The sequence below is a fragment of the Jaculus jaculus genome, chromosome 7, assembly GCF_020740685.1.
Source record: "Jaculus jaculus isolate mJacJac1 chromosome 7, mJacJac1.mat.Y.cur, whole genome shotgun sequence".
In the NCBI taxonomy this organism is placed as follows: domain Eukaryota; kingdom Metazoa; phylum Chordata; class Mammalia; order Rodentia; family Dipodidae; genus Jaculus; species Jaculus jaculus.
Window position 1 is genome coordinate 143,825,325 of NC_059108.1, and position 259,019 is coordinate 144,084,343.

General features: G+C 42.4%; 4 protein-coding genes and 1 non-coding gene across 7 annotated transcripts; 1 reads left to right on the plus strand and 4 right to left on the minus strand.

Annotated features, from left to right (window-relative positions):
• Nucleotides 1-7,643: 7,643 nt before the first annotated feature.
• Nucleotides 7,644-144,257, minus strand: Lin52 (lin-52 DREAM MuvB core complex component). The gene is made up of 6 exons (XM_045155619.1): nucleotides 144,113-144,257; nucleotides 140,714-140,788; nucleotides 135,701-135,738; nucleotides 128,911-128,977; nucleotides 114,666-114,749; nucleotides 7,644-9,811 (listed from the first exon to the last, which is right to left on the minus strand). The coding sequence occupies exons 1-6, from the start codon at nucleotides 144,141-144,143 to the stop codon at nucleotides 9,756-9,758; spliced, it is 351 nt and encodes a 116-aa protein (XP_045011554.1). The 5' UTR covers nucleotides 144,144-144,257; the 3' UTR covers nucleotides 7,644-9,755.
• LOC123462497 lies at nucleotides 79,959-80,062 on the minus strand. Its single transcript, XR_006638314.1, has one exon. It is a non-coding gene; the product is annotated as a U6 spliceosomal RNA (small nuclear RNA).
• Nucleotides 144,258-144,609: 352 nt separating the features above from the next.
• Nucleotides 144,610-173,971, plus strand: Aldh6a1 (aldehyde dehydrogenase 6 family member A1). Its single transcript, XM_045155089.1, has 12 exons — nucleotides 144,610-144,737; nucleotides 159,029-159,085; nucleotides 160,950-161,024; nucleotides 161,179-161,340; nucleotides 162,882-162,960; nucleotides 163,491-163,793; nucleotides 165,815-165,936; nucleotides 166,674-166,863; nucleotides 167,303-167,484; nucleotides 168,693-168,872; nucleotides 169,157-169,255; nucleotides 173,079-173,971. Exons 1-12 carry the CDS (start codon nucleotides 144,684-144,686, stop codon nucleotides 173,181-173,183), a joined length of 1,608 nt encoding a protein of 535 aa, XP_045011024.1. The 5' UTR covers nucleotides 144,610-144,683; the 3' UTR covers nucleotides 173,184-173,971.
• Nucleotides 168,943-228,004, minus strand: Bbof1 (basal body orientation factor 1). 3 transcript variants are annotated; one of them, XM_045155090.1, is made up of 12 exons: nucleotides 227,832-228,004; nucleotides 221,195-221,423; nucleotides 218,182-218,247; nucleotides 216,117-216,260; nucleotides 198,280-198,360; nucleotides 193,502-193,572; nucleotides 191,450-191,594; nucleotides 185,949-186,442; nucleotides 181,391-181,492; nucleotides 178,029-178,103; nucleotides 177,626-177,738; nucleotides 168,943-169,379 (listed from the first exon to the last, which is right to left on the minus strand). In XM_045155090.1, exons 1-11 carry the CDS (start codon nucleotides 227,885-227,887, stop codon nucleotides 177,639-177,641), a joined length of 1,563 nt encoding a protein of 520 aa, XP_045011025.1. In that variant the 5' UTR covers nucleotides 227,888-228,004; the 3' UTR covers nucleotides 168,943-169,379; nucleotides 177,626-177,638. The 3 variants fall into 3 exon arrangements, with proteins under 3 accessions (XP_045011025.1, XP_045011027.1, XP_045011026.1); XM_045155092.1 differs by lacking the exon at nucleotides 227,832-228,004 and adding an exon at nucleotides 227,469-227,818; XM_045155091.1 differs by lacking the exon at nucleotides 198,280-198,360.
• On the minus strand, nucleotides 205,112-206,479 carry LOC101612406 (E3 ubiquitin-protein ligase RNF113A). Its single transcript, XM_004649415.2, has one exon. It carries the CDS (start codon nucleotides 206,373-206,375, stop codon nucleotides 205,371-205,373), a length of 1,005 nt encoding a protein of 334 aa, XP_004649472.1. The 5' UTR covers nucleotides 206,376-206,479; the 3' UTR covers nucleotides 205,112-205,370.
• Nucleotides 228,005-259,019: the final 31,015 nt, after the last annotated feature.

The following is a 259,019-nucleotide window of genomic DNA, read 5'->3' on the forward strand; positions in this document are numbered from 1 at the left end:
ATTAGTAGGCACTCAGGAGATACTTGGTGGTTTTTAGGTTGGAGATATTTGCCTGTCCAGGAACAAACATCACTGCCCTATGCAAGGCCATTCCCAGCCCTGCACATGCAACCTAGGTCCAGAGGCTCTCTTTTCCCTGTATTAGAAAAGCAATATACGATTCTGCAGGGAATGGGGAAAAATGAAAATCACCCTTAAACTTCCAACAAGGCAGCAGGCACCGTTAAACCTTCCCCTACTGCCTTCGAATGGCCCCTTCCCCAGCCAGCGCCCACCACCACACATTGGAGATCTTGCTGTATTTATGATTTTACATCTTGCCACTTTCAGTTGCATTTTTGTCTTGTTTTGTTTATTGGAGGTAGGGGTCTCACTCTAGCTCTGGCTGACCTGGATCTTACTCTGTACTTCCAGGCTGGCCTCAAACTCAAAGTGCTCCTACCTCTGCCTCCTGGGTGCTGGGATTAAAGGCATGCACCACTATGCCCAGCTCACTTGAATTTTTAGAAACATATTTAATTAATTTACTTGAGACATACAGAGGCAGTAAAAGAGAGAGAGGCAGAGACAGAGACATAGACAGAGAGAGACAGAGATAATGGGTGCACCAAGGCCTCTAGCCACTGCAAATAAACTCCAGATGCATATGCCACCTTGTGCCTCTGACTTTGTGGGTACTGGGGAATCAAACCTGGGTCCTTTGGCTTTGCAGACAATCGCCTTAACTGCTAAGCTCTCTCTCCAGCCCTCACTTGAATTTTTATATTTATATTTATTGTTTTGAGGTAGGGTCTTGCCCTCTAGCCCAGCTGACCTGAAATTTATTATGTAGTCTCAGGGTGCCCTTGAATTCAACAATGATCCTCCTACTTCTGTCTGTGCTGGGATTAAAGGCATGCACCCCACACCTGGCCAGTTCTGGTTTTAAAGACAAGGTCCCACTCCATAGCTCACACTGGCCTCGGAGATCTTCCTTCCTGTCTCAGCTTTCCAAGTGTTGGGATTGTAAGTATGTGCCAGCACATCCAGCCCACTTAAAACAAGGTCATTTCTGGCTGGAGAGATGGCTTAGTGGTTAAGTGCTTGCCTGTGAAGCCTAAGGACCCCGGTTCGTGGCTCAATTCTCCAGGACCCACATTAGCCAGATACACAAAGGGCGCACGCATCTGGAGTTTGTTTGCAGTGGCCAAAGGCCCTGGCACGCCCTTTCTCTATCTGCCTCTTTCTCTCTCTGTGTCTGTCACTTTCAAATAAATAAAAATAAACAAAAAAATTAAAAAAAAAACAAGTTCATTTCTTCCATGACACTGCACTTTATAAACACACTAAAAGGCTATATAATAGTTCACTGGACAAATGCACTGAGGACATTTCTCCCTCCCCCATAGCTGCAGGGCTGCAGGGCCTCTAGGCCATTTGGTTTTTGACAGTGTGGCTGTGAGGGAAGAGGGTGAAGTTCAGCCTTGAGCAGGTAGAGACCCAGCAGCAGCAACAGATGGTGGGAGCAGTTGGCTCGGAGACAGCTCTTGGGAGCTGGCTTTTCTCCCCATTTTGCTGACCATTTCTGGTTCTGTGCTCCACACTCCCTTATGGCCCTGCCCAAGGCTCCACTGCTGCTGAGGCCAGCCCTTCTCATTTCTACTCAGCCTCAAGTCACTGACTTTTCCAAACTGACTCTTCTCAGCTGCTCTTTTGTGCGAAGCTGCTAGTTCTGGCCAGCGTGGCTCCGAGGGATTGGCTGCACGTTGGGAAGGCCTGAGGATGTGACCTTCATTCCGCCTCTCTTGATGCTCAAGTTTCAGGTTAGTCGGGCCAGGCTGCTCTGCACAGGTTCGATGCTGGGAGAGCCAGAGCCTGCGAGGCCCCTGCTCAGCTCTGGAGAGAAGGAGAGCTTCAGCCCCACCCCTTTCGCTCCTGGAAAAATACCTGGAGGACGAGGAGGAGCCCGGACCGAAAGAAGCAGGGAACTGTGTTCCTGGTAAGTGATGGTCACAAAATATTGGGACCACAAAGGCACAGTTTGAGACTCATGGTAGCCCCAACATCAGCTCAGAAACCTGCCACGGTCACAGAGAATATTTTCTCCCTCTGTTGCTTATCAGCCAGTCTTTTGTGCTGCAGTCTGCTCAGTCAATCATGGAATCTCCTGAGTTCAAATGCTGGCAAGAGGTTGTCCATAGGGTGGATGGATGGGGACAGTAGTAGTGACAGAACGGTCAGCTCCTCCCAAGGGGTAGAGAAATACCACTCTTATTCTAAAGAACCAGAGGTTACCACATTTTCCCTGAAGGGGTCACTCATTCTATTTTTTTGTTTGTTTGTTTGTTTTTCGAGGTAGAGTTTCACTCTAGTCCAGGCTGACCTGGAATTCACTATGTAGTCTGAGGGTGGCCTCAAACTCTCAGCGATCCTCCTACCTCTGCCTCCCGAGTGCTGGGATTAAAGGTGTGCATCACCACGCCCGGCTTCATTCTAACCATTTTGAGCATAAAAGAGTTTAAAAAGTACATTGAGTCCACCTTTATGCAGACCTACCAAGCAGTTACACTGTGGGAAAAAACATGCTCTACACTATTTTCACACTTTGCAAGAACATATATGTTGTCTACAACTATTTTAAGACATAGGGCTACTATTGGACCCAGCTCACAGACGGTCAATTTATCCAAAACCACACACTTAGCAGATGGCAGAGACAGGAGTTGGACCCTGGCACCATGACTTGACAGTGTGTCTGCTTACCATGCCACTGGGCTGCCTCTTTAAAGTGGTGAAGGACCCGAGCAAACAGGCTGAGAGACCCCTTGAGATTTTTTTAAAAAGTTATTTATTTATTGAGAGAAAGAGGCAGACAGAAAGAGAGAGGATGGGAGTGCCAGGGTCTCTAGCCACTGCAAATGAACTCCAGGTGCATGTGCCACCTTGTACATCTGGCTTTACAGGGGCACTGGGAAACTAAACCTGGATCCTTTTATTTTTGGCTTTGCCAGCAAGTGCCTTAACTCCTAAGTCATCTCTCCAGCCCATCCTTAGATTTTATATAACTGTTTTCTGATTACTGGAGGTCACTTCACAAATATCAGGTATAGATCAAGATAAAGACTGGAGAAATGGCTCAGTGGTTAAGGTGCACTTGCTGGTAAAGCCTAACAAGCTGGGCTCAATTCCCCAGTATCCACATAAAGCCAAATGCACAAAGTGGCCAACATGCATCTGGGGTTCGTTTACAATGGCTGAAGGCCACTGGCGTGCCTCTTTTCTCTCTTTGCTTGCAAATAAATAAATTTAAAAAATGACAATAAAGGGTTGGAGAGATGGCTTAGTACTTACGGTGCTTGCCTGCGAATCCTAAGGACCCAAGTTCAACTCTCCAGATCCCACATAAGTCAGACATGTAAAGTGACACAAGTGTGCAAGTTTGCACATGTGCACAAGATGACGCATGTGTCTGGAGCTCAACTTCAGTGGCTTGAGGCCCTGGTGTACCAATTCTCTCATCAAAAAAAAAAAAAAAAGAGGGGCTGGAGAGATGGCTTAGTGGTTAAGCGCTCGCCTGTGAAGCCTACGGACCCCGGTTTGAGGCTCAGTTCCCCAGGTCCCATGTTAGCCAGATGCACAAGGGGGTGCACGCGTCTGGAGTTTGTTTGCAGAGGCTGGAAGCCTTGGCATGCCCATTCTCTCTCTCTCTCCCTCTATCTGTCTTTCTCTCTGTGTCTGTCACTCTCAAATAAATAAATAAAAATTAAAAAAAAAAAGATAACAAGATAGTATGTGTGAGCTAATTCTGCTCAGATATCATGCTTGAGATTTTCAACATCACTCTCAGCATTCCCTTGTTCCTGGCTATGACTAAGTGTTTTGTTTTTTTTTTTAAATTTTTTTTTTATTTATTTGAGAGCGACAGACACAGAGAGAAAGACAGATAGAGGGAGAGAGAGAGAATGGGCGCGCCAGGGCTTCCAGCCTCTGCAAACGAACTCCAGACGCGTGCGCCCCCTTGTGCATCTGGCTAACGTGGGACCTGGGGAACCGAGCCTTGAACCGGGGTCCTTAGGCTTCACAGGCGAGCGCTTAACCGCTAAGCCATCTCTCCAGCCCTGACTAAGTGTTTTGCTGTAGAACCCCCCCAAGTATCTCTGTAATGGGCTGTAACGTTGGGGGCAGGGTTTCTCTTTATTAATTGTTCAACCTTTGTTTTATTTCTTTAATTAGTTCTTTCTTTCTTTATTTATTTGGTTTTTCGAGGTAGGGTCTCACTCTGGCTCAGGCTGACCTGGAATTCACTATGTAGTCTCAGGGTGGCCTCGAACTCTTGGCGATCCTCCTACCTCTGCCTCCCGAGTGCTGGGATTAAAGGCGTGCGCCACCACGCCCGGCTCTTCTTTATTTATTTTTGGTTTTTCGAGATAGGGTTTCACTCTAGCCCAGGCTGACCTGGAACTCACTATTTAGTCTCAAGGTGGCCTTGAACTCCCCTACCTCTCTGCCTCCCAAGTGCTGGGAATAAAGATGTGCGCCACCATGCCCGGCTAAATTGTTCAACCTTTACACCAAGTGGAGTGCAACCAGATGTGTCTTCTTGTCCTAGAAAGGAGAGAGACTGGGGCCAGTGGGCAGGGAAAGAGCCAGAGACACGCAGGATGGGGCTGGAAATGAAGTTCAGGGTGGGAGGCAAGTGGTGCTCTTTGTGCTATGAGCTCTTTGAGGTCAGAACCCACATGCACCTTGACATGGTTATAAGAACGTCAGTGCAGTTCCAGAAATGATGCCACAGCTTTGGCCGCCTATGATGCCGCCAGAGTAGACAAGTGGGCGAGGGAGCGAAAGAAAACAATGTAGATGTTGAGTTGAACGAGCATGGGCCGCCCAGAAGGTCAGGAGTCGAGGTGCTTCTGAGTCAAGGGCTGGAGTCCGTGCCTGATGCAGTTCTCCTTTGCCCATAACCCCTCCTGTGCCTCTTGGCAGTCAGGGAAATCTCCCAGTGGTTGCTTGTTTAGAAACCCTGCCCTCCATTTCTCACTACACTGCTACCCCCCCCCCCCCACCTGTCCTCTGGTTAGAGTTGTGTGAAGCGGAAGACAATTTGGGGCTTATTAGTGCCCCATGGAGACATGTAACTTGTGTTGCTAGGACCCAAACAGCAAGAGTCTTAGCAGCAAACTCCAGCAGAGAAAAGACTGAGGAGTTGTCTCACCTAATTACAGGGAATGGCCCTCTTTGTGTTTGTGATTCAGTACGGTTGTCCGATCACTTTTGATCGCTTCTCTCCATTTGCTGGCTCAGGCTATGCTGGAATTGTGCTAATTAGGAGAGAAATGGACAGAGTGATCCTGTCAACCCTGGTTATTGGTGGGGACAAAGCGGAATATTATTCTGAGGCAGTGTTTTGTAAGGGCCCTTCTCCCAACTCTCATTAGGAGGAAGGGGCCCCCAGGAGGGAAAAGTTCCGAATGCTTGGCCTGGCTAATGGAGCATCGGGGTGTTCCTGTGCTAATTAACAGGCTCTGCTAGCACTTGTGCCAACCAGGGGCCTCTGGTTGCACCTGGTGCCACTTGAAGCCCCCAGTGCCCCTGGTTTGAAAGAAAAAGTGCCAAAGGGTCTAAGTATATAGAAAAAGCCAGTTACAGGCCAGTCAGAACTTATAAATGGAACCTGGAGAGAACTCTGCTTGCTCCCTCTCTGGAGGCTGGGGTGTAAGACTGACAAAATGAAGCCCACGCTGGGGTCTGGTGGTCTGGCATCTCTCAAAGGATGGAGAAAGCAGAAAACAGAGAACAGACATAACCTAGTGCTTGAAGAAGTTGGACTACGAAAGCTGGTAAGAAAACCACATTATTTGACCCCTGGGAACATCTATCTTTGCCCATGCCCATTTCCTTACCTGCTGTTGTGTTTACCTTCCTGTTATACCTTACTCCCGAGGAATACAGAAAGAAGTGAAGCATCCTATTGGAAATGGAATTTCTTGGCCTCATTACAAAGCACCTATGGGAGTATAAATACCCTTCTGAAGTTGTAAGATCCACTTTCACTGGCTTGAACTGGGGCACTCCAGAAGAGTCATAATAAAAAGAAGCCGAAGGACTGATTTGCTAATCAAGAAGCAGTTAGCAAATACCAATTTAAAAACTATAAGGGCTGGAGAGATGGCTTAGCAGTTTAGGTGTTTGCCTGCAAAGCCTAATGACCTGAGTTTGATTCCCCAGTACTCACTTAAAGCCAGATGCACAAAGTGGTGCATGCACCTAGTTTGTTTGCAGCAGCTGGAGGCCCTGGTGTGCCCACTGTCCCGGGCCCCCTGCCACTTTGCTGGGCGTGGTAGTACACACCTTTAATTCTAGCGTTTGGGAGGTCAAGGTAGGAGGAAGGCTGAGTTTGAGGACAGCCTGAGACCACACAGTGAATTCCAGGTCAGCCTGGGCTAGAATGAGACCCTTCCTCAAAAAAACAAAACAAAGGGTTGGAGAGATGGCTCAGCGGTTAAGGTGCTTGCCTGCAAAACCTAACAACCTGGGTTTGACTCCCCAGGACCCACATACGCCAGATACACAAAGTGGTATATATATCTGGAGTTCATTTGCAGTGGCTAGAGGCCCTGGTGTGCCTCTTCTCCTTCTCTGTCTCTCCTTGCAAACAAATAAATATTAAAAACAAAAAAAAAATGTAATAAAATTAAGATAGTGAAAAGATAAATTAGTGATGGTGTTTTGATATTAACAAAATTGGTATCCTAGTAATCTTTAGTGGGCTAACTTCAAACTGCTTTCCTTAATATAGAATGCGTGTATTTCCTTAATACAGACTGGTTCTCAGCTGGGTATGGTGGTGTATACCTTTAGTTCCAGCATTTGGGAGGCAGAGGTAGGAGGATTGTTGTGAGTTTGAGGCCATCCTGAGTTTACATAGTACATTCCAGGTCCGCCTGGGCTAGACTGAGACACTCCCTCAAACAACAACAACAAAAATAGAATTCTTTCTCTAGAATAATCTGCTTGGGTTCTGGTCATCTACCAATAGATGACAGCAGTGATACTAATGAGTACTTCCTGTGCTTTAGGTCTGGAGCAGGGTTGAAAAGGAACTCATACTAAGGGTTTTAGTAGGTGGCAGAGAAATATTCCTGTTCAATCCAGCATGCTTAACCAGAGACTACAAGTAGATAGCTTTGAACTCCTAGTTCAAAGAAGACAATAAAGAAGTCAGCATGTAGGAGACATTGATGACCTTATGATTTTGTAGGGCAGTAAGATCTGGACTCAGATCACTTAAGTGTAAGGTGGCATGTGGTAGGAGTGGTAAGGATGGCACCTTTAAATATTTTAAGAATGAGTGAGGAAGGATCATTTCCAACTGGTGTTACAGGAAGAAAAGTTTTGTTAGGTGTAAAATGAAAGCAAGACTTTCTGGAAATTCAATAGCCTAGGCAAAGGCACTCAAGTAAGGGACTTGAAGTCTTAAAATTCCAGGAGAGACTGGATTTTATCAGCAGATGTAGGGAAGTACCAAAAGTTTCTGAATGTTCCTAGAGGAACAGGGAACTGAGTAGTAATGAGCAGAATGGCTGGTAGGATAGTGGATTACTTGTCACCAATACTGTATTTTTTTTAAATAAGAAAACATTTCTGAAGCCTTTATTTACAGCTTGGTTTCTTCTACAATAGATATTTATTATGAAGACACAGAAAACATTATATACAAAGTACAATCCTCTAACATCCTAAAGTACATACACATATACACTGTACATAAATTTATATTATCAATATAAAAATATGTCATTAACATTTCTAAGAACAATAAATCTGAAGACAATAAATACTGCAAATCTAAAACATCTACTTACATTAAGTGCTGGTGAATAGGATGACAGTATAGGGAGGAGGCCAGAGCAGGTCAGAAAACCAACTACCTGACTTCCCATCACAGACTGGAGTTGGCTTGGGGGAAGAATCCCAGTACACACACTTTTCAATTTCCCCAAACACTTAAAAGTGCCTGATATAATCAACTCTCAAAATAGAGTGAAGAAATAAATTTGACATTGTGGCACTATTTTCTGACCAGTTGTACATATATACTTCAACCGCATTTAGTGAGACCAAGAAATGTCAATCATAGGGTTAAGTTAAAAGCAAAGCCTCTAAAACTGGCCCTTCTAGGAGTATTTCTCTTCTCATATTCATCTTTTGTTATGTACCCACTGTTTTATTCCTTTCAAAAAGTAAAATTGCTGGGCATGGTGGCACATGCCTTTAATCCCAGCACTTGGGAGGCCCAGGTAGGAGGACTGCTGTGAGTTTGAGTCCACCCTGACATAGTGAGTTTCAGGTCAGCCTGGGCTAGAGGGAGACCCTACCTTGAAAAATCAAAACAATAAAATAAAAAATAAATTTTAAAAAGTAAAATTATGTTGATAATTAAATGGCATAAATGAAAGAAAAGTCCAATTAACTTCAGCATGAGAAACAGGGGTAAACGACAGAAAATGATCACAGGACTGGCTCCGAAACTGAGAGTGCCATGCCCTAGCACATTCACAACCACAACCACAAACCTCACTCACCACAGCTTCTCCTGTATCCAAACTCCCCTGGACTATTGCCACAGAGATAGTCTTTCCACAAAAACTCTATGTACTTCTGGAAACACATGAGGAAATATATAATTGATTTTACCCATTTGTGGGATTTTCAGATTTTAACAGAAATAAACAACTGGTGAAGAACGCCATGAAAGTTGTATTTAAGCCAGGAAATTCTAACGTGTGTCTGTGTGTGTCGTGTGCATGCACTTCGGTCACATAGATGAAACATCTGGTATGTGCTCCGTGAGGAAGATGAGGGGGACAAGACACTGCTACCATCTGAGAGCATGTACGAGGTCCACTAGACTTCTAGCTTTTCAACCAGATGGGAATTCTAATTAAACCTTGCTCTTCTATCTTCCAGGCTACACTCTTTCATTTATATCTTTAACAGATCAACTAGAACTCTAAAGTCCTTTTTATCACCTTCACTTTGGTTTTAAGGACTAGAACCTAAGGTGACATAGCATGGTCCTTTCCTTTCACTCTGTAAGCTAATCCCCAGAGGGAGTAACTACTTAGAGATCCACGCACCTGGAGCCTGACCTTTGAGTGGCTGAGAGGTGGGGAGTGGAAGGCGGGAGAGCAGGAGTGACACGAGAGGTACGAAGTTTGCAAAGCAGGTGGACACGGAAAAGACTCTGGCTTCTCTAGCTGTGGAGTCTTGGAAGCAATTATGTATCCTATAATTCTATATCCTATTTTATATATTTACCGGTCAAGCAGGATGTATAGTCGGTCCAGAATCTAGCTGGTCTTTGATCTTCGCACATCATGAATACTTCCTAAGAGATCAAGTACAACTGAAGAGAACCCATCCAACCCATATGTCACAAATGACTGTCACCATAGATTCAGGTCAACTATAGGATCCCGAGGCTCCTGAATTGCTTCTGCAAACAAAAAAAGCAAGTAACAGGACCTCTGGTGTTACCTACATCGAAGCTTTGAAGTTGACTGAGTGAAGGCAATGATCCTTGGGTAGAGCAGATTCTTCTCTTGCTGCTAATTGTCCTCAGAGGTGTGGAGTGTCAGGAGCAGGGGAGAAGGGCCAACCCTGGAGGTTCAGCCTCTGGACTCTCTCAAGGAAGCATGAGGTGTGCATCATCAGAGATGCACTAGGAGGGGAACTTGGTGACAGTCCTCAGGACATCTGTCCATAAGCAACTGCTACTTCTTGGGCTTCTCTAGAATGTTGAGGAATTTCCCCCGTGTCATTTCTCTGGCTGAAATCACAAAAAAACAAAAAGTAAAATGATAAATGGATCACAGATTTAATTTAAAAAATGCAGACTTGGGCTGGAGAGGCTTAATGGTTAAATGCTTGCCTGTGAAGCCTAAGGACCCCGGTTCGAGGCTCGATCCCCCAAGACCCACGTTAGCCAGATGTACAGGGGGTGCACGTGTCTGGAGTTCATTCATTTGCAGTGGCTGGAGACCCTGGTGCACCCATTCTCTCTCTGTCTCTCTATCTGCCTCTTTCTCTCTGTCACTCTTAAATAAATAAATAAATAAATAAACAAAAAATGTAGACCTATCTGAATTTCATATCAAATTGTTACTACAAAAAATCTACTCTTTCTTTATCTCGAATCAATCAATAAACAAAATATTTTAGTAAAGATCCACTCTAGGGCTGGAGAGATGGCTTAGCAGTTAAGGCTAAGGATCCTGCAAAGCCAAAGGATCCTGGTTCCATTCACTAGGACCCATGTAAGCCAGATGCACAAGGGGCACATGCACTTGGAGTTCATTTGCAGTGGCTACAGGCCCTGGTGCACCCATTCTCTTCCCTCTGTCACTGTCTCTGCCTCTTTCTGTCTCTCTAATAAATAAACTAAAAAAAAAAAAAAAAAAAAAAAAGAACCATTCTAAGCCAGGCGTGGTGGTGCACACCTTTAAACCATTTTTATTTTATTTATTTGAGAGTAACAGGCAGGCAGAGAGAGAAAGAGACAGATAGACAGAGACAGAATGCGCATGCCAGGACCTCCAGCCACTGCAAACGAACTCCATACACATGCACCCCCTTGTATATCTGGCTTACATGGGTCCTGGGAACTGAGCCTCGAACTGAGGTCCTTAAGCTTCACAGGCAAGTGCTTAACCACTAAGCCAGCCCAGCACATGCCTTTAATCCCAGCACTCAGGAAGCAGAGGTAGGAGGATCGCTGTGAGTTCAAGGGCACCCTGAAACTATATAATGAATTCCAAGTCAGCCTGGGCTAGAACGAGACCTCACCTCAAAAGACTAAAAAGATCAGCTGGAGAGATAGCTTTAGTGGTTAAGCGCTTGCCTGTGAAGCCTAAGGATCCTGGTTCGAGGCTCGAATCCCCAGGGCCCACATTAGCCACATGCACAAGGGGGTGCATGCTTCTGGTGTTCATTTGCAGTGGCTGGAGGCCCTGGTGTGCCCATTCTCTCTCTCTCTGCCTCTTTCTCTCTCTGTCTGTCGCTCTCAAATAAATAAATTAATTTTTAAAAAACTAAAAAGACCCACTCTGGACAATTAGAACTGGACAAAATGATTCTGAAGCTGGCAATTTCTATAAGATACAGACCCTTGAAGACTTTATCAAGAATCCCTAGGGCATTCTCCGTAATTTCATTCTCTCAGATGACTCTAACCTAATACCCATGTTCACCATCACATGTGGCTTGTTCTTGGAAGTTAAACTCCAACCAAGATTAGTCTTCCCAGGATTGTTGGTCTCTACACATTTATAATCTCAAATCAAAATCAGCGATCATGTACTCCTCATCCCATCCCTCAGCAGTGAGAGTTCCCTGCATGCTGTAATAGAACAGGGTTTATATTCCCTCAGTGCAGTCATCTGGTGATGGTGTCATAAAGCAGGGTTTATAGAGCTTTGGTCTTCTCTCTCTCTTGGCATTGTCAGTAGTAGGCATTTAATATAGCCAGGCAAGGTTTATATGTCTTTCTCTGACTTTCAGCACCATCAATCTTTGAATGCTGTAGTTACTACTGGGTTTATGCAGCTACTTTCATCCATATATATATGTATGTATATATGTACGGCTTCAAAGTGAAAGTAAAACATTTTCCAATTACAAGGGCCAATCCAGAGGCCCTCTCATTTTAGTCCTGTCAAACACTCATAAGCATATGCATTCCACAAGGCCAACTTTTGAGACCTCTTAAATGAATTGATTAGTTTTGAAAGTTTCTGGTGTCTGGGCTAATAGGCAAGAAGCATTCTGGAACCATGCTGGGAACATAGGAAGGGTGGTACCTGTTGTAATGCCCTCCTTGTTGTCTTCCCTAGTCCAAAGCAAATGGTGCTAGATGAATGGCTCTCACTCCCCTCAACCTCCACCTCAATCTAAGTTTAACAGTTTCTTGCTCTCTGGGCTTGGTGGTGCAGGCCCATAATTCTAGCTACTTGGGAGGTTGAGGCAGGAAGACTATATGTTCAAGGTCTTCCTGGAACTTAGTAAGACTCTATCTCTAAATAAAAAGTTAGAAAATGCCTAGGAATGTAGCTCAGTTGGTAGAATGTTTTCCTAGTATGCACCAGGCCCTAGATTCAATCCCCCAGTACTGCAAAAACAACCCTGTCTCCAAAAATAAGCAAGCAAGCAAACACACAACAGCAAAAATCCCCCTTATTTGTACAATGAAGACAGACAACCTGTTACCATTAGGGAGCCCTTCCTAATTTCAGTCTATACACTTCCCAACTTTCCCCAGTCCCTGTGCCCCAGAAAATGGTGAGGAGATTCCATTAGCTAGGCACGGAAGGCTAGTGCAAGATCTTGCCTCAGTGCCCAAATCCAACCTGGCCAAATCAAACTGATCCTTCCTCGGTATAGTTTTACCTTGTGTACAAACTTTCCATGAGACTTGTATGTCGTACTTGTCCTTGTCTACTAGAAGTTCGTAATTGAGAGCAGCCAGGCGTGGTGGCGCATGCCTTTAATCCCAGCACTTGGGAGGCAGAGGTAGGAAGACTGTGTGAGTTTGAGGCCACCCTGAAACTACATAGTGAATTCCAAGTCAGCCTAGGCAAAATCTTACCTTGAAAAACCAAAAACATAACTGAAAGCATAGGCTGTTTAGTGCTAGACCTGTATCTACTGAATAAAGCTGGAAGACAATAAATAATACACAAAAGGACTAGAACCAAGTAAGGTTAATTAGTGACTCTTGGTGGTGCCCAGCACAGTGGCTGCCTTTTTCAAAGTATCTTGTTCATATGGCAAGAAAAATAATCTCACTTGATGGGAAAAATGCCGAATTATTGGAGATCAGGGGTCAAGGGCTAACTCCTCCAGAGGACATACTATCAACTACTTTCTGAAGTTCAGGAAAGTCACATGGACTACTTACAGAAAATACAAGATATAAACTCAGTTCCAGCAGAAGTGCTTAATAACTGAGTAATACCTTAGACTAGACAAAATTTCTAAGCCTAGCCTTAAAAAGCCAAAGGACCCAGGTCCCATTCTCACACTACTCATGTAAGCCAGATGCATGAGGTGGCACATGCATCTGGATGCATCTGGAGTTTGTAGGCAGTGGCTGGAGGTCCAGGTGCGCCCAGATAGATAGATAAAAAAGTAGATAGCATGTTACCTATTCTCTTGGCTATTAGCAATGATTATATAAAGGCAATCATTAATACTTTTCTGAGGTGGGTGAGAGTTTTCTTATTCTCAGTATCTTCAGAGTGAAGCCAGGTGTGGTGGTGCATGACTTTCATTAATCCCAGCACTAAGGGGGAGAGGATGCAGAGGCAGGAGGATCATTGTGAGTTCAAGGCTTGCCTGGTTTGGAGTAAGACCCAATCTTGAAAAGAAAAAAGAAAAATTTTCCAAGTGACTACATGAATAAGGGAGACTATTACTCTCAAAAGCTCCACTGCTTGGACTCTTTCCCCTCAGCATGATTCTATACAAATTCACTTATACTTTTTAGGTAGAGTGGCTGTATGAGTTAATTGTCTACTCTTGAGTGTTTATTAAGGATGTTCAACACACAGGGCATCAAATCAGCCTATAACATGGCTAGAAGAGCTTTGGAAACCAGGCATGGGTTACACAGGACTCTGCTGGGTAGAAAGAGCCTCATGCCCAAACTCTGGGCCATGAGTGTGCTCCTGATTTCATTGTTGCTTTGCCTTTTGTCTTTTAGACACCCTAGTTCTCCTCCCCATGAGAAAATGACTTAGAATATTTTAAGACTTAGAACTTAAAAAGACTTAACTATTTGAAAGGTCTCAAAGAATTTAAAAGGAAGAAACAAGTAGAGATTCTGAGGACTCTCAGAAGTAAGCTATCCTTGAATTTAACCAATCCTTTTTAACAACCCCTTTCCACTCAATCACTCCTCCCCCTTTGACCTAATCCAAGTATACAGAGCTGTAGGAAAGCACTGTAAAAGTAGAAGTAATTCAAAAGACATCATCTTCTACATGGGAGGGGAAAAGTTTCCCTTCTTGCCAGTCCCATATAGGAGATATACGAATGTGTGACATGGCTGCTCCCTAAAAGAGGGCTGTGCCCTATAAATCAGGTCCTAAGCACCAACCCCTTTCTTGTGCACAGGGAAATTGCTACGGGTCAGGGGCTGCTCCAGAGCACGTGCCCTCCTGTTCAGTTGTCATCCGGAATGTTAACATTTCTGATTAATTCATACAGCCCTTATTTTATCCCTCATTTCTTTATCCTTGCTCTTCTGTTCTGCTGCAGGGTGAAGATTCCTACCCAACCTGCTGTAGTATTCATTGCCTGCTAACTGCACCCCCAAACCTAGTGAAATTGTTTAGTGATGCCAACCGCGCTTTTAATTTGCAAGACATCAGGCACAGAGGTAATTTATACCAACATCTGTTCATTTTTGACTTCTGAAACAAACTCGCACATGCTGCTACAAAATCCCATTAGAAGTAGGGAGGCAGCCCTCTGCTACTATTCTGTATTCCTTATCTTCTCTCTCTCTCCAGGAAGAGTTTTATATACAAATATATTTTACTAAAATATTCCTACTAAATATTTCAATTGTCTTTGGGGAAAAACCTTTTGAGATGCTTGCTCTCAAGGGAAAGGAAGCTGTTTGTTTCTTCCTGCCTAGGTCTGTCTGTCCCTTCTTTTCCCCAGTAGTTATAGCTCAGTTGATTCTGGATCAAATGGATAGGATAAGATCCCATGTTTCTGAGCTTGGCACTTTCAGTTCCTTCATTTTCTCCTGGCTTGTCTAAACTACAACCATGTGTTATAATTTAAAACAATCTTAGATGCTGGAGATGTAGTTCAGTGGTAGAGTATTTGCTTAGCAAGTTTGATCCCCAGCACCAAGGAAAGGGAGGGGATGAGGAAAAGACAGACCTACGGAACATAAGATGGCCAGACAGAATTTTATCTAGAGTCTGAAATTGGGTAACTATTTTTACTTCGGAGCTTATCATTCAAGATTATCAGGTCAAACAGGAAGGTAACACTGCTACCATTGGTCATTAGCTGCTATAGTATGTGTTGTACTGATGAGAAATCATGATGTCCATGTCAAGTCATGATTTACAGGCCCTCCAATGTAGTCCACAGTAGGCAAACTAAGGAAACCTTAAGTGAGGCTGTCACCATAGGGTTAACATGTGAGCTGCTATAGAGTGCAGGAAGACAGCAAATGGCTAGACTACAATCAACTTCCAGGTTTATGTTACTTCTATTGCCCCCTGTGCAGCTTCTCTGGAGCTGTCAGGTTCACGGCAGCAGTAAATACCTGGGTATACTTAACAGAGGTCATGGCTAAGGGAGGACTCTATCCTGCTTACTCTGAAGGGGTGTAGAGTTAATGTAATCTGTTCTTTACACTCTCCAATTCCTCCATCCTCCGTTTAGTCTTGCCTCTGGCTCCCTTTCCACAATGACTAGCCCCAAACTGCCTTCTCTGCAGTAAATTTTCTGGTGGCTGGGTGAAAGATTCAGTAGTACAGATTGATTTCTCACCAGTGAGGGGATGAGGGATTACCAAAGGCCTCTGGTTAACGAGATTGGGTGCAGAATCTCTCGAGACCAGCCCTCTCTGCCAGAGCTTTGTACATTTCACTCATGACATATGGGTTTCATTACAGAAAGATTTTCCAGATTATAACTTTGAGGCAATTGCCTGATAAAATTCTGCTCGACTTTATGTAGGGAACAATGTAAAGATTAAGTAACTTTTTAATGAAATGGAAGAAATTTATATGTAACATTTGGTTTTTGATTTCAAACTACTTCAAATATTTGTGTTGCAACCTAATTAAAAACATTTGCAAGGTTGAGGAGTTATTCCCCCACCCTTTTAAAAATCACATCCAAATAAGTGACAACCACTGCTTCTAGGAGACTATGCGCGACCAGGAAACAAAGGAGGCAGCATAACAGTGTGACAGGGGACAGGGTAGGCTCTTTGCGTGGACAGGCTGGACTTGAACATGGTTTCTAGCTTGGTGCTGGGTCCCTGTAAGCAGGCCCCATATTATCTCTTGGAGCATCAGTTTCTGTACCTATTCAAGGTGACATGAATACAAAGGTCACGTACATTCATAACTATAAACTACTGTCACTGTATCTTCCTTTTGCTTCAAACTACGCCCCCCGCCCCCCAAGGTAGGGTTTTACTCTAGCTCAGGCTGACCTTGAATTCACTCTGTAGTCCCAGAGTGGCCTTGAACTCACAGCAATCTGCTAGGATTAAAGGAATGTGCTAGCGTATCCAGCCTCAAAGAAGTTTTTTTTTTTTTTTTTAAAATACGTTTTACAAGGGGGGAGGGAGGGAGGGAGAATGAGAATGGGGAGACAGAGCCTCCTGCCACTGCTAATGAACTCTAGATGCATGCTCCACTTTGTGCATCAGGCTTTATGTGTGTATTGTAGAACTGAACCCATGCTAGCAAATGCCTTTAACAGCTGGGCCATTTCTCCAGCCCTCAAACAAGTCTCCCCGCCCCAACCCACAGGTAGGGTCTCACTGTAGGTCAAGCTGACCTAAAATTCACTATGTAGTCTCAGGGTGGCCTCAAATTCAGGGCTATCCTCCAACTTCGCCCCCCGAGTGCTAGAATTAAAGACATGTACCGCCATGCCCAGCTTTAGGGTTTTTTGCTTGTTTATTTAATGAGAGAGACACACAGAGAGAACTGGCATGCCAGAGCTTCCAGCCACTGCAATTGAACTCCAGACACGTGCACCACTTTGTGCATCTGGCCTACAAGGGATCTAGTGAGTCAAACATGGGTCCCTAGGCTTTGCAGGCAAGTGCCTCAACCGCTAAGCCATCTCTCTTGCCCTTAAACAACTTAAAAAAAAATTTTTTTATTTGAGACACAGAGAGAGAGAATGGGTGCACCAGAACGTCTAGCCACTGTGAACAAACTCCAGATGTATGTGCCACCTTGTGCACCTGGCATTATGTGGGACCTGGAGAATTGAACCTGGGTCCTTAGGCTTCGTAGGCAAACATTTTATGGGTGTGCCAGGGCCTCCAGGTGCTGCAAACAAACTCCAGACACGTGCCACTTTGTACATCTGGCTTACGTGGGTCCTGGAGAATCAAACTGGGCTCTTTGGCTTTGCAGGCAAGTGCCTTAACTACTAAGCCATCCCTTAAACAAGTTTTTTTTACAGCAACAAAATGTTTAATGGGAAAACTATCTAGATTTCATTTCTTTTGCAGTATTTAATTGGATAGAGAGAATTGGCACGCCAGGGCCTCAGCCACTGAAATCGAACTCCAGATGCTCGCACCACCTAGTGGGCAGGTGTAACCTTGTGCTGCTCTCACCTTTGTGTGTCTGGCTTACGTGGGATCTGGAGAGTTGAACACGTGTCTTTAGGTTTTGCAGGAAAGCACCTTAACTGCTAAGCCATCTCTCTAGCCCAGTAATTTATTTTTAAAAACATATTTCCCTAATATGTACAGAAAGTTATAAAATTATCCTTCAATTTTATAATGACAAATGCAAAACACATTTTTTTTTCCTAATGGAACAAGATATCTAAGTATTTGTTAATGCTACTTATTTATTTGCAAAGATTTATCACACTCCAGATACATGCAGCACCACTTGTATCTGGCTTACGTGGGACTTGTTGAATTGAACCTGGATATGCTTTCAGGCATATACCTTAACCTCTAAGCCATCTCTCCAGCCATACATACATACATACATACATATATATATATGTATATACACACATACATATATATTTTATATAATGTATATTATATATTTTATATATATTAAATATACATATATTTAAATTTTACTTATTTTAGAGAGCTTATTTTAGGTTGATAGAAAGAATTGGGAGTGCCAGGGCTTCCAGCCACTGCAAACAAACTCCAGATGCATGCACCACCTTATGCATCTGGCTTATGTGGATCTTGGGGAATTGAACCAAGGTCCTTAGGCTTTGCAGGCAAGTGTCTTAACTGTTAAGCAAAAAAAAAATAAAAAAAAAAAACAAACAAAAAAACACATTATTTACTTATTTATGGGGGGGATAGAGCACCAGGGCCTTCTGCTTCTGCAAACAAGCTCCAGACACACGCACCACTTTGTGCATCTGGCTTTTTGTGAGTACTGGGAATTGAACCTAAGCATTAAATTTTGCAAGCAGGCACCTTTAACAACTGAGCCATCTCTCCAGCCCTCTAATTCCATTTCTAACTGTGCAGGAATGTCCGTCTTATCAAACTGGAATCTTCTCTCCTTCACTGATAAGCCTTGTTCACAACAGGCCTTCATTAGTTACTAAGTCATAAACTGCCCCATAGAAACATCCTCCCTGTCACCTTCAAACTCATATAGTCACTGTTCTGTCTTTCCTTCTCTGAGCTTTTGGTCAGTCCTAGTGAGCACTGGAGTTTCCTTAGCTGTCTCTTCACAGGAGGTCCAGGTCTGCACTAAGTAAGCAAACATACATAGCCTGAGAATGAAGCTTAGTTATTTCAAAAAGGTCTTCAGTTGTAAAACAAATGATGCCATGCATATCTTGCATCTGTATGGCACATATACTCTGGGAGACTGAACCTTGCTGGGAGAGTAAGTGAAGTCCTAGTACAGTGCTGCTGGTGATCTTCACAGGGAATTACAGATGACTCTACTAATCCAGCTCTACCCTAGAGTCTAGCTATGACTACCCCAATGCCAAAGATGGGCCACAGGAAATCCAAGTGATGAAGAAGGAAGGCTCTTCATTGATAGATATCATTCTTTTTTCTTCTAAAAAAAATTTTTTTTTTTTTTTTGGTTTTTCGAGGTAGGGTCTCACTCTGGTCCAGGCTGACTTGGAATTAACTCTGTCATCTCAGGGTGGCCTCAAACTCATGGCGATCCTCCTACCTCTGCCTCCCGAATACTGGGATTAAAGGCATGTGCCACCACGCCCAGCTTCTTCTAAAGTTTTATTTTTGAAAATTCCCTAACTGTATATAATGTACTTTGTTACCCCTTTACTCTCTTTTACCCCACTCCCAGTAAACTCCTACTTCTTCCTAACTAATCCTTGCCTCTCTTTTCTCTCCCTCCTCTCTTTACTCTGGCTCTCTCTGTTTATGACCCACAACTTAAATTACAGTGGCTTGCATGAACATGGGCGAGGGGTTATTTGCTGGAGCATGGGCAATTTACCAGTGGCTACATTACTGCAGAATGACCCCCTCTCCCCTAGCAACCATTAACTGCTAATAGCTCCTCTGGGAGGAGTGTGCAATCCCTTTCCCATCCATGATGTTATGTTGAGCTGCTGTGTGTTCATGAATGTAACATCTGCATCATGTCCAGAAGTCTGTATTTCACAGCATTCCTCCCCATCCTCTGGCACTTACAGTCTTTCTGTCCCCTCTTCCACAAAAACATAATAAATTCTTAGTTATCTGCCATGATGTTTCTACCTTTTTCTATTATAAACTAAGAAGCATTATAGCAACATTGAAAACAAAAACACACCCACAAGTTCTACTGGAATAATATTGAGTGTTAGAGGCAACTAACTTCCTTAACTGCACCAGGAATTACATGTAGCAAAAATGAACACATAAAATCCTGGTTAGGGGCTGGGAAGATGATACAGTGGTTAAAAGCACTTGCTTGCAAAGTCTGACAGCCCAAATTCAAATCCCCAGTACCCATATAACACCCGATGTACAATGTGGCACATCCCTCTGGAGTTCACTTGCAGTGGCAATAGGCCCTGGTACTCCTGTGCTCTCTTTCTATCTGTCTCTCTGACAAATCAATCAATAAAAATATCTATGTACATTTTTTTATAATCTAGGTTAGTTTAGTTTGTTTACATCAATGTGCTAAAAAGCTAGCTAGACTTGAAGAAGATGTTTCGTAGATATGCTCCTATTTACTGTAAAATTATAGTTTTAGTTTAGTCAGTGAAACCTTGAATGTATTCTAACAGCTATGGCAAGAGAGGTCTATTAGTCAGTCATCAGTGTGAACTATGTAGAAAAGAAACATGAATGAAGGGAGTGGCTGATTAGTCAACCCAGCCACACAGTGTGCCCACTACATACAAGGTAATAAAAATATTAAATAAGTTTAAATATATACTTTCTGACAGAAAGAGTCCAATTTTAAAAAAGGCCTTTGAGATGAAGCTAGCTGTCAACAGTTATTTTGGTGCATCAGGAGAACAAAAAGAAACAGATGAATTATAATGCTGATTTCAGTTTTGTAGGAATGTAGAAATTTTTCTTATTTATTTATTTATTTATTTGAGAGCGACAGACACAGAGAGAAAGACAGATAGAGGGAGAGAGAGAGAATGGGCGCGCCAGGGCTTCCAGCCTCTGCAAACGAACTCCAGACGCGTGCGCCCCCTTGTGCATCTGGTTAATGTGGGACCTGGGGAACCGAGCCTCGAACCGCAGTCCTTAGGCTTCACAGGCAAGCACTTAACCGCTAAGCCATCTCTCCAGCCCTAGAAATTTTTCTTGATGTAAGGGCACGCAGTAGAGTAGTTCCAAGGCAGCTCGGAAGACTGAGAGTGTTCGCTGAGCTCTAGTTCACTGTCAGATCTCTGTACAGAAAGGACCACTAAGTGACTGGTAATTCAGGCCAAGGACTAAGTACTTTTTAACAGCACCAACAAGAACAGTTGGTACTACTGTCAAGAGCAGGAGCTGTCAACTAACTGAGCATAATGTCGATACATGAGGAAGGATGCCTTGGAGCCTTACTTCTTTGGGACACTTGGAGGTCTTTTAGCAGGTACAGTAACTACAGTAAAGTTTGCTGAACATTCTCACTCAATTCTTCGTAGAAATCTGTTCTCTAAAATGTATAAAACTGGCACTTTGAGAGTCGGTGCACCAGCCTTAAGGGTGTTGTCTAACATTGCATGGGTGTAAGCACTTCTAAAAGAATGAATATTACTACCTAAGAAAGGAGTGGTCTGGAAGTCAAATCTATGACCAAACTATCACCAACTATCTAAATTCTTTTTGTGCGCATACTTTCTGAAATCTCTTTCTAGTGTTGTGGCTCTCCAATAGGACTTTTTCTTTCAACAGTGTAGGGTGGCTAAGAACGTGTTCCCTGCGATGACCAGAGAAAGTAATTTTATATCAAATATCTTTTTCCTTTACCTCAGAGTTAGGCTCAATTCCAGAGACTGTTTTAATCCAAGAAGTACTAAGACAAAGAAAAGCTAGCACTCAATGAGCAGGTAAATAAATCTGGTGTGGTGGTTTCAAGCAGCTGTCCCCATAAACTCATATGGACCCTTCCTGGAGGAGGTGTGTTTCTGAGGATGTGTATGAACGATTATTGCCAGCTTCCCGTTGCCAGAGTTTGGTCTACTGTCCTTATGCTGCTTTCTACCTGCTGTAGCTGAAGTGATGTCTGCTCTTCCATTTTTCCCTGCCACCATGGAGCTTTCCCCGGAGACTGTAAGCTAGACTTTCCTCCCACCAGCTGCTTTTGGCTGGGTGCTTTGTCCCAGAAGGAAACTACATTTGGACAGCTCCAATATGGACATAATCTTAATGACTTTTTATAACTGAAGGAACACCCCCTCCAGAAGTATCCAGCCTAAACATTTATTTTCAGATTATAAAATATCAAGCAGAAACATAAAACATGGCAGTGTCTGCCATGATGTCTGAAGACTGAAGGTAGAAGCAGAGATATCTTAATTGTAGGTATTTGAAAAAGGCTGTATTCAGGCACAACAACAAAAAAAACCCAGTGTCTCCCCATCAACTTTCCTTGTCCTGGCCTTTTTAAGGAACAAAACAATGAAATTTCAAATATGCAACCAGCCTGCCTTCCATCTTTCCTTCCCTCACCCCTCCTTCCTTCTCTTCCCTCCCCCGTCCTTGCCCTCATCCTCTTTCCTGTCTCTGCCTCCTGAGTGCTGGTGGAATTAGAGGTGTTTGCCACCACACCTGACTCACTTGGCTCCCTTTTCTTTGCCTTTTTCTTTTTAAATATTATTTGTTCAAGAGGGAGAAAGAGGCGGGGGCACAGAGGGACAGAATGGGTGCACCAGGGCCTTTAGCCACTGCAAAGGAACTCCAGGCACATGTACCACCTTGTGCATCTGGCTTATGTGGGTCCTGAGGAACTGGACCTGGGTCCTGAGGCTTCACAGGCAAGCTCCAGCCCTTGGATCTCTTTTCAAGAGTAAAACTTAATCTAAAAAAAGCCATGAGATCAAAGCAATGGATTAATAATAGACAGAGGGATAAAGGCTTTTATTAAATAACCGTAATTTATACAGAACATTCACACTTCAGGAGCTTTCACATAATAACACATTCTGATGAAACACTATGACTAAAGGCTAGGAACTTCACAGTCTTATATTGTCTTCCATAAAGTGAGAAGAGCAGTAGTAATCTATGAGATAAGGTTAAGACAGAATAACTCGTCAGTGATTTGATCAGTATGCAAAACATTTTGTCTCAAATTAGAATAACTTATTCATATAGGTTGACTCCTACTCTGCGTAAACTTACACCAGAATAACACCACTTGTATACTCGGACAATTTTCCTTCTTGGTCTAATCCACTTCCAGGTGCTGGTAACAGTTCACGACTAGGAAAAAAGGACTAGTCTTCCTAACCCCCAGGGCATGGAAAGAGTTACATCTTAACACGGAGAAGCCAATAAAAACCTCTCTTGATTATAATTTAGATAAGAACCACTGGATTGAATAATAATGTCTGCAACTCCCCTGGCTGTTTCACCTTGAGATGTCCATCACTGGGTTAAACATGATGCTAATTGCATTTGGATTGATTAATTTCTCTCACTCCTGTCTATTCGAATAACGCTTAACAAAATAATCATAGCACCCTGAGCCAAATCTTTTCCGTCAAAGGAATGAAGCCATCAGAACAGGCAGAGATGAAAGAAATGAAGATGACCCGTAATTACTGCTACGGTGATATCATTACCATATTATACAAAATGAGTATGGGGGGAGGGGGAAGGAGGAGCTGATTTTTTTTAATGGAGCCCTACAACCTAAGAATATAGATCTGATATTAAGTGAAGTACATAGAAATAAGGAACTGAAAAAAATACATATCTTGCTCACAAAATTGCAAAATCCAACACGCACTGAGGCCCAAGATACACATCAGGTATCTCGGACTGTGAGTAGGTATTATTCATATCATTATTTTCTTCTCAATAACACTTTGTGTACGACTTCCTTAGAGATTTCAGGTGCTGTCTTCCTTCACAACACAAGGATTCTCATGGCTATTAGAGAATTTTTCTTTAGGCAGAAAATAATATTTTAATATTGTTAGAGGTGACTTTGTTTATAAAATTAGAAGCTAGGTTTTAACTGCAGGTCCTTCTACTTTAAGACAACAAAGAAGGGCTGGGATGATAGCTCAGCAGTTAAAGGCACTTGCTTGCAAAGCTTGCAGGCCAGGGTTCAATTCCTCAGTACTCACGTAAGACCAGATACACAAAGTGGCTCATGTGTCTGAAATTTGTTTGCAGCAGCAAGAAAGCCCTGGTATACCCACACTGTAGCAAGTATGCTCTCTCTCTCTTCACAAATAAAAATTAAAAATATTTTTTAAGTTTATAAAAATTATTTATTTATTTGAGTGACAAAGAAAAGGGACAGAGAGAGAGAGGCAGGAGGATAATACTGAGTTCTAGACCACCCTGGGCTACATAGGAAGTAATATAACAACCTGGGTACATGGCAAGACTCTGTTTCAAAGCACTAAAAGAGGGGGAAAGAAAGTAATTTATATTGCCAAATAGTAGGGAAGTCAATAAGTGGTAGTGTTAATCATTTTTATGTGTCTTAACTCCAAGAGAGGCTTTCCCTGAGCATTCCAACTGATCATTCTCTTTAGTCACTCATTTTCCTATCAACCAATTCAGCTTCTTTCACAGCATTGACAAAATCTAAAATTAACTTTATTTTCATGCTCCATTAGCTTCTGTAGAACTTCCTGTTATACTCATCAGCAAAGAGAATTTAAGACATAGTAGCTGGTCAGTATTTATTTATATGTAAAAAAGAAGCATCCTTTTTAGCCTTCCCTTCCCCCCCCCTTTTTTTTAAGAGAATGACCTTGAAGTCCTAATCCTCTTGCTTCAACTTTCTTAGTGTAGGGATTACACGTGTGTGTCATCATGCATAGCCTATGGACTCAATGCTTTTCTTTTTAAAAATATTTTTAGGGGCTAGAGAAATGGCTTAGCAGTTAAGGTCCTTGCCTGCAAAGCCAAATGACCCAAGTTCGATTCCCCAGGACCCACATAAGCCAGATGCACAAGGTGGCGCATGAGTCTGGAGGCCCTGATGTGCCCATTCTCTCCCTTTCTGCCTCTTTATAAATAAATTACTAAATAACAAATAAATAAAATATTTTCAAAAATATTTTTATTTCTTTGAGAGAGAAGGAGGCAGGCAGACAGAGAGTTCCTATGGATCAGGGATTAGTATGGGAATGCCAGGGCCTGCTACCAGTGCAAATGAACTCCAGATGAATGGGCCACTTTGTACAACTGGCTTTATGTCAGCCCTGGGAAATCAAACCCAGACTGTCAGGCTTTGAAAACAAGTGCCTTTAACACATGAGCCATCTCTCCAGCCCGAACTTCCTTTTTCTTTTCTTCTTTTGTGTGTGTGTGTGTGTGTGTTTGAGGCAGGATCTCACTCTATCCTAGATTGATCTAGAATTCACTCTGTAGCCCAAGCTGGGCTTGAATGAACTCATGGTGATCCTCCTACCTCAGTTTCCTGAGTGCTGGGATCAAAATTATGAGCCATTATATCTGACTTTAATTTTTAAAAATTATTTTATTTACTTATATTTAAAAATTTTTGTTATTTATTTGAGAGCGTCAGAGAGAGAGAGAAAGAGGCAGAGAGAAGGAAAAAGAGAATCAATGCATCAGGGCCTCCAGACACTGCAAATGAACTCCAGACGCATGTGCCATCTTGTACAACTGGCTAACGTGAGTACTGGGGAATCGCGCCTCGAACCAGGACCCTTAGCATTTACAGGCAAGCGCTTAACTGCTAAGCCATCTCTCCAGTCCCTATTTGCTTATTTTGACAGACAGGGAGGGGGAGGGGCACACAGATAGAAAGACTGGGCAGGCCACAGCCTCCAGCTATTGCAAACAAACTCCAGACACATGTGCCACCTTATGCATCTGTGCATGTGGGTGCAAGGGAATCAAACCTAGGTCCTTAGGCTTCACAGGCAAGTGCCTTAACTGCTAAGCCATCTCTCCAGCCCTTTAATTCTTTTTATTTATTTATTTTTATTTAGGTTTTTTTTTTTTTTAGGTAGGAGATAGTGTTTTGCTCTAGCCCAGACAAACCTGAAATTCACTATGTACTCTCAAGGTGGCTTTGAACTTAAAGTGACCCTCCTATCTCTGCCTCCTTAATACTGGGATTGAAAGTGTATGCCATGCTGGGCATGGTGGCGCACACCTTTTAATCTCAGCACTTGGGAGGCAGAGGTAAGAAGATGCTGTGAGTTCGAGGCCACCCTGAGACTACATAGTGAATTCCAGGTCAACCTGGGCTGGAACGAGACCCTACCTTGAAAAACCAAAAATAAAAACAATAACAAAAAAAAACCCCAGGGTATGACACCACACCTGGCTCTGTCCTTCAATTCTTACACATGTGCATAAGAAATTGTGCTCACATAAAACCACATAGGCACTTCTGCCCTGCGACCCAGCAGTTCTACTTCAGGGCTCATTTCATTAGTACCTGTAATAACTGAATATGAGAAACAGCCCAAGTACCTCAACAGGGTATGGACTATTTACTACAATAAACCATACTGTGGAATACTATTTAGCTGTACAAAGGAATAAGGAAGCTATCCAGATATCCATATGTTATCAGGGAGAGATTTCAAGAACATATTGTTAAATGAAAAAAGGTAGCTGGGCATGGCAGTACATGCCTTTAGTCCTAGTACTTGAGAGCTAAAGTAGAAGGAACATTGTGAGTTCAAGACCAGCACGGACTAGAGTGAGACCCTACCTCAGAATTAAAAAAAAAAAAAAAAAAGGAAAACAAAGCAAGGTACAAGTGTATATACAGTATATGGGAAAATTTATGAGCCGAGTAAAATATGCAAAATATGTACATTTACTACACTTTCTTTGTTCTAAAAATTTCTTAAATTTATTTTCGAGAGTGGGGAGGAAAAGAGGAAATAGGCATGCCAGGGCCTCCCACCACTGCATATGAATTCCCCTTTATGGCTCTTTGTGCATCTGGCTTTATGTGGATACTGGGGAATCAAACCTGGGTCACCAGGCTTTGCAAACAAGCTTCTTTAACCACTGAATAATCTCTCCAGCTCCACTTACATTTTCCCAGCACTCAGGAGGCAAAGGTAGGAGGATCACTGTGAGTTCAAGGCCAGCCTGAGACTACATAGTGAATTGAGACCTAAGGTAGCAGGAACATTGTGAGTTCAAGGACAGCCCGGACTAGAGTGAGACCCTACCTCAAAAATCCAAAATAAATAAGTAAAATATTTAAAAAATAAAAATGAAATCATAAAATTTGCATGGAAATGGATGGATCTGGAAAGGATTATACTGTGGTAACCCAGGCCCAGAATGTCAAACACTACATGCTCTCTCTCATACGTGGATCCTAGCTTCAAATGTTTAGTTTTGTATATGAGTTGGAGTAAAAATCAGTACTAGAGGCCAGAAGGCTAAAAAGGGGCTATAAGGAAGGGAGGAGAGGAAGGGCTAAGGGGGAAGATATAGTAGTCATGTAATTAGAGGGCATAATACTGGGAATGGAATGGTCTAAGTAGGGTCAGGGGAGGGGATGGAGGAAAGGAGGAGTTAGAGGAGGACTAATCAAAATTTAAGATGTTATGAATAAGCCCTATGGAAACCTACTTCTTTACTGACTAATAATATGTATGTTTAAAAAGAGAGACTTTGAGCCAGGTGTGGTGGTTCTCACCTTTAATCCCAGCACTCAGGAGGCAGAGGTAGGAAGATCACATGAGTTCGAGGCCACCCTAAGACTACAGAGTGAATCCCACATCAGCTTGAGCTACAGTGAGACCCTGCCTTGAAAAACCAAAATGAGAGACTTCGGGCAGAAGGATTCTGTGGAGGTAGATAATAGTGGACTCAGAAGTCATAGATTGTTATTAGAAAAATTTCAGTGGCAGGGGCAGGATACCTTCCCATGAATTGTTGGTCAGGGAGGCCCCTGGTACCCCCATAACATTACAAAGTATTGCTAAGGCTGTTAGTTGACCACCAGAACTAGATGTTAAGAGCCTACTGCTGAAAACTCCACATGCTTAGGCTGCAGGTCACTGAGACATCAAGCTGGAGCTAAGCTGGAAGCCTCCTCCCTCTTAACCAGCTGTCAGGATGCTGGAAAGAGCTACGCAGCACAGTCTTTTGAAGAAGAGAAGTCATCAGTTGTCTTGACCAGCAGTAGACCCTGCAAGCTTTATGGCTGGCCAGTCAGATGAAATGTTCCAACTGTGCAATAGTGGCATGCCTGATTTGGGAGAAACCAATTGCTCTCTGATTGGATTTGAGGGCTGATCAAAAGGAAAAATTCCTGCCTGGTATTGAAAACCTACTCAAAAGCCCATGGCTGGGAAGGAGTTCATAAGCCCTAGAGGAGAAACTATTACTATTGTCTGGCTAAATGCACATAATATGCCCATATATATATTACACTATTTTTAATTTTAATTTATTTATATGAGAGAGAGAAAGAGAGAAAGGGGGGGGGGCATCTGGCTTACATGGGTCCTGAGGAATTAAACCTGGGTCCTTTGGTTTTGTAGACAAATGCCTTAACGGCAAAGCCATCTCTCCAGCCCTATTTTTTAAATTTATTTATTTGAAAAGACAGAGAGAGAGAACGAGGTAGGCAGGAAGGTAAGTAGGTAGGCAGACAGAGAGAGAGAGAGAGAAAGAATCAAACCTGGGTCCTGTGGGTCTGCAGGCAAATGCCTTACCTACTAAGCCATCTCTCCAGCCCCATGTCCATATATTAAGGCTACTCACCTCTGTAGAGGTGCTTCTATTTTCAGATAATAGTGACCACTGGGGTGACTCAAAAGTCACCATAGTAGACTAAAAGGCTTAATGCTCAACAGGAGTAAAGGAAGTGTCTGAAAAGAAGGGCTCTGGAGATGGTAGGATGAAGCCAAACCTGAAAAAAATTTTGATCCTGGGCTGGAAAGATGGCTTAGCGGTTAAGGCGCATGCCTGCAAAGCCTAAGGACCCAGGTTCGATTCTCCAGGTCCCATGTAAGTCAGATGCACATGGTGGCACATTCATTTGGAGTTCATTTGCAGTGGCTAGAGGCCCTGGTGCATCATTTTCACTTTCTCTCTCTCTCTCTCTCTCTCTCTCTCTCTGTGTCTCAAATAAATAATAAATAAAAATTTGATCCTGACCTGTAACCCCCAGTACCAGAAATCAGTGATACCCACATTAAGCTGTTGATTGGAGACACCTGTGAGGTACCCAAAACAAGACAGGCTTCTGTCAACGCACCTGACTTGAGGTAAAAAGGAAGACAATATATTCTGCTGACACAAAACATGTAGAGACCTGGCTGGAATCCAGAAGACAGCCAGTCCCCATATAGCCAGGCTAGTGCTGGAAAGTGCTTAAAAAAAGTTACTGGAAGAAAGCAGGCAAAAACAGTGTGAGCAAGCAGGGTTCTAAACTACTCAGAAGCAAACACCCTAACAAGAAGTACACACCAGTGCAATAGTGGCACACAGCCTTGGTGGGTAACCAATGGCTTGCTGATTGGCTAAGAGATCCACTCAGTGGAAAGGAACCATATCTGGAATTGGGAACCAGGTCTGAATCCTATGGAGACAAAGATCATGCTCTCCCATGTGAAGCTCCCACAAGTCTTTAGCTAAAAGAGGAGCTTCATCTATCTGAATCTTAATAATGCTTATCCTACTTAACCAATGCTGACTTTACTCTCTTTGGAGAATCTAATTTTCTTTGTCAGAAGGTAGTGAGACCCAAGGAGATAAACCACCCTTTGCATTTCAGCCAAGGCCCAGGTGAAACCATAGAGTACTGCTTCCATGGTGAGCCTAACAATCAGCTCCAGGGTGAAGGAGACAGGCACTGAGGATACTCAACACTTACCAAAGCAGAAATCCAGGGGCTCCTAAGAGCTCATCACTGAAGTAGACTTAAAACACACCCACCAAGTTTCAGGGAATTTTGTGAAAGAGGGGATGGAAAGATTGTAAGAGCCTCAAGTTGGGACGTCATGCCCCTCCCCAATACCTGACTGCTGCTTCCACAATGCATAACCCGCAGCCCCATGGGGAATACCAGCAACCCCAATGAGGAAGGCCCTCTGCAGAATGGGGACGGGGAGGAGGGAAAGGATGGTGTGATAGTTAAGGTGTTGTCAACGTGATCTGTTTCATAATCCACGGAGATAGCAGGGTGTTCAGCACTGAGACTTCTCTATCACACCCTCCAAGGCTTAGGGGCCATAATGGAATAGGTGGCTGAAAGAATGTTAAGTGCCAAAAGGCAGGGAGGACTGCTTACAAAGCTGTCTTCCAGAACCAACGTGGCCTTGACATTCATCATGCCCTCACAGTGGTTGACATTACCTATATAAGGCCTCCATAACAGGAGGGGAAAAAATGATGACATCAAAATAGACAAGAGAGAGCTGGGCGTGGTGGTGCACACCTTTAGTGCCAGCACTAAGGAGGCAGACATAGGAGGATCAATATGAGTTCAAGGCCACCCTGAGACTACATAGTAAATTCCTGATCAGCCTGGGCTAGACTGAGACCCTACCTCAAAAAAAAAAACAAAAAAATTAAAAAAAAATTTTTAAAGCCATTTGTGATGATACATGCCACAGGAAATTGATGAATGGGTAGAGGCAGGAGGATCAGGAGTTCGAAGCCAGCCTGGTCTACACATAAAAAAATAAAATAAAAAAGAAAATATTGAAATAAAAAATAATTCTAAAAGATCAAAACACATCAAATACAAATACCTATGATGTCAATAAAAAAAAAATCCCTCAGTCACTTTAACTCATTATTCTGGAAACTGACAAATTTTTAAAAAGGGAGGAAAAAAAGCCAAGCATTTTCATTGTTATTCCTCCTTAAGAAGGCAAATAAGTCGGGTGTGGTGGCACACACCTTTAACCCCAGCACTCGGGAGGCAGAGGTAGGAGGATTGCCGTGGGTTCAAGGCCAGCCTGAGACTCCATAGTGAATTCTAGGTCAGCCTGGGCTAGAGTGAGACCCTACCTCAGGAAAAAAAAAAAAAAGAGAGAGAGAGAGAGAAGAAAAGAAGAAGCCAAATAAATGCTGATTCAAAAAGACTAGCTGGAAGGTGAGCATAGTGGCTTACACCTTTAATCCCAGCACTGGGAGGCAGAGATAGGAGGATTGCTGTGAACTGATGACAGCCTGAAGTTGCAGAGTGAGTTCTAAGTCAGCCTGGGCTAAAGTGAGACCCTACCATGGTAGAAAAATAAAAATTAATAAAAAGGGGGGGGGGTACTGGAGAGATGGCTTAGCGGTTAAGGTGTTTAGCCACAAAGCCAAAGGATCTTGGTTAGATTCCCTAGGACCCACGTAAGCCAGATGCACAAGGGGGCACACATGTCTGGAATTCCTTAGCAGTGGCTAGATGCCCTGGTGCACCCATTCTCTCTCTCTCTTTCTCTGCTTCTCTCTCTCTAACAAATAAATAAAATATATTAAAAAAAAATTTAAAGCTGTGTTAGAGATGTAGCTCAGTTGGTAGAGTGTTTTCCTAGCATGCAGAGAACCATGTATTGAAAGGTAAAACAGTAGAATCAGGAGTTCAAGGGTCATTCTCAGCTATATGGCATGTATGAGGACAACCCAGCTTGAGTGATGAGCCATCTCCCTAGGCCCAAGTGGAAAAGCTTTCTAAAAAGTTAATTTCTCTAATGGACTTGAAAAAATGCAAAATGTACTACAGCTACTTAGTAGGCCTTTATTGAGACTTTTTCCCATTAAAAGTACATAAAAATTATGAAGAAGTATAAAGGCACAATAAATTCTATCATCACTTGCTCATGAATTTCTCTCTCTCTCTCTCTCTTTTTTTTTTTTTTTGGTTTTTCGACGTAGGGTCTCACTCTGGCTCAGGCTGACCTGGAATTCACTATGTAGTCTCAGGGTGGCCTCGAACTCTCGGAGATCCTCCTACCTCTGCCTCCCGAGTGCTGGGATTAAAGGCGTGTGCCACCACGCCCGGCTTATGAATTTCTCTTTATTTCTTTATGTTTCATTATTGACAACTTCCATAATTATAGACAACAAAGCATGATAATATACTTCTCTTATTTTCCCTTTCACAACTCCACTCTCCATCATATCCCCTCTCCCTCTCAATCTGAATTTCTTTTAAAACTGAACTGTGACCAATTAAGAACTTGATGGCATGTCTACTTATAAAGGCATATAGAAGTGGTTATTGTTCCTATTAGAAATAATAGCTATATAACCTTTTTTTCCCCAGAACATCCTGTTTTAATGTTTCTAATTAATCTTTTTATTTCTTTACTGAAATAAACCATTCTTCCATAATTGGATTTCTATTTATTTATTTACTTTTGCTTTTCAAGGCCGGGTTTCCCTCTAGCCCAGGCTGACCTGGCATTCACTATGTAGTCTCTGGGTGGCCTTGAACTCATGGTGATCCTCCTACCTCTGCCTCCCAAGTGCTAGGATTAAAGGTGTGAGCCACCACACCTGGCTAATTATTTTTTAAAGAAAAACTTTTAACTTTTATTTTTACTTATTTGAGAGAGAGAAAGAGAGAGAGAGAGAGAGAGAGAGAGAAAGAAAGAATGGGCGGGCCAGGGTCTCCAGCCACTGCAAATGAACTCCAGACACATGACCCCCGCTTGTACATCTGGTTTATGTGGGTCCTGGTGAATCAAACCGAGGTCCTTTAGCTTTGCAGGCAAACACATTAACCGATAAGCCATCTCTCCAGCCACCCCCCTCTCTTTTTGTGTGTGTTTTTTTTTTTTTTTTTGAGGTACGGTCTCACTCTAGCTCTGGCTGACATGGAATCCACTATGTAGTCTCAGGGTGGCCTTGAACTCATGACGATCCTCCTACCTCTGCCTCCTGAGTGCTAGGATTAAAGGCATGCGCCACCATGCCCGGCTCTCCCTTTTTTTTTTTTTAATTTTTGAGAGAGAGAGAGAGAGAGAGAGAGAGGGAGAGAATGGCTGCATCAGGGCCTTTGGGTTGCTGTGAATGAACTCCAGATGTTTGCGCCCCCTTGTGCGCATGTGCTACATTGCACGCTTGTGTCTGGCTAGCTGGGACTTGGAGATTCAAAAGTGTTCTTCGGCTTTGCAGGCAAGCACCTTAACCGCTCAGGCATCCCTCCAGCCCTCTTTTACTTAAAAAAATATACATATATTTGAGGGCTGGCTGGAGGGATGCCTGAGTGGTTAGGGCATCTGCCTAAAAACCAAAGGACCCATGTTAGCCAAATGCACAAGGGGCGCACACATCTGGAGGTCGTTTGCAGTGACTGGAGGCCCTGGTGTGACCATTCTCTCTCTCTTCCCCTCTTTCTCTGTCAAATGAATAAATAAAAATTAAAAAAAAATTATTTGAGAGAGAGGGAAAGAGGGGGAAAGAGAGAAAATGGCTAGGGCCTCTAGCCACTACAAATGAACTCCAGACATATGTGCCACCTTGTGCATCTGGCTTACATGGGTTCTGGGAAGTTGAACTTGGGTCCTTAGACATCACAGGCAAGTACCTAAATCGCTAAGTCATCTCTAAAACCCAATCTCTTTCTTTCTTCTTTTATTCTGGGTTTTCAAGGCAGGGTCTCACTCTAGCCTAAGGCTGACCTGGAATTTACTTGGTAGTCTAAGGGTAGCCTTGAACTCACAGAGATTCTCCTACCTCTGACTCCCAAGTGCCAGGATTAAAGGCATGTACCACCACACCCGGCAGTCCAATCTTTTCTTTTTGAAGCAGGTTCTCACTCTAGCCAAGGCTGACCCTGAACTCACTATTTAGCCCAGGCTGGCCTCGAACTCTTGGTGATCTCCCAATCTCAGCTTCTGAGCACTGGCATGAGAGGCATGTGCCACAACACTGGGCCCCAAGTATTTACAGTACTCATAATTAGAATATAGAATATCCTCACCCAGAAAACTGCATTATTTCATGTACAATAGTCTGTGTTACTGAAACCACAAAGCTGTGCCTAGTTAATCCTTCAGTGACAATACAGATCATAATGTAGGATCGTAAAAGTCATTTGTTGACAATCTGTATGGGAAAAAAAAAAAAAGAATAAACTGGGTGCAGTGGCACATGCCCTTAATCCCAGAACTCAGGAGACAGAGGTAGGATTGTGTGAGTTCAAGGCCAGCCTGGGACTACAGAGTGAGTTCCAGGTCTGCCTAAGCTAGAGTGAAACCCTACCTAGGAAGGGAGGAACTGGACGTGATGGTGCATGCCTTTAATTCCAGCACTTTGGGAAGTAGACGTAGGAGGACTGCTGGGAGTTCAAGGCCACCCTGAGATTACATAAGAGAATTCTAGGACAGCCTGGGCTAGAGTGAGACGATACCTTGAAAAGCAAAAAACAAACAAAAAAAAAAAGGAGAAGGAAGAAGGAAGAAGGAAGGGAGGAGGGAAGGGTAGGGAGAAAATAACAGGCGTGAAAAGGGTAGGGAGAAAATAACAGAACAATGGGGAAATATGGCTGAGCTTCTATATAGTAATTTATTATAATTTTTTTCAAGGTAGGGTCTCACTTTAGCCCAGGCTGACCCGGAATTCACTATGTAGTCTCAGGCTGGTCTCAAACTCAGATTAAAAGCATGTGCCACCATGCACAGCATTACTATATTTTCTAATAATTACATTTAAAACAATTTCTCATTTTAATTTTGTTTATGTTCAAAACAAGACACAAGTGAAAAGCATTTTATAGATACTCAAGCAGTGGTCTCAAAATCAAAAAATCAGAATTCTGAACTTGTCAGTGTAGTCAACAAGTTTTTACTTTGTGTTCATTATATATTTGAGATTACAGATGATGACACAATAGAAATCTACCATTCTTCCTTAGAAATTCTTTCCCACACTTTTGAGCACTTAAATTTGTTCAAGAGTTGGTGCTCTGTGTAGACATACTTATGGAGAACTCGGCAAATGTGGAAGACTTTTTCCTCAAGACTAGGAAAGGGGACAGGTGGGAAGATTAGGAACAGGTCTTATTTCAATATACTGTACATCTTTTAGATAGGTTAGAATTTATAAGCTATGTAAGTGGTTCTCAAAGTATGGTTGTTGGGCCAACTAATCAACATTACTTGGGAACTTGTCAAAGCATATAAATTCTCATGTCTTATCTGAGATCCCGAAAGAGAAACTCTGGAGGTTGAGCCAGGAATCTATATTTTAAGAAGCCCCCGTGGTAGTCTACTGTATGTCAGTACTTAAGAACCACTAATCCATACCATCCTAGATTTCAAATTTTGCTTGCAGTTCCTTGCAGGTGAAATTCATTACTAATAGGGCTGACTGTTTTATTTTATTCGAATTACAATCATAAAGCATTATTTTTCAGGTCAGGTGCATGTAGTCTATGTTGACCTGAAACTTATATGTAGCTGAAAACGACCTTGAACTTTGAATCCTCCTGCATCCACCTCACCAGTGCTGGGCTTACAGCACCATGCCCCATTTATGTGGTGCTGGAATCAAATCCAGTGCTTGTGCATGTTAAGCAAACCCTCTATCAACTGAGCAAGAACTCCTAGTCCCTAAAAAGCTTATTTCTTACCATAATGCAGAAAAAGAGGAAGGGAAACACTATTTTTCAGAAAAGAAAATGCGAGTAACAAAGAAGGAAGTTAGTCATTTAGTCAGTTAGATTTTTTTGTTCCCAGTGAAGACTGAATCCACAGCCTCATGCATGCTTAGCATAGGCTCTACTATGGAGCTATATTCCCAGCCCAGGATAAGAATTGCTTAAGAGGGCTGGAGAGATGGCTTAGCGGTTAAGCGCTTGCTTGTGAAGCCTAAGGACCCCGGTTCGAGGCTCGGTTCCCCAGGTCCCACGTTAGCCAGATGCACAAGGGGGCGCACGCGTCTGGAGTTCGTTTGCAGAGGCTGGAAGCCCTGGCGCGCCCATTCTCTCTCTCTCTCTCTATCTGTCTTTCTCTCTGTGTCTGTCACTCTCAAATAAATAAATAAAAAATGAACAAAAAAATTAAAAAAAATAAAAAATAAAAAAAAGAATTGCTTAAGATATATTTATTTATTCAAGAGAGAAAATATGGGCACAACAGGGTCTCTTACCACTAGAAATGAACTCCACTTATAGTGCATGCGCCACTTTGTGCATCTGGCTTTACATGGGTAGTGGGGAATCGAAATCAGGCCACTAGGTCTCATCAATATCAGCTATCTCCCCTGCTCAGAAATTAAAAGAAAATTTTTTTTTCTAAAACTGTGGGGGGGGGGTGGCTGGAAAGATGGCTCAGCATCTACATAAAGCCAGATGCTTGATGGCACATACGCCTGGATTTTGTTTATAGTGGGAAGAGGCCCTGGTGTGTCCATGCTCACTTTCTGTCTGCCTCTTTCTGCCGCTCTCTCCCTCTCTCAAACAAATATATTTTCTTAAAAATTGTATATGTGTATATGTAGCTTGTGGGGTCAGAGGAATATTTTGGGGTTGGTTTTCACCTCGGATTCATGGCAAGGTTTTTCTTTGAGTCTTGCTCTGCTGTTCCTTTTTGAGCTAGCGATGAGCTTTAAGGAAATTCTGCCTCGGTCTCCCGTGTTGGTATCAGTGCGCTGGGATTATAGGAGCACACCATGGACTGGCTTCTGCTTTTTACGTGGGTCTGGGGATTGAAATCTGAGGCTCCAGCTTGAACTGCAAGTACTTCATCCACTGATCCATCTCTCCAGCCCCAGAATATTTTTAACCAAATTTAAGCTTTATTTCTATTGCCATCTAATGTGCTCAGTGAAGATTATAATATAATCCTTGAGAATCTTAGCTGATGACATCCCAGAAATAAATAATTATCAAACAGCCAGGCGTGGTGGTGCATGCCTTTAATCCCAGCACTCAGGAGTTAGAAGTAGGAGGATCGCTGTAAGTTCTAGGCCACCCTGAGACTCCATAGTAAATTCCAGGTCAGCCTGGGCTAGGAGGAGACCCTACCTCAAAAAAAAAAAAAAAAAAAAATCAAACAATGTCAGAGTAGTACAGAACATAACACATGGACAAAAATGGACACTATTCTGGAGAAGGTTGAGGTTGGAAAACCAGGAAAAGTTTTAGAAAGGCAGTGATGTTTGAATAGAAACTTTAGGAAGCAAAGGAAAAACAAAGGCAAGTGAAGGATAGCTCTGCTATGCTGATGAAAAGCAAAAAGTCAAGAGTCATGTTTTTGCTTGCTCAGTTTCTAAATGACTTACAAAGAAACAGGAGAAACTATTAAACACTATTGACCTATCAGTTTAGTAACATGCATTTAAATTGTTGGATAACATGCGTTGCTATATCAGTTGAAACTTTACCTAGGTGTTTTAATGGCATGACATGAACATACTTCCCACATCAAAAGAAAGTTAAAAATATGGCAGGCATGGTGGCACACACCTTTAATCCCAGTACTCGGGAGGCAGAGATAGGAGGATCACTGTGAACTTGAGGCCAGCCTTGGACTACATAGTAGGTACCAGGTCAGACTGGGTAGAGTTAGACCCTACTTTGCAACAACAACAACAAAAAGGAACCATGGCTGGAGAGATGGCTTAGCACTTAAGGCACTTGCCTGAGAAGCCTAAGGACCCAGGTTTGATTCCCCAGTTCCCACGTTAGCCAGATGCACAAGGTGGCATATGCATCTGTAATTTGTTTGCAGTGGCTAGAAGCCCTAGTGCATCCATTCTCTCTCTCTCTCAAATAGATAAGTGAATAAATGTAAAATGAAACAAAACACCACCACCACTAACAACAACAACAACCAAAAAAACCCTAGACATTCATTCCAGGAAATCAGGATGCAATTAGATTTAATGTAAGTAGATTAGATTAATGTCGATGTATTAAATAGAAAACATTTTAAAATGGTGTATGTTTAAACATATCAAAATCCATGTATTGAAAGATTAATCTTGGTATGAAATTTAAGTAATTCTCATACACACAAACAACTGATAAAATGTAATGGCTGAATCAGCAATCCTACCCTAGATTATGAACAAAACAGCTAACTTCATTTACAGAAAAAACATTCAGTTGTGGACTCTCTATGTATGTGTTCATCAGTGTGCTACCTCTAAAGCTACTCAGAGAATAATGCTGATAAGATTCTTTTTGTTGTTGCTGTTCACCCAGTGTATGTTTCTTGTTCTGGGAACTAAACCCAGGACTAAGCAAGCACTCTACCTACCACTGAGCTACTACTACCCAAGCTCTCAAAGTATATTTATTGAATACGACTTAATACAGGATTAGATGTTCTAAATTTTGCTGTGTATTCAGATCTTTTTTCAAATATTTTTATTCATGTATTTGTAAGGAGACACATGCCACTGTGTGCATCTGGCTAACGTGGGTACTGGGGAATTGAACCCAGGTCCTTACGCTTTGTAGGCAAGTGTCTTAATTGCTAAGCTATCTCTCAAGCCCTTCATTTACAAATTTAAAGAGATGAAAATATTCAAATAATCACTAAACACATTAGCATATGGTAGAATTTCTTTGGGTCCATACAGCCCCCATAATTATCATGCTACTCACTGCCTTTTAGTTCTGTATGGCTATTGAGTAGAATCATTTTTCTGATCTAGCCACATTCTTATTTATGAGAAAAAGTTTTCAGTTCTTTCAGTAAGTACCATTTTTTTTTTCTATTTTATTTTATATTTATTTATTTGACAGAGAAAGAGGGAGAGAGACAGAATGGGCATGTCAGGGCCTCTAGCCACTGCAAACGAACTCCAGATGTGTGCGCCCCCTTGTGCATCTGGTTAACATAGGACCTGGGGAATTGAACCAGGGTCCTTTGGCTTTGCAAGCAAACACCTTAACCACTATGCCATCCATCCCTCCAGCCCAGTAAGTGCCATTCATTTTTTCTTGTTGCTGGTTTGACATGCTTCTTATGTCTTACTCAAAACAAGTTGTAACCTGTTCCAAGTGCATAAGCAGATCAATCCTAAATTATATTTACTAACTCATATCATTCCCTTGTCTCTTTCTCCAATCAATCTCAATATTATCCTTAGTTCTAGGACTGTTCATTTTTATTTATTTATTTGAGAGCTACAGATAGAGAGAATGGGCACACCAGGGCCTCCAGCCACTGCAAAGGAACTCCAGATGTGTGTGCCCCCTTGTGCATCTGGCTAACGTGGGTCCTGGGGAATCGAGCCTTGAACCAGGGTCCTTAGGCTTCATAGGCTAGTGCTTAACTGCTAAGCCATCTCTCCAACCCAGTATTTAACTTTTAAGAAGTATAAATTAGTTTTTTCTGCTGTAGCTTGTCTTGTCAAATTGATCAGATTAGGAATCAAGTAAGAGACCAGCCTCTTGGACAGGTCTGTGAGGGAGTTTTAAAGAAGGACTGATGGAATTTGGAAGACTTTTCACCAAATTATGAGGCCCTTCTGATGGCAGACTATATATGAAGAAGCTCCTTGAATTCTTGATCTTCCTGTTCCTTCTCCCTCCCAAGTTTTGGGATTACAGGTTCATGTCCCCATGCATATCCAAGTCTTTGCATTACTATGTAAACTTTAGCATCATTCAACTTTTAAGTTCTCAAGAAAGTCTACTATGATTTGATTGGAATTGCACTGAAGGTACAGACTAATTCCGGTAGGACATGTGAAACATATTTAGCCATCTAATCCATAAACATACTTTACATCTGCGGTTACTTAGATATGCAATTCTCTCAGCAGTGCTTTGTAGGTTTCAGTGTACTATATAATACTTTATTCTACAGGTTCCTAAATATAAATTTTATTCTTAAGACTAAGTCTTGCCAGGTAGTTCCTTCACTTCTGTTCAACAGTGCCTACAACAGCTGTGTGCAGCTTTAAGGCAGGCTGAATCAAGCAGCCTTATGACACTGAACAAGTATAATTCTCTTCCTCCACCACTACAAGTTTTTCTTTCTCTCTTTCCTTTCTTTTCTTTCTCTGTCTCTCTTTCTGAAAGGTAGGAGGGGTAAAGAGCCCATGTGGGAAGTAGGGGCTAAGGGGTTCTCCTTTTACCTTGACCCAGCTAGGAAATTCACCCCAAGTGATGAACTGGCTGCCAAGAAAAAAGAGTGTTTATTGTTTTGTTTTGCTTTTTAAAGAAAGTCTTGCTCTGGAGGTCAAGCCTGAGCCAAACCCCCATCCTCCCACCTTAGCTCCAGGAGTGTGGCACCATGCCCAGCTCTGACTAGTGTAAGTGTGCCCCAAAGCAGAGAATCTGTGCCTACCACTGTCTTGAGCATTAACCACACTTGCAGGAGGGAAAGAGTTGCCTCACACACCTGTGGGTCAGCTGTTGTGGCCTATGAGGTCGAGAGTGAGGATAGCTACTTACAGTTTAGACTTCTCAGTGGTTGAATTTGGTCTGAAAGTGGTGATTGTAATTGGTTACAGCTACCAAGAGAAACGATAGCTATCTGAGTCACCTTTTGGGGCTTTCTTCTTCTAAAAAACATTCTCCATTAATTATAAAACTAGTACATGTTCACAAGAGAATTATGAAAACCTTAAAAAAAAAAAAACCCAAGTTGACCATTAACTTGTGGGCACACTGTGCCTATGTGGAGTCTCTACATCCTTGCGTTTTAGAGGTACCCTTGGTTGAGAAGGGGCCAGTCGGATAACAAGTGGCAGCAGCCAAAGGCTGTTAAAAAGAAGAGAAAGCAAGCCGGGCATGGTGGCGCACACCTTTAACCCCAGCATTTGGTAGGCAGAAGTAGGAGGATCACCATGAGTTCGAGGCCACCCTGAAATTACATAATGAATTCCAAATCATCTTGGGCTAGAGAGAGACCTTACTTCAAAAAACAAACAAGAGAGAGAGAGAGAGAGAAGAGAAAGCAAGCTGGGTGTGATAGCCCACACTTTTAATCCCAGCACTTGGGAGGCAGAGACAAGTGGATCACTGTGAGTTCGAGGCCACCCTGAGACTACATAGTGAGCTCCAGGTCAGCCTGGGGTACAGAGCAAGCCCCTACCTTGAAAAAACAAAAAGAGTGAGAAAAGAAAGAAAGCCTGGGCATGGTGGAACATGCCTACAATCTCAGCTACTTGGGAGGCAGAGGCAGAAGAATTGCCAACCTAGTTCCAACCTAGCTTGGGCAACAATATCAAGACCCTATCCCCAAAATACAAAAAAGATGAGTGTGGAGAGCTGTGATGTGCCGCGCCCTAAAGATGGCGTTGGCTTCCGCCTTCCGCTTTTAGCCCGACAGCCAGCGCTCTCTGGGATAAACAAGTCCTTATTTGGCTGAGGCTGCTTAACTAATTCTGCTTCCTTAATCATGGACCTATCTGCATGGGCCACGTGGCTCACTAGGATTGGCTAGTGCAGGACTACTTAGCTTGTGGGTGGGCTCTCCCCAGGGTCAGAAGACTGTTCAAGGTTCCTGAATAAACTGCTTAAAGAGCTCTAGGGTCGCGTCATTCTTGCTGGTCGAGATGGTCGCGACAGATGAGAGGGCTGGAGAGATGGCTTAGCGGTGAAGCGCTTGCCTGTGAAGCCTAAGGACCCCGGGTCGAGGCTTGGTTCCCCAGGTCCCACGTTACCCAGATGCACAAGGGGGCGCACGCGTCTGGAGTTCGTTTGCAGTGGCTGGAAGCCCTGGCGGGCCCATTCTCTCTCTCTCCCTCTTATCTGTCTTTCTCCCTATGCCTGTCGCTCTCAAATAAATAAATAAAAAATGAAAAAAGATGAGAAAAAAAAAAAAGATGAAAAGACAAGGTCTGAGGAAGAGTGTTCCACCCCGGGGGTTGAAGGTATCAAGAGTGTGTTTCACCTTCTGAACCCACAGACTATGAAATCCCCTTCTCTGTGGATCACAGTGCTCAAAGAGCCAGAGCTAAAAAACACCGTCAGCCTTCACTTGGTTCTGATCTTCCTTTCTGACAGTAGGCTTGTCTGTCTGGAAGGTTGTTTTTTTCATCTTAGCCAGCAATTTATTTATCTCCTCCATGAGACCTCATCTACTTTCCCCACTGCTCATCTCATTGGATCTTAGATGCCATGTTAAGACTGGACACTTAATTGTATCTTCTCCCTGCTGCACCCAACCAAGGCAGCAGGGGTGTGAGAGACAGATGGCCCTTGTGGGTGCAGGTGAAACCTGGCGTCAGGTGGAGGGCCCCTACACGACAGGATTACACTGACTGTGGATTAAGGATGCCTTGGTGAGAGGATGTGCCTTGTGGCGGAAGCTCTCTTTACTGACTAGTATGTTATACTACCTTATGTTTTTCTACTTGGCTTTTTTTTTTTCCCCTTCAAAGTAGGGTCTCACTCTAGCGTAGATTAACCTGGGATTTACTCTGTAGACCCAGGCTAGCCTTAAACTCATGGCAATCCTCCTACCTCGGTCTCCTGAGTGCTGGGATTAAAGGCATGTGCCACCACACCAAGCCTTTTTTTTGGGGGGGGGGGTAGGGTCTCACTCTAGCTCAGACTGACCTGGAATTCATCAGCAGTTTCAGAGTGGCCTCGAACTCACAATGAACCTGGTGATGATCTGCCTCCCAAGTGCTGGGATTAAAGGCGTGTGACACCATGCCCGGCTTCCATTTTGTTTTTAATATAATTCTCTTTGTGCTTCATTCTAGTTTATTTATATAGTTTCTGCCACCATTCAAGTTCAAGTTGGGACCAACTGATTAATTTTTAAATAAGCTACGCTCTGTTTTTGATTTGCATATGTAGTATATGTAGTGTAACAAGTGTGCACAGATGCTCATGCCCTGTGCACATGTGTGCAGAGGCCATAAGAGGATGTCAAGTGTCTGCTACTGCTTTCCTGGGTTGTCTTCCTTGAGGTGGAGTCTCTCAGTGAACCCAGAGCTATTGTTTTTGATTAGATTGGATGACCCTGAGCCCAGAGATCCTTTTGTCTCTACTGGCCACACGACTGGGGTTATAGGTATATGTGGTCAGGCCAAGATTTCTTTTTATAAAAAAATATATTTTATTTATTTATTTGAGAGAGAGAAAGAGGAAGAGGGAGAGAGAGGGGGAGAAAGAGGGAGAGAATGGGCACACCAGGGCCTCCAGCTACTGCAAATGAACTCCAGATGCATGCGCCCCCTTGTGTATCTGGCTTACGTGGGTCCTGGAGCGTCGAACCGGGATCCTTTGGCTATGCAGGCAAATGCCTTAACCACTAAGCCATCTCTCCAGCCCCAGACCAAGATTTCTATGTGGATACTAGGGATTGAACTCATGCAATCTCAGCCCCTCCTGCTTGTGTGGCAAGAAATCTTACTTGTTGAGCTATCTCAGCCCCTCTGCTTTTGATTTTATGCCTATCATTTAGTTTAATAGCAGTTATAAGCCCAGAGTGTTAATTATCTTTGTTATGGTTTGTAGTAAGAAGAGAAGGTTTTCAGGAAAGGAAAAAGGCCAGATGGTAATCTTGATAAAAGATTATGATTTTAGGAGAGCAGGAAGGGAGGGGAGGAGATAGTATGGATTACTCATCATTCAATTCTTATGATCAAACATTAAAATGAAAAGGAAACTGTGGACTGTCATAGTGCTGGGAAGAGCTATGCAGCCAGGTGGAGGAAAAAGTCATCAACAGACATAGCAGACCCTGCAAGGTGGCATGTCTGCTATGGGAGAAACCAAATGCTCTCTGCCTGGATTTGAGGCCCGCTTCATGGTAGGGAATTCATGCCCAGTACTGAAAACCTAGTCAAAACCTATGGCTAGAGTGCCATAAAGCCTTAGGGGGAAAATTACTACTGTTTGGCTAAATGGACCTATTATAACAACCAAACTACCCTCTAAATTTTTATGTTTATGCCTACATAATAATGCTACTCTCACTTTTGGTTACAGAAGATTCTCTTTTCAGATGGTGAAGCTTACTGGGGAGACTCAAAACTCATCAAAGTGCCAAGAAGTGAGAGTGGAAAGTTCAGCACTGAGAGACATCTCTATCACATCACCTAAGGCTCAGGAACATTGGAGAAGAGGTGGCAAAAAGAATGTTAAGAGCCAATAGGTACGGGGGAGTTCTCTGTAATGTTGTCTTCCAAATACAAAGAAACTGTTGCTTTTATGACCTCACAAAACGGATGCTACCTACACAAGACCTGAAAATGTGAGGGAAGAAAATGATGACACCAAAATAAAAGAGGAACTAATTAGAAAGAAAAATTTCAGTGGAGTGGGTAGGGGAGGGATACAAAGGAGGGTGGTAGGAAGGGATTATGATCAGGATACATCATGTGTATATGTAAGGAGGCTGTCAACAAAAAGCTTTAAAAAATAAAAGGAAAAGCTGTAACTTTTAATTTATTTTATTTTATTTATTTATTACTTTGAAAGGAGAGTGGGGGAGAATGGTTGCACCAGGACCTCTAGCCCCTGCCAATGAACTCCAGATGCATGCAACTTTGTAAATCTGACTTTATGTGGGTACTGGGAAACTGAACCCACGCTGTCAGGCTTTCAAGAAAGCACCTTTTAACCACTAAGCCATCTCTCCAGCTCCCAATTTCTATTATTTTTAATCAAAGAGAAAATAGAATATTTAAACTCCACAATAACTTCTAAAAAGTTAAGCAGGATACTAGAGTTCATCCAACCAAGAAGTATTTCATTTATTTATTTTTGAGGTAGGGTCTCACTTTAACCCAGGATGACCTGGAACTCACTCTGTAGTTCTAGGCTGGCCTCAAAATCAGATTCTCCTACCTCTGCCTCCTGAGTGTTGAGATTATAGGCACATGCAACCACACCTGACTTAGGATATATTCTGATTTTGAATATAAATATTTTAAAAACAAGAAAATAATTTTTATTTTGTTTTGATTTAAGTCATTTGGAAACATAAAGTATACCCAGTTCTAGGAGTAATCAAATAAATAAGCATTTTATATTTATCACTGAAATGCATTAAAATGAAATGCCTATTACTAATAAGGCATAATAGTGTGAAAAAGGCCAGTTTTAGTGGCTTTGAATAGAAATCACTTAACTGCCATTGTTAATTAGTAGCATTACCTTACTTTTCACAAGAGGGCAGCAAGAAGCTTTCTTGTGTCATAAAAGTCCTACATGAAAGGAATGATGCAATTTTAAGCTATAGTATATAACGAGGCCATCTTTAAAATCTTTATGGATGTATAGCTGATAAAGATTTCAGAAATGGGCTGGAGAGTTGGTTCAGTGGTTAAGGCACTTGCCTGCAAAGCCAGGTTCAATTCGTTAATGCCCATGTAAAGTTGAATGCACAAAGTGGACAATACGTTTGGGGCTGGAGGCCCTGGAAAGCATATTCTCTTTCTCCTCTGATTGAGAACAAACAAAAAAATTTTTTCAAAAGAAAAGATTTCAGAAGTTCCGGCTGAGTGTGGTAGCAGTCTGTAGACCCAGTGACTTCAGAAGCAGAAGCAGAAAGATCACTGGAACCAAGGACCTTAAGGCAGACCATACAACACAGTACGATTCTCTCTCTCAAAAACCAACCAACCAAACTGTAACTTTTAAAGGTCTGTAAAACCAGCAATTTCATAGTTTTTTCTTAATTTTTTTTTTTTTTTTTTTGAGGTAGGGTCTCACTCTAGCCCAGGCTGACCTGGAATTTGCTATGTAGTCTCAGAGTAGCCTTGAACTCTCCAAGATCCTACTACCTGGGATGCCTGGCTTCCACCCTAATTTTAATACCTCTCTTTATCCAGAAATCTTTCCTATTATCAATGTCTTTCAGACTTCAAATTAAATACATTTCCTTTTATTCTGAATGGTACTTTAAAAACTCACTGACTTTTGTTATCAGAACAGCAATTCAAGCCAAGAACAAAGAGCACTGTACCACCTTTAACAAAGAGCAAGTGTTGTTGTAACAGAGGAATGAAAGATTAGAAATGAACAGAAGCATTGTGAAAATGGAGAATACAATACAGAGACTGTTCATTTTGAAGATGTTCTTTGAAAGCAGAATGCAAATTCCTTAATCCTTATAAATTAAGAGTACCTGAGGTGAGCTAATATGTGTTCCACCTGGTCCAAACAGCTAGTTATAGAGATCAGCCTTAGCATTCCCACTGATGAGAAACTGGCACGTTTGGAGCACCCATTTAGTTTCTGGACATTTAGAAACCTGTCTGTCTGTCTGTCTGTCTATATCTATTTATCTATCTATCTGGTGAGTTTATTTCTTTCAGATAAAGTTTTGTTATGTAGCCCTAACTGTTCTGTAACTGCTATGCTGTCTTAGGCTGGCATCAAACTTGCAGAGGCTAGAGAGACGGCTTAGTGGTTAATGTGATGGTTTGCAAAGCCTAAGGACCTGTTTGACTCCCCAGATGCACAAGGTGATGTGTGAGCAAGATGGCACATACATCTGGAGTTCAATTGCAGTGGCTGGAGGCCCTAGCATGCCAATTCTCAATCTTTCTCTTATTAAAAAACTTGCAATAATCCTTCTGACCTAGACTCTCAAGTGCTGGGATTCACAGGTACATGCTATCATTCCTTGCTTGAAGATTTTTTTTTAATACTGTAGCAAAAAAAAAAATCTCTGTCTCTCAAGTAAATAAAAAAATATACAATTATTTTATGCTTATTAGATAATCAATATTTTTTCAGATGAAACACCCAATAAGAGGATACAGCATATGGTTCTAGATCCAAACATGGATGATCCTTAGAAGCAAAAGTGACAACTCAGCCCTCCTCTCTCCAGGAATAATTGTCATCTATGCCATTATCCCTCAGGGATTTAAGCTAAATGGCATATTTATAGGTTGATAATTTCTTTCTCTCTTTCTCTCCCTTTCTCTCAAAAACAATAAAAGTACCAGAGGCCAATATTGGTCTCTTCCCCAGGAGAGACACTAGCCTGAGTGGTTGGGGAATGTATGCCTTGATCAGATTTGCAGTATGGCTTTGAATGCATGCACTAAGCATGGCCCCAGCAACACCTGCTCTTCTGACTGGCCACCTGGGCCTGGCAGAAAAAAAACATCCATCAATTTCACCTTCCCCAGAGATATCACCCAGCCCTAATGCTAAATGTATAATTCAATGCCATGTTAAAAAAAAAAAAAAAAAGTGAAACACCATTCACCAAAACCTCTCAGCTTTCAGGGCAGTATAAGAAAAACTCAAACAAGGAAAATTATCATAAAATTTTATTTTTCCAAATTGTGATCCAATGAAATACCAGGAAAAGCATTCTTTACATTAAGGCAGGAAAGAAACATGGATATGGGTAAAATTTCTTAATTAAATTTGTCATCAACATACTGCCAACAGCTTAAGTGTTAAGCATAATTTCTCACCACTGGATGGAAATACAGTTGCTTCTCATCCAGAAACTGTTGAGTTATTTACTTTGGATTGTAGTAACATTTGGTCACACAGATTTTATAAAACAGAAATTAAAAACCTGCATTAGCATTTTAAGGTAATTAGCCTCTTTTTTCATAAAGAGAGGTAGCATCTATTTTTTGCTTTGAGCCTATTTATATGCATTTTGCCCAATTTTTTTTTTCTTGTCAAAGCAGGATCTTGCTTTATTGTAACAGGCAGGTGTTTATATAGTGTTGAGAATGAAGGGATACGGTGTAAGGGCCAATAGCATACCATGAATTTTTATTTTTATTAGTATTTTCCATCAATATAAAAATATCCCATGTTAATATTTTGCCCAATTTGGTCTTCATATTGTTATTAAATGATATTTAGCCTGTTTCTCTAAATGTTGTAAAGTCCATTTTCAGCCTTTCCTATTACAGATTTCACCTCTTCTATCAAGACTGTTGTAAGTGGGACTGGGCGTGATGGTGCACACCTTTAATCCCAGCACTTGGGAGGCAGAGGTAGGAGGATTGCCATTGAGTGCGAGGCCTCCTTGAAATAACATAGTGAATTCCAGGTCAGACTGATCTAGAGTAAGACCCTACCTTGAAAAAAAAATAAAATAAAATAATAATGATGCAAGTGTACATATTCCAAAACTCAACTGATTCTATAAGGTTAAGAAAAAAAAACAGTTCCCATTAACTCCTTCCCAGTAGCAACCTCTTTCACCGTGTTTAGATCATTATCTTATATTATCACCTCTGGCTCTAAATAACTAAATAACAATCCTATATTACTTCTTGATTTTTAGAATTTGACACATTATTTTCTGAATTTGCCCAATACAGAAGCTGATGATTTAGCTCTTTTCTTCATCTAACCTCCCATCTAAATTCCTTATAATACATATGCAAGGGACCTCTCTCCTCTAAGAGTTCTACAGCCATATCACTTAACAGTGACACATCCTCAGAAATGTTTCAATAAGTGATTTTTTGTCTTTGTATAAACATCATAGTATAGTTACACAAACCTAGATAGTTCATCCTACCTCACACCTAAGTATATGGCATTTATAGCTTACTGTTTCAGAGGCTATGATAAACAAAATGCTGACATTAAACCAAGCATGATGCAATCAGAGACACAGTAAAAACAAGATGTATAAGGGAATATAGAATATAGAATATAGAATATATATTCTATATATATATATAATATATATATAGAATCCCTGCTCACATAACATGGCATAGTGTATTACTGTAAATCTGTTACAAATAGAATCATACCCTAAAATAATAATTAAAAGCTTTGTATCATAAATAAACAATACAGCCATTTCTTAAAGTTACCAAGTATCATGTACATATCATATCATATCACCTATATATATTTTTTTATTTGCAAGGAGAGAGACAGAGAGAAAAAATGGGCACACCAGGGCCCATAGCCACTGCAAATGAACTCCAGACTCATATGCCCCTTGTGCATCTGGCTTACTTGGGTCCAGGAATTCAACCTGGGTCCTTTGGCTTTGCAAGCAAATGCTTTAAACTACTAAGCCAACTCTCCAGCCCATATCTCCTATATTTTTATGACTGGCATGTAGTAGATTAGTCACAGTAGCATAATCACAAAGATTAGCAATGTATATTGTTACAACATTATGACATCTATGTCACTAGGCAACAGAAGCTTTTAAATTCTATTATAACTAATGTTATATATGTTGTCTATGCTTTGCATTACTGGCCAAAAGGTCATCATGTAGCACATAACTGTACACAATACTTTAATATTCAGTTTTTACATTAATATATATATGCTATTTATAAGCTTAGCAGGTAGTAAAACAAACTTTTCTGGCATTATTCTTTTGTTTCCCAGGGATTTTGTTTGATTTTTTTCTCTGTTGTATTATTTTATTTCATTTTATTGAGGGAGGGTCTCACTCTAGCCCAGGCTGACCTGGAACTCACTTTGTAGTTCCAGGCTGGCCTCAAACTCACAGTGATCCTACCGCTGCTTCCTGTGTGCTGGGATTAAAGGTATGCACCTCCACAGTATCTATGTCAGTCTGTTTAAATCTTTAAAAATACTGAGTTGTATCATAAGATCTCATTTTCCTAATGTTACATTCTTTTCTCCATGTAGAGTTTTCCATTTGTTGCCTTTGTTCTTTGTATGTGCAAATGGAAAATGCATGTTTGCGTGTGGGGGCAAGCACTTGGACATGTGCGTGAATGTGGAGAATGGGTGTGCCAGGGCCTCTAGCCACTGCAAACGAACTTCAGATGCATGTGACAACTTATGCAACTGCCTTACGTGGGTTCTGGGGAATAGAACCTAGGTCCTCAGGCTTGGCAGGTAAGTGCCTGAACTGCTGAGCTATCTTTCCAGGCCCCACCTTGTGTTTTATTTATAACAATGTCTCGACCTAAACCTAAAGCTCATGGATCCAGCTACAGTAGGTTGCCAGCAAGCCTCAGGGATTCTATGTCTATTCATGACCACGTTTGGCTCTTTACATGGGTTACAGGGATCCAAACTCGGGTCCTACTGGCAAGCACTTTATCCAGTCAGCCATCTCCCCAGCCCTGACTTTGTTCTTTTTGTTTTTCCGAGGTAGGGTTTCACTCTAGCCCAGGCTGACCTGGAACTCACTATGTACTCCCAAGGTGTCCTTGAACTCATGGCAATCCTCCTGCTTCTGCCTCCTGAGTACTAGGATTAAAGGCAAGCGCCACAATACCTGGCTTTGTTTTTTAAGAGATATTTATTTATATGAGAGAGGAAAAGGAATATGGACACACCAAGGCCTCCTACAGCTGCAAACAAACTCCAGATGCATACACCACTTTGTGTGTCTAGCTTAATGTGGGTACTGGGGAATCAAACCTAGGGCCATCAGGTTTTATGAGCAAGTGCATTTAACTGCTGAGCCATCACGCCAGCCCTGCATTTGTTCTTTTATTTTTTGTTTTGTTTTGTTTTGTTTTTCGAGGTAGGGGTCTCACTCTGGCTCAGGCTGACCAGGAATTCACTATGTAGTCTCAGGGTGGCCTCGAACTCTCAGTGATCCTCCTACCTCTGCCTCCCGTGTGCTGGGATTAAAGGCGTGCGCCACCACGCCCGGCTTGTTCTTTTATTTTTTAATTTTTATTATTTTACTTTTGAAAAGAGAGAGAGAATGGGTGTGCAAGGGCCCTTCAGCTGCTGTGAACAAATTCCAGACACGTGAGCCCCCTTGTGTGAATATACAACATTGCATGCTTGCGGCACTGTGTGTCTGGCCACGTGGGACCTGGAGAGTCGAACAGGGGTCCTTAGACTTCACAGGCAACTGCATTAAGTGCTAAGCCATCTTTCCAGCCCCATCTCTCTCTCCCTCTCTCTCTTAAATAAGTAAAATATTTACCTTATTTTAAAATGTTTTATTTAAGAGAGGAAAGAGAGGAGAGAGGAGACAGAGAGAATGGGCAGGCCAGGGACTGTAGCCACTGCAAACAAACTCCAGGTGCATAAGTCACCTTGTATATCTGGCTTTACATGGATACTGGGAAATCAAACCTGGTCCATGGCTTTGCAGACAAGGTGCCTTAACTGCCAAGCCATCTTTGCAGCCCTGTAATTGATTTTTCATGTTAGCATTTTTCAAATATTGTTAATCTTAAATAAATAAATAAAAATAAAAAAAACAATTTAAACTATTTAACAAGGGACTAAGAGGCTTGTTGAAATGTAACTATGACCAGGCTGTTTAGCTGGAGGCCTTCTCCTTTTAACATGAGTGATTTACTCTTCCTGGGCTTGTCAGATTCCTTACAGAAGTTTTTAAATCTCCTGACTGGAGGGTGAACGCCTTATAGGGTCTTTAGCTTTCCTTACTTTAGTTTTGTTTTTCATAGGCCCATGAAGTTCATATGCTTTCCAGTTTCCCAAATTTTGCTGAAGTTGTCCTCTTTCCTTGAGAGTTTATAGCTTTTGTTATTGCTGTTGTCGTTTTAGTAGAGCTTGGAAATGGGAAGGGAAACAAACTCACTCAACAAAACTATCATGAAGCTTGATGCATGCTTTCTTCACATTTATATTTTTACTTTATATACTTCTAATCTTCTCCATGATCATAACTGGTAGGTTCTTGCCCATTTTCCCCCCATTGCTTTTCCAGAAGCTAACTGTTCTCCAATTGCCTTAGAGGCTACGCTTCCATTTCTTCTTCCTGAAATATAAAATGCCTCCATCTATTCAACAGACATTTGCACAGTAATATTCTATAATACACTGAAAGTAATAGAGTATGGCACCTGATTTCAAGTGTCGTACAATGAAACTGGAAAAGCTAAAAAAAGATAGGAACAGGAGAGTCCAAGGTGGAAGTTGGGAGAGGGGCTGGAATGATGGATCTGCAATTAAGGAGTTTGCTTTCAAAGCCTAAAGACCTGTGTTCGGCTCCCTAGTACCCACGTACAGCAAGATGCACAGGGTGGTGCATGCATCTGGAGTTCATTGGAGCAGTAGGAGGATCTGGCATGCCCCTTCTCTCTCTTTGCAAATAAATAAATAAAAATGTATTTTTAAAAATTTGGAGAATAACAACAATTCAAAAAAAAAAAAAGAAGTTAGAAAAGAAAATCACAAAGGAAATTAGGGCAATTCAATATAACTGAGAGATTAGGAGAACTGTCTCTTTTTTTTTTTGTTTGAAGGTATGGTCTCATTTTAGTTCAGGTTGACCTGGAATTCACTATGTAGTCTCAGAGTGGCCTCGAACTCACAGTGATCCTCCTACTTCTGCCTCCCAAGTACTGAGATTAAAGGAGTGTACCACCATGCCCAACTCCATCTTTTTATATATAGACTGTTTTTTGTTTTGTTTTGTTTTGTTTTTTGATTTTACAAGGTAGGGTCTCACTCAGGTTCAGGCTGACCTGGAATTAACTATGTAGTCTCAGGGTGGCCTCGAACTCTCTCTCAGTGATCCTCCTACCTCTGCCTCCCGAGTGTTGGGATTAAAGGCGTGTGCCACCACGCCCAGCTTATACTTTTTTTTGAGAGATAAAGAGGTAGAGAATGGGTACACCAGGGCTTCTAGCCACTGCAAATGAACTCCAGATGCATGCACCATCTTGCATTTGGCTCATGTAAGTACTGGGGAGTTAAACTGGGGTCCTTTGGCTGTGCAGCCAAACACCTGAACTCCTAAGCAAGCTCTCCAGCTCAAGACCCACCTTTTATTAACATTAATGCTTTGCTATTTTACAGTTACTAAAAGATTATTTTTAATTCTGAAAAGTTATTAAATCCTATTATTGAAAAATATTAAATGGAATTTCAAATGGGAAAGTGTGGGGGTGGGAAGGGAGGGAATTACCATGGGATATATTTTATAATCATGGAAAATGTTAATAAAAATTAAAAAAAAAGAAAAATATTATTACATCCTTTTGTGAAATAGCCACAAGAATTTTAGAGGACATTTATACCTATCAGTGGCTCAGGTAGTATTGTCTAGGTGGAGTGCTACTCAATCAAGTACAAAAGTAACCCTTGCTTTGAGAGATATAAACATCTGTTTAAGGGCAGGAGAGATGGCTCAGTGGTCAAGGTGCTTGCCTGCAATGACCCAGGTTCGATTCCTCATTACCCTACATAAAGCCAGATGCACAAAGGGGGGGGGGTGCATGAATCTGAAGTTCATATGCAGCAGCTGTAGGCCCAGGCATGCCCATTCTTTGTCTCTCTTCTATCTCTCTCTGCTCACAAATACATAAATAAAAATATCTTTAAAAATCCATCTATTGGGCTAGAGAGATGGCTTAGTGGTTAAGTGCTTGTCTGTGAAGCCTAAGGACCCTGGTTCGAGGCTCCATTCCCCAGTACACATACATTAGCCAGATGCACAAGGGGGCACACATGTCTGGAGTTCATTTGCAGTGGCTGGAAGCCCTGGGCACCCATCCTCCCTCCCTCTCTCTCTCTCTCTCTGCCTGTCGTTCTCAAATAAATAAATAAAAAATAATTTTTTTAAAAAAAAATTCATTTCTTTACACAGACATATGCCTTTAATCCTAGCACTCAGGAGGCAGTGGTAGGAGGATACTGTGAGTTCAAGGCCACCCTGAAACAACATAGTGAATTCCAGGTCAGCCTGTGCTAGATCATACCTCGAGCAACCGCCCCCCGCCCCAAATAAAAAGAAACAAACAAAAACCACATCTATTTAAAAACAAAAGTACTTACCTTGAAATATGTACTTTTTTTTTCTGAGGTAGGGTCTCACCATAGCCCAGGCTGACCTAGAATTCACCATGTAGTCTCAGGCTGGCCTTGAACCCTCTGCGATCTTCCTACCTCTACCCCCCAAGTGCTGGGATTAAATGCGTGTGCCATGCTGTCCAGCACTATTTTTCCTTTTATAGCCTAGGCTGTGACTGAACTTACTCTGTAGCTGATGATGACCTAAAACCTCTACTCCTCCTGCTTCTACCTCCCAAGTGCTGGGATTATGAATGTGAATGTGATCTACCAACTTTGGTTTAATTTACTATTTAATTTTTTTTTAATTTTATTTATTTGAGAGAGGAAGAGAGAGAGACAATGAAGCAGACAGAGCGAGTATGGGCACACTACAACCTCCTGCCACTGTAAATGAACTCCAGACATATGTACCACTTTGTGCCTCCAACTTTACATCAGTACTGGGGAATCAAACCCAGGTCACCAAGCTTTGCAAGCAAGTGCCTTTAATCACCCAGCCATTTCTCCAGCCCAACTTGCTCATTTAAATTTAAATATATATATATATATATATATGTACATATAACTTATTTATTTGAAAGAGGGAGGGGGAGAGAGAGAGAGGGAAAGAGAGAATGGGTGCCAGGGCCTCCAGCCACTACAAAAGAAATCCAGATGCATGCGCTATCTTGTGCATCTGTCTTACATGGATCCTGTGGAATCGAACCAAGGTCCTTTGGCTTTGCAGGCAAATGCCTTAACCGCTAAGCCATCTCTCCAGCCCCCAATTTCCTCAATTTTTAAGATTAAAATTTATATAAAACATTCTTCATTGGGTCAGGTATTCATTTGCTGTCTCTTGGCTCTGAACTCATCCTTCCATAATAATGGGTCAGGACCTTCAGGAGGCCACATTTCTCTTCTGCCATCTTTGCCAATAAAGACCAGTGGAAGATTTTGAGACTGAAGCAGTGTATGGTTTCTTCCATGTAGTGATAAGCAGGTTGGCATGTACACGTGCTACCAATGTTCATGTTGACAAAGGTGCCATCACAGTACAGCACTAGGGCTTCTTCTAGCAAAGATTATTGCCACAGGCTCTTCTTGAAATATACCATGGGCTACCTTTTGGCAGAGGTTTAGATAGCATGTTTCTGCAGCAGCAAGTCTTCTCAGACAGCTAAGTCTCTTACGGGGACTTCAAAGTTCTCTTGGTATTCACTTGTCCTCAATCCCATGGAGCAGTACCTTTAGAATCTTCTTTCACCCTTCTAGTTAACTACTTTTCACCTAGTTAACAATGTTTTACTTTTTTTTTCCTGTTCAATTTACTCATGACAGCATCCCAGCTAATACAATCATCCCAAAAGATTAAATAAATAACACAGTGTGGTTCTGATTAAAGTCTATCTCCAAATCCTAATGGAAAAAAAAATTCTAGCAATTACTGTTATAAATTTAAAGAAATTCTCTAATGTTAGTTATGAATAAAACAATCATATAAGGTTTACCTGGAACATAGGTACTAAGCACTTAAAAAGACTGAAAGGCAAACTGAATCAGAAAAACTTTTGTATTTTGTTGTGATAAAATTATAAGATTAGTGGCTGACAAAATCCCAATAGATGAGATAACCTGATTATAAGAAAGCATTTAATACTGCTTCTCCTGGCATCTTCCTTGCAAAATTAATTAAAACTTGCCAGGATATATGAGTCTCACGAATTGAAAACTGGCCTTAAGACTGCAAGGAGTGATTATAAACTGCCTTAAATCACATTAAGCAAAGTATCTGGTAGAATGCCCACAGAGTATTAGATTGGTTATAATCCAGTATTTCCATTAGTGTTTGAGAAAGTAAAGAGTAAGTCAATTAATGTTGAGTACACATTAACTGAATCTATGAAATTTTTGCCTAATGTATAGGTGTTCAGGTCTATAAATAATCCTATGCACAGCTACATCATAGAACAGCTTCAGTTAATGATAGCATTTCTCTTTTCTCCCCTCCCCTCCCCTCCCCTCCTTTCCCTTCTCTTTGCTTTTCTTTTTAGAGACAGGGTCTCATATATCCCTGACAGCCTTGGCCTCAAATCTGCTATATAGCTGAGCTGACCTTGAACTCTCTCCCCTCCCCAAATTCTGGGATTACAGGCATGTACCACCATACACAGCTTATGTGGTACTAGAAATTAAACTTAAAAAAAAAAATTATGAGCCGGGCGTGGTGGCGCAAATGTTTAATTCTAGCACTTGGGAGGCAAAGGTAAGAGAATTGCCATGAGTTCAAGGCCACCCTGAGACTGCATAGTGAATTCCCAGTTAGCCTGGGCTAGAGTTAGACCCTACTTTGAAAAATTAAAATAAAAACAAAGATTTTATTCATTTATTTATTTTTGAGAAAGAGAGAGAAATAGAATATGAGAATGAATGAGTGTGCCAGGGCCGCTAGCCACTGCAAATGAACTCCAGATGCATGTGCCACCTTGTGCATCTGGTTTAAGGAATCAAACCTGGGTCCTTAAGTCTTCATAGGTAACTGCCTGAACTGCTAAGCCATCTCTCCAGCCTGAGATCAAACTTTTTGTTTTGCTTTGCTGAGGATAAAACCCAGAATCTGTCTATGTGAGGCACGCTCTGTACCACATGACCCATATCTTTAAGGCCCAGCACTTCCTTTTCATAGGGATTTGTGCATTTACAAATACATAGAGACAGAAACAAAACAGAAGTAAACTGGGCATGGTAGAGAATGCCTTTAATCCTAGCACTCAGGAGGCAGAGGGAGGAGGTTCACCTTGAGTTCAAGGCCACTCTGAGACTACATAGTGAATTCCAGGTCAGCTTGGGCTAGAGTGAGACTCTAACTCAGAGAGAGAGCAAAAGCAAGAGCGAGAGAGAGAGAGAGAGAGAGAGAGAGAGAGAGAGAGAGAGAGGGAGGCAGGCAGGGAGAGAGGGAGGCAGTGAGGAAGGAAGGGAGGGAGATAACAGCAACAACACCAGCAGCCAAATTAAACTTTTTGGTAAAAATATCACTTAGGCGTTAAGAAAAAGATTGCCAACACCCAGAAGTAGGCCCCTTCTCCCATCTTCTGTACTTTCTACCATTAGCCTGGGCATCCAGCGGACAACAGAGGATTCTGACAAGTAATTCCAGTACTGTCTTAGAGGAGGGGTAGATAGTACTGGTGGAGCATTTATATAACTAGGCCTGAGAATTTAAGTAGGAATTAAGTAGAAATGACTGAACCTAGCCATTGGGCATGGTCTTACACAGGTATTGCCATTCAAACTGAACATGGAATTTGCTCCCTGTGTGGGATAGTATAGGACTTGTGCTTAAATTCCTTAATTCAGTCAAAAGTAGCTCCTGGATATTTTTCATTTGTTTGTTTTTGAGAAATTTGGGGCTCCAAATAAATATGTTAGCAAGTCACAATTTAGTATAAGGGGGCCTAGATTAAGCTCTTCTTCATCCTGTTATGCAGATATACAGGGCTTTAGGCTTCTTTCTAGTTACCAGTTGGGTATGGAAAAGTCAAAGCCTGGCCTTACAAAATAACTGATTGATGGCAGTGTTACACACCTCAGGAAAGTACTTAGGGCCAAACCAAAGCCTGTCTCAAAGCCGAGAATGGCAGTATATGCCTGTTATCCTAGCATTCATGAGACTGAGCCAGGAGAGATTGAGACCAACAGCCTGGACAAGGCAAGACCCTATGCTCCACTCCCAAAACCTCCCTGACATCATGGAGCACTAAGACTATCTTCACTGAGCACATTTACTTTGTTACCTTGTGCAAGTGATTGCCTTTTCCCCTGGGTCCGACGAAGATTAACTACAGCTACCCCCAAAGAGTCATTACCAGCATGGGAATAAGGAGCTGGGTACAGGGCCAGGCATATATCCTGCAGTAATGCGCAAAGCGAGTACCCGATGAAGCACATCTGTAAGTAGCTGGAGGAGTTTACATTCAGCTGAATTAAAGTGACAGACATTTTAAAATGCCTGAAGAAGGCTGGTGAGATGGTTCAGTGAATAAAGCGCTTGTCATGAAAACGTGAATACCTGACTTTGAATCCCCCAAACTCCATTAAACTGGATGCTGTGGCACTAGCATCTGTCATCCAGTGTGCCTACAGGGAAAGGGAGGCAGAGACAGGTGACTCTCCTGAAATTCGTGGGCCAACAAGCCTGGCAAACAGCCAAGCCATCTCTCCAGCCTGAGTATAGAGACTTTTACTGAAGGGATGGATAACTGAAAAATCCAAAACATTAACAGTAAGAAAAATTTTATATATTTACAGTTGTATCTTACATACTGTTAAGTAACACATTGCATAAATGACATTTTATAAGGAAAATAATGGTAAGTTAAAAACTTAAAGCCCTAATCAGTTCCTTAAGTGGATCTATTGAATTTTGATAAGAGAACTGGGAAGCCCTGAGCCACCTTTGTTGAACATCATTTGGTCTCTTGTGATTAGGCTGTGTTTGAGGGTCAGGTGACTGAGGTCTGAGCTCTGTCACCAATCATGAATGAGGATTGAGGCTCTAAAAGTGACCATTATTGCTTTAGTGAAGCCCCTGATTTGAAGGAATAAAGGGTCCTTTCAGGAATACACTGCAGATTTTTAAAAAATATTTTATTTTTATTTATTATTTGACAGAAAGAGGGAGAGAGAGGAAAAAAGAATGGATGCACCAGGACTTCCAGCCACTGCAAATTAACTCTAGACAGGTGCGACCCCTTGTACACCTGGCTAACGTGGGTCCTGGGGAATAGAACTTGGGTCCTTTGGCTTTGCAAACACCTTAACCACTAAGCCATCCCTCCAGCCCCAGAATTTGTTTAAGTGCAGACAACATGGGGAAAACACAGTAAATTACACCTTGGGTTTCAGACATTTCTTTTTATTTTAAAATATTTAATTAGCCAGGCATGATGGCACATGCCTTTAATCTCAGCACTCAGAAGGCAGAGGTAGGAGGATCACCATGAGTTCAAGACTATCCTGAGACTACACAGTGAGTTCCAGGTCGGCCTGGGCTAGAGAGACCCTACCTTGAAAAAAAATTATTTAATTAATGTTATTTATTTAAGATGGAGGTGGTAGGAAGAATGGGTACATCAGGGCCTCCAGCCACTACAAACAAACTCCAGACACCTGTGCCACCTTGTGCATCTGGCTTATAAGGGTCCTGGGGAATCAAACCTGAGTCCTTAGGCTTTGCAGGCAAGCACCTTAACCGCTAAACTACCACTCCAGCCCTCGACCTAATTTTTTTAAATTTTTGTTCATTTTTATTTATTTATTTGAGAGTGACAGAGAGAGAGAGAGAGAGAGAGAGAGAGAGAGAGAGAGAGAGGCAGAGAGAGAGAGAGAGAGAGAGAGAGAGAGAGAGAGAGAATTGGCACGCCAGGGCCTCCAGCCACTGCAAACGATCTCCAGACGCGTGTGCCCCCTTGTGCATCTGGCTAACGTGGGTCCTGGGGAATCGAGCCTCGAACCGGGGTCCTCAGACTTCACAGGCAAATGCTTAACCGCTAAGCCATCTCTCTGCGACCTAAATTTTATGCTTGTCTTAACAAGAAAAATTTCCTTCAGTACCACAGAACAAAGTTAAATTATAAAGAGAATGTCATAAGGACAAATCATAGCAAACTTCATCAAGACAGCTCTGATGAGGCAAAAAACGGGAAACATTTTTAACACCATCTGGCAAAATGCTGCATAAAGCTTTTGATTACTGAGACCTAGAAGTAGTACATTTCCTTTCCCATGGTAAATCTTCAAAGCCTCAATTGTAGAACTCACAATAAATGACCAAAAAAAAAATCATTTGAAAATGTTTGAAAGATAAGTACACATTTCCCAGATGAAACTGAAAAGAAAACTAGGCCAATATTAGGAGAACCCTTTTGTGGCAGCCTGAGGAAGTTAAATTTGAACTTAAGGCCCAAGGAATAAAAGGAATTTTAGGGGCTGGAGAGATGGCTTAGTGGTTAAGCTACTTGCCTGCAAAGCTTAGGGACCCAGGTTTGATTTCCCAGCACCCACATAAGCCAAATGCAAATATTTGCAGTGGCTAGAGGCGCTGGTGTACCCATTCTCTCTCTCTCTTTCTCAAACGAATAACTATATTTTTAAAGGAATTATATAAAGAGTATCACATGACTAACTAGCTTTTTTTTTTTTAATCTGAGAGTGAAACAGAGAGAAAGAGGCAGAGAGAGAGAATGCGCACACCAGGGCCTCCAACCACTGCAAACGAACTCCAGACACATGCGCCACCTTGTGCATCTGGTTTACATGGGTACTAGGGTATCAAACATCGAACCAGGATCCTTAGGCTTCACAGGCAAGCGCTTAGCTGCTAAGCCAGCCCCTAATTAGCTTTTTAAAAAGTGTTTTTAAGCCAGTGGCACACACCTTTAATCCCAGCACTCAGGAGGCAGAGGTAGGAGGAACACCATGAGTTCTAGGCCACCCTGAGAATACAGTGAATTCCAGGTCAGCCTGGGGTAGAGTGAAACCCTACCTCAAAAAAACAAAAACAAAAAAAAGGGCCTGGAGAGATGGCTTAACAGTTAAGTGCTTGCCTGTGAAGCCTAAGGATGCCAGTTCAAGGCTTGATTCCCCAGGACACATGTAAGCCAGATGCACAAGGGGGCACATGCATCTGGAATTCGTTTTTAGTGGCTGGAGGCCCTGGCGCACCCATTCTCTCTATCTATTGCCTCTTTCTCTGTCTGTTGCTCTCAAATAAATAAATAAAAATAAAGAAATTAAAAAAAAAAGAGGGCTGGAGAGATGGCTTAGTCGTTAATCACTTGCCTGTAAAGTCTAACAAAGGACCCCAGTTCGAGGCTCGATTCCAAAGGACCCACATTAGCCAGATGCACAAGGGGCGCATGCATCTGAAATTCATCTGCACTGGCTAGAGGCCCTGGCGCACCCAATTCTCTCTCTTTCTGCCTCTTTCTCTATCTACCGCTCTCAAATAAAAATAAAAACAAAATTTAAATTTAAAAAAGTATTGGGGGGGGTTGGGGGACATGTATGCTATGCAAGCACCACTTTGCATTCAGCTGTACATGGTTACTGGGGAACCAAACCCAGGCCATCATCAAGCTTTGCAAGCAAAAACCTTTAACCATTGAGCCATATCTCTAATCCACGAGCTTTGTGTTTATTTTTTTTCCAAATTTTTATTAACAACTTCCATGATTATAAAAAATACCCCATGGTAATACCCACCCTCCCCCCCTTTCCCCTTTGAAACTCCATTCTCGATCATATCCCCTCCCCATCTCATTCAGTCTCTCTTTTCATTTTGATGTCATGAATTTTTCCTCCTCTTATAATGGTTTTGTGCAGGTAGTGTCAGACACTGTGAGGTCATGAATATCCAGGCCATTTTGTGTTTTTTATATTTTTGTTTTTCGAGGTAGGGTCTCACTCTAGCTCAGGCTGACCTGGAATTCACTATGTAGACTCGGGGTGGCCTCTAACTCACAGAGATCCTTCCACCTCTGCCTCCTGAGTGCTGGGAATAAAGATGTGCGCCACCACGCCCTGCTTATTTTTTTTTATTTTTAATTTTTTAAAATATTTTTTATATATTTTATTTTGTTTTTATTTATGTGTGTGTGAGAGAGAGAGAGAATGGGCACGCCAGGGCCTCTAGCCACTGCAAATAAACTCCAAATGAATGCATATGCTACCATATGGATTTGGCTTGTGTGGGTTCTGGGAAATCGAACCTGGGTCCTTAAACTTCCCAGGCAAATGCCTTAACTACTAAGCCATCTCTCTAGCACTTTATTTTTTATTTTTTTTAAAATTGAGAGAGAGAGAGAGAGAGAAAGAAAAAGGCAGAGAGAGTGAGAGAGTATGGGTATGCTAGGGCCTTCAACTGCTACAAAGTAACTCCAGACACATGCACCCTCTTGTGCGCATGTGCAACATTGTGCAGTTGCATCAGTGTGTGTCTGGCTTATGTGGGACCTGCAGATTCGAACATGAGTTCTTAGGCTTCGCAGGCAAGCGTGTTAACTGCTAAGCCATCTTTCCAACACCAAACTTTGCTTTTGTTTTTGTTTTTTCGAGGTAAGGTCTCACTCTAGCCCAGGCTGACCTGGAATTCACTATGTAGTCTCGGACTGGCCTCAAATTCAAAGCAATCTTCCTACCTCTGCCTCCCACAGTGCTGAGATTAAAGGTGTGCACCACCACACATGGCATCCAAGCTTTGTTTTTAAAATAAATATTTGGGATTTCAAAACTTAAAGCTTTTTTTTACACACTACTGTCTATTTTACCTAACATGTGTTCAATATTTGTTGACTGATTGGCCAACTAAAACCTCAGTAAAAGGGTTGGTAGTTTATACCTAAACAAGGGATAATCCAAAGACTCAATACTGGGTATTCACGGAAAGATGATAAAAGGTTTGCTGCTTGTATTTTGTTATTGGTAACAAAGGGCTAAATTGGTCTGTAGCCAAATAATGCCATTTTCCCCCCTGCATTAATATGACTTCATCTGGCTTAAACTAGGAGGACAAAGCAAATCAATAACCTTATCTAGAGGAAATAAAGTCATGTAAAATTGCACCCAAAACACCAATGTTTATTTCAGTCTTTAGCCCCTTTCTTACTCTGCTGTACCGTCTCCAGTCATCCCTGTAATACAAGTGATTGGGTTCTTCTGGACCCACCAGTCAAGAGGAGGGAACATTTATCTACCGTCAATTCTAGGGCCAGTAATCTCCTTCGCACTCCTCTGATTACAAGCAAGTAGGATGCTAGAGAAAAGGCCTCAACAGAAGCTTTAAAAATAAATAAATAAACTCAGCCCTTCTGCTCCAGGAATACAGAAAAGACTGGCGTTAATACAAGAGTAAGCGATGTGTTCAAACACAAGCCAGCGCAGAGGAGGAGCACCACCTAGACTGGCACCTTTGCTAGCAAGATACCACGCTTGTTAAAAATGTATATTTTAATTTTCTGTATTGCAAAAGGCCCCAATTTGCCCGGGGATCAAGCTAAGCTGCCATTTTCTACTACGACAGAGTCTAATCTTTATTTAATGGATTTAGCATCTATCTTTACTAGAGTAGTCTCTAAGGACAAGGGGTGGGAGCATGCAGGGGCAGAGAAGAGCCGAGCTGATCTCCCCCTCCCCCCTTTCATCCATCCAGTGCTCATGTTTGTGTTCAAAATTCAATTACCTCCTTATTGATACTTCACAGAGATATTTAAGCTGCAAACATGAAGCCCTGATTTCCCAAGGGGCCATGCCCCTCTCTATTTCACTGCTCTGCTTCCCCCCAGGGTGAATTCCTGAGGCGTCCATATTAATAGGTAATCAGTCACAATTCATTTATTAAACAGCTAGCAAGGTTTATCAGCCTGCCCTGATTAGCCGGAAGAAACCACTGAATTCCTAATTTATTTATGGAAATGTAAGTGTCTTTTTGAATTCCATTCAGGACCTGCACGAGTGTTTTGGTTTAGCATATAGAAATCTAACAGGCAGCACAAGCTTTCCAGGAAGAAGACATTGCTTGACATTAGAAGGCCAAGAGCCAGGGATATACACTGCAGAGATTCTTCTGGCCCCAGGATTTGGGTCCATAATCCTTGGATTAGTACTTATTTGATTGCTTTCTGTTTACATAAAAGAGTTGGAAATGTCACTAGGCAGCCATTACTATCCACTGTAACAAAAATCAATCTCTGGAATGTTGCTTTTTGATTGGCAGAAGAGTGGCCCTTAATGGAGTAGAACTGAGGACCTCAGTGATTTAAAAGACAATAACTCTTAGTAGTGTTAAAACCAACACCAGACTGGAATACAAACCCAAACAACCACTAAAATAATACTTAAAAGTACTTTTCATGCATTTGTCTTAGAATTGTAACTAAACCCTGTTTTAATCTTTACATGGCTTTAAGATATACTGATGTATGTAATTCCACAATTCTAGTCAACTAACAATTTACCGAAAATTGCCCACTACTAATTAAAAGGTCAATACAGATTAAATAAAGCTCCTAGGAGTAACATTAAAACCTATCCTAACTGCCCTAACAGGGGTGATTAGCAAAGAAATTGCTCTAGGGACAAGTAGCTTCTGTAACCTAGAATCTTGCTTCCAACCAGAATTAGAACTATCTTCTTATGAAAAATGATAAAAAATTTAAAAAGGTAAACATTACAATCAATGCTTCAATGCCAAATAAAAGGGTGTCAATATTTATTTTTGCTTATCTACCACCAACAATTCAAATGCTCATCTGCCTTGTCACAGAGCTCACTATGATTACAAACAATCTCTCCATATAGCCCTGTGTGTATACTAAAAGACAAATCATAATCATTCAACACCAGCTAATTCCCAAATGAGAGACATTGTATAACATACCTGACCAACACTCATAAAAACTATCAAGTCTTCAAATACAAGGAAAATCTGAGACATTATCATGGTCAGGTAGAATCTAGGAACCTATGACCACTAACTGTAATATAAGATCCTGAATGAGTCCTGGATGAGGAAAATGATACTAGTGATAAACTAAAGTATGGCCTTTATAGGTTCACTGATTTTAACAATGTATCATACTAATAAGGGAAACTGAGTATGCTGAATATGTGTGATATGGGAACTTGCCTTCATAATTTTCTTATATATCCGAAACTGTTAGACAATAAAAATTTTACTTAAAAAACACTTGGCAATGACAGGCGTGGTGGTATAAGTCATTAATCTCAGCACTCAGGAGGCACAGGTGGGATCATCATGAGTTGGAGGCAACCCTGAGACTACATAGTGAATTCCAGGTCAGCCTGAGCTAGTATAAAACCCTACCTCAAAAAAAAAAAAAGTTGGAAGACTAAATTAGAAGACAGTCAAAACATAAGTAGGTAATTTTTGTGGATGTACATGAGAAAATATACTTTTGAAAATTTATTTTTTTGTTGTTGTTTTGTTTTCGAGATAGGGTTTCACTCTGGCCTAGGCTAGTCTCAGGGTGGCCTCAAACTTACGGTGATCCTCCTACCTCTGCCTCCTGAGTGCTGGGATTAAAGGCGTGCACCACCACACCTGGCTGAAAAATTATTTTTGAGGCTAGAGAGATGGCTCAGTAATTAAAGGCACTTGCTAGCAAAGCCTGACAGCCTAGGTTTGATTCCTCAGTAATCATATAAAGCCAGATGCACAAAGTGGCATAGCACATGAATGTGGAGTTTATTTGCAGCAGCAGGAGGCCCTGGCAGGCCTATCCCATCCCCTAGCCCCCGTCAATTACTATGTATGTTTTTGTCTTTTGACTAGCTGATAATGCATGACATCCATGGCATCTTACTCTAGTCCATGTGAACTTCTTTACAACTAACACCCTTCACATGCCAAATTTCCTAAATCCAATGTTCTCCACTAGCACTATCATCTTAAGAAAAGTTAATATTAAAAAATGACACTATTCAAATAGCATTTCATTTGAATTAAGACAGCAAAACAGATAAGGTGCAATTTTCCTTTTATTTTCTGTTCAACTACATCCTAATCTTGTCAATAAATTTCACTTGTATCTTTTCCTAAAGCAGTAGTCATAATCTCAATCGTGATACACACACACACATTTAAGAATGTGTATGTATATGTATACTCACATTCCTAAATATTAAACAGAAAATACATAGCCTAAGCCCTTCCTGAACATTCTATACATTAACAACCCCAAAGCAATAAATACTAAAGAAACCTCTTATGGGTTATCATCCTCATCCTAGGATTTTATGTGGAAAACAATGTTCTCTTGATTTGTGGACTTTAATTCTTGTGGGTTCACCCAAAATAACAATATGTTACAAAATATAAACAAAAATAAAATGTTCTTACTAGTGTACCTATCCCAATGTGACCCTTTTTTATTCCCACTAAAAAAAAAAAAATTGCTAAGATTTACCCCCGTACCCACATTTTAACTAAATACTTCAAAGGAAATACTGCCACCTACTGAATCATATTCATCAACATTCTCCCTGTACTGTTCCAGCAACACCTCATTTAACGATGCTCTGGAAGCAAATTTTAATAGTAAGGATGTTTATATTCAAAACAAACATGTTTATTTATTTGTAAGGAGAAGAGAGAGCATGGGTGTGCCAGGGCCTCTTGCCACGCAAATAAACTACAGATGTATATGCCATTTTGTGCATCTGGCTTTATATGGGTACTGGGGAATCGAACCCAAGTTGGCAAGCTTTGCAAGCAATTGCCTTTAACTGCTAAGCCATCTCCCCAGCCCCTAAACAGGTTTTAAAGCACAAAAAGCTGTACATATTAAATAGTTGTCAATGACAAAAACATCCCAGTGGGGAAAACAATTTCTATCATTCTTATCCCATTATATATAAGGCCTGCCCAAGAAATAAGCAATCTCAGGGTGGAGGGGTTTCCTTCACCTTCACTTTAAACATCCCTTTTTCCTGGACTGGCTGGAAAACTATGGATACAATACCCTCCTCTTTTCATAAGCTTTGCTAATCAACCAGAAAGGCTATGAGACTTGAGAGTGAGTTTGTTCAAACTTAATTTTGGAGGAAGAGGGTTGAGGTAGGGTCTCACTCTAGCCCAGGCTGACCTGGAATTCACTATGTAGTTTCACGGTGGCCCAGACTCATAGTGATTAAAGGAGTGTGCCACCATGCCCAGATTGTCCAAACTTTTATCTCAGCTATTTGTCTTTGATACGTTTTTCAGTTTTTTAAACTTTTTTTTTATTTGAGAGAGAAAGAGAGCGCATGTGCGCACATGGACACTGTGGCATTCTGCTGCTGCAAATGAACTCTAGATGCATGCACAACTTCGTGCATCTGACTCTACATTGGAATCTTTCAAGAAAGTGCCTTTAGGGCTGGGGAAATGGCTTAGCAGTTAAGGCATTTGCCTGAGAAGCCTAAGGACCCTGGTTCAATTCCCCAGAACCCACATCAACCAGATGCACAAGGGGGCGCATGTATCTGGAGTTCATTTGCAGTGGCTAAAGGTCCTGGTGTGCTCATTCTATCTGCCTCTCTCTCAAATAAATAAATAAAATATTTTAAAAAGAAAGTGCCTTTAACTGCTTAGCCATTTCTACAGCTGAAAAATTTTAATTTAACAATATAACAAATATTTTTTCAAATTTTTATTAACAATGTCCATGATTATAAGAAATACCCCATGGTAATATACTCCTTCTCCCCCACTTTCCCCTTTGAGACCCCATTCTCCATCATATCCCCTCCCGCTCTCAATCAGTCTCTTTTATTTTAATGTCATAGTCTTTTCCTCCTCTTATGATAGTCTTGTGTAGGTAGTGTCAGGCACTGATAACACATATTTTTATTTATTTATTTTTTTCTTTTGAGGTAGGGTCTCACTGTAGCCTAGGCCGAGCTATAATTCACTCTGTAGTCCCAGGATGGCCTTGAATTCATGGCGATCTTCCTACCTCTGCCTCCCAAATGCTGGCATTAAAGGCTGCGCCACCACGTCCAGCTCATAACACATTTTAAGAAAATATTTTATTTATTTATTTGTAAGCAGAGAGAGACAGAGAGAAAAAGAGAGAATGGGTATACCAGGGCCTCTAGCCACTGTAAATGAACTATAGGCTCATGCACCACCTGTACATCTGGTTTACGTGGGTACTGAGAATTGAACCTGGGTCCTTAGGCTTTACAGGCAAGTACCTTAACCACTAAGCAATATCTCCAACCTTTTTTTAAAAAAAAAAAAAATAGGATCTCACTCTAACCCAGGCTGATGTGGAACTCTGTAATCTCAGGCTGACCTTGAACTCACAGTGATTCTTTGGGATTAAAATGCTGGATTAGCCAGGCATGGTGGCACATGCCTTTAATCCCAGCAGATTGCCATGAGTTTGAGGCTGCCCTGAGACTACATAGTGAGTTCCAGGTTAGCCTGGGCTACAGTGAGACCCTACCTAAAAAAAAAAAAAAAAAAAAAAAAACAGCTGGGATTAAAGGCATGTGCCAGCAAACCCAGCTACCATCTACTTTTTTTAATGTTTTGTATTTTGAGGTAGGGTTTCACTCTAGCCCAGGCTGATTTATGTAGTCTCAAGGTGGCCTTGAATTCACTGTGATCCTCCTACCTCTGCCTCCCAAATCCTGAGATTATACAGGCATGCATCACCATGCTCGGCTCCATCTACATATGTGTGTGTGTGTATGTATGTATGTATGTATGTATGTATGTGTGTGTGTATATATATATATATGTAGATGTATATATAATATATAATATTTATATTATATAAAATATATCTTATATAATATATATATATAAAATGTGAAAGAGAAAGGCATATGGACAGAGAGAAAATGGGCACACCAAGGCCTCTAGCTACTGCAAACAAACTCAAGGCTCATGCACCACCTTATGTATTTGGCTTACATGGGTCCTGGGAAATCAAACCTTGGTCCTCTGGCCTTCCAGGGAAGTGCTTTAATCACTAAGCCATTTCTCCAGCTTTTTACTTATTTATTTGTTGTTTGATTTTTTTTTTTTTTTTTAATCTGGGGATCTAAACCAGAGCCATGAACATGCTACACAAGTTCAGCTACATCCCTAGCCTCTCTGGCTTTTTCTTTTTGGTTTTTAAAACAGGATCATATACTATAGCCCCAGCTAGCCCCAAATTCTCAGCAATTCTCCTGCCTAAGGTTTCCAAATGCTGGCATTAAAAGTATGAGACACCATGTTTATGTTAGCCCTTTGCTTTTTGAAACAAGGTCTTGCTATGTATCTTAGGCTGGCTGTGAACTCATTGTGTAGCCCAGGCTAGCAAGAAACGCAATCCTCCTGCCTCACCTCACATGTACTGGGCTTATACAGTGACATTATATCTATCTGAGATTGTTTCCTAATATGATCTACATTATTTTAGTTAAAATTCAGTTCAGTCAGGCGTGGTGGCACACGCCTTTAATCCCAGCACTCGAGAGGCAGAGGTAGGAGGCTCACTGTGAGTTCAAGGCTACCCTGAGACTACAGAGTGAATTCCAGGTCAGCCTGAGCCAGAGCAAGACCCTACCTCCAAAATAAAACCTTAAAATCTCACAACTTTGTAGAGATCATGGTAGTTCCTTTCCTGATCAGGGTAGCAGAAGTACAAACAGCGTGTTAAAAACACAGATGTAGCCAGGTGTAGTGGTGCACGCCTTTAATCCCAGCACTTGGGAGGCAGAGGTAGGAGGATCGCCATGAGTTCAAGGCCACCCTGAGACTACATAGTGAATTCCAGGAGAGCCTGAGCTAGAGAGAAACCCTACCTCAAAAAAAAAAAAAAAAAAAAAATCAGGTCAATGTACCACACACCCTAACTTCTTTATTATCTGATTATATGTACTATTTTGAAGTAAATTCTGAAAAATAAGAACATTACTGGAATTGGGCTATAGATGGCTCAGTAGTTAAGACTCTTGCCTGCAAAGCCGAACAAACCTGGGTTTGAATCCCCAGTACCCATGTAAAGCCAAATGCAGTACATTCATCTGGAGTTCATGTGCAGTGGCTAGAGGCCCTGGTGTGCCCATTCTCCCTGGTGCACCCATTCTCTCAATCTGTTACAAATAAATAAATGCTATTTTAAAAAAGAAAGTTGGGTGTGATGGCACATGCTTTCAATCTCAGCACGCAGGAGGCAGAAGTAGGAGGATCACTGTGTGTTCAAGGCCAGCCTGAGACTACATGGTGAATTCCAGGCCATCCTGGGCTACAGCAAGACCCTACCTCAAAAAAAAAAAAAAAAAAAAAAAAGCCGGGTGTGGTGGCGCACGCCTTTAATCCCAGCACTCGGGAGGCAGAGGTAGGAGGATCTCTGAGAGTTCGAGGCCACCCTGAGACTACATAGTGAATTCCAGGTCAGCCTGAGCCAGAGTGAGACCCTACCTTGAAAAACCAAAAAGCAGGCTGAGGAAATTGCTTGGTGGTTAAGGCATTTGCCTGAGAAGCCAAAGGACCCTGGTTCAATTCCCCAGGACCCACGTAAGCCAGATGCACAAGGTGGTACATGAGTTTATTTGCAGTGGCTGGAGCTCCTAGCGCACCCATTCTTTCTTTCTCTCTGCCTCTTCTTCTCTCTCTCTCAAATAAATAAATAAAATATTTTTAAAATCCAAAAGCAAAAATAAAAAATAAACAAAACAAAAACAAATTACTGGAACTGAATTAGAATTAGCATTATATGAAACCCTCCCCTAAGATCTCTCCTATTTGTACTGACAAAGACTCTTATCAATAATGTGAGAATACTGTGCCTAATCTCATTCTAGTACTAATCAAGCCTGGTACAGTCTTCTCTCATCATGATGTCTCTATTTATAGGCTAAAAGGAAACAGCTGCCAGAGTATTTTAATATCTATGGAATTCAAGAATTGCTCTCTGTCAGTCTAATCATTTTGTAGAGTTAAAAATATTCACTACAGGAGCTGGAGAGATGGCTTAGTGGTTAAACACTTGCCTGTGAAGCCTAAGGACCCCAGTTCGAGGCTTGATTCCCCAGTACCCATGTAAGCCAGATGCACAAGTGGTACATGCATCTGGAGTTCGTTTGCTGTGGCTGGAGGCCCTGGTATGCCCATTCTCTCTCTCTCTCTCATAAATAAATAAAATATTAAAAAATATTCACTACGAAAATGGTGCTTTTAAGTATGTGTTCTTATACAGCTGAAGGGAATAAAACTGTGCAAGTCTGAGTCAAAGTCTGCTTAGCCAGAACTGATATATATCAGAGCTGCTAAGATTTTTTTAAATATTTTTTAAAATTTTTTTAAATTATTTATTTATTTATTTGAGAACGACAGACACAGAGAGAAAGACAGAGGGAGAGAGAGAGAGAATGGGCGTGTCAGGGCTTCCAGCCTCTGCAAACGAACTCCAGACGCGTGCGCCCCCTTGTGCATCTGGCTAACGTGGGACCTGGGGAAACGAGCCTCGAACCGGGGTCCTTAGGCTTCACAGGCAAGCGCTTAACCACTAAGCCATCTCTCCAGCCCAAGATTTTTATTTTACTTTTATTTATTTATTTGAGAAAGTGAGTGAGAGGGGCAGATAGAGAGAAAAGGTGTGCCAGACCCTCCAGCCACTGCAAATGAACTGAAGACCCATGTACTACCTTGTGCATATGGCTTATGTGGGTACTGGGGAATTGAACCTGGGTCCTTACTTAGGCTTCACAGGCAAGGACCTTATCCTCCAAGCCATCTCTCCAGCCCTGAATTTTTCTTTTATGTTTTTGATTTTTTTTTTTATTTTCTTGAGGCAAATCCAACAGAATGGCCCCCTTTTTTATAATGTGAGAAAAAGAGAGAGAATGAGTGTGTCAGGGCCTCGAGCCACTGTAATCAAACACCAGACCCTCCTGCCACCTTGTACACAGGAGCAACCTTGCACCACCTTGTGCGTCTGACTTACATGGGATCTACAGAGTCAAACATGGGTCCTTAGGTTTTGCAGGCTAGCACCTTAACTGCTAAGTCATCTGTCCATCCCCAGGCCTGAATTTTTAAAACTATTCTTGCCAATATGTATTTTTAAACTTTTTATTCATTTATAAGAGAGAAAGACAGACAGACACAGAGAATGGGCATACCAGGGTCTCTAGCCGTTGCAAATGACCTCAAGACACATGTGCCACCTTGTGTATGTGGCTTATGTGGGACCTGAAGAATCAAACCTGGGTCCTTAGGCTTAGCAGGCAAGTGCTTAACCACTGGACCATCTTTCCAGCCCCTTGCCAATCTTTTTAAAGGATTCTTGTTTCTTTAAAAAAAAAAAATGGCTGTGGACTGGTGTTAAGTCACTTGCCTACAAAGCCAAAGCACCCAGGTTTGATTCCCCAGTATCCATGTAAAGCCAGATGCCAAGATGGCACATGTGTCTGAAGTTTACTTGCAGTGGATTATGGCCGTTCGTCCAAATCTCTCTATCTGCCTCTGTATCTCTCTCTCAAATAAAGTCAGATAAAATGCTCATTTAAAAATGGCTGCAATGCTGATCCCAGCACTTGAGAGACAGAGGTAGGAGGACCACTAAGAGTTTGAGGTCACCCTGAGACTACAGAATGAATTCCAGGTCAGTCTGAGCTAGAGTGAGACCCTATCTATTAAAAAAAAAAAAAAAAAAAAAAGGCTGCAAGGGGCTGGAGAGGTGGTGGTTAGTGGTTAAGGCTCTTGCCTACAAAGCCTAAGGACCCATATTTGACTCTCCAAGTCCCATGTAAGCCAAACACACAAAGGTGAGGCAAGCGCAAGGTCTCACATGCCCACCAGGTGTTGCATCTGGAGTTTTAGTGGCTGAGGCCCTGGAGTACCAATTCTCTCTCTCTCTAAAATAAAAAATAAAAATGACTGCAATAGTAGCCAATTCTTTCAGTGTACATTAATGAGTTGTGTCTACTGAAAATTCAAGAATCATCACTGCATGTCATAAGGAAGCTAACATTTAACATGGAAACTAGAAAAAAAAAAGGTCAATATTTATTTGAAATTAAGGGTCTTTGAGACTCTGATGGGTGGTAAATACATTCAGTACAGAAAGCAGAAATAATCAAAATCATTTAAAAGGTTCTCACCCCAGGCCAAAAGATGCTTTACAGTGGCTACTTTCTTTTTGTATTTCTCTTTGTTGTGACTTACAAACCTCACAGAATAAACTTAGAGAAACTGAGGGGCATAGAATGGTGCTCAAATTTTAAGTACTGGTTCATATGAGGAAGAATGGACAGGTAAGCAACATTTCTTTCCATACTGGCAAAGTGGAATGTCAGTAAGGGAAATGGTTATGGAAGAAGATTGGACCTGGTTAGTCCAATAGCAACTCCTACACAAAGTATATTTTACACAAAATTTAACAGTGAGGAGTGAAAAAAAAATTGACACTTTCTTTCATTCCACTTTTTGTTTATATGTTTGTTTTTGGAAGTAAGGTCTCTTTGTAGCTCAAGCTGACCTAGAATTCACTATGTAGTATCAGGGTAGCCTCAAACTCATGGTGGTCCTCCTACCTCTGCCTCCCTAGTACTGGGAATTAAAGGAGTGCACCACCACACCCAGCTCATTCCACTTTTTAATTTTATTTTTATTGGAGAGAGAGAAAAAGAAAGAGGCAGAGAGGAAAAGAGAGAGAAAGAGATAGATAGAGAGAGAGACAGAAAATGGGTGCACCAGGGTCTTTTAGCCACTGAAAACAAAATCCAGATGCGTTCACCCCTTGCATGCATGTACAAACACTGCACTCTTGCATCACTGTGCATCTGGCTTACACGGGACCTAGAAATTCAAACATGAGTTCTTAGGCTTTGCAGGCAAGCATCTTAACCACCGAGTCATCTCTCCAGCCTTCATTCCACTTTTTTGTTGTTGCTTCCAGGTAGGGGTCTCACTCTTGCCCAGGCTGACATGGATGGCCTCGAACTCACTGTGATCCTCCTATCTCTGCCTCCCAAGTGCTGGGATTAATGGTATGTGCCATCCCACCTGGCTCATTCCACTTTTTACAACTCTTGCCATTCACCTTTCACCTATTCTAATCTCTCATCTGTGAACTTCCAGGTTAGTCGAGTAGCTCTTAGTATATGTGTGAGCAATCTACTTACATAGTCACCTAGTTTTCCTCATTAGGTTATTAATGCCCTGAAAGATGCTTGTGTACCTGACACCTAAGGTCTAGAACAATGCTTATTCTAAAAGTCCACCAAAAATGTCCTATTAATTTTTATAATATCCAATTCCTAGGAGACAGATGTAAACTCTTGGTAGGATCACAGATGACTGGATGTCCACTCCATGGGAGAGAATACATTCCTGATACTGAAAACTTAAAACAGGGTTAGCCATGAGCCCTAGGAGTATAATGTCTGCTGCTGTCTGGCTAAATGTATATACTATGCTTATAAAACTGCCCAATAAGCACTTCTCTTAATGTTCATACCCTTATATTAATGCTACTCTCACTTTTGGTAAAGAATCTTCTCTTTTCAGATGGCAGTGACCTTGGGATGACTCAGAAGGCATAATGGTGCTGGAAAGAAGTGTCTGGAGTGCTCAGTACTGCAATATCTTTATCACACCTTCCAAGGCTCAGGGTCTATTGTGGAAGAGGTGGCAGAAAGAATGTAAGAGCCAAAAGAAGTAGGACTCCTTACAATGTGCTCCCCCAGACACAAAATGGCCTGGATATCCATGACCTCACAGTGCCTGATACTACCTACACAAGACCACCATAATAAGAGGAAAAGATCATGACATCAAAACAAAAGAGAGACTGATTGAGAGGGGGAGGGCTCATGATGGAGAGTGGAGTTTCAAAGGGGAAAGTAGAGGGAGGGAGGGCATTACGATGGGATATTGTTTATAATCATGGAAGTTGTTAATAAATTTTTTTTGAAAAAAAAAAGGAGATTAGCTAGAAGGGTTAGTGGGAATGGGAGGAAGATAAAAAGAGAGTAAGGGGGATTAATATGATTAAAATATATTATATACATGGATGAAATTGTCAAAAAAGTTATTTAGAAAAAGAGCAAAATGAATAAAAGTCTGAAATCTCAAAAAAATTGCACTGATTTCACAGCAGTACTGCAAAACAATGTTGTAATTCAGAGTTATTTAGAAAAGGCTATTGCTTTGTAAATGTTTCCACTAAAACTACTGTTCCAAAATTATCTCCCTTATTTCCACTCCTTTCTTTCCCTAGGGCTAATGTCAAAATGGGACTTTTTATATGGTTTAGTTCACTTTCTGATTCACAACACACAGACCTTAGTAATTTGGCATCACTGTCCTAAGTTTATTATTTTATTTATTTATGACATACACATACACACACACACACACACACACACACACACACACACACACACACACACGGGGAGGGGAAGGGCATGTCAGGGTCTCCAGCCACTGCAAACGAACTCCAGAAGCATGAGCCACCATGTGCATCTGGCTTATATGAGTTCTGGGAAATCAAACCAGGGTTCTTAGCCTTCGCAGGCAAGTGCCTTAACCAGTAAGTCATTACATTTGTTGAAATGTACTCTCTAGCTTTCTTTTAGAGTAATTTCATGACACAATATAGCATAGGAAAATCAGAAAGGCAGCCGGGTGTGGTGGCACATGCTTTTAATCCCAGCACTTGGGAGGCAGAGGTAGGAAGATTGCTGTGAGTTCGGGGCCACCCCAAGACTACACAGTGAATTCCAGGTCAGCCTGGACTAGAGTGAGACTTTAGCTTGAAAAATAAAATAAAATAAAATAAAATAAAATAAAATAAAATAAAATAAAATAAAATAAAATAAAATAAAATAAAATAAAAGGTTCTGTCAAACTATAGCTATTATTCACAAAGCTTATGGCAAGTTGGTAATTTATATCACAAAGTATTTTACCTATTTTAAATGTTCATCCCACTTACTAGCTGCAGGAAACAGACATGTAGTGCATGCTTTGGATTCATTCCATACTACCCCAAAGTAAGAAATTCTGCTCTATTTCTCTCTGCACCTTGGGGAAACTCAAGTCAACTTGATCTCAAGGCTGAATTCATCAAGAAAAGTTGGCAGTCCAAGGTTCAGCAGCCCCCCCCTTTTGTTCCTCCCTCTCCTTTCCCTCCCCACTCCTTTCTTTTTCAAGACACAGTTTCGTGTCATCCTGGCTGTCCTCTAACTAGTCATGTGGTTTAAGATGTCCTTGAGCTTCTAATCTCCCTCCCCCCACCTCCAAATTGCCGGGATATATCTCTGCACCACCATACCCAGCAACACTGGGGATCAAACCCAAGGCTTTGTGCATACTCGGCAAACACTCTATCCACTGAATTATAGCCCTAGCCCACAGTACCTTTTTCTATAAAGAAAACACAGTAAATATGTTACACTTTGAGGGTGCCAGTTAATCTTTTTAATAATCTTCTGTTTTTGTTAGTTATTACAACTCTACAGAAAGCCATTCTTTTTTAAAAAAAAAAATTTATGTATTATTAAAGAGAGAAAGAAAGTGAAAAGGCAGAGAGAGAAAGAGAGAGAGAGAAAGGGCACACTACGGCCTCCAGCCACTGCAAACAACATGCATGCACCACTTTGCTCATTTGGCTTTATGTGGGTATGGGGGAATCAAACCCAGGCCATCAGACTTTGCAAGGAAGTGTCTTTAATGGCTGAGTATCTCTCCAGCCCCAGAAAGTCATTCTTTAGCACACAAGAAAAACAAAACAAGATGGGCATGGCACATGCCTTTAATCCCAGCACTCAAAAGGCAGAGGCAGGAAGGATCTTCATGAGTTCAAGGTCACTCTGAGACTATATAGTGAAATCCAGGTCAGTGTGGGCTAGAGCAAGACACTTCCTTGAAAAACAAACAACAAAAACAGGCAGTGGGCCTGTTTGCTGATCTGATGTCTAAAATAATGCTGCCCAGGGCTGGAAAGATGGCTTACTGGTTAAGCACTTCCCTGTAAAGCCTAAGGACCCTAGTTCGAGGCTTAATTCCCCAGTGACCATGTAAGCCAGATGCACAAGGTGGCGCATGCATCTGGAGTTTATTTGCAGTGGCTGGAGACCCTGGTGTGCCCCTCCCTCCCTCCCTCCCTCTCTCTCTCTCTGCCTGTTGCTCTCAAATAAATAAATAAAGTAAAAATAAATAAATAAAATAGTGCTGCCCACTATGGAAACACACTAACATGTGGGTACTACATATTTGCTAATGCAAGTGAGGAATTTTAAGATCTATTTAATTTTAATTAATTTAGCTTTAAAATTTTTATTTATTTGAGAAAAAGAGAGAGAATGGGTGTACCAGGGCCTCCAGCCACTGCAAACAAATTCCAGACATACATGCCACCTTGTGTATCTGGCTTATGTAGATAATAGGGACTCAAACCTGGGTCCTTAGGTTTTGTACTTATGCCATAATTTAGCTTTTATCAGATACATGTGGCTAGTGACTATTATTTTGAACAGGTTTAGAGACCCTCCAATACCTACAGCAGCTTTAGAAATCACTGTCTATCTATCACTCATGAATCTACAGAGAGCTAGGGCAAGAAGTAAATTAAGTATAAACAGTAGCTGTAATTAACCAAATTAAGGGTTGTGTGCTATTCAAATGACTAATATCATGGCCAGGAAAAATACTACATACGAAACCTGAAACGAGATTTGCTGGCATTTCACAATTTTCTACTATGCCATTTCTTCAATAATGTTTAGGCAAACCTGGACTTTGACATGTTAAGAGAACGGGCCTAATGGGTTTTAGTTTAAGAATATATGCAATTTGAAAGATTTGTAATAGAAGTGAACATTTCTACCATTCAATTTACAAACAGATTCTCTTACTGAAGACAGATACAACTAAAATTAGGTTTTGCTTGCCTGAAAAGACAATTGTTTTCTGCTATGACTGATGTGAAATGTTCCTGGAAAACTGATTTCCTTCATTCATTACATCACCACTCCCAGTAATGCCCTTAAAAGTTCATGAAGTCCAATCTGTAGTGTAAACCAAGCTATTACACACACACACACACACACACACACACACACACACACACACACACACACACACAAACACACACACAAACACACACATACACACACACATCCTCATTTCCATGTGTTGGCAAATAATTCTGCAAACCTATGAATGCATCAAAAACTCGATCCCAAACTTACCTAGATTTATGCATTGTTCTTGTTATTGGTCACTTTGATTTTTATTTCCTCTATTTGCCATGGACTGTATCTTGAATATGCTCCTATTGTTTTTAGGGTGCTATTCATTAAGAAGGCTTCTTTAAGTCTAATAAAGACATCTTTTATGAAGCCTGTGCATTTGGGTAGGTTTAAAGCGTGGAGGATTTGCTTTAGGATGTTCTTTTGCATGTAAAGCACATAGTGTGTTTCAGGTTGTTTTTTTTTTTTTTTTTTCCATTTTTGAGAGAGAGAATATATTGGCATGCCAGGGCCTTAGCCATTGCAATCGAACTCCATACACTTGTGCCACCTAGTGGGCATGTGCAACCTTGTGTTTGCCTCATCTTTGTGTCTGGTTTACGTGAGATCTGGAGAGTCAAACGTGGGTCCTTAGGCTTCGCAGGCAAGTGCCTTAACCCTAAGCCATTTCTCTAGGCCTGTGTTTCAGTTTTAATGTATTTCTTCCTATTAGTTTTTATGGGGGAGACAAACATTCTGCTGAATGGAAGTCTAGTTGGTAGAAAGTAAAACAAAGACTGACTTGATGCAAAGAGATAACCTTATGAATTAAAAGAAGAGTTGCAAGCCAGGCATGGTGGCACATGCCTTTAATCCCACTCGGGAGACAGAGGTAGGAGGATCACTGTGAGTTCTAGGCCACCCTGAGACTACATCGTGAATTTCAGGCCAGTATGGACTGGAGTGAGACCCTACCTTTAAAAGCCAATAAATAAATAAATAAATAAATAAATAAATAAATAAATAAATGAAGAGTTGCTGCTTTGAGAGTGGTTATTTTAAGAAAAATGCTGCTGGAAAAGCTATAATTTCTATTATGTTCACTGTCTCTAGTGAGATATGATGTGTGGAAGTTATATTTTGATTTGGCACACACCATGTTTAATGATGGTTACTTGCTGTTACAGTCAGGTTCACACTTCTGGCAAAAAACACCTGACCAGAGCAGCTTGTGGGAAAAAGGATTTATTTTTGCTTACAGACTAAAGGAAAGCTCCATGACAGCATGGGAAAATGATGACACAAGCAGAGGGTGGACATCAACCCCTGGCCAATATCAGATTGACAAAAGCAACAGCAGAGTGTGCCAAAACACTATCAAGGGCAAACTGGCTATATTATCCATAAGACTGCCCATAACAACACACTGCCTCCAGGAGGTGCTATTTCCCAAATCTCCATCAGTTGGGAACCTAGCATTCAGAACACCTAAGTTTATGAGGGAGTCTGAATCAAACCAACACATTCTGCCCTTGGCTCCCATAAACATAACTATACATGATGTAAAATACAATGTATTCAGTCCAACTTTAAAAGTCTCCATAGTTTTTATCGATCCCAATTGTGTTCAAACATCTCCATAATCCAAGGTCTTTTAACAGCCGTAATACCAAAAGTCCCCCCAAAACCATCATGTTACAGAATAAACATTCACACTGCAGAAGACGGCACTGGGCATAGCAAAGAAATATTCAACCAATACAAGATTTAAACAGAGCAAACATCAAACTGTAGCTTCAGGTCCAAAAACTCTTGTCAGTGACAAATCTTCAAGTCTGATAATTCTAACCAGCAACAAGTCTCTGGAGTTCCAATTCTATCCCTCCAGCTAGGCTACTCACAGTCCTGGAAAACTTCATCTGGGGTAAGCTGCTCCCTTTAGCAACCATCTCATGGTCCCAGCATCTCCACTGGGTCTCTACTGCAACCCATGGTCCATCCTTGTGGTTCTATCAGGTCTCCATGCAAACCTGCTTCACACAACACATGGCTGTTTCCAAAACACAAGATTGTGTTATAAATTCAATGACCTCTTTCCTGTATTTCTTATACTCCATAATATCAGGTGAGCTGCCAACTTGTTAATCGGGGGTGGGGGTGGGGGGATAAAGCAGACTTTAAAGAACAGGACACTCCTTGAGTACTGAGGCCCCTTCAAAAGAGTCTACATTCTTCCTGTTAACACCACTGCAGGTCAGCTAGCCCAATCTTAAAAGTTATAATCTTTGAAACAATTGCAGGTGAACGAACAGCAGTTTAGGCCCAAATATTTCATTTTTTCTGTGCTATATCCCTCTGCACACACCAGTCTGTTTCTACACAATGCAACCCTGCACAAGTTCTTAGGACACGAGTATAAGAACAAGTCTCTCACACAAACTGCTTGTAGCCCAGTCCAGGGAAAGCTCTTTCTCACCCTCATAAGCCAAACCTCACAGTCCATAGTTCTTACTGTATTTAGGACTTTCAACTCTGACCAGAATAGTCCATCAAGCTGTACTTATAGCACTGCAGGGTGTCTCTTACGCCAAGGTGTCAAATCTGTCCACATTTCTCTTGAAAATCAGCTCGAAAAGGCCAAAGCTACATAGTGAGGTATCTAGCAGCAACAATCCCCCTCCTGTGGTACCAACTTTAACGGGTGCAGTCAGGTTTGCATTGCTGGCAGAAAACACCTAACCAAAAGCAGCTTGTGGGAGAAAGGCTTACAGACTCGAGGGGAAGCTCCCCGATGACAGGGGAATATGAACGCATGAGCAGAAAGTGGACATCACCTCCAGGCCAACAGCAACAGGACAGTGTACTAAAACGCTGGGAAGCTGAAACGGGCTATAGATAACACCCATAAGCCCCAACAACACACTGCCTTCAGGAGGCCTTAATTCCCAAACCTCCATCAGCTGAAACCAAGCATTCAGACCACCTAAGTTTATAGGGAACACCTGAATCAAACCACTGCACTCACCTCATGAAAGACGTTGATAAGAACTGTTTAAACACAGGCCAGATGACACCTCCTGTTTTGTAGTGTATCCTGGTGTCATTTTCTATGAATGTAGTTAGGTAGAGTTCTTTTTGTTGTTGCCATTGGGCTTTAAAACAAATTTTTTTTTTTTTTGGTCTCTTTTGGTAAGGTAAAGGAGGGCTAAAGCCATAGGAAGAAAAATATGATGTATGTGTCCAGTATGTACTATGTTGTTCTGCAAGAAGAGCTGAACTATTTTGATTTTATTTATTAGAGATACTGAGAGGGAGAGAAAGAGAAAGATGGAATGGGCATGCCAGGGCCTTTAGCCACTGCAAACAAACTCCAGACAGACACACATGTACCATCATGCACATTTGGCTTATGTGGGATCTGGAGAATTGAACCTGGCCTTTAGGCTTTGCAGGCAAGCACCTTAACCTCTAAGCCATCTCTCCAGCCCAAGTTGAACTATTTTATTTTTTTAAATGGAACGCTTCATGAATTTGTGTGTCATCCTTGCACAGGGGCTGTGCTAATCTCTGTATTGTTCCAATTTTAGTATATGTGCTGCTGAAGCGAGCACAAGTTGAACTATTTTTGATAACAAGAGTAAATGGTAGAAAATGGAAAGAAAAAAAAACTTGACTCCTGGAACTTCTGAAGTACAAAATTAGAGAAAGACTCTAGTCAAGCAAAGCCTTGAACTACTTTCACCAAAGGCTATTGGTTTTTTCCTACCTAATTGGTTTCAAATACTCTTCATTTAGCAAAGAATTTCAAATATGCAGTAAGGTATACAACTAGCTGATGGTGCATAAAAAGACATACACTAACTGCCAAAAGTTTCATCTTTAGCATTTTCCATTCTAAAGCAATCCTACAATAAATGTTAACCTCCCTGAAGAAGGGAAATGACTTCATAAGAAATCAGGACTGGAGAGATGGCTTAGCGGTTAAGACATTTGCCTGCAAAGCCAAAGGATCCCAGTTTGATTCTCCAGGACCCATGTAAGCCAGATGTACAAGGTGGTGCATGCGTCTGGAGTTTGTCTGCACTGGCTGGAGGCCCTGGTGCACCCATTCTCTCTCTCTCTCTCTCTCTTTCTCAAATACATAAAATATATTTTTTTTAAAAAGAAAGAAATTGGAGATTGAGGGCTGGAGTGATAGCTCAGCAGTCAAGGCACTTACCTTAAAAGCCTAACATCCTGGGTTTGATTTCCCAATACCCACATAAAGCCATATGCACAAAGTGGCACATGCATCTGGAATTTGTTTGCAGTGGCAAGAATCCCTGATATGCTTGCTTGTGTGTACTTTCTCTCTCTTCTTGGAAAATAAATACATAAATAAAATATAATATTTGGGGCTCGAGAGATGACCTAGCAGTCAAGACGCATGCCTGCAAAGCCTAACAACCTGAGTTCAATTCCCCAGAACCCATGTAAAGCAAGATGCACAGGGTAGCACACACACCTGGAGTTTGTTTGCAGTGGCTGGAGGATCTGCCCATTCTCTGTTTCTCTTCTCTCTCTTTCTGCTTGCAAACAAACAAATATTAAATTTTAAAAAAGGTTGGAGAGATGACTTAGTGTTAAGGGGCTTGCCTGCACAGCCTAAGGACCCAGGTTCAATTCCCCAGTACCTACATAATCCAGATGCACAGGATGACACATGCTTCTAGAGTTCGTTTGCAGTGGTTAGAGGCCCTGGTGGCCCATTCATTCCCTCTCCCTGCCTCTTTTTCTCTCTCAAGTAAATAAATTCATTAAATTAAATAGAAAATTAAAAAATAAAAGAAATCAAGAGGTTCAGCTATATATAGATCAGTAAATGGGGGCAGGAAAGATAGCTTAGCAGTAAAGGTGCTTGCTGGCAAAGCCAAAGGACTCAAGTTCAATTCCCCAATACCCACCTAAAGCCAGATAAACAAGGTGGTGCAAGTGTCTGGTATTCATTTGCAGTGGCTGGGGTCCTGGCATACCCATTTTCTATCTGCCTCTTTCTCTCTCAAATAAATTTTATTTATTTATTTAATTTTTTTGTTTGTCTTTGAGGTAGGGTTTCACTCTAGCCCAGGCTGACCTGGAATTCACTATGTAGTCTCAGGGTGGCCTCGAACTCATAGCAACCCTCCTACCTCTGCCTCCCAAGTGCTGGGATTAAAGGTGTTGGCCACCACGCCCGGCTTTATTTATTTATTTATTTGTTTGTTTAAGAGACTGAGAGAGAGAGAGAAAGAGGAAGACAGAGAGGGTGGGTGCGCCAGGGCTTCCAGACACTGCAAAGGAATTTCAGGCACATGCACCTCCTTGTGCATCTGGCTTACAAGGGTACTGGGGGGTCAAACCAAGGTACTTTGGCTTTGCAGGAAAACGCCTTAACCGCTAAATCATCTCTCTAGCCCATAACTTTTTATTTGTTTATTTGTTTTGTTTTTTTGAGGTAGGGTCTCACTCTAGCCCAGGCTGACCTGGAATTTACTATGTAGTCTCAGGGTGACCTCGAACTCTTGGGGATCCTCCTACCTCTGCCTCGCGCGTGCTGGGATTAAAGACGTGTGCCACCATGCTCAGCTACGTAACTTTTTAAAAATTAAAACAGTGAATGGAACAGTAAGTATTCACTTATAAGATCCATGTCAAATTACATAGTGAGATTCTTTAAATTTGTACATCTATACAATGAAATCTATGCAGCAACTGAACAATGAAGTAGGCCTGTGCCATCATGAAAAGATATGGAAGTTATATTGTGGGGTGAAGAGTCACAACATAGCATGTCAATTACAACCTTATATCTGTATGATAACAAATATAAACCTGACTTTGTACAGAAAATATCTGGAGGTGTTCATGGAAGAACTGTGATAGTAACTTATAAATTCAACAGATAAAATTTTTAATTTTTACTTTCTACTCTTCTGTGCTTTCTAAAGTTTTTTTTAATATATATATAAAGAGACTGCATTACGTGTGTAAGTTTACAGTATTCCTTTTAAAGTCCAGAAAACCTCTGCAGTGGTTTCTTTCAAAAGAAGATGTGACCCTTTGCTGGTGCAGTGTCCATAATTTACATGAATAAGTCAAAGTGATTCCTTTTGTACTTGAAGCCATTATAACATTGCAAACACTGCCTTTGTTAATGAATTTCCATAGTGGGCAGGAGAGGAAAAAAATTCACAACAGTACTGTGAAAGTGGGCCTGGGTAAGACAAGACAATCCACAAGTGCCCACTAGATCCAGGGCTGGAAATATCTCAGGAGAGTCATCACATTTCAATTACCATCACTAACATTACTTATTATTTGGCCTGCTCCACTCCCTCAGGAGGGCAGCTTATGATGATAATACCCAGCCTCTTCTTGTAAAACAATTCATTAGGCAAAGCAGAACAGCTGGGGCAGCCACGTGTGAGTTCTCAAAGCACCGCCCCACTGGGACCTCCGGCCCAGATTTCCCTTTTCATGAGGGACAGCCACCACCCCTCTGACAGCTGTAGAGTCCTCCAGGGACACTTCAGGTTTAATCAGTACTTCCTGCACGGCAGAGGGCCATTTAATTTCGAACATAAACTAATGGCATTCCTGCTTTCAGTTGGTTATACTAGACATCAGATAAGAGGCTTTAAGGCATTTTTATCTTGTTCTAAAGCTCCAGAGTTAATGAGGCAGCAAAAGATATTGTCATAGAGCCCCAATGCAGCTATATTATCCAATAAACACACTCTCTCCAAGACAAGTTTAATATGGATCGAGGAGGTAAAGAAGGCTGGCTTAATATTGATCCTATTGGGAGGATGAGAATCCAGTCACTATAAGTAGGGCAAAATCATGCATACTATATAAGAGGCAGAGTGCTAGAAAAAAGGTAAGAAGTCACCTTTAAGAGCCTAAAAGTAAAATGCCAATTTTTATCATAAACAGCATAAGCTTTAATAGATTTATTTGGCATTTTAAGCTAAGTTTTGTTTCACCAGTCGGGGAAAAAAAATGCACCAATTGGTGCAATGGTGGCATATCTGTTTGGGGGAAAATGAATTTTTCTGATTGGATCTGAGGCCTGCTCCATAGGAGAGAATTAATGCCCGGTACTGAAAACCTAGTCAAAAGCTGACCTGAAATTCACTATGTAGTCTGAGGGTGGTCTGGAACTCACAGTGATCCTCCTACATGGGACTGAAGATATGTGGCCACCATACCCTACAAGGTTGGTTTTGGTTTAGTTTTGTTTTTCTTAAAGCTTAGGGTGGTCTCACTCTAGCCCAGGCTGACCTAAAACATACTCTGCAGCACTCGGAGGATGAGGTAGGAGGATAGCTGTGAGTTTGAGTTTGAATTCCAGGCCAGCCTGGGCTAGAGGGAAACCCTATCTTGAAAAACCAGAAACAAACAAAAAAAACCATAAACAGCAACAATAAAAAGCCATTGTTAAATAGCTGTATATTAGTGATATAAATAATCACATTAAATATTACATATGCTAGGTAACATCATAAACATTAACTATAAAGCTAAAGAGATGGTTTAGTGGTTAAGGTGCTTGCTTACAAAGCCTAAGGAACCAGGTTCGATTCCCCAGTACCCATGTAAGCCAGACGCACATGGTGGCACATGCATCTGGAGTTCATCTACAGTGGCTAGAGGCTGGCGCACCCATTTTCTCTCTCTCTCTCTCTCTCTCTCTCTCAAATAAATATATTAAGAAACATTTACTTATTTGCAAGCAGAGAGAGGTAGAAGAGAGACAGAAAGTGTATGCATACCAGGTCGTCTAGCCACTGCAAATGAATCCAGATGCATGTGCCACTTTGTGCATCTGGCTTTATATAGGTACTGAGAAAATCAAACCCAGATCATTAGGCTTTGCAGGTAAATGCCTTAAGTGCTGAGCCATCTCTCCAGCCCTATAAGGTACATTTATCATGTTAAAAGGGTGAAGCCTGCCTCTAACTCCTAAAATTCCACCTGAGTCTTACACAGGGGTTCAGAAATAATTTAATCATTCATTCAGCAATACTAATAGCCTATTTATTATAGGCAAGGCTATGCGGGAAAGTAAAATTAAAACCCTGCCCCTGGATTTACTAACTCATGATAGCTGCATTAAAAAACTACTTAAGCATCTTTCTTCCTTTCCATCTTAGAATCTACTTTGGCATATATAGAAGTCAGAAAGCTAAATATTTCTCTTCTCCATGCTAGAAATATTTATGGGAGGTTTCATTCATCAGGTATGTGTGTACTTTGGTGTGATGTATGTGCTGCATGTGCAAATGGGCATGCTCTGTGTACATGCATGCAGAAACCCAAGTAGGACATTAGGTGTCCTTCCTCTATCACTCACCTGCATGTTTCTTTGAGATGCAGTTTCTCCCTGAACCTGGATCTGTCATTTTTTTGGTTAGAAAAGCTGACCAGCAAGCCCTGGTGATTCTGTTTCCCACAGGACTGACATTATAGGAGTATGTAGCCACTCCTAGCTGTGTACATGGTACTGGAGACTCAAACTCAGGGCAAAGCAAGCTCTTTCAGGCCTCATGCTTTCATGGCAAGCACTCTTACCAGCTCAGCCATCGCCCTAGCCCCTTATTTAGCAATTCTAAAAGCAGAATAATTCTGGAATGGCTTGCTCCCTAAAGATTAAAAAGAGTGAGGGCTGGAGAGATGGTTTAGAGGTTATGGCACTTGCCTGCAAAGCCTTACAACCTGATTCAACTTCCCAGTACCCACATAATGACAGACGCACAAAATGATGCATGAATCTAGAGTTTGTTTGCAGCAATTGGAATCCCAGGTGTGCCCATTCTCTCTTACTCTTCTATCTCTCTGCTTGCAAATAAATAAATAAAATAAAATATTTTTTAAAAAGCTGTCAATTTTTCAAATGTTCTTGAAGAATCAGCCAAAAAATATATTTGTAAGATTAAAAGAACATACTGAGATACTAGAGCAGTAGGTTAGTAGCAGTGGGTTTACCTAAGGATCTGGGTTCAATCTCCAGCAGGGGAGGGAAAGGTCAGATTAGGCATGCATTCACCCATTTATAGAGTACAAACAAACCTAATGTAATAAATAAAAAACTGCAATCTATGTTGACATCATTTCTTAGCCTTTCCCCTTCCTTCTCAATTAACATAAGGCCAATTTTTAGTGCCTTAACCGCTAAGCCATCTCTCCAGCCCTATTTCTTTTATTTTATATATTTGAGAGAGAGTACATGAGAGAAAGAGGCAAATAGATTGAGAAATGGGAACGGGCCTACACCCTCTGCAAACTCCAAATGCACATGCCATCTTGTGCATCTGGCTTATGTGGGCTCTGGGGAACAGAACTTGGGTCCTTGGGCTTTGCAGGCAAGTAAGTGCCTTAACCACTAAGCAATCTCTCCAGACCAGCACATACCTTTAATCCCAGCACTTGGGAGGCTGAAGTAGGAGGACTGCTGTGAATATGAGGCCAGACTGGAGCTACAGAATGAGTTCCAGGTCAGCCTGGACTAGAGTGAGACCCTGCCTAAAAAAAAACTTAAAACAAGAAGTTAAAGCACAAAGTTAGAAAGATAACTTGAGGCTTTTTTCAGTTATTTCTAGGTTATTGTGTTTGCTATAGGACACACAGCTTTACAATAAAAGTTCCCGAAACTAGAATTAAGAACAATAATGTTGGCATGATAGGAAAGAAAAAAAAAATGAAAACTTAAGAAGATCCCTTTTGTTCTGAATGAGGACAGGAAATGACTGACAAGGGGTCTCAGTAGATTATTCTTACCAAAGCGCAGTAAATTTAGCCCTTGGTGAACCTTCTGTTTCCACTTCCCCAGTGCTAGGATCATAAGCATGTGCCTGGCCTTTACATAAGTGCTAAGAATCCAAGCTTAGGTCTTCATGCTTGCACAGCAAGCAGTTTTACCAGCTAAGTTACCTCTACAGCTGCCCCCCAACCTGTTTTTGAGTGAGGATTTTGCTACGTAGCCAAAATTGACCTAGAATTTATTATGTAGCCCAAGTTAGCCTTGATCTCATGATACTCCTATGTGTCCGGATTATAGGTGTGAGATACCATAGCCAGAGGCCCCAGATTATCTTTTTCCGAACACATTTTTTTAAACCTCAACTACTGGGAATAAGTCAGTTTTGTATCTACTGTAATAGTCCAACTCCCACTTACTGGTGAAGACAGCTATAGCCTGCCATGGTGGCGCACGCCTTTAATCCCAGCCCTTGGGAGGAGGAGGTAAGAGGATCACTGTGAGTTTGAGGCCACCCTGGACTACATAGTGAATTCCAGGTCAGCCTGGGCTAGAGCAAAACCCTACCTCAAAAAAACAAAAAACAAACAAACAAAAAAAGGTAGCCATGAATAGTTGTGGCAAAAAAAAAAAAAAAAAAAAAGAATGCAACAGAAGAAGCTAAAGGTATAAAGAAGTTAACCAGGCAACGCTGTACATTATGTGGACTTTTGGCTAACTAACAATTGAAATGTATCATGTATCCTCTCCTCTATTTGTACTAGAGGACTCAACATGTACAAGTACCAGGATAGGGTGTTTGTTTTGTTTTTGTTTTTCTAAGTAGGGCTTCACTCTAGCCCAGGCTGACCTGCAATTCACTATGTAGTCTCAGGATAGCCTCAAACTCAAAGCGATCCTCCTACTTCTCTGCCTCCTGAGTGCCGGAATTAAAAGTATATGCCACCATGCCTGGCTTTTAAAGACAGGTTTTGGGGTTTGTTTGTTTGTTTTTTAAGTAATGTATTTTTTCTTTATTTTTATTTTTTTGGTTGTTTGAGGTATAGTCTCACTCTAGCCCAGGCTGACCTGGAATTCACTATACAGTCTCAGGGTGGCCTCGAACTCACGGCGATCCTCCTACCTCTGCCTCTTGAGTGCTGGGATTAAAGGTGTGCACCACCACGCCCAGTCTTTAGATAAATATTTTTATCCATTTCACACACATGCACATATGTGTGTGTGTGTGTGTGTGTGTGTGTGTGTGTGAGAGAGAGAGAGAGAGAGAGAGAGAGAGAGAGAGAGAGAGAGAGAGAGAAAGAAAGAACAGGCATGTCAGGGCCTCTTGCCACTGCATACAAACTCCAAATCAAGGACCATTTTGACTTATGAGACATCTGTTTAAATATCAGGTATGATTGGGCTTCTGTGTGAGAAGGAAAATACTTGGTAGCAGAGGCCAATAAGTTAAAAAGGAGACATAAAGGGAAGAGAAAGGAAGGGAAGAGGATACTTAATAGGTTGATATTGTATATATGTAAGTACAATGATTGTAATGGGGAGGTAATATGATGGAGAATGTAATTTCAAAGGGGAAAGTGTGGGGGTGGGGAGGGAGGAAATTACCATGGGATTTTTTTTTATAATCATGGAAAATGTTAATAAAAATTTAAAAATTAAAAAAATAAATAAATAAAAAATAAATATCAGGTATGCTAGGAAGAAAGTATCTGTATTTGCTGTTCTACCTATTTAAAAGAGTTTCTCTTTGGTTTCCTTCAAACTTGTGTTAAGACAACAAAACACTAAAGAGATTCTAAAAGTTTCCCTAAGACTGCCTTTCTCATGGTCAATAGCTGCTAGCGAACCCACTTTCAGTACTTGGGAAAGAGGTGGTGATAGTTCAGAAGCCATGGTAAAAATATATTTCATCTTAACTAAGTTGGTCCCATGCTTGAGGAGGAATAAATGTTTTGAAAGAGAAAACCTGTGTCTTAATTCTAAGAAAAGGAAAGTGGGGGAGGGGGAATGATCCACATTTAGTTATCTACCCATCATGATAGGAAAAGGAATTCATCTTAAAGGCACTGTTAAAGTGAAGTTAGAAAAGATTGTTTATGTGTAATGCATCAACCTAAATTGCATTTTCATTGAGGAAGTGTTACACTCCACGTTCCATTTCAGCAAACCCTTATCCTATACAGTCATTTGACCACAAACAAACAAACAAGAGAGACTAAGGTCTAGTATCAATTCCTGTCCAAACATCCCCACCTAACCTCCCAGCAAGCTAATGCAAATCTAAGCAAGCACTTCAGTGCTGCTGGTTGTGAAGCCTGTACCTTTCCCAAGAGAGGCCTGTAAAACAGGACAGTCACTGACAGCAGTACAATTACTGACACAGATACAGACTTTATGGACATGTTTATCTCTGCTGTAAATCCACACTCTCTCTCCACTCCGATTCATGAGTCATAAAGAAATTGCAGATAATGAAAAAGTTGGGGAAATTTACAGCATGTCGGAAACCTCAGACAGCCAGAAGAAATTAAAGAGCTGACTAGGGATAAATCACACAGGTACAATTAAAACTTCCTGTATACCTCTTCATTTCCAAACTGAGGCACAATCCAATGGAGCTGATGAAAAGTTGAGGTCATGACTCCTCAGGCTATAATCATTTCTTAACTAACTGCATGTTAAAAATTAGCTAATTCATAGGTCATGTGCAATTGCTGATTTCTTGCTGCTATCTTGATTTCTTCCTTTCTCCATAAAAGTACCCACACAGCAATTCTGTGAGTAAACAGGACAAAATAACAAGCAATAAATGCAAGGGTGATGTCCCCTTTCCCTCTGCCATCCTTGTAGGTGGAGGACATCTTTTACTCTTGTTACTATGGACTGAGCATTAAAATGAGAAGTGGAGCTACAATGGGTAAATAAAATTCGAGGCTTCTTGTTCCCCAATAAATAACCATTTTGAAGTTTTCATTTGATCCCTTTTCAACATTCCAAAGGAGATTTTAAAGAACTGTTATGTTTGATACTAGGATAAGACTTACTTCTGGTAATACCTGTTTTTCAATAGTGAACTGAATGCTGCTACAAGTGTATGTATTAGCTGATATGTAACTCTTGTTACAATAGTGAATCGGAATGCTTACTTGTTAAATAATAAAATTTAAGCAATCATCACTATTGAAGACCAGAAGAGTTAAGTTTTGGGAACCCTCTATTCTATAATGCCTTTATAAAATCTTACATGAAAGGGAAAAAGTTTTTACCACATGAACTTTCTTTGCCTCTCCTAACAAGTGGCAGGTTTTAACAATATCAACCCACTCACTTATAAGATTCCCGTGGAAAGCAAAAATTGAAAATAAAGATTTTATCAAATAATTTCTACATAACTGAGCCAAACCAAGACCATCAACCTAGTTACATGTAAGTCAATACTAATCACTGTGCACCTCTACAGGATGAAGCTTAAGGGAAATTAGCTCTAATATGATCTTGGGAGTTTGGGCCCTGTCAAGAAATAAAGATGTATTTTTTTTTTCAATGAATTGGACAATGCAATTGACGTGGCTTTGTTTTTATTCTATTTGACTCCTTGATGATTTGAGATCCATTTTACACTTCCGAGAACCCAAGTATCATTTTTATTTTATATACTAAACTTCTAATCTCTATGGAATACATGTGGTTCTAAGGAGACGTTAAAGAGTTTCAGATCATAGAATCACTACCACAGAAAACTTACATCACATCTAGTACATGGATCTCAATTTCAGTCACTCAGTAAGTATAAAACAGAGTCTCTGATCCATTCTCACTTACAATGCAAAGTTCCTTAGCTCATAAGTATCATTGGCATCAAATTGGTGTCTAGTATCAAAAGGAACTGTTACTTAGAAGCAGTATCATTTACAAGTTCCATAAAAGAAGAAAATCAGCCAGGCATGGTGGCACATGCCTTTAATCCCAGCACTTGGGAGGCAGAGGTAGGAGGATCATCGTTTTGAGGCCAGCCTGAGATTACATAATAAATTCCAGGTCAGCCTGGTCTGCTTGAGTAAGAAACTACCTCAAAAAAAAGAAAGAAAAGGAGGGGTGTAGAGATGACTTAGCAGTTAAGGCGTTTGCCTGCAAAGTCAGGTTCAATTCTCCAGGACCTACGTTAGCCAGATGGACAAGGTGGCACATGCATCTGGCATTCATTTGCAATGGCTGGAGGCCCTGGCACGCCCATTCTCTCTCTCTCTCTCCTCCTTTCTCTATCAAATGAATAAATAAAATATTTTTTAAAACTTTCTTTTAAAAAAAGAAGAAGAATAAGGAGGAGGAGATTATATTATCAAATGAGTATTTAAGTGAAGCCAAAATAACTGAAAAAAAAAATCAATGAAACTTCCTGAATATCAGTTACTTCATCAGTCAAAATGGGACTAATGAAGAATAGTAGTGAGAACTAAATAAGAAAACAAATATAGAAAACATATCAGCCTTCATGATCACATAATATATTCCTGACTTTGTCAGAAGTAAGGTTTGTAGCTGTCCTTGGGCTAAAATCTTTAGGCCTCTGTTTTCCATCTATAATTCCACAGGGATGGGGTTTATTAGGATGCTAGGGCTCAATCCCAGGACTCTGCACATGCTAGGTATGCATTCTACTAAATCAACTACAACCATAAAATACTTAACTAGGGCTGGAGAGATGGCTTAGCGGTTAAGTATTTGCCTGTGAAGCCTAAGAATCCTGGTTCGAGGCTCGGTTCCCCAGGACCCCCCATTAGCCAGATGCACAAGGGGGTGCACACGTCTGGAATTCGTTTGCAGTGGCTGGAGGCCCTGGCGCGCCCATTCTCTCTCTCTCTCTATCTGCCTCTTTCTCTCTCTGTCTGTTGCTCTCAAATAAATAACTAAAAATAAACAAAAAAAATTTTTTTTAATATTTAACTTTTTAAAATATCTTAAAAAAGAAGAAAAAGAAAAAAGAAAAAAGCTGGGCATAGTGGTGCACGCCTTTAATCCCAGCACTTGGAAGGCAGCAGTAGGAGGATCACCATGAGTATGAGGCCACCCTGAGACTACACAATGAATCCCATATCAGCCTGGGCTAGAGTAAGACCCTATGTGGGGGGGGGGGAACCTCTTATTTATTCTTTTATTTATTTATTTATTTATTTATTTATTTATTTTTCACTAAGGGCTGCAGAAATGACTCAGTGGTCAAGGTGCTTGCCTGCAAAGTCTAAAAACTTGCTTTCCCAGTACCCACATAAACCCAGACGCACAAAGTGGCACATGCATCTGGGGTTCATTTGCAGTGGCTGTAGGCCCTGGAGAGTTCATTCTCTCTGTCTCTCTTCTATTTCTCTCTGATTGCAAATAAATAAATAAAAATCTTTCCCAAAAAATCTATTGTTCTTATAGTCTTTTACAAAAAAAAAAATGGTAATTTTTAAAACCATGAAACTATTTTCTAAAAAATACTTCAGGGCTAGACCCTGGTGGCACATACCTTTAATCCCAGCACTTAAGAGGCAGAGGTAGGAGAATCACTGTGAGTTCGAGGCCAGCCTAGGAATACAGAGTGAGTCACTAACTTGGAAAACAACAACAAAAAAATTCACTTAAATACAACTAAATTTTATTCTAGTTATCCTTCAAATCTCAATTAGAAATACCACATTTAGGAATTTGAAGCTGAAAGCAGGGTTTACTCAGATCGCTAAACCCAGAAAAAGCATAAGTGTGAAACTAACAAAGTACAGTTACTCAGTGCAGGATAACCTGACTAGGCAAATAAGAAATTACTGTAGCTAAGAGTTTAAAAAAAAAAAGGGGGGGGGGGGTTAGGCTGGAGATGGCTCAGTGGTTAAGGCACTTGCCTGCAGAGCCTAACAACCTGGGTTCAATTCCTCACCACCCATGTAAAGCCAGATGCACAAAGTGGCACATTCATCTAGATCTAGAGTTCATCTGCAGCAGCTAGAGATCCTGGCATGCCCATTCTCTCCCCAGCTCTCCTTGCTTATAAATAAATAAAAACATTTTTAGTTTAATGTCTAAATTATATTGAATTTTTTGGTTTCCATTCCACATTCAATACATGTTAAATAATTTCTGTATTTCCTAATATATACTCATGTAACTGCAGTAAACATAGAAAAAAGGAAGGTCAGTATTTTTTTTATTTATTCGAAAGTGACAAAGAAAAAGAAGCAGAGAGAGAGAGAGAGAAGGCGTGCCAGGACCTCCAGCCACTGCAAACTAACACCAGACGCATGCGCCCCCTTGTGCATCTGGCTAAAGTGGGTCCTGGAGAATCTAGCCTTGAACCAGGGTCCTTAGGCTTCACAGGCAAGTGCTTAACCACTAAGCCATCTCTCCAGCCCAGGTCTGTATTTTAACACAGGCATTTCCTCATCTTCCCACTAACTCACAAACCTGGCTCTTCATCTATTTTCATTATCCTTGTTATGACAGATTAATTTGAGCACCACAGTTCAAATCTCTAGCACACACTTAAATGCTATGTGGGAATGGTGACCTGACTATAATCCTAGAGCACAGGAGGCAGGGAATCCCCAGAGAAAGCTGGCCACCTTACACTAGAAGAACCAGAGAGCTCTGGGCTCAAGTGACAGCCCTTGAAATACACAGCACACTCATGAACGTGTGCCTACATGCATACACATGTGCATGCACAAACACATACACAAACTCCATGGCTAAATTCAACTGCTCAAATTAGTTCATACTTAGCATTTTATTGCCATTATCCAATTTAATTCTCTCACTAGCCCAAAAAGGTATTACTACTTCTACTCTATCTTTATTTACTTAGTTAGCTTATTTTGGGAGGTAGGGTCTTACTCTAGCCCAGACTGACCTGCAATTATCTACGTAGTCTGCCTACAGAGTGCTGGGATTAAAGGCGTGCGCCACTACGCCCGGCTACTGCTTCTACTTTAGACAAGAAAATAAGGATCAGAGAACCATAGTTGTAAAGTTAATAAAAAGAAGAGCAAGGGCCTGGGAAGATGGCTCAGCGGCTAAAGATACTAGCTCGCAAAGTCTGCAGGCTCAAGTTCAATTTTCAAGCCACTAACATAGTCCAAACTAAAAAAAAAAGAAAAGAAAAAGGCACATCCAGGTTTGTGTTTGTAGCAGGAAGAGGTCTTGACAGGCCCATAAACACATGCATGGCTATGTGCACACACAGAAATAAATTTTAAGAAAAAAGAAGGGGAGATTTATTTCTAATATCAGGATCTTATAATTCCTAAGTTTTCTCTTCATACTCCTAACATAGCAGCTTGCTTTTCAAAGGAAGGTAGAGTAGGAGATGGACAGGAGACAAGGTGTTTTTGTAACTTAATCTCAGAGGTAGCTTTCTATCATTAGGTCCAACTCACACAAGGGAAGATTAAACAAGAGTAAATCCAGTTCCAGGAATCACTAGAGACTATCTTAGAGGCTGCCTACCACACCAACTTACTATTTTTAATGTTATACCTCCTCCTTCCTGGATGGTCTCCTCACCTGTAGCTTTAACGAGAATTTATGAGTTGAAAGTGATCATAATTCCTCTTTTTGTTTGGTTTTGTTTTTTGATGTAAGGTCTCACTCTAGCTCAGGCTGACCTGGAATTCACTATGTAGTCTCAGGGTGGCCTCAAACTCATGGCAATCCTCCTACCTCTGGCTCCCAAGTGCTGGGAATAAAGGCGTGTGCCACCATGCCCAGCTATCATTCCTTTCTTGTGCTCTACATCTCTATATTCAAATATCTCCTAGATAGCATGTACCTATACTAAATTCTCTAACATTGCAAATGTCTTTTGTGTCTCATACTTACGTACATAAGTGTGAAATGTGAGGGGTGAGATCTTTTTTATGTTGTGCTTTATTTTTCCCTGAGACAGGATCTTATGGAGCCCAGGCTGGCCTTAAACTTGCTATGAAGCAGAAAATTATTTTGAACTCCTGATCCTCTTACCTCCACTTCCCAAATGCTAGGACTACACGTTTCCAACCATGCCAGCAAGAAAAGTTGCTTCTTGGCCAACCTAATAATTGCAGAACCTTTACCTAATAGCTTATCACTCCTTTGGCTTATAAACTTGCACTTCTGCAAGAATATGCTAAGGGTGGGAAAATGAGGTATCATTAACTTTTTCAGCTTGCTAGTCATTGTGTAAACTAACCAACTGATGTTAATGGACACAGTAATTTATTTATTTATTTTTGATTCTTCGAGGTAGGGTCTTACCCTAGCCTAGGCTGACCTGGAATTTACTCAGAAGTCTCAGGGTGGCCTTAAACTCATGGTGATCCTCTTACCTCTGCCTCCCAAGTGCTGAGATTAAAGGTGTGCGCCACCCACACTGGCTATGACATAGTAATTTTTACTTAGAAACAGTCTATGAAAGAGTTCAAAAATTTAACTACCCAGGTAATCAGGAGATAATTCTTTCAAATAACTCCAAATTTCTTTATAGTTTCAAAATTATTTTTCTACCAGGTGTGGTGGCACACACCTTTAATCACAGAATTCAGGAGGCAGAGGTAGGAGGATCACTGTGAGTTGGAGGCCACTCTGAGACTATATAGTAAATTACAGGTCAGCCTGAGCTAGCATGAGACCCTACCTCAGAAAAAAAAAAAAAAAAGTATTTTTCTTTTTCGGGGTGGGGGTTTCCAGGTAAGCCAGATGCACATGGTGGCACGTGCATATGGAGTTCATTTGCAGTGGCTAGAGGCCCTGCTGTGCCCATTCTCTCTCTCTCTCTAACAAATAAAGAAATTTTAAACAAATAAAGATAAAAATAAGATAGAGTGACAAAAGAGGGAGAAAACTAAGTCAAGCAGAATATTAACAAAGTGAGGCAATTAGTCTTGTAAAATCACAAGAATTATTTTTATCCAAAACAGAAATCTAGTTTAAGAGATAAAGACAGAAAAACTAGTAGTCAAAGTCATGCTGCCATCTAGAGGTAGATTTTTCTCCTTAGTGCTGCTATTTTAAGTATGACAGATACAGAAGACCAAACAGGCCTTATTATAAAAGCTGGACACAAGGCCTTTGAATGGAGTCCACTAAGTATACCACAGGTGTATGAACTGCAGTTACTCTCTATTCTCCCTCCTTCATAGATTAAAATTAAACTCAACAAAGCCAAATGTCCTCTAGAAAATTTACTTAGAGCTGTTGGGGGGACAGCTCAGTTGGTAAAGTGCGTGCCTCAAAAGCATGACATAGTTTGATCCCTAGCACCCTACATAAAATATTCGTGGTGGTGCATGCTTGTACTCCCAGTGATGGGGAAGTAGAAACAGGAACTCCTGGGTTCACAGGCTAACTAATCTAGCCAAATTGCTGAGCTCTAGGTTCAGCAAGAGACCCTGTCTCAAAGAATAAGGTGCATAACAACTGAGGACAACAGTTAATGTGTAACATCTATACCTGGCCTCCACACACACACCTACATATGCACTCATATAATTACAAACATGCACACACACACACACCACATACATATAAAAATAAATGAATACAGCTGGCATGGTCACACACATCTAGAACTCTAGTTCCATGGAAAGAAGAGATCATATAATCACTAGGCCCATCAAAACAAACAACAAAAACAAAAGGCAACATCCAAGATCAGTAGGAGACTTTGGCCCAAGTAAGAAGAGGTAGAAGAATGAAGGGAGACACACAACATTCCCTTCTGGCCACAACAAGGGAGCACACCTCACTGAAGACAAGCACACAGGGTGCCGCATGTATACATGTAAATAAATACACCATAACACATACCTGTAAATAAATACACCATAGACACATGCATAGCATATTACATAGACCAAAAAGAATGAATAAATAAAAAAGCTTTCTTTTTTTTCCTCATTTTTGGTTAAGGATATGAATATATATGTAATTAGCTTTATAATAAGCATATGAAAGCATGCTAACCAACATCATGATTAGGCAGATACAAATCCAAATATAAGAGACCACCTTATCACCCCTAGGATGGATATAATAGTAAAATTGTACTTTTGTTTTTTTGAGGTAGCTCAAGCTAACTTGAAACTCATTCTGTAATTTCAGGCTGGCTTCAAACTCACAGCAATCCTGATGCTTCTGACCCTGATTTTCAGTGGCTAGAGGCCCTGACATGACCATTCTTTCTCTCCTTCAAATAAATAAATAAATAAATAAAAATAGTGGGCTAGAGAGATGGCTCAGCAGTTAAAGGCACTTAATGGCTAAATCTGACAGCCTGAGTTCAAATCCCTAGCACCCATGTAAAACCAAATGTACAAAAGTGGTGTAGTGGTGTATGTGTCTGAATTCCTAGTCCCCCCACCCTTTGTAAATAAATAAGATGGGTGTGGTGGTACATGCGTTTAATCCTAGCACTTGGAAGGAATAGTAGGAGAATTGCCATGAGTTTGAGGCTAGCCTGAGACTACGTAGTAAATTCCAAGTCAGCCTGGGCTAGAGTGAAACCCCTACCATGAAACACCAAATAAATACATACATACATATAATCAAACATACATAAATAACTTTTTAAAACTGGGCTGGAAGGATGGCTTAACGGTTAAGGCATTTGCCTGCAAAGCCAAAGGACCCAGGTTCAGTCCCCAAAACCTAGGTTAGCACAAGGGGACGCAAACATCTGGAGTTTGTTTGCAGTGGCTGGAGGCCCTGGCATGCCCATTCTCTCTCCCACTTTGTTAATACAATAATAAAATAAAAACCTAAGGGCTGGAGAGAATGGCTTAGTGGTTAAGACGCTTGTATGATTTCCAAGTACCAATGTAAGACAGATGCACAAGGTGGCACATGCATCTGGAGTTTATCTACAGCGGCTAGAGGCCTTGTTGTGCCATTCTCTTTCTCTATCCCCCCAATCCCTCTCAAAAAAATAAAATATAAAACAATAACTAAACAGTATAAATGTTGTAACAAACCAAGCATAGTGGTGCACAACTTCAATCCCAGTACTCAAGAGGCAAAGGTAGGAAGATCACTGTGAGTTCGAGGCCACCGAGACTACATAGTGAACTTCAGGTCAGCCTGAGATATAACAAGACCCTTCCTTAACACCCCCCCCCAAAAAAAAAGACACATTAAGTGCTGTAACATAGATGAATACTAGAAATACTGCATTAGTGAAGGAATACAGGATAGGGGTATATGCAATTCAGCAGTAAAGCACTTGGCTAGCATGTACAAGGCCCTGGGCTAGATCACCAGTGCCCTATATATGAGAGGGCAGGGAAGAATATGAATATGAAAGAGAATAAATGATTCCAGAGACTTCAAACTAAGCAAATCCATTTAGGCCTAAAATAAATTATTGTTGGCTAAGGCCCAACGAGTATGAGGGAAACTGGGGAGTGGATTTCAGAGAAGATAATGAAAGTATTCTAGAATTAACTGTGATCATAGCTGCTCAACTCCATAAATATATTAAAACTATAATACAAACAAGTAAATAACATGGGTATATATATCACATCTCAATAAAGCTGTTACAGAAGAATGAACAAACGGGGTTGGAGAGATGGCTTACCAGTTAAGGCATTTGCCTATGAAGCCCAATGACCCATATTCAACTCTCAAAATCCAATGTAAGCCAGACGCACAAGGTCACACGTGTGCAAAAGGTAGTGCACATGTCTGTTCAATTGCAGTGGCTAGATATCCTGGTGTACCCATTCTCTCCTTCTCTCTCTCGCTCTCTCTTAAACAAATAAATTAATTAAATAATATTTTTTTAAAAAAAGGGCTAGAGAGATGGCTTAGCAGTTAAGACATTTGCCTGCAAAGCCAAAGGACCCGGTTTAATTCCTCAGGACCTACATAATGCACCTGGAGACTGTTTGCAGTGGTTGGAGGCCCTGGCATGACCATTCTCCCTCTCTCTCTCTCTCTCTCTCTCTCTCCCTGCGTATTTCTGTATCTCTCTCTCCCCCTCAAATGAATAAAGAACAATATTTTTAAAATAATAAAAAATAAAGGAAAAAAAAAAAGAAAGAAACTGGAGTCTGTAGCCTTGCCATCTATCTTTAAAAAGAAAGAACTGGGCATGGTGGCACATGCCTTTAATCCCAGCACTCGGGAAGCAGGGATAGGAGGATCACCATGAGTGCGAGGCCACCCTGAGATGACATAGTGAATTCTAGGTCAGCCTGGGCTAGAGTGAGACCCTACCTCAAAAAAAAAAAAAAAAAAAAAAAGCACTCAGGTTCAATTCCCCAGTATCCATGTAAGCCAGATCCACTAGGTGGCATGTACATCTGGACTTCATTTGCAGTGGCTAGAGGTCCTGGCGTACCCATTCTCTCATTCTCTCTCTCTTAAATAAATAAATAAATATTTTTAAAGGGTGGAGGGGCTTGAGAGATGGCTTAGCAGTTAAGGCACTTGCCAGAAAAGCTAAAGGAACCAGGTTCAATTCCCAGGACCCATGTGAGCCAGATGCACATGATGGCACATGCATCTGGAGTGTGTTTTTAGCAGCTGGAGGCTCTGGCATGTCCATTCTCTCCCTCTCTCTCTCTCTCTCTCTCTCTCTCTCTCTCTCTCTCTCTTTCCCCACCAAACAAATAAATAAAAGTCAAATATATTAAAAAGAAAATAAAGCCAAGAAATCCAAGCATCACCATGTTCTCTCTCATATGTGGAACCTAGCTACAAAAGATTGGACTTCTGTATAATTAAGAAGAAAACTTAGTAGAAAAGGCCAGTAAGCTAGAAAGGACATTTAAGGGGTGGAGAGATGGGTTAGGAGTTAAGTGCTTGCCTGTGAAGCCTAAGGACCTTGGTTTGAAGCTCAATTCCCCAGGACCCACGTAAGCCAGACACACAAGATAGCACATGCATCTGGAGTTCGTTTGCAGTAGCTAGAGACCCTGGCACACTCATTCTCTCTCTACCTATCTGCCTATTTCTCTCTCTATCGCTCCCAAATAAATCAATAACAAATAAACAATAATTTTTTAAAAGGAGATATAAAGGAAACAGAAAGGGAGGAATGGGGGACTTAATATGATGGTATTGTGTATATGTAAATAGAAGAACAGATTAATGGGGGTGAAAAGGCCTAAGTGAGGTCAGGGGAAGAGACTGAGTAAAGGAAACGTGGAGGGAGGGCTAATCAAAATCTAAGAGGATATAAATAAGTCATAGGGAAACCTACTTTTTTGGACAATTGAACACACTCCTGTGTCCATACAGTGTTACTAGAAAATTTTCAGTGCCAGGGATGGGATACTTTCCAGTGAGTTGTTGGCCAGGGAAATCCCTGGTGCCCCCAAAACACTACAGGCCATTGTGGAGGCCTATGGTTTCCCATTAGGAATAGATGGTAAGACCCTATTGCTGAAGACTCCACATACTTGGGCTGAAAGGTCACTGAGAAATCCTGCTGGAACTGAGCTGAAAACCTCCTCCATGTAGACCAGCTGACAGAAAGCTGGAAAAAGTCACGCTGCATGCAGTTCAATGGGAGAGAGAAATAACTCATGGAAATAATTAACAGTGGACACTGCATGCCTTAAATTTGGCCAGCCAGACCAAATGAGCCAACAGGTGCAATAGTGGCAGGTCTATTGTGGGGAAAACCAACCACACTCTAATTTGACTGGAGGCCCACTTCATGGGAGGGAATACATCCCTCATATTGAACTACAACACAGGTAGTCATGAGCCCTAGGGGTGTAAAATCTGCTGTTGTCTGGCTAAATGTATATACTATGCTCACCAAACTGCATGACTACTAAAATATATATCAGTTTCAGAAGCAGGGGGAAATCAGAAAAGGGTAATAATTGTTGTGAATCAGGGCACTATAGAAATGGCCCTGTAGTTAAAGGAGCCTGCTTATAAAGTCTGATGATCCAGGTGTGATTCCCAACTGCCTATATAAGCCAGATGCACAAAGTGACACATATGTCTAGAGTTTGTTTGCAGTGGTTGGAGACCTTGACATGATCATATTCTCTCTCTCCCCCAACCCCATCTATCTCTGCTTGCAAATAAATATATTAATTTAATAAATTGTTGAGAATCAGAATCTAGTAAGATTCAAAATAATTCACTTTGAGTTTTTTTTATTGTTTTATTTTTTTGAGACAGGGTGTCACTCTAGCCCAGAATGACCTGGAATTCAATCTAGAGCCAAGGATGGCCTTGAACTTATGGCCACCCTACTACCAGTCTCCTGAGTGCTGGGATAAAGGATGTGAGCTGCCATGCCCAACTAAGAATCACAGTAATTCAAAGGGTTTTAATTATTTTTGGGGGGGTTTTAATTATTTTTAATTTGTGTTTGTTTATTTGAGAGAGAGATGAGAGAAAGAAAATGGGCACCAATGAACTCCAGATGCATGCACCACTATGTGCATTTGCCTAACATGAGGACTAGGCATTTAAACCTGGGTTCTTAGACTATGCAGGCAAATGCCTTAACTTATAAGCCATGTCTCCAGCCCCTCGAAGGGTTTTAGACAGAGAGGAAACAACCTACTGTTGCCAATAAAAGGATTAAATCAGGTTAATGTCCCCATCCTAAAAGTGATGGAAAAGGGTTCAAGTAGGTACAAGCCAAATAATTATTAATACACTTCATACTAAATTTACTCTCAATGATCCACTTTTATGAAAAGAAACCCAGTATCACAAGACCTTCAAATTTTAGAACCAATTCTAGAAGCTTTTATCTGTTTAGTTTTTTGTTTGTTTGTTTTAAACAAACTCCAGAAGCATGTGCTACCTTAGGCATCTGGCTTTACATAGGTCCTCGGGAATGGAACCTGAGTCCTTTGGCTTTGTAGCCCCATATGATTAGTTTTAAGCTAACGGGTTTCATTAGACTAACTGTCATTTCAGCTGGATAGATAGCTTAGCGGTTATGGTGCCTGCCTGCAAAGCCAAAGGATCCAGGTTCATTTCCACAGGACCCACAGAAGCCATATGCACAAGTTGACACATGTGTATGAAGTTTGTTGCAGTTGGAGGTCCTAGCATGCCCATTCTCTCCCTCTCTACCCCCCCAATAAGTAACTACATATATGTATGTGTGTGTGTGTGTATGTATGTATGTATGTATGTATGTATGTATATATATATATGTATGTATGTATGTATGTATGTATGTATGTGTGTGTATATATATATATACACATACATACACACACACACACACACACACACACACACATATATATATGTATGTATGTGTGTGTATTTTAAGGCCTAAGTGAGGTCAAGGAAAGAGAGTGAGTAAAGGAAAGGTGGAAGGAGGGCTAAACAAAATCTAACAGGATATAAATAAGTCATATGGAAACCTTTTTTGGACAATGGAACACTCAGGAGCCATAGATTGTTACTAGAAAAATTTCAGTGCCAGGGATGGGATACGTTCCAGTGAGTTGTTGGCCTGGGAGATCCCTGATAAGCCCAAAATATTACAGGACACTGCCAAGGCCCTTGGCTTCCCACAAGGAAGAGATGGTAAGACTCTATCGATAAAGACTCCACATACTTGGGCTGCAAAGCCACTGAGAAATCCTGCTGAAAACCTCCTCTATGTACACAGAAAGCTAGAAAAAGCCATTTACATACAGTTCAATGAGAGAGAGAGAAATCACCAGTGAAGATACTCAACAGTGGACACTGCAAGCCTTATATTTGGCCAGCCAGGCCAAATGAGCCAATGGGTGCAATAGTGGCATGTCTGTTATGGGAGAAACCAACCACCCTCTACATGGGAGGGAATACATCCCAGATACTGAAAACCTACAACAGGGGTAGTCATGAGCCCTAGGGGTGTAATGTCTGCTGCTGTCTGGATAAATGTACACACTATGCTCATCAAACTGCCCAGTAAGCACTTCTCTTAATGTTCATAACCATATATTAATGCTACTCTCACTTTTAATTAGAAAAGCTTCTCTTTTTAGATGGCAGTGATCTTGGGATGACTCAGAAGGCACTATGGTGCTGAGAAGTGACAAAGGAGTGCTCAGCACTGAAATGTCTCTATCATACCTTCCAAAGTATAGGGTCCATTGCAGAAGAAGTGGCAGAAAGGATGTAAGAACCAAAGGAAGGGTAGGACTCCTTACAACATGCTGCTCCAGACACAAAATGGCCTGGATACCCATAACCTCACAGTGCCTGACACTACCCACCCAAGACCATCATAATAAGAAGAAAACAGCATGACAACAAAACAAAAGAGAGACTGATTGAGAGGGGTGGGGATAAGATGCAGAGTGGAGTTTCAAAGGGGAAAATGGAGGGAGGGAGGGAATTACCATGAGATATTGTTTATAATTATTGAAGTTGTCAATAAAAAAAAATATAAAGAAAGAAATAAAAACTGTCATTTCATGAAAGGACATCAATATCTGATCATTCAATTAGCGAATATATGCTGCATAATTATTATGTCAGTTACTCGACTGACTACCAAGGCAGCTCCAAAATACAAATTTTACCTTATAAAGTTATATTCAATACAAGGGATAAGACAAATATCAAAAATCTTCAAAAGGGAGCCAGGCATGGTGGTGTACACCTTTAATCCCAGTACTCGTGAGGCAGAGATAGGAGGATTGCCATGAGTTCCAGGTCAGCCTGAGACTACATAGTTAATTCCAAGTCAGCCTGAGCTAGAATGAGACCCTACCTCAAAAAAATAAAAAACTTCAAAAAGGCTGAAGAGATGGCTTAGTGGTTAAGAGTCTTGCCTGTAAAGCCTAAGGTCCCATGTACAACTCTCCAGAACCCACGTAAACTAGACACACAAGGTAACAAAAGCATCTCGACTTCTATTGCTATGTCTAAAAGCCCTAGCACACCAATTCTCTATCTCTCTCTCTCCTTGCCCATTAAAAAAGAAAAAAAATCTTGCTGGGCGTGGCGGTGCATGCCTTTAATCCCAGCACTCAGGAGGGAAAGGTAGGAGGATCACCATGAATTCAAGGTCACCCTGAGACTACACAGTGAATTCCAGGTCAGCCTGGACTAGAGTGAAACCGTACTCAAAAAAAAAAAAAAAAAAAAAAAAATCTTCAAGACTGGTGGAAATGCCTTACAGTGAAACAAACAACTTCTCTAGGAGCCATGGGAAATCAGGAGAGTAAACTCCTTGTTTAGGTCAGCACTGAAAGGTAAAGACTTATGAAAAAGGGGAAGGTCTTCTGAGGAAGACTAAGGAGCATGAACAAAATGAGTAGGATGGGCAAATGTTCCAAAAAGATAGTAGTGCATGTGGTCTGAATAGAAGAGAAGTACCAAGGCTAGAAAGTCTAGTACCAGAGAGTTTAGAGGGTTTCAAATACCATGCTAAAGAATCTGAATTTTTCAAATATACTTATTTATTAGAGAGGGTAAAGAAAGAGGTAGAGAGAATAGGCATACCAGGGCCTCCAGCCACTGCAAGCGAACTACAGACACATGCACCACCTTTTGCATCTGGCTTACCTGGGTACTAGGAATCGAACCTGGGTCCTTAGTCTTCGTAAGCAAACGCCTTAACTGCTAAGCCATCATCTTTCCAGCCCAAGAATCTGAATTTTGAACCAGGCATGGTGGTGCATTCTTTTAATCCCAGCACTCTGGAAGCAGAGGTAGGAGGAAGGCATGAGTTCAAGGCCACCCTGAGACTTCATAGTGAATTCCAGGTAAGTCTGGGCTAGAGTGAGACCCTACCTTAAAAAATAATAAAACAAAAAATAAATAACAGAATGTGAATTTTATCACATGAGTAATTTTATTTATTTTTAAATATATATTTACTTATTTGAAAAAGGGAAAGGAAGACAGAGCATGATTATTGGTGTTCCAGGACCTTCTGCCACTGCAAATGAACTCCAGATGCATGCACTAGTTTGTGCATCTTGTGGGCATTGATGAACTGAACCCAGGTCATCAGGTTTTGCAAGCAAGTGCCTTTAAATGTTAAGTCATGATCTCTCCAGCCCCTATTTATTTTTCAATATTTTATTTATTTATTTGAGAATGGGTGCACCGGAACCCTTTGCCTGTGCAAATGAACTCCAGCCACATCTTCCACTTTGGGCATCTGGTTTACATAGGTACAAGAGAATCAAACCCATGCTGTCAGGCTTTATAAGTACCTATATCCACTGTGCCATTTCTCCAGCCCTTTGAGTGAGTAATTTTTATCATATGGGATGAACAATCAATGACTCATGAGCAAAGACAGAACAGTAAATGGACCTTTAGAAAACTAATCTGGCAGTAGTAACCAAGACAGACGACTACAGAAAGGCAAGGAGATGTTAGGTGACTGAAAGAGTCTCAGCAAAAGGGCACTTAATTCAGGTAAAATAGAAATTTGTTTTTTTATTATATGCTAAGAATTTTATTTTTTTATTTTCATATATTTCAAAGGAATTTCATATATATTAAGTAACCAAATAAAGCCCTGACCACAATTATCTGAGAGATTACATACCCGTAACAAAATGTATTATAGCATTCCAAAATCTACACACCAAAAGGGTTATCAGAAGCATAATCATGGACCAAATCAGAGTAAGCTAACGCTCATCTTCCAAAAGATACAATCTGGGTATTATCAGCAATAGAAGGTTCATATTACTCTTGTACTAACATTTAACAATGCTCTACGGAAATGATAATCATGTTTTGAAGCCAAATATTTTTTGTATTTTTTTCCATCATCTTTATCAGAACACATATTTGCATGAAAACAGGATCATTGGTCCCCAGGGGTTCATCAGCTCCTACTGCTTATTTTTCATCCATGTCATTCTTTCAATTAATGTGTGAAAGAGGACTGAGAAACTGAGATACCAGATTAGGGTGTCAAGTGAAACCTAACCTCTAGATATATGAATAATCTATGAGACAAAAAAAAAGATGTTGCTTTTATGCAAATATACTACACATAAGAAAACAAAAAGTCTATACAAGAAGTCCAATACATACTAATGTAATCATTTCCAATTCTAACTTCAAAAAGGGTTTTCATATGTTAGCTAATCTGACTATGGTCAAGGAAAATAGCAGTTGCAAAGCAATGCTACAAGACTTGAAATGAGAACAAACTGTAAAGTAGAACATAATTTTAAAGAATTTCTGCTGTGTACATTAAGAACCACTTGGCAGAAAAAAGCATTTGCTATACAGTCTGGGTTCAGTGTTTAAGATGGCTGAATTAACTGATTTCAACCCCACCCCAATGTCTTTAGTTATTGAAACATACTTAACAACAACAATGGCTTTAATTGTGTAGATTAAAGCACAGTAAAATTAAAAAAAATCGCATCAATGTTTTTATATTCCTGAGAAGATATTAAAATAGACTTTATTGATGCATACGGAATGGATTCATTATTCTCGAAATTAATAAGTAAAAATGAATTATTTGGCCTGTCATTCCAGTAGGAAGCAATCAAATAGTTGATAAGCTATAGTCCTTTATAGGAAAATTCTATATAATGAGAAGAACTGGCAGCATAAGAATATCACCACCTTTCACAATTTAATAAAATAGTGGAACCAGACAGTCATCAAAGGCTGCTATTATGGATAAAATGTTAATGGCAAACAGGGTGATAATACCTTTATCAATTATTAATCTTAGTATCAGCCGGGCATGGTGGCGCACGCCTTTAATCCCAGCACTTGGGAGGCAGAGGTAGGAGGATTGCCATGAGTTCAAGGCCACCCTGAGATGACAGAGTTAATTCCAGGTCAGCCTGAACCAGAGTGAGACCCTACCTCGAAAAACCAAAAAAAAAAAAAAAAAAAAATCTTAGTATCACATGAAAAGAGATATATCTTCTGATGGGTATACTTATTACCTATGAAATACTCTTGCCAAAATAAATTTTTTTTAAAAAAAAATCAAACTTGTACCAATACAGGCTTCCAAATCCAAATACCAGGAAATAAAAAGAGATAGACGAAAATGGTAAGGACAACTTCAGATATATTAATAGAATTCAATCCATGGAAATTTTATGGAAAAAAATTACTTGGTTTAATAAAATAAATACAAGGAAAAATAAGAGGTCAAACTGTAACAGACTAAAAGGAACTTAAGACACATAATATAGTATGTGATCCTTATTTAGATATGACTGAAGCAAACCAACTATATGAAGTCATTTATAATTACCCAAGGAAATAGTTCATGGTATTAAAGATGTATTTTTTTTTTAGGTACAAGCATGATGGTGCAGACATGGCATCCCAACTACTTAATGGCTAAGACAGGAGGATCACTTGGGCCCATCACAGACAACATAGTGAGAAGCCCTCCACCCACCTTTAAGACAGCGTCCACTGGGATAGCCAAGCTGCTCTCAAACTCACAACATTCCAACCTCAGCCTCTCAAGTGCTAAATTACAAGTGTGGACCACCATGTCTGGCTTGCAGGACCCCTTTAAAAACAGTACTATATTAATAATAACAATAATAATAGAAGAAATATATTTTTAAGCCTTTACCTTTTAGAAGCATGAATGAAGCTATTCAATACAAATGGTAATGCGATGCCTTGGACTTTAAAATTACTCTGGGAGGTTACTATAAGTAGAACAAGATTGGCCATATATTTATTCATCATTGAAACTGGGTCATGAATATGTGAGGTTATTACTTTGTTCTCTATAGTATTTAATGTTTAAATTTTTTCCATAATAAGTAGAAAAAATACTTGACTGCTTTTCTCAGCACAAAATGAGGAACTAGGTTAGAGAGATGTTCAGCAATTATACAGGCTCTTACTTAGAAAGCCTAATGGCCCAGATTCAATTTCCTAACATCCATGTTAAGGCAGATGAACAAAATGGTGTATGCATCTGGAGTTCACTTGATGTAGCAAGAGGCCCTGGTATAACCATTTTAATTCTCTCTCTGCTTGCAAATAAATAATAAATAAAATATCTCTAAGAACAAAAACAAGATGGCCATAGTGGCACACACCTTTAATCCCAGCACTTGGAGGCAGAGGTAGGAGAATTGCTGTGAGTTCAAGGCTACCCTGAGACTACATAGTGAATTCCAGGTCAGCTTGAGCTGGAGTGAAACCCTACCTTGAAAATCCATAAAAAAGAAAAAAAAAAAAAAGGAAAGGAAAGGAAATTGAGAAATAAACCAACAGGAACACAAAAATTTAAGCTACAAATAACGAGAAATGATACATGTAGGTTTCGAAATATAGTGTCCTCTTGACATAACAACTATAAAGTTTATCTGATTAATAATTGAGGGCTGGAGAGATGGCTAAGCAGTTATGGTGCTTACTTGTGAAGCCTAAAGACCCAGGTTTCATTCCCTAGTACCCACGTAACACAGATGCACAAGGTGGCACATGCATCTGGAGCTCGTCTACAGTGGCTGCAGGCCCCAGCATGTCTATTCGCGTGCTCTCTCTATCTCAAATAAATAAATAAATAAATAAACAAATAAATAGAAATTTAGTGCTCACTTCGGCAGCACATACACTAAAATTTAAAACGGCCTAATTGCTGGGCATGGTGGTGCATGCCTTTAATCCCAGAACACAGGAGGGTGAGGTAGGAGGATCCCTGTGCATTTGAGGCCACCTTGAGACTACATAGTGAATTCTGTCAGCCTGAGCTAGAGAAAGACCCCATCTCAAAAAAACAAAAACAACAAAAAAGGCACAATAGGACTCAGGGGTGAAGGTGCCTGCTTCCAAAGCCTGACAACCTGTGTTCAATTTCCCAATGTTCACATAAAACCAAACACACAAAGTGGGGCATGTATCTGGAGTTCATCTGTGGTGGAAACAGGCCTAGGTAGCCCCATACTCTTTCTCTCCTTGCAATTAAATAAGTATTTAAAAAATATATATATGAGGGGTAGGCTAGAGAGATGGTGAAGATGTTTGCCTGCAAAGACTAAGGACCTCAGTTCAATTCCCCAGGACTAACATAAGCCAGATGTACGAGGTGGTGTATATGCCTGGAATTGGTATGCAGTGGCTAGAGGCCCTGGCATGCCCATTCTCTCTCTCTCTCCTTCCCTCCCTCCCTCCCTCCCTCCCTCCCTCCCTCCCTCCCTCCCTCCCTCCCTCCCTCCCTCTCTCTCTCTCTCTCTCTCTCTCTCTCTCTCTCTCTCTCTGTGTGTGTCTGTCTGTCTCTTTCTCTCTCTCTCAAATAAATTAAAATTAATTTAAAAAGTAATGTGTGTGTGTGTGTGTGTGTGTGTGTACATATATATATATATATATACAGCCAGACTGATTGAAATAGCCACTCTGGGTCCAATGGGGAACTCCATCTTAAGGAAACCATAAAAACAGAAGAATGAATAGAGGAAGGCACCTTATGTTCTCCTCTGGCCTCTGATGCACTCACATGTGTATATACCATAAACAAACATGCCAAAAAAAAAAAAACCAGACAAACAAAACTATCAAACTCAGGAGATGGAAAGATGTCTCAGGAGTTCAAGGTGCTTCCTTGCAAAGCCCACTGTCATAGATTCAACTCCTTAGCCACACATATAAAGCCAGACAGGTATTAATTTACATCAGCAAGGGATCCTGGCACACACACACACACAACACAAATAAATGAATGAATGGATTCTTTTTTTTGTTTGTTTTTTGTTGTTGTTGTTCATTTTAATTTACTTATTTGAGAACGGCAGACAGAGAAAGAGGCAGATAGAGAGAAAGAGAGAGAGAATGGGCGCACCAGGGCCTCCAGCCACTGCAAATGAACTCCAGATGCACGCGCCCCCTTGTACATCTGGCCAACGTGGGTCCTGGTGAATCAAGCCTCGACCCGGGGTCCTTAGGCTTCACAGGCAAGCACTTAACTGCTAAGCCATCTCTCCAGCCCTTGTTTTTGTTTTTGAGGTATACTCTAGCCCAAGCTACCCTGGAACTCACTCTTTAGTTCCAGACTGGCCTCAAACTCATAGTGATCCTTCTACTGAAAGGATAAAAGTTGCCCTATTTCTGCTGCCCTGTTTTCTAGTTGCTCTGCTAACATGCCCTTTTAAGCTTCTGTAATATGGCTTGCTTGCTGCTGCACTGAACCACAGAACTGACATTTTGCAACCGCCTCCATTTTGTAAAAAGCATACCATGAGGAACCTGACCTTTTGTACGCCTTACACAATGCCTAAATTCCCGGAACTCGAGCTGAACAAACAACTCCTAGTTCCTCATTAAGATAACTCCCCACCTGGACACAACCAATCAACGGTCAACACATATCTGAAGCCCCCAGACATGAGCCCACCCCGTGGGCCCCACCCAATCAGAGGGACCCACGGCTGGAAAGCTCCTATGACTCTGTATACCTGTGGTTTTAGCCTTTATAAGCTGACCAAACCCGTTGCTAGGGGCTCTTCACCCCTCCTGCGAGAGGAATCTGTGTTGAGCCCCGATGCATCGGATTCAATAAACCTCGTGCGGTTTGCATTGAGAGCGTCCTGCGTGAGTGTTCTTGGGGTCGCGTAGACAGCCCGGAGCAGGGACCCCTCTGGGGAACCCCACACTACCTCTGTCTTCCAAGTGCTAGGATTAAAGGTGGACACCACCACACCCCACAATAAATGATTTTTTAAGTGTTTCCATGGTAAAAGTAACCCAGTTAGAGAGGTAAAGTTGTACCTCAGTGGTACAGTGCTTACCTATGAGCCCTAGATTTGATTGATTCCCAGAGTGAAGGAGAGGAACAAAAAGGCTAACTAATGATAACAGTAACAACAACAAAAGGTAGCTGGGTGTGGTGGTGCACACCTTTAATCCCAGCACCAGAGAGGCAGAGGTAGGAGGATTATCATGAGTTCAAGGCCATCCTGAGACTACATAGTGAATTCCAGACCAGCCGGGGATTTAAAAAAAAAAGTTTATAAATTTAAAACTTTAGGGCTGGAGAGATGCACAAGATGCACTTGTCTCCAAAGCCTAACAACTGGGGTTTGATTCCCCAGTACCCATATAAAGCCAGATGCACAAAGCAGTACATGCGTCTGGAACTTGTTTGTAGTGACTGGAGGTCCTGGTGCTCCTATTCTCTCTGGGTCTTTCTGTCTCCTCCCTCCTTCCCTCCCTCCCGAACTCTCTCCCTCTCTCTTTCTCTCTCTCTCTGCTTGCAAATAAATAAATAAAAACTTTTTAAAAAATTAAAATTTTAAACTAAATGTTCTACTTAACAATAACTCAAGTTAATGCCAACAAATCACTATAATGATCTACATGCTCTAAAAAAACAAAAGGTAGAAAACTATTTGTGGACTTGCTACAATTGGTACAAAACTTGCATTTTTTAAGCAAATTATATGTCATTTATTTGTTTGAGAGAGAAAGAAGAGAAAGGGAGATATGAAAATGGACATACCAGGGCCTCCAGCCACTGCAAACGAACTCCAAATGTGTGCACCCCCTTGTATATCTGGCTTATGTGGGTCCTAGGGATTTGAAACTGGGTCCTTTGGCTTTGCAGGCAAATGCCTTAACTGCTAACCTGTCTCTCTAGCCCTAACTCAATTTTGTTACCTCTTATTTCCTTATTTCAATTATAAAGGATATTGGGTTTGTGAGTCAACACAGAACAGTCAAAATCTCCTACAGCAACTTTCTTTTGGAACATTCATAAAGTACACTCTTCTGTTGGGAACATGAGACTCAAAAAAAAAAAAGCTATCTGCAACAGCAAAAAATAAGACTAATGCTAAAGTACAGCAGAGCCTTGATGTGCAAAACACAAGGAAGAATAAGAATATACCCCAATAATATCATTAAATGTAATAGATCATGATATGCTTAAGGCTATTTCTAGTCCTGAACTTAGTATAAACTAATGTAAACTAATAATGTCCTTTCACCTGAAGCTACTTTGACTTGATGTCCTATCACTTAAAACTGAAAAGATTTCAACAGTTTTTTATTGCAAACAGAAAAATAATTTGCTAGGGATTAAACCCAGTAATTATTCTATCATACTTTATCATAAAAGGCACATTTCGTAGAAAAAGAAGGAATCCTACCAAACTCCTTCTATGAAGCCAGCATCACCCTGATACCAAAACCAGGCAAAGATAGAACAAAAAAAGAAAATTACAGACCAATCTCCCTCATGAACATAGATACAAAAATTCTCAACAAAATATTGGCAAACAGAATACAAGAGTATATCAAAAAGATCATTCACCCTGACCAAGTAGGCTTTATCCCAGAGATGCAGGGATGGTTCAACATACGCAAATCTATAAATGTAATACATTACATAAATGGGTTGAAGGACAAAAATCACATGATCATCTCATTAGATGCAGAGAAAGCATTTGACAAAATCCAACATCCCTTCATGATAAAAGTCCTACAGAGACTGGGAATAGAAGGAACATATCTCAATATAATAAAGGCTATTTATGACAAGCCTACAGCCAACATATTACTAAATGGGGAAAAACTGGAAGCTTTTCCACTAAAATCAGGAACAAGACAAGGGTGTCCACTGTCTCCACTTCTATTTAATATAGTTTTGGAAGTCTTAGCCATAGCAATAAGGCAAGAGACACACATAAAAGGGATACAAATTGGAAAGGAAGAAATCAAGTTATCATTATTTGCAGATGACATGATTCTATACATAAAGGACCCTAAAGACTCTACTAGCAAGCTGTTAGAGCTGATCAAAACCTACAGCAATGTAGCAGGATACAAAATAAATACACAGAAATCAGTAGCCTTCGTATATGCTAACAACAAACACACAGAGGATGAAATCAGAGAATCACTCCCATTCACAATTGCATCAAAAAAAATAAAATACCTTGGAATAAACCTAACCAAGGAAGTAAAGAATCTATACAATGAGAACTTTAAAACACTCAAGCGAGAAATTGCAGAAGACACTAGAAAGTGGAGAAACATCCCTTGTTCCTGGCTTGGAAGAATTAATATCGTGAAAATGGCAATCTTACCTAAAGCAATCTACACATTTAATGCAATCCCTATCAAAATTCCAAAGGCTTTCTTCATGGAAATAGAAAAAACAATCCAAAAATTCATTTGGAATCACAAAAAACCTCGAATATCTAAAATAATACTGAGCAACAAAAAAGAGGCTGGTGGTATCACCATACCTGAATTTAACCTATACTACAGAGCCATAGTAACAAAAACAGCATGGTACTGGCACAAAAACAGACATGTAGATCAGTGGAACAGAATAGAGGACCCAGATGTAAGCCCAAGTAGCTATAGCCACCAGATATTCGATAAAAATGCCAAAAATACTCATTGGAGAAGAGACAGCCTCTTCAGCAAATGGTGTTTTGAAAACTGGATAAATATCTGCAGAAGGATGAAAATAGATTCTTCTCTCTCGCCATGCACAAGAATTAAGTCCAAATGGATTAAAGACCTTAACATCAGACCGGAAACTTTGAAACTGCTAGAGGAAAAAGTAGGGGAAACCCTTCAACATATTGGTCTTGGCAAAGACTTTCTGAATACAACCCCAATTGCTCAGGCAATAAAACCACAGATTAACCACTGGGACCTAATGAAATTACAAAGATTTTGCACCGCAAAGGACACAGTGAAAAAAGCAAAGAGGCAACCTACAGAATGGGAAAAAATCTTCACCAGCTATATATCTGATAGAGGATTAATATCTAGGATATACAAAGAACTCAAAAAGTTAACCAATAAGGAATCAAACAAACCAATCAAAAAATGGGCTATGGAGCTAAATAGAGAGTTCTCAAAGGAAGAAATACGAATGGCATATAAGCACCTAAAAAAATGTTCTACGTCACTAGTCATCAGGGAAATGCAGATTAAAACTACATTGAGATTCCATCTCACTCCTGTCAGATTGGCCACCATCATGAAAACAAATGATCATAAATGTTGGCGGGGATGTGGAAAAAAAGGAACCCTTCTGCACTGCTGGTGGGAATGCAATCTGGTCCAGCCATTGTGGAAAACAGTGTGGAGGTTCCTAAAGCAGCTAGAGATTGATCTACCATATGACCCAGCTATAGCACTCCTAGGCATATATCCAAAGGACTCATCTCATTTCCTTAGAAGTACATGCTCAACCATGTTTATTGCTGCTCAATTTATAATAGCTGGGAAATGGAACCAGCCTAGATGTCCCTCAACAGATGAGTGGATAATGAAGATGTGGTACATTTATACAATGGAGTTCTACTCAGCGGTAAAGAAAAATGAAGTTATGAAATTTGCAGAAAAATGGATGGACCTGGAAAGTATTATACTAAGTCAGGTAACCCAGGCCCAGAAAGCCAAGCGCCACATGTTCTCTCTCATATGGGGATCCTAGCTACAGATGACTGGGCTTCTGCGTGAGAATGAAAATACTTAGTAGCAGAGGCCAGTAAGTTGAAAAGGAGACATAAAGGGTGGAGAAAGGAAGGGAGGAGGATACTTAATAGGTTGATATTGTATATATGTAATTACAATGATTGTAATGGGGAGGTAATATGATTGAGAATGGAATTTCAAACGGGAAAGTGTGGGGGTGGGGAGGGAGGGAATTACCATGGGATATATTTTATAATCATGGAAAATGTTAATAAAAATTAAAAAAAAAAAAAAAAAGGCACATTTCGGGGACCAGGAAGGCACTGGCTTGCAGAGCCTGCTCGCCCAGGTCCAATTTCCCATGGCCTACAGAGATCCAGACATGAAAAGTGGTATATGTGTCTGACATTTGTTTGCAATGGCTAGAGACACTGCTGTGCCTATACAGATTAATATATATACATACATACATACATATATATTTTATTTATTTATATGTGTGTGTGTGTGTGTGTGTGTGTGTGTGTGTGTGTGTGTGCGCGCGCGCGCGCGCGCGCCAGGCATGGCGTCACATGCCTTTAATTCTAGTACTCAGGTGACTGAGGTGAAAGGACTGTTATAAGTTCAAGGTCACCCTGGAATACAGAGTGAGTTCCAAATCAGTCTGGGATAGACTGAGACCCTACCTTGAAAAAATAAAGGGGAGGGGGGACTGGAGAGATGGCTTAGCGGTTAAGTGCTTGCCTGTGAAGCATAAGGACCCCAGTTCGAGGTTCAGTTCCCCAGGACCCACATAAGCCAGATAAACAAGGTGGCACATCTGCAGTTTGTTTGCAGTGGTTAGAGGACCTGGTGCACCCATTTTCTCTCTCTCTGCCTCTTTTTCTGTCTTGTCACTCTCAAATGAATAAACAAAAATAAACAAAAAAAATTAAGAAAAAGAAAAAAGCAGGGTGCATATTGAATTACATGTGTTCTTACCATCATATCACTGTCTTTTCCCTAGTAAAGGAAATTGTATCTTCCTGAATTATAACTATAATTCATCATAGCATATGCAAAATATAACCCTCTATAAATGATGGGATACTCACATTCATCCAGCCCCAGTTGATAGGCCAAGTTCTGTAGACCTCGTACCTTTTCCATCAAATTAGCTGTGGTGAGGCTTCCTAGTTCTGAAATATAATAATTTTAATATTATTTCTCCTTACAGTTCTCTAGTAACAATTCATTTGAGATGGGAATTCTAATTTTCAAGCTAAGCTGGGAGTGGTGGCACACACCTTTAATCCCAGCACTTGGAGGCAAAGGTTGGAGGATCACCATGAGTTCCAGGCCACACTGGGACTACATAGTGAATTCCAGGTCAGCCTGAGTTAAAGAGAGACCCTACCTCAAACGCCCCCCCAAAAAAATTCAAGCTGAATGGTAGAATGCTTGCTTAGCATATAACAAAGTCCTGTATTTAATCATTACCACCAGAAAATAATTTTCAACCTTAATTCCTATTTTAAAAAGATATGGGGGTGCTAGAGAAATGGCTTAGCAGAAACCTAAGAACTCATGTGCTAATCTCCAGGTCCCATATAAGCCAGACACACAGTGACACAAGTGCACAATGTTGCACATGTGCAGAAGGGGGCTCATGTGTCTAGAGTTTGTTTGCAGCAGCTGAAGGTCCTGCTGTGCCTATTGTCTGTCTGTCTGTCTGTCTCTCTCTCTCTCTCTCTCTGCCTCTTTCTTTCAAATAAAAAATAAATAAATTTTAAAAATGGTACGGTGGCTGGAGAGATGGTTGTGTGGTTAAAACACTTGCGTGCAAAGACTTACAACCAGGGTTCAATTCAAAAAGGTAGAAAATGAGCCTGGTATGGTGGCACATGCCTTTAATACCAGAACTAAGGAGGTAGAGGTAGGAGGATCACTATGAGTTCAAGGCCAGCCTTGAGACTGATTACATAGTGAATTCCAGGTTAGCCTGGGCTAGAGTGAGACCCTAAGGAGACCCTCAAAGGAAAAAAAAAGAAAAGAAAAATACAAAATGGGGGCTAGAGAGATGGCTTAGTGGTTAAGGTGGTTGCTTGTGAAGCCAAGGGACCCAGGTTCAATTCCCCAGGACCCACATAAGCCAGATGCACAAGAGGTGCATGTGTCTAGAGTTCATTTACACTGGTTAAAGGCCCTGATGCACCCAATCTCTTATCTGCCTCTTTCTCTCTCTCTCTCTCAAATATAAAATGAATAAAAGATAAAAAATTTTTAAAGGCATGCCAGGGCATCCAGCCACTGCAAACAAACTCCAGGCACATGTGCCATCTTGTGCATCTGGCTTACATGGGTCCTGGGGAATCAAACCTAGGTCCTTTGGCTTTGCAGGCAAGTACCTTAACCACTAAGCCATCTCTCCAGCCTGAAAAAAATATTTTTAACAATGGAAAATGGATCTGGGCGTGGTGGTTCACACCTTTAATCCTAGCACTCGGGAGGCAGAGGTAGGACTGCCATGAGTTCAAGGCCATCCTGAGACTACAGAGTGAATTTCAGGTCAGCTCTAAGCTAGAGCAAAACCCTACCTCAGGAAAGGATAATGGGACCAGGCGTGGTGGTGCATACCTTTAACCCGGCACCCAGGAGGCAGAGGTAGAAGGATCTCTATGAGTTCAAGGCCACCCTGAGATTACATAGTGAATTCCAGATCAGTCTGGGCTACAAGGAGACCTTGCCTCAAAAAAAGGGGGGGGGGTTGGCTGGAGAGATGGCTTAGCAGTCAAAGCGCTTGACTGCAAAGCCAAAGGACCCAGGTTCGATTCCTCAGGACCAACATTAGCCAGATGCACAAGGGGATTGCATACATCTGGAGTTTGTTTGCAGTGGCCGGAGGCCCTGGCACACCCATTCCCTCTCTGTCTCTCTCTCTGCCCCTCTTTCTCTGCCAAATAAATAAAAAAAATATATTTTAAAAAGAGAAAAACAGGAATGGAAAAAAGGTATAGGTATATAACAGCAAATTAAGCACTTTATAGTCTATATACATGTGTGTGCACAGGACAGAGAACATCAGGTATCCTTCTCCATCATTCTTCCACTTTATTTCCTTCAAATGGAGTCTATCACTGAACCTGGCACTGCCATGTTTTGGTCAGACCAGCAAGCCCCAGAGATTGGCCAGTCTCTGCCCCTCAGTGCTAGGATGACAGGCATGTGTGACCAAGCCAACCTTTTTGCATGGGTGCTAGGACTGAATTCAGATCTTCATACTTGCACAGCAAGTGCTCTTATTTGGTGAGTCATTTTCCCAACCCCTAAGTATCTCTATAACATTTACTTTGTCTGTCACACAAAATGAATATACCATTAACAATAAGAAACTTGCCAGGCATGGTGGCGCACCCCTTTAATCCCAGCACTTGGAAAGCAGAGGTAGGAGGATCACCATGAGTTCAAGGCCACCCTGAGACTACACAGTAAATTCCAGGTCAGCCTGGGCTAGAGTGAGACCCTACCTCGGAAAACCAAAAAAAAAAAAAAAAAAGAAAGCTAGAAACTTGCCAGGCATGTTGGCTCAAGCATGTAATGCCAGCACTTGGTAAGATGGAAATTGGGGAAAGGAAATGTAGAAGGCCCTGTCCCCATGTCCTGTACTGTAGTGTTTTATGCTGACACTGTAATTGATGTACTGTTTCAGGCGATCATTATTATTGTATCTCCCACTGTAAATCATCTTATGCTTCTTTTTATCTCCATAGTGTACCTGCAGGCATCTGTCTGCTCACTAACCATTTTTTTCTGTTTCTATAAAACTTACCTTATCTCATACTCAAGGTCTCTGGCACTAGGCCAGGCTCTGAACTCCAAGACTAAACAATAAAAATAACCCAAGATAAGGTATATAAGCTCTAAAACACCAAGAATCAAGGTCCAGGCTTTGGAAGAGATTCCCTTAGGCCCACGCTAGCATAAAAATAAACTGATTCTCCACTCTGGTACCAGGTCTCTGAGCCTTAGTTACCCGTATCACTGGGAGGCTGGGACAGGCAAATCAACATGAGTTTAAGACCTGTCTGTCTACACAGTGAGCTCAGGACAGCACTGACTAAAGAGTGAAACTCATCTAAAAAATGATAATAAAAATCAAAATAAGCCAAAGAAAGCTTGCTATGTAACAAAGCATTGAGAAAGCCCTGCAGACACATCATGATTATGCAAAATTAATGTAGCCTCCATTTTTAAGTCCCCATGATTTCAAACAAAATGGTTTCCTATTTCTCTAATGGTGGCAAACAAAAATTAAATACAGTGCTGGAGAGATAGCTAAGCAGTTATGGCACTTGCGGGTAAAGGCAAACTACCAGAGTTTGATTCCCCCATTGCCCATGTAAAGCCAGATACACATGTCTGGAGTTCATTTGCAACAGCTGGAGGCCCAGGTGCAACCCATTCTCATTCTCTTTTTCTCTCAGCCAGGTATGGTGGTGCATGCCTTTAATCACAGCACACAGAAGACTGAGGTAGGAGGAATGCTGTTAATTTCAGGCCAGCCTGAGACTAGTTCCAGGTCAGCCTGGGCTACAGTAAGATCCTACCTCCAATAACCAATAAATAAATACAAATACAAAATTTTCTTTCAGATCAAGTTTCCTATGAAATCACTTAAGGTGGGGCTGGAGAGATGGCTTAGCAGTTAAGTGCTTGCCTGTGAAGCCTAAGGACCCAGTTCAAGGCTCGATTCCCCAGGACCCACATAAGCCAGATACACAAGGTGGTGCATGCATTTGGAGTTCATTTGCAGTGGCTGGAGGCCCTAGTGTGCCCATTCTCGCCCTCCCTCTCTCTCTCTCTCTCTCTCTCTCTCTCTCTCAAGTAAATAAAAATAAATGAACAAAAATCACAGCTGGAAGGAGACATAAAGGGAAGAGAAAGGAAGGAAGGAGGGTACTTAATAGGTTGATATTGTATATATGTAAGTACAATGATTGAGATGGGGAGGTAATATGATAGAGAATGGAATTTCAAGGGGGAAAGTGGGGGGACGGACGGAATTACCATGGGATATTTTTTGATAATCATGGAAGATGCTAATAAAAATTTAAAAATAAAAGTAAAAAAAAAATCACAGTTGGGCGTGGTGGCACACGCCTTTAGTCCCAGCACTCGGGAGGCAGAGGTAGGAGGATCACCGTGAGTTCGAGGCCACTCTGAGATGACAAAGTGAATTCCAACTCAATCTAGGCCAGAATGAGACCCTACTCTGGAAAAGAAAAAATCACTTAAGGTGTAAAAATTGCCATGCATGGTGGTACACACCTTTAATCCCAGCACTTGGGAAGCAGAGGGAGAGGCAGAGGTAGGAGGATTGCCATAATTTCAAGGCCATTCTGAGATACACATGAAGTCCAGGTCAGCCTAGGCTAGAGTAAGACTCTACCTCAGGGGCAAAAAAAAAAAAAAGAAAAAAACTTTTAAAAATTTGTTTTACTTAAAAATTTCTTGCCCCAGATTTTTTTTTTTTTTGGGGGGGGGGGTTTCCGAGGTAGGGTCTCACTCCAGTCCAGGCTGACCTGGAACTCACTGTAGCTCCAGGGTGGCCTCGAACTCACAGTGATCCTCCCACCTCTGCCTCCCGAGTGCTGGGATTAAAGGCGTGCGCCACCACGCCCAGCTATTGCCCCAGATTTTTATTAAAAGTGTCTGATTCCATTCTGGCTTAAAACACAAGTCAAAGGGCTGGAGAGTTGGCTCAGCAGAAAGGTGATGGCATACAATGCCTAATGACCCAAGTTCAATTCCCCTGTACCCACATAAAGCTAGATATACAGCCCATTTGCAGTGGCTAGAAGTCCTGTCACACCCATTCATATTCTCTTCTTCCGTGCAAATAAATAAATACAATATAAATAAATAAAACACAAGTCAAGGGCTGGAGAGATGGCTTAGCAGTTAAAGCTCTTGCCTGCAAGGCCAAAAGACCCAGGATCAATTCCCCAGGACCCACATAAGCCAGATGTAAAAGGTGGCACATGTGTCTGGAGTTTGTTTTCAGTGGCTGCAGGCCCTAGCACGCCAATTCTCTCTCTGTCACTTTCTGCCTCTCTCTCAACCAAACAAAATAACAAAATACAAAAAAAAATTTTTTTTTAAACCACAAGTTAATTTGCATGAGTCAAGTTTAAAGTTTTCTTTGGAAATACAAACCAATAGGATATTATATAAATATGTTTGAAATATCAAAACAAGGAATCTGAGATGCCCTTGAGACTTAATTTTTTCCTTGGCTGGAGGGGAGAATCTGTATTTAAGCATGCAGAACAATGAATTACTTCTGAAATCACATAAAGGTGTTTTGTTCTCCATTTATCATCCTTCAGTCATTATCTGCATCTGGCATAAGTAGACGTTCTTGACCTGTTCAGCTGCTTAAATAGGTAAAGAATCCAAGATTTTTACTTTAATTTCATTTATTACTTCACAACCATCATGATTCTGATCACCCGAAGAATGATAAGAGATCAAGATCATAAAATATTAATGTTTTGTAAATTAAATTTCCAGTCTATGATTGAGTTCTAAATCATTTATCAACAATAGCGACTATTCAGAGAATGCTTATGGAAGAAATTTTAAGAACAGAAAGAAATAAAAGATAGGTCTTAACCCACTAAAGGGTTGTCAGCTAGTAATATTGGCAATAAATATATGGCAGTAAGTCCTATAAATAAGACACTTCCTATATTGTAGAAAAAGTCTGAGCCGGGTGTGGTCCACATACCTTGAATCCCACTTGGGAGGCAGAAGTAGGAGAATCACTGTGAGTTCTAACCAGCTTGGGACTACAGAGTGAGTGTCAAGTCAACCCAGGCTAGAGTAAGACCCTACCTCAAGGAAAAAAAAAAATCAGGATTTAAATTTTAACACTTTCTAGTAAATCTTGGTTAAAGTCTGAACCTAACAGGGCAAACTCTGAACCTAATAGGGCCTCTATGAGAATTAAGTATGAAAACTTTTGTTTACTGTAAGCATTATACAAACCAGTTAATATTAAAAGGATTAAAAGTAGAAAAATTCACTGTAACTGCTTTGAATTAGCTGGACTTCCCTGCAGGGGAAGAAGTAGAAAGCTGTTGTAGACAGTCATGCAGAACTCTGGGCTTCTGGGTGAGGTGGCAGCGCAGCACAGCCACATCAAAGCCATCTAGGGACAGATATAAGCAGAAAACCAGCAAAATAAACTCTTCTACCAAAAAAGCGAAGGTGTATAAGTTATTATCAACCACAGCAGAGAAGCAGGAGAGACTATGATCTTCCAGAAAAGAGCAAACTGGCCAGAATCCCACAGAGGCACCACGGCCCCAGTCAGCATGCCCACCAGCCCGGCCTGCACCGAGCTGCAGAAGCAGAAACCAGGTGGAGAGATTTCCCACTCACACCAGCCTCCTCACAAAGTCAAGACACCTGAAGAACACAACTCCAAGCATCTTGTACAGCTTCCTATCCCCCAACTGTCAAGGCCATGAACCTCCAGAGAACTCATTCAACCCCAACTGCAAGGCACCCAGCACAGCGGACTAGAACACCAGATCCACAGCACAACACAGAGGGATGGAAGAGGGCACTCAGCATTGGTGAAATTGGAAGCCATCCCAAAAGGTAACAGGGGCCGGGCGTGGTGGCGCACGCCTTTAATCCCAGCACTCGGGAGGCAGAGGTAGGAGGATCGCAGTGAGTTCAAGGCCACCTGAGACTACAGAGTTAATTCCAGGTCAGCCTGGACCCGAGTGAGACCCTACCTCAAAAAAAAAAAAAACAAAAAAAAACAAAAGGTAACAGGGCCTACTAACATAAAGGCAGGTACTTAGGCCTGCCCTGGAAGTGCTAATCTCTTTCCAGGTCAGAGAAGGTTATGTGTTACAAATTCATGGTTGTCTTTACCATTCTCAAATAAGCTGTATTTTGGGGTTGACTATTGTTGCCTTTCATATTTCCTGAATCATAGGGCCTTTATCTTTTTCTTCTGTCATTACTGGGGCCAGGGTCTGATTGGGTCCTAGGCTGCCCTGGAATCATTTCAGGCTAGAAATCGCAACCTCCCAGTTGACAAGGGTGTGGACCAGCACACATCCTCATGGACTTTGGCTTTATTAGATTATCTGTTTGTTTTAATCCCCACTACTGCATAAATACTCTGTTTCCATTTGGATTGAATGTGTATATTGCTCAGTTGAATTTTAGAACTTGCTCCCCCAATATACTATAACACTTGAATAGCAGACAAATTCAACACCTAGGGTCACTCCTGCTGTATTCATGGAGTGTAAGAACAACACTTGGCACCTTAAACTCCTACCCTGCAGATATATAAAGCTGTATTTACATGGCTAAGAACAATGCAGATAATTAGAAAACCCTAGCATCAAATTAACTTCAAGATGTATAAACTTCTACATTATAATACAAGACACACAAAAAAATCAAGACAATACAATCCCACCAAAAATTATAAATCCATTGGAAATGACTGTTTTAAATGAAATGCCTGACAAAGATTTAAAAAAAATACATATATATATGTATATGTATATGTCTATACTCAAAGAAATCAAAGGAATCAGAGGAAAACAAACTCCTGAAGAACACAGGAAACCAACTTAATAAAATAAGGAGGTGTGGTGGTTTGATTCAGGTGTCCCCCATAAACTTAGGTGTTGCGAATGCTAGCTCCCCAGCTGATGGATATTTGGGAATTAATGCCTCCTGGAGGGAGTGTATTGTTGGGGGCGGGCTTATAGGCTTTATAGCCAGTTTCCCCTTGCCAGTGTTTGGCACACCCTCCTGTTGCTGTGGTCCATCTTCTGTTGGCCAGGGGGTGATGTCCACCCTCTGCTCATGCCATCATTTTCCCCTGCCATCGTGGAGCTTCCCCTCGAGCCTGTAAGCCAAATAAACCTCTTTTTCCCAGAAGCTGCTCTTGGTTGGGTGATTTCTACCAGCAATGCGAACCGGACTGCAACAGTAAAGTGGTACCGAGGAGTGGGGTTGCTGATAAGACACCTGACTGTGTGGCTTCGGCCTTTTGAAGCTGATTTTCAAGAGGAATGTGGAAGGAGTTGAAACCTTGGCCTAAGAGATGCCTTGCAGTGCTGTAAGTACAGCTTGATGGTCTATCCTGGTCAGAGCTGAAAGACCTGAAGGCAGTAAGAACTATGGACTGTGAGGTTTGGCTTATGAGGGTGAGAAAGAGCTGTGCCTGGACTGGGCTAGCAGTTTGTGTGAGAAGCTTGCTCTTATGCCCATGTCCTGAGAAGTTGTGCAGGGTTGCTTTGCGTAGAAATGAACTGGTGTGTGCAGAGGGATATGGCACAGAAAGAAAAATCTTTGGGTGAACTATTGCCCGTTCAGCTGCAACTGAGAGATTACAACCTTTGAGACTGGGCTAGCTGACCTGTGCTGGGGCAACAAGAAGAATGTAGACTCTCTTGAAGGGGCCTGAGTGCTCAAGGAGTCCTGTTCTTCAAAGTCTGCTTAATTCCCCCCTGGATTAACAAATTGGCACCCTACCTGGTATTGTGGAGTATAAGAAATGCTGGAAAGAGGGTCATTGAGTTTGCAACACGGTCTTGTGTTTTGGAAATGGCCATGGGCAGTGTGAAGCAGGTTTGCTGGTCGCCTGCATAGAGACCCCATGGGGCCATGAAGATGAACCGTGGCTTGCAGTGGAGACCCAGCGGAGATGCCGGGACCATGAGATGGCTGCCGAGGAGCTGCCAGCCCGATGAAGTTTCCCAGGACTGTGAGTAGCCTAGCTGGAGGGGCGGAATTGGAATGCCAGAGACTTGTTGCTGGTTAGAATTATCGGACTTGAAGATTTGTCACTGGTTTGAGTTGCTGGACTTGAAGCTACAGAGTTTGATGTTTGCCCTGGTTGTTTTAAATCTTGTATTGGTTGAATGTTTCTTTGCTATGCCCAATGCCATCTATTGCAGTGTGAATATTTATTCTGTGCCATTCTGGGTTTTTTGAGGTTATATTTTGGTATTATGGCTCAGTTAAAAGATCTTGAACTATGGGGATGTATGAACATCATTGAGATTGATAAAAACTATGGGGACTTTTAAAGTCAGACTGAATGTATTGTATTTTACATCATGTATGGATATCAGTTTATGGGGGCCAGGGGCGGAATGTGGTGGTTTGATTCAGGTGTCCCCCATAAACTTAGGTGTTGCGAATGCTAGCTCCCCAGCTGATGGATATTTGGGAATTAATGCCTCCTGGAGGGAGTGTATTGTTGGGGGCGGGCTTATAGGCTTTATAGCCAGTTTCCCCTTGCCAGTGTTTGGCACACTCTCCTGTTGCTGTGGTCCATCTTCTGTTGGCCAGGGGGTGATGTCCACCCTCTGCTCATGCCATCATTTTCCCCTGCCATCGTGGAGCTTCCCCTCGAGCCTGTAAGCCAAATAAACCTCTTTTTCCCAGAAGCTGCTCTTGGTTGGGTGATTTCTACCAGCAATGCGAACCGGTTGTATGTGGGATAGTTATGCGATGTTAGGCGGAATTATGAGCTTGTTACTGTTGTCATTTGGAAATTAAATATGATGTAAGGAGACATGATTTGATGCCAAGTTGACAAGGGGTGGACTTGTGATAGTTAAGGTGTTGTCAACTTGATCTGTTTAGTAATCCACAGGCTGCTTCTAGGAAGGATCAACTAAAGGAGGAGGTCTTTCTCCCAGGGTGAGCCCTTCCCCCAGAGTGGGCGGTCCCGCTCAGAGAGGGACTTGATATAAGGAAGCTCTGGGTAGAAGAGTTCCCTTTTTTTTTTCCTTCCTTCCTTCCTTCCACTTGGCTGCCGGAGCTGCTCCCTACCTTCTAGCGTGGATTGAAGACCAGTGCAGACTAAAGACCAACATCAACCGAAGACCCACGTGGATCGAAACCCAGCGGCTCCTCTCCAGGCTTTCCGGCTCCTCAGGAGGCCTCCAGGTTTTCCGGCACCATCTGCAGTGCCAGGTCGGGACTGCTGAGGCATCTGGCCACGTGGACTGAGCAGCTACCAGGTTCGGTGATTCTCAGGCCTGCAACTGCTATTGGACTACTGTAAGCTAATCCAATAAATTCCCTTATAAAATAATTCATTCTAGTAATTCTGTTCCTCTAGAGAACCCTGACTAATACAGGAGGTTAAAAAAACAAAAAGACATGAGTAAGGAAATAGAAATAATGAAAAAATACCAATCAGAAATATTATAAATTCAAAAACAGAGTAGGTCAAATAGAAAATTCTATAGAAAGTCTCACCAGTAGAATGGATCAGGAAGACGACAGAATATCTAAACTGGAAGACCAAGTGGCAGAGCTAATACAGTCCAACAAAAAGAAAGACAAACTAATAGGAAGGCATGAATGGGAATTTCAAGACATTCGTGACAATATGAAGAGATCAAACATAACAATTCAGGTCATAGTAGGAGAAGAATTTCACTCCAAAGGCCAAACAGGTATTTTCAACAAAATCATAGAAAACTTCCCCCAAATAGGGAAAGTGATGCCAATGCAGATACAGGAAGACTTTAGAACACTAAACAGACAAAATCAGGAAACAGCTCTCATTGTCATTTTATAATTAAATTACTAAACATACAAACCAAAGAAAATATATTGAAAGCAGTTAGAGAGAAAAAGAAAGTCACATACAAAGGCAAGCCCACCAGGATCACAGCAGGTTACTCAACACAAACTTTAAAAGAAGGGCTTGCAATGAGGTATTCCATGTTCTGAAAGATAACAAATGTCAACCAGGATTACTTTATCCTGCAAAACTATCCACCCAAATAGATGGTGAAATCAGGACATTCCACAACAAAAACAGGCTAAAGGAATATATGGACACTAGACTAGTTCTACAGAAAATACCTGAAAGGGAAAAAAAAAAAAAAAGAAAATACTTGAAAGTATCCTCCATGCAGAAGATAAGGAACCAGGAAAAAAGAAGTCATATTCAAATAATAGTTAATACAAGAGAGTAAAGGAAAAACCAGAAGAACTACAAAACAAGAATGGCAAGAGTACATACACACCTTTCAATTAAAACTTTTTTTCAATAAAAACTCATTTATTTATTTGCAAGCAGAGAGAGAAGACAGACAGACAGAGAGAGAATGGGCACAACAGGGCCTCCAGCCACTGCAAACAAACTCCAGATGCATGTGCCCTTTATGCATCTGGCTTACGTGGGTCCTAGGGAATTGAACCTGGGTCCTTTGGCTTCATAGGCAAACACCTTTAACTGCTAAGCCATCTCTCCAGCTCTCAACAATAACTCTTATCATCAATGGCCTCAATGCCTCGACCAAAAGACACAGGTTTGAAATTGCTAGAGCAAAAAGTAGGGGAAACCCTTCAACATATTGGTATAAGCAACCACTATCTGAATAAAACCCCAGTGGCTCAGGAAATAAAACCACTAATCAACCACTGAGACCTCATGAAATTACAAAGCTTTTGTACTGCAAAGGACACTGTGAATAAAGCAAAGAGGCAACCAACAGAATGGGAGAAAATTTTGCCAGCTATACATCTGACAGAGGATTAATATCCAGGAAACAAATAACTCAAAAAAACTAAATGATGGGCTGGAGGGACGGCTTAGAAGTTAAGGCACTTGCCTGCAAAGCCAAAGGACCCAGGTTCAATCCCCACAGGACCCACGTAAGCCAGATGCACAGTGGCATATGCATCTGGAGTTCGTTTATGGCAGGGGGCCCTGGAGTGTTCATTCTCTCTGTTTGTCTCTCTTTCTCTGTCTCAAGTAAATAAATAAGAGTTAAAAAAAAAATTAAAAAAACTAAATAATAACAAACCAAACAACACAATTAAAAAATGAGCTATGGCTGGACGTGGTGGCACATGCCTTTAATCCCAGCACTCGGGAGGTAGAGGTAGCAGGATTGCCACGAGTTCAAGGCCATCCTGAGACAACATAGTGAATTCAAAGTCAGCCTAGGCTAGAGTGAGACCCTACCTTGAAAGACCAAAAAAAAAAAAAAAAAAAAGCTATGGCAGAAGAAGTGACAGAGAGCTTAGCACTGAAAGATTTCTATCACACCTTCCAAGGCTCAGGGTCTATTGCAGAAGAGGTGGCAGAAAGAATGTAAGAGCCAAAGGAAGGGTAGCACTCCTTACAACATGCTCCTCCAGACACAAAATGGCCTGGATATCCATGACCTCACAGTTCCTGACACTACGGACATAAGACCAGTATAATAGGAGGAAAAGGTGATGACATCAAAATAAAAGAGAGACTGATTGAGAAGGGAGGGAATATTATGGAGAATGGAGTTGTGAAGGGGAAAGTGAGGGGGGAGGGTTTATAGTCTATAATTGTGAAGTTGGCAATAATAATAATAATAATAATAAACCTATAGGGCTAGATAGATGGCTTAGCACTTAACCGTTTGCCTGTGAAGCCTAAGGACCCCAGTTCAAGGCTCAATTCTCCAGGACCCACATTAGCCAGTTGCACAAGGGGGTGCACGCATCTAGAGCTCGTTTGCAGTAGATGGAGGCCCTAGTGCGCTCATTCTCTTTCTCTATCTGCCTTTCTCACTGTCTGTCACTCTCAAATAAATAAATAAATAATGAACAAAAAAATTAAAAAATAACTCTGAAGACGGTTAAGTAGGCAGTAGGAAGCCAAGAACACTGTAAAGTAAAAGATAAAAAGAGGAAAGGTGGTGTAGGAATGTAAATGTAATAGTATAAGTTACAGGACAAGCCATGCTTATAGTCCTAGACAAACAGGAGGTTGAGACAAGAGGATCATTTGAACTCGTAAGTTCAAGGACAAATGTAGCAACATAGTTAGACCACATAAGGTGGTGTGAATGAGAAGGGTTTTGTTCCAGCAAAAGGTAACTAAACCACCACATTGAAGAAAAAAAAAAAAAAAAAGCCAGGTGTGCTGGTGCATGTGTTCAAATCACAGTATGCAGGAGGATGTGATAGGAGTATCACTGTGAGTTCAAGCCTAGCCTGAGACTACACAGTGAATTTCAGGTCAGCCTGGGCTAGAATGAGACCCTACCTCAAAAAACTAACAATAGGGCTGGAACAGTGGCTTAATGGTTAAGGTGCTTGTATGCAAAACCAAAGCACCAGGTCGATTTCCCAGGAGCCATATAAGACAGATGTACAAGGTGGTACATGTGTCTGGAGTTCTTCTGCAGGGGCTAGAGGCCCTGGTGCACCCATTTTTTATCTGTCTCTTTCTCTCTCTCAAATAAATAAAATAAAAAGCAAGCCTGAGCCGGGCGTGGAGGCGCACACCTTTAATCCCAGCACTCGGTAGGCAGAGGTAGGAGGATTGCAGTGAGTTCAAGGCCGCCCTGAGACTACATAGTTAATTCCAGGTCAGCCTGGGCTAGAGTGAGACCCTACCTCGAAAATCAAAAAATAAATAAATAAATAAATAAAATAAAAAGCAAGCCTGGTGACACATGTCTTTAAACCTAGCACTTGGGAGGCAGAAGTAGAACTTCCATGAGTTCAAAGCCACCCTGAGTCTACACAGTGAATTCTGGGCCAACCTGTGCATAAATTCAGATGCACAAAGTGGTATATGCATCTGGAGCTTGTTTGCAGTGGCAAGGCCTTGGTTTGCCCATTCTCTCTATTGCTCTTCTCTTTGCTTGCAAGGGTAGGGGGTGGAGATTATATATATATATATATATGGAGAGAGAGAGAGAGAGAGAGAGAGAGAGAGAGAGAGAGAGAGAGATATTACACACACACACACACACACACACACACAAATAATAACAATAATACATAGCCGGGCATGGTGGCACACGCCTTTTAAATTTATTTCAGTTTACTTGTTTGAGAAAGAGAGAGAACGGGCATGCAAAGACCTTCAGCTGTTGTAATCAAATTCCAGAGATATGGGCCACCTTGTGCATCTGCCTTACATGGGTTTAGTGACTTGAACCTGAGTCCTTTGGCTTCACAGGCAAGCACCGAAACTGCTAAGCCATCTCTCTAGCCTGGCGCATACCTTTAATCGCAGTACTTGGGAAGCAGAGGTAGGATCGCCATGAGCTCAAGGCCACCCTAAGACTACACAGTGAATTCCAGGTCAACCTGAGCTATACTGAGACCCGACTCAAACAACCAAAAATAAGTAAATAAATAATAGATAAATAAAAAGTAGAAATTCCAGCAATTGGGAGGCAGAGGTAGGTGGATCGCCATGAATTTGAGGTCACCCTGAGACACATAGTCAATTCAAGGTCAGCCTGGACTAGAGAGAGACCCTACCTGGAAAAAAATAAGAGTATCACATACCTTTCAACATGTCGATGTCATCACGTTCTATTTCAGCCATCCATTTGGGTGGAGAACTAGTGATAGGCTGTTAGAAAACAGAAAAACAAAAACCACCATTCAGATACATCCTTCCTGCAAGAAAGTTTGAAAAAATGTAGTTTGTCATATAACCCTCAGAATAAAAACACTAGAAAATTGCAATTTCAACTTAAAAAATAAATTTATTTGCAAGAAAAAGACACTGTTAGAGTGAGTATGGGCATACCAGGGCCTCTTGCCCTGTATAAACTCCAGACACATGGGCCACTTTTTTGCATCTAACTCTGTGTGGGTACTGAAGAACCAAACCTGAGTGAGCAGGCTTTGCAAGCAAGCATCTTTACCTGCTAGACCACTTGCTCAGCCCTAAAAATTGCAATTTCCAAACCTGAAATTTAGGCCAGGTATGGTGGTACACACCTTTAATCCCAGCACACAGAAAGTAGTAGGAGGATTACCATTTGAGTCCACCATGAGACTACATAGTGAATTCCATCTAGGTCAACCTGGGCTAGAGCAACACCCTACTTCCAAAAAAAAAAAAAACCTGGATTTCTCTAGGTTCAGACATAAGTTACAAAGATTCACAGTACAAAACAATGTAGTTCATCTTTGTGTATATATGTGAGGAGTACGTATTTATGTGTGTGCATGTGCATGCATGTGGAAGACACAGGTGAATGTTGGGTGTCTTCCTCAATAGTTTTGCACCTTATTTGTTGAGACAAAGTCTCTCACTGAAACTGGAGCTCCTGAATTCAGTCATTCTAGGTGGCCAGCAGACTAGGTAGTCAGACAGGATCCTCTGATCTCTGTCCCCAGTGGAAGGATTATGGGTACATGCTGCCCTACACAGCTTTTACATGGGCCAGGAATCAAAGCTCTCATTTTGGGGCTAGAAATACTGCTTAGTGTTTGCCTGTGAAGCCAAAAGACCCAGGTTTGATTCCCCAGGACCCATGTAAGACAGATACACAAGGTGGCACATGCCTCCTTGTTTACTTACAGAAGCTGAAGGCCCTGGCATGCCCATTCCCTTTCTCCCTGCCCCCCCGCCTCTCTCTCAAAAATAATAATAAAGATAGTATTAAAACAATCTTTTAAAAAAAAAAAACCCTCATTTTTGAGTGGCACTTTACTGACATAGCCATTTCTCCAGCCCCTGCTACTCATTTTTTTGTTCATTTTTTTTTTGTTATTGTTTTTCGAGGTAGGGTCTCATTCTAGCTCAGAATGACCTGGAATTCACTATGTAGTCTCAAGGTCCTGAACCTTGAACTTGGTCCTTTGGCTCTGTCTTCTTGCAAATATAAATAAAAATGCTAATAATAAATGTTACCACACATGGTGGCACGTGCCTGTCATTGCTGAACTTGGAAGGCTGAGGCAGAAGAATGAGTTCAAGGCTAGTCTGAGTTACATAGTAGACAGAGGGGGGAAAAAAAGCAGCCCAAAACATTCACAAATGTACTTACTGATTTAGAGTATCAAAGGCTACTGGGAGGCAGAGGTAGGAGGATTCTCTTCAGTTCAAGACCACCCTGAGACTACAAAAATTCCAGGTCAGCCTGGGCCAGAGAAAAACCCTACCTTGGGAAAAAAAAAAATTAAAATGAGTATGAATGAAGTACTGGCCGGTGATCTTGGTGTTACTGGGGATTTACATATGGAGGATTTAGATTTGGACAGTGGTCTAGCTGAGCACTGAATTCCAGGCTGCAACACTGGGCAGAGAGCATCAGCTTCCTTATCTGTCAAGAGTGGGAGGATGGGCTGGAGAGATGGCTTAGCGATTTAAGATGTTTGCCTGCAAAGCTAAAGGATCCTGGTTCAATTCTCTGGGGCACATGCACCTGGAGTTTGTTTGCAGTGGCTGGAGCCCTGACACACCCATTCTCTCTCTGCCTCTTTCTCTCTCTCTCAAATAAATAAATTAATTATTAAAAAAAAAAAAAGATTGGGAGGGAAATGCAGCTCACTGTGGGTACTTCAGAAAATAAGTGAAGATCCCCAACAGTGGGTACCCAGTTAAGTATATGTGCATACGTTTCTTTTCTTTACAATAATTTTGGGATAAGTTCATATCCATCTTTCTGTCTGAACTTAAATCTCAAAGTATGTTACAGAATCTGACAATGTCTCTTAGAAGCTCCTGAGGCTAAGTCATATCCCAGGAAGACCTGCCACTTACAACAAGCTGGAACTTGCAGTTGTACTAGAATCCATCTAAACCTAACCATGTGTTTATGGACTTTACTATGAAGAATGAATCTAAATGTATTATATATTTCAGGAAGTACTGCCATTTACAGTAAGCTTCTATCTTAGAATATTTAGTTGTAGCCAAATGTAATTAAGCTGAAATTTTAAGTATAAATGAGAATAAAAGAAAATTAAATCATATCCTGGCTGCTCAATCTACCATACAGAAGTTGACATAACTATAACAACTACCCAATGTTGCCTGTTAAATCCCAGGCACTAAAAAATGTTTTAAATGTATTATGACTTTCTAGTCTAAGAATTCTAAAAAGTAGTTGCAGTGAAAAACTAAGGTTTACTTTCCTGCAAACAAGGAAAGATATTAAGGGATGGGATGATTTGACCCTCAAAATGGCAATTGTTGGACCCTCCCTTGCTGCTCTGGCAGCCTTGAGCAAAAGGACTGTTAAACTGCTGGCCATTATGAACACTCCATGGATTGGTTGCAGAAACTATCAGTCAATTGTAGTTGCTTGCTTTGACTCCTATAGGTAAAGGTTAAAGCCCCAGACAAGACTGTTTCAAGCAATTTTTTAAAAATATTTTATTTATTTGTTATTTGAGAGAAAGGAGAGAGAGAGAGAGGATGGACACACCAGAGCCTCCAGCTACTGCATATCAACTCCTGATGCATGCACTCCCATGTGCCTCTGGCTTACGTAGGTACTGAGGAATTGAACCTGGATCCTTAGGTTTTGTAGGCAAGTGCCTTAACTGCTGAGCCATCTCTCCAGCCCTGAGTTTAAACAGGATGTTTTTTTTTGGTATGTACACATATTCATGTGCAGAGGTACATATGTGTTTGCCTGTGAGGTATGTGTGTGGAGGCTATAGGTTAATATCAAGTGTCTACCTGAACCACTCTTCACCTTATTTGCTGAGACAGGTTCTCTTACTTGAACCCACAGCTTGCCAACTCATTGAGTATAGCTGACCAGTTTGCCCCAGGAATCCCCTATATCCACCTCTGGAGCACTGGGATTTTACACAGTCTGCCATGCCTGCCTGGCATTTACATAGGTGTGGGGAATACAAACTTAGGTCCTCACATTTGCACTTTTCCAAGTGAGCCACCTCTCCAGCACTCCCATAAAGGACTCTTGGTAACATAATCCTCAGTGAACTCTAGATGACACTACAATGATTTTCACCCATGCCAGAGGGGAAGTATTTTCTCTGGTAGCTTAGCAGAGACTGGTCCAAAAAGAACAATGCTGTGATTGGAACAAACCACCCCTTTCTGGCTTTAAGAGCAGTTGGTTCTGCTCACTTGGAAAGCTGGCTGGGAGAGGCCCTCCTGCACTGCTTCCCCTGGTGTTGCAACATTAGGTCCAATAAAAGGCTTCTCTCAGCCGGGCTTGGTGGCGCACATGGTTAATCCCAGCACTTGGGAGGCAGAAGTAGGAGGATCACTATGAGTTTGAGGTCAGCCTCGGATCAGAGTGAGATCCAGATCAGCCTAAGCTAGAATGAGACCCTACCTCAGAAGTAAAACAAAAAGGCTTCTTTCAAGTGGTCATTCTTGGCCTACTTTTAGTATTGCAGACTGAGCTGGTTAACACAAAGAAACAGCAAGCAGAGTGTAAGAAAGCAGAGTGGCAGCAACAAGAGCACTGGAATAGCCAGCTGCTAGACAACTGAAGGAATGTAGCTAGCAGTTAGCAGCCAGAGCTGCAAAAGCAGCATAGCAATCAGCTGCAAAGACAACTGCTAAAAAAAAAAAAAAAAAAAAAAAAGGCAGAACTACTTGGGCATGGTGGTGCATGCCTTTAATCCCAGCACTCAGGAGGCGGAGCTAAGATCGCTGTGAGTTCAAGGCCACCCAGATGCTACACAGTGAATTCCAGGTAGTCTGGGCTAGAGTGAAACCCTACCATAAAAAAGAATAAATAAATAACCAAGATAGGTGGCTGGCGGCGGCAGCAGCAGCAAAAGAGCACAAGCGCTGCCTCCCAAACAGCACCAGCTACAAGAGGCAGTGGAGCACTTCAAGAGAGCAGCGAGGTCAGAAGCATGGTGGAAGTAGAGAGGATGATGAAGTAGGCAGAAGGTGGAAAATCAAAGACTATGAAGAAGAACAGGAGACTGTAAAGAGTCAGAAGAGAAACTGCAGAACCTGATCACTGGAAGGAGCTGCCAAAGCCTTCACAGTCTCAGAAGCTCCCAGGTCCAGGAACTGAAACACTGGCCTCTACCAAGGGTTGAAGAATTCTGACACGTATGAGCACCTGGCCACCGGCTGCTTCTAAGTGCTACGTAATCGCAGCTTCCTAGGTCCACACAAGAACTGCAACACTTACAGAGCTGAGGAGTCTATAACCCTATGCTTACATAAAAGCTTTAGTATTACAGGCACTACCTGCTGCTCCTCTTGCCTGCCTGCTCCCACTAATTGCTGCTGTCAAGGGAGGGTAGTAGACAACTTCAGGTTCGCTGAGATGAACTTCCAGACCAGGCACAGTTATGGAGGAAGGGATATTTATGAAAGCTTACAGATCCAGGGGAAGTTCCATAATGGCAGAAGAAGCTGACCTTCCCTCACAGGTCCAAACAGAGAGAGAAAAACACAAGCCAAAAAAGCCACACAGCACACTTCATGAACTCCAGCTAGGCACACTTTGCCTATCTTTAGATTGAAATCTCAAATCCACCACACCTTAAGATTCGCCCAGTGATACCACCTCCAGCCAGGTGGCTGCAGATCCAAACTACCAAGCTAATAAAACACTGAATATATTGGGGGTCATCTATTCAAACTATACCACATTCCAACCCTGGCCCCCAATAGATTCATAATCATCACACATTGTAAATTGTACTCAGTCCACTTTAGTCTTGACCAACTTAAACTACCACAGGAGGGATACAAAAGTTGCCAAAGGACAGGAGAGATGGCTTAGCAGTTAAGTGCTTGCCTGTGAAGCCTAAGGATCCAGTTCGAGCTTCTATCCGCAGGACCCACGTAAGCCAGGAGGCGCATGCATCTGGAGTTTGATTGCATAGGCTGGAGGCCCTGATGCGCCCATTCTCTCTCTCTGCCTCTTTCTCTGTCTGTCACTCTCAAATAAATAAGTAAAAAAAAATAAAATAAAAAAAATTAAGTGCCAAAGATTTGCACTTGAAGAGCTTCTCATCCAAGTAGGTCAAAAGGACTGCAGTCAGCTGATTGGTGACAGATTTCTTTCTTTCTATTTTTAAAATATTTTAAGTTATTTATTTGAAAGAAAGAGAGACAGACAAAAAGAAAGGCAAACAAAGAATGAATATGGGCAGGTCAGGGCCTTCTGCCATTGTAAGCAAACTCCAGATGTATGCACCACTTGGTGTATCTGGCATGACATGGGTACTGGGAAACTGAAACAGGGTCATCAAGCTTTGCAAGCAAGCACTGTTAACTACTGAGCCATCTTTCCAGACTGGTAACACAGGTTTCTAATGAAGTATAGAAAAATCCAAAAATTGAGCCAGACGTGATGGCACACACCTTTAATTCCAGCACTCGAGAGGCAGAGGTAGAAGGATTGCTGTGAGTTCGAGGCCACCCTGAGACTAGATAGTGAATTCCAGGTCAGCCTGAACTAGAGTGAGACCCTGCCTCAAAAAACAAACAAACAAAAAACGCAGAAAAATCAAAAAAATCCCCTAAGGAGTTATAAAATTAAAACCATAATGCTACCACATACACAAGAAAAAAAAAAATTAAAAATTCGACTTGGGGCAAAAAAACCCCACTGTTACAGCAAGTATTTCAAATATCTTATTTCACTAAGGTAGAGTCTCTTAGTTAGGCCCATACTTCTCCAGTTCAGCTAGTCTAGCGAGCCAGCTTGTTCCAGGGATTCACTGTCTCTAGTCCTCATCAATTATCATACCTTAAAACTTTCCAGGGTAGAGAGATGGCTTAACAGTTAAGGTGCTTGCCTGCAAAGCCTAAGGACAGAGGTTCGACTCTCCCGTACGCACATAAGCCAGATGTACATGATGGCTCATGCATCTGGAGTTTGCAGGGGCTAGAGATCCTGGTGTATCCATTTTCTCTCTTTCTCTCCCTCTCCCCCCACAAATAAATAAAATATTAAATTTTTTTTAAAAGCTTTCCAGCCAGGCATGATGGCAAACACCTTTAATCCAAGCACTCAGGAGGCAGAGGTAGGAAGATCACTGTGAGTTTGAGACCAGCCTGAGACTACATAGTGAATTTCAGGTCAGTCTGGGCTAGAGTGAGAACCTACCTCAACAACAATAACAACAAAAAACAACTTTGCAGCTCAGAAAAAGTTTTAACAGATAAGGGCCAGGATGTCAAAATATCTAACAAAGCAACTGAACTGAGAAAGACATTGTCAATAGAGAGAGAAAGTGGGTACACCTCATGTTTAACATGACAATAATAATGTAAACAAATTTAACAAGCTACAGTTACATATAATTAGAAACCATGAAATTTGAAAATAAAATTTTGAATAAAACTTTAAACTACAATAGATATAAGACAGCTATTACTCACACTTTTGAAAGAAGCTGCAAATTCAGCAACACCTGGTACTAAAAAAGGAAAAATAAAAACAATGTTATCCAATCAAGAAACATTTGAGGACTGGAGATTGCTTACTGGTTAAGGCCCTTCTTGCCTGTGAAGCCAAAGGACCCAGATTCAAATCCCTAGGACCCCCATAAGTCAGATGCACAATGTGATGTATGTGTCTGGAGTTTATTGGCAATGGCTAAAGGCTCTGGTGCACCCATTCATTCTCTCTCTCTCTCTCAAATACATAAAATAATTTTTTAAAAGAAATTAAACTTAAAAGAGAAATATTTGAGTGTTCAGATATGAAGAACTCAAATATTAAGAAAACAGTCTTAGCCGGGTGTGGTGGTGCACACCTCTAATCCCAGCACTTGGAAAGCAGAAGTAGGAGGATAGTTGTGAGTTCAAGGCCAGCCTGAGACTATACAGTGAATTGCAGGACAGCCTGGTCTAGAGTGAGACCCTACTTCAAAAAGGGAAAAAAAAAAAAAAAACAGTTTTGGAATGGAGAGATGGCTCAGCAGTTAATGTGCTTGCCTGCAAAGCCTATCTACCTGGGTTTGATTCTCCAGTACCCACATAAAGCCAGATGCATAGTGGTATATGCAATGTGGAATGCATTTCCAGTGGCAGAGGCCCAATGGACCTGTTCTTCCTCCCCCCTCCTATTTCGAATAGCAAATAAAATTTTAGAAATTAAAAGAAAAAAGTCTTGCCTTCAAGGAGGTTACAATCTGTTAAGAGGACCGAGAGTGCCGGGCGTGGTGACGCACGCCTTTAATCCCAGCACTCGGGAGGCAGAGGTAGGAGGATTGCCGTGAGTTCGAGGCCACCCTGAAACTACATAGTTAATTCCAGGTCAGCCTGGGCTAGAGTGAGACCCTACCTCGAAAAACCAAAAAAAAAAAAAAAAAAAAAAAAAAGAGGACCGAGAGTAAAGCAGTAACGCTAAAATTGCTTAAGCATTTGAAGAATGAAGTGAGGTGCTATGGTAGAAGAAAACAACTGTAAATTTAAATCATACAGGGCAGGAAAAGCTGCTGAGAATGCCTCAAATTTAGCTTTTTTAAATGTTTTATTTATTTACTTGAGAGACAGAAAGGGCCAGATAAGCCAGGCGAAGTGGTGCACGCCTTTAATCTCAGCATTCGGGAGTCAGAGGTAGGAGGATTGCCATGACTTCAAGGCCACCCTGAGACTACATAGTTAGTTCCAGGTCAGGCTGAGCTAGAGTGAGGCCCTATCTTGAATAAAGGAAAAAAAAAAGCAGAAAAGTTCAAAGTGAATCAAAGTCTAGCTCCATTAATGCTGGGCTAGAGAGAGAGTTCAAGCAGTTAAGGCACTTGCGTGCAAAGTCTAATGACCTAGGTTATACTCCCCAGAACCCACACAAACCAGATGCCCATGGTAGCACATGCATCTGGAGTTTGTTTGCAATGGCTAGAGGTGTACCCACTTTCTCTCTCTCAAATAAGTAAATATTAAAAGATGTAATCTACAAATAACAAAGATTAGTAACATCAAATATTGGCTTGTATGGGAGAAAACAGGTACTCTAATACCTATATATGCAGATGTTATGCAAGGATAATCATTAATAAACTGTAACATAAAACTCGGGCTGGGGAGAAGACTCAGTGGATAAAGTGTTTGCCACATAAACCAGAGTAATCAACTTCTATTCCAGGACTCAACATAAAAAAGCCAAAAACTGGGCCAGGCATGGTGGCAAAGCACTTGGGAGGCAGAGGTAAGCCAGATGCACAAAGTGGTGCATGCATATGGAGTTTGTCTACAGCAGCTAGAGATCCTAGTGTGCCCATTAGCCTTTAGTCCCAGATCTTGTGAGGCAGTGGGAGGTCACTGTGAGTTGAAAGCCAGCCTGAGACTACAGAGTGTGTCAGCTAGGCCATAAGTAAAACACTACCTTGAAAAATAAACAGGGCTGGAGAGATGGCTCAGCAGTTAAGGCACTTGCCTGCAAAGCCCAACAACCTGGGTTCAATTCCCTAGTACTCACATAAGCCAGATACACAAAAAAGTACATGCATCTGGAGTTCATGTGCAGTGGCTAGAGGCCCAGGAGTGCCCATATTCTCTCTGTCCCTCTTTTGTCTTTCTCTCTACCTATCCATATATCTCTGCCTGTGAATATTTAACAAAATAAATATTTTTTAAAAAAGAAAAATAAAATAAAGTTACTAAATAAAAAATTAATATACAAACTACAATCCATCTATACACACTAAAATACATTTGAAAGAATGAAATATCCAGGCATGGTGGTACACAACTTTAATCTCAGCACTAGGAATGCAGTGGTAGGAGGATTTTCTTGAATTCAAGGCCAGCCTGAGACTACATAGTTTATTCCAGATTAGCCTGGGCTACAGCAAGACCCTACCTCAAAAAAAACAAACGGACGTGGAGGTGCGTGCCTTCAATCCCAGCACACGGGAGGCAGAGGCAGGAGGATCGCTGAGAGTTTGAAGCCATCCTGAGACTACATAGTGAATTCCAGATCACCCTGAGCTAGTACGAGACCCTACCTCGAAAAACCAAAATTAAAAAAAAAGGGGGGGGACTGGATAAGTGGCTTAATGATTAAGGTGTTTGCCTGGGAGGCCTAAGGACCCAGGTTCAATTACCCAGTATCCACATAGGCCAGATATACAAGGTGGCATGGATGTCTAGAATTCATTTGCAATAGCTGGAGGTCCTGGCACACCCATATTCATTCATAGTCTCTCTCTCTCCCCAATAAATAAAATAAAATATTTAAAAACAAAAAAGGGGTCTCGAGAGATGGCTCAGTGGTTAAGCAAAGCCAGATGCACAAGGTAGCGCAGCATGCTTCTGGGGTTCAGCTGCATGGCTGGAGGCCCTGAAGTGCCCATTCTCTTTCTCTCTCTCCTACTATCTCAAATAAATAAATAATAATAATAATAAAGCATAAAGTAGACCTACACAACCAACATGGAACACTATGTCAAAATGACTAGGTTTAGCCAGGTGTGGGGGTGCATACCTTTAATCCAAGCACTCGGGAGGACAGAGGTAGGAGGACTGCAGTGAGTTTGAGACCAACTTGAGACTACATAGTGAAGTCCAGGTCAGCCTGAACTAGAGTGAGATCCTACCACAAAAAAAAAAAACAAAAAAATGAAATTACTAGGCTTAGGGGCTGGAGAAATGGCTCAGCAGCTAAGGCACTTGCTTACAAAGCCTAATGAACTGGGTTCAATTCCCCAGTACACATGTAAAAGCCAGATGCAAAAGTGACACATGCATCTGGAGTTTGTTTGAGGGGGCTAGAGGCCTTGGTGCATCAATTCTCTCTGTCTCTCTTCTCTTATCTCCCTTTGTGCTTGCAAATAAATAAATAAATATTTTTAAAGAATTACTAGGTTTAGTAAGTTATGCTGAAGATTATATTTGACTCCATCATTATAAAAAGAAAAAAAAGCCAGGAATGGTGACACATGCCATCAATCCCAGCACTTGGGAGGAAGATGTAGGAGGAATACCGTGAGTTCAAGACCATCCTCAGGTCAGCCTGAGCTAGAGGGAGACCCTACCTTAAAAAACCAACAATAAGAAAGAAAGAAAGATTATAGGCACAAAATGTTCAAACCAATTTATACAAAATTACGAATAGTAGTTAACTTTGTCAGAGTGATTACAGAAGGTGAGGAAATGTTTTAGTACCATCTGAATTTATTACAGATGTAATTTTTCACAATAATTATCATTCAAAATGTCCTCATTCTTTTTTCCTCACATTGTTCTGAAAGGCACTTGCCTGTGAAGCCTGAGGACTCAGGTTCAATTCCCTACTAGCCAAGTAAACCAGATGCAAAAGGTGGGTCATGTGTCTGGAGTTGGCTTGCAGTGGCTAGAGGCCTTGGTGAGCCCATTCTTTTTCTCTCTCATACACTCAAATAAATAAATAAATATTTTTGTAAAAAAAAAATCTCCTGCAGGGGCTAGAGAGATGGCTTAGCAGTTAAAGCACTTGCCTGCAAAGCCAAAGGACCCAGTTTCGATTTTCCAGGACCTACTTTAAGCCAGATACACAGGGTGGCGCATGTGTCGAGTTCATTTACAGCGGCTGGAGAACATGATCCACCCACTCTCTCTGTCTCTCTCTCCCTATCTCTCTCAAATAAGTGAAAATAAAATATTTTTTTAAAAAGTCTCCCCCCGGGAGTGGTGGTACATGTCTTTAATCCCAGCACTCAGGAGGCAGAGGTAGGAGCATCACCATGACTTAGAGGCCACGCAGAGACTACATAGTGAATTCCAGCTCAGCTTTGGCCAGAGTAAGACCCTACCTTAAAAACAAAAACAAAAACCTCCCTGGTTCTCCTGTATCAATTCTAGTAATATGAAAAAGCAAAGACTGCCCTTTGGAGATGACTCAGTCTGCTGGCCTGAACTCAATCCCCCAGCTGACACATAACGCCAGACACAAAGTAGCACATGCATCTGTGACCCCAGCATGCCTATGAAATGGGAGGCAGGGAAAGCTCCTAGTCAGCTAGACTGGCCACACAGGTAAAGGCAAAAACAAGGGAGACTGTGTCTCAAAAAGAAGGGAAAGGGCTGGAGAGATGGCTTAGAGGTTAAGGCACTTGCCTACAAAGCCAAAGGACTCAGGTTCAATTTCCCAGGACCCATGTAAGCCAGATGTACAAGGTAGCACATGCATAAGGAGTTCATTTGCAGTGGTTGGAGGCCCTGGCACAACCATTCTATCTGCCTCTGTCAGTCGGTCGGTCAGTCGGTCTGTCTGTCTGTCTCTCTCTCTCTCTCTTTCTCCCTCTCTCTCTCTCTCTCTCTCTCTCTCTCACACACACACACACACACACACACACTAATAAAAAAAAGGGCAGAAAGAGAGGACTAAGCCTCAAGGTTATCTTCTGACCTTCACACATATACACTGGGCATGTGCCCATACACATAAAGACTCACACAGGAAAAACTTACATTGTTCTGGCCACAGATCTGGAGAGGCACGGTCAAGTTTCTCAAAACTTAGCAAAGATGTTTCCAAATCTGTCCCTAAAACAAAACATGCAGATGAGACAAGACATCATGAAACACATTAATTTTGTATCTTGTTAATATTTCAGTCTCAAAGAACAGAAATAAAAACACTTGACTAGAAGTTTAGGGATTTGCCTTCTGTAACTAGTGCTGCTACTGGACAATGATATAATACAATAAATTATTCACCCTCAGCAAACCTAAGTATTTCAATCGATAGCAAAATGAACATAGGAATAGCTTAGTGATTAAAGTGCTTACCTGTAAAGCCTAAGGACCCAGGTTCCATTCCCCAGGACCCATGTAAGTCAGATGCACAAAGTGGCAAATGTGTCTGGAGTTCATTTTCAGTTCTCTCTCCCTCCCTCCCTCCATTCCCTACCCCCCTCTCTCTCACACAAATAAATGAAATAAAATAGGGATGGAGAAACAGCGTAGTGGTTAAGTGCTTGCCTGTGAAGCCTAAGGACCCCAGTTTGAGGCTCAATACCTAGTACCCATGTAAGCCAGATACACAAGGTGGCACATGCATCTGGAGTTCATTTGCAGTAGCTGGAAGCCCTGGTGTGCCCATTCTCTCTCTCTCTCTCCTTCTTTGCCTGTCACTCTCAAATAAATAAATAAAAATGAACATCATTCCCACACTTGTAATCCCTAGCACTGAGAAGACTGAGGCAGGAGGATTGAGAATTCTAGGCAGTCTGGACCACATTATCAGGACCTGTCTTAAAAAAAAAAAAAAAAAAAAAAAACAAGGGCTAGAGAGAGCCTAAGGACCTGGGTATTATTCCCCAATACCCATGCAAAGCCAGACACACAAGGTGATACATGTGTCTTGAGTTCATTTGCAGTGGCATGAGGCCCTGGTATACCCACCAGTCTCATTCTCTCGCTCTCTCTCTGCTTTATTTTCTATCTCTCATAAATAAATAACAATTTTTTTTTTAAAAAACTAATATGTTTAAAACCACACTTCCACAATCCCCTCCATCTCAAGATACTGCACTACCATGAACCCCAATTCTTAAACCAAAAACTCAACTATCATCCTTCATGTCTTTTTTTTCCTGGCCAGGAAAGTAAATTTTATTTTATTTTTATTTATTTATTTGAGAGCGACAGACAGAGAAAGAAAGAGGCAGATACAGAGAGAGAGAGAGGATGGGCGTGCCAGGGCCTCCAGCCACTGTAAACGAACTCCAGATGTGTGCGCCCCTTGTGCATCTGGCTAGCGTGGGTCTTGGGGAATCGAGCCTTGAACCAGGGTCCTTAAGTTTCACAGGCAAGCGCTTAACCACTAAGCCATCTCTCCAGCCCAAGAAAAGTAAATTTTAGAAGAAAGTACCTAGACAGAAGAATCTCCTTTGACTCTGTGCATCTACAATTTCTTGCACAGTATATACCTATACTCAAGACTCGAGACTCAGTTAAACTGAAAAGTTTAAAAACAATTAATAAACCAGGTGTAATAGTGCAGACCTGTATTTACTGCACACTGGAGGCACAGGTAGGAAAGTGAGAGGATGCTAAGTTCAAGACCAGCCTGGACTACATAGCCAAGCTAAAATTTTTTTAAAAAATAAGAAAAAATCAAGAAATACATTATGTATGTACATACACTAATCATTCTTTTGGAAGGCCAACTGCTTTGCAAGCACTGTATTGAATTCTAAGACTAAAGCATAAAACAAAACAAACTTGGAATTTGTAATTGGGTATGACAGGGGCAAAGATGACAGGATAACTATGCTGATGATGAAGATACTGAGACACTGAATAATGGTAGAGATGGGGCAATTCCAAACACTAACAATGCAGAACCACATGGAAAACCACGTGGAAGCCGGGCATGGTGGCACACATCTTTAATCCCAGAACTAGGGAGGAAGAGGTAGAAGGATAGCCGTGAGTTCAAGGCCAGTAAGAGACTACTTAGTGAATTCCAGGTCAGCCCAGGCTAGAGCAAAACCCTACCTCGAAAAAACAAAACAAATCTCATGTGGGCCTGGTGCAGTGCTGCACACCTTTAATCCCAGCACTCAGTAGGCAGAGGTAGGAGGATCCCAGTGAGTTCTAGGCAACCCTGAGACTACATAGTGAATTCCAGGTTAGCCTGGGCTAGAGCGAGACCCTACCTTGAAAAACCAAAAATGGAAAGAAAAGAAAAAAATCCATGCAGATATAATGAAAACTCCTATTTACCACCGGGAATAACTTGACTCTTATCTACCATAAAAGCAGAAACTTTCAGCCCCAACCTTAAAGCAAACAAAACGTTCAAAGAGGGGCTGAGATGTGTCCAAGACTACATTAACAAGCTCAATTCACTTCTGTTAAATATAGGGGTTTTTTTTCAAATTTTTTTATTTATTTTTGAAAGAAAGAGAGGAAGGCAGATAGAATGGGCACGCCAGGGTCTCCAGCGGCTGCAAACGAACTCCAGATGCATGTGCCACCTTGTGCAACTAACTGGCTTATGAATTTTGAAGGTCCTGGAGAATCGAACCTGAGTCCTTTGGTTTTGCGGGCAAGCACCTTAACTGCCGAAACACCTCTCAAGTCCTCAATTAACTGGGTTTTTCTTTCTTTCTTTCTTTTGGTAACCACCTTTTTTGAGGTATCTGTCATGTGGTCAGCCCATCTGCTCTCCTGCCCCAACTACCACAGCCTAGAGCCCTAGGCCTTACCTCTGGCCCTAGCTCCCTAAAGCTATCCATACCCGCCTCCCTTCTCAGAGCCCAGGCTTCCTAGGAGAGACGCTCCCAAGCCCTGTCATGTACCCGGCGGCCAGCATCCTGCAAGATCTTGGCAGCACTGAGCCCCAGCCATGCCTGCCCCAATCACAGTGCTCCCTTTCCTTTCGGCCGTCTGCCCTAACCCACCGCTAGCTAGGGAACGGTCCTGAACCGAGGACACAGTAGAGAAGGGCGTTTCTCTCGGTTCACGTCAGTCAGCATTCCCAGCTCCGATCCGCGCTGCATGAGAACGGAACGGAGACTGACGCGGGCCGCCCTGGGGCCAAAGCTACACAGCAGGACGCCTTCCTTTCCAAGGGAGTAACCCTCTTCAACCTTCAGCGTCACCCCCGATGGGGACGGGGACAGGCCATAGCGACTCCGTCCTGGTACCCGGAAAGGGTCCCTGGCCGGCGTCCTCCTCCTGCGGCTCGGTACTCAACAGAGAAACTGGGTACCGAAAGCTCAGGATCCAGATATATCTCCAAAAAAAAAAAAAAAGACGTGAGCGGGGACTCGGAGAAAAAAAATACAAATGTGCGGGTCGGTTCCGCAAAGAAACAAGAGAGACTACAAAGCCGAGAATCTCCAAGCCGGCGCTTACCATCTGTGGGAGACGCCATCTTCCAACCCATGTCACGTGACGCGGCCAACCGTCGGCGGGAAACCCACGGAGTCTTAGGCCCCGTCCCCCGTCAGAAATATAGCCAATCCCCAGCTCGCGACCTCCCATAGGGCACTATTCGCCGAAGCCCCGCCCCCGACGGCACGGCCACGCGTCGCGCCGTTGTTGAGGCGGAGCCTTCCAAGGGCCTTATTTATGTTCCCTAGGTGAAAGGGGTGGAACTTCGGCCCTGCCTGTAGCCAATCGGGTTTCCCGGTTAGGGGGCGTCTTCCCCGAATACTTAATATACAGCGCCCAAAGCCAGAGGCGTCTCCCTAGCTCCGCCAACAAAATTAGCAGAGGCGGGAGGAGGAGGGGAAAGCGTCTTGTTTGACCAATCATATGTCCCTATATTTGCCACTGGTGGGAGGAGCCAGTGTCCGGAGCAGTGATTGGGTGGAGGAAATGGCCCTCTCCTCCAATGAGGAACCCCGGCTGTGTAGAGGGCGAGGCCTTGTGCTGCTGTGGAGGCTCCGGCCCCCCGGGGTTCGAAGAGAAGCGACCCAAAACCATGGCGGCGGCGGTGGTAGCGGCGGCGTCGGCGATGCGGACCCGGATCCTGCAGGCGAGTGAGGGTGGCGCCGACAGACCGCGAAGCTAGGACTGGATCCTTTCCGCCCCTCATGCTCCTGCGGGACCGACTTCTCGGCCCAGCCCCTTCTCGGGGGACCCGGGCGTTTGACCGTGGGCCCGGGTCCCACCCCCTCTCTCGGTACCCTCTCTGGTCCTGGAGAGCTAGAGGGCCAGTCCCGATGCTTCTCGCCTTTACTCCCGAGCCTCTTTTCTGCCTCTGCCCCACTCTGCGCCGGTCATGCTCGGCCCCTGCTGCCACTCTCTCTTGGTGTTCCGAGGTAGGGTCTCGCTGTAGCCCGGGCTGACCTGGAATTCACTATGTAGTCTCAGGGTGGCCTCGAACTCACGGCGATCCTCCCACCTCTGCCTCCCCCATGCCCAGTTTGCTGTCACACTCTTGCTCCCTCTCCAGGTCCTCCCACAGTCTTTCCTTTCACCTCTGCACCAGCCACCTCTCCTCCCAAGAAACTCCCCTTCCTGGCCACCCTACCTATAGTACTTGACCCTGCCAGGAGCGTCCAGCTTGCTCCTTTCCCCCGCCCAGCCTCTGTGTACAATCCCTGGGAAGGGGGAAGGGGTCTCGCAGGGACGAAGAGCGTGCGAGCGAGGGTCAACGAATGAACTTTGAATTTCCCAGAAGTGTACACCAGCTTTTCACTACAGGCAGCCACTTGTCAACTGTTTTCTCCAAGTATTATGACTTTGTGTTTCTCAACTACTCTTGAGTTAAATTTGTTAAACTTTCAAAAGGAAGTTAAACAGGGTTCATGCTGGAGGTAAGGACTCATTGTCATGCTATCACTAATTTCACATTCAAAGGGCTAAACATTTCCAAGAACTTCCATATTCCTGCCCCAAAGGCAGCTCCTCAAGTAACCAGCATTTCCTCTCTACCCTACCTGATTGGGACTCCCTCAGAAGCCAGCTTAAGGAGAAGTTGCAGAGTTACATTCCCAGGATCCCCAGCGCTGTTCATAGTCTTTCCCATATTGTTCACAGGTTGGGTTGGCAAGGACTTAGGCTATGAAGCAAGATTTGGATCATGCTAGATTCATGAAGCTGGGTACTTGGCGAGATGGTTTCGTGATTAAAGGTGCTTTCATGCAAAGCATGTTCCTGGGATTCAATTCCCCACACACCCATGTAAAATTGGACACATGTATCTGAAGTTCTGTTTGCAGCCTGAGGGCATAAGTGACCCTGGCATGCCCCCCCCCAAACCCTGCACTACTCCCCCACAGGTACAAGTGAATAGAAACTTAAAAAAAAAAAAAAGATTAATAAAACTGCAAGAAACATTGCTTTCTTACTTTGGTTTTTTGTCGAGGTAGGGTCTCACTCTAGCCCAGGATGACCTGGAATTCACAGCAGTCCTCCTACCTCTGGCTCCCGAGTGCTGGGATTAAAGGCTTGTGCCACCATGCCCAGCTTGAAACATTGCTTTAACATCTTACATTCAGCCAGGGAATATACTTCAGATAGTTGCGATTTTAGGTAAAACTTCTATTTATAAGGTTGTTTTCCCAAAATGTATGCATTTATAGGATTCTTGAGAGAGTCAGCAAAGGTTCATATTTGAATATATACTTTAATGGGACAGTGTGGAGAATGGGCTGTAGTCCTTATAGAGGTGCCATGTCATTCATATTACCTGCTGTGATCCTATTTCTGTTCAGGTATCTTTTGATACTATCAGGAAAACAAAGTTTCCACCCTGCATTTTCCATTACCAACTACTTGAAATCTGTTACTAAATTGCCTTTTTTTCCTTCACCTCTACCCTTATCATTTTGTCCTTTGCATCAAAGAGGAAACACTGTCTTCCCACGTACTTTATTTTGGAAACCAACGCTTTTTTTTTTTTTTTTTTTTTAATTTAGAAGAAACCTTTGAACTGACCTGGAAAAGGCCAGATATAATAGAGTTGCTGTAACCTGAAACTATGTAGAGTGGTCTAAGTGGGCATGATGGCTCCTGCCTGGGGTCCATCTACTGGGGAAGCAGAGGCAGGAAAATTGCTTGAGACCAGTACTAAACAAGCCTGAGAAGGTAACCAGTGAGGGAGAGAGGAATGAAATGGTTTGATTATTAATGAACCCCCCACAGCCTCAGGTGGTTGATGGTTTGTTTGTTTGTTTGTTTGTTTTAAATTTTGAAGCCTCTGGCCCAAGCTGACCTGGAATTCATTATGTAGTCTCAGGGTGGCCTTTAACTCTCAGTGACCCTTCTGCCTCTTAAGGGCTGGGATTAAAGGTTATTTTAGCGTTTTAGCGTTAGCGTTTGTTTGTTTGTTTTTTGAGGTAGGGTATTGCTGTAGCCCAGGCTGACCTATGTAGTCTCAGACTGGCCTTGAACTCACAGCAGTCCTGCCTCATCCTCCCAAGTACTGGGATTAAAGGTGTGCTCAAGTATATTTTTTTAATTTTTACTTACTTAAATGCAAGCAGAGAGAGAGGGAGAAAAGAGAAACAGAAGAGAGAATGGGTGTGCTACAAACAAATTCCAGATGCATGTGCCTTTCTGTGCATCTGGCTTCATGTGGGTGCTGAGGAATCGAACCTAGGTTGTATGGGCTTTGCAAGTAAATACCTTGACCACTGAGCCATCTCTCCAACCCTCAGGTACTTATGTAGTTTCAGCAAGACCTCGAACTCACGGCGATCCTCTTACCTCTGCCTCCTGAGTGCTGGTATTAAAGGCATGCTCCACCACACCCAACTTGCCCTCAGGTTGGTTGTTTTTGTTGTGTTTAGAGAGACAGAGTCAGGCAGAGAGAGAGAGAGGAAGAGGGACAGAGAGAGAGAATTGGCAAGCCAGGGCCTCAGCCACTGAAATCCAGCTCCAGATGCTTGTGCCTCCTAGTGGCCATGTACAAACTTGCACTTGCTTGACCTTTTGTGCATCTAGCTAACATGGAGAGTCAAACGTGGGTTCTTACACTTCTCAGGCAAGCGCCTTAACTGCTAAGCCATCTCTCCATCTCCCCCCCCCCCCCAGGTACTTTTTTTAAAAAAGGATTTGACTTGTTTTAATGTATTTTATTTATTTATTTGAGAGAGAAAAAGAGGCAAAGGGTGGGGTAAGAATGGCCATGCCAAGGCCTCCAGCCACTACAAAAGACTGGCTTATGTGGGTCCTTTGCAGACAAACACCTTAATCGCTAAGCCATATCTCCAGGCCCCCTCAGGTACTTTTTTTTTTAATTTTTGTTTGTTTGTTTATTTATTTGAGAGAAACAGACAGAGACAGAAAGAGAGAGAGAGAGAGAGAGAGAGAGAGAGAATGGTGCACCAGGGCCTCCAGCCACTGCAAATGAACTCCAGACACGTGCGCCCCCTTGTGCATCTGGCTAACGTGGGTCCTGGGGAATTGAGCCTCGAACTAGGGTCCTTAGGCTTCACAGGCAAGCGCTTAACCGCTAAGCCATCTCTCCAGCCCTGCCTCAGGTACTTTTGATTAAGATTCCTACTTAGTCCTCAGCTGGTAGATTCTGGGAGGTGCAGCCTTGCTCTAGGAGGTGTATTGCGGGGGTGGATCATGACTCCTCCGTGTGATTAGAGCCAGCTAGCACTTGCTTCTCTCTCTGCTGTGGATGGGTGATGAAGTGAGCCAGCATGAAGTCAACTTGACCATTCTAAGCCATGAAGAAGATTCCCCTTGAAACTGTAAGCCTGAAATAATTCCTCCTATAAGCTGTTTCTAGTCAAGTGTTTTGTACCAGCAATGAGAAGCTACAGGGAATGAATGAGAACAAATTATAATGACACATATGTATGAAATGTCATAATGAAGCTCATTACTTTGTATGATAACCTGAAAAAATATAATAAAGAAATAATAATTTCTGAACTAAATAACAAAAACATCCACCAAAAGAATATTCTTTGTCAACATAGGAAAACTCCCATCACAGGATAAAAACAGAAGAGAAGCCAGGCATGGTGGTGCACGCCTTTAATCCCAGTACTCAGGAGGCAGAGGTAGGAGAATTATTTTGAGTTCAAGGCCACCCTGAGACTACATAGTGAATTCCAGATCAGCCTGAGCTAGAGTGAGACCCTACCTTGAAAATAAATAAATAAATAAACAGAACAGAGAAAATAAGAGAATAGAATAGTCTAAATTCTGGCAGCTATGACTATTAGAGAGCTATCAGAGGCTCTAGTGGATCAAATTCATATTTTCAGTTTTCAATGAATTTTTTGTTAGTATACAAAATAATGGGGCAAGTTTTAATTATTACAAGTATCCAGTTTATCTTCTTTGTTACCAGAATTAGTCTAGAGCTCCCTGCATTTTGTGACATTATCTTTCCCATTCCGTAATAAGAAAACAGGTCTTGGGTTGGAGAGATGGCTTGTCAGTTAAGGCACTTACCTCCAAAGCCAAAGGACCCACTAAGCCAGATAACAAGGGGGTTCATGCATCTGGAATTTGTTTGCAGTGTCTAGAGGCCCTGGCATACCCATTCATTCTCTCTCTCTCTCTCTCTCTCTCAAATAAATAAAATATTTTAAAAAAAGCAAGAGGGCTGGAGAGATGCCTTAGTGGTTAAGGTGCTTGCCTATGAAGCCTAAAGACCCATGTTTGACTCCCCAGATCCCCTGTAAGCCAGATGCACCAAGGTGAGGTAAGCACGAGGTCACACATGCCCACTAGGTGGTTCAAGTGCTCTTCAAATTTTTTACCCTATTATAATGCAATTATAAATGCTAGATAATAGAGGTGTTTTGAGTACAGCAAGGACAGAGGGAAGGAGCTCCAAACTCTGTACAATTCAGGAAAAGCTACCAAAAGGGCTGCCTCTAGGCCCTTGTGTTACAAGACTAGCAGTTCATTAGCCAAGGGGAGAAGGAATTCCTGGTAAAGGAAATAGGTAGTAAATAAACAGCTAGAAGCCGGGCATGGTGGCACACACCTTCAATCCCAGCATTCAGGAGGCAGAGGTAGGAGGAGTGCTCTGAGTTGGAAGTCACCCTGTGACTACATAGTGAATTCCAGGTCAACCTGGGCTAGAGTGAGACCCTACCTCAAAAAACAAACAAACAAACAAAAAAAAACTCAGTAGGAATGACTTTTATGAACTCTATATTGCATAGAAAATCCAGAACTGGAAAAACAGGACGTGGCACAGAGAAAGTGGGAAGAGGAGGATAAACTAGTCTAATCATGTGTCTGTAAATTCACAAAGCCATCTGTGCCATAGCTATGTTGATATTAAAGTTCAACAGACTGCTGCTTGAGAACAAAGATAACATCTTAGCCACCTTTGTAAATAAAACATATAATTATTCAATTGAGGCTGGGCGTGGTGGTACACGCCTTTAATCCCAGCACTGGAGAGGCAGAGGTAGGAGGATGGCCATGAGTTAGAGGCCACCCTGAGACTACATAGTGAATTCCAGGTCAGCCTGGGTTAGAGACCCTACCTCAAAAAAAAACAAAATAAATAAATAAACAACAAACAAACAGCTAGATAGTTGGTTCAGCAACACTACTAATGAGTCTATCTTAAGAAATGAGGGCTGGAGAAATGGTTTAGCGGTTAAGGTGTTTGTCTGTAAAGCAAAGGACCCAGGTTAAATTCCCCAGTTCCCATGTAAGCCAGATACACAAGGTGGCGCATGTGTCTGGAGTCCGTTTGCAGTGATTAGAAGTTCTGGTGTGCCCAATCTCCCCCCCATATCTATCTCCCTCCCTCCCTCCCTCCCTCCCTCCCTCCCTCCCTCCCTCTTTCTCTCTCTCTCTCTGCCTCTTTCTCACTCTGAAATAAATAAATCAATAAATAAAATATATTTTTAAAAAAGAAATGAAAAAGCAACAACAACAAAAAAAAAAAAAATAGGAATGCCAGGTATGGTGGTGCACACCTTTAATCCCAGCACTGGGGAGGCAGAGGTAGGAGGATCACTGTGAGTTCGAGGCCACCCTGACACTACATAATGAATTCCAGCCTGGGCTAGAGTGCGACCCTACCTCGATAAACCAAAAAAAAAAAAAAAAAAGATAGGAACTCTAATCCAGCAAAAACCATAGAATGTTAAACTAGAGACACTGCCTATTTTGTCCTCTTTAGATCCAGGAGACTGTGTGTAAGTGAAAATATACAGCTTAATTGGTTTAGAATACTCAAATTGACTGATCAATGCATTTTCTATTCTATAAAAGGGAGCTCAAATGGGTCTGGGGAGATGGCTCAGCAAGTAAGAACACTTGCCATGCAAGCATAAGAGCCTGAGTTTGATCCCCAGAACCCATGTAAAAAGGCATGGCCACATACCTATAACCCCAATCCTGTGGGGTAGAGTGAGGGGGACTTGCTGATCAGGCAATTAGATTGAAAAAAAATAACAGCTCTGAGTTCAGTGACCAACTGTCTCAATAAAACAATGCAGAAGAGCAATAGAGGAGGACACTCAATGTTCTCTGACTGGCCTCTACACAAGTTTGATGGGACGTCATGTTTACAGTATACATACGTGCATACATACCACACATGCTTTTTTTAATTTTTTTGTTTACTTTTATTTATTTATTTGAGAGTGACAGAGAGAGATAGGGAGGGAGGGAGAGAGAGGGGGAGAGGGAGGAAGAGAGAAAGGGCGTGCCAGGGCTTCCAGCCACTGCAAACGAACTCCAGATGCCTGAGCCCCCTTGTGCATCTGGCTAACGTGGGTCCTGGGGAATCGAGCCTCGAACCGGGGCCCTTAAGCTTCACAGGCAACCACTTAACCGCTAAGCCATCTCTCCAGCCCCATACCACACATAGTCCATACATATGCCATAAAAAATACCACAAAGCTGGAGAGATGGCTTAGTAGTTAAGGCACTTGCCTGCGAAGCCTAAGGGCCCATGTTCAACTCTCCAGATCCCATGTAAGCCAGACGCATAAAGGTGAGGCAAGTGCAAGGACGCATATGCCCACTAGGTGTTGCAGGTAGCTGGAGTTCAGTTGCAGTGGCTGAGGCCCTGACTTGCCAAGCTCTCTCCGTCGCTCACTCCCTCACTCTCTTAAAAAAAGAGATAGCACACGAAGCAATATTGGTAACAGATTATTGCTTGACTATTCATCCTTTTTTTTTTAAATTTTTTATTTATTTATTTGAGAGCGACAGACACAGAGAGAAAGACAGAGGGAGAGAGAGAATGGGCGCACCAGGGCTTCCAGCCTCTGTAAACAAACTCCAGACGTGTGCGCCCCCTTGTGCATCTGGCTAACGTGGGACCTGGGGAACCGAGCCTCGAACCGGGGTTCTTAGGCTGCACAGGCAAGCGCTTAACCACTAAGCCATCCCTCCAGCCCGTGACTATTCATCCTTTCATTCTCCAAAACATTAATGAACTCTTAATGTATTCCAGGGACTGTACTAGGAGTGAGGACACAGTGGTCTAGTAATCTTAAGGGGGAGAGATACTCAATAGTTAAACAAGCTACAGTTCCATAATTCTATAGTGTGACATGAGAAATGGAGGAATTAAGTGCTTTATTAATGCCATAGTCTGTGCTTAGCCCAGACCTGAGAGTGAGACTTCCTAGAGAAGATGACAACCAGTTAGAGACCTAAAGGAATTAAGGATGAGACAAATGGAACGAGCTGGTGCCAGGCAAGAAGGGTCAGCACATACAAAGGCAAAGAGCACAAAACATGTCCAGAGGCTTTGGCCAGCCTGTGACATTATAGCAACATGTCCAACTCCAGAATGTCTGCAGCAGAGAAAGCGGGGAGGAAAGTAATGTGCCATTACTACCAAGGTGTGGTGCGAGAGAAGCAAACTAGGTAACCACAACAATGGAAAACATGAGTCCTGTGATGTTGTAACCTAGGTAAATTAACAGAGTGATAAATGTCTACCTGTTGCTTTGTATGTAAGGAAATTTTAGAGGACATCTGCCAATCCATCCTAAGGGTAACCAGGGCCCAAAGTTAGGATCACAGAGCCGCTGGGTGCCATTACTACTTGCCAAATGTGCTCCTGGCCTCCTGCAAACCATTCTGATGAACAGAGGACGATGATGTTTTGACATAAATCAAGAGAGACTTTTTTTTTTTGCATGTATATTTAGTAGGTATGATTGTGTGTGTGCGTGCGCATGTGGTGTATGCACATGCATGTGCAGATGCAGTGTTTTCTGGGTGCACGCATGGACGTCAGAGGAGAATACTGTCTCCCTCCATTGTTTGTGTACTTGTTTCCTTGAGACAGTCTTTTCTCTGGTTCCGAAGCTTTGGTAGCTTCACGAACCCCAGGAATCCTCTTGGCTCTGCTTCCCATAGGACTGGGTTACAGGCATGCATGGCCATGCTTAGCTATTTACATAGGTTCTAGAGAATTGGTCTGTACTTCAGGCCCCCTCTGGCCTTCATGCTTGCCCAGGAAGCACTCTTAAAAGCTGGACATAAGTCAGGAGCAATCCATCCTAGATATCAAACATCACTAATACGTTGAATGGATATGGTTTTGTTATTCCCAGCACAAAAGTGCTAACTGACTTAAATGGCCTTTTGTTGGAGTCATTCACACATACTCATCCAAAGTTTGAAATATCCATCCTAATATCTATGATTGGTTTCCCTCGTTGTTGGGAGGAGAAAGAGAAATGGAAAGGGAAAGGCTATGTATCTCTTCCTTTAAAGCTCTTTACATTTTTACATATCCCCTTAGCCTTTTCTTTTTGCGTGTGTGTGTGTGTGTGTGTGTGTGTGTGTGTGTGTGTAATATGCATTTGTATTTATGCATGTTCATATGTTTTGGGGTAGGTGTGTGTAGATAAACGTACACGTGTATACATGTGAACATGGAAACCACAGGTCAATTTAGGATGTCCTTTTAAGATTTTTAAATTTATTAATTAATGTGTACATGTGAGTAGAAAGCAAAGAACAACGTCTAGGTGTCTGTGCTCTACCTCCTTTGAGACAGGGGTCTCTGGCTGCTGCAACCAACTGCCAAATGACAAGAGAACATCAGATTGCTGGCCCACCAGGTTCTAATTATCCTGGCTCCACCCCTCATTGTCTAGGCACTTTGGAATCACAGATGTACATGCTACTTTGCGTCCAGTTACACAGGTTCTGGGAAATTGGAGCCAGGCCATCAGGATTTGTAAGCAAGTACTTTTTAAAAAAATTTTTATTTTTATTTGTTTGAGAGAGAGAGAGATACAGAAATAGGCAGGGAGAGAGAGAGAAAAGAGAGAGAATGGGTGTGCTAGTGCCTCCAGCCATTGCAAATGAACTCCAAATGCATTGCCCCCTTGTGCATCTGGCTTGCATGGGTCCTGGAGAATCAAACCTGTGTCCTTTGGCTTTGCAGGCAAGTGCCTTAACCGCTAAGCCATCTCTCCAGCCCAAGCAAGCACTTTTCACTGCTGAGCCATCTTCCTAGCTCCCTCCACCTTACTTTTTTTTAACATTTTTAAATTTTTTTATTTATTTATTTGACAGAGAGAGAGAGAATAAGTGTGCCAGGGCCTCCAGCCACTGCAAATGAATTCCAGATGCCTGCACCCTTTTAACCACTGAGCCATCCTTTCCCTAACCCTGCCTTACTTTTTATTTATTTATTTTATTTTATTTATTTATTTATTTTGGTTTTTCAGTGCAGGGTCTCACTCTAGCCCAGGCTCACCTGGAATTTACTATGTAGTCTCGGGTAGCCTCGAACTCACAGCTATCCTCCTATGTCTGCCTCTGAGTGTTAGGATTAAAGGTATGCACCACCACACCTGCCTTGCCTTGCTTTTGGAAACAAGATCACTCAGTATATCCACAGCTTACCAAATCGGACCCCAGGGATTCTCCTATCTTTGCCTCCTTAAATGCATTACTGGCATACACCACATGCCCAGCATTTTACCTAGGTGCTAGAGATCCAAACTCAGCTTGTCATGCTTATGTGGCACACACTTCACCCATTGAGCCATCTCCTCAGCCCATCCCCTTTGGTTTGGAATTGAATTAATAGACCATTAGGAAACATCCCATCTTGTAACCAGGTTCAAGGTGAAGGAACTAGTGCTGGCTTAATTAATGTATTTCTGTAACTGGTTTCAATCATCTCCTTGATGAGGAGATGCTCACTATGGAAGTCCAAGAAGTACTGGCAATAAGTAGGAATCTACAGGTCCAACAACTGTCTTCTCCACTGTCTCAGTGTTGGGCCCATATAAGGAATCAGTTTTCCTCTTGGTTACTATAAGAGGGCAGAGACAAAAAAGGCTGGCTAGAACCAAAACTAGACAGAAAGGTATAACTTATTTTTTGAGAGAGAGAGGGAAAGAGGCAGAGAGAAAGAGAGAAAATGGGCACACCAGGGCCTCCAGCCACTGCAAAAAAAAACTCCAGGTGCACGCACTGCCTTGTGCATCTGGCTTACATGGGTCCTAGATAGTCGAACCGGGATCCTTTTGCTTTGCAGGCAAAACCCTTAACTGCTAAGCCATCTATCTCTCCAGCCCCAGAAAGGTAAGACTTTTTAATGAGGGAGGCGCAAACAACAAAACTTTTGCTAATCTGTTTGAACAGGTATTAAAGTCAATTTTTTAAATATTTTACTTATTATTTGTGAGTTGGGGGTTGGAAATGGATTGCCAGGGCTTCTTGGTATTGCAAACAAATTTCACTGAGCCATCTCCCCAGCCCTTAAGGTCAGTTATGTGTTGACTTTCCCAAGGGTATATGGGAAATGTTTCAAGAGGGTCTCCTTAGCCGGACATGGTAGCACACACCTGTAATCCCAGCACTTCGGAGGCAGAGGTAGGAGGATTGCCATGAGTTGAAGGCCACCCTGAGACTACATAGTGAATTCCAGGTCAGCCTTGGCTACAACAAGACCAGACTTCAAAAAAAAATGGGTTCCGCTTTCCAAAGCTTAACTCAGAAATGATAAATCTAGCTGGCAATTCTTGGGATCTGAATGGCATGATGAAGATAAAGAACATCTGATGGTAACAGGGTAAAAACACCAAAAAATACAGGAGAAGCTGGGAGTGGTGACACACGCCTTTAATCCCAGCATTCCGGAGGCAGAGGTAGGATCACTGTGAGTTTGAGGCCATCGTAAGACCACATAGAGAATTCTAGGTCAGCCTGAGCTACAGTGTGACCCTACCTCAAAAAAAAAAAAAAAAAGTCCAGGTGAAACACAAACCTGTAGAAGATAGGTGGGCTTTGTTATTTGAGAGTGAGGTACTCTGAAGTAAAGAGCGTGGAACAGGGCTGGACAGATGGCTTAATGGTTAAGGCGCTTGCCTGCAAAGTGTAAGGATCCATATTTGACTCTCCAGATCCCTGGTAAGCCAGACCCACAAAGGTGAGGCAACCACAAGGTCACACACGCCCACTAGGTGATGCAAACCTCTGACATTCAATTGCAGTGGCTGAGGCTCTGTGGTGCCATTCTCTCTCTCTCAAAAAAATAATAATAATAATAATAAATAAATAAATAGAGTGGGCAAAGCCAAAAAGACTATTGCCATAAGCATACTCAAGGCAAAAGAATAGATGATAGCCAAAGATACCAGCTCACAGCTTTCTTTTCTATCACATTCTGCATTTCACTTTGCTCACTTTGATTAGACTTCAGTATGTCTTAAGTCCACTTAGCCTCCATCCCCTACTCATTGGTTTTTACCCTACCAAATATTACCTTACAGCACAACACAGTTCTTTTTTAAAATATATTTTATTAATTTATTTGAAAGAGAGAAAGAGAGTGAGGGAGAGAATGGGCACTCCAGAACCTCCAGCCACTGCAAACGAACTCCAGATGCATGTGCCCCTTGTGCATCTGGCTTATATGGGTCCTGGAGAATCAAACCAGGATCCGTTGGCTTTGCCAACAAATGCCTTAACTGCTAAGCCATCTCTCTAGCCCACAGCACAGCTTTGTTCACACGAGGTCTTGTAGTACTTACATTCTTGTTGCTAGAACAAAACACCTATCAGAAGCAGCTAACGGGAGGAAAGAGTTTATTTCAGGCTTACGGTTTGGAAGAAAAGTTTCATCAGAGCAGAGAAAAGTGTGACATAGCAGGCATTGGGGCATCACGTCACCCAGAGTCAACAGGAAGTCCTCTGAGTGAGCCATCGCTTAATACCTAGTAGGGCTGGACGAAGCATCCTCAAGACCTACCTCCAATGGCATATCTCCCCCAGTAAGGCTGTACTTCCCAAAGGCTCTGCCAATTGGGGATTAAGCAGGAAGCATCATTATAAACATATGAGGCTGTTGGAGACATTTTATATTGAAACCACCACAGGTAACTACTCTATTTAAAATAGACTTACTAAAATAAAATTGATATAAAACAATTTGTACATATTAGAAATATATAATTTGACAAAATCTAACATTTATGCATGCCTGTGAAAATATCACATATATCCATTACACAAAGTTTCCTTCTTAGCTTTTTTAAAAAAATTAATTTAATTATTTTGTTTTGTTTTGTCAAGGTTGAGTCTCACTCTAGCCCAGGCTGACCTGGAATTCATTAGGTAGTCTCAGTGTAGCTCAAACTCACAGTGATCCTCCTACCTCTGCATCTTGAGTGCTGGGATTAAAGGTGTACACTACCATGCCCGGATTTATTTTATTTTCTTTTTATTTATTTATTTGAGAGAAGGAAAGAGGCAGAGAGAGAGGTCCTTGGCTGCTGCAGATGAACTCCAAATGCATGCATCACATTGTGCATCTGACTTATGTGTGTCCTAGGGGATCAGACCTGGTTTCTTTGGCTTTGCCTTAACCGCTAAGCCATCTCTCCAGCTCTCTTAGCTTTCCTTACTACCTTCCCCATCATGCATAGGTAACTACTGACCTGCTTTCTAGTACTATAGATTAGTTTTCAATTTCTTGTTTTTGGTGGGTTCTTTTAAAATCTTCCTTAGAACCAATTTTTTTTTCTTTTCAAATTTTTTATTAACAACTTCCATGATTATAAAAAATATCCCATGGTAATACCCTTCCTCCCCCAAAAAACCCTTTGGTGGTTTTTTTTTTTTTCGGTTTCTTTATTTATTTTTTATTTTCACAATTTTTATTAACATTTTCCATAATTATAAAAAAAAAAACATGGTAATACCTCTTCTCCCCCCCCCCCACGCACTTTCTCCTTTGAAATTTTTGGTGGGTTTTTGTATTGTTTTTTCCAAGGTAGGGTCATACTCCAGCCCAGCCTAAACTGTAACTCACTGTGTAGTTCCAGGCTGGCCTCAAACTCACAGCAGTCTTCTTGCCACAGCCTCCTGAATGTTGGGATTACAGGCATGTGCCACCAAACCCATCTTCAGCATGTCCTTTTTTGTTTGTTTTTTTCGAGGAAGGGTCTCACTGCAGCCCAGGCTGACCTGGAAGTCTCAGGGTGGCCTCAAACTCACAGCAGTTCTCCTACCTCTGCCTCTCAAGCGCTGGGATTAAAGGCATGTGCAACCATGCCCAGCATCATGTCTTTTTTAAAAGGACAATGTAGGGCTGGAGAAATGGCCCAGTGGTTAAGGGCACTTATTTGCAAAGCCTAATGGCCTAGGTTTGACTCTCTAGTATCCACATAAAGCCAGATGCACAAAGTGGCCCATGCATCTGGAGTGGCACATGCAGTGGCAGGAGGCATGCCATACTTGTTCCTTTTCTGTCTGTGCCTATTTTTCTCTCTCAAAAAATAAACACAAAAGAACAGTGTGATCAGAGCTAAGGATGTAGCTCAGTGCTAGAATACTTGTTGGATATATGTAAAGACCCGGGTTTGATCCCCAGCACTGGGAGTGGGAGGGAGGACATGAGCAGTCAGCTCTCAGTCTTGTCTAACTCCAGATAAACTTAAAATATAAATAAGGGCTGGAGGGATGGTTTAGCTGTTATGGCATTTGCCTGCAAAGCCAAAGAACCCAGGTTCAATTCCCTGGGACCCATGTTAGTCAGATGCACAAGGGGGTGCACACATCTAGAGTTCATTTGCAGTGGCTGGAGGCCCTAGCACGCCCATTTTCTCTCCCTCTCTCCCTCTTTCTCTGTCAAATAAATAAAAATTAAAATTCATATATATATATATTCATATATATGGCTGAAGTTCCTATCACTATAAGTTCAACATCAGCCCAGGTTACTTATTGAGTTCTAAGACATCTTGGACTACAGATTGAGACCTTGTCACAAAACAAAACAAATGACTCTCTGGCCCTTGAGATGAAACATCAAATCCCTTTTCGTATAAGGCAACTAGTATAATGTTTGGCAAATATGTTCCTGATGTTATTTATGAAATCATTGCTATCCCACAGGCTTCTTCCAAAGTAAATTCCAGCTGGTATCCAGTGTCCTCCTTCTCATCTTCAGTGGTGAGTATGTTTAGCACTAAAGATTGACTTCCAAGAAGGAAGCTAGTGAAATTTGGGGCATTTTCTTTTATCTTTACAGGATTGTGATGAGAGTACATGTGACTTTTTGTTGTTTGCTTTATTCTTATTTATTTGGTTTATTTTTCCAGGTAAAGTCTCACTCTAGCCCCGGCTGACCTGGAACTCACTCTGTGGTTTCAAGCTGGCCTTGAACTCAGTGATCCACCTAACTCTTTCAGTCTCTTACCGATCTTGAAGTTTGACATCCCCAACAGCCCCGCCCCCTGCCATACACCCATGCATATATACACAGAAAACTAGGCAATTCTCTGTTCTTCACTCTCCATGGGACTGTGGTTACATACATGCTAGGCCAGGCCCAGATGTTTTATGTGGATCCTAGGGATCAAGTATCCATATTAAAGGTAATGTTTGTTGACTGTTCTGCCACTTCTGTGCTAAAGTGACTCTTTTTAATTTAAATGAGTGGTCTAAAGCCAGGCATGGCAGTGTATACCTTTAATCACAGCACTCTGCAGGCAATAGGAGGATTGCTATACATAGTAAATTCTAGGACAGCCTGGGCTAGAGTGAGACCCTACCTCGAAAAACCGAAAAAAAAAAAAAAAAAGAAAAGAAATGAATGGTCTTTCATGCCTACTCTGGCCCTCATACTAGCACGGGAAGTGCTCTTAATTGCAGAGTCATCTCTCCAGCCCAAAGTGGCTGATTTTTGTGTATAAGCTTCACAGTGACATGTGTTTGTTTACTCATAAAATTTACTGGGTGACTAACAGGGAATTTCCTGCAGTATTGGAAGGCTTTACCTTATTTACAATAGACAAGGCTATTGTAAGGGGCTGGAGAGATTGCTTAGTGGTTAAAGACACTTGCTTGCAAAGCCTGCCATCTTAGGTTTGATTCTTCAGTACCTACATAAAGCCAAATGTACAAAGTAGTACATGCATCTGGAGTTCATTTGCAGTGGCAGGAGGCTCTGGTATATCCATAATACTCTCTGTGTCTGCTTCTTTCTCAAATAAATGAAAAATTAAAATTAAAGAATTTCATTGGGCTGACGAGATGGCTTAGTGGTTGCCAGGTATGGTGGCACACACCTTTAAACCCAGCACTCGGGAGGCAGGGATAGGATCACCATGTGTTCGAGGCTACCCTGAGACTCCATAGTGAATTCCAGGTCAGCCTGGGCTACAGTGAGACCCTACCTCGAAAAATCAAAAAAAGAAAAAGAAAAGAAAAGAAAAACCAAAAAGAAAAAAATAAAAGAATATTGTATATCTCTTTCCTAGCTACAGCATTTAGGTTTTTGTTTTTTCTTTTCTTAATTTTATGTATTTGTGGGAAGAGAAAGGATGGGCTTACCAAAGCCTCCTGCCCCTGGAAAAGAACTCCAGGTACATGCACCACCACCACCACCACCCCCACCCTGACTTTACATGAGAACTAGAGAATGGAACCAGGGTTTGCAAGCCTGCACTTTAACCACTAAACAGTGTCTTCCGCCCTAGCCATAGAATTTGTGTAGACTCTAATTCCATCCTCTTTGTGAAAGAAAAAGAAAGAACAGAAGAGAAGGAGGGTGAGAGGGGCTCGAGAGATGGCTTAGCAGTTAAGGCACCTGCCTATGAAGCCTAATGACCCAGTTTTGATTCCCCAGCACCCATATAAAGCCAAATACACAAAGTGGCACATGTTCTGGAGTTCATTGCAGTGGCTAGAGGCCCTGGTGTGCCCATATTCAATTTTTTTTTCTCTCTTTCTGCTTGCAAATATTAAGTTTTTAAATTTTTTTAAAAAAGAAAATAGTTAATTAATGCAAAGTTTTATGGGTTTTTTCCTCCAGCCAACTGTAAAGCTCTTCATTGATGGGAAATTTGTTGAATCCAAAACTGACAAATGGATTGACATCCACAACCCAGTAAGCAAAACTTGAGACTTAATTAGCTAAGAATTCTTGGAACATGGGGGGAGGTAGATACATGTGAATACTTTGTAAAACATGGTACTGCTGTTGTGAGTAGGTGAATGTGGAAAAGATGGGGCACTGGCAAAGTGTGATGGCTTCTTTTCAGGCTACCAATGAAGTTATTGGCCGGGTTCCCCAGTCCACCAAAGCTGAAATGGACGCAGCCGTTGCTGCTTGCAAACGGGCTTTTCCAGCCTGGGCAGACACATCAATTTTAAGCCGTCAGCAGGTCCTGCTTCGTTATCAACAACTTATTAAAGACAACTTGGTAAGAAATCTGACTGGTGTAATTTTCTACTTGGTTTCTTAGAATGTGATAGTCACTCCCTTAGAGACTTTCAGCTATCTCCCTTTACTCTACAACACAGACAGACATTGATCTTGACTCTTTTCCTTATTCTGGTTTTCCTTTAGTTTTGATTCTTCCTTGTCTACTTCAGAATTAAAAGAAGGAAAATAGGGGCTGAGGGCAGGTGGTAGAGCACATGGTTACTTAATGTGAGCAAGACCCTGGGTTAGCCAGGCTTGGTAGTACATGCCTGGTAGAGGCAGGAGCATTAGGAGTTCAAAGGAGGAAAAAAAAAAAAACAGTGAAAAGAGGGAAAAAAAAAAAAAAAAAGCCTGGCATGGTGGCACACACCTTTAATCCCAGCACTCAGGAGGCAGAGGTAGGAGGATCACTGTGAGACTGAGACTGCATAGTGAATTCAAGGTCAGCCTGGGCTAGAGTAAGACCCTACCATAAAAAAAAAAAAAGAAAAAGAAAAAGAAAGGCTGTAGAAAAGGGGGCAGAGAGATTGTTAGAGCCACAAGCTGGGACATTATGCACAGAGACATGGCCTCTCCCATAACTGACTGCTGCCCCACAGTACATGACCCACAGTCCCCGTGGGGATGACCTGCATCTCCAATGAGGAGGATCTCCTTGGAATAGGGACAGGGATGAGGGAAAGGATGGTGCCAACATGTATTGTTTATATACTAAGCATGTCCATGACTAATAAAAATAAATTGAAAGAAAGAAAAAAAAGGGTTGGGGAAATGGCTTAGCGGTTAAGGCATTTGCCTGCAAAGTCTAAGGACCCCAATTGGATTCCCCAGGATCCACATAAGCCAGATGCACAAGGGGGCGCATGCATCTGGAGTTCGTTTGCAGTGGCTGGAGACCCCAGTGAGCCCATTCTATCTTTCTCCCTGCCTCTTCTCTCTCTTTCTCTCTCTCTCTCTCTCTCTCTCAAATAAATAAATAAACAAAATATATTTTTTAAAGGCTGGAGAGATGGCTTAGTAAAGGCACTTGCCTAATGGACCCAAGTTCAATTCCCCAGAAGCCATGTAAGCCAGATGCACATGATGGCACATGTGTCTGTAGTTCGTTTGCAGTGACTGCATGCCCTGGCATGCCCATTCTCTCTCTCTGTCTCTCATCTCTCCCTTGCTCCCTCCCTCTCTCTTTTTCTCTCTCTCAAATAAATTAAAAAAATTTTTTTTAAATAAATAATTTTGTTTGTTTTTCAAGGTATGGTCTCACTCTAGCTCAGGCTGACCTGGAATTCACTCTGTACTCTCAGGGTGGCCTTGAACTCATGGTGATCCTCCTACCTCATCCTCCCAAATTCTGGGATTAAAGGCATGTACCACCATGCCCGGCCAATAAAATATTTTTTTAAAAAAAGTCCTTGGATGCACTCCCTAGCACCAGATAGATAACTAATTGATAGATGGATGGATGGACAGATGGTAGGCAAACAAATCAACCAGCCAGACAACATCCTTGCATTAGTTTCTATTTGTGTGTTTTCTCTCTAGAAAGAAATTGCCAAATTAATCACATTGGAACAAGGGAAGACCCTAGCTGATGCTGAAGGAGATGTATTTCGAGGCCTTCGTAAGCATGAGCCCCTCATGGGATTTTTGGGAGACATCAAGAAAAGATGGGAGGCAAAGATCCCAGAATGGGTTTGGGGGTTGCTTCTTTCCTTATAGATTGTGATAAACATATAAACTCTTTCATCTTAAATTTTGTTGTTGTTGTTTTTTCAGACAGCACCTCACTATGTGTCTCAGGCTGGCCTGGAACTTGCTATGTAGAACAAGCTGGCCTCGGCCTTCCTGTGTGCCACCATGCCTGGCAATATCTTTTTAAATATTTGTGTAAAAAGAAATAGCATTACTTCTCAGGTACCTATGAGACTGATTTGTTGCACTTTTTTAAAAACTTGAATTATCTTGCACACTATCTTTTTCCCATTCAGAGAATCTCAGTTTGTATACCCTCTTCATGTTGAAGGGTAAATCATCATTTCTCCCTTCTGTCATTGGTGTGAGCCACTCTCTGTTCTCACAGTTGAATAGGAAATAAATACGCTAAGTAGTACTCAGTGTAGAGCTGGTGACTTCACTTCTTCTCTGTTCCAGAGGTGGTTGAGCATGCCTGTAGTGTGACATCCCTTATGCTGGGAGAGACCATGCCATCCATCACCAAAGACATGGACCTTTATTCCTACCGTCTGCCTCTGGGGGTGTGTGCAGGCATTGCTCCATTTAATTTTCCTGCCATGATCCCTCTTTGGATGTTTCCCATGGCCATGGTTTGTGGAAACACTTTCCTAATGAAACCATCAGAGCGAGTCCCTGGAGCAACTATGCTTCTTGCTAAGTTGCTGCAGGATTCTGGTGCCCCTGATGGAACACTGAACATCATCCATGGACAGCATGAAGGTAACTGCTCTTGTGTGTGCTTATGTCATCTAATTCCCAAGGAAATCATTGTGTTAGTGGTTGGGTACTCTAGGATGACTAAGTTAGGAATGAAGAGGTTCACTAATAGTAATCTCTTGTTTAAAGGAAGTGTTAATTGTCTGTTTTGCCACCTGAGAGTGCTAATGTGACTGAGGAGTAACAGTGCTTCTTGCCCTATACAGTGGATTAGGACCTGATACTGATAAGATTAAAGATAAAGGTTATTGAGGTAGATACTATTTTTCATTTTACAGATGAGAAAATTGAGGCAGAATGCAAGTAAGCAATTTGCTCCAAGCCATACTATTAGAAAATAGGAAATTAGGCAGAAAGTACCAGGGCATCTTGAAAAGATCAGTAGCTGTGGGCCAGAGAGCTGGGTTGCAAGCCTGGGCTCTTCCTCTGTACCCTGAGGGTACCCTGAAGGTTCCTTCCACAGCCATCTGTGACACTCTTACGTGGTGTCAGGATCCCTCTGTCACTCTAGCTCAGGTCAAAATGCAGTTGAGCTGTGCCTAGGTTTTGGAAGGAAGAGAAGCCACAGCACAACCCCACTCCTTAGCTCCCCAGGAAAAAGATTGGCAGACATTGGTCAGATTCCAGACATGGAGCTGTCAAGGCATCCTCTTCCTCCCAGCTCTTCTAGATCTCAAGAGGGTTGTCCATTCCCCACCCACCCTGAGCCCTAAGGGCCACTCAACTCAGGATGAAAGCTATTTTTTTAATTTCTTTTTTATAAAGAGAGGAAGAGAAAGAGAGAATCGCCATACCAGGGCCTCAGCCACTGCAATCAAACTCCAGATGCTTACACTACCTGGTGGGCATGTGTAACCTTGCACTTGCCTCACCTTTGTGCATCTGGCTTACGTGGAATCTGGAGAGCCAAAAATGGGTCCTTAGGCTTTACAAGCAAGTGCCTTAATCATTAAACCCAACCACTAAGCCACCTCTCCAGCCCCAGGGAGAAAGCTTTTGAGCAAAGGATGGCATGTCAGGACCAGAGTGGAGGTTAGAAGGTGTCCATGTGGTGTCACAGGGGTGGAAGGGCAAAAGGCCTCTTGGGAAGCTAGTCTAGTGTGGTCTCCTCTCAAGCACTATATTGTGCATTGAGCTCTGGGAACTCCTGCTCACAGAGCTTTCGGAGCCCCAGACTTACCGCTTACCGCTAAACTGGCCTGACTTTAGAGAAGGAGACTCAGTAGAAAGAGCCCAAGCTAAAGCTGGGTATGTTGGCACTCACTTTTGATCCCAGCACTCAGGAAACAGAGGTCGGAGGAGCACCAAGTTCAAGGCCACCATGAGACTACATAGTGAATTCTCAGCCTGGGGTAGAATGAGACCCTATCTTGAAAAACAAAAACAATAAAAGAAAGAAAATAGAAAATTAGGGTACCTGTAACTAGGAAGGCTAACCCTGATTCTTGATTATGAAGTATGCTTTATCACTTCTGTCATAAGGGTATAATAGTACCTGAGAGTCTTATGTATAGTCACAGTGGAAGACACTTTTTTTTTTCCAAGTTAGGGTCTAGAGTTTGAGGTCACCCTGAGACTACACAGTGAATTCCAGGTCAGCCTGGGGTAGAGCGAGACCCTACCTTGAAAGAGAAGGAAGGAAGGAAGAGAGGGAGGGAGGGAGGGAGGAAAGAAGGAAGGAAAGAGAGAGAAAGACAAGAAATAAGAGAGAACTCTTTACAGTGGAAACCCAATTAAGAAAAACAAATGTATCAGCTGGGTGTAGTGGCGCACGCCTTTAATCCCAGCACTCAGGAGGCAGAGGTAGAAGGACTGCCATGAGTTCGAGACCACCCTAAAACTATAGAGTAAATTCCAGGTCAGCCTTGGCTAGAGCAAGACTCTCACTTGAAAAAAAAAAGAAGAAGAAGAAGAAGAAAAAAAACCACATATGAAACATTTAAAGCATAGGAGAAAGAGGAGAGTTTCTATCTTAACCTGTAATTATTTGTTCTTTGTGGTGACAATTTATTTTCTTCTTAAAGCTGTAAATTTTATTTGTGATCATCCGGACATCAAAGCAATCAGCTTTGTGGGATCCAACCAGGCAGGAGAGTACATCTTCGAGAGAGGGTCAAGAAATGGCAAGAGGGTTCAAGCCAATATGGTGACTTCTTATTCCTTTTTCCTCCGTAAACTTGGTTATATGCATTTAAATTACCTAGGAATAGCCCTTTAACAGACAAGCCATTCATCCCACTAAGGCCAGTGCTTCTTAATTATTTCCTCATGAATAGGGGCTTCTTCTCAGCTCCTAAACCCTATGAGGATCTTATGGTGGTCACCTTTTAAAATATGTAGCTCATCTTGGTGACAAAGGACATATTCCTTCATGAGAATGTTACTTCAGTTCTTTAGATTTCAAGTAACAGCCAAATTTTCTTCCTTTATACTCTGCTTCTAGCCCTTATTTAATGATTTTTTTAAAAAGGTTGGGGGCATGGCTGGGCATGGTAGCGGTGCACATGTTTCATCTTAGTACCAGAGGCTGAGGTAGGAGCATCACTATGAGTTCAAGCCCATTCTGGGCTACAGAGTGAGTTCCAGTCAGCCTGGGCTAGAGTGAGATCCTGCCTCAAAAACAAAACACTGTCTCACACACACAAATGACAAATAAATAAGTGATATATACCCTAAGCGTATCTCTTGGTCTTTATAACCAGTCTGTTCCCAGTACTGCAAAACTTAAAAAAAAAAAAAAATAGGATCTCTTTGTCCCCAAAACAACAAAGGATGAATTTTCCAATCCTTTTCCTAAAACTCTCATTTGAAATCTGATTCTTAATTTCATAGTTTAATTGAATTTAACTTAGGGAGACCCATGCACTTTCTGTATTTCTTTAGGGAGCCAAAAACCATGGAGTAGTCATGCCAGATGCCAATAAGGAAAATACCCTGAACCAGCTGGTAGGCGCTGCATTTGGAGCAGCAGGTCAACGCTGCATGGCTCTTTCAACAGCAATTCTTGTGGGAGAAGCTAAGAAGTGGCTGCCAGAGCTGGTGGAGCGCACCAAAAAACTGAGAGTCAATGCAGGTAACCAGTAACCTGTATTACAGTTTGCATTTGTGACATTAAATTCTTGGCTTTCCATTGGTCTTGTCCAGTGGAAGCAATAATGTATATTCTTTTTTATTATTATTTTTTTAATTATTTATTTATTTATTTGAGAGCGACAGACACAGAGAGAAAGACAGATAGAGGGAGAGAGAATGGGCGCGCCAGGGCTTCCAGCCTCTGCAAACGAACTCCAGACGTGTGCGCCCCTTGTGCATCTGGCTAACGTGGGACCTGGGGAACCGAGCCTTGAACCGGGGTCCTTAGGCTTCTCAGGCAAGCACTTAACCACTAAGCCATCTCTCCAGCCCATGTATATTCTTACTTTTACCTTTAATTATGCTTGTCAATTAAATTCATCTCCTATTGGCACTCATAATAGATATTAATAAAAACCTTAGGTATTTTTTGTTTGTAGGAGACCAGCCTGGAGCTGATCTTGGCCCCTTAATCACTCCCCAGGCCAAAGAGCGGGTCTGTAATCTGATTGATAGTGGAACAAAGGAGGGAGCTTCCATTCTTCTGGATGGGCGAAAAATTAAAGTCAAAGGCTATGAAAATGGTAACTTTGTTGGACCAACCATCATATCAAATGTCAAGGTAAACAACTTTTAATTACTTCACAAATATAAGAGCTAAAAGTTCCTTAGAGGCTATGAGACTCTTAAAAAAATTATTTTTGAGGGACTGTAGAGATGGCTTAGCGCGATTAAGCGCTTGCCTGTGAAGCCTAAGAACCCCAATTCAAGGTAGCACGTGCATCTGGAATTCATTTGCAGCTGCTAGAGGCCCTGGTGCATCCATTCTCTTTGCATCTGCCTCTTACTCTCCCTCTGTCTCTTAAATAAATACATTAAAATAAAATAGGTTTTTTAAATTTTCTTGTTTATTTGAGAGAGAGAGAGAGAGAACCGGCGTGCCAGGGCTTCTAGCCACTGCAAATGAACTCCAGATACATGCGCCCTCTTGTGCATATGGCTAACGTGGGTGTTGGGAAATTGAGCTGGGGTCCTTAGGCTTCACAGGCAAGCACTTAACCGCTAAGCCATCTCTTCAGCCCAAAATATATTTTTTTAAATCTGACAGGCTGGAGATGGTTTAAGCACTTACCTGAAAAGCCTAAAGGCTCAGGTTTGATTCACCCCGCCCCACCCTACCCCCAGTATCCATGTGAAGTTGGATGAAAGAGTGGCACATGCATCTTGAGTTCATTTACAGCAGCTAGAGGCCCTGGTGTGTTCGGTCTCTGTCTCTTTCTCCCTCTGTCCTTCTCTTTCTGTTTCTCTCTCTGTGTTTAAAACTAAATATTTTTTGAATGGAGAATCACTTTATTTTTATACTAGCATAGGCCCAGGGGAAGAAAATAAATAATATTAAAAAATATTTTTGCCAGGTGTGATAGAGGGAGGCAGAGGTAGGAGGAGCGCTGTGAGTTCGAGGCCAGCCTGAGATTGTATAGTGGATTCCAGGTCAACTTGGCTTCAGTTTCAGATGGATGCACAAAGTGGCACATGCATCTGGAGTTCATGTATAACAACTAGATGCCCTGGAGTACCCATTCTTTCTTTTTTCTTTTTGAGGTAGAGTCTCACTTGAAATTCACTATGTAGTCTCAGGCTGGCCTTGAACCCACGGCATCTTCCTACCTTTGCCTTACAAGTGCTGGGATTAAAGGCGTGCTCAACCTTCCCCCCCCCCTCCATTCTTTTTGTCTTTCTTCTATCTCCCTCTCTGCTTGCAAATAAATATTTATTTACAAACAATTTTTTAAAATCTGACTTCTTTTCTGGATTCTTCACTTCCAACAGCCAAATATGACTTGTTATAAAGAGGAGATTTTTGGTCCAGTTCTTGTGGTTCTGGAGGCAGAAACATTGGATGAAGCCATCAAAATTGTAAATGACAACCCATATGGAAATGGAACTGCCATCTTCACTACCAATGGAGCCACTGCTCGGAAGTACTCCCACATGGTGGATGTTGGACAGGTTTGTGAACAGAAGTTTTGCATTTTCCTGAGAGGAGACAATGATCCACCACTGCAGCTTACTCAAAACTTGCCCCTTTAATCTCCCACAATGCCCCATTTACAGCATGGATGATACAGTACAAAATGACTTTAAAATTAGTATCTCCAAAAAAGCCAAACCAAAGAAATTTTAAAACCAAATTAAATAAAATTGGTCTCTTGTCTTTGTGCATCTAAATGGAGAATCTGTAGTTTGAGTCTTTGTTTAGTGTTTGATGTGGATTTGTTCTGGCCTTTGCGTAGGTGGGAGTCAATGTCCCCATTCCAGTGCCTTTGCCAATGTTTTCATTCACCGGCTCTCGATCTTCCTTCAGAGGAGATACCAATTTCTATGGCAAACAGGTAACTTTTGAATTACAACTTTTTTTCCTTGAAGAAACTTTCTCGAACATATTCAGAAGCAATGACTAGCTGCCAACAGCTTCTGTGAAGTCGTGTTATTCCAGATGGTTTCTCAGAAAGTCCCCTAGAAAAGATTTAAACATTAACAAATTTTGCCAAAGTTGTCTCTTCATAAATAACCAAAGCAACAAGGTTTAGAGGAAAGAGCATGAGGAAGTCCAGGCCTCTGCATATGCCTTTTGTTCTGCTTGTGACCATCTTCCCTTTGATCTAAGTAACTGACTTACTAGCATATGGCTTGGTTTAAAGAGTAGACTCCTCCAAAAGCCAAAGGACCCAGGTTAGCCAGATGCACAGGTGGTGCATGCATCTGGAGTTCATTTGCAGTGACTGGAAGCCCTGCAACGCCCATTCTCTGTGTGTCTGTCTGTCTGTCTGTCTGTCTCTCTCTCTCTCCCCCTCCCCCACGCCCTCTTTCTGTATGTCAAATAAATGTTTAAAAAGATCAGGGATGGATGGATGGCTTAACAGTTAAGGTGTTTGCCTGCAAAGCTAAAGGACCCTGGTTCAATTCCCCAGGACCCACGTTAGCCAGATACACAAGGAGCACATGCTTCTGGAGTTTGTTAACAGTGGCTAAAGGCCCTGGCACACCCATTCTTTCTCCTCTCTTTCTCTTTCTCTGTCAAATAAATAAATAAAAATATTTTTAAAATAATAAAAAGAGTAGACTCCTCCAGAAAAATCACCTCTGGCTGCCACCACCCGGGTGTCTTTGATGCAGCATGGGATGTTCTGTGTGTTCTCATTGCACATTTTTTCCTGTGACATATATTTGTTTGCAGAAAATTTTATTGAGGAGTGGAAGTGAAGATAAGTTGTAGAGTGCCAATACACAAGGGCCAGCGTTTGATCCACAACACCTCAAAAATACTGCTTTAGCCAGTTGTGTTGTCACACGCCTTTAATCCCAGCATTTGGGAGTCAGGTGGGAGGATCACCATGAGTTCAAGGTCACCCTGAGACTATAATGAATTCCAGGACAGCCTGAGCTAGAGTGAAACCCTATAGGGCTAGAAGGATGGCTTAGCTGTTAAAGCACTTGTCTGCGAAGCCAGAGGACCCAGGTTCAGTACCTCAGGACCCATGTAAGCCAGATGCACAAGGTAGCGCATGTGTCTGGAGTTCATTTATAGTGGCTGAAGGCCCTAGTGTACCCATTCTCTCCCTCCCTCTCCCCTCCCCCCCACCTCTCTCATAAAACAATTTAAAAAAAATAAATAAGGAGCCGGGTGTGATGGCACATGCCTTTAATCCCAGCACTCCAGAGGCAGAGGTAGGAGGAACACCGTGAGTTCGAGGCCACCCTGAGACTCCATAGTGAATTCCAGGTCAGCCTGAGCTAGAGTGAGACCCTACCTCGAAAGACCAAAAAATAAATGAATAAATAAATAAATAAGGGACTGGAGAGATGGCTCAACAGCTAAAAGCCTGATGACCTGGGTTTGATTCCTCAGTATCCACATAAAACCAGATGCACAAAGATTTGCATGCATCTGGAGTTTGTAGTTGCAGGAGGCTTGGTGCGCCCTTACTCACTTTCTCTGTGTCTACCTTTTTCTCTCTGACTCTCTCCCTTAAATAAATATAAAGAAAATTTAGAGGAAAGATGTGAGCAAAGGCTATGACTTAGGATACACAACTCCCAAATAAGAGTGGCCTGCAAGTGTAACATATAACATTGTTCAATTTTTCTACTGAAATGCTGCTAAGGTTAGAAATTCTAATTTCAGTATATTAATGATGGCTAAGGTTTGAATGTTTAGTATGTGTATCCTATTACATAATTTTTTGTTTTTGTTTTGTATTTTGTTCTTTTTTTTTTTTTTCAAGGTAGAGTCTTATTCTAGCCCAGACCAACCTGGAATTCAGTAATAGTCTCAGGAAGGCCTCAAACTCATGGCCATTCTCCTACCTCTGCCTCCCAAGTGCTGGGATTAAAGGTGTGTGCCACCATGCCCACCTATTTATTCATTTATTTATTTTGGTTTTGCGAGGTAGGTTTTCACTGTAGCCCAGGCTGACCTGGAATTCACTATGTAATCTCTGGTGATCCTCCTATCTCTGCCACCCAAGTTCTGGAATTAAAGGCATGTGCCACCACACCCAGCTACCTGGCTAAATATCTTATTTATATATTAGAAAGAAAGATAACGCACGCACAGGTGCCAGGGCTTCCTGCCACTGGACACAAACTCCAGATGTATGTGCCACTTTGTGCATCTAGCTTTACATGGCTACAGGAGAATTAAACCCAGGCTATCAGGCTTTATAAGCAAGTGCCTTAAACCACTGAGCCATCTCTTCAGGTCCAGTATTTTATTTATTTATTTTGAGATAGTCTCATGTATCCAAAGCTACACTTGAACTTGCTGTATAGCTTAGAATGACTTTATATATATTATTTGTTTCCTTTTTTGTTTGTTTGTTTGTTTGTTTTTGGTTTTTCAAGGTAGGGCCTCACGCTAGCCCAGGCTGACCTGGAATTCACTGTAGAGTCTCAGGGTGGCCTCGAACTCATGGCAATCCTCCCACCTCTGCCTCCCAAGTGCTGAGATTAAAGGCGTGAGCCACCACACCCGGCTTGTTTTGTTTTTTTCTAGGTAGGGTCTCTCTCTAGCCCAGACTGACCTGGAATTCACTCTGTAGTCTCAGGGTGGCCTTGAACTCACTGCAATCCTCCTACCTCTGCCTCCCAAGTGCTAGGATTAAAGGCATGTACCATCGCACCTGGCGACTTTATATTTATTTATTTGTTTGTTTGTTTGTTTGTTTGTTTATTTATTTATTTGAGAGAAAGAAATAGAAAGAGGCAGAGAGAGAGAGAGAGAGAGAGAGAGAGAATGGGCACTCCTAAGCCTGTAGCCACTGAAAATGAACTCCAGATGCATGTGTCACCTTGTGCATCTGGGGAACTGAAGCTGGGTCCTTAAGCCTCACAGGCAAGTTCCTTCATGCTTGAGCCATCTTTCCAGGAACAGTATTTTATTTATTTATTTTTGAGATACAGTCTCATGTATCCAAAGCTAAGTTTGAACTTGCTATATAGCTTAGAACGACTATGTACTTTATTTATTTATTTATTTATTTATTTATTTATGCATTGGACAGAGATAGTGAGGGAGAGAAAGAGTGAGAGAATGGGCCCACCACGGCCTCCAGCCAAGGCAAACAAACTCCAGACATGAGCACCCCCTTGTGCATCTGGCAAACATGGGTCCTGGAGAAGCGAACCTGGGGCCTTTGGCTTTGCAGGCACACACCTTAACTACTAAGCCGTTCCTCCAGCCCGACTTTGTACTTTTGACTCTCCTGTCTCTACCCTCCAAGTGCTGGGGATTATAGGCATGCACTACCATGCATAGTTTATGACATACTAGGGATTGAACCCAGTGCTTTGTACATGCTGGGCAAGCAGTCTATCAACTGAGATAACATCTCCAGCCCCATAAATGTTTTAGATAGATGATCTCATGAAGAACATACTGAATTTTGCTGTACCTGTTACTCCAATAGGAATGTGCATAGCACTCAGTACCACCTTCAAAAACTAATTTAAACTGGGCATGGGGCTGCACACCTTTAATCCCAGCACTTGGGAGGCCACGGTAGGAGGATGGCTGTGAGTTTGAGGCCAGTTTGGGACTATAGAGTAAGTTACAGGTCAGCCTGGACTAGAGTGAGACACTATTTAGAAAAAAAAAAAGTTGTGAACCCCCAGAAATACATGCTGATTCTTTTTTTTTGTTGTTGCTGTCTTTAGGGCATCCAATTCTACACTCAGCTAAAGACAATCACTTCTCAGTGGAAAGAAGAGGATGCTTCTCTTTCCTCACCCGCTGTCGTCATGCCTACTATGGGCCGCTAGGAACAAGCTTCTTCAAGACTCAGTATAGCCTGAGTAATCTACTTTCATTCATGGCCAACTTCACCTGTCAGCTTTGCTCAAATAAGATTTCTGGTATTGGAATATGTTGTAACTTCAGAATCTCTCAGAACACTGAGTGCCTTCAAAGTTGTAGTGAGGAAACACTAGAGCAGCACTGACAACAGATTTTCCACTTCTTCATGCTTCTGGTTTTGAAGTCATTGTAACTGTGAAGTGATTACCCAGAGAGAGCTGAGACCTATTTTCTAAAACTTCTCCTGAAGAAGGGGATTGTCAGTGTATGGACTTATCTTCCAATAATTGGAAGGAGAACCCTTGGACAGGGAAATGGAATAGAAGAACCCTCTGGTTGAACCTCAAACACAGCCCTCCACCATGCCAGTTTTCCCACTGCCACGTGTCCCCACACTACACAATAAGTAACCGTTTCTACTTATCCCAGTCTTGTGACAATTGATTCTTTTCTGCTCATTGCCACTTGTGATTCCTGACCTCTGTGTAACACTGTCTTGTCCATGTTCACTTCTTAAACTACTCCAGGATAATGTAGAATGTAACTGATGATCAACGTTTTGTCATGTGTGCCAAATATTAAGCTTCAAGATTTGCTTCAGTTGTCATTAATCAATACTTCTGCCATTAATTCAAATGCACATAGTTTCCTTAGAAAATTAAGTCACAAGTTTTATAAGCCTAGAAATCAAAGAATGTTTCAATCTTGAGCAACTCTTGCCTTAAATAAGCCTAACAAAGTATTATATGCTAAATTTTTTGTTATTCTTTCTTCTTGCCTGCATTTCTCATTAGTGATACTTTTAAATAATTTTTTTTCATGTAGAATAATTAGTCGGTGCTTAGAAAACTTTCTAGTATATAAAGTAGTAAGTAGTGGAGAAGTAATATTTTGCTAATCTTCTGCTACCACTTATTCAACTGCCTTTACATTGATATATCTAAACCTTAAATCCAAAGATACTGTGGGCTACACAGTGTCTTTGTTTGTTTTGTTTTTGAGGTAGGGTCCCAGTCTAGCCCAGGCTGACCTGGAATTCACTATGCAGTCCCAGGGTGGCCTCAAACTCATGGGATCCTCCTACCTCTGTCTCCTGAGTACTGGGATTAAAGATGTGTGCCACCACGCCTGCCTACAAAGTATCTTTTTGTTTCACCATCCTTTCTGAATCCTAGCTTTCTGAACTGGAAGGCTGCTGTATGTGGTGGCCTAATCTTCATTACTTAGCCTGAGGGCATTGGTCATATTTTTTTGGTATACTTTATAGTCATTTGGAAAGTACTGCCCTACTCCATGTATTTTTCTGTGAGCTAAGGGTGGTTAAAAGCACTGAAAAACCCAGGCTTGGTGATGCACGCCTTTAATCCCAGCACTTGGGAGGCAGAGGTAGGAGGATCACTATGAGTTTGAGGCCACCCTGAGATTACAGAGTAAATTCCAGGTCAGCCTGGCTAGAGTGAGACCCTACCTCAAAAAAAAAAACAAAAAAAGAAGTAGCAGCTCCCACTGGTGTATTTAGAGGACTTGATGTGTATTTAGAGGACTTGAAGATTCTACTACCTGCTGCAGAAAATACCAGAAGCATAGTCATTTAAGTAATGAATAACAAAATACCACCCTACTGAGTCTTTTTTCTTTTTCCTCTTTTTTTTTTTTTTTTATTGGCTTTTTTGAGGTAGATTCTTGCTCTAACCTAGGCTGACCTGGAATTAACTATGTAGTCTCAGACTGGTCCCAAACTCATAGTGATCCTCCTACCTCTGCATCCTGAGTGCTGAGATTAAAGGCATGCGCTACTACGCCCACTGAGTCTTTTTTTGGTGCATGTCCTTAAAGGTGTGGCAATAGAAATTTATAGTCTGTGAATATACTGCCCCTTGTTTATCACTTATAAAACACAGGTGATATTCAATCTAATCCAACAACTTTAGGCTGGGTTAAAAAAGGTTATTGCCATGTATGGTGGTACACATCTTTAGTTCCAGCACTTGTGAGGCTGGGGAAAGAGGATCAGAGTGAGTTCCAGGACAGCCTGAGCTTAAGTTAGACCTTGCCTCCAAAAAGGAAAAGGTTATTATTATCTAAATTCCAAATAGAATTAAATACAACTTCTAGTATTTTGCTTAGATATAAAGAAAGTCACTTGAAAATTTTAATGACAGAGCCGGGCGTGGTGGCACACGCCTTTAATCCCAGCACTCGGGAGGCAGAGGTAGGAGGATTGCTGTGAGTTCGAGACCACCCTGAGACTCCATAGTGAATTCTAGGTCAGCCTGGGCTAGAGTGAAACCCTATCTCAAAAAAACAAAAAAAAAAAAAAAATTTAATGACAGCTGGATATGGTGGTGCATGCCTCTAATTCTAGCACTTGGGAGGCAGAGGTAGGAAAGAGGATTGCCACGAATTCAAAGTCACACTGAAACTATGTAGTAAATTAGGTCGACCTGGACAACAGCAAGACTCTACCTTGAAAAAAAGAAATTAATTGACAATTTCCATAAATAAAAACATTCCATTATAAAATCCCCTCTCACCACCCTCCCAAATCTGCCCTCCACTGAATCCTTTCTTCTTCAAAGCCACTTTAAAACAAAATGATGGGGGCTGGAGAGATGGCTTTGTGGTTAAACGCTTGCCGGTGAAGCCTAAGGATCCCGGTTCCAGGCTTGATTCCCTAGGACCCACGTAAGCCAGAAGGTGGCACATGCGTCTGGAGTTCGTTTGCAGTGGCTGGAGGCCCTGGCGTGCCCATTCTCTCTCTCTCTATCTCTATCTGCCTCTTTCTCTCTCTGTCTGTCGCTCTCAAGTAAATAAATAAACAAAAAAAAAATGATGACAGGTGGGCATGGTAGCGCACGCCTTTAATCCCAGCACTCTGGAAGCAGAGGTAGGAGGATTGCTGCGAGTTCGAAGCCATCCTGAGACTCCATAGTGAATTCCAGGTCAACCTGAGCTACAGCAAGACCCTACCTACCTCGAAAAACCAAAATAAATAAATAAGATGGGCTAGAGAGATGGCTTAGCTGTTAAGGCACTTGCACAAAGCCAAAGGACCCAGATTTTATTCCACAGGACTGATCTAAGTCAGATGCAGAAGGTGGTGCATGCTTCTGGAGTTTGTTTGCAGCAGCTGGAAGCTTGGGTGTGCCCATTCACTCACTCTCTCTCAAATAAATAAATAAATATAAAATATCCTTTTTTTTTTGTTTGTTTTGTTTTGTTTTTCGAGGTAGGGTCTCACTCTGGCTCAGGCTGACCTGGAATTCACTATGTAGTCTCAGGGTGGCCTCGAACTCATGGCGATCCTCCTACCTCTGCCTCTGGATGCTGGGATTAAAGGTGTGCCCCACCACACCTGGCATCATGAAATATTTTTTTTAAGTAATCTCTAGAGCTAGGTGTGGTGGCGCACATCAGCACTCGCAAGGCAGAGGTAGGAGAACTGCCTTAAGTTCGAGACCACCCTGGGACTACATAGTGAATTCTGGTCAGCCTGAGTTACCTCAAAAAAACAAAACAAGGGCTGGAGAGATGATTTAGTGGTTAAGTGCTTGCCTGTGAAGCCCAAGGACCCGAGTTCGAGGCTCGGTTCCCCAGGACCCACGTTAGCCAGATGCACAAGGGGGCGCACACGTCTGGAGTTTGTTTGCAGTGGCTGGAAGCCCTGGTGCGCCCATTCTCTCTCTTGCTCTCTGCCTCTTTCTCTCTCTCTCACTGTTGCTCTCAGATAAATAAAAATAAACAAACAAAAAACCCAAAAAGTAATCTCTAGGTTCTCCATACAGAAAGAGGAACAAGTATATATAACATACCTTAGTGTGACTATTTAGTCATAAAACTTTCCATGGGCTAGAGATAGCTTAGCAGTTAAGGCACTTGCCTCCGAAGCCTAAGGACCCAGGTTCAATTCTCCAGAACCCACCATAAGCCAGATGCACATGGTAGCACAAGTGTCTAGAGTTTGTTTGCAGTGGCTAGAGGCTCTGTTGCACCCTATTCTCTTTCTACCATGAATAAATAAATAAACATAAAATAAAATATTAGAAAATTTCCATGGGGCTGGAGAGACGGCTTTGCAGTTAAGACGCTTGCCTGCAAAGCCAAAGGACCTCAGTTTGATTCCCCAGGACCCGTGTAAGCCAGTTGTACAAGGTGGCACATGTGTCTGGAGTTCGTTTGCAACGGCTGGAGGCCCTGGCGTGCCCATTTTCTCCCTCTTTCCCTCTCTCAAATAAATAAATAAAAATAAAATATATATATTTTTTTAATTTCCATGATGTCATACCAGTGCTATTTGTTACTTTTCTACTGATTCCTAAGAGTTGACTGGCTCATAGAGAACTGTGAATTAGCAAGCTTTATGGTGCTAGGTAACAGTAATATAGTGTTTAGATTACAGATTTCTTACTATGTTAAGAATCCTATAATTCTTTCGGAATACTGGATGCCACTGTTTCATCAGGGTTCAGTATGGGAATTTGCTGGGTGATGAAGACTGGATCTGGAAGCTTACTGTCATTCCTAAAATAATGACAAAATAACAGTCAAAATGAGTGGAATTTAGTTAAGAACACATTGCAGCCAGCCATGATGGTGCACACCTTTAATCCCAGCACTTGGAAGGCAGAAGTACGAGTGAGTTCCAGACCATCCTGGGACTACAGAGTGAGGTCCAGGTCAACCTGGGCTAAGAGTGAGACTACCTCAAGAAAATTGTCATATTATTCACCCAACTCTAGGACATTAAGATGTTCATAAGAACCATCGTGATCAGGCACTTGTACAAATAACTTTGAAAGGAGAAATCTTACCTCAATTCTTTCACTTCTCCACTATCAGAAGCAATGTAGTCTGGAACAGGAGGCTTAGAACTCTGGCTGTATTTCCTGTAATAGGTCAAAATCAACAAATATAATGAGGCAATTTCTTCTAATGTCCTCATATTTCAACTACACCTTTTAAAAAGTGCAGAGTAAGCCGGGCGTGGTGGCGCACGCCTTTAATCCCAGCACTCGGGAGGCAGAGGTAGGAGGATCGCCAAGAGTTCGAGGCCACCCTGAGACTCCATAGTGAATTCCAGGTCAGCCTGGGCTAGAGTGAGACCCTACCTCGAAAAACCAAAAAAAAAAAAAAAAAAAAGTGCAGAGTACACAGGTGTGGTAGCACATGCCTTTAATCCCAGCACTCGAGAGGCAGAGGTAGTGGTAGGATTGCCATGAGTTCAAGGCCAGCCTGAGACTACATAGTGAATTCCAGGTCAGCCTGAGCTAGAATCTGATCCTACCTCAAAAAAAAAAAAAAGTACAGAGTAGTCAGGTGTGATAGTGTAGTACACACCTTTAATCCCAACACTTGGGAAGACTGAGGTAGGAGGATCACTGTGAGTTGGAGGCCAGCCCAGGACTACAGAGTGAATTACAGAGCAGTTTGGGCTAGAGCAATATCCTACGTTGAAAAACCAAAGAAGCCGGGCATGGTGGCATATGCCTTTAATCCCAGCCCTTGGAAGGCAGAAGTAGGAGGATCACCATGAGTTCAAGGCCACTCTGAGTTCCAGGTCAGCCTGACCTAGAATGAGACCCTACCTCAAAAAAACAAAAAAGTGCACAGAGCTGGATAGCTTAGTGATTAAGGAACTTGCCTGCAAAGTCTAAAGACTCAGGTTCAATTCCCCAGTACCCACATAAAGCCAAACACACAAAGTGGTACATGCATCTGGCATTCATTTGCAGCAGCTAGAGGCCCTGGTGCACCCATTCTCCACCCCCCCCCCTGCTTACAAATAAATTTTAAAAATATTTAAAATATGTTTAGGGTAAATTGCTCTAGTTGGATAGACTTTTGTCTTATTTATTTTTTTGTTTGTTTTATTTTTTAAATAATTCTATTTGAAAGAGAAAAAGGCTACTAGAATGAGTACAGCATATGTTGTAATCAGCTTTGCATTGCTGGCAGAGAACACCAGACCAAGAGCAGCTTGTTTATTTTGGCTTATGAACTCAAGGGGAAGCTCCATGATGACAGGGGAAACAACGGCATGAGCAGAGGGTGGGTGTCACCTCCTGGTCAACCTCAGGTGGACAACAGCAGCAGGAAAGTGTGCCAAACACTGGCAAGGAGAAGCTGGCTATAACACCTATAAGCCCATCCCCAGCAACACATCACTTCCAGGAGGTTCCAGTTCCCAAATTGTCACCAGCTGTGAACCTAGAATTCACAACACATAAGTTTATGAAGGACACCTGAATCAAACCGCCACAGCATGCCAGGGCCTCCTGCCACTGAAATCGAACTCTAGATGCATGCACCATTTTGTACATCTGGCCTTACGTGGGTACTGAGGGATCTAACCCATAATATCAGGTTTTGCAGGCAAGTACCTTTAACCCCTGAGCCATCTCTCCAGGCCAGCAGCTAGAGGTCTTGTGCCCATTCTCTCTCTCTCTCACTTTCTCTCTGCTGGCAAATAAATAAATATTTTTCTTTTTCAAGGTAGGGTCTCACTGTAGCTCAGTTTGACCTGGAATTCACTCTGTAGTCTCAGGGTGGCCTGAAACTCATGGAGATCCTCCTACCTCTGCCTCCCAAGTGCTGGGATTAAAGGCATTCACCACCATGCCCAGCTAACTAAAATATTTTTAAATTTGTGCCACTGGTACCCTTCTAGATTTCCTAAAGAGATGGAGAAAGGGATAGAGAGATAGCTGAATCGTTAAAGGCACTTGCGTGCAAAGCTGAAGGATCCAGGTTTGATTGCTCAGGACCCATGTAAGCCAGATGCACAAGGTGGCGAATGCGCCTGGAGTTCGTTTGCAGTGGCTGAGGTCCTGGCAGTCACACACACACTCCCTCTCTCTCTGCCCCTTTTTCTCTCTCTCTCAAATAAATAAAAATGTTTTTTTTTAAAGGTAAAAGACAGCCAGGTATGGTGGCACATGCCTTTAATCTCATCACTCGGGAGGTAGAGGTAGGAGAATTGCTGTGAGTTCAAGGCTACCCTGAGACTACATAGTGAATTCCAGGTCAGCCTGGGGCTATAGGGAGACTCTACCTTGAAAAACCAAAAAAAAAATTATTGAGATAGGGTCTCATTATAGCTCAGGCTGATCTGGAATTCACTATGTAGTCTCAGGGTGGCCAAGAACTCATGGTGATCCTTCTACCTCTGCCTCCCTAGTGCTGGAATTTAAAAGCATCTGCCATGACCAGTTTACAAACAATTTTTTTAAAAAGACCATCTCACACACCTTTCACTTGGTATAGGAGTTGTGTTCGGGGGACCTAAACACCCAACCAGAAGCAGCTAATGAGAAGAAAGGGCCACTTTAGCTTACAGTTTTAAGTCAGCTCTGAGATCACTGGCCCTGTGTATTCTAAAAGTGGAAGAATATGAGAACATGGTTTACTCCTGTTTATATTCCTTCAAGGCAGAAAAGTAGACTACATAGAACTCTAGATCTCCAACCATGTAAGCTCAGGCCTTTCTGAGTAGTCTAAGATTCATCGAAATTAAAGCTGGGAGCTGGGCATGGGGGGGGGTGCACGTGTTTAATCGCAAAGGTAAGAGAATCACTGTGAATTCAAGGCCAGCCTGGAACTACAGAGTATCAGGTCAGCCTGGGCCTTGAAAAAACTGGAAAAAAAATCAAAAAGTTTTAACAGCTGTGCAACTTCTTAGCAAACATAGCAGAATCACCTTAGGCATCTAAGATTTTTTTTTCCTCTCCCTTCTCCAAGTTATCTTTTGTTTTCATGTTCATTCACTCACCTTCTGATATTTGTCTCTGGGAACTGAGCATTAAGATATTTCCCCTAATTCTAAGAATACATTGATTGTGCCTAAGTGGTTTCTAGGTTTGATAACAGCTTGCCATTTCATTGCAAAAATAGGAAATTACCGGGCTGGAGAGATGGCTTAGTGGTTAAGAGCTTGCCTGTGAAACTTAAGGACCCCAGTTCGAGGCTCGATTCCCCAGGACCCACGCCAGACGCACAAGAGGGCACACGTGTCTGGAGTTCATTTGCAGTAGCTGGAAGCCCTGGTGCGCCCATTCTCTCTCTTGCTCTCTGCCTGCCTTCCCCTCTCTCTCTCTCTCTCTCTCTCTCTCTCTCTCTCTCTCTCTCTCTCTCTCTGTCACTCTCAAATAATTTTTTTTTTAAAAAAGGAAATTACCTAGCAGCAAAACCATTCATTTTTGCAAAAAGCAATCGTAAGACTTTCTCCTTCTGCTCCCAGGTCAAATCTCCAATATCCACATTTCTCTGAATATTTGGCCTAAAGAAAGTAAAAGTGAAAAAGAAAGAGGTCAAAATAAGCTTTTCTTCTTGTTAAAAAATACAAACTGGGGCTGGAGAGATGGCTTAGCGGCTAAAGTGTTTGCCTGCAAAGCCCAAGGATCCCTGTTCTACTCTCCAGGACCCACGTAAGCCAGATGTGCAAGGTGGCTCATGCATCTGGAGTTCGTTTGCAGTGGCTGGAGGCCCCGACACACCCATATTCTTTCTCTCTCTCTCTCTCCCTCTCTCTCTCTCTCTCTCTCTCTCTCTCTCTCTCTCTCTCTCCCTCCCTCCCTCCCTCCCTCCCTCTTTCTTTCTCTCAAATAAATAACTAAAATATATTTTTAAATAAATAAATAAAATACAAACTATATCAGCATGCTACTCAGTCTTTTAAAATGTGAGTCTTGTAAAGCTGGGTGTAGTGGTACACACCTTCCCAGCACTCTGGAGGCAGAGATAGGAGGATCACTGTGAGTTTGAAGCCAGCCTGGAATTAAAGAGTGAGTTCCAGTTCAGCCTGGGCTACCATGAGACCTCCCAAGTGCTGGGATTAAAGGCGTGCACCACCACGCCAGGCTTTTTACGTTTTTTTGAGTTAGGGTCTCGCTCTAGCCCACGCTGACCTGGAATTCACTATGTAGTCTCAGGAAGCCTCAAACTCACAGCTATCCTTTCACCTCAGCCTCCAGAGTGCTGGGACTAAAGATGCATGCTACCACATGTGCTCCAATGTTAGCCTTTAAGATGAATGATAAAAAGACATGTACTATGAGTTAATCATTGGGTTTGTAGAGGGAAGACTGCTAAGAGATAAGATGCGGGGCTGGAGATATTGCTCAGAGGTTAAGGCTCTTGCCTGCAAAGCCTGAAGGCATGGGTTCAATCCCCAGTACCCATGTAAATCCAGATGCATAAAGTGGCACATGTATCTGGAGTTTAAAAAAAAAAAAAAAGAGATAAGATGCTAACAGGAAACAGTCATTGTATATAGTCTGCAACTGTCTCAAGCATTCCACTTTCATTTTATCATAGTGGCAGAAGATCTCTACGTGTATTTTGAAAATTAGAAATTGAGAGAGACATTCAATTAAGACAATAATGAGGGGCTGGAGAGATGGCTTAGTGGTTAAGTGCTTGCCTGTGAAGCCTAAGGACTCCAATTCAAGGCTTGATTTCCCAGAACTCACATAAGCCAGATACACAAGGTGTGCATGCATCTGGAGTTCATTTGCAGTGGCTGAAGGTCCTGGCACACCCATTCTCTCTCGATCTATCTGCCTCCTTCTCTCTCTGTCTGTCGCTCACAAATAAATAAATTAAATAAACAAAAAAAATTTAAGACAGGGCTGGAGAGATGGCTTAGCGGTTAAGCGCTTGCCTGGGAAGCCTAAGGACCCTGGTTCAAGGCTCGATTCCCCAGGACCCACGTTAGCCAGATGCACAAGGGGATGCTGCGTCTGGAGTTCGTTTGCAGTGGCTGGATGGCCTGGCGTGCCCATTCATTCTCTCTCTCTCTCTCTCTCTCTCTGTCTCTGTCTCCCCCTCTTTCTCTCTCTGTTGCTCTCAAATAAATAAAAAGTAAATAATTTAAAAAAAATTTAAGACAATAATGAGGGGACATTATTCAGTGCCCTCCAATCCATAGAACATGTCTGTATGGGCTGGGAAAAATGGATTAGTGGTTAAGGCATTTGCCTGTGAAGCCTAAGGGCCCTGGTTCAATTCCCCAGGACCCACATAAGCCAGATGCACAAGGGGGAACATGTGTCTGGAGTTTGTCTGCAGTGGCTGGGGGCCCATGCATGCCCATTCACTCTTTCTGCTTTTTCCTCTTTCTTTCAAACAAATTTTAAAAAAAAATTTTTTTGTTGTTTTTTTGAGGTAGGGTTTCACTCTAGCTCAGGCTCTCCTGGAATTCACTATGTAGCCTCAGGGTGGACTCAAACTCATGGCAATTCTCCTACCTCTGCCTCCCGAGTGCTGGGATTAAAGGCGTGTGCAACCATGCTCGGCAAATAAATTTTTTAAAGAACATTTTTGTATAACAAAGAATTATTATAGAGCTGGAGAGATTGCTCAGTGATTAAGGAACTTGCTTGCAAAGACTGATAGCCAGGGTTCAGTTCCCCAGTACCCACATAAAGCCAGATGTACAAAGTGGCACATGTGTCTGGAGTTTGTTTGTAGTAGCAAGACGTCCTGGCATGCCCATATTCTCTCTTGCTATTTCTCTAATACACAAAAATAATTTTTTTGTCAGGTGTGGTGGTACATGTTTTTAATCCCAGCACTCAGGCGACAGAGGTAGGAGGATCACTGTGAGTTAAGAGGCCACCCTGAGACTATATAGTGAATTCCAAGTCAGCTTGGACTAGAGTAAGACACTACCTCAAAAAAAGGGGGGGGGGGTTGGAGAGATGGCTTAGCATTAAGCACTTGCCTGTGAAGCCTAAGGACCCTGGTTGGAGGCTCAATTCCCCAGGACCCACATTAGCCAGATGCACAAGGGGGAACACACATCTGGAGTTCGTTTGCAGTGGCTGGAGGCCCTGGCATGCCCGTTCTCTCTCTCTCTCTCTTTCTCTCTCTGTCTCTTTCTCTCTGCCTGTCGCTCTCAAATAAATAAATAAATAATAAACTAGAAAGGAAGGAAGGAAGGAAGGAAGAAGGAAAATTCAAAAAGAAAGAAAAATAAGTTTTTTAAAAATATTTTGTTTAGCTGGGCATGGTGGCACACTCCTTTAATCCTAGCACTTGGGAGGCAGATGTAGGAGGATCACTGTGAGGTCAAGGCTAGTCTGGAACTACAGACTGAGTGCCAGATCAGCCTGTACTACTATAGATTAAGCCTCAGATAATATGCTAAGCATAGGGGTTATAAAGATGAGTGACACTCCTGTCAGATTGGCCTCCATCATGAAAATAAATGATCATAAATGTTGGCGGGGATGTGGAAAAAGAGGAACCCTTCTACACTGCTGGTGGGTATGCAATCTGGTCCAGCCATTGTGGAAATCAGTGTGGAGGTTCCTAAAACAGCTAAAGATTGATCTACCATATGACCCAGCTATAGCACTCCTAGGCATATATCCGAAGGACTCATCTCATTTCCTTAGAAGTACGTGCTCAACCATGTTTATTGCTTCTCAATTTGTACTAGCTGGGAAATGGAACCAGCCTAGCTGTCCCTCAACTGATGAATGAATAATGAAGATGTGGCACATTTATACAATGGAGTTCTACTCAGCGGTAAAGAAAATGAAGTTATGAAATTTGCAGAAAAATGGATGGACCTGGAAAGGATTATACTAAGTGAGGTAACCCAGGCCCAGAAAGCCAAGCACCACATGTTCTCTCTCATATGTGGATCCTAGCTACAGATGATTGGGCTTCTGCGTGAGAATGAAAATACTTAGTAGCAGAGGCCAGTAAGTTAAAAAGGAGACATAAAGGGAAGAGAAAGGAAGGGAGGAGTGTACTTAATAGGTTGATATTGTATATATGTATTGTATATATGATTGAGATGGGGAGGTAATATGATGGAGAATGGAATTTCAAAGGGGAAAGTGTGAGGGAAAGGGAGGGAATTACCATGGGATATTTTTTTATAATCATGGAAAATGCTAATAAAAATTTTAAAAAATTAAAAATTAAGAAAAGATGAGTGACATCTCAGTGGTTAAAAGTACTTGCTGCTCAATCCTAACGACTAGTGGAGTTTGAATTCCCAGAACCCATGTAAAGCCTGACACAGGTGATGCCATTTGCTTGTGATTCCAAGGAGCCTACGGCAATGGGAGTCACTCAGGAGAATCCCAAAGCTCACAGACCAGATCATCTGGGGTGTTACAGCAGCAAATAAGAGAGACTTTCAAATTAGGTGGAAAGTGAAGAGACACCTCGAGGTTGTCCTCTGACCACCACATGCATGCCATGACATACATACACACACATACAAAGAAATCTACTCGACACTAAGGTTTACCAAATCCCACTTATTCTGAACTTTGGGAGGTTGTAGGAGGATGCTGAGACCTACAACTCACTGTTGTCCAGACTGGCAGTCCTTCTGTCTCAAACTTCTAAGTGCTAAAATCACTAGCATGAACCACCACACCTGGATGAGTTATTTTTTAATATTTATTTACTTATTTGAGAGAGAGAGAAAATGGGTACACCAGGGCTTCTAGCCGCTGCAAACAAACTCCAGACACATGTGCCACCTCGTGCATCTGGCTTTACATGGGTACTGGGGAATCGAACCTGGGTCTTCTGGCTTTGCAGGCAAGCACCTTAACAGCTAAGCCATCTCTCCAGCCCAAGTTCTGATTCCTTTAAAGGAAATAAAACTAGTAACACAAAAAGTTAGGATAGGAGGATTGCCATGAATTTAAGGCAACCCTGAGACGACATTAAAAAAAAAAAAAAAAAAAGGATAGTGTTGCTAGTACCATTTTTCAGCCTCCATAAGATCCTGATTCACACTGTTGGTGCTGTGTTCTCTGCCATCAAATGTCCTGATTTTGGGATACTCTGCTTTTCCTGCACATGCTCTATTCATTTGTACATTGAAAGCAGATTGTGCTATTTGCTTGTACTGCTTTCTACTTATTAGGATCTGTTGCTTCACATCATATAATGCATCTAGAAAGAACTTTTCTACTTCTGTTCTCTCATCCAGTATGTTCTTAGCCAGCTTCTTCACTCGATTCATTTCCTTGTCCTTCATCTGAAGAAGTTGCTGCAGCTTGTCGATTTCTACCTGCCCCGCCTGGTTCTCTATCATTGCCTGTTGCTGCAGTTTCAAAACCTCAGTTTCAAACTCTGTGGTCATGTAAGTCAGAGCATTCTCCAAGTTTTGCACCTTCTTCTTAAGAGTTTGGATTTGTGATCTCTGCTGAGTAAGTTGTACGATCTTTTCCTTAATCAATAGATCATTGACCTCCTAAAAACAGAAAAAGTAAAGAGGTGGCTTTTTTTTAACATTATAGAACTTAAAGCCGGGTATGGTGGTGCATGCCTTTTAATACCAGCACTTGGGAGACAGAGGTAGGAGGAATGCCATGAACTTGACACCAGCATGAGACTACACAGTGAATCCCAGGTCAGCCTGGGATATAGCGAGACCCTATCTCAAAAAAATAAAAAAAAAGGGGGGGGGCTGGAGAGATGGCATAGCGGTTAAGCGCTTGCCTGTGAAGCCTATGGACCCCGGTTTGAGGCTCAGTTCCCCAGGTCCCACGTTAGCCAGATGCACAAGGGGGCGCTCGGTCTGGAGTTCGTTTGCAGTGGCTGGAAGCCCTGGCGCGCCCATTCTCTCTCTCACTCTCTATCTGCCTCTTTCTCTCTCTGTCACTCTCAAATAATCAAATAAATAAATAAAAATCTTAAAAAAAAATAAAAATAAATAAACAAATAAATAAATAAATAAATAAAAAGCAATAGTAGCCGGGCATGGTGGTGCACTTCTTTAATCCCAGCACTGGGAGGCAGAGGTAGGAGGATCGCTGTGAGTTCCAGGTCAGCCTGGACCAGAGTGAGACCCTACCTCGGAAAAAAAAAAAGCAAGTTACTCAAAAAATTCCACTTCTTTGGGCTGGAGAGATGGTTTAGTGGTTAAGGCACTTGCTGTGATGCACATGGTGGTGCATACATCTGAAGTTTGGGCGCAGTGACTAGAGGCCCTGCCATGCCCATTTTCTCTCTCTCTCTCTCTCTCTCTCTCTCTCAAATAAATAAATAAATAAATAAGCTGGGCATGGTGGTATACCCCTTTAATCCAAGCACTCAGGAGGCAGATGTAGGAGGATCACTGTGAGTTCAAGACCAGCCTGAGACTACATTGTGAATTCCAGGTCAGCCTGGGTAAGAGTGAAATCCTACCTCAAAAAAAAAAAAAAAAAGTATATATATATATATATATATATATATATATATATATATATATATCATTAAAAATTTAAAAGTTTCTATTACTTAATGAGAACTGAGTTTGGTGATATTTCTGTAAAGAGTAATCATTGTATAGACTTGTAAAGTCACCCTACTGATTTTGCTAATTATGAATTTTTCAAACTTTGAAATTTTTAAAATAGTGCCAGGTGTGATGGTGTATGCCTTTAATTCCAGCACTCAGAAGGCAGAGGTCCTAAGATCCCTGTGAGTTTCAGGCCAACCTGAGACTACATAATGAATTCCAGGTCATCCTGGGGTAGAGTGAGACCCTACCTCAAAAAAAAAAAAAAAAAAAAAAAACAGGGCTGGAGAAATGGCTTAGCGGTTAAGGCGCCCCAGTACCCATGTAAGCCAAATGCACAAGGGTGCGAATGTGTCTGGAGTTCATTTGCAATGGCTGGAAGCCCTGGCGTGCCCAATATCTCTCTCTCTCTCTCTCTCTCTCTCTCTCTCTCTCACTCTGCCTCTTTTCCTCTCTCAAATAAATAAATAAAAATTTAAAAAACTTTTTAAAAAATCCAAAATTTATTTAGACTGTTTTTTATTACATACTTTATATGGATACATCATTAATTTGCTTATTTATTGGAAAAGAGAAAGAGGCAGATAGAGAGATTGGATACACCAGTGCCTCTAGCCACGAACTCCAGACACATGTGCCACCTTATGCATCTAGTGTTACATGGGTACTGGGGAATCAAGTCTGGGTCCTTAGGTTTCACAGGCAGCTGCTAAGCCATCTCTCCAGCCCCCAAAATTTTAAAATATTAAATTAAATTAATTATTTATTTGAGAGAGACAGATAGAAAATGAACCTCTTGCTATTGCAAATGAATTCCAGACGCATGTACCATTTTGTTCATCTGGCTTTAATGTGGATACTGGGGAACTGAACCCAGGCCAGCAGGCTTTGCAAGAAAGTGCCTTTAATTACTGAGCCATCTCTCCAGCCTCCTTTTAGTTTTGTTTGTTTGTTTGGTTGGTTTTGGTTTTTCGAGGTAGGGTCTCACTCTAGTCCAGGCTGACCTGGAATTCACTATGTAGTCTCAGGGTGGCCTTGAACTCATGGCGATCCTCTTACCTCTGCCTCCCAAGTGCTGGGATTAAAGGTGTGCACCACCACACCCGGCTCCTCTTAGAATTTTTACAGGTTATATATGTTATATTCTCAAAATATATAATAAAACACTAAGAAATCTATAAGGAGGGCTGTGATGATTATTCAGCAGTTAAAGACACTTGCTTATAAATACTGATGACCCAGGTTTGATCCCCAGTACCCATGTAAAGCCAGATGCTTGAAGTAGTGCATTTGAAGGAGTTCAGTTGAAGGAGTTCATTTGCAGTGGTAAGAGGCCCTGACATGCCCATAGCTTTCTGTCTCTTTCTCTGTAATAAACAAGTAAAATTAAAAACAGAAATCTGTAAGAGAAATGAGTATTCTCCTAGTTGCCTATCCCAATATCCATTTTCCCTTTCCCTTTCCTCTTTGGTGATAAAGTCCCAATTTTATTCAGGAATCCAGCTGAAATTCTTCAGTGTCTCTTTAAGTTCAGCAAGGTCTAATTCTAAGCAATGAGATATAGGTAGAAGTGTGTATGGACACCTGAGTCTGATAACAAGGCTCACCCTACTTGGGTGTCTGATCTGTATAAAGGAGCCTAACCACAGGTGTAAGGTCCGCTCTTCTTCTTGTGGTTTCACCTGAACACCAGTGTGCAAGTCTGTCTCTTCACTGCCCAGCTGGCTGGGGAAGGAAGGCACTTCCTTCTGCCTGGGTATTTTCCTGCCTATTTCCTACATGTGTCGTGTTTGAGACACTTTCTCACTTTGCTACATGTATGATTTTTCTTTGATCTCTGAGTCTTTCACTATTTTTTTGTTTTGTTTTGTTTTTTCAAGGTAGGGTCTCGTTCTGGCCCAGGCTGACCTGGACTTCACCATGTAGTCTCAGGGTGGCCTCAAGCTCACAGCAATCCTCCTACCTCTGCTTCCCAAGTGTTGGGATTAAAGGTGTGCACCACCATGCCCGGCCTTCAGTATTTCTTAATCCTATCTGGTCTTTTATGTAAAGGGGATATTTTGGCTCTTGTGCTTTGCCTTCTATATGTGGGTGTGTGTGCCTCTTCCAGAACCCCCTTTTTAAAAAATATTTTTATTTATTTATTTGAGAGAGAGAGAAGAGAGAATGGGTATACCAGGGCCTCCAGCTACTGCAAACTAATTCCAGATGCATGTGCCCCCTTGTGCATCTGGCTTTCGTGGGTCCTGGGGAATTGAACGGAGGTCCTTTGGCTTTGCAGGCAAATGCTTTAACTGCTAAGCCATCCCTCCAGCCCCAGAGCCCCCCCCCCCTTTTTTTCAGCCCAGGCTGACCTGGAATTCACTATGTAGTCTCAGACTGGCCTCAAAGTCCTGGCAATTCTCTGTCTCCAGAGTATTGGAATTAAAGGCATGCACCACCATGTCCAGCCAGAGATATTTTATGCCTGGAGATTTCTCTGATGGAGAGTTTCTCGTCTCCGGCCCCGCTTCCCAGCCAGGCAAGGAGAATTCTCCTCTGGCTTGAATTTTTCAGCTAGCCTCCTTCCTGGATCATAATTCCTCCTACAATAAATCTTATAATTCATAATTTTAAAAAGAAGTGTGTTTAGGACACCCTGGAAGATTTCTATAGGGAAGGATACACTTTTTTTCTCCTTATGCTTTCTTCCTGTGGTTTGAAGTAATGGTTAAGACTCTACCAGCCTCCATGGCCATGAAGCAACTCTAAGATGTAAGCCAATTATTGCAAAGCAGAGTTAAGGAAGTCAACGGTCACTTGTCTCTTTTTTTTTGGGGGGGGGGGCTTAGTCACCTGTCTCTTGACCTTGTGATAACACCAATCCTGGTGTGCATTGCTTCCTTCCAGACTGCCTTTAGGTGAAGGAATAAACCCATATGTGGGTCTGGGAAGATTGCTCAGCAATTAGAGGCACCTGCTTGCAAAACCTGCTGACCAGGGTTCAATTTCCAACCTACCCCTGTAAGTCAAATGTCAAAAAAGAAAAAAATGGTGGCAAGTGACTGGCATTGGGGAAGTGGAGGTAAGAGGCCCTGGCATGCCCCACTGATGTATATACACATAATGCATACATACCCCTTATGTGATGACACCACTGAATCAAGTTTGTCAATGCCAAACTAATTTCTAAGTCACTTAGGCACCAACTATAAGCAAAGCAAAATGAGTATTCCAAAGTAGTAGAGGATAAGATATATATGTGAGGGGGTGGGGGGTGGGTTCTTTGAGGTAGGGAGGATCTCGTTCTAGCATAGGCAGACCTGGAACTCACTATGTAGTTTCAGGGTGACCTCAACTCATGGTAATCCTCTGATCTCTGCCTCCCAAGTGGTGGGATTAAAGGAATGCACCATCTCGCCCAGTTTCATGTTTATATATCTGATATATTCTTTATAAAATCAAGCCTAATGCTTCTTTATAAGTCACTTAGCAATTAATCTTTTCAGATAAATAAAGTTTATCATGCATGTTCACCAATGCAATACTTACAAAAAAAGGGGGGGGCTGGAGAGATAGCTTAGTGGTTAAGGTGCTTGCCTGCAAAGCCAAAGGACCCAAGTTCAATTCCCCAAGGCCCACGTAAACCAGTGCACAAGGTGGTATATGCATCTGAAGTTTGTTTGCAGCAGCTGGAGGCCCTGGCATGCTCATTCTCTCTCTCCCTGTCTTTCTCTGCCTCTTTCTCTCAAGTAAATAAGTAAATAAAATTCTTAAAAAGATAGAAAATAAAATTTAAGGCCAGGCGTGGTGGTGCACACCTTTAATCCAAGCACTCGGGAGTCAGAGATAGGAGGATCGCCATGAGTTCGAGGCGAGGCCACCCTGAGAATATATAGATATATAGTGAATTTCAGGTCAGCCTGAGTTAGAGTGAGACCCTATCTAAAAAAAAAAATTGGGGGGGGGGAACGAAATTACAGGGGGAGTGACGACCTTTTGATGTAAAAGGCAAGAATGACTCTCTTGCAAGTTCAGGGAGCTTTTTTGTAGAGCTTCAGCTTCCTTCAGGTGGTAGGTGAGAGCTTTGTGGAGATAAACATTCTCCTTAAAAACATTTCTTCCTGCAGTGTTCAATTGCCTGAAATAGATACATATGAGACTCAGATATAAGTTTTAAATATTACCAAAGAAAAGCAACAATTGCTTTATCTTCCCACATTACTAATGACTATTACTTGTATAGATACGTAGTTTAATCGTAAAGCACATGTTTGGCATGTACAGTACCCTGGATTTGACCCCTAATATGAGCTGGAGGGGAATCCACCACTCACTGAGTTTATGATTAACTACTAAACAGATGGGGACCCTGTGATTCAGTTCTTACCTAACAGGAATGTGAACAGTGATAAGGCAGCTGGATGTGGCAGCACAAGCCTATAAATCCCATTACTTGGGAGGCTAAGGCAGGAAGATCAAAAGTTGGTCACTAGGACTGGAGGGGTTGCCTAGTGGTTAAGGCATTTGCCCACAAAGCCAGAGGACCCAAATTCAACTCCCCAGGACCCACGTTCAGTAGATGTACAAAGTGGCACATGCGTCTGGAGTTCGTTTGCAGTGGCTGGAGGCCCTGGCACACCCTTTCTCTCCCTCTCTCTCTCTTTCTTTCTGTGAAATAAAGAAAAATTTAAAAAAAATTAAGTTGGTCACTAGCCTGGAATGCAGCATGACTCTGTTTAAAAAGACAAAAACAAGCCAGGTGTGGTGGCGCATGCCTTTAATCCCAGCACTTGAGAGGCAGAAGTAGGTGTATTGCCATGAGTTCGAAGCCTCCCTGAGATTCCACAGTGAATTCCAGGTCAGCCTGGGCTAGAGTGAGACCCTACCTCAAAACAACAAAAACAAAAACAACAACAACAACAAAAAAGAAAAACCAAACAAACAGAAAATCCCAGGCTGGGTGTGGTGGCACACACCTTTAATCCCAGCATTTGAGAGTAGGAGGATCACCATGAGTTCAAATCAAGTCTTCAAGGCCACCCTGAGACTATGTAGTGAATTCCAGGTCAGCCTCAACTAGAGAGAAACCCTACCTGGGAAGTGGGGCCCTCCCCTCAAAAAGGAAAAGAAACAAAGAAGACCTGTCTCAAAATAAAGAGGGCCAGGGATGTAGGTCAGTGTAAGAATGTGCAATTCTTTGGGTTCAACCCTTAGTACCACAAAGATAAAGTGATGGGATGCCAGCAGGCACAAGTTTCATGTGCTCTCTCCTATCCATATAATTGTACCAGAAGAACTGAACCAAGGTGACGGAAGTACTCCATGGAAACAGCACTGTAGTGTGTAGCCAGGCTATGGTCTGATTTTTTGTTTTGTTTTGTTTTATAGGTAGGGTCTTACTCTAGCCAAGGCTGACCAGCAACTCATTTTGTAGTCCCAGCCTAGTCTCTAACTTATAGCGATCATCCCTATCTCTGCCTCCAGAGAGCTGGGATTGAAAGGCATGCACCACCAGGCCCAACTGGCCTGATTTCTATATACTTTTATTTATTTATTTGAGAGCGACAGACAGAGAGAGAAAGAGGCAGAGAGAGGGAGAGAGAGAGAATGGGCATGTCAGGGCTTTCAGCCACTAAACGAACTCCAGATGCATGTGCCACCTTGTACATCTGGCTTTCGCGGGTCCTTGGGAATCAAGCCTCCAACTGGGGTCCTTAGGCTTCACAGGCAAGCACTTAATGAATGACTAAGCCATCTCTGGCCTGAGTTTTAAATGAAGAAGTTTATTTTCAAGAAAATTAAGTATTCTTCCAATGGTTTATTACTATACATGTAGACAGCCAGTGCCAAACTTCAAAGCCCAGATTGTTGCCACATCATGCGGCTGAAAAATGGGTGGAGGGTAAAGCATAGGGAACACAAAGAAAAATTATAAGTGTAGACCAAAATATTTGAGGAAAGCTTTCCAATCTGAAGAACACAATCTGAAGAAAACAGACAATGAAGTTGCAAGACAAGCTATCTGATGAAGCAACAGTCTCTTACACCACAGCTTCATGATGGGCTCTCTCTGCCAGCATTACTATCTTCTTTTCAGCCTCTTGTTCTAAACGGTGCTAAAAAGGAAAAAAGAAAAAAATATGCCTATTTAAGTACAGAAGTCTACTTCTAACAATTTATTATTTTTTTTGTTTTTTACTGTTTTTGTTTGTTTTTTCAAGGTAGGGTCTTGCTTTCTAGCCCAGGCTGACCTGGAATTCACTATATACTCTCAGGCTGGCCTCAAACTCACAGCAATCCTCCTACTTCTGCCTCCCAAGTGCTGGGATTAAAAACACCCAGCACAGGGCTGGAGAGATGGCTTAGCGGTTAAGCACTTGCCTGTGAAGCCTAAAGACCCCAGTTCGAGACTCAATTCCCCAGGACCCACGTTAGCCAGATGCACAATGGGGCGCATGCGTCTGGAGTTTGTTTGCAGCGGCTGGTAGCCCTGCTGTGCCCATTCTCATTCTCTCTCTCTTTCTCTACCCCTTTTCTCTCTGTGTCTCTCAAATAAATAAGCAAAAAAAACAACAAAAAAAACAACAAAAAAACACCCAGCACAATTAAAAAAAAATTATTTTAGAGAGAGACAGAGAGAAAGAAAGAATTGGCATACCAGGGCTGAAATTGAACTCCAGATGCTTGCACCACCTAGTGGGCATGTACAACCTTGCACTTACCTCACCTTTGTATATGGCTTACATGGGATCTGGAGAGTCAAACATGGGTCATTAGGCCTCACAGGCAAACACCTTAACCATTAAGCCATCTCTCCAGTCCTACAAAGTTTTAAATATTTTATTATGCATATATTTTTGTTGTTTTCTTTTATTTATATTTTATTTATTTGACAAAGAGAGGGAGGAGGAGAGAGAGAGAATGAGGCACTGCAAACAAATTCCAATCACATGCACCCCCTTGTGCATCTGGCTAACGTGGGTCCTGGGGAATCTAACCTGGGTCCTTTGCCTTTGCAAGCAAACACCTTAACTGCTAGGCCATCCCTCCAGCCCTGTTTTTGTTTTTTGGTTTTCGAGGTAGGGTCTCACTTTAGCTCAGGCTGATCTGGAATTCACTATGTAATCTCAGGGTGGCCTCGAACTCATGGTGATCCTCCTGCCTCTGCCTCCCAAGTGCTGGAATTAAAGGCATGTGCCACCATGCCCGGCTAAACTAACATTTTTAAAAAATATTTTATTTATTTATTTGAGAGAGAGGAAGAAGAGAGAGAGAATGAGCATGCCAGAGCCTCCAGCCACTGCAAACACACTCCAGATGTATGTACACATCTGGGTTTAAGTGGATATTGGGGAATTGAACCTGGGTGTTTAGGCTTCACAGACAAACGCTTTATCTGCTGGGCCATCTCTCCAGCCTAATACTATTTTCTAATAAGATACCAAATATAATGTTCATGTGTCTTAAAGTGCATATAAAAGGGGGTGGGGAGATGGCTCACGATTTAAAAGCAAAGCCTAAACCGGGTGTGGTGGTGCATGCCTTTAATCCCAGCACTTGGGAGGCAGAAGTAGGAGGATTGCTGAGTTTGAGGCCACCCTTAGAACACATAGTGAATTCCAGGTCAGCCTGAGCTAGTGACCCTACCTCAATATATATATATAGCAAAGCCTTCCTGACCATGTTCAATTCCCCAAGTAAATCCGGTTACAATATGTGCCACTAGAATCTGGCATTCGTGGGCATGAAGAGACATTGCTCAGAGGTTAAGGCACTTGCTTGTAAAGCCTGACAGCCTGGTAAGGCCAGATGCACAAAGTGGTACATGCATCTAGAGTTCATTTTCAGTGGTAAGAGGCCCTAGTGTGTCTATTCTCTTTCTCTCTCTCCACACCCTTCATTTTCTCTGTGCTTGCAAATAAATAAATATTCAAAAAATGTTTAAGGGGGGCTGGAGAGATGGCTTAGTGATTAAGGCACTTGCCTGGGAAGCCTAAGAACCCATGTTATTCTTCAGATCCCAGGTAAACCAGATGCACAAAGGTGAGGCAAGTGCAAGGTGACACACGCCCACTAGGTGGCAAAAGCATTGGGTCTGACTGCAGTGGCTGAGGTCCTGGTGTGCCAATTTTCTCTCTCTCTCTCTTTATTTTTGTTTATTTATTTGAGAACAATAGACAGACAGAGAGGGGGAGGGAGGGACAGAGACAGAGAATGGGTGCATCAGCGCCTCCAACCACTGCAAAGGAACTCCAGATGCATGTGTCACCTTGTACATCTGGCTTATGTGGGAATAGGGAATCAAGCCTCAAACTGGGGTCTTTAGGCTTCATAGGCAAGCACGTAACTGCTAAGCCATCTCTCCAGCCCCTCTCTCTCTCTTTAAAAATAAAATAAAATAAATGTTTGAGGACTGTAGACATTGCTCAGTGGTTAAGACACTTGCCTGCAAAGCCTAAGGTTCAGTTCTTCTAGTACTCACATAAAGCCAGATGTGCAAGGTGGCACATGCATCTGGAGTCTGGACTTCATTTGCAGTGGCTAGAGGCCTGGCATGCATGCCCATTTCTCTATCTACTTCTCTCTTTCAAATAAAAAAATTAACTAAAAAAATTTTGTTGTTGTTTTGGTTTCTCGAGGTAGGGTCTTGCTCTAGCCCAGGCTGACCTGGAATTCACTATGTAGTCTCAGGATGGCCTCAAACTCATGGTGATCCTCCTACCTCTGCCTCCCTAATGCTGGGATTAAAGGCATGCACCACCACTCCTGGCTTTAAAAAATATTTTTAAAAATCTGATATTTTGGGCTGGACAGATGGCTTAGCGATTAAGGTGTTTGCCTGCAAAGCCAAAGGATCCCAGTTTGATTCTCCAAGACTAACATTAAGCCATATACACAAGGTTGCACAAGCATCTGGAGTTCAATTACAGTGGCTGGAGGCCCTGGCCGACCCATTCTCTCCCTCTTTCTCTCCCCCTCTTTCTCTCTCTCAAATAAATAAACAAATAAAAGCTGGGCGTGGTGGTACACGCCTTTAATCCCAGCACTTGGGAGGCAGAGGAAGGAGGATTGCTATGAGTTTGAGGCCACCGTGAGACTCCATAGTGATTCCAGGTCAGCCTGGGCTACAGTGAGACCCTACCTCGAAAAACCAAAATAAATAAATAAATAAATAAAATTTAAAGAAAAAGAAAAAATCTACATTTGGCCTAGAGCAATGGCTTAATGGTTAAGGCACTTGCCTGCCAAGCCAATGGACCTAGTTTTGATTCCCCATGACCCATGTAAGCCAGATGCACAAGGTGGTACATGCATCTGGAGTTCGTTTGTAGTGGCTGGAAGCCCTTGTGGTCTCATTCTCTCTCTCTGCCTCTTTCTCTCAAATAAATAAATAAAAATAAAATATTTTTAAAAATCTGACATTTGGGCTGGAGAGATGGCTTAGCAGTTAAGCACTTGCCTGTGAAGCCTAAGGACTCCAGTTCAAGGCTTGATTACCCAGGACCCACAAAAGCCAGATGCACAAGGGGAAGTACATGTCTGGAGTTCATTTGCAGTGGCTGGAGGCCCTAGTGCACCCATTCTCTCTCTATCTGCCTCTTTCTTTCTTTGTCTGTCACTCTCAAATAAATAAATAAAAATAAAAATAAAGTTGTTTTTTTTTTAAATCTGACATTTGTTTGTAGTGGAAAGAGACCCTGGCATTCCCATACATGCACATACACATGTGTTTGAACACACAAATAAAAGTTTGTTTTTTTTTTTTTTTTTTGGTTTTGCGAGGTAGGGTCTCACTCTAGCCCAGGCTGATCTGGAATTCACTCTGTATTTTCAGGGTAGCCTTGAATTTACGGCAATTCTCCTACATCTGCCTCCTGAGTGCTGGGACTAATGGCATGCGCCACCACGCCTGGCTATAAATAAATTTTTAAAAAATATTTTAATTTTAATTTATTTATTTGAGAGTGACAAAGAGAGAAAGAGGCATATAGAAGGAAAGAATGGGTGCACCAGGGCCTCCAGCCACTGCCAATGAACTTCAGACACGTGCGCCCCCTAATGTGGGTCCTGGGGAATCGAGTCTTGAACTGGGGTCCTTAGGCTTCACAGGCAAGCGCTTCACCGCTAAGCCATCTCTCCAGCCCTGTTGTTTTTTGAGGCAGGGTTTTGTTCTAGCCCGTGGTGACCTGGAATTCACTGTGCAGTCTCAGAGTAGCTTTGAACTCATGGCAATCCTCCTACCACTGCCTCCTGAGTGCTAGGATTAAAGGTGTGTGCCACCATGCACAGAACAAATAAATGTTTTTTGAAATATATTTTTATTTATTTATTTTCAAGCAGAGAGAGGAGAATGACTGAGAAAATGGGCATGCCAGAGCCTCCAGCCACTGAAAATGAACTTTAGATGCATCATGTGCCACTTTGTGCATCTGGCTTTACATGGCTACTAGGAAACTGAACCCAGCTTGTTAGACTTTCCAAGCAAGCACCTTAACCGCTGAGCCATCTCTCCAGATGTGTGTGTGTGTGTGTGTGTGTGTGTGTGTGTGTGTGTCAGCAAGGAGAAAAGAGAGAGAGAGAATGGGTACACCAGGTCCTCTAGCCTCTGCAATGAACGAACTCCACATGCCTGCAATACTTTGTGCATCTGGCTTTACATGGGAATTGAACCCACATTGTTAAGTACTGCAGACAAGTGTTTTGACTGCTGAGCAATCTCTCCAGCCCCCAAATCCCCAAATAAATACTTTTAAGAGAATGCTATTTATATACTTTTGTTCTAGTAAACCAAACATTTCTTAACACTAATTAATATTTTGTACCTTTTCTTCAAAAAATCTGCCTTCTAGTCTTCTAAGAGTCTCCTGGTGTTTCCTCTCTGAGTTCCTTAAACTTTCTTTCAGCTAAATTAAAACAAAATACAGAAAAACATCAATAGGAAAGCAGGTTGAGTAAGGATTATTTGTGAGAAATTCCGAAGAAACATTTTTGCATCATACATTTCCTTCTAATACTTTTTAAAATTATTTATTTTAAGAGAGGCAAATAGAGAGAGAGAGTAAAAACAAACGGGCATGCCAGGGCCTTCAGCCACTGCAAACAAACTCCAGACACATGTTCCAATGTGTCCATCTGGCTTACCTGGGTCCCCTGGCTTTGCAGGAAAGCACCTTAACCAGTAAGCCATCTCTCCAGCCCTTCCTCCTAATCTTGAATACACAGAAAATCAATATTGTTGCCTCTGTGTACCATATAACTCTCTCTTATATATATAGGCTTATGAGATGAGTATTGCATTTTCTTTTTCAAGGTGGGGTCTCACTCTAGCCCAGGCTAACCTGGAATTCACTATGGAGTCTCAGGGTGGCCTTGAACTCATGGCAATCCTCCTACCTCTACCTCCCGAGTGCTGGTATTAAAGGCGTGCGCCACCACGCCCACCTAGTATTGCATTTTTTTTAATTTTTTTTTCTTTTTTGTTAGTATTGCATTTTTTAAAAGGCCTTTCATGAATAACAGTATCCAGGGCATTCAGACAAGTTGTTCTCATAATTATTTCTTCACTTGAAATGTAGAATAACAGAATCATAAAATTTTAGAATTAGAAGGAACATTTGGAGCCACACTTTATAGTTTATCAGGTGTAAAGAGGATAAAAGTATTTTATATGATTGTGGGAATCTGATGGTTTGACTGGGCTAAGAATCACCAAGGAAACACACCCCTGGGTGTGTCTATGAGGGGTGTTTCTAGGAAGGTTCAACTGAAGAGGGAAACCCCACCCTGAATGGGGGCAGCACCATTCCGTGGGCTTGTGTCCCAGACTGAGTGTAAAGGAGAAAGTCACCAGAGCCCTGGTATTCATCTCTCTGTTTCCTGATTGCACTGTGAACTTCTGCCGTGATTTTACTGCCCTGATGGATGTACTCTTAAACTGCGAGCCAAAACTACTACTTCCTTCAGTTGCTTTTCTCAAAGTTAAGGATTAAATAATACAGGTAAAGCACTTAGCATAGTAGTTATTTCATATTTTAGCAAACAGCATGTCTAATTTTGTAATCTGCTGGGTGTGGTGGCACACACCTTTAATCCCAGCACTCGGGAGACAGAGGTAGGAGGATCGCCCTGAGTTTGAGGCCACCCTGAGACTACATATTGAATTCCAGGTCAGCCTGGGCTATAGCAAGACCCTACCTCGGAGGGAAAAAAAAAAATTAATAAATAATAAACAAATAAATTAAAAATATTGTAATCTCTTCTTTTATTTATTTATTTGAGAGCAATAGACAGAGAGAAAGAGGCAGAGAGAGGGAGAGAGAATGGGTGCACCTCCAGCCACTGCAAACAAACTCCAAACGCATTCACCATCTTGTGCATCTGGTTTACGCGGATCCTGGGGAATCGAGCCTCAAACCAGGGTCTTTAGGCTTCACAGGCAAGTGCTGAACCACTAAGCCACTCTCCAGACCTTTTTTTTCATTGTTTTGTTTTTTGAGGTAGGGTCTCTCTTTAGCCTAGACTGACCTGGAATTCACTATGTAGTCTCAGGGTGGCCTCAAACTCATGGTGATCCTCCTACCTCTGCCTCCCAAGTGCTGGGATTAAAGGATGCACCACTACGCCTGGCCTGTTTTGTTTTTTTGAAGCAGGGTCTCTGTCTTTTTTTTTTTTAATTTTTTTTTTTTTTTAATTTGAGAGCGACAGACACAGAGAGAAAGACAGAGAGAGAGAGAGAGAATGGGCGCGCCAGGGCTTCCAGCCTCTGCAAACGAACTCCAGACACGTGCGCCCCCTTGTGCATCTGGCTAACGTGGGACCTGGGGAACCGAGCCTTGAACCGGGGTCCTTAGGCTTCACAGGCAAGCGCTTAACCGCTAAGCCATCTCTCCAGCCCTGTTTTGTTTTTTTTTTTGAAGTAGGATCTCTGTTTTGTTTTTTGAAATAGGGTCTCTTTTTTTTTTTGAAATAGGGTCTTGCTCTAGCCCAAGCTGATCTGTAATTCACTATGTAGTCTCAAAGTGGCCTTGAACTCACGGTGATACTCCTACCCCTGCCTCCAGATTGCTGGGATTAAAGACGTGCATCAGCACACTGGGCTTAATCTCATTTCTGATGTAATAAACTACATTTTCTTTCTTTCGGGTGGTCTTCCTAACATGTTTCTTCCTAAATGTTTTAAGATAATTTTGTGTGTGCACATGAGTGTTCATGGAGACCAAGGGTTGACTTTAAGTGTCTTTTTCCAATTGCTTTTCACTTTATTCTTGTCTCTCATCAAATCTAAAGCTCACTAATTATTTTTTATTTATTTGAGGGGGGGGGCAGATAGAATGGGCATGCCAGGGCCTTCAGCTGTTGCATATGAACTCCAGACACATATGCCTCCTTGTGCATCTGACTTAATGGGTCCTGGGGAATCAAACCTGGGTCTTTGGACTTTGCAGGCAAGCACCTTAACTGCTGCTATACCATCTCTCCAGCCCAACCCTCCCCCCTTTTTAAAGTTTTTTTAAAAATTATTTTGTATTTATTTATTTTGTTTTCTCTAGGGTGGGGTCTCACTCTAGCCCAGGCTGATCTGTAATTAACTATGTAATCTCAGAGTGGCTTCGAACTCATGGTGCTCCTCTAACCTCCCCAGTGCTGGGATTAAAGGTGTACATCACCACACCTGGCAAACTCACCAATTTGGCTAGACTAGCTATGTAGAAAGCCCTAGGGATTTGCTTGTCTCCACCTCCCCCAAAGCTATGACTATAGATAGGCACATGCCACTACACCTTTTATTCTTTTTCTTTCTTTTTTTAAATTTTTTGAGGTAGGGTTTCACTCTAACTCGGGCTGATCTGGAATTCACTATGCAGTCTCAGGGAAGCCTCGAACTCACGGTGATCCTCCTACCTCTGCCTCCCAAGTGCTGGCTTAAAGCAAGCGCCACCACGCCCAGCTCACTACACCTTTTTAAAAAATATATTTTTTGCCAGGTGTGGTGGCACACGCCTTTAATCCCAGCACTTGGGAGGCAGAGGTAGGAGGATCACCGTGAGTTCGAGGCTTCCCTGAGACTGCATAGTGAATTCCAGATCAGCCTGGACTAGAATGAGACCCTACCTCGAAAAACCAATATATATACTTTTTTTTTGCAAGCAAAGAGAGAGGGTGGGAATGGGAATGCCAGGGCCACTTGTTACTGCAAATGAACACCATATGCATGCACCACTTTGTGCATCTGATTTTATGTGGTGTAGCAGACAGTTTCAGGTTTGCTGACATGAACTTCCAAATCAGGTACAGTTATGGAGGAAGGGATATTTATTGAAGCTTACAGATCCAGGGGAATAATGGCAGAAGTTGGCCCCCTCTTAAAGGACCTGGCAGAGAGACAGAGAAAGCCACACACACACTTCAGAAACTTCAGGTGTCATTAGGCACCTATGTTTAGCCTGGAACCAGTTTCAAGCCCACCACCACACCTTAAGATCCACTCTGACACCTCCTCCAGCCAGCTAATAAGACACTGAATATATTGGGGGTCATCTATTCAAACTACCACACACATGGGTACTGGAGAATTAAACTAAGGCAATCAGGCTTCTCAAGCAAGTACCTTTAACCACTGATCCATCTCTCCAGCTCCACCCAACTTTTTAATTAAAAAAAAATTTTTTTTTGTTTATTTGAGAGCAACAGAGAAAGAGCGCGCCAGGGATTCCAGCCACTGCAAACAAACTCCAGATGCCTGCGGCCCCTTGTGCATCTGGCTAACGTGGGTTCTTGGGAATTGAGCCTCGAACCGGGGTCCTTAGGCTTCACAGGCAAGCGCTTAACTGCTAAGCCATCTCTCCAGCCCCAACTTTAAAAATTTTTTTTCCAACTTAATTTTTGAAGTAATTTTTTACATTGTTAGACTTTCAAAATTAATGTTGATATACTAGTCTATAGGAACATTTTGCAGCCTAGTGTCCGTGGAGCCGGACTTTTATATGCTGTTAAACTCCTCTCAAAATCTTTATGTTGCTACCAGGCATGGTGATGTACGCCTTTAATCCCAGCACTTGGGAGGCAGAGGTAGGAGGATCACTAAGAGTTTCAGGCCACTCTGAGACTACAGAGTGAATTCCAGGTCAGCCTGAGCTAGAGTGAGACCCTACCTTGAAAAACAAAACAACAACAAAAAAAACCGAAAACTTCATTCTTGGGCTGGGCAGATGGCTCCTCAGATGTTAAAGGTGCTTGCTTGCAAAGCCTGTTGGTCTGGGTTCAATCCTCTAGCATCCCTGCAGTTTGTTTGCAGTGGCAAACAGCTATGGTGCACCCAACCCTGTGACCCCATGGTCAAATAAAATTGTTTACTCCTTTCTTTATTCCTAATTGATAGGGCCTTACTACACTATGTTACCCAGACTAACCTGCAATGCTATTCACAAGCATATCTCACTGTTACTCAGTACAAGGAACCTGGGGGAAGGGTGCTTCTGCTCCCAGACTACCTCATTGAATGTTGAACTGTGTAAACACTCAGTTGGCATAGCATACCACAGCAAAGAGCACCTGGCTTCAAGCAGTCCTGACTTGACCTCTTGAGTAACTGGTACCACAGAACACACCATCACCGATGATCATGTTCTTTAACTCATATATTGTATTTCTAAGAAGTTCTCCTAAAATCTTATTAAAGATATTGCAACTGGGCTGGAGAGATGGCTTAGCGGTTAAGCACTTGCCTATGAAGCCTAAGGACCCCGGTTCAAGGCTCAGCTCCCCAGAACCCACGTTAGCCAGACGCACAAGGGGGCGCACGTGTCTGGAGTTCATTTGCAGTGGAGGCCCTGGTGCACCCATTCTCTCTCTCTCTATTCGCCTCTTTCTCTGTCTGTTGCTCTCAAATAAATAAATAAAATATTTTTTAAAAAAAGATGTTGGAAGCTGGGCATGGTGGCGCACGCCTTTAATCCCAGCACTTGAGAGGCAGAGGTAGGAGAATTGCCATGAGTTTGAGGCCACCCTGAGACTCCAAAGTGAATTCCAGGTCAGCCTGCACTAGAATGAGACCCTACCTCGGGGGGGGGGGGGGGGGAGAAAAAGAAAAGGATGTTAGAACTATTTCATTCCTTTGATGTCCATCACTTTATAATATTAAATAAAACAGAACTCTAAATGTTCACCAACAAAGAAAATAAATTATAAAGCATCTGCCCAAAGGAATTCCATGCATTCAAAAGACTTTATAGAAAAATACTTAATGTCATTGAAAAATGTTCACAATATTTAAAGTGAAAATTCAGGTTAACAATGTGTACATCATGACTTCACTTGTGTAAAAATAGCACATAGGTATTTCAAAGTATATTTCTACATTACATTAGAACAAAAGGCAGGGGGAAAATAAAACATGTTGTCTTTCTAAAAAAAAAAAAAAGAAAAAAAAGGCAGGGGGACTGCACACCAAAATATGAACAAGTTACCTCTAGCCTTGTGAACAGCTGCTGCACTCTGCCCTGGGCCACCTAGCAAGGCCCTATCCATAATAGAAGTTATGGGGAGCAGATTTTGGTTTCCTTTTTGTTCATTAAGGCAAATTTGCTTCTTCTGTTAATCTGGTAGAGAAGTTTTTTAATTTATTTTATTTTCTTCATTTATGAGAGAGAGGCAGATAGAGAGAGAATGGGTGCATCAGGGCCTCCAGCCGCTGCAAACAAACTCCAAATGCATGTGCTACCTTGTGCATCTGGCTTATGTGGGTCCTGGAAGATTGAACCTGGGTCCTTTAGCTTTGCAGGCAAGCACCTTAACTGATAAACCAACTCTCCAGCCCAAGAAAGAAATTTTTAAAAACTTTTCTGACTTACATTTGCTAGCAGTGGCAATGACATGTGCCTCCAAACTGGCTTTTTATCTCTTTGTTTTTTCAAGGTAAGGTTTCACTCTAGTCTAGGCTGACATGGAATTCACTCTGTAGTCTCAGAGTGGCCTTGAACTCACAATGATCCTTCTACCTCTCCTCTGTTGGGATTAAAGACATGCACTACCACACCAGGCTCATTTTAAAAAAAATATTTATTTGCAAGGAGAGAATGAGAATGGGCATGTCAGGGCCTGTACCCACTGCAAACAAACTCCAGATGCATGCACCATCGAACCCAGATCATTGGGCTTTGCAGGCAAGCGCCCTAACCGCTGAGCCATCTCTCCAGCCCATTTTTTTCTTAATGTGTGTCTTAAATGTCTTTTTTTGGTTTGTTTTTCAAGTTAGGGTCTCACTGTGGTACAGGCTGACCTGGAATGTAGTCTTAGGGTGGCCTTGACCTCACAGTGATCCTCTACCTGTCTTCCCAAGTGCTGGGATTAAAGGTGCACACCATCACACCTGGCATTTAAATGTCTTTTGATAATCTAACTGTGCAACTTTCAAACTGCAGAACTTATTCCATAAAAATTTTCTTACCTAATGTATACTTCTCAATTTTAGTTCATGGACCCCATTTCTTTTACATTCAGGATTGCACAAAACCACCTTATTTTTTCCAGCAAGGCAGTAACTTTTGTCTGAATCTTAAGTGTTCAACAGCCCTGTGAAAGAGCTGAAATCTGTTTCTCCAGTAGGTGGCAATACTGTTCTTTAAGAAAGAAAAATCACACCATAGCTCACTAAAATATGATCTACTTCTTTATTTTGATTCAGAATGTGTACCTGTACATAGGATGGCTACTTGGAAAGTTCCTGAAAAGGTAACTGTATGGATTCAATTGGTAGTTTTCTCATGTAAAACAAAATTAGATATTCCTTCTGGACAACTTGATAGTGCAATTATGGTTGCTGTGGTGGTGGTGGTAGCTTCTCTTTTTCCCCAAGGTGACCAAAACAAAAAACATACTGAGATTCGACAACTAGGATTAACCTAAGAAATGGTACTTAGACCCCATCGGAGTCTTCAGGGATAGTGGAAGCACCACCTTCAGTTGCAGTTCGGTGCTTCTCCAGTTTAGCAATCAAGTCTTTGGCAGGATTGAAGACCCCGTGGGTCTGCTGGTCACAGACATAGCAGCGTGGAGTGGTGCGGTAATGCTGCAGTGCACACCTCTCACAGAAATAATGCTTACACTTGGTGACAACTGGGTTTTGGAAGGTTTGGCGACAGATGAAGCATTTGAAAGGGATTTCCTCATCGTCGCTTTCTACTTCATAGTTCTCGTCCTCATAGACACCATAGCGACCCTCATCCAGCTCACGTTCGATCTGCCACCCGTGCTTGTAATCCGAACGGTCGTGGAGGAATTTGCAGCTGTCTCCGAAGCCGCAGAAGCCGGTCTCCTTATAGTCCTTGCAGATGTCGGGCTGGTAATCCCAGCGCACGGTGGCACGGAGATGCTCGGGCGCTCGGATGGGGCCCTTCCTCACCATCCCGGAGGAGGCATTGCCCATCGAGGTGTCCTTGGGCTTCATGTATTTCTGGTAATTATTGATTCCCCGGTAGATTTTGTCGTCCTCCTTGCCCCGCAGCTCCTCCTGGATCTTCTGGCTGCGCTCAAAGATGGCTTGTGCGTCTCGCTCCTTCTCCGTGTCCAGCTCGTAGACGGCGGTCGCCCCCATGTCCTCGGGCCCCACGGGCTTGGCCGAGCGCGTGGACTTGTAGACCACGCCCAGCCCCTCGCCCTCCTCCTCGCTGCTCAGGTCGCTGTAGGCCGCCTTCGGTCTACCGCCGCCGCGGGTCTTCTGGATCATGGGGTTGTGGGCCGCCCGCCTCTTCTCGGGCCGGACCACCGTGCTGCCTTCGTCGCTACTGCTTCCGCTCTCCCCCGGGTCCCGGCCGCTCGGCGGGCGCTTCCGGCGGCCCGCGCTCCCTTTCCGCGCTGGCTTTCTGAAGAGGAAGGTGCACACCTGGTCCGCCGACTTTCCCGGAGAGAGTTCCTCAGCCATCCTGGCGAGCCGAGCGCCTAAACGGCTGGCGAGGCTGCGACGGGCCGGCGCGGGCGGCTACGTCACGGCGGTCCTACGCAGCCACGTCCCGGCCGCTCGGCGCTCCGCAGCGGCGCACAGCCCCGGACGTCAGTGCGCATGTGCCGGCTACCCAGCGGCCAGGAAAGGAAAAAGTCCGTTAGGTCTGTATTCAGAGGTTTATTTACCATGGCTCTGTATCTTATTTCAATGAGGACAAAATTCTAGCCTCAAAGAATTGCCAATTCATGGGCTGCAGAGATGGCTTAGCGGTTAATCGCTCGCCTGTGAAGCCTAAGGACCCCGTTTTGAGGTTCGATTCCCCGGGACCCACATTAGCCAGATGCACAAGGGGGCACACGCGTCTGGAGTTAGTTTGCAGTGGCTGGAAGCCCTGGCGTGCCCATTCTCTCTCTCTTCCTCTCTCGCTCTGACTCGCAAATAAATAAATAAAGATTTAAGAATACTTTAAAAAATATTTTTTTAAAAAAGAATTGCCAACTCAGGGCCGTGCGCAGTGGCGCATGCCTTTAACTCCAGAGGAGGATCACTGTTTGAGAATACATACTGAATTCCAGGTCAGCCTGGGCTAGAGCGACACCCTCCCACGAAAAGACGGACAAAAATAGACTATGAGGTAACGGTATGTGACTTGCCAGAATATGCCATGAAAAAAAGAAACTTGCCGGGCGTGGTGGCACACGCCTTTAATCTCAGCACTCCAGAGGGAGGCAGAGGTAAGAGGATCACGGTGAGTTCGAGGCCTCCTTCAGAATACATAGTGAGTTCCAGGTCAGCCTGAGCTAAAGACCCTACCTCGAAAGACCAAAAGAAGAAGAAAAGAAACCTCCTAAGGTTGGGAATGCACGTCCGTGGTAGACAGCATGCCTAGCCTATATGAAGCCTGGGGTCTATTCCTAGAAACTCAAAACAAGACAGCTTCTACCTAGCCAACTAGTCTGGTTGTCTGAAATGTGCTTGTGTAGAAATTTAGGACAAGCTAGCAATAGTGATACTATTTTATGAACATTACACACAACTGGTCATTAAGGTTGCTGAAAAAGGCTACAATATTACTAATTTTCCTAAGATCTTATGAAAGTTTTACTGTAACTTGTTCTAAGTTGAAACTTGAAAAAGTTAATTGCATGAAAAAAGGTAACTTTTAACTCTTGAATTATTGTTTTGTTTTTTTTTGTTTGTTTGGTTTTTTTTTTTTTTTTTTTTTGAGATAGGATTTCACTCTAGCTCAGGCTGACCTAGAATTAACTCACTATGTAGTCTCAGGGAGGCCTCCAGCTCATGGCCATCCTCTGGGATTAAAGGTGTGCGCCACCACACCCGGCTATAAATAACTAACTTTAGATGTAAAGTCATCCACCAAGTTATGAAGAGACTTAAGCAGATTACAGCAGGCCCATGTGGGAACAGGCCAAGGCCTCCCACTAATCACTGACAACAACTAGATAGTGTTTGTGTACATCACTTTGGAAACAAATCCTCAAGCTCCTACCAAGCATTCAGATGACTGGTATCCCTGGCCATACTAGAAATCAAGCCTTTTAATATTCTCACTATGTGACATACAATCTTTTTAAGGACTTTATTTGTCTACTTTTTCCTTTTATTATTATTTTTTATTTATTTGAGAGAGAAAGAAAAAGCTCCGGAGAGAGACGGACAGATAGGAAAAGAATGGAAATGCCAGGGCCTCCAGCCACTGCAAATGAACTCCAGACACATGTGCCACTTTGTGCATCTGGCTTATGTGGGTCCTGGAGAATCAAACCTGGGTGCTTTGGCTTTACAGGCAAGTGCCTTAACCACTAAGGCATTTCTCCGGCCCTACTATTTCTTAAATCTATAACAACCCTATGTGTCAGTTAACTCTTATCCACATTTTACACACAAGGAAGGCAAAATATAGAAAAGTAACTTCGTTACAGGCACAAGGCTGATTTTGATTACTTATGTCACTTACTGCACTATCACTAGTGAAATAAAGCTGTATTTTGAGCTGAAAGAATAGAAAAAGAATGGCAAGGTTAGAGAAATTTTCTAAAAGTTCTTAATTTCATCCCTACAGTCCCCTCATCCTCTCCTCTCTTTTTTCCCCTTCCAGGTAGGTCTCACTTGAGCTTAGGCTGATCTAAACTCTGTACTAGTCCCAGGCTGACCTTGAACTCACAGTGATCCTGCTAACTCTACTTCCATGGCTGGCACTCTACAGTCTTCTATTAATTATTATTTTGCTTTTTTTTTGAGGTAGGGTCTTCCGATAGCCCAGGCTGATCTGGAATTTACTATTTAGTCTGAGGGTGGCCTGGAAGTCAGGCAATCCTCCAACCTCTGCCTCCTAAGTGCTGGTATTAAAGGTGTGTGCCACCATGCCCTGTGAGTCTTCTAATTTTTTTAAAAAATGACTTTCCCCTTTAGAACTTGCTACTTTTCCAATACTGCATACTGATAGTTGGCTTTTTTAAAAAAAAAAAAAAAAACGATTGAAGCTTACTTTTTCATATATAACAAATATTGCAAATACCACAGCAATTGTTAAGAAAGACATATTCTTTGTTATCAGGATAAATACATAGTCATAATTATATTTAGTAGTTGTAGTGATCAGATATTTTGATGGATTCATTAATTATTTTTCAAGACAGGGTTTGGCCTTGTCATAGTCCTGCCTCAGCCTCCTAAGTATTAGTATTAGAGGTGTGTGCCATCCTGCCCAACTTATTTATTTATTTATTTGAGAGCGACAGACACAGGGAGAAAGACAGATAGAGGGAGAGAGAGAGAATGGGCGCGCCAGGGCTTCCAGCCTCTGCAAATGAACTCCAGATGCGTGCGCCCCCTTGTGCATCTAGCTAACATGGGATCTGGGTAACCGAGCCTCGAACCAGGGTCCTTAGACTTCACAGGCAAGCGCTTAACCACTAAGCCATCTCTCCAGCCCTGATAGTTTAAAAAATTTTATTACATTTTATTTATTTGCAAGCAGAGAGATATAGCATTGAGAGACACAGAAAGAATTGACATGCCAGGGCCTCTAGCCACTGCCAATGAACTCCAGACGTATTTACCCCTTGTACATCTGGCTTGCGTGGGTCCTGAGGAATCAAACCAGGGTCCTTTGGCTTCACAGGCAAGTATCTTAACCACTAAGCCATATCTCCAGCCAATAGCTGGCTGCTGCTGCTTTTTTTTTTTTTTTTTTTTTTTTTTTAATTTTCAAGGTAGGCCCTCATTCTAGCCCAGGCTAATCCTGGAATTTACTCTGTAGTCTCAGGGTGGCCTTGAACTCCCAGCAATCCTCCTACCTCTGCCTCTCAAATGCTGGGATTAAAGGTGTGCACTACCACATCCAGCAATACTTGGCATCTTTTATTTTATTATTAATTAATTATTATTTTTTAGTTTTTCAAGGTAGGGTTTCACTCTAGTCTAGGCTGACCTGGAATTCACTCTGTATTCTCAGGGTGGCTTCAAACTCACAGCGATCCTCCTACCTCTGACTCCTGAGTACTGGGATTAAAGGCATGCGCCACCATGCTCACCTAATAGTTGGCTTCTTTTTTAAAAAAAAATTATTTATTTGAGAGAGAGAGAGAGAGAAAGAGACAGAGAGAATGGGTGTGCCAGGGCATTCAGCCACTGCAAATGAACTCCAGAATCATACACCTCCTAGTGCATCTGACTTACCTGGGTCCTGGGGAATTGAACCAGAGTCTGTAGGCTTCACAGGCAAATACCTTAACGCTAAGCCATTTCCTCAGCCCTAATAGTTGGCTTCTTATAGAAGTCAGTCTAAAGGTTTTAACGGCAGATAAACATGGGAGGGTCTGTTGGCTGAGATTTAGTTAGTTCAAAAAGAAATTTATATTAGAAAAAGAACAGTCTCACCAGGTGTGGTGGCGCACACCTTTACTCCCAGTACTTAGGAGATGCAGGTAGGAGCATAGCCATAAATTCTACCCTACCTCAAAAGAAAAAAAAAAAAAAAAGGACTGATGAAGATGTGGCACATTTACACAATGGGGTTCTACTCAGCAGTAAGGAAAAATGAAATTATGGAATTTGCAGGAAAATGGATGGATCTGGAAGGATTATACTTAATGAGGTAACCCATGCCCAGAAAACCAAAGGTCACATATTTTCTCTCATATGTGGATCCAGGCTACAAATGATTGAACTTCTATGTGAGTAGGAATAAAACTCAGTAGCAGAGGCTAGAAAGCAGATATAAAGGGAACAGAAATGGAGCAGGGGTGGGTGCTTAACAGGATACTATGTATAGATGTAAGTAGAAGAACAGATTAATGGGGGTGAAAAGGCCTAAGTGAGGTCAGGGGAAGAGACTGAGCAAAGGAAAGATGGAAGGAGGGCTAATCAAAATCTAAAAGGATATAAATAAGGCATATGGAAACCTACTTTTTTGGACAATGGAACACTCAGAAACCATAGATTTTTACTAGAAAATTTTCAGTGCCAGGAATGGGATACTTTCCAGTGAGTTGTTGGCCAGGGAGGTCACTAATACCCCCAAAACATTACAGGCCATGGCCAAGACCCTTGGTTTCCTACCAGGAATAGATGGTAAGACCCTACTACTGAAAACTCCACATATTTGGGCTGCAAGGTCACTGAAAAATCCTGCTGGAGCTGAGCTAAAAGCCTACAAGTAGACCCACTGACAGAAAGCTGGAAAAAAACTATGCTGCATGCAGCTCAATGAGAGAGAGAGAAATAACCAGAAGAAATACTCAACAGTGGACACTGCAAGCCTTAAAATTGGCCAGCCAGGGCTGGAGAGATGGCTTAGCAGTTAAGCGCTTACCTGTGAGGCCTAAGGACCCTGGTTTGAGGCTCGATTCCCCAGGACCCATGTTAGCCAGATGCACAAGGGGGTACATGTGTCTGGAGTTCATTTACAGTGGTTGGAGGCCCTGGAGCGCCCATTCTCTCTCTATATCTGTCTCTTTCTATTTGTGTCTGTCGCTCTCAAATAAATAAATAAAAATAAACAAAAAAATTGGCCAGCCAGGACAAATGAGCCAATAGGTGCAATAGTGGCATATCTGTTATGGGAGAAATCAACCACTTTGTAATTGGATTGGAGGCCAGCTCCATGGAAGGGAATATATCCCTGATACTGAAAACCTACAACAGGGGTAGTTATGAGCCCCGGGAGTCTAACGTCTGCTGTCTGGCTAAATGTATATACTATGCTCACCAAATGTCCCAGTAAGCACTTCTCTTAATGTTCATAGCTACATACTAATGTTACTCTCACTTTTTAAAATATTTCATATTTATTTATTTATTTATTTCACAGAGAAAGAGTGGGGTAAGAGAGAGAGAGATAGAGAGAGATTGGGCACACCAGGGCCTCCAGCCACAACAAACAAACTCCAGATGCATGCATCCCCTTGTGCATATGGCTAATGTGGGTCCTGGGAAATCAAACCTTAGTCCTTTGGCTTTGCAGGCAAATGCCTTAACCGCTTAGCCATCCCTTCTGTCTGCTACTCTCACTTTTGGTTAGAGAGGCTTCTGTTTTCAGATGGCAGTGACCTTGGGATGACTCAGAAGGCACCATGGTGCTGAGAAGAAGTGACAGAAAAGTGCTCAGCACTGAAATATCTCTATCACACCTTCCAAGGCTCAGGGTCCACTGCGAAAAAGGTGGCAAAAAGAATGTAAGAGCCAAAGGAAGGGTAGGACTCCTTACAACGTGTCCCTCCAGACACAAAATGGGTAGAAAGGTGGAGGGAGTGCTAGTCAAAATCTAAGGAGGATATAAACAAGTCATATGGAAATCTACTTTTTTGGACAAAGAAACACACAGGAGCCACAGATTGTTACTAGAAAAATTTCAGTGTCAGGGATGAGATACCTTCCAGTGAGTTGTTGGCCAGGGAGGTCCCTGATGCCCCTAAAATATTACAGGCCATTGCCGAGGCCCTTGGTTTCACACCAGGAATAGATGGTAAGACCCTATTGCTGAAGACTCCACATACTTGGGCTGCAAGATCACTGAGAAACCCTGCTGGAGCTGAACTGAAAACCTTCTCCATGTAGAACAGCTGACAGAAAGCTGGAAAAAGTCACGCTGCATGCAGTTCAATGGGAGACAGAGAAATCACCAGTGAAGATACTCAACAGTGGACACTGCAAGCCCTATATTTGGCCAGCCAGGCCTAATGAGCCAACAGGTGCAATAGTGGCATGTCTGATATGGGGGAAAACAACCACTCTCTAATTGGACTGGAGGCCCATTCCATGGGAGGGAATATATCCCTGATACTGAAAACCTACAACAGGGGTAGTCATGAGCCCTAGGGGTGTAACACCTGCTGGTGTCTGGCTGAATTTATGTGATATGCTCACCAAACTTCCCAGTAAGCACTTCTCTTAATGTTCAAACCCATATATTAATGATGCTACTCTCACTTTTGGTTAGAGAACCTTCTCTTTTCAGATGGCAGTGACCTTGGGATGACTCAGAAGGGACTATGGAGCTGAGAAGTGACAGAGGAGTGCTCAGCACTGAAATATCTCTATCACACCTTCCATGGCTCAGGGTCTGTGGTGGTTTGATTCAGGTGTCCCCCATAAACTTAGGTGTTCTGAATGCTAGCTCCCCAGCTGATGGAGATTTGGGAATTAATGCCTCCTGGAGGGAGTGTATTGTTGGCGGCGGGCTTATGGGCTTTATAGCCAGTTTCCCCATGCCAGTGTTTGGCACACCCTCCTGTTGCTGTGTTCCACCTTATGTTGGCCAGGGGGTGATGTCCACCCTCTGCTCATGCCATCGTTTTCCCCTGCCATCGTGAAGCTTCCCCTCGAGCCTGTAAGCCAAATAAACCTCTTTTTCCCAGAAGTTGCTCTTGGTTAGGTGATTTCTAACAGCAATGCAACCCAGACTGCAACAGTAAAGTGGTACCGAGGAGTGGGATTGCTGCTAGACACCTGACTGTGTGGCTTCGGCCTTTTGAAGCTGATTTTCAAGAGGAATGTGGAAGGAGTTGAAACCTTGGCCTAAGAGATGCCTTGCAGTGCTGTAAGTACAGCTTGATGGTCTATCCTGGTCAGAGCTGAAAGACCCGAAGGCAGTAAGAACTATGGACTGTGAGGTTTGGCTTATGAGAGTGAGAAAAAGCTTTGCCTGGACTGGGCTAGCAGTTTGTGTGAGAAGCTTGCTCTTGTGCCCATGTCCTGAGAAGTTGTGCAGGGTTGCTTAGCGTAGAAATGAACTGGTGTGTGCAGAGGGATATGGCACAGAAAGGAAAATCTTTGGGTGAACTGCTGCCCGTTCAGCTGCAACTGAGAGATTACAACCTTTGAGACTGGGCTAGCTGACCTGCGCTAGGGCAACAAGAAGAATGTCAACTCTTTTGAAGGTGTCTGAGTGCTCAAGGAGTGTCCTGTTCTTCAAAGTCTGTTTTATTCCCCCCTGGATTAACAAATTGGCACCCTACCTGGTATCGTGGAGTATAAGAAATGCTGGAAAGAGGGTCATTGAGTTTGCAACACGGTCTTGTGTTTTGAAAATGGCCATGGGCAGTGTGAAGCGGGTTTGCTGGTTGCCTGCATAGAGACCCCATGGGGCCATGAGGATGAACCGTGGCTTGCAGTGGAGACCCAGTGGAGATGCTGGGACCATGAGATGGCTGCCGAGGAGCTGCCGGTCCCCATGAAGTTTTCCAGGACTGTGAGTAGCCTAGCTGGAGGGGCGGAATTGGAATGCCAGAGACTTGTTGCTGGTTAGAATTATCAGACTTGAAGATTTGTCACTGGTTTGAGTTGCTGGACTTGAAGCTACAGAGTTTGATGTCTGCCCTGGTTGTTTTAAATCTTGTATTGGTTGAATGTTTCTTTGCTATGCCCAATGCCATCTTTTGCAGTGTGAATATTTATTCTGTGCCATTATGGGTTTTTTGAGGTTATATTTTGGTATTATGGCTCAGTTAAAAGATCTTGAACTATGGGGATGTATGAACATCATTGGAATTGATAAAAACTATGGGGACTTTTAAAGTCAGACAGAATGCATTGCATTTTACATCATGTATGGTTATCAGTTTATGGGGGCCAGGGGCGTAATGTGGTGGTTTGATTCAGGTGTCCCCCATAAACTTAGGTGTTCTGAATGCTAGCTCCCCAGCTGATGGAGATTTGGGAATTAATGCCTCCTGGAGGGAGTGTATTGTTGGGGGCGGGCTTATGGGCTTTATAGCCAGTTTCCCCATGCCAGTGTTTGGCACACCCTCCTGTTGCTGTGTTCCACCTTATGTTGGCCAGGGGGTGATGTCCACCCTCTGCTCATGCCATCGTTTTCCCCTGCCATCGTGAAGCTTCCCCTCGAGCCTGTAAGCCAAATAAACCTCTTTTTCCCAGAAGCTGCTCTTGGTTAGGTGATTTCTAACAGCAATGCAACCCAGACTGCAACAGGGTCCATTGTGGAAGAAGTGGTGGAAACAATGTAAGAGCCAAAGGAAAGGTAGGACTCATTACAACATGCTCCTCCAGACATAAAATGGCCTGTATATCCATGATCTAACAGTGCCTGACACTACCTACACAAGACCATCATAATAGGAGGAAAAGATCATGACATCAAAATAAAAGAGAAACTGATTGAGAGGGAGAGGGGATATGATGGAGAGTGGAGTTTCAAAGGGGAAAATGGGGGAAGGGAGGGAATTACCATGGAATATTGTTTATAATTTTGGAAGTTGTCAATAAAAAAATGGCCTGGATATTCAAGACCTCACAGTGCCTGACACTATCTTTATAAGACCATCATAACAGGAGGAAAAGATCATGACATCAAAATAAAACAGACTGACTGAGAGGGGGAGGGGATATGATGGAGAGTAGTTGTGAAGGGAAAAGTGGGGGAAGGGAGAGAATTACCATGGGTTATCTACAATTATGGAAGTTGTCAATAAAAAAATAAATTAAGCTGGGTGTGGTGGCACATGCCTTTAATTCCAGCACTCAGGAGGCAGAGGTAGGAGGATTGCCATGAGTTCTAAGACACACTGGAAGTACAGTGAATTCCAGGTCAGCCTGGGCTAGTGTGAGACCCTAACTGAAAAAACAAAACAAAATTAATTAATTAAGGGCTGGAGGGATGGCTTAGTGGTTAAAGCCTTTGCCTGCAAAGCCAAAGGACCCAGGCTCAATTCCACAGGACCCATGTTAGCCAGATGCACAAGGGATGCATGTGTCTGGACTTCATTTGCAGTGGCTAGAAGCCCTAGCATGCCCATTCTCTCTTTCTCTCTCTCTCTCCCCCCCTCTTTCTCTGTCAAATAAATAAATGAATAAAAATAAATATATATAAAGAAATAAAATTAATAATTTAAAGTTTAATTAAATGAAAAAAAAGAACAGTTTGTCAAGATATTCAGTTTCCTCTTTACCTCTCAATACCTAAAATATGAAGACTTGTGGAAATAAAAGGTTAATACCATTTCAAAAGAGAAAAAGAAAGACGGAAAGAAGAAAGAGGCCAAGCATGGTGCATGCCTTTAATCCCAGCATTAAGGAGGCAGAGGTATGAGTATGGCTGTGGGTTTGAGGCCAGCCTAGGAATAACAAAGTGAGCCCCAGGTCAGCCTGGGCTAGAAAAGAAACAGACAGAGAGAGGAAAGAAGGGAGGAAGGAAGGAAGGAAGAAAAGAAGGAAGGGAGGGAAGGAGGGAAGACTTACATCTTCTAATTCTTTTTCCACTTGGATTTTTCTCTTCTGGAATTGTTTTATTGTTTTTAACTCTGTCTGAATCATGCCAATTTCTTTGGCTTTTTGACTGAACTGTTCCTCCAGCTTACGTATTTGCCCAGTATACTTTTGTTCCTGTATTCAAAAAAGAAGTATATGAGTTAGGACAAACAAATATTCTGTAGTTTCTATGAAGGTTTGAACCATTTGTATATCTTCTTTGAAGAAATGTTTCATTTTTATTTTTTGCATAAAATTTTAATTTCTACAAAATGATGCTAACTGCCTTGTCTGAGAAAAAAAAAATTGAACTCAGCCTGGTGGCACATCTTTAATGCTACTTAGGAGGCAGAGGTAGGAGGATCACTATGAATTTAAGACCACCCTGAGAATACACAGGGAATTTCAGGTCAGCCTGGTCTACAGCAAGATCCTACCTCAAAAAAAAAAACAAAAAAACAAAAAAACACAAGCAAACAAACAAACGAAAAAAAAAACTAACTAATTTAACCCCAGAACTCAGGAAGCGAAGGTAGGAGGATAGTAGTTCAAGGCCAGCCTGGGACTACAAAGTGAGTTCCAGGTCAGCCTGGGCTACAATGAGACCTTACCTCAAAAAAAAAAAAAAAAAAAAAAAGGCTGGAGAGAGGGCTTAGCAGTTAAGGCACTTGCCTGCAAAGCCAAAGGACCCAAGTTCAACTCTCCAGGACCCACATAAGCCAGATGCACATGGTGGTGTATGCATCTAGCGTTCATTTGCAGTGGCTGGAGGCCCTGGCACGCCCATTGTCTATCTCTCTATCTCCCTACTTCTGTATCTCTCTCTCTCAATAAAATAAAATTAAAATTAAAAAAAATTGGGGGCTGGAGAGATGGCTTAGCGGTTAAACGCTTGCCTGTGAAGCCTAAGGACCCCGGTTCGAGGCTCGGTTCCCCAGGTCCCACGTTAGCCAGATGCACAAGGGGGCACATGCATCTGGAGTTCGTTTGCAGAGGCTGGAAGCCCTGGCGCGCCCATTCTCTCTCTCTCCCTCTATCTGTCTTTCTCTCTGTGTCTGTCGCTCTCAAATAAATTAAAAAAAAATTAAAAAAAAAAATTGGGTTGGAGAGATGGGTTAGAGGTTAAGACATTTGCCTGCAAAACCAAAGGATCCAGGTTTGATTCTCAAGGATCCATGTAAGCTGTACACACATGTATCTGGAGTTCATTTACAGTGGCTGAAGGCCCTGGCATGCCCATTCTCTCTCTCTCTCTCTCTCTGTATCAAATAAATAAATAAATATTTTAAAAAAAAGAAAAGAAAAGTTCAGGCCAGGTACAGTGGTGCATGCCATTAATCCCAGCACTGGGGCTGAGGTAGGAGGATTATCAGGTGTTCAAATCAGCTTGAGGCTACAGAGTGAGTTCCAGGTCAGTTTGGGCTATAGTAAGACCCTACCTTGAAAAACACCAACAAATAAAAAAATAGAATCAAGACTCTTGGCAAGGGAGAAGGGTAGAAGGGTACAACACACAAATACAAAGTTAAATAAAGATCCTATATCCCTGGCCTGGGATATAATAGAATAGCACACCTGCCTACCATGCAGAAGCCCTGCGTTTTATTTTCAGCATCCCTATCCTCTCCCAATCTTACACACTTTCATATGAACTGCACTATTAGTATGAATTCATGATCTGGTGATACGTTTGTTTTGAGATGATGTCTTGTTGCATTGCTCAGTCTGGCATCAGAACTTCTAACCTCTAGATTCAAGTGATCTTATTGCTTCAGTCTTTCAAGTAGATAGTGTGCACCACCATACCTGCAGAGTATGTTGTTTGAGTCTCCACACAACCAAGTGTGTGGGCTTTAAGGCTGTTGAGCTGCTTAGATTCTTCTAAGGCTCTGGGGCTCAAACCCTGGGGGCTTGTGTATGCTAAGCAAACACTACCGCTGAGCTGTGCTCCTGGCCTCCCCTCCTTCCCACTTATTCCTACTGGGTCTACAATAACTGAGCTCACTAGCAATCTGACTTACCTAAAAGTGAATTATTAGTATATGTAGATACTCACCAATTTTACCTTCTCTTCTTGGGCTTTTTCCTTTGTTTCAACCAATTGCTGTTTCAATTTTTCAATCTGCAGATGAAAATACAGAAGGTATAGAAAATTGCTGTGTCCCACTTTTGTATGTTTCTCTTGTTTTGTTTTGCTTTGTTTTCTTAAAGAAAACCTGTAATGTTAGAACAATTTTTTAAGCAAACACTCTTTATTTTTATTTATTTAGACAGAGAAGGGGGAGAGGGGGAGAGGGGGAGGGAGGGGAGGGAGGGAGGGAGGGAGGAGAGGAGGGAGAGAGAATGGGTGTGCCAGGGCCTCTACCACTGCAAATGAACTCCAGATGTACATGCTCCCTTGTAGGAGGATCCCTGTTAGTTTGAGGCCACTCTGAGATTACACAGTGAAGTCCTGTTCATCCTGGGCTAGAGTGAGAATCTACCTCAAAAACTAAAAATAAATAAATAAAAGTCTTACTTTCAGGTGTCTATGGTAGAGAATCTCTCATTATCTCTCATTCATGGGCACAAGAAGACATACACAAGAATCTCCTCTGAAAATTTGTTTGTAACAATGGATAAAATGAAGTCTACTTAATCAACAGAGTGATAAGGACAAATACATTTTAATATATTGATTTAGTAGAATTTTATCTTTTTTTAAAATTGTGTTTATTTTTATTTATCTGAGAGCAACAGAGAGAAAAAGAGGCAAAGAGAGAGAGAGAGAATCGGCACACCAGGGTCTTCAGCCACTGCAAACAAACTCCAGGTGCATGCGCCACCTTGTGCACCAGGCTTACATGAGTTCTGGGGAATCGAGCCTCAAACCAGGGTCCTTAGGCTTCACAGGCAAGTGCTTAACCGCTAAGCCATCTCTCCAGCCTGATTTAGTAGAATTTTATTAAACATATAATGTTACTGTGACAAATTTTAAAAATGAACTTAGTTTTGTGGAAAAAAATCACAAATTATTGAGTTAAAAATAAGTTGATGAGCAGGCAGAATGGTACAAGCCTGTAGTTCTAGTTTTTCAGAAGGATGAGGCAAGAGGGCTAATTAAAGACCAAGAGTTTTAGCTGGGTGTGGTGGCGCATGCCTTTAATCCAAGCACTCGGAAGGCAGAGGTAGGAGGATCATCGAGAGTTCAAGGCTACCCTGAGACTACATAATGAATTCCAGGTCATCCTGAGCTAGAGTAAGACCCTACCTTGAAAACAAAAACAAAACAAAAACAGAGTTTAAAACCCATGTGGGCAATATGGTGAGACTTGAACACACAGTTGCATACAATAATATGGTCTTATTTTAAAACAATGAGTATACCAATTTGTGCTGTAGGAGAATTGCTATGAGTTTGAGGCCACCCTGAGACTACATAGTGAATTTCAAGTTGGCATCAGCTACCTACCTTGAAAACCCAAAATAATAATAACAATAATAATAAAAATAAAGTATTTTAGCCAGCTTGTCGGAAAAAGAGGTTTATTTTGGCTTACAGGCTCTACGGGAAGCTCCACGATGGCAGGGAAAACGAATGCATAAGCAGAGGGTGTACATCAGCCCCTGGCCCACATAAGGTGGACAACAGGAACAGGAGAGTATGCCAAACACTGGCAAGGGGAAACTGGCTATAACACCCACAGCCCACCCTTGACAATACACTCTATCCTGGAGATGTTAGTTTTCAAATCTCCATCAGCTGGGAACCTAGCATTCAGAACATCTAAGTTTATGGGGGACACCTGAATCAAACCATCACAATGGTTAAGGTGCTTTTCTGTGAAGCCTAAGGGCCTAGGTTTGATTCCCCAGTACCCACGTAAACCAGATGCACAAGGTAGCATATGTATCTGGAGTTCATTAGCAATGGCTAGAGCCCCTGACATGTCCATCCTCTCTCTCTCTCAAATAAATAAATAAAAATATTTCTAGGGCTGGAGAGATGGCTTAGTGATTAAGCGCTTGCCTGTGAAGCCTAAGGACCCCGGTTCGAGGCTCGGTTCCCCAGGTCCCACGTTAGCCAGATGCACAAGGGGGCGCACGCATCTGGAGTTCGTTTGCAGAGGCTGGAAGCCCTGGCGCGCCCATTCTCTCTCTCTCCCTCTATCTGTCTTTCTCTCTGTGTCTGTTGCTCTCAAATAAATAAAACATTAAAAAAATATTTCTATGCAAGCACAGAGAAACAGAGAGAGAGAGAGAGAGAGAGAGAGGGAGGGAGGAGTGTGCTAGGGCCTCCTACCATTGCATATGAACTCCAGATACATATGCCACTCTGTGCATCTGGCTTTACATGGGAACTGGGGAATGGAACTGGGGCCTTTAAGCTTTGCAAGCAAGAGCCTAAAGCACAGAGCCACTTCTTCAACCCAAAATATGCTTTTCTTTTTCAAGGTAGGGTCTCAATCTAGCCCCGGCTGACCTGGAATTCACTATGCAGTCTCGGGGTAGCCTCGAACTCACAATACTCTTACCTCTGCCTCTGGAGTGCTGGGACTGAAGGTGTGTGCCACCACTGCCACCATGCCCAGTGATCCAAAATAGGGTTTTTTTTTTGGTTTTTTGAGGTAGGGCCTCACTCTAGCCCAGGCTGACCTGGAATTCACTACATAGTCTCAGGGTGGCCTCGAACTCACAGTGATCCTCCTACCTCTGCTTCCCCAGTGCTGGCGTTACAGGAATGTGCCATCACACCTGGCTTCAAAATACTCTTTTCAAGATCCTTTAAATACTCTTTTAAATTTAAAGGGCTGGATAGATGGCGTAGTGGTTAAGGCATTTGCCTGCTAAGCCTAAGGACCCTTGTTTGATTCCCCAGTACCCACATAAACCAGATATACAAGGTGGCTCGTGTCTGGAGTTCATTTGCAGTGGCTGGAGGCCCTGGCGTGCCCATCCTCTCTCTATCTGCCTCTTTCTCCCTCAAAATAAATAAACAAATAAAAGAGAAAAAAAGATCCTTGAAAATTATATTTATGCCCTACAATCACAGAGGGTAGTAAGGATCACATGGTTTTCTACCTACCTACCATATTATCTTTTTCCTGATCCTGCTTCTTCAGGAAGCTTAATACAGACATTGTGTCTTTTTCCATTTTATACTGCTGTTTCTTTAATTCCTCATTACATTTTGCCAGTCTTCGGGAGGTATCGCGGTACTCAATTCTAGAGAGTTCTGTGACTTCCAACCTGGCCTCCCAGAGGGAGGCATTGGCTTTGGCTCGTTCAACCACATAGTCATCTGGTTTTATTATCTTCCTGAATGGGAAAAGGAAATTGACAATATATAATCTTCTCTGCCCCATTAGTATTATCCCTCTTTTGTTTTGCTTATCACTTCTGGGCACATAAAAGCAAATATTATGGAATGAATTAATTAATAAGAAATATTACATTTATTTAATTAAATAGGTGCCTTTTCCTGGGAGAGAACAGCTTGGGAGCATAATTTTCAAGGACTGGAAAAGCAAAGAGGAAAAATATAAGTCAAATTCATAAAGCTTTCTTGGCATGACGCACACCTTTAATCCCAGCACCTGGGAGACTGAGGTAGGAAGATCACTGTGAGTTTGAGGCCTGTTAGCCTGGGCTAGAATGAATGTTACCTTGAAAAACAAAACATCAAAACAACAACAACAAAAAATAATGAAGTTTTTCGATCTTCTAATTTACTTATTTATTACTACTCACTCTGTTGTCAACCTTGGTTTTCTTCACTGCAAACCAACTCCCTAATTGTTACATTTCGGAGGACAATTATATACTTGTAGTTTGCCCACTTACTACACACCCCCACCCCTGACAGCTAGTCCTTTGGACAATAGATCAAGTCAATTATGTAAGTATGTTAAATAGTTTACTAGCTGGTACCATGGTTTACCAGGCTTTAAGGATACCTGAGAAACAAAGTATAATCATTTATGAAGACATGAAGAGAATATTTTTAAAATATTTTAATTTATTTTAAATATTTTATTATTTATTTGAAAGCAGGGAGAGACTGAGAATGGGTGCACCACTCTCCTATTGCAAATGAGCTCCAGACACATGTGTCACTGTGTATATCTGGCTTTATGTGGGTACTGGGGAAATTGAACTGGAGCCATCAGTTTTGACAAGTAAGTGCCTTAAAACCACTGAGCCTTCTCTCCAGCCCTATTTTTTTTTTCCAAAGTAGGGTCTTGCTCTAGACCAGGCTGACCTGAAATTCACTATGTATTCTCAGGGTGGCCTCGAATTTATGGTGATCCTCCTACGTCGGCCTCTCAAGTGCTGGGATTAAAGGTGTGAGCCATCACACCTGGCTCCAGCCTTATTTTTATTTATTATTTATGTGTGTGTGTGTGTGTGTGAGAGAGAGAGAGAGCGAGAGAGAGAGAGAGAGAGAGAGAGAGAGAGAGAGACAGAGAGAACAAAAGAAGGAAGGAAGGAAGGTTGGTTGTACCAGGGCCTCTTGCTACTGCAAACAAACTCCAGGTACATGCATGATTTTGTTGAAGTGGGTACTGGGGGATCCAACCCAGGCTGAAAGGCCTTGTAAGCAAGCACCTTTAACAACTGAGCCAGCTCCCCAACCCTGGAGAGAATTTTTGTTGTTGTTGATGTTTTGAGACAGGGTCTCGTTCTAGCACAGGCTGGTCGGGAATTCACTAGGTAGTCTGAGGCTCACCTCAAACTCCCGGCAATCCTATCTCAGCCTCCCAAGGCATGTGCTACCACGCCTGGCTATTTTGTGTGTGTGTGTGTGAGTAGATTTTTCTATACTTTCATAGTCATCCTCTATATCCACTCAACTCCTGGTTTTCAGTCCCTTTGCACTCCTATCTCTTTTTTTCTTTAAATCCAGGCCAGCTCTATCCCCAACTCCTCAGACTGTCATAGCAGTCATCTCCCTTTCCAAGGTGACACTAGTGATAGAATGATGTGCTACAGTCATCTAATTGCTCTATGAAGATACTAGAAAACTTGAGGTAAGAACTTCTGACAGGAGACCACCAGCTAGAGAAACAAAGTAGGGTTTCTCAAACAATGTGCCATGGAACAAAAGGTATGTTGCGTCTTCTCCTTGTCCAAGTACTGCAGATGAATGACCAAATATAGAGAACATATGGTTTTGAGTTCCAGGAATGTGATAAACCCTTGTCAATATTTAGAAAGTGCTAGACTAACTGTCCATTTATGTGTGTGTTTAAATTACCTTGTAGAAGAATACTTAATTTTAATGCAAGGGAGGAGGGTTAGAGATATAGCTCAATGGTAGAACAGTTGCCTAGCATGCTTAGAGGCTCTGAGTTTGATTACAACATTGGAAAAATAAAATAAAAATAAAGAGGGAAACAATAAGCTACAAATACTTGGCCTATCATTTTATACAGAAAGTTTTTTTAAGTTAATTAATTTATTTTGAGAGAGAGAGAGAGAGAGAGAGAGAGAGAACTCCACACACATGTGCCCCCCCCCACCTTGTGTATCTGGCTTATGAGGGTACTGGGGAATTGAACCTAGGTTCTTAGGCTCCACAGGTTAATGCCTTAGCCAGTAAGCCATCTCTTCAGCCTATAAAAGTGTTTTTTTTTTTTTAAGTTTTATTTATTTATGAGAAAGAGAGAGAGAGAAATGGTCATGCCAGGGCCTCCAGCCACTGCAAACAAACTCCAGATGCATGTACCACCTTGTGCTGGCTTATGTGGATCCTGGGGAATTGCATCCTGGATCCTTTGGCTTGGAAGGCAAGTGCCTTAACTGCTAAGGCATCTTTCCAGCCCTCCCCCCTCAAAGGGATCTGAACTTAGATCTCCATGCTTCATGGAAAGCACTTTTACCCTCTGAAACATCTCTGCACCCCCAACTTTTCTTTCCTTCTCTCTCTCTCTGTTTGCGAGGTAGGCTCTCATTCTAGCCCAGGCTGACCTGGAATTCACCTATAAGTCTGAAGGTGGTGTCCAACTCATGGCAAGCCTCTTACCTCTGCCTCCCAAGTGCTGGGATTAAAGATGTATACTACCGTGCCTTTTTTTTTTTTTTTTTTTTTGAGAGAGAGAGAGAGAGAATGGATGTACCAGGGCCTTTAGCCATTGCAAACAAACTTTAGACACATGTGCCACCTTGTGCATCTGGCTTACGTGGGCCCTGGGGAATTGAACCTGAGTCCTTTTGCTTGGCAGGCAAGCATCTTGACCACTAAGCCATCTCTCCAACCCTTTCTTCTTTTTTCTTTATAAAGCACCTAAGTTTATTTCTTGAATTTCTTGGAAAAGGAAGATCAAGGTACTGTCCTTTCTTGTTTTATTTTTTAATTTTATTTATTTGAGAGAGCGAGAGGGAAAGGGGCGGCAGAAAATGGGCATGCCAGGGCCTCCAGCCACTGTAAACTCTAGATGTATGTGCCACCTTGTGCATCTGGCTTACATGGGGCCTGGGGAATTGAACCAAGGTTCTTTGGCTTTGCAGGCAAGCACCTTGATCGCAAAGCCATCTTTCCAGCCCCCCCCCCATTCTTGTTTTTTAGATAAAGTCTCACTGTAGCCGACTGGCCTTGCACTCATACAAGCCTTCTGCCTCAGCCTCCACCCCAACACCTAGCAGTGCTGCCATGAATTGTCTCATGAGGGCCTGGCTTCCTCACTGTTCTCAATGAGCAGAAAGTGTACCTGGGCAGAAGGGTGAGCCAGCCACATGCTGCATGAAGCCTCTTCTGTCAGGACCATATCCATTCACAAGGGGAAACTCCTGGGACATAACCATGTCACTAGCAATACTGTCACACTGGCCATGGCTGGATGTGGGTACACTCAGACTCCTGAAACCTCTGCACCTCTTCACCAGCCAGTACCCTGTGAAGCCTGTTAGTGGGGGTGGGGGTGGGTGGAGAACCACTGTGAGCATAAGGAAGCTTCTCTTCAATTCTGGGGCTCAGCCGCAAGGGGCACTCTTGGAGCCCATGGTTAATTTTGTCAAACTAGAAACAAGGTACCCACATATTTGGTAACACATTATTTTAGATGTTTCCTGATGTTTTGGATGTCAGTGGGTTTTGCACATCAAATTGAAGGTTTGAATAGAAGGAAATACCAGCCAGGCAAAAGGAAATTCTCCAGCAGATGGCTTCTGGAGTGGAGCTGAACCATCAGCTCTCACTGCAGATTCTGCACATTTGTCTTCGTCAAGTAAGTCACTACTTGCAATGAATTTCTGCTTACACATTGTGTTGGTTGTGATTCTCTGCAGAACTCACAGAAACCCTCTGAGGCTCATCACTAAGCAGACCTGTTCCTATTTGGACAGGAGGCTTCATGATCTGCAGGCCCCAAAGGCTTTTATGGCCTGCTCTACCAGCTGCACACCAGCCTTGACCCAAGACAATGCAGGAGCCTTGCAGCAAACAGTAAGCTGGGCCAATCTTTTCCTGTAGGTGAGTCCATCTTGGGGAGAGGGAGCCTCTTGTAAGGGTGTGCTTTCAATGAGAATTCTTCTCTGCTGGGGCACCATCTCTGTCTCAGTGGATTCAACTGTCCTTTTATCTTCTCTTGTTAATTACATGATCAACTGATTTAATGACATGGCTTCTGTCCCTTTACAGGGTCCTCCTGTAGTATTTGCTGTCAAATTTGTTTTATATTTGAAAATTAGCAGGGCGTGGTGGTATACACCTTTAATCCCAGCACGCAGGAGGCAGAGGTAGGAGGATTGTTAAGAGTTCAAGGCCTCCCTGAGACTATATAGAGAATTGCAGATCAGCCTGAGCTAGAATGAGACCCTACCTCAAAAGAAAACAACAACAACAAATATATATCTATATTTGAAACTTTTCACAAGTTAAACCAAATTTTTGATCATTCATTCAACACTTTACATAAGACTATTTTCCTTTTCCTTTTTTTTTTTTTTTTTTGTTTTTTTGTTTTTTTTGAGGTAGGGTCTCACTCTGGTCCAGGCTCACCTGGAATTAACTATGTAGTCTCAGGGTGGCCTTGAGCACTTGGCAATCCTCCTACCTCTGCCTCCAGAGTGCTGGGATTAAAGGCATGGGCCACCATGCCCGGCTCTTTTCTTTCTTTCTCTTTTTTGGTTGAGGTAGGGTTTTACTTTAGTCCTGGCTGACCTGGAATTCAATATGTAGTCAGGGTGGCCTCAAACTCACAGCGATCCTCCTACCTCAACCTCCCAAGTGCTGGGATTAAAGGCGTGCACCACCACGCCTGGCTTCTTCTCCTTCTTCTTCTTCTTTTTTTTTGGCTTTTCGAGGTAGGGTCTCACTCTAGCCTAGGCTGACCTGGAATTCACTATGGAGTCTCAGGGTAGCCTCGAACTCATGGCACTCCTCCTACCTCTGCCTCCTGAGTGCTGGGATTAAAGGCATGCGCCACCACGCCCGGCTTCCTTCTTCTTTTTGTTTTTCTGTTTTTTGAGGTAGGGTCTCACTCTAGCTCAGACTGACCTGAAATTCACTATGAAGTCTCAGGGTAGCCTCGAACTCACAGTGATCCTCCTACCTCTGCCTCCCAAGTGTTAGGATTAAAAGCGTGCGCCACTGCGCCCAGCTACCTTTTTTTCTTCTTAAAGACAATGTTTGGTTATATTAGCTCTATATTAGCTGGTCGGAAACTCACTATGTAGTGTTTCTGCATCAGTTTCTGGAAGGCTGAAATAACAGATGTAAACTGTACCCAGCTCTAGACAATTTACTTTCTAGACATACATTTTCAGGATTCCTTGCAGACTCATATATGGTGGTGGTGTTCAGCATGTGTGGCTCCCAATGTCTCTATAAATCATTGGAATAGAGAAGGCTCACTGCGTAAAGTATTTGCCGTCTGGATCCTCAGCAACTGCATACACAATGCCAAGTGTGCCTCCCCTTGCCTGTAATCCCAGCGTCGGGGTGCTGGTGCTAGTGGCAGGAAAATCCCTAAAATTTGCTAGCTAAGTAGCCACATGGGCTCCAGCTTCAGTGTGTGATCCCTTCAAAAACGAATGAATGGATGGGTAAATAAATGAATAAGTGGCCTGGAGAGATAGCTTAGAGGTCAAGGCTCATGCCTGCAAAGCCTAAGGATCCAGGTTTGATTTTCCAGCTCCCACATAGGCCAGATGCACATGGTGGCACCTGTGTCTGGAGTTTGTTCGCAGTGGCTGGAAGCCCATTCTCACACCCTCTGTGTCTCTAATAAGTAAGTCTTTTAAAAAATGAATAAGTTGGAGAGTGACCAGGAAGAGACAGTCAAGGTGTTTAGCCCCTGACCTCGCATACAGGTGTACACACACACACACAGACACACAGGAAGGAAAACGAAAAGAAACTACCGAAGCAAACCAGTCTGTTGGCATTCTAGCAGTTAAGTTCAAGTCTCCAGAGTCAGTTCAGGGGCATTACCAAGGTAGTGTGGGGAAATCCGAACAGCTAACCAATCTCGTCAAACCCGGTTTCGGTTGCCCCTTTGGGGCAAAAGCGTTCTTGAAAAGGTCCAAGGAAAAAAATGCTCAGACTAGAGCATGTTCTAGAAGCTAAGGTCATGTCAGCCTAACAGTGTCGACCTCTCCGCCTGGGTCCTGAAAAAGCGCGGATGCCGGCGGCGTGCCAGGTCGGGTGGCCCTGGCCTGGGCCCAGACCCGCGATGCCCAGGGCCGGGGGTGGGGCGGGGTGGGGAGGAATCCCCGGCTCCTTACTTCATGTTTTTGTCCTTGCCTTTGTTCTTGACTTTCTTTTTGTCCTTGGCGGGCATCTTGACGTCTTCTTGCAGGAGTCTCTCAGCGGAGTTCTCCCTCCTGGTGGCGGCCGCCGGGGCCGGCTCGGTCTCCAAGGAAACCACCTCGCCGGACGGGTAACGTCCTGAGGGCGGTTGCGCGCGCGGGGGGGGGGGGAGGGAGGCGGAGGGCGCAGGCGCCGTGACGTGGCCGCGCGGCGCGGGGGGCGGGCCCGAGAGCGCTCGGCGGGCGGCGGCGGCGGCGCGCGCGGGTGAGTGTGCGCGAGCCCGCGGCGGCGCTTCCCCGGGTCGGGCCGGCTGGGAGGAGGCCTGCCCGAACGGGAACGCGAGCGGGAGGCGGCCGGGCGCCCTCGCCTCCGGACTTCCACCTGCATCCTCGGCGGTCGTCCGAGCCGAGGCTGCGGGTCCTGCGTGTCGCCGACGGGTCGGTCACGCCTCAGGCGTCCACGCCGCACGGTCCCCCCCCGCCCCGCTTCTCTCCATCCCCACTTCTCCCTTGCGGGCTCGGTCGGGGATGGCACCGGGGGACGTCCCCAGGCTAAACGCTGTCCTAAAGGTTCCTTGTCTCCTTTTTCTGCGGAGGCTCTCCCGAGGGCGGTGGCTGGGGACCGGGCTGTCACGTTTCCGCCGGGCAGCGCCCACGGGCGCCCGGACGCTGGGGACGGAGCGGCGTGGAGAGAGGGTGGCCGGTGCCTTCCTTCGGGACCGACCTCCGGGGCCCATTCGAAACCCCGCTTGCATCCACCTGTCCCTTCTTCTGCAAAGTTGCATGAAGTTGAAATCGCTTGCCTCACACCCCGCAAACCTGAAAAGGAGTACTCCGAAAGTATTCTCCTTTTCCAGAGGAGGAGCCCTGTGATTAAGCCGTCTTCATTCAGTGAGAGTCAGTGAGTCATTAAGGGAGCGGTATTGTGACTGCCAAGGGAATAGTTTAGGAGACGTGTGATGGAAGCTCTGCTCTGCATCTTACTCCGTTTCAGATTGTTTAATTTTTTTTAATATTGTATTTTAAAAAATTATTTGTAAGAGAGAGGCAGAGAGAATATGAATGAGCGCGCCAGGGCCTCTAGCCACTGGAAAAGAACTCCAGATGTATGCTGCACCTTGCACATCTGGCTTTACGCAGGTCCTAGGGAATTAAAACTGGATCCTTAGGCTTTGCAGCCAAGCACCTTAACCGCTAAGCCATTTCTCCGGCCCTAAAGTGTCTTGAAAACATCATTGTATATCCTCCCTCCATTTCTCGAGAGAACATAATCCCTACAGGGTAACTGAGGTGAAGTTTTGACCTTTAATTCCTCTCTCCCATCCCCCTCACTGATGCAGCATATGAATTTTGTGCTTAGAAGGAGGTATGAGGCATGATGATTCTGTGAGGAGCCCTGAAAACCTTTTTGGACCATCTCTTGGCATGTTTATAGTTTATTTTGACTATATTTCTGGTGCATTTTCCTTTCTTTAACACTCCCGTGGGTCTGTGAAAGGAATCGTCATACGCTGAAGAGGTTGCCTCTGATAAACAGTCTATTATGATTTTGTGTTTCTCAGGTTCTGTCAAAGCACCCTTTTGGTAACTTTTAGGAAAGAGTAGGACATCTGTTACAGTTTGTATATTTGGAACTCATTGCAAAACCTGGTTATTTTACATTATGGAAACTTACCATTTGAATATAGGCCTACAGATTCATTTATGAACATAAAAATTTGTATTAAGATTGCATCTGCTGGGCGTGGTGGTGCACGCCTTTAACCCCAGCACTCGGGAGGTAGAGGTCAGTCTGGGTTAGAGCAAGACTCTACTTCGAAAAATACAAAAAGAAAAAAAGATTGCATTTTAGTAACACCAAGCATTGTGGTGCTCTCCTTAATCCCAGCACTCAGGGAGGCAGAGATGGGAGGATCTCTGAGTTCTAGGCCATCCTGAGACCACATAGTGAATTCCAGGTCAGCCTGAGCTAGAGTGAGACCCTACCTTGAAAAACCAAAACCAAACATACAAAAATAAAATAATAAAAAAAGCATCTTACTGTACGCATAGTGCTTTAAAGTACTTTATGGCTTATTGCATTTTACCATGCATGTTTTAAAAAATAGTAATTTGTGTGTGAAAGAATGGCAGACCAAAGGCCTTTTGCTGCTGCAAATGAAAACAAAGTCCAGATTCCTGTGCCACTTTGTGTATTCCTTTTTTTTTTTTTTTTTTTTTCCTGAGGTAGGGTCTCACACTAGTCCAGTCTGACCTGAAATTCACTATGTAGTCTCAGGGTGGCCTTGAACTGGCGGAAGTCCTCCTACCTCTGCCACCCTGAGTGCTGGGATTAAAGGCTTGTGCCACACGCCCGGCTGTGTATCTGGTTTTATGTGGGTACTGGGGAATTGAACCCAGGCCAATGGGCTTTGCAAATGAGCACCTTTACCCCCTGAACCATCTCCCAAACACCATACATGTTTTTATATATCATATTTGATTTTGTAGATAACTGTTGTCAAACACATATCTAATAGAAACATCAAGTTTATTTTTTATTTTTTTAGGTAAGGTTTCACTTTAGCACAGGCTGATCTGGAACTCATTGTGTAGTCAGTCTCAGGCTGGCCTTGAACTCACAGGTGAGTTCAAGGACAGCCTGAAAGGTTGTGCCACCACACCTGGTTTCAAATTTTCTTAAAAAAAAAAAAAAAATATATATATATATATATATATATATATATATATGTATGTATGTATGTGTGTATATATATATATATATATATATGAATGAGAGAGAGGAAGAGGCAGATAGCCAGGGCCTTTAGCCACTGCAAAGGAACTCAGGTGCATGCACCACCTTGTGCATCTGCCTTACGTGGGTCCTGGGTAATCGAACCTGGGTCCTTAGGCTTTGCAGGCAAGTGCCTTAACTGCTAAGCCACCTCTCCAGCCCCCCAGGTTTTTTAAATTTTTTTTTGAGGTAGGGTCTCACTCTAACTCAGGCTGACCTAGAATTCACTATTTAGTCTCAGGGTGGCCTTGAACTCACACCAATCCTCCTACCTCTGCTTCCCGAGTGCTGGAATTAAAGGTTTGAGCCACCACACCTGGCCGATTTTTTTTTTTTTAATTCTGTTAGAAATGATTCTAGAATCTAGTCTGAATCTCCACATTCTCTACCAAAGAACTGGATATTGTTTTCCAGTCATCTCTTGGTGAGGAACAACTGATGGTACAGATACCAGAACAGGAAGTTGCTATTTAGAAATTTATCTGATATAATTTCCTTCCTTTAACTGCTGGTAGGTAGCTTTACTGTAAATTTCAGGGATTATTTTACTGTATATATATTTACTGTATATTTTACTGTATTCCTTGTTTAGAATGCCAATACTTTTTTTTTTGTTTCTTTGTTTTGTTTTTCAAGGTAGGGTTTCACTCTAGCCCAGGCTGACCTAGAATTCACTCTGTAGTCTCAGGGTGGCCTTGAACTCATGGTGATCCTCCTACCTCTGCCTCCAGAGTGCTGGGATTAAAGGCATGTGCCACCACGCCCAGCCTTAGAACACTAATACTTTTAAATTTTAATAAGCTGCAGAGTGTTTTGTTGACTTGTGTTTGTAATTTTTTTCATTCAGTTCTCACAGTTTTTGGGTGACATAGAAATGTGGAGTATCTTGGCTGAATCTCCTTGCAGATGAGTTCATTATGATGCTGGTAAGTAGAGCAGGTGTGTGGATATAAGGTTGCATCTCTGCTAAACGTATACATCATATACTTCTGGTTGGTCATTTCTGCTTTATTTTATTTCTGAATTTGATTCTCTTTTGCCAAAAGATTGATTTTTTTCAGTGATTATAGCACCATCAAGTGTCACATTGTTCAATTTAGTAATATTAGGTATCAAAATTAATATAATTTCTAATTTTTCTCCTGGAAATTTCAAACTTATGCATACAGTTATGAGTGACTTCACTTGTTTTACTTTAGAGACATTTTTTTTCCCAGAAGTCACTTGATAGCAGACAGCACTTTGTTAGGTGAAAAATTTTGGCTGGGTAAATAGCCTTTGATTTTGTTTTTATGCAATCTTTAGAATCTTAAGTAAATACATTATTATACAAAAATATTTTTGGCTTGGCATGGTGGCACATACCTTTAGTCCCAGCACTCAGGAGACAGATGGGAGGATCACCATGAGTTTGAGGCTACCCTGAGGCTACGGCATGAATTCCTGGTCCGCCTGAGCTAGATTGAGACCCTACCTCAAAAAAAAAGAAAGAGAAAAAAAATTCTGAGGGGACTAATCAGTGTTCCTGAATATCATAGGAGTAACTTTCCTGCTTAAAAAAAATCACATGTAGCTGGGCGTGGTGGTGCATGCCTTTAATCCCAGCATTTGGGAGGCAGAAGTAGGAGGATCATCATGAATTCCAGGCCACCCTGAAATTAAAGAGTGAATTTCAGGTCAGCCTAGACTAGAGGGAAACCCTACCTCTCAAAAAAACAAAACAAACAAAAATCACATATATTACAAATATATAATTGTTTGTTTTATTTATGTAATTTTTTTTTTCAAGGTAGAGTCTTGCTCTGGCCCAAGCTACCTGGAATCTCAGGGTGGCCTCCTACCCCTGCCTGCGTGGGTCACCACACCCAGCTTTTTTTTTGGAAACAAAAAAAAGCTCAAGTTGGCCTCAAACTCCCAGTCATTCTGCCTCCTCCTCCTAGTGTTGGAACTACAGGTGTTTGTCACCTTGCTTGGCTTTAAATCCTCTCATTTTGGGGGGCTGGGGGAGGGCAGTGTTTTGTCTTTTTTTTTTTTTTTGAGGTAGGGTCTCACTCTAGCTCAAGCAGACCTGGAATTCACTAGTCTGAGGGTGGCCTCAAACTCATGGTGATTCTCCTACCTCTTTTGAAGCAGTAGCCAGTTTTCTCCTTAAGATCTTATGTTTCTAGTACTTGGTCTCTCCCAACCTTTATTTTTCTTATAATTTCTTTTAGGTTTTTTAAGGTAGGGTCTCACTTTAGCCCAGGCCGACCTGTAATTCAGTGTGTAGTCTCAGGCTAGCCTGGAATTCACTGTGATCCTTCTTCCTCTGCCTCCTGAGTGCTGGGATTAAGGGCATGCAACACCATACCCCAGTCTTTTTCATTTTGACTAGTATGTTTGAAGCAGTAGTTATTTTTTCAGTTGAATATAAGAAAGAAAATAATGTTTTTACTTGTCTTTCCACAGTCAAACACTATCCTTGGCTATTACTGTTCTACAAATATAGTAGTACACCCCCTCCACGCATGGGGGATACTTTCCAACGCCAGTATGGTTGGCTGACATAACCTTAGAATGCATTAAACTATATATAGTTTATATGCACACACACACACACTTTTTTTCTATGTATACGTACAAGTGATAAAGTTCAATTTGCAAAAATAATAATAAAAATAATAAAATGGAACAATTACAACAACATACTGTAATAAAAATATTTAAGAATTATAAATTGTTCATTTTTGGAATTTTCCATTTAATATTTTCCAACCACAATAATGATAACCTTGAAAAATGAAACCATGGCTAAGAGGGTGCTGCTGTAAGTGCTTCCCACAGTGGATATGTGCTGGAGATACTTATTTATTTGATACAGAGAGAAAGGGAGAGAATGGATGCACCAGGGCCTCTAGCTGATGCAAATGAACTCTAGACACATGCTCCACCTTGTGCATCTGGTTTACATGGGACCTGGAGAACTGAACCTGGATCCTTATGTTTCACCATTAAGCCATCTCTCCAGCCCGAGATAGTTCTTATGTCAGATTTTCATTATATTTACTTATTGGGGCAATATAAATCCTTTTCTGATTAATAGTGTCTTCTCAGTCTAAAAGATTGATTCTTTGTTTTTTTATGTTTGTTTTGTTTTTTCAAGGTAAGGTCTCACTTTAGCCCAGGCTTACCTGAAAATCACTGTGTAGTCTCAGGGTGGCCTCAAACTCACGACAATCCTCCTACCCCTGCCTCCTGAGTGCTGGGATTAAAGACATGTGCTACTATGCCTGGCTAAGATTGGTTCCTTTTTTTAAAATTAAATTTATTTGAGAGCGAAAGACAGAAAAAGAGGCAGATAGAGAGAATGGGTGTGCCAGGGCCTCCAGCCACTGCAGAGGAACTCCAGATGCTTCCCCCCCCCCCGCTCCCCCCCCACTCCCCCCCACTCCCACCCCCGCGCATCTGGCTAATGTGGGTCCTGGGGACTCGAGCCTCCAACCAGGGTCCTTAGGCTTCACAGGTAAGCACTTAACTGCTAAGCCATCTTTCCAGCCCTACTATTGATTCTTAATGGATGGCTAAGAAAAAGATCTGGTGACTTGTTGATGGAGGCAGCAATGGTAACAGCTGTCTCTGAGAAGTGATTATTGTAGCCAAGTGAAGCCTAAAACAATGAAGAATGAAGGCTTGCACTGCCTGACTTGTTTCTGTATGACACTCTAAAGGTTTCATTGTATGGATCAGAGCTTTGGGACACTTACCCAATGGTGTTTTGGTTGAAATGAGATAAAAATAGAAAGAAGGGATCTGTTATAACAAATAATTTTATATATTTGTTGATAATCATAAGTGCATCAATTCTGATTCTTGTACTGGGAGCTAGGGCATTTGACCTAAGGGTCACAGAGACCCTGAAGGATTTATCATTTAATGACCCTAATGATCTGTGGATGTGCTCTGGCACTGTGGTAGATTTGGGCTGCCCTTGAGGTAGAGAGCCTCCCTGCCCCTGTGAGACAACTCATGTTATTGGGAAAGTCTTGCTCAATTACTCTGCACACAAGTCTTACTACAACTCCTTGATAATTATTACCTTATAAAAAGTACTTTCTCTCAGCACTGTGGAGGCAGGGGTAGGAGGATTTCCATGAGTTCAAGGCCACCCTGCGACTACAGAATGAATTCCAGGTCAGCCTGAGCTAGAGTGAGACCCTACCTCAAAAAAGCCAAAAAAAAAAAAAAAAAATTAGTTTCTCAGTAAGCTTTATTAGTTTTTTTGTTTGCTTGTTTTGAGGTAGGGTCTCGCTATAGCCCAGGCTGACTGGAAATTAATTCACTGTGTAGTCTCAGGGTGGCCTTGAACTCACTAATCCTCCTACCTCTGTCTTCCAAGTGCTGGGGTTAAAGGTGTATACCACCATACCTACTTTTATTAGTTTTATTGACTTTTCAAAAACACTTGTGATAAAATATGTGGTGCTTTTCAAAGCTGTGCCAGTTGTCAGTCTTACCACTTTCTATCAAATACCTCTTTGGTACCAAAGTATGAATACTACTACTATATGGTTAGAATTTTATTCTGTAAGTAGTATAAAGTAAGATCCTTTTCTGTTGACATATTTGTTACTTTTTATCTCCTTTAATTTCAGTAAATTTATTTAATCATTGACTAATACTTATGCTTCAAAGGAAATAGTGGTCTTTTTTCCTTGATCCAGTGTCTCACTCTGTAGCCCATGCTGGCCTTGAATTCATGGTGATCTGTCTCAGCCTCCAAAGTGCTGAGAGTGTCGATATGAGCTACCATGGCTGGCTTATTTTCTTTCTATGCTTTCCTAAATACATCTGATTTTTTTTTTCTGGGTAGGGTTTCTTTCTAGCCTAGGCTTACCTGGAATTCACTTTGTCATCTCAGACGAGCTCATGCCAGTCCTCCTACCTCTGCCTCCCAAATTCTGGGATTAAAGATGTGCACTACCATACCTGGCTTGAACTGTATTTGAAATATCCAAATTTAATTATATTTATAGGAATAAACCGATACTATATGAAATGTAGTCTTTTTTCCTAATTTTTTAAAGTTTAGTTCTTAAAATATATTATTTATTTATTTATTTATTTATATATTTATTTGAGAGAGAAAATGGGCACGCCAGGGCCTCCAGCTACTACAAATTCCAGGTGCATGCGCCCCCTTGTGTATCTGTCTTACATGGGTCCTGGAGAATTGAACTGAGATCCTTTGGCTTTGCAGGCAAACTCTTTAACTGCTAAGCCATTTCCCTAGCCCAATTTAGTTTTTTTTGACAACTTCCATAATTGTAAACAATAACCCATGGTAATTCCCTTCCTCCCCCCCCACCCCCGGCAACTTTCCCCTTTGAAACTCCATCATTTCCCCTCCCCCTCTCAATCAGTCTCTTTTATTTTGATGCCATGATCTTTTCTTCCTATTATGATGGTCTTGCATAGGTAGTGTCAGGCACTGTGAGGTTATGGATATCCAGGCCATTTTGTCTGGGGGAACACATTGTAAGGGGTCCTACCCTTCCTTTGGCTCTTACATTCTTTCTGACACCTCTTCTGCAATGGACCCTGAGCCTTAGAAGGTGTGATGGAGATATTTCAGTGCTGAGCACTCTTCTGTCACTTCTCAGCACCATGATGCTTTTTCAGTCATCCCAAGGTCACTGCCATCTGAAAAGAGAAGGTTCTCTAACCAAAAGTGAGAGTAGCATTAACATATGGGTATGGACATTAAGAGAAGTGCTTACTGGACAGTATGGTTAGCATAGTATATACATTTAGCCAGACAGCAGTAGATGTTATACCCCTTGGGCTCATGACTACCCCTGTTGTAGGTTTTCAGTATCAGGGATGTATTCCTTCCCATGGAGGAGTGGGCCTCCAGTCCAATTAGAGAGCAGTTGGTTTTCTCCATAACAAACATGCCACTATTGCACCCGTTGGACTCTTTGGCCTGGTTGGACAAATTTAAGGCTTGCAGTGTCCACTATTGAGTGATTCACTGGTGATTTCTCTCTCTCCCATTGAACTGCATGCAGTGTAGCTTTTTCCAGCTTCCTATCAGCTGGTCTACATGGAAGAGGTTTTCAGCTCAGCTCCAGCAGGATTTCTCCGTGACCTTGCCCAAGTATGTAGAATCTTCAGCAATAGAGTCTTACCATCTATTCCTGGTAGGAAACTAAGGGTCTCAGCAATTTTTTTCCTAATTTAATTTTTTTTCCTGGGCTGGAGAGATTGCTGAGTGGTTAGAGGTGCTTGCTTGTAAAACCTGCCATCTCCAGTTTGATTCCCTAGCACCCACATAAAGCTAGATAGATGTACAACATAGCCCATGTGCCCAGAGTTTTGTTTACAGTGGCAAGAGGTCCTTGTGTGCCTGTACACTCACTCACTTTTACTTTCTCTCTCAAAAATAAATAAAAAATATTTAATTCTTTTCCTTAGGTATATATTGGAGCTATAATAGAAAATGGAAAGCTTCAGCTGGGTGTGGGGTGCATGCCTTTAATCCCAGCACTTGGGAGGCAGAGGTAGGAGAATCACATGAGTTCAAGGCCACCCTGATACTAGAGAGTGAATTACAGAAGAAATGCCAGGAGTGCTCAGCACTGCAATACCTCTATCACACCTTCCAAGGCTCAGGGTCTGTGGCAGAAGAGGTGACAGAAAATGTAAGAGCCAAAAGAATGGTAGGACTCCTTACAATGTGCTCCCCCCAGACACAAAATGGCCTGGATATCCATGACGTCACAGTGCCTGACACTACCTACACAAGACCATCATAATAGGAGGAAAAGATCATGGCATCAAAATGATTGAGGGGTGTGGTGGTTTGACCAGATGGCCCCCAGTATATTCAGTTCTTTATTGTTTGTAGTTTGCATCTGCTGGCTACCTGGCTGGAAGCAATGTCACTGGGTGATTTTAAGGTGTGGTGGTGGGTTTCTTAAAGATATGCAAAGTGTGCCTAGCTGGAGTTCCTGAAATGTGCTGTGTGGCTTTTGGCTTTTGGCCTTTAGGCTTGTGCTTCTCTCTGTCTGCTTGGGCCTGTGAAGGCAGGCCAGCTTCTTCTGCCATTATGGAACTTCCCCTGGATCTGTAAGCTTCAATAAATCCCTTCCTCCATAACTGTGCCTGGTCTGAAAGTTCATCTCAGTGAACCTGAAGCTGTCTGCTACAGAAATTGGTACCAAGGAGTGGGCTGAGATGTACCTGGCCATGTGGATGTTGATCTTTTGGAACCTTTGTTTTGGAGGAATAGGCATGGACTTGGTGCTTGCAGCTGAAGATGTCTTCCGGAGTGGTAAGCCAAGTTTTATGGACTATTCTGATGATAGTCTGAGAATGCTAAATGCAGACAGCATTGAACTTCGAGGCTTGGTTTATGAGCTTTCTAAGGGGAAGGCAAGACTGCAGAGGACTTTGTTGGAACTGGGCTACTGGCATAAGGGCTGGCTGCGTCCTGCTGCCCAGGCCCAGAGAGTTTGATCAAGGTTAAATTTGTAATGGACTGATGTGCTTGGCTAGAGATATTGGACTGAGAGACTTAAGATTTTAAGCTGGAAAACTTTAAGCAAGTTAAATTTACTGGCACAGAGACTGGCTTTAGATTACTAAAGCTGCTATTGTCAAACACATTAGCAATCTTAAAGGACCATGGAAAGGATGCCTGAGGAAAGACTATCATAGAAATGCAAACACTTTTGGAAAGAGTTGATTGGAGAAGGAAACTGCTGTTCAAGGTTAGGATTTATTTTGTCTGTGAATTAAGAATATGGCTGTGTCCTGTACACCTGGTATTGGATTCAGAAGCATGAAAAATGTAAGGAGTGGTTGTGAATTGCACACGGTTCCAGGAGCTGCTGCTGAGATGTGGCATGAGGCAGGACATGATGCCCTGATAGGCTGAAAGAGCCTTTGGAAGATAGACTGTGGTTTGCATGAAAACCTCAAGATGTTTTGGATATACCAGGACTATGCAAGTGCTACCATAGAGCACACTGTTGGCCTGAGATGGAAGTGTTCCCTGGCTACTCTGCCCAGCTGGAGGGGTAAACTTGGAAAATCTGGAGACTGTCAGTCTCTGGTTGAATTGGACTTGAACCGCAGAAGTTTGATGTTTGTTTGATGGTGGTTGAATTTGCATTGTTTTAGTCTCTCCTTGCTGTGCCTTATACCAGTTAAAAATGTTTACTCTGTGCCTTTATATGTTAAAAATGTTTAACTTGTTTGATTTTACAGGTTTTAATATCTTAAATTGGTCAAGACTATGGGGACCTTTGAAATTGAACTGAGTACAATTTACAATGTGTGACAGTTATAAATCTATTGGGGGCCAGGGGCTGAATGTGATGGTTTGAATAGATGGCCCCCAATATATTCAGCTCTTTATTGTTTGTAGTTTGTATCTGCTGGCTACCTGGCTGGAGGCAATGTCACTGTGTGGGGTGATCTTAAAAGGTGAGGTGGTGGGTTTTCTGATTTCAATCTAAAGATATGCAAAGTGTGCCTAGCTGGAGTTCCTGAAGTGTGCTGTGTGGCTTTTGGCCTTTAGGCTTGTGCTTCTGTCTATCTGCTTGGGCCTGTGAAGGCAGGCCAGCTTCTTCTGCCATTATGGAACTTCCCCTGGACCTGTAAGCTTCAATTAATCCCATCCTCCATAACTGTGCCTGGTCTGAAAGTTCATCTCAGTGAACCTGAAGCTGTCTGTTACGGGGGGGGGGGGGGGGGGGGGGGGAGGGTATGATGGAGAATGGAGTTTCAAAGGCAAAAGTGGGGGAGGGAGGGCATTATCATGGGATATTGCTTACAGTCATGGAAGTTGTTAATAAACAAAATAATAACAATTTTTTTTAAAAAAGAACGAATTCCAGGTCAGGCTAAGCTAGAGTGAGTGAGACCCTACTGCAAAAACAAAAACAAAAACAAAAAAAAAAAGGAAGAAAACAGAAAGCTTCAAAAGGTAGACTATGATAATTATAGAGATGTTAAATATCACTATTTTAGCCAGGTATGGTGGGTCATGCGTTAATCTCAGCCCTTGTGGTAGAGATAGGAAGATTGTGAATTCAAGGCCATTCTGAGACTACATAGTGAATTCCAGGTTATTCTGAACTAGAGTGAGACCCTACTTAGTCTAAAAAGGCCAAAAAAGAGCCAGGTGTGGTGGTACATGCCCTTAATCCCAGCACTTGGGAGGCAGAAGTAGGAGAATCACTGTGAGTGAGTTTGAGGCCACCCTGAGACTCCATAGTGAATTCCAAGTCAGCCTGGACTATAGTGAAACCCTACATAAAAAAACAAACAAACAAACAAGGCCAGCCTGAGAGTACATAGTAAACATAGTAAATTATTAAATTTCAGGTCAGCCTTGGCTAGAGCAAGACCCTACCTCAAAAAACAAAACAAAAAGTTAATAGAAACATGTAAAAGACATAGGTACATGGGGCTAGAGTGGTTGCTCAGTGGTTTAACCACATGCTTTCAAAGCCTAACAATTCATGTTCAGTTCCCCATGTAAAACCAGATGCACAAAGTGGCACATGCATTTGGGGTTAGTTTGCATTGGCTAGAGGCCCTGGTGTGCCCATTCTCCCTTTGCTTAGAAATAAATACATACACACACACACATATATTTTGTTCTTTCAAGGTTGGGGCTTGCTGCAGGAATTCATTATGTAGTCTCAGGGTGGCCTTGAACTCATGGCAGTCATTCCACCTCTGCCTCCCAAGTGCTGTGGTTAAAGTGTGACCCACCACACCCAGCTAAATAAAAATATTTTTAAAAAGACGTACACACAGTCATTATGACATAACATTTCAGTCACCAACTAACCAACTACTGAAGTTTTTCTACCTCTGCCTTTAGTACAGGGATAAAGGTATGCACCACCATGCCCTGCTTCTGTTTTTGGTTTTTTAAGGTAGGGTCTCACTCTAGCTAAGCCTGACCTGGAAGTCTCAAGCTGGCCTTAAACTCACAGTGACCCTCTTACTTTGTGTGTGCCACCATGCCTGGTGATGTCTTCTTTAAAAAAAAAAAAGGCTGGAGAGATGGCTTAGACATTAAGGTATTTGCCTGCAAAGCCAAAGGACCCCAGTTCGATTCTCCTAGGACCCATGTAGGCCAGATGCACAAGGGGACGCATGCATCTGGAGTATGTTTGCAGTGGCAGGAGGCCCTGGCGTGCCCACTCTCTTACGCCCCGCCCTCTCTCTGCCTTTTTTTCTCTCTCAAATAAACAAATAAAGTTTGTTTGTTTTTTTTTTTTTAAAGAAAAACTACTGTTTCTGGAGCTTGTGGGACTTCCACTGATCCCAGGGTCTCTCCTCCTCTGTGGAACTGGGATAAGAGTGGGTGGCCATGCCCAGCCGTTACTTGTTGGAATCTGGAGATTTGAACTTGGGTGTCACATACGCCCTCAGAGCTTCATGCTTGCAAAGTAAGCACATCTAAATGCTGAGCCATCTCTTTAGCTCGTCTCTCTCTCTCCCTCCCTCCCTTCCTTTTTTTTTTTTTTAATTTTTATTTATTTGCAAGGAGAGAGAGAGAGAGGGAATGGACACTCAAGGGCCTCTAGCCACTCACTGCAAATGAACTCCAGACACATGTTCTACTTTGTGAATCTGGCTCTACATGGGTACTGTGAAATCAAACCCAGGCCATTAGGCTTTGCAGGCAAGCGCATTAACCACCAAGCCATCTCTCCAGTCCTTCATGTAGGTATACTGAGATAGGGTCTTGCTTTAGCCCAGGCTGTCCTGGAATTCACTATGTAGTCCCAGGGTGGACTAAACTCCACCTATTTTTGCCTTCTGAGTGCTGGGATTAAACGCGTGCACCACCATGCCTGTCTCTTTCCCACTCACCCTCATTCCCTCCTTCCCTCCTTTCTTTCGAGACAGAATCTCATGTATCCCAGCCTATTTGGAAAGTTGCTAGGAAGCCAAATCTGATCCTTCTGCTTCTGTCTCCTAAGTGCTTCTTTATTTATTTGAGAGAGATACAGAAATAGGCAGGTAGAGAGAGAGAGAGAGAAAATGGGTGTGCCAGGGCCTCCAGCCACTGCAAATGAACTCCAGACGCATGCTCCCCCTTGTACATCTGGCTTATGTGGGTCCTGGAGAGTTGAACCTGGTACCTTAGGCTTCTAAGGCAAACGCCTTAACTGATAAGCCATTTCCCCAGCCCCTAAGTGCTTTCTTACAGGTATGTGCTATCATGCCTGGCTAAGATGACTTATCTTTTTTTTTTTTTGGTTTTTCGAGGTAGGGTCTCACTCTAGCCCAGTCTGACCTGGAATTCACCATGGAGTCTCAGGGTGGCCTTGAACTCACGGCAATCCTCCCACCTCTGCCTCCCGAGTGCTGGGATTAATAGGCGTGCGCCACCACGCCTGGCAAAATGATTTATCTTTGCATACTGTACTCTCAAGTAGCAGTAGACAACTGTTAATTTCTGGAATGTCTAAATGAGTGAAGGAATATGTGAATAAACAGGCTTCCTGAAATAGCACCCCTTTTATGGGTGAGGGTTTGAAGGGCATAGGGAGTTGGAAATATGATATTATGTTTGTCCTAGTGAAACACTGAGAGTACTCCTGGCCCCAGTGCACATTCCTTAGCCCAGTTGTACCAATTCCATGCAGAGTGCATTCACTGAGTATATGTGTCCATACCTGGTAGTTGGCTTTGAGACTACAACAGATGCCATGTACCCCACTTTAGATACCCTTCAGATAACAAAGTATTCCAAGGCTTTTGCCCTTTGTATTGGTTATGTAAGGCACACCCCAAATGAGGCATTGTTTACTGTTGAACTCTGTCCCATACTTAACTTTTTAGACTCACCTTCGTTTTGCTTGGTGTGGCTTTTGTGCTCAGTTATTTGGCTATATCCAATCCCATAGTTCAGTTTACTGTTCAAAATTTCATTCTAGTTATATTTTAAACTTGCCTTCTGTTTAATTTTTAACTTTGCTAAAGCTAGCTTTATTGTGGAACTCAAATGATTTAGCAATAGAAGTTCTTAACATTTCACTTTTTCAGACCCTTAATAGATGTTTCCAATCTTTTATTCTACTCTAGTATTTTCCCCTCTGAGAAATACTATGTCATTTTATCAAGCCAATCAATACGGATATTTGCTAAAGGAGGAAACAGACTTACATAATTAGCAATGGGGTATTACCATGGAATTATTTATGGAAAAAAAAACAAGTCTACTCCTTTACAGATGTCATTTAGTGATTCCAAAACCCTCCTCACATTTGCCCTAGTTATTCTGGTACACCTTTATTTTCCATGCATATTTGAGACTTTCATAATTTTCCATGTATGACTTCCCCCAGTTAATTCCTTCCTCTAATTCGGTCTTTCATCCCTCAGGAAGCCTCTCATTGTTTCCCTTCTCCTTCCTTCCCTTCTAAACTGAGTTACTTTTCTCTTAAATCCCTTTCTTAGTATTTCCTTAAGTATATATCCACCAGAGAACTTACCTCAGCATATTATAACCATTATTTTTTTCTAGTAAGCTGATGTCTGTCCATGAACTAAGCCTCTCTGATCCTCCTGGATATATCTGGCACCTAGCACAATACTTCATGTCTATTAGGTGCTTATTAATTAAGACAATTGGGCTGGAGAGATGGCTTCGTGGTTAAGGTGCATGCCTGCAAAGCCTAAAGATCCAGGTTCGATTCTTCAGGTCCCACAAAAGTCAGATGCACAAGGTGGCGCCTATGTCTGGAGTTTGTTTGCAATGGTTGGAAGCCCTGGCACACCCATTCTCACACTCTGCTCTATCTCTTTCTCTCTCTCTCTCTGTCTCAAATAATAATAATCTTAATTAAGACAATTAATGCCCAAATTCCTAGATTCCATCTCTGAAATGACAACTATGGAGAAGTACTTTTGGAAGAAGGGATTGAATTAAAGGTGGTTTGGGGGAGGGGGAGCATAGGGATGGTGGGAGGTATTTATGATGGCTTGCTGCCGGGCATGGTAGTGCATACCTTTAGTCCCAGCACTCGGAAGGCAGTGAATTCCAGGTCAGCCTGGGCTAGAATGAGACCCTACCACGAAGAAAAACAACAACAACAACAACAAAAACCCAGGTCTGGAAGGATGGTGTATTAGTCAGGGTTTTCAAACCTGACTGCAACAGATGGTTTAGCAATTAAGGTGCTTGCCTACAAAGCCAAAGGACCCAGGTTTGATTCCTCAGGACCCATGTAAGCCAGATGCACAAGGTGGCACATGCGTCTGGGGTTCGTTTGCAGCAGCTGGAGGCCCTGGAGTGCCAATTCTCTTTCCTTCTCACTTTCTCTCTGCCTCTTTCTGTCAAATAAATAAATAAAATATTTATAAACAACCCAGACCTCAAAGCTATTTTTGGTTTTGTTTTGGAGACAGGATTTTACTATGTAGCTTAAACCCCCTATGTAGCCCAGAGTAACTTCCAATTTGAAATCCTGTCTTTCACATGCTAGGATTAGAGGCGTGTGTCACTGTGCCCAGCTGGAACTCAGTTGTGCTTTGTTTTGTTTTGTTTTCTTGAGGTAGGGTTTCACTCTAGCCCAGGCTGATCTGTAATTCACTATATAGTCTCAGGGTGTCCTCAAATTCACGGTAATCCATCTACCTCTGCCTCCCAAATGCTGGGATTAAAGGCATGCACCACCATGCCCGGCTTGGAATTCAGTTCTTAAGCAATTTTTACCTGATGAATGATAATGTTAGTTGGCACTTAGCAGTCATAAAAGTGGATAAACCAGACAATCATATATGCATGGGAAAAGGTAGAGAAGGAGTAAAGTAAACCATAAAGACGGGAATGAGTTAGCAAAATTCTCCATAGTTGGTTGCAAACAAGCACAAAGGTGACTGGTTGGTGAAGCTAGCTTGAGTCAGGATAGCTCCACAAGGAGCAAAGAGCAAAAGACAACCAGCGGTGAGCATGAGCGCTCCCAGCAAACTGACAGACACAAGCTGGTGAGTACCTGCCAGGGCCTGGGTTTCTGCGACTGTGGTGTCCCGTACGCTAGAGGATCTGGGAATGGGTAATAATCAGAATGGAAAGCTTTGCTGGAAGGCTGAGGTAGGGGGAGGATTAGTGTTTAGTACAGGAATAAAGCCATAGTGAAAAAGGAGACTGTGAAGAGTTAGAGTGAAGCCTTACCTTAGAAAACAAACAGCTGGAGAGATGGCTCAGCAATTAGGAGCTTGCCTGCAATGCCTAATGACCTGGGTTCGATTCCACAGTACACACATACAGCCAGATGCACAAAGTGGTGCCATAAGCATCAGAGTTCTTTTGCAGTGGAAAGAGGCCCTGGCATGCCCATCCTGCCATTTTTTTTTTTAAATTTTTTTTATTTATTTGATAGCGACAGACACAGAGAGAAAGACATAGAGGGAGAGAGAGAGAATGGGCACACCAGGGCTTCCAGCCTCTGCAAACGAACTCCAGACGCGTGCGCCCCCTTGTGCATCTGGCTAACGTGGGACCTGGGGAACTGAGCCTCGAACCAAGGTCCTTAGGCTTCACAGGCAAGCGCTTAACCGCTAAGCCATCTCTCCAGCCCCCATCCTTCCATTTTATCTCAAGTAAATAAATAAGTACAGGAATGATTTCACCAAGTGACAAGTGAGTATTTTTAAAGAGTGAAGGTGGGGGCTGGAGAGATGGCTTAGTGGTTAAGACATTTGCCTATAAGGCCAAAGGACTCAGGTTTGATTCTCTAGGACCCACGTAAGCCATATGCACATGGTGGTGCATGCATCTGGAGTTTGTTTGCAGTGGCTTACCATTCATGCTCTCTCAAATAAATAAAAATAATTTTTTTAAGTGTTTTATTTTAGCTGGGTGTGGTGGTGCATGCCTTTAATCCCAGCACTGGGGAGGCAGAAGTAGGAGGATCAACTTGCGTTCCAGGCCACTCTGAGACTATATAGTGAGTTCCAGGTCAGCCTGAACTGGAGTGAAACCCTATCTCGAAAACACAAAACAAACAAACTATATATATACATATATGTATATATATATATGTATGTATATATATAGTTTGTTTACATACATACATATACACATACATATATATAAAATAAAAATTAAAAAAGTGAAGGTGGGCTGGGTGTGGTGGCACACACCTTTAATTCCAGCACTTGGGAGGCAGAGGTAGGAGGATCACCCTGAGTTTGAGGTCATTCTGAGACTAAATAGTGAATTCCAGGTCAGCCTGAGCTAGAGTGAGACCCTAACTCAGAAAACCAAAAAAAGAAAAAGAAAGAAAGAAAAGAAAAGGAAAAACCAAAAAAAAAAAAGAAAAAAGAAAAAAGTGAAGGTGGGCTGGAGAAATGGCTTAGCAGTTAAGGTGCTTGCCTGCAAAGCCAAAGGACCCAGGTTCAATTCCCTATGACATGTAAGTCAGATGCACAAGGTGGCACATATGTCTGGGGTTTGTTTGCAGCAGTTGGAGAACCTGTTGCACTCATTCTCTCTCTGCCTCTTTCTCTCAAATAAATAAAATTCTTTTAGAAAAAGTGAAGGAGCAAATTGTGCAGATATTTGAAGTACAAGGCCATTCTATAAACTCCAAACTGAAAGCAATTTTAATATTACTTTTTAAACAACGAAACTTAAAAGTGAGGTTGTAAGTGGTGTTAGAAAGTCCTAAGGGTGGAAGAGGCATCTAATGAATTTATACTTGCCATCTTTAAAATCTGTTGCTTGGTTTTATATGCCACACCTGGCATGACTGCAGTTTTTCACTCCCTGAAAACATACCTACCATGCATTTTCCCCTCATTTAAGTGTCTTCTAGAAGAGAAACAAAAGTTTTTGCAGAGAAACTAGAAAGTGAAGAGCTTCCAAAACCACAGTAATAGAGAAAATAGAGTGACCCTTGAAGAAATTACAGTCACAGAGATATAAGAAAGCTGGTCCTGGGACACCTGTGATATTCTCCTGAGGGAGAAGAGGAGCTAAGTGTTGGGGAACTAGGGCCAGTTTTTAGTACCAAGAAAATCTCAAACAGTATTTCTGCTTGCAGTTACTTAAATTGATCTACATGACCAGCCCATTTGCTGTAAAAGAAGAACTAGCCAAAGGAAGTGCTTTAAGATGTGAGTATGACTGGCCAGGCAGGATGCCCTCCTTGAGTGAGTGGTTTGCTGGGATGGAATTTCTTTTGATTTGGGATTTTGAAAATTGAATAACTCAAGCCAGGTGTGGTGGCGCACGCCTTTAATCCCAGCACTTGGGAGGCAGAGGTAGGAGGATCACCGAGAGTTCGAGGCCTCCCTGAGACTACATAATGAATTCCAGGTCAGCCTGAACCAGAATGAGACCCTACCTTGAAAAACAAACAAACAAAAAAAGAAAATCGAATAACTCTTACTCTTTTCCCTAGACAGTAGCTTTCATTCTTAGCTATTGGATGTAAATCCAACCTTGAATAGTATTCAATCAGATGATTCTAATCCTGCCTTATAACACTTTGGTTTCATTCATATATATATGTATGTATGTATGTATGTATGTATGTATGTATGTATAAATATAAATTATACAAAATATATATAACCAAACAATATACATATATATTGTTTTTGTTTTTCAAGGTAGGGTTTCACTCTAGCCCAGGCTGACCTGGAACTCATGTAATCTCAGGGTGGCCTTGAACTCTTGGTGATTCTCCTGTCTCTGCCTCCCAAGTGCTGGGATTAAAGGCATGCTTCCTGGCTCACTCGCTTGTGCTCCCTCTGACTGTGTCTCTGTCTCTCTCTCTCTGTGTATATATATATATATATATGCACACACAGAGTTTATTTTTGTTTTTTCGAGGTAGGGTTTTACTCCAGCCCAGACTGACCTGTAATTCACTATGTAATCTCAGGATGGCCTCAAACTCACAGTGATCCTCCTTTCTCTGCCTCCCAAGTGCTGAGATTAAAGGTGTGTGCCACCATGCTTAGCCTATATATATATATATATTTTAATTTTATTTATTTTTTTATTTGAGAGCGACAGACACAGAGAAAAAGACAGATAGAGGGAGAAAGAGGGAATGGGCGCGCCAGGGCTTCCAGCCTCTGCAAACGAACTCCAGATGTGTGTGCCCCCTTGTGCATCTGGCTAACATGGGACCTGGGGAACCGAGCCTCGAACTGGGGTCCTTAGGCTTCACAGGCAAGCGCTTAACCGCTAAGCCATCTCTCCAGCCCCTATATATATTTTTAAAAGTTTTATTTTTACCTATTTAGTTGAGAGAGAGAGCCGGGCATGGTGGTGCACACCTTTAATCCCAGCATTCGGGAGGCAGAGGTAGGAGGATCGCCGTGAGTTCAAGGCCACCCTGAGACTACAGAGTTAATTCCAGGTCAGCCTGGAACAGAGTGAGACCCTACCTCAAAAAACCAAAAAAAAAAAAAAAAAAATCTTTATTTGAGAGAGAAAGAGGAAGATAGAGTGAGAGAATGTTATGCCAGTGTCTCCAGCCACTTGAAGCAAACTCCAGATACATGCGTCACCCTATGCATCTGGTTTACGTGAATTCTGGGGAATCGAACCTGGGTCCTTTGGCTTTGAAGGCAAGTGCCTTAACCACTAATCCATCTCTCCAGCCCTAAGCTTCTATACTTTTATTTATTTATTTGAGAAAAAATTATGGGCATGTCAGGTCCTCTTGCTGCCAAGAGAACTGCACATTCATGTACCACTTTTGCATCTGACTTTACATAGGTATCAGGGAATTGAACCCAGGTCACTACACTAGGCTTTGAAAGAAGCACCTTAACTGTTGAGCCATCTCCTCAGCTATATATATGTATATGTGTGTGTGTGTGTGTGTGTGTATGTGTGTGTGTGTGTGTGTGTGTGTATATATATATATATATATATATGTAATTTAATTTTTGTTTGTTTTTATTTATTTATTTGAGAGTGACAGAGAGAATGAGCACACACCAGGGCCTCCAGTAGCTGCAAACAAACTCCAGATGTGTGTGCCACCTTGTGCATCTGGCTTACATGGGTACTGGGGGATCTAGCCTTGAACCAGGGTCCTTAGGCTTCACAGGCAAGTGCTTAACTGCTAAGCCATCTCTCCAGCCCTTAAATATTTTTATATTCACAGATGCATATATGTGTGTGTGTGTGTGTGTGTGTATGTGTGTATATGTCTCCCAAGTGCTGGGATTACAGGTGTGTGCTACCACATCTGGCTTATTTAGATTTTTATTTTTATTTTTTTACTTTTAGAGCCAGAGAAAGGGAGAGAGAGATAGTGAGTAAGTGAGAATGGGCACACCAGGGCCTTTGGCCATGCAAACGATCTCCAGACACATGCACCACCATGTTCAGCTGGCTTATATGGAATCTGGAGAATCAAACCTGGGTCCTTAGGCTTTGCAGGCATGTGCCCTAACTGCTAAACCATCATTCCAGCTCCTTATTTAGATTTTTAAAAAGTATTTTTTAAATATTTTATTTAGAGCTGGGTGTGGTGGCACACACCTTTAATCCCAGCACTCAGGAGGCAGAGGTAGGAGGATTGCCTTGAGTTGAAGGCCACCCTGAGATGACATATGAATTCCAGGTCAACCTGGGCTAGAATGAGACCATACCGCGAAGAAAAAAAAAAAACTATTTATTTGAGAGAGGGGGAGAGAGAGGTAGAGGCAGATAGAGAGAGTGGGTACGCTGGGGCCTCTTAGCCACTGTAAACAAACTAGATGCATGATTCACTTGGTGTATCTGGTTTATGTGGGTACTGGGGAATCGAACATGGGTTCTACAGCTTCACTGGCAAGTGCCTTACCTATTAAGCCATCTCTTTAGACTCTATTTTTATTTTTTTGAGTTAGAGTCTTGCTCTAGCCCATGCTGACCTGGAATTCACTATGTAGTCTCAGGCTGGCCTTGAACTCAAAGTTATCCTCCTACCTCTGCCTCCCAAGTACTGGGATTAAAGGCATGTGCCACCATGCTTGACTTCTTTTCTAAAAATATTGATTTACTTTACAGAGAGAGAGAGAATAGACACAGCAGGGCCTATTGTCACTGCACAGAAACCCCAAACTTTAGACTCTTGAACCACTTTGTGCATCTGGCTTTATATAGATTACTGGGAATCACACTCATGCCATCAGGCTTTTCAAGTAAGAGCCTGTAGCTGCTGAGTCATCTCCCCAACCCTTAAATATTGTAAAACTGAAAGTGTAATTACATCTCATTTGCTTTATTGTAATATGTCATGTCTGGAGAGGAGGGATTTTGAGTAAAAAAAACTCTAGATGGTTAATAATAAGAATAATCAAGAATCCTTATATATACCCCAAATATTGAGCATGCTGTTAGAGATAAAGGGATTGAAAAATAGGAACTTTGAACTCAAATTTTATGGCTTAACCAGTAACTGTGACTTACATAAGAAATCTAGAAATGAAAGCCAGAAGACTCAAAACGGATCATATATATAATGGCCAACTAAGCAACAGTTAGAGGATGGCTGTGATTTTTTTCATTAATAGTAGGAGAACATACAGCCTAAAGCAGAGAGCATACAGCCTAGCCAGAAGATAGTTGGAAATTACAGAATTTTTTTGTTTGTTTGATTCTTCAATGTAACGTCTCACTTTAGCCCAGGCTGACCTGGAATTCAGTCTAAGAGTGGCCTCCATCTCATGGCAATCCTCCTATCTCTGCCTCACGAGTGCCAAGGTTAAAGGTGTGTGCCACCATGCCTGGCTAGATCATTTTGGTTGTCACAGTTGGTATACTGGGGAGGGAGAGTTGGTGGCTACTATAGGCATATAGTGAGTAAAGGCTAGAGTTGCTGCTAAGCAGCCTATCGTATAAAGCATGGAATTATCCAGCCTGAGATGTCACTAGTGCTGAAGCTGAGAACCTTGACTTCAAGAATGGCGATTCTCTTCACAGGTACAGGCCATCTACAAATCAGAAAAACAGTATCTTGGTTTTTTTTTTGGTCTGGTTTTTCATTTAATGTCCTAAGAGCAAAAAAGAAAAGTTTAAAGTAACCAGGCAATATGGGTCATATTTTTCCATTGAGCACTACTGAAGGTTTTCATCACAAATGAAGGAGATTCAAAACTTCCTACAGGGCTGGAGAGATGGCTTAGCAATTGAGGTGCTTGCCATTTACATAGGCTGACCTGGAATTAACTATGTAAGCCAGGTTTGGTGGCACATGCCTTTAATCCCAGCACTCGGGAGGCAAAGGTAGGAGGATCACCGTGAGTTTGAGGCCACCCTGAGACTACATAGTGAATTCCAGGTCAGTCTGGACCAGAGTGAGACCCTACCACAAAAAACCAAAAAAGAAAAAAAAAAAAAAGTAGTCTCAGGGTTGCCTCAGACTTGGCTAGAGCTGGACATGGTGACACATTTTAATCCCAACACTCAAGAGGCGGAGGTAGGAGGATCACTGTGAATTTGAGGCCAGCCTGAGACTACATAGGAAATTCAGGTCAGCCTGGGCTAGAGCAAGACCCTACCTTGGAAAAAAAGAAAAAGAAAGAAAAGTACTTGCTAAAAGGGAGGCATTTGGAATCGGGGAAAAGGAAAAATAGGTAAGGCTTCTGATTTCTGACTACATTTCATGACTGACTTGCCTTATGACTTTCGGCAGGTATAGGATGTCTCTGCTTTAATTTGTCAATGTGCTCTTAAGTTTTTATGGTAATAGTATGGCGTGAATCAAGCTGTGTGTGGTGGCTCACACCTTTAATCTCAGCACTTGAGAGACAGAGGTAGGAGTTCAAGGCTACCATGAGAAAATAGAGTGAATTCTAGGTCAGCCTGGGCTACAGTGAGGGGCGGGGGGAGAATATGGCCTGAGTCTTATAAAGGCTGTCTTTTTTAAAAAAATATTTATTTATATTTATTTATTTGAGAGCGACAGACAGAGAGAGAGAGAGAGAGAGAGAGAGAGAGAGAGGCAGAGAGAGGGGGAGAGAGAGAGAATGGGCATGCCAGGGCCTCCAACCACTGCAAACGAACTCCAGATGCGTGCACCCCCTTGTGCATCTGGCCAAAGTGGATCCTGGGGAATCGAGCCTTCAACTGGGGTCCTTAGGCTTCACAGGTGAGCACTTATCTGCTAAGCCATCTCTCCAGCCTATAAAGGCTGTTTTAAAACCTATATGGGGCCAGGCATGGTGGCATATGCCTTTAATCCCAGCACTCAAGAGGCAGAGGTAGGAAGATCACTGTGAGTTCAAGACCAACCTGAGAGTACATAGTGGTCAAAAACAAACACTCCCCACCACTCCCACACACAATGGTCTTTTTAGTTGTTTTTATTTTATTTATTTAGTTTAGGTGTGTTTGTGTATTGTATGTATATTGTATGTGTTTGCATATGTGCACATGTGTAGGTATGTGCACATATAGAGGTTAGAAGTCAACATCAGTTGTCTTCAGTCATTCACCATCATATGTATTATTTTGTTTTGATTGTTCTTTTTTTTTTAAAAAAAATATATTACTTATTTGAGAGAAAGAGGCAGAGAGAGATTGAGAGAGAGAGAATGGGTGCACCAGGGCCTCCAGACGCATGCACCACTGTTGCAGTCCAGTTCGCATTGCTGGTAGAAACCACCCAATCAAGAGCAGCTTCTGGGAAAAAGATTTATTTTGGCTTACAGGCTTGAGGGGAAGCTCCACAATGGCAGGGGAAAACAATGGCATGAGCAGAGGGTGGACATCACCCCTTAGGCAACATAAGGTGGACAATAGCAACAGGAGAGAGTGCCAAACACTGGCATGGGGAAACTGGCTATAACACCCATAAGCCCGCCCCCAACAATACACTCCCTCCAGGAGGCATACATTCCCAAATCTCCATCAGCTGGAGATCTAGCATTCAGAACACCTAAGTTTATGGGAGTCACCTGAATCAAACCACCACATTCCGCCCCTGGCCCCCATAAACTGATAACCATACATGATGTAAAATGCAATGCATTCAGTCTGACTTTAAAAGTCCCATAGTTTTTATCAATTCCAATGATGTTCATACATCATTCATCCCATAGTCCAAGATCTTTCAACTGAGCCATAATGCCAAAAAATAACCCCAAATAACCCATAATGGCACATAACATTCACACTGCAAAAGATGGCATTGGGCATAGCAAAGACACATTCAACCAATACAAGCTTTAAAACAACCAGGGAAAATATCAAACTCTGTAGCTTCAAGTCCAATTACTCTAACCAGTGACAAATCTCCAAATCCCATAATTCTAACTAGCAACAAGTCTCTGGCATTCCAATTCCACCCCTTCAGCTAGGCTACTCACAGTCCTGGAAAACTTCATTGGGGCTGGCAGCTCCTCCGCAGCCATCTCATGGTCCTGGCATCTCCACTGCAAGCCACAGTTCATCCTCATGGCCCCATGGGGTCTCCATGCAGGCCTCCAGCAAACCTGCTTCACACTGCCCATAGCCATTTTCAAAACACCAGACCGTGTTGTAAACTCAATGACCCTCTTTCCAGCAGTTTTTATACTCCATAATACCAGGTAGTGCCAGTTTGTTAATCCAAGGGGAATAAAGCAGACTTTGAAGAACAGGACACTCTGAGTACTCAGGCCCCTTCAAAAGAGTCGACAATCTTCCTGTTGTCCCAACACAGGTCAGCTAGCCCAGTCTCAAAGGTAATCTCTCAGTTAAAGCTCAACAGGCAACAGTTCACTCAAAGATTTTTCTTTCTGTGCCATATCCCTCTGCTCACACCAGTTCATTTCTATACAAAGCAACCCTGCACACCTTCTCAGGGCATGGCCATAAGAGAAAGCTTCTCACACAAACTGCTAGCCCAGTCCAAGCAAAGCTCTTTCTCACCCTCATAAACCAAACCTCACAGTCCATAGTTCTTACTGCATTCAGGTCTTGCAGCTTAGACCAGAATAGTCCATCAAGCTGTACTTACAGCACTGCAAGGCATCTCTTAGGCCAGTCTCAAATCCTCCCACATTCCTCTTGAAAACCAGCTCCAAAAGGCCAGAGCCACACAGTCAGGTATCTAGCAGCAATCCCACTCCTCAGGACCACTTTACTGTTGCAGCCTGGTATGCATTGCTGGTAGAAATCACCCAATCAAGAGCAGCTTCTGGGAAAAAGATTTATTTTGGCTTACAGGCTTGAGGGGAAGCCCCACAATGGCAGGGGAAAACAATGGCATGAGCAGAGGGTGGACATCACCCCTTAGCCAACATAAGGTGGACAATAGCAACAGGAGAGTGTGCCAGGCACTGGCATGGGGAAACTGGCTCTAAAACCCATAAGCCCGCCCCCAACAATACACTCACTCCAAGAGGCATACATTCCCAAATATCCATCAGCTGGAGACCTAGCATTTTAAGTCATCTCTCCAGCCCAAGAACACCTAAGTTTATGGGGGACACCTGAATCAAACCACCACAGCCACCTTGTGCATCTCACTTATGTGGGTACTGGGGAATTGAACGTGGTTCCTTATACTCTGCAGGCAAGTGCCTTAACCACTAAACAATTTCTCTAGCCCCAATCTTTTCCTTTAAAATTTTTTTTTTTATTTTAGAGAGATCGAATATGGGTGTACCAGGGCCTTTCTTTAGCCACTGCAAATGAACTACAGACACATGCTGTTGCAGTCAGGTTCACATTAGTGGCAGAAAACACCCGATCAAGAGCAACTTGTGGGAGAAAAAGGTTTATTTTGACTTAAAGACTTGAGGAGAAGCTCCATGATGGTCGGGGAAAATGATGACATGAGCACAAGCCCAAATACACTGCTTCCAGGAGGCTTGGATTCCCAAATTGCCACCAGCTGAGGACATAAGCATTCAGAACACCTGTTTATGGGGGACACCTAAATCAAACCACCACACATGCACCACCTTGTGCATGTGGCTTTACATGAGTCCTGGGGAATTGAACCAGGGTCGTTAGGCTTTTCAGACAAGTGCCTTCACTGCTAAGCCAATTCTCTAGCCTTCAACCATACTTAAAAAAATATTTTATTATTTATTTATTGGTGGGGGGTCAGGCGGACATGGCATCTAGCCACTACAAACAAACTCCAGGCGCAAGTGCCACCTTGTGCATCTGGCTTATGTGGTTTTTGGGGAATTGAACCAGGGTCATTTGACTTTGCAGGCAAACACCATAACTGCCAAGCCATCTCTCCAGCTCCTTCCTACCATATTTTTTGAGACATTGTCTCTCACTGAACCTGAAGTTCACCAATTAGTCTAGGCTAGCTGGCCAGGAAGCCCAAGGGACCCTCCTGTCTCTGTCTCGCAGTGCTGGGATGATAGGTATGCCACTGCACCCAGCTTTATTTATTTATTAAATATCCTTTTTTTTTTTTTTCATTTTCTAAGGCAGGGTCTTGCTCTAGCCCAGGCTGACCTTATTAAATATTTTAATTTATTTATCTGCAAGCAGAGAGAGACAGAGAATGGACATGCCATCGCCTCTGGCCACTGCAAAAGAATTCCAGATGAATGTGCCACCTTGTACATCTGGCTTTATGTGGGTACTAGGGAACCAAACCTGGGTCCCTTGGCTTTGCAGACAAGTGCCATAACTGCTGAGCCATCTCTCCTGCCCCACCCAGTTTTTTTTTGGGGGGGGGGTTTCGAGGTAATGTTTCACTCTAGCCCATACTGACCAATGTAGTCTCAGGGTGACCTTGAATGAGGCGATCCTCCTTCCTCTGCCTCCCGAGTGCTGGGATTAAAAGTGTTCACTGCCATGTGCAGCTCCACCCAGCTTTTTATATGGGTGCTGAGAATACTTACTGAGGTCCTCATGCTGGAGCAGGAAGCACTTTACCAACAGACATTTCTTCAGCCCCTCTTTAGATACTTTTTTATTTTATTTTATTTTGTTTTGTTTTTTTGAGGTAGGATCTCACTCTGGTCCATGCTGACCTGGAATTCACTATGTAGTTTCAGGGTGGCCTTGAACTCATGGTGATCCTCCTACCTCTGCCTCCTGAGTGCTGGGATTAAAGACGTGCGCCACCATGCCCGGCACTTTAGATACTTTTATATTAAATAGATCTACTCCCTCAAAATGTTGTATTTGCAGGACTAAAGAAACGGCTCTATGGTTGAAAAAAGCACTTGCAGCATGAGGCCTCTTGGGTCAGAGACCACAGACTTCATCTGTAATCCCAGTCCAAGGGAGGCAGCCTGAAACTGCACAATCTCTGGAGTTTATGAGGGATATCATCTCCAGGTTGAGGGAGAGACCCCGTCCCAAGGAAGGAAATGTATAGATAAGTGATAGGAAAAAGACGCCTAATGTTCTTCTCTGGCCTCCACATGTACACACATTCATACTCCGTGTCACATACACTGCACCACATGCCCACACTCACACACATAATGTTGTATGTGCAAACCACTGGCAATATTGCTGATCACAGGTGAACTCAGAGGCTTGAGTTTGGAAGGCTGTAAACCTCCCAAAGAACTTTGAAACTTCTTTGTAACTTTAATGTAGAAATAGAAACTTCTGTCTACTTTCCACCCCACTCCTCAGTATTGGGGATTGAACCTAAAACCTCTTGCATACTAGGCAAATACTCTATCACTGAGCCGTATCTACCTAGCTCCTCCACTTTTAAGCACCTTAACTGTTAAGCCATCTCTCCACATCCCCCCCTTCCTTTTGAGATATGGTCTCATGCATCCCAGGCTGACCTCCAACTTGAAATATAACTGAGAATGACCCTGAACTTCTGATCGTCTACCTTTCACTTCCCAAAGACTGGGGTTACAGGTAAAGTACTCTACAACTCCAGCCTATACCACCCCAGACCTTTAAAAAAATTTTGTTGTTGTTGTTGTTTGAGGTAGGGTCTTATTCTAGCTCAGACTGACCTGGAGTTCACTATAGAGTCTCAGGGTGGCCATGAACTCATGGTATTCCTCCTACCTCTGCCTCCTCAGTGCTGGGATTAAAGGCGTGCGCCATTATGTCTGGTCTTTTAATTTTTTTTTTTTTTTTTTTTTTTGGTTTTTCGAGGTAGGGTCTCACTGTGGCCCAGACTGACCTGGAATTCACTATGGAGTCTCAGGGTGGCCTTGAACTCATGGTAATCCTCCTACCTCTGCCTCCTGAGTGCTGGGATTAAAGGCGTGCGCCACCACGCCCAGCCTTTTAATTTTTTTGATGTTGAGATAGGATATTGTTAACTTGACCAGGCTGACCTTAAACTTTTTTTAAAAAAATTATTTAGCCAGGAGTGGTGGCATATGCATTTAATCCCAGTACTTGAGAGGCAGAGGTAGAAGGATCGCCATGAGTTCAAGGCCACCCTGAGACTCCATAGTGAATTCCATGTCAGCCTGGGCTAGAGTGAGACCGTACCTCAAAAAACCAAAAAGAAAAATTATGTATTTATTTGCAAGCAGAGAGAAACAGAGAGAGAGTGTGTGGGTGTGTCAGGGCCTCTAGCCCCTGCAAATGAACTCCAGAACATGTGCCCTTTTGTGCATCTGGCTTTATGTTGGTATTGGGTAATTGAACCAGGGTTGTTAGGCTTTGAAGGCAAGTGCCGAGCTATCTCTCCAGTTCCCAGGATGACTTTAAAAACTCACTCTGCGGGGGAACAGAGCTACTGGCATCTAGTAGATCAAGCTTAGAAACACTGCTCAACATCCTACCGTGGACGGGACATCTCCCATGATAAAGAATGACCAGCTCAAATGTTGCCACATCAAGGTTAAGAAATCTTGAATCAGAATGGAAAGAATCTAGAAGAGACCGTGGCAAATGAATGGCTTCCTGAAGTGGGCATCAGCTCTGTCCCTGGTGACTGGCTCAGCACAAGCGCCAGTGTTCCCCATGGTGCACCAGCAAAATACCCTGCAGCTGGCAAGACCTGTGGAAAATTCCTGGTGGGATTCTTCCTGCTCATTGTGCTTCGAGCTTCCTCTCCCTTCATTCTACCCTGCACACTAAATTTGTTTGACAAGAAGGCTGCCTAAGTTCCTTCTCAAGCTCTCTGGCTCTGAATTTCATATACTGCCTGGCCAAAATGCAGGTCATGTCAACAAACATGGACCTTCTTTGAAACACAACGAGACTTTTAAGCTTCCTGTTTGTTTTTCCCATTGTTTATTATTAGGCCTGTTTGTTTATTTTTTAACAAACAGAGATCAAATCCAGGGCCTCATGCATACAGGGGAATGCTATACCATGGAGCTACACGAGACTTCTGAGAGAAAACAGGGCAATGACCTTTTGAAATGAAGCTTTGAGGAGTGAACTGTTAAGCAAAGACCACTTTGTTTCCAGTTATCTCTCCATACGTATTGACCACTACCTCCCTGGACTTTGAACACATATCCTGTATTATGTTTATTATAGGAAACTTTGGAGTTCTGATGGTCCAGGAGAAGGATTAAATTCACATTTCCTAAAAAAATAAAAAAATTAAAAAAAAATAACAAACTCACTCTGCAAGCCGGGCAAGATGGTGCACGCCTTTTAAAATCCCAGCATTTGGGAGGCTGAGGTAGGAGGATTGCTGTCAATTCAATGCCACCCTGAAACTCCATAGTGGATTTCAGGTCAGTCTGGGCTATAGTGAAACACTACCTTGAAAAACCAAAAAATAAAAAATAAAAGCTGCACACTAGGTAGTCCTTAAATTTATAATCCTCCAGTTCCAGCTTCATGAATAGCTGGAGTTATAAGTGTGTGCCACTAGGCCTAACTTCTTGAAAAGAAAAAAAGCGGGGGCTGGAGAGATGGCTTAGCAGTTAAGCGCTTGCCTGTGAAGCCTAAGGACCCCGGTTCGAAGCTCGGTTCCCCAGGTCCCACGTTAGCCAGATGCACAAGGGGGCACATGCGTCTGGAGTTCGTTTGCAGAGGCTGGAAGCCCTGGCACGCCCATTCTCTCTCTCTCCCTCTATTTGTCTTTCTCTCTGTGTCTGTCACTCTCAAATAAATAAAAATAAATTTTAAAAAAAGAAAAAAAGCGGGCTGGAGAGATGGCTTGATGGTTAAGGCACTTGCCTGCAAAGCCAAAGGACTAATGTTCAATTCCCCAGGACCCACGTAAGCCAGACACAAGGTAGCGCATGCATCTGGAGTTTGTTTTCAGTGGCCAGAGGCCCTGGTGCGCCCATTCTTTCCCTCCCTCCTTCCCTCTCTCTTTCTCTGCTTCTTTCTCTCTCAATAAATAAAAATATGTTTCAGCCAGGTGTGGTAGCGTACATCTTTAATCCCAGTACTCAGGAGACAGAGGTAGGAGGATTGCTGTGAGTTCAAAGCCACCCTGAGACTACATAGTAAATTCCAGATTCACCTGGGTTAGAGCGAGACCTACCTTGAAAAAAAAAAATTC

Excerpts from the sequence above, each read along its gene's own strand:
- Lin52 (XM_045155619.1), bottom strand. The coding sequence starts at position 144,143 with ATGGGTTGGAAGATGGCGTCTCCCACAGATG. Across the intron at positions 140,789-144,112 it reads GATGGCGTCTCCCACAGATG|GGACAGATTTGGAAACATCT; the intron begins GTAAGCGCCGGC and ends GTTTTGTTTTAG. Across the intron at positions 9,812-114,665 it reads TCAACTGGGGCTGGATGAAT|CCAGAGAAATGACACGGGGG; the intron begins GTGAGTATCCCA and ends TTGTGATTTCAG.
- Aldh6a1 (XM_045155089.1), top strand. The coding sequence starts at position 144,684 with ATGGCGGCGGCGGTGGTAGCGGCGGCGTCGGCGATGCGGACCCGGATC. Across the intron at positions 161,341-162,881 it reads AACTTATTAAAGACAACTTG|AAAGAAATTGCCAAATTAAT; the intron begins GTAAGAAATCTG and ends TTTTCTCTCTAG. Across the intron at positions 163,794-165,814 it reads CATCCATGGACAGCATGAAG|CTGTAAATTTTATTTGTGAT; the intron begins GTAACTGCTCTT and ends TTCTTCTTAAAG.
- LOC101612406 (XM_004649415.2), bottom strand. The coding sequence starts at position 206,375 with ATGGCTGAGGAACTCTCTCCGGGAAAGTCGGCGGACCAGGTGTGCACC.
- Bbof1 (XM_045155090.1), bottom strand. The coding sequence starts at position 227,887 with ATGCCCGCCAAGGACAAAAAGAAAGTCAAGAACAAAGGCAAGGACAAA. Across the intron at positions 216,261-218,181 it reads AAGAAGAGAAGGTAAAATTG|GAACAAAAGTATACTGGGCA; the intron begins GTGAGTATCTAC and ends TTTTGAATACAG. Across the intron at positions 186,443-191,449 it reads CTTGCCTTTTACATCAAAAG|GAGGTCAATGATCTATTGAT; the intron begins GTCGTCACTCCC and ends TTCTGTTTTTAG.